The 265,221-nt window shown below is 36.1% G+C and overlaps 2 protein-coding genes and 2 pseudogenes across 3 annotated transcripts; 2 read left to right on the top strand and 2 right to left on the bottom strand.

Annotated features, from left to right (window-relative positions):
- The first annotated feature begins 66,455 nt into the window (after nucleotides 1–66,455).
- CCDC73 (coiled-coil domain containing 73) lies at nucleotides 66,456–219,595 on the top strand. Its single transcript, XM_063094985.1, has 18 exons — nucleotides 66,456–66,593; nucleotides 91,107–91,178; nucleotides 102,378–102,449; nucleotides 104,177–104,212; nucleotides 105,512–105,586; nucleotides 140,223–140,261; nucleotides 151,371–151,506; nucleotides 151,743–151,822; nucleotides 174,205–174,333; nucleotides 174,824–174,883; nucleotides 175,714–175,814; nucleotides 177,586–177,589; nucleotides 182,609–182,719; nucleotides 188,698–188,832; nucleotides 209,962–210,151; nucleotides 211,320–212,828; nucleotides 215,070–215,203; nucleotides 219,374–219,595. The coding sequence occupies exons 1-18, from the start codon at nucleotides 66,456–66,458 to the stop codon at nucleotides 219,593–219,595; spliced, it is 3,243 nt and encodes a 1,080-aa protein (XP_062951055.1).
- On the bottom strand, nucleotides 129,519–132,485 carry LOC134375032 (translation initiation factor eIF2B subunit alpha-like; annotated as a pseudogene).
- EIF3M (eukaryotic translation initiation factor 3 subunit M) lies at nucleotides 218,364–238,742 on the bottom strand. Of its 2 annotated transcripts, XM_063094026.1 has the most exons (11): nucleotides 238,631–238,742; nucleotides 236,005–236,137; nucleotides 234,361–234,499; nucleotides 233,954–234,077; nucleotides 233,700–233,794; nucleotides 227,705–227,788; nucleotides 226,637–226,736; nucleotides 225,924–226,005; nucleotides 221,623–221,766; nucleotides 220,634–220,694; nucleotides 218,364–220,178 (listed from the first exon to the last, which is right to left on the bottom strand). In XM_063094026.1, the coding sequence occupies exons 1-11, from the start codon at nucleotides 238,670–238,672 to the stop codon at nucleotides 220,058–220,060; spliced, it is 1,125 nt and encodes a 374-aa protein (XP_062950096.1). In that variant the 5' UTR covers nucleotides 238,673–238,742; the 3' UTR covers nucleotides 218,364–220,057. The 2 variants fall into 2 exon arrangements, with proteins under 2 accessions (XP_062950096.1, XP_062950097.1); XM_063094027.1 differs by lacking the exon at nucleotides 221,623–221,766.
- Nucleotides 238,743–239,106: 364 nt separating this feature from the next.
- On the top strand, nucleotides 239,107–257,171 carry LOC134376425 (large ribosomal subunit protein eL30-like; annotated as a pseudogene).
- The last annotated feature ends 8,050 nt before the right edge of the window (nucleotides 257,172–265,221 follow it).

The raw sequence follows: 265,221 nt of genomic DNA, 5'->3' as shown, positions 1-265,221 counted from the left end.
GCCACCTGGCGGGCACCCGGCCGCGCTCCTCCTCCGGGGGCCGGCCTACCTGCGGCGGGCGGGCCGTGGGCCGGCGTCCCCGGGGAGCCCGCGCAGCGCTCTCTCCTCCGCCGCAGCTTCTGCCCCGAGCCCTGGGCGAGCCCGGGCGCCTGCAGCCGGTTCTGGCCCCGCCTCGGCGGCGCGGGTGGCCGGTTTTGGACTCGTTTCGGAGTTCTGTGCGATTCAGGGGAGCGTTTCAGTTAAACATTAAGTTACGGGTCCTGTGATTACCTTAAGTCAACTGTTTTCAAAGGGTCGTCTGGGGATGAGAACAAAATACTAATCGGAGAAAGAACACTATTAGTAATATGAAATTGACAGCGACCTCAAAATTAATCAATTACATTGGTTCTCAAATGGTGATCTACTAAGTCTGGGATGTCTCCAAGACCCTTTGAAGGCTCCGAGGTCAAAACTATTTATTCTGATAAGACATGATTTACCTTTTTCACTTTCATTCTCTCAAGTGTTCGGTGGAAATTTCCAGAGACTATTTGATGTGTAATGATGTCATCACTCTGCTAACAAAATACCTGTGTGTGCATGCTTGGGTTTTCTAATATTTCCCAGGGTAGTAGATTTAAATTATCAATACGTACATTTTATAGAGATTTATAGAGATTAATAAAATTTGTTCTCAATACTTCTGTACTTTTATTAGCTATCTTTGGTCATGTCTACCAGGATAGCTATAACCTCATTATTTTCAAATAAATAATTACCTTGAAATCTCGAACTTTTCCTTGAGTCTATGTGAAAACAACAAAAAGTACACTTTGTCGTCTTGATTTGAAATAATATTTTGAAAATTTCTCAGTTTCAGTATGTTATATGATAAACACCATTAGATATAATTCACATAAGTAAAAGCTCTCAGTGAGGCAGCAGATGGGCAGAGGACCTACGCTAGGTGATGTTGACATCCTTCCCTGTCCAAAAAACATGCTTAACCATCCTTTGGAACATTATTTAAGGTACCATGGCCAGCGTGGCCTGGCACTTGAAGGCCAAAGAAAACATTTTTTCCCCTTTCTAATCTTTGATTGATTCAATTTTCACCAAATTCTTTTTTCTCCCCACAAAGTCTGTTTTATTTTGTCTATTTTACTCTGATTATTGAGAATCAACAGAATTCTTCTTAAGTTTTCTGTAGACATTTTGTTTTCACTGATTCCTATAGGTAGTGCTTTTTCTTCTTCCTTTTCCCAGTCTCTTCCTCTTCACTTTCCATTTGTCCACCTGTGGTCAGACCTGTTTCTATGATTCCCTCTTCTCTCCCTCTCATTTAACAATTGGGATTAGACTGTGAAGAGGCTAGAAATGATTTCTGGTGGTTGAAGACAAGAACAGGAAACATCTTCACTAGAACACCCATCCTTTCTTTATTCATTCAGTCCTGAGGATAAGAAGATAAACACCACAGTCTCTGTTCTGGAAAAATAAGTTGGCTGAGATCTATATCTAAGAATGTGGGACTGTAAAGTTCTTATCAAGGGCAAGAAATAACTTATTCATATTTACATCCTCCACAGTACCCAGCAGAGTGCCTTCTGCATTATTCTTGCTCAATATATTTTGTGTTGAGTGGAAGCAATTTATTTTCAGGTAGGAAAAGTGCTTCACACTATTTTGGGGAGAGGTAAATGGTCAGATGCCTCATCCTATGAAATCAGCAGCTATGAACTTTGATGACATTCCTTGGTAGAATGAATCCACCCACATATCTGGATATTTGGACTGAAACAAATGAGGCTTTGTGCTCACAACAAATATCAGAGCTTGTAGACTTAGCATGGAGGCAGAGAGAGAAATGAAAGTCTGTTTCTCAGTGGTGAATTACATTCCTGCATGTTTCCCTGTAATATTGGGTCCTAAAGAATGTTACAACATTTGGCAGTATGCACACAAACTTCAACCACTATGGAGCTGCCAGAAATTTTGAGTTTAGGTGGCAAGGAGAGAAAAGAGAATAGGTGGTAACAACCATGTCCAAGATTACTAATTTTTTTCTATTATTTACTTACTGTATTCATTTTCTTATTTTGTATCATTTGCTTTTTACAAAATTAAGAATTTTTTTTTTTTTTTGGCAGCTGGCTGATACAGGGATCAGAACCTGTGACCTTGGTGTTACGACATCGTGCTCTAACCAACTGATCTAACCAGCCAGCCCTCATTTGTTTTTAAAGTTACAATATTCTTATGCCTCTATTCCAAGGTATTTTAAGTGCTCTTACAGATAGTATTTCTCCGATTCTGGCCCTCTGCGCAGTTGGCCCAGATATTATAATTTTTATTTTACAAAGGGATACTGAAGCATGAAGTAAACAAATAGTCACTGGCCAAGTAGTTGCTCGGTTTTTGACTCTTTCCAGTGTTTTTGTTTTTTGTTTTGAGTTATTAAGCAATGAAGAGCAGTAGGTAAAGAGTTATTTAGTTTCAAAGGAAGAAAAAAATCAGAGCAATGAAATCAATAGACTTGCATTAATGTGATAAATGCATCTCTGAGTTTGAGCATTTACCCACCCACTTACCTGTGTGAATTCAAGAATGAAATGGAATCTCACTTTACTGTGTGGGCATGAGGATTGACTCAAGGACTGTGACAGGAAATGTTAAGGTTGTAGCTACGAAACTCTGCAATATAAGGTCACACTACATCTTTAAGGACACAAAGATGGCTGTGTCATTAGACTACTTGGGACAGGAGATGCAACTTTACTGAATTTTATGTTTCTGTGACATTTTAGTCTTGACATTTCAACATCAGTTGTTTATTGTTTTAATTTATTCCAGTAAAGTCAGGAAGCGGAAGGTGAAAGACTCCTACTGCTTGAGGTCGATTGTATGTCTGTGTGCAGGTATTTACAGATTTTAAAAAAAGGTAAAGAAGTTAAAGAGTTTATCTTAAACATTTGCTGAAAGCCCTCTAAAAAATTTTGACAGAGCTTATATTTAATTTTATCATTTAAGAACAATAATTAAACAAAATGAAGAGCCGTGTGAGAGGTCATCTGATTTCATGTCACACTGTGAGCAGTAATAGCTACATGTCATGCTTAAAAACATAGTAATCCATATAGTCCTTACAGGGCACATAGGAACTTGAATAAGTGTGGTTCTGAGCTACCCCCAGGGGCCTGTGACGGTGTCTTGTGTCATAGATGGTCACAGAACTGTCACTGTGTACTGACCTCGGCATTTTTACAACTATTATTCTTTCACTCAGACTCATTTTATCATCATAATCTTACTTTCTGATTGCCACACAAATTTTTGGCCTCTTTTTTGTAAACCCATATTCAAGTAATCATGATGTTCTAAGTAAACAGATTTTTCATACCCAAGTTTGTCATCAACTGCAAAACCATACTTTCCATACATAACACGTGAAAAGGGAGCTTAAACAAATCATGCATTTCTAGCTATACAATTGACAGTATTTAAGAATCATTCGTTAATTCTGAATCAGAGAATGACAATTATGCAGTGTTGATGTTCCTGGTACTGATTAAAAAACACACCTTACATGGAAATACTGTTAGGAAATCTACAAACCAGGAGTTTGTCCTCCTGTGGTGAAGGATTCTCCTTTTTATTTTTACGTACTATCCTGGCTTGAAGCTTTCAAATGAAATGTTAACCGAGTTTTGAGGTATAAAGTATGGATTTTTTAGTACCATTTCTTTTACTGATGTACACCAATGACTTAAGTTAATGGCTCTCCTGTATCCATCCTCAACACTACCACCCTGAAAGCTCGTTGAGAGCCAAGGAACAAAATTCACCCATTTTGCATTTTTTCTGCTAGTACCTCACCTGGCACATAACAGGATTTCCTGACTACTAAGTGAGTGAAAGAATAAGTTCTAGTCCTAAGTCTGTTCTTCTCTAGCTAGATGACTTTGAACAAATCACTTCTCTGAACTCTCTGCCTCTTCAGAGACGTTGAGAGTTTGATCTCAGCGAACTCTAAGATTTCTTTCTGTGCTAAAATTCTATGGTATTTTGGCCAGCCTTGATAATAAAAGTGTAAAGAGGGCTCTACTTAATTTTTAAATTATTCCTCCCCATTCTGGATAGTTTTGAAATACTTGCATTTATATAATTTACACATCACATAAAAGGAAATCACATATCAAAATATAAATTTTAGAATTTGTACAAGTTACACATTTATAACTTTTTCACCTATGATTACATAAAATGAGAAACTAATGAGAAATCTGTGGCAAAAGAGATTAAATAGTTTAGATTTACCTTTATTGGCTTTTCTACTTTGATAACACAGAATGAGAAGTGTACATCAAGTTATCTGGTGACATTACAGCAGAATCTTTTCTATTATTAGAAATTCTACTTTCTTTCCAACTTTGCTATCTTTTTCTTGGATTTGTATTGAATTTATGTATCTTTCTTGTATTTCTACTATTGTTTCTCCTATTTTGGCTCTCCTACCTTCTCAGTTTTTTTTTCTTTCTCTTTTATCCTCAGAATTTAGAATTTAAAAATATAGGACACATTGATCTGTCTTTTATCTTTAAGGAAAACAATGTTTTCTTTCCTTTGAGGCATGTATTGTATACACCATGAGATTGTTTATGTAGTGTTGGATACTCAATATTGGATGAATTAAATTAATAAGTATTTGTCAGTTTTTATTACATGTTTTACTATTCTCTTCTATTTTCATTTGTGTGTTCTCTTTTTCCAATTTCTCAATTTTATCTTTTTCTTTGCTTTCATTCCCTCTTATTTCTTCTAAGTTGTTATTTTGAAAATGTTTTCTTATGATTCTCAACTCATTTTCCTTCCCTCTCTGAATTTTCTTAGGTTGGACCATATGAAATTGCCATCATTGTAAATCAAAAGTAGTTGAATATCAGCAATTTCATATGGTTCAGCCTAATAGTTTTCTTCAGTGCCTAGCACATGGCCTAGCAGATGCTCAATTAGGATTTGTTGAATTAATAAATGCTCCTTTCTATCGTTTTTGGCCAAACTATTCTAGGAAATTTATATTCTAGAGCCTGAAGCCTAGATAACATTAGGCAGAGAGCTCTTACCAATTACGGATTCTGAAGTCTTTAATTGTGAATGATCTTACCAAATTTGTTGATGACCTGATTCTGTAAGCCCTTGTCATCAATGTGCTGTGTCGGTAAACCTGAGGATACGCTTATGAGAAAGCATGTGGTTACCCACATCAATGTTATTCTATACATATTTGCATGGATGTTAGTAAACATAAGTTTATGGAGCACACATCTTTTTGTGAGCACTTGTGTATGTACGTTTATACAGTTAACATCTCGAACAGTTAAAATATGTTAAAAGAGAAAATGCTTATATTCAGACATAGAAACTGAAAGGAAGATTAGGTTTTTAAAAATACATTATTATTTCAGTCTTGTTAGTAATAAAATGATATATCTGTTATTCCCAAACCTTTCACCTCTGGTATTCTACTACCTTCAGTGGGCCTTTGAGAATTTATACACACAGAAATAGCAGCTGAACCTTGAAGAGGAGACTTATTGAGGAAAGATTTTAGGTATCCTTAGTTGCTGATGACAAATTGCTGACCTTGTCCATAGAAACTTTTAATTCAAGGTGTTTTTAATACTTTAATGTTAACTCATAAAATCATCATTTCTAACAATCAAATAAGATCTGTGTTTAATGCATTGACAAGCAGGTACAGAAATAAGAGATTGTTTTAAGGAAATTTAATAAGTGAATTAGGGGGAGCATTGAAACTAGGGTTTCTGGCTTCTAACCAATAGGATTTCCACTTTACCCCCTTGGCATTTGAATTCTACTTAATCATCAGTAATTGCACTTATGATTCATGCCCTATGAATCATGAAGAGATTCTTCTGTTCTCTTTTAGTCATGAAAAGGTGAAATTACAGACCTGACTCTGACATGTGGCATCACCCTCTTTCACTAAAGGGCATACTTTTATAAAAATATAATCCAATTTTGTAAAAGTAAAGCAATCCATATCCTTCATAAGACAAAATAACACAGAAATTAGTAAAAAGACACTTTTTCCAAAAGAAAACTGTTAAAATAAGTTACCACACAGCCCAAGCCTTTTTAAATGAATTCTAAAGAACTGTTTAAATGCTTATGTCATAGGAAATTTTGTTGTATTAAGCAATGATTCCTTGGACACATTTAATACTGCAAATATTTTCTTTGCACAGATCTGTGGTAAAGCATAATGTTTAAAAGTGAATTTTTAAAAGCTAGTTGACACTTTCACATCCTATCAAGTAAATTTCAGATGGCTTTAAGAATTAAATGAAAAAATGATCCCATAAAAGAACTAGAAGAAAACACAGGTGGATAATATCTTCTTTGAAGGTGAAGGACTCTAATAAAAGTGAAGAAAAAATGATAAAGGAAAAGATTGATAGATTTGCCCTCATAAAAATTAAACATTTTTAGATATCATAAGAGACCATTTAAGCAAATGACAAACTGAGAAAAATATTTATAACATATGATAAAGTGTTAAGATTCTTACCCTTTAAAAGTGCTGTAACAAATCTACAAGAAAAAAGATCATTTAAAAATACAAATATAACACATTAAACAGATGACTCACAAAAGAAGAAATACAAATAGTTAAATAAACCTTAGGAAATGTTCAGGTTTACCAGCAATCAAAGATGAAAACTAAAGTGAGATTTGTTTTTTGCTAGTTAAGTTGGCAAAGAGAAAAAGTAATGACACATTCAGTGCTGGGAAGGGTGTGGTAAAAAGGGTGCTCTCCGTTCACTACTGAAATAGCCATTCTAGAAGGAAATTTAGCAATTCACTTAAGTATAGAGATTCTGTTCTTAAACATTACAAAGATTATAGCTTCATTCATTTTTATGAACTTAACTATAGCACTTTTTCATTGCTGATTTGTAAACATGATCTTATGAGTCATTCTCTAATTACAGATCTAACATCTCCTCAGTTATTCCTACATTTTACTTATCTTCTAGGTGTATCACTACCAATCTGGAGAAAATTCTAGTTTATTCATAAAAGCTTTTTAGAAATTAACAAATTGACTTAATCACAGTGAACAAGCCCCACCTCTACACTCCCAAATGGCTTTTCAGAAAACTAAGAAATACTTTCATTTTCTATCACAAAAGCAATACTTACGTTTATTATAGAAAAATTAAAGGATAAGGGAAAAGGATTAAAATGCCAATTTCACCTTCAAGTGCACCCCTTGGAGTATATCATTCCAGGCCTTTTTCCACATATACCTATATATATATTATATGTAAAGTAAGGCAAATCATAATTAAAGCCAAAGTGTTTCGTTATTTTAGTTATTATTTTAGTTATACTAAGCTTCCATTTATATTGTCAGAGCTAGGGCTCAGACCCTTTAAGCCCGTTGTACAGATTGGGTCCCCAGACCCCTCACATGCAGGTCTATGCTAGGTAACTAGGAAAGATTCCAGGAGCTGTTGGCAGACAAAGGAGCTCAGTCAGTTTCCTCAGTGGCATCAGCTTACAGGCCGGGCAGTGGCAGTAGGCTTGAGGAGGGTCCCCGGGGCACTAGCAGCAGCAACAGCCCCCCTCCTCCATGCCATCCTGGGGGTGGGAGGTGCCATGGGTCAGAGCCCCTCATCCTTTATACTTAAGTCCATAACTCAGGACACCTGGGTGCACATGCGCACTTACACTACAGGATAAACAAGGAACACCTGAGCACACGTGCCTATTTACATCAAATGCTCCTGCAAGATTCTGAACATCTGAGGGTCCTTGACCATTTTCCTATATTTTCCCAACATTATAAATGTTGTCAAATTAAGATCCAGAAAGGATTACAAATATATATGTCCACCTCGATATAATGGAAAATGACAAGCAAGATCACCATTTCCACTTGTCAACAGTAGATACTAACATTTTAAAAAAATGGTTTAAAAATAGCATCTAGTTTTAATTAGCACTTCTCCACATGCTCAGTGGTTATTTGTAGTTCTTTTTTGAGTTCTCCATTAATTTTTTTTTTTTTTTTTTTTTTGCTGAATTGCATTTTAGCTAAGTATAATCCCAAGAACATTGGAACTCTTCTGTTTTTAGTTGGGCCTAGTCTATTCTTGAAATTTCTACAGAGATATAAATTGCCATTTTATCTATGGTTAGTCCTGCATGCAAGCTGTAATCACTAAAATTCATAGAGTTTACTTGTATCATTTTGCCTTTGCATTTAAGATCATGTTAAATACTGTTCCCTTAAAAAAAAAAAATCACCTTATTAGTGATATCTCCTTAGGCAAAGGAGATAATATAAGTAACATTTTTTTAATTGAAATAAAATTCACATACCATAAAATTCACCATTTTAGCCATTTTCAAGTGTACAATTCAGGGGCTTTTAGTAAAATTACAATGTTGTGCACTGTCACCACTATGTAATTCTAGAACATTTTCATCACTCCAGAAAGAAGCCTTCTATTCATTATTCAGTCACTCCCTATTCCCCCTCACTCTAGACCCTGGCAACCACTGATCTATTTTCTGTCTCTACAGATTTGCCTACTCTGGACATTTCATATAAATGGGATCATAGACTACATGGTCTTTTGTAACTGGCTTCTTAATCTTAGCATAATGTTTTCAAGGTTCATTCCCATTGTAGCATGTATCAATACTTGTTCCTCTTTATGAATGAATAATATTCCATTATATGGATATTCCACATTTTATTCATCAGTTGATAGACGTTTGGGCTTTTTCCACTTTTTGGCTGTTATGAATAATGCTGCTATGAACATTCATGTGTAAGTCTTTGTGTGAACATGCATTTTCGGTTTTCTTGGATATAGACCTAGAAGTGGAACTGCTAGGTTATATAGTAACTCTTGTGTTTAAGTTTTTGAGAAATACGTTACATTTTTGAAGACAATATATGTGTGGCACTTGGCTAAGCACTTGAATTGCATTTTCTCATTGAATCCTCACAACTTTCTGCAGTAGGTCCAATTATTATGCCCATTGAACAGATGAAGGCACTAAAGCTCAAAGTTGAGCAATTTGCTCAGTGGCTAACAGCTAGTTGAGACAGATCCAGGATTTGAACTAGTGCAGTCTGACTCCAGAATCTGAATTCTTTACTCCTCGTATTGCCTTAAGACACATATGGTTCCAGATGGAAAGAAGGCAGTACACAAGTAACAAAATAAGGCAAAAATGAAGTGAGAAGTGTTAAGACCCATGTAGTGTGCTTAGGGAATTGCATGTGGAGAGTGGAATCAGGAAAGGAGGTAGCATTTGAAGTAAACCTCAGCTGATGGGAGCAAATTCAAGAAGAGGAGCTGGGGTAAAGGCCAAGTAAGGTGAAAGGAGTATTACAGGATTGGCAAGTTAGTTTCATCTCAAGTGCCAATTACAGTTAATTGGTAGTGGCTGTCTGTGGCACTATGTTGAAACATTGTATCCCAGCTCAGTGGAAAAGAGTGTGATTAATCAGCAGTATCTGCCATAGGTAGGAGAGGGGAGATTTGTAGCACCCATGGTATGAATTTTCATTACTGGATGATTATGACATGGAGATGAGAAATTATGGGTCATATTTTGACAAACAATGACTATACGATTATGCTGGATCATAGGGTATCTGTGGGAAAGTGGAGGCTAAAATAAGATTAGAAATATGTGATAAGGCCATATTGCGGAGTGTCCTAAATGACAGACTGAAGAGTTTGCACTTGAGTCAGCAGGCAGTGAGGAGTCACTGAAGATTTTTAAACAGTGTCATAGGAGCCCAACTATAAGATTAATCTGGCAGCAGCATACAGTATGAATTGATGTGGTGAAAGATTAGAGACAAAGAGACTATTTAGGGCAATGTTAAAAAATTTACCAGGTGGTGATAAAGCTCTGTTAAAACAGGGAGCTACCATTTTTTCCCCATTAACTTGATAAAGATTAGAATGTAGATATGAGGAAACGAATACTTAAATACATTCATGTGACTTAATGACAGATACATTCTGAGAAATGCGTCATTAGTCGATTTCATCATTGTGCGAACATCATAGTGTGTACTTACACAAACCTAGATGGTATAGCCTACTACACACCTAGGCTATATAGTATATAGTCTGTGGCTCTTAGGTTACAAACCCCTATATCATGTTACTTTACTGAATGTTGTAGGCAACTGTAACACAGTGGTGTTTGTGTATCTAAACATATCTAAACAGATACAAAGACAGATAGATACTGCGCAAAGGTACAGTAGAAATACAATATAAGAGATTTTTTAAAAAATGGTACACCTGTGTAGGACACTTAGAATGAATGGAGCTTGCAGGAGTGGAAATTACTCTGTGGGAGTCAGTGAGTGACTGGTGAATGAATGTGAAGGCCTAGGGTATTACTGTACACTATTGTAGACGTATAAACACTATACACTTAGGCTACACTAAATATACAAAATTTTTTTTCTTCAATAATAAATTAATCTTAGCTTACTGTAACATTTTTACTTTATAAACTTAAAAATTTTTAAAAAATTTTTGAGTCTTTTGTAATAACATTTAGCTTAAACACAAACCCATTGTACAATTGTACAAAAGTATTCTCTTTCTTTATATCCTTATTCTATAATTTTTTTTAGTTTTAAATTTATTAATTTTTATTGAAAAATAATTGAGTAAACGTATTTTGGGGGTACAGAATTAAATACCAATACATGTGTACAATATGTGATGATCAAAACAGGACAATTAGCATGTTCATCATTACAAAACATAATCATTTCCTTGTGTCCATTAACCAATTTCTCAATAGGTCCCCTCCCCCTCCCCCTTTCTCATCTCTAGTAACCACAGTTCTGCTCTCTCTTTCTAAAAGGGCTGGCTGGTGAGCTCAGTTAGTTAGAGCATGGTGTTATAACACAAAGGTCAAGGGTTCAGATCCCCGAACAGACCACCTGCCAAAAAAAAAAAAAAAGTAAAAGTTCAATGCATTATTGTGATCTTTTTTTCTTTCTTTCACTCCCACTTATGAGTGAAAACATGCAGTATTTTTCTTTCTCTGCCTGGCTTATTTCACTTAACATAATTTTCTCCAAGCTCATCCATGTAGCTGTGAACGGCAGTGTTTCATTCTTTTTTATGGGTGAGTAGTATTTCATTGTGTATGTACACCACATTTTCCTTATCTGGTCATCTGATGATAGACATTTATGCTGATTCCATATCTTGGCTATCATAAATAGAGCTGTTACAAAATGGGAGTGCAGGTATCTGTTCTCCATGATGATTTCTATTCCTTTGGGTATATACCCAGTAGTGGGATTGCTGTAGTTGTTTGAAAAACCTCCATACAATTTTCCATAATGGCTGTGCTAATTTCCAGTCCCAATAGTGTAGGAGGGTACCCCTTTCTCTGCATCCTCACCAGCATTCATTATTCTTTTTTCTTTCTTTCTTTTTTTTAAATATCTCACTTCTTTATTGCCTTTTTTTTTTTTTTTTTTTTTTTGTGACCGGTAAGGGGATCACAACCCTTGGCATCGTCCGCACCGTGCTCAGCCAGTGAGTGCAACAGCCATCCCTATGTAGGATCCGAACCCGCGGTGGGAGCGCTGCTGCGCTGCCAGCGCCGCACTCTCCTGAGTGAGCCACGGGGTCGGCCCCATTATTCTTTTTTCTAATAGCTAGTCTAACTGGGGTGTGATGATATCTCAGTGTGGTTTTGATTTGCATTTCCCTGATGATTAGTGATGTTGAGCATTTTTTTCATATACTTTTTTGGCTGCTTGTATGTCTTCCTTTGAGAAATGTCTACTCAGATCCTTTGTCCATTTTTAAATCAGATTATTATTTTTTTATTGTTAAGTTTTTTGAGTTCTTTGCATATTCTGATGATACTGAGTATGTTCAGGCTGGTATGGCTGTAGACCTTTGCATATTCCGGATGTTAATCCTTTGTCAGATGTATAGTTTGAAAATATTTTCTCCCATTCTGTAGGATGTCTTTTCACTCATTGATTGTTTCCTTTGCTGTGCAGAAGCCTTTTTAGTTTCATATAATCCTGTTTGTTTATTTTTCTTTTGTTTCCTGTGCTTTTGAGGTCTTATTCATAAAGTTGTTGCCCAGTCCTACATCCTGAAGTGTTTCCCCTATGTTTTTTTCTAGGAGCTTTGTAGTTTCAGGTCTTATATGTAAGTCTTTAAAATATTTTGAGTTGATTTTGGTATGTGGCAAAAGGTATGGGTCTAGTTTCATTCTTCTATACATGAATATCCAGTTTTCCCAACACCATTTGCTGAAGAGGCTGTCCTTTCCCCAATGTGTGTTCTTGGTGCCTTTGTTTAAGATCAGTTGACTCTAAGTACATGGGTTGATTTCTGGGTTCTCTATTCTGTTCCTCTGGTCCATGTATCTGTTTTTATGCCAGTACCATGCTGTTTTGGTTACTATAGCTTTGTGTATAGTATGAAGTCAGGTAGTGTAATGCCTCTGGCTTTACTTTTTTTGCTCAGAATTGCTTTGGCTATTCAAGGTCTTTTGTTGCTCCATATGAATGTTAGGGTTGATTTTTCTATTTCTGTGAAGAATGTCATTGGTATTTTGATGGGGATTGAGTTGAATCTGTAGATCACTTTGGGTAGTAATGGATTAAAAAACTAGACCTCACTCAGTTCACCAATAGAGACACACATAGTCTAATAGTGAAGAAATGGAAAAAGACATTTCACTCAAATGGAAACCAAAAATGCCATACTTATATCAGATAAAATAGACTTCAAACCAAGAACTATAAAAAAAAGACAAGGAAGGACACTATATAACAATAAGAGGATCAATGCAGCAAGAAGATACAATGTCATAAATATATATGTATCCAAAATCAGAGCACTCAGATATATGAAGCACCTTTTATTGGATCTAAGGGGAGACAGACACCCCAACACTGTAAGAGTTGGGGACTTTAACACACTGCTCTCAGCCTTGGACAGATCATCTAGACAAAGAATTAGCAGAGCAATATTGGATTTAAATAGCACTTTAGACCAAATAGACTTGACAGACATATTTAAAACATTTCATCCAACAACCACAGAATATACATTCTTCCCATCAGCACATAGATCATTCTCCAGAATAGACCACATGTCAGGCCACAAATTAAGTCTCAATAAATTTTAAAAGATTGAAATCATATCAAGTATATTTTCAGACCACAATGGAATAAAATTAGAAATTAACAACAAACAAAAGTTTGGAAACTATACAAATTCATGGAAATTAAACAACATGCTCCTGAATGACCAATGGATCAAATAAGAAAATAAGCAGGAAATCAAAAAATTCCTCAAAACAAATGAAAATATAAGCACAACTTACCAAAATCTATGGGACACTACAAAAGTAGTCCTAGGAGGAAAGTTTATTGCAATAAGTGCTTACATCAAAAGAACAGGAAGACTTCAAATAAACAAACTCATGTTACACCTCAAGGACTAGAAAAACAAGAACAATCCAATCCCAAAACTAGCAGATGGAAAAAATTATTAAGTTCAGAGCAGAACTAAATGAACTAGAGACCAAAAGAATGAAACAAACAAACAAAAAAAAAAATCAATAAAACAAAGGTTTTTTTTTTTAGAAGATAAACAAAATAGACAAGCCATTGGTCAGACTAACTAAAAAAAGAAGAGAAATAGCAAAAATCAGAAATGAAAAAGGAGACATTACAACCAATACCACTGAAATACAAAGAATCATTACAGACTATTATGAACAACTATAAACCAATAAATTCGAAAATCTGGGGGAAATGGATAAATTTCTGGATACATACAAACTACCAAGACTGAACCAAGAAGAAATAGAAAACCTGAACAGACCAATAACTAGCAACGAGATTGAAGCAGTAATCAACAGTCTCCAACAAAGAGAAAAGCCCAGGACTGAATGCATTTACTGATGAATTCTATCAAACTGTGGAAGAAGAATTAATATTAATTCTTTTCAAACTATCCCAAAAAACTGAGACAGAGGCCATTCTCCCATACTCATTTTATGAGGCCAGCATCACCCTAATACCAAAATCAAAGACACAACAAAAAAAGTGAACTACAGGCCAATATCCTTGATAAAAATAGATGCAAAAATCCTCCACAAAATATTAGCAAACAAAATATGACAGTACATCAAAAAGACTGTTATTTTTTTTTTTTTACTTTTAAAACTTTTTTTTTTTGTTAAAAACTAAGACTCAAACACAAATATTAGCCCAGGCCTACCCAGAATCAGGATCATCAATATCACTGTCTTCCACTTCCACATCATGTCCCACTGGAAAGGGCAATAACATGCATGGAACCCTCATCTCCTGTGATAACAATGCCTTCTTCTGGAATATCTCCTGAAGCACCTGCCTGAGGCTGTCTTACAGTTAACTTTCTGTTTTAATAAATAGAAGGAGTATGCTCTAAAATAACGATAAAAGTATAGTATAGTAAATACGTAAGTCAGTAACACAGTTGCTTATTATCATTAGCAAGAATTATGTACTGTACATAATCGCATGTGCTATACTTTGTTTTTTGAACTTTTTAAAAATTAATTTTAATGTCAATTGATAAGGAACAAATTTAAATTTATGCCATACAAAGATTAACATCCTTAATGAAAAAAAAAATGAATTAGAAAAATCTAAACAGACACTTTGTGAAGGACATAAGCTGATAAGTTACACACCCCATAGAAACCCTGGTGTCTAAGATGTTGTTGGGGGAGAAAAGAGGGATGGGGCTAAGGCCCTTGGCCCCCCATCTCAGGGCCTGGGAGCTTTTAGTTCAGGGGCTTTTGGTCCCAGTCCTAAGGCTGGGCCTGGTTGCATAGAAGGCAGTAGCAGTGGGCAGGCCAGGGCCCGCAGCATCTCCTGGCCCAAAGCACCCCCTGTCTTCAAGGCCCTGGGCCAAATGGAGCCAGCTCCCCCATGGTTGCTGGGCTTGCTTGCATAGATGGCAGCAGCCTCATGTGCTATACTTTTATGTGGCTAGGTTTGTTTACACCAGAATTACCACAAATACATTAGTAAAGCATTGTACTACATTATGAAGGCTAAATCACTAGGCAATAGGAATATTTTGGCTCCCTTATAATTGCCTTGGGTTGAATATCCCCCCAAAACCTAATCCTCACTGTAACTGTTAAGAGGATGGAAAATCCTATTTTTGGTAATTGAAAGGTGGGCCTTAAAGAGGTGATTAGATTGTAGGACCATGCTGCTGTACTGAATGGATTAATAATGGTGGTCAGGGGAATGGTTCTGAGGGCTTTAAAAAGAGAGTGAATGAGGAGTTAGTCTCTCTCTGTACTTCCACCCTCTTGCAATGTGAGACCCCTGGGTCACTGTCACCACCACTAGATGTGTTCCTTGGACTTCGGACTTCCCAGCCTAGGAAACTGTAAGCAATAAATTTCATTTTCTTACAATTTACCCAGTTCCATGTATTTTGTTATAAGCAACAGAAACGGACTAATACAATAATCTTATGGGACCACCATCATATATGTTGTCCATCATTGACCAAAATGTCATTAGGCAGTGCATGACTGTAGTCTGCCAACACATTGGTTCAACTTTTCTGGAGAGCAATTTGGCAACGTGCATATAAGACCTTTAAAATGGTTCATTCCTTCTAATCTGGAATTTAGACATTTATGCCACAGAAATAATACTGGTTACATGCAAAAATGTAGCTCCAAAGATGTTTATTGCACTGCTGTTTTAAAAAACAAATGCAGCCCCATACCGGTTGTGCAGTTTCTCTTCTTGTCACCAGCCATCTTGAGTCAGAACTTAGCACTTACTGCAGTCACCATAGAGAAATTGCTGCATGAAAACCATTTGGTTGGCAATGTTAATTTACTAACAATTATGTAGGGGAGATGGGAGAGAGGCTTTTTAAAAGAAAAACTGAAAAATACTCAGCATACAACTCGTTGAATTCCCCTAGACATTTCTTCTCTCTGCATACTGCTGAGCTGGGATCCTTATCTCTGTGACCTTTCCCCACACAGCACTTAGCTCTGGTCCTCCTTGTATTCTCCCTTTCACTGTACGGAGTTACTTTTTTTCACTTGACTTTGGGCATCAGAGTCTATTCTGAACAGTACTCTTTTTTAAAAAGCTGGTTTCTCCTTAGAAAAAATTGTTGCAAATATTTGTGGATAATATAAAAATTACTCATGAGTTACACAAAACATTGGAAACACATACATTGAAAGAAAAAAGAGGGGGCATTTGTGAAATAATCTTTGGTACAAACTTGTTACTACCTAAAACTTGTTGAGCGCTCATAGGCAACATTTCCTCCCTAGGTGATTATGTTCATTTCCTTGGTTTTAAATATGACTTATGTGCTAACAACTCCCAGATTTATACCTCCAGCATAAATCTTCCCAAATTCACAGCCCCAGTCTTCCCAAATTCAGAAAATGGCAGTAACATCTTGAAAAGTTAGTAAAGTCAGAAACTTGGTAGGCATTCTTGACTCTTTCCTTCTTTCCTTCTTCTTTCTATATTGAATTTATTAACAAGTCCATTTAGTACTCCCTCTAAAATACAGCCACCAACTTTTTCATATCCATTTCTTCTCCTACTCTAGAGTTTCCATGCAGAAAGCATATCTTGTATAAAGGTACAGAGCCCCAAGAGGGCTAAACTGTCTGAGGAAACTGTTAAGTGCTTCATGGCGGTAGGTCCATGTGGTTTTAAGGAGATGAAGCTGGAAAGGAGGGCCCTGAGGAGACAGGAGAGGATGGGATTCAGGAGCAAGGGTGGCAGGTTTGGGTGAGGACCTAAGCAGGTACCAGGAAGAAACACTTCAGCCATTTCTTTTTAAAAATACTAGTAAAGGAAAGATCATACCAACCCAAGGAAACAAGGCACAGAGTTCTAATAAGCAAAAAGACATAACCAAACTTTTTACATCTCATCTGGAAGAATAGGTCTTGCTGAATATCAAAGGTGTCACTATTAAAAGCAGTAATTAGAAAAACAAAAATAATAACAACCACAAATATTCACTTTTAGTTATGAGTAAATTTATTTAATCTTAAAATCAGAACTAGCTTTATGTTGGCAGATCTTAATTTGCAGGAATGCCCAGTGCATACTTGCTTTCTTTTCTTTTCCTTCTTTTTTTATGTTAAAAAATTTAAATTTGAGATATAATTCACATACCATAAAAATCACCCTTTTAATGTGTACAACTCAGTGGTTTTAGTATCTTCACAAGGTTGTATAACTATCACTACTATATAATCCCAGAACATTTTTATTACCCCAAATATAAAGCCCATAACTATTAGCAGTCCCTCACCATTCTCTCTCTCTATAGGCCCTGTTAACTACTAACCAACTTTCTGTCTCTATGGATTTCCTATTCCTGATGTTTCATATAAATGGAATCATACAATATGTGGTTTTTTATGACTGGTTTCTTTCAGTTAGCACAATGTTTTCAAGATTCATTCATGCTGTAGCATGTATCAGTATTTCATCCCTTTACATAGCTAAATAATAGTACATTGCACATATGTTTTCATATCTCTTGGGTATATACCTAGAAGAGAACTTGCTGGGTCATATGGTATTAGTCTGTTTCTGTTGCTTATAACAAAATACTTGAAACTGGGTGATTTGTAAAGAAAAATGAAATTTATTGCAGTTTCTGAGGCTGGAAAGTCCAAAGTCCATCTGGTGGTGGTGACAGAGACCCAGGGGTCTCACATTGCAAGATGGTGGAAGCAGAGAAAGCAGAGATAAAGACAGACTCTCTTTTCTCTTCTTCTAAAGTCCTTAGAACCATGCCCCTGACCACCATTTTTAACCCATTCATTATGGCATAGTCCTACAATCTAATCACCTCTTCAAGGCTCCACCTTTCAATTGCCATAAATAGGATTTCCCACCCTCTTAACCATCACAGCGGGACCAAGTTTCTAAGACATAACACTTGGGGAACACAATTCAAGCTTCAGTGAGTTTTGGGGGGACATAATTCAATCCACTACATATGGTAACTCTGTGTTTAGCTTTTCATGAAACTGACAAACTGCTTTCCAAAGTGGCTACATCATTTTATACTCCCACTAGCAATGGATTCCAATTTTTCCACATCCTTGCTAGCACTTATTACTGTCTGTCATGGTTGTTTTTGTTATAGCCATCCTAGTGGCTTGCTTTCTTTTCTGCTCTCTGAAGTCCTTACCTCACTTGCTGCCTGCAACCTGATAATTCACTTTCCATTCTTCATTTTAAATCATCTAAGTATGATTGAAACTGGAAGCCTACACAGTGTTTTAAAAATCAGGAAGTTTCTAGCTAGCCTGGAATAGTTGGAAGCTCTGGTCACACCGGACAACAATTGGCTGGAGCTGAGTAGAGACCCTCCAACGTTCACCATCTTCTACTGACTTACACCTGGGCTGCTTTTCACATTTATCTTTTTTATCTGGCTCAATAGATAATTGAATTTGAAGCTACAGATTAAAGTCATTTGACATAAGTTAACTGTGAACATTGAATCTCAAAGCAAAATATAAGGTACTCTAGAAATAAATTTAACCAAGGAGGGGCATAAATTTTATGGGAAAAATTATAAAACTTTACTGAAAGAGATCAAAGAAGACCTAAATAAATGAAGAGAAATAACATGTTTAAGGATAGGAAGATTCAATTCTCCCTAACATAGTCTAATTCAGAACAATACAGTAAAAATTCCAAAACGATTGTTCATGGAAACTTGACAAAATAATTCTAAAATTGACTTGGAAAAGCAAAAGGCCAGGAGTAACTAAGACTCCTGAAGAAGAATACAGTGGAAGGAGAGTTGTCTTACCAGATAATCACATGACTAATGAAGCTATAGTGATTAGGATGGTGTGATATTAGACCAATACATCAATGGAACAGAATATAGAGGCTGGCAACAGAAACATGGAAAATTTATTACTTTATATATGAATAAATTTGGCATTGCAAATCATAAGAATTAAAGGACTGCTAAATAAATCATACTGAGACAATTTGTTATCCATATAGGGAAAAAATTCAGTCCTCATATAACATATAAAAATAAAGTTTGGGCTCTTTAAAGACTTACATGTAAAAGAGCAAAAGTTTTAAAACTTTAGAAACAGATATATAAGAATACCTTATACAACATCAAGGAGGGGACGGATTTCTTAAACAAGGCACAAAAAAACACATCCCCAAAGAAGAATATTGATAAATGATGTAAAATAATTTTTTCAGCAAAAGACAATGAACAATTTGAAAAGACAATCACAAAAAGGAAAAAACATTTTCAAAATAGATAATTGACGAACAATTGATATTCAGAATACATAAAGAACTCTTACAAATCAATAAGAAAAGGACAAACAACCCAATAAAAAATGTTCAGAGGAAAAATCAGAATGGCCAATAAATATGTGACAACATGATCGATGTCATTATTAATCAGTTAAATGTAAAATAGAACTACCTCTAATTGGAAAAAATGAAAAAAAAATGACAGTTCCAAGTGTTAACAAGGATATAGATCAATGGGAACTAATAATCACTTCTAGGTGGAGTAAAATTGGTAAAAATAACTCCAGGAATATTGCAAATTTGAAGATGTCCATGCCTTACCACTCAGCAATTCCACTACTGAAGCATTTTCACTGCCATGCCACAGGAGACAAATACAAGAATATTCTTGGCAGCATCATTTGTAATAACAAGAAAATGAGATCGGCCATTAACAGAAGAATCCAGTGGCATGCAATACAGCACTGAAAACAAATACATTAAGGCAACGTACATCGACATATGTATATAATAATTTTTAATAAATAAAATGTCAAGTGAAAAAAGTTATAGGAACATATTTATGTTTATGACAGTTATATAAAGTTTGAAAGCATGCATGAAACTAAACAATATATCGATTAGGGGTACATTTACATGTAGTAAAACTGTAAAGAAAAGCAAAGAAATGATGGAAAAGAAATAAATAACAGGAGAGCGATTAGTTATTTCTGATTTTGGGCAAGAAGATGTAATCAGGGAGGGATAAAGAAGCAGTTCCAATGGTACGTTTTATTTCTTAAAATGGGTGGTAGGTACACCCAGATTTGAATGTGCGTGCGTGTGTGTGTGTTACACATGTACTGTTTGTGTATAAAACAGTCAAATAAAATCTCAGAGGCGTTTTAATGAAGAAGGATGGTGAGGAGAGGAATGAATTAATTGGGAACTGGATAGAAGTATACAATGGAGAAGGGGGGGATTAAAGAAAGACTTGACTTCACAGATTTGCCCAAAGTTGGCCTTTTCTGAGATAGTAGCTCTGTTTTTTTCCACCTGAACCTCACAAAAAGAAAATTGGGAAAAGTTACATGTTTTTTTCTATATTTTGCTTAAGGTATTATTACTCCTTAAAGTATAGGAACCAAAAACATTACATACACTAACAATGTGAAAAGCAGAATAAAGGAATTTCTTTTTCCCCCTTTAAAGGGCTTGATAAATTTGAAAGAGCACTGGATTAAGAGTCAGAAACCCAAGTTTCTAGTGTTGCTCTGTCCTTAGTTAATTGTGTGACCTTAGGTAAATAATTTAGCCTTACTAACTTTAGTTTCCTCACAATATTTCTAAAGATCAGCTTTAAATTCAGTCATTCTATGAGTTAGAGAGCCTCTCAACCAAAAAGAAAGTAGGCATGTACATTCATCATTTTAATAAAGATATATTCTATTAATTTGGAAAAGCTGAAGACAGTATTAATTTTCCTCCCACAGTCTTAATGAAGAAATAAAGAAACTAATTTTCCATTACCATTCAAGGGGCAATCCACTCCTTCACAGATTGTGAAATTAATGTAACAGATCCAACCAACTGAACCATCTATGCATCTTTCTTCCCCTCTTCAGTTCCAACCCTTGGAACTGTATTTTATGTAAACAAAGTTTAAAAAGTTAACCGAAAATTAATGCAGTTTTAAAACTTAAGCTTATATATAGTAATGTAGTTAGAACACAATATCTGCAGTTTCCAGTATCTTTGACTTAGTAACATTTATTGGGTATTACTTATGTCTGAAGCACAGCAGATACTATGATCTTTACTGATTATAATTTCCCTAGTTAAAATAACTTGTATCTATAATGTATTCTTTTCCTAAGGTGTTTAGTGTAGTTAGCAGATATTAAATCATTTATATTCACAACATATCAATGAAACTAGTAGGAGGAAGTATTATTCTCATTATTTAAAGGAGCATATTAAAAGGCAAGGATTAGGTCATTCATGATCATATAGTAATCTTTTGTCATGAACATTAAGACTAGAACCACAGAAATATATATATTCCTCCCTCATCCATCTTCCTTCCTATCTGGGATCAGTTCCCTGTTGTGTGCAACCCTAGTGAATTGCAGGTCCTACCTTCCACTGCTGAAACCAAAGAGGGGTGATATCTTTTGTCTCCCCAGCTTGTGGCAGCCAGGGTAAGGGAGCCTTATCTAAGCTACAGGATTTGGACGCTGCAGCCCAGGGAGTGACATGCAGATGAAGAAAGAATTTAGGAATTACTTGTAATTGTCAAGACAGCAAGAATCTGCAATGGTGTTGATCGTCTGCTCTCACTCCTGTGGTGTGACACCTGCCCTCCCTTCCTGCCCCCTAGCATCCTAACCAGATTCTTCCTCTGGTATTGTCAGGGATTAAGTTCCTGCTACTTAGGCTTCCTTGGCTTTTGCCATTTTCAGAATCTCCTTGTCCAGGCTTCTCATCGATTTTGTGAGCTGCCCAATAGGTTTCCAAGATTTTTTTCATTTAATTGATTATTGCTTTTTTTCCCCATACATTGCTTTCCATTTTAGGAACTCTTATTCAATATCTCTTTCTTTCATGCATCTAATCCTTATTCTCATATTTTTCTTTTTTTCCCCTTTATCTCCTTACTTTGGTTACATGTCCAAGTTTGCCTCCTAATTTACTAATTCTGCTTCCAACTTTGTTGTATACTGCCTTCAATGCAATTTTAATTTTCGTAACCATGTTTTAAATCCAATCTTTTCTGTTCTCAAATTGTTTCATTTTTACAAAGACTTATTTTGTTTCCCAAATGCAATTTGTTCTTGGATCTTACTGAGAAAAAGAACCAGAAAATTTTCTAAACTTTCCCCATGTTTTTGTAGTAAATTTATTTTAGAGTGAGCCATTTTTCTGATGATTCTAGGTGGGAGTGGGCAAAGGGTATAAAGATGTGGAAATTGACTCAAAAATAATACCATAAGTTTTCCCAAGACTGGACTATGTCTCTCTTGCTGTATTGTGGAATTGTTTATAATCAACTTCATATGCATGTTTCAAGCATTTGCATGTTAGTTACGTCTGACCTGAAAAATTTTCAGAAATTTTTTCAGAATTTAGAAAAATACTTCAAGTTTGCTTTGTTTTTATACTTTTGTTTAACTTAGATCCACATTTTGGATACAGTTTCTTACACTTGATTTGACTTACTGAACTCTACGAATAAAGGGGCCCAACAAACATTTTAGTACATTTTATAGCAGTATAAGTTTTAAGAGCGCTTTCATCCCTTTCCTACTTATGTGGAATTCCTATTAATGTCAGAGGGATTTACTGGAATTGAAATGAAGGGAGTCTGTACCCTTGAAAAGTTTGTAAGCAGTCTTTAGGTATATAAATGGTATTACATGTTTATGAACATCATATAAAAGTTCAAATAGCATTCACATGAACAGAATAAAATAAGATGTTTAAGATATGTCTATATTATTAATTGAAGAGAATTGGAGAGGAAATTGAATCAGTTATCTGGGTAACTGCCTCATTTTTTCGCTTTAAGGTTGGGAGAGTATTGGGAGAAGCTAACTTCTCAGGCTGAGGAATGGACATGTCTTCTTTTGGATATAAGTTTCTGTATGTTTGAATTAGTGTATCAAGGATTGCAAGGATAGAAATATTTTCCTTCTTACGATTTTTTTTTCTGTTCTTTTAAGATGGTTTGTCTCAGCATCCACTTCTTTATTCTGCAGTTTAAGTCAGGGAAAAATAGATGAGTGTTTTATCTATCTATATAAACAACTAATTTTGGAGGAAGAAGGGGATGGAGGTTGGGCAGAAGATGAACATATATTACATACTTTAGCATAAGCAGAGTCTCCTTTAAATCTTAATTAAAAACTCAGTGAGGAATATCCCTACTTCATTCATCAAAGGCATTCAAACAGACAGGGTATATTAGTCAGGGTACTACACAGAGAGACAGAACCAATAGGATATGTTTATAAGTCTATGAGAGGGAATTTATTAGGGGAATTGGCTCACATGATTGTGAAGAAGAGTCCCATGATAGGCTGTTTGCAAACTGGATGCTGGTACTGTGGCTTAGTCCAAGTCTGAAGGCCTCAGAACTAGGGAAGCTGATGGTGCCATTGGTGTAAGTGCTGGAACCCCAAAACTGAAGAGTCTTCGGCTGAACCTGTGGCTCACTCAGGAGAGTCCGGCGCTGGGAGCCCAGCGGCACTGGGCGCCGAGGCCGCAGTTTCATATCCTATATAGGGATGGCCGGTGCGCTCACTGGCTGAGCGTGGTGCGGGCGACACCAAGCCAAGGGTTACGATCCCCTTACCGGTCACAAAAACAAAAACAAAAACAAAAACAAAACAAACAAAAAACAAACTGAAGAGTCTTGAGCTCTGATGTACATGAACAGGAGAGCAGAGTGTATCCCAGCTCCAGTGGATAGAGAGAGATTTGCTTTTTTTTTTTTCATTTTTGTTCTCTTCGGGCCCTCAGTGGATTGGATGGTTCCTGCCCATACTGAGGGCAGATATTTCTCACTCATTCTACTCAGGCTCTCATGTTAATCTCTTCTGGAAACACTCTTGTGGACACAACTAAAAAGATAGCTTTACCAGGTTTCTTGGTATTCCTTAATCTAATCAAGTTGACTCCTAGAATTAACCATCGCACAGGGCTTAAGTAAACTCTTGTTTTGAGGTTATGAACTAAATCTTTAACCACAGTTTAGAAGAAAGAAGAAGGAAGAGACTACAGAAGGTTTAGGGCAACCCATCCACTAGTTCTGTAATAATACTTGGACTATTGAACAGAGGAACAGTTCAGTATTGAAGCCCTAGGCAAAAGGTAGGGTCATTGGCTGTTAATGTGAAAATGGAGCTAATCTTAAACTCCTGACCTTACCTGGTTTGTTAAACAGTTCTAATTAGTAAAATACATCATCGTCAACAACAAAACCAAAGAACAAACTGACTTTGAACAGGAAAGTTATTAGAAATATCTTCAATTTGACAAGAATACCAGGTTTAATGAATTACCACAAAATGGTCACATACCGGGCATTTAGGTCATTCTTCAATTAGTCAGTCATAATTAGCAGTCTAATCCTCAAATATAAAGAAAAATCCATAGCATTGTGTCACATTATACTATCAAGGATAATTTCAGGCATGGCAGCATAAGATAGCCACAATTTGGTGGTGACATACAAGGTTCAATGTCTCATCCTTAAAGTAAAGGTGTAAAAATTTAATTTCATCTGTTCCCTCATGGAATCAATTTGATTAAAGAATTGAATCATATGAACTAAATTTATATGATTTATTAATATTCAATAAGAAGTTCATGCTGTTTAGTGCATTAGTCTCTTGGTGAAGACAAAGTAGGATCAAAAGTTGTTATGGTAAATAGAGTTTCAGGAAAAAAGGATGATCTGAAGCTGTGATAGTCAGCCAGGTACAAGAGATTCTCCTCCACAGCAGCAGTTCTTACTAAGTGGTTCACGAACTTTAGTGTAATAACCAGGAATCACTTGTTAGAACAGTCTTTAAATTATAAAGCAGAATGAGTTTTTGTTAGGAACAATTGTGTACATATGTCAGCCCATCAATTGCTTGTTGACGCTTGTAACTTGCTTTTATATTTTTGTATACAGATTTCTCCTTGATCATATATCACTTCTTTACAGAAGTGTACAATCTTGTCATAACAGTGTCATGTCATGCTAACCAATTTTCTCACAATGGTGATACTAATAAAGACTCTAAGAGATATCAAGATGGTGAGAAAATTTTTGATTCACTAAATAAGATCAAATTATGGTTGGCATATTTTGATATTAAGCACGTTTTACTGTGTTTGAAAATTGGTCATGCATTTATTACATTAGTAACTCTTTAAACAGAATTTTGAATTAATTACACATTCCATATAATAATAATAAATGTTAGTACAGTAGACAGTCTGTGAAGTGTGATATTTCAAAGGCCTGCCTGAAAGGAAATATCTTTTTTATTGGGATGTTACCGTGACTAAAATTTGGCCATCAAATATATTGATTAATAGATATTGAGTATTTACTATGTAGCCAGCACTTTATATTAATTATCTCAACTGAGTCTCATAATAATTCAATAAGGTATGTAATGTTATTATCTCTGCTTTAAACATGATCAATTTAAGGTCCTCTTCTCTATACTCTCTTTGCAGGTGATCTAATCTATTCCCATGGATTAAACACTTTATGCTGTTGAGTTCCAAATGAATGTCTCCAGCTGAGACTCTTCTCTGAGTTTCAGACTGCCTTTTTGACTTTTCCATGTGGATTTCTCATAGATACCTTAAACTTAACAATTGCAAAAACAGAACAATTGATTTTTGTAGGATTTGTTGGGTGCTTATTCAACTCCACTTTCTCCTTTCTTACTGGCAGAGTCATGATTTTGTTAGGTTTTCAATACTCTCTCAACTATGTGGCTCAGGAGAAGATGACTGTCCCCAACTCTAGGTGTAAATATGTTTTAAAAACAATTAATTATTATTTATTTTCTACATTCTAAGATGTTGCAGAGCAGTGGGAGGGGGAGAGAGAGGGGGAGGAGGTAGAAAGATGGAGGTGCGGGTGGGGTTGGGGCTGGCCCACTGCCGGCACCTTCTCTGGCCTGGTTGCAGAGGGCAGGGAGAGGGGGCATGGCTGAGGCCCGCAAAGGGGGACCCACCCTCTAGGGGTAAATCTTGGTTAATCTAAGCCAATCATGGTTATCCTATTCCTCATCAGTGATTAGTTTAAGATAGGCATGTGAGTTTTAGCCAATAAGATATGAGAAAATGTCTGCTGGGAGGCTTTTGGAAAAGTTTTTTCTCACTTCTAAGTAGTCAGTAGACAATACGGCCTTTTTCTTCCTTTTTATACTGCTGTACATGCATGTGATGTTAAGAATTGAAAGCAGTCTTTCTACCAATGTGAGGATGGAGCCAACATCAGAAGATAAAACAAAAAGAACCACTGAGAAGTAGAGCAAGTGATTTAACAAATCACATCTGGAGTCCTCTATCTTTTGACTTTCTGTTATCTGAGACAATATATTTCTTTGATGATTAACTCAATTTAAGTTGAATTTTTCTGTGACTTGCAGCCAAATGCATCCCAATAACAATTTTCACCCCTAAAATGTTGATTTTGTTTTGCATTTCACTAAATAGCCGCACCATCTACGCAGTTGCTCAGGTAGGAAACCTAGGACTCATTAGTTTACTTTCCTTCAGCTAATTCATCCAAAATCCATCAGTAAGATCTACAACTTGGAGGAGAGGAGTAAGAGAAAGGGAAAGAGAAGCATACTATTATTCTGAAGTTTTTCTCTTGATTAACTGGGAGAATGATTTTATTATTAACATAAGTTAAGGGATCAGGAGGAGGAGTTAGCTGAGGGGGCCAAAAAGATAAATTTTATAAACTTGTTGAGTTTTCATATTGATTTCATTAATTTTTGAAGTGAAAGTTCCAAAACACCCCAGTCTATTAGGAAAAAGCAAAAGTATTGAATATGATGCTTAATCCAATTTTATAATAAGAATAACTTTTGATTTTTTTCTCCCATGTAGACTACATAAAATAAGGTTAAATGAAATCAATAAACTATAAATTCACAATAAAACCTCTCCCACAGTGTATGAGGTACATCTTCTAGATAATGTTTAATAGTTGATTAATCCTGATATTGACACCTAAAGCTTAAAAGCTAATTGAAATGTTGCATTATTACATACATCAAAGTGAAAAGCCAGAGTGAAATCCCAATATATCCAGCAAATTTTAGAGATATTTCTACCACAATTTGTGGTGCTACCAATTCTTTAAATTATATGCAACTGTGACTTTAAGTATTTATCCATAATTATTTATTAAATTTATATTATGTGCCAAGAACTGTGCTGAGGTTGCAGATACAAAGATGAATAAGACATCTGCCCGTAGCATGGAAACAAATAACTGTAATGAAATGTGATAAGTGCTTCTAACTGTAACAAGTTATAAGCACTTGTTTTCACTACGCATTTAAGTAAGCTGTAGAAACCTGTTCATTTACTTTGTACATATAACATTATTCTTTGATATAGATATTATCTCCTGTTATTCTCTTAGGGAATCATTGTGCTTATTCACTTAATAAATTCTAACTAGCTCCAGGCCATTAGTATAAGATGTGAAAACTGAGATTATAGGGAACCTAGTTGGGAAGATATGGAAATACGCTTACTCCCTTTATTACATCAAGTGAAAATAACATCCTTTCACTCTGACAATTATGGTCAGGACTAGATTAAAACATTCTGAGGCTTTAATCTATGTCGAGTGTAAAAACAATTCCACATTATAATAAACATTCACATTCTATTCATAAGAAAAAGAACATAGACTTTGTGGTGAGGTAAGCTTTTAATTTGCATATATGTAAGATTACGTTAGATTAACTGAGAGGGAAACATAAAGACAGAGAAGAAAGGGTGAAAGAGGGAGAGTGCAGAAGAAAGAGGAAAAACCTCCCATTATAAGGTTTAGATTTAGATGCCTGAATAGCCACGTAAAATATGTTTCTCACTGATTCATTAATTCATTCAATCAAATAATACTTATTGAGTTCCTAAAAATAATAATGACAATAATAATAATAATAACAACAACAATAACAATAACAACAGCCAACCTTTATTCAATGCTTACTATCTGCCTGGCACAGTACTATGCACTTTATGCACCTTATCTATCATATTTATATTTTAGAGGTGGGTACCACCTTATTATTTGCATTTACCGATGTGAATCTTGAGGCAGAGAGGTAGAATATCTTGCCCAATGTCATCAGCTACTAAATGACAGAGTCAGGATTTGTATCAAGCCATTCGCTCTTGACCACTATGCTATGTGCCATCCACTATGCCAGAATTTGGGGATTTAAAAGTAAATATGACTGAGTCCCTGTCTTCAAGTAGTTCACAGTCTATTAGGACAGAGAAAATGTATGCAAATGATTGCAAAGCAGTATGATAAATACTACAATAAACATATGTAGAGTACAGTGATTACACCGAGTGGGGAATGATAAATTCTACTCAAATGGGAGTGGAGAGTTGATGAAATTTCAAAGAGGAGACCTGTGAACGGAAATTTAAAGGATGAGGAAAACAGGTAGGACTAATGACAGTAAACAATATCCCAGGTAGAGGGAGCAGCAGGTGCAAAGGCTAATAGAACTGTGGGTTGGGTTGGAATCCTGGGGAGGGACAGCAAAGAAAGGACGACTACAAGGACATGCCAGGCAAGTGGAAGAAGATATATGGAATTCTAAATATTTTTAGGATGTTTAATTTTTAATAGGGCATGTTTTTGTTAGCTACTTATTCAGAAAGACGACAGCCAATTCACTAAATAGAATTCATTATAAAAACATAACAATTTTTAATAAAAATTTTAAAAATTCAAGGACTATCCAACCACTATTTTCACTTTGGGGATATTGTTTTCAGGTCATTGTACATGTGAACATTTTAAAAAACATAATTTTCATTTTACTATCCTGTATTAGAGAACTTTTTAGATCTTATATCAGATAAAATAGACTTTAAAGCAAAAACCATTACAAGAGATAAAGATGGCCAATATATAATGATAAAAGGATCTCTCCATCAAGAAGACATAACAATCATAAATATATACGCACTTAACGTCAGAGCAGCCAGATTTATAAAGCAAACAGTATTAGATCTAAAGAAAGAAATAGACACTAACACCATAATGGTGGGGGACCTGAACACACAACTCTCATCATTGGACAGATCATCTAGGCAAAAATCAACAGAGAAACACAAGATCTAAACAATACTTTAGACCAGTCGGATTTGGCAGGTATCTACAGAACATTCCACCCAACAACCTCAGAATATTCATTCTTGTCATCAGCACATGGAACATTCTCCAGGATAGACCACATGTTAGGTCAGAAAGCTAGTCTTCACAAATTCAAAAAAATTGGAATTATTCCATGTATTTTTTTCTGATCACAATGGATTAAAATTAGAAATCAATAATAAATGAAACTCTGGAAACTATATAAACTCATGGAAATTAAACAGCATTCTACTTAATGACATGTGGGTCCAAGAAGAAATTAAGCAGGAAATCAAAAAATTTCTTGAAAATAATGACACATCATACCAAAACCTGTGGGATACTGCAAAAGCAGTTGTAAGGGGGAAATTTATTGCATTAAATGCTTACTTCAGAAGAATGGAAAGATGGCAAATAAACAACCTAACACTTCACCTTAAAGATCTAGAAAAACAAGAACAATATCCAAACCTAAAGTTAATAGATAGAAAGAAATAATTAAGATCAGAGCAGAACTAAATGAACTAGAAACATGAAAAACAATACAAAAGATCAGTGAAACAAAAAGTTGGTTCTTTGAAAAGATTAATAAAATCAACAACCCTTTAGCAAGACTAACTGAGAGAGAAGACCCAAATAACAAAAATTAGAAATAAAAAAGGTGAAATTACAACTGACACCTCAGAGATACAAGAAATCATTAGAGACTACTATACACAACTATATGCCAACAAATTTGAAAATCTGGAAGAAATGGATAAATTTCTGGATGCATACAAGCTACCAAAACTGAGGCAAGAAGATATAGAAAATCTGAACAGACCAATAACAATAAAAGAGATTGAAGCTGTTATCAGAAGGCTCCCAACAAAGAAAAGCCCAAGACCAGACGGGTTCACTGCAGAGTTCTACCAAATCTGCAAAGAGGAACTGATACAAATTCTCTACAAACTATTCCAAAAGATTAAACAGAGGCCATTCTCCCAAACTCATTCTATGAGGCAAATATCACCCTGATTACAAAACCAGACAAAGATGCATCAAAAATAGAAAACTACAGGCCAATATCCTTGATGAATATAGATGCAAAAATCCTCAATAAAATAGTAGCTAACAGAATACAGCAACACATACACAAAATTCTATACCATGATCAAGTGGGATTCATCCCAGGGATGCAATGTTGGTTCAACGTATGCAAATCGATAAATGTGATATACCATGGTAATAAAAGCAAAGACAAAAACCACATGATCATTTCTATTACGCGGAAAAACTTTTGACAAAATTCAACATCTTTTCATGATAAAGACTCTACAAGTTAGGCATAGACGGAAAGTATCTCAACATAATTAAAGCCATATATGATAAGCCCACTGCCCATATCATCCTGAACGGGGAAAAGCTGAAAGTTTTTCCCGTAAACACAGGAACTAGAAAAGGATGTCCACTCTCACCACTCCTATTCAATATAGTGTTGGAAGTACTAGCCAGAGCAATCAGAGAAGAGAAGTAAATAAAGGGCATCCAGATTGGAAAGGATGAAGTCAAGCTGTCCCTTTTTGCAGATGATATGATCCTATATATTGAACAGCCTAAAGCTTCTGTAAAAAAAAATCCTAGAGTTGATAAACAATTTCAGCAAAGTTGCAGCGTACAAAATCAACACACAAAAATCAGTAGCATTTCTATACTCCACCAGTGAACATGCAGAAAAGGAAATCAAGAAAGCTAGCCCATTTACAATAGCCACCAAAAAATAAAATATTTAGGAATAAAGCTGATTAAGGATGTGAAAAATCTCTACGAAGAGAACTACAAACCACTGTTGAGAGAAATTAAAGAGGACACAAGAAGATGGAAAGATATCCCATGCTCTTGGACTGGAAGAATTAACATTGTGAAAACATCCAGATTACCCAAAGTGATCTACAGATTCAATGCAGTCCCCATCAAAATTCCAATGACATTTTCTCTGAGATGGAAAAAGCTATCCAGACACTTATATGGAGCAACAAAAGACCATGCATAGCCAAAGCAATCCTGAGCCAAAAAAGTAAGGCTGGTGGCATAACACTACCTGACTTTAAACTATCTTACAAAGCTATAATAACCAAAACAGCATGTTACTGGCATAAAAACAGACACACAGATCAATGGAACAGAATAGAGAACCCAGAAATTAACCCATACGCCTACAGCCATCTGATCTTTGACAAAGGCAGCAGGTCTACATACTGGGGAAGAGACTGCCTTTTCAACAAATGGTGCTGGGAAAAGTGGATAATCATATGTAGGAGAATGAAACTAGACCTGTATCTTTCACCATATACCAAGATCAACTCAAAATGGATTAAAGAATTAAATATACATCATGAAACAATAAAACTCCTTAAAGAAAACATAGGGGAAACACTCCAGGAAGTAGGAGTGGGTACAGAATTCATGAATAGGACCCAAAAAGCACAGACAACTAAAGGTAAAATAAGCAAATGGGATTATATCAAACTAAAAAGCTTCTGCACAGCAAAAGAAACAATCCATGGAGTAAAAAAACAGCCAACAGAGTGGGAGAAAATATTTGCAAAATATACATCTGACAAAGCATTAATATCCATAATATACAAGGAACTCAAACAACTTTAAAGTAAAAAACCAAATAACCCAATTAAAAAATGGACAAAGGAGCTGAACAGACATTTCTCAAAGGAAGACATAGGAATGGCCAACAGACACATGAAAAAGTGCTCAATATCACTCAACATCTGGGAAATGCAAATCAAAACCACACTGAGATACCATCTCACTCCAGTTAGGACAGCTAACATCCAAAAGACTGACAACGATAAGTGCTGGAGAAGTTGTGGTGAAAAAGGAACTCTTATCCACTGTTGGTGGGGCTACAAGATGTTGCAGCCTTTATGGAAAATGATACGGCAGCTCCTCAAACAATTACAGATAGATCTACCATATGACCCAGTGATCCCACTGCTGGGAATATACCCAGAGGAATGGAAATCATCATGCCAAAGGGATACCTGTACTCCAGTGTTTATTGCAGTTCTATATACAATAGCCAACAGCTGGAACCAGCTCAAATGTCCATCATCTGATGAATGGATAAGGAAACAGTGGTACATCTACACAATGGAATACTACTCTGCTATAAAAAAGAATGAAATACTACCATTCGCAAGAACATGGATGGACTTAGAGAAAAGTATATTAGGTGAAACAAGTCAGGCACAGAAAGAGAAATACCACATGTTCTCACCTATGTGTGGGAGCTAAAAATTAATAAATAAATAAACACACAAACAAAGGGTGGGGGGAAGAAGACAGAATAACCACAAAAATTCCTTGAACTATTTAAGCCAAGTGCACAGATATGATGTCGGGGGGAGGGGAGGGGGTGAAGAGGAACGCGTAAAGGGACATGAAAATCAAGCGCAATGTATTTTGAGAAGTAAAATTAAATTAAATTAAATTTAAAAAAATAAAGAACTTTATAGAAATGTTGGCTTAGATAGCTGGACTAGGTGGTTTCTATTCAGCTACTAGAATCAAAATTCTGGTGTTCAGAGAGGAAAAAACAAGGTAGGCAACATACCTTACAGAATGAAGTCTTAAGGCTTCTGTTTGTGAGGTACACATTACGTAAGCATTGAGAGAAAAGTCTCTACTTGGGGAGGGGTGTCTAGCCCTTTTATAAAGACACCTAATCCCATTTCATCCTCATGACTTAATCACTTCCTAAAGTCCACACCTCTTATTACCATTGCATTGCAGATTAAGTTTCAACATGAATTTTGGAGGGGACAAAGACATTCAAACCATAGCACTGATCACTGGTAAGACTGCATAGGTTTAGAAGGGGATGTAGTAGTCATTAAGTAGAAGTCGACATCTCCACACCTTAGTTTCCTAATATGCAAAAGTGTATAGTATGAGGGTTGTTGTGGAGACTAAAACAAGATAATGTATAAAAAACACTTAGCTCATTGTCTGGAACATAGTAAATTATCACTAAATATTAGTCATTACTAGAGTATAGCTGTTATGGTTAGTACATACTAGGTTGAAAGATCATATTCCATTCATTTATTCATCTCAATGTATTTGACATTTATATGCCAGTTGTGCTAGAATCTGATATGCAAAAGTGAACAAAATTCATTTCTATTTTCAGGGAACTTGTGTTCCTGACAATAAATATATACACCAGGTTAGATGGTAATTCTGTTGTGGAAAATAAAGCAAGGTGGGGACCAAGTAGGGTACACGTGTGGGTGTTACTGCAGGGTAGAAAGTGATGGTCTCTCTAATACAGTGACATTTGGACAAAGGTCTGAAGGAAGGTAGAAAGTGAAAAAAATTCCAGACAGATTTTTCCTTGGAAATATGGTTAAAATTTTGAGACCATTTCTCTCAGATTCAGTAGCATGCAAAAACTATATAGGCCTGAAACATACTGCATTCATATTGAGTGAATATTCAACATAACATATTGAAACATATTGTTAGGTGCTGAAATAGGTGTGATCATTAGTATGATTAGAACTACAATTTCTTTTCTCTTTAATATTTCACTTTAAAAAATAAGCAACATTTAATTTTTTGAATGGATAACACATTCCCATGACTCAAACATCAAAAAGTATAAAAAGGTATTCAATGAAAAGTGTCCCTCTCTCCCGTCCCCATTCTCACAGTTCCCATTGGTAACATTTATTAGTTTTTTCTTTATCCTTACAAAGACTTTTCAAAAAAAAAAAATGGATATATAAGCCAAATAATGTTTTACTTAAAGAAAAATTCCAAACATCCAGAGATACCTTTCCAGGAGCTTGTATCTTTAAAAACATCAATCGCATCTTACCTCAGGTCCTCAAGGTTCGCTACATATTCTTAGCTATGAACCTTCAATTCTGGAAATCGGAAGCGCTACAAGGCAGGAAAAAGGGAACCGGAAGCTCTACAAGGCGGGAAAAGGGGAACCGGAAGTGTTGTGGGAGGCAGAGGCACTTTGCTGAGGTAATAGGGCACAGTCGCTAGTTTGCAGTCGGGCCGTCTGGGAAGCAGTGCGAATCTCCTCATGGAAAGCCCCTTAAGGGTTTGCCCTGCATCTTTGGCTGCCTGACCTACGCCTTCCTCGTTCCAGCTGCCGAGTGGCCGCTTTGCCGCGGAGTTTCTTGACTCATTGTGTCTAGAATCTTCCGTCCTGTGGATCAGGAAGAAGCCGTAACCCTCCGGCCTTGATTTCTCTGCTTGCGCTTCTCTTTGCTTTTCTTGAAACGGTATGGAGACTGCCGGTTAGTAATGTGGGTCTTGTGTATTCATTATAGAGAAGCGCATTCAATGTGCGTGCCTTGGGTTTGTTTTTGTTTTTTTTGTTTTAATCCTTGGTGGTTGCATTATGAATATAGTGTGTTGGCCATTCTTGTGAAGATTTTCAAACAAGTCCCGAGCTCAAAGCTTGCCACATTTCAGACTGTTCTTGGTGAATCTCGGCTTTCTTTGGTGGATATTGCTTTGCAGAATGTTCTTATAGTGCAAAAATTCTTCTAGCACAATGAGCAGTTGCAGAAGTGCGTAAATCCCCGAGGAAATTTCTCCATTTTTCTTTATTCTTCTGGTAATTTTGTTCCTTCTGAAGTGCCTTGCATAAGCAAACTTAAATAAATTTCCATGGGAATGAAATGACTGTCCCACTAATCTGGATAATGCCGAACTGTAGATTTAAATTATTCACGTCATTCTTTATTTTTATTTATTTATTTATTGTTTTTTATTTTATTTATTTTGGGTCCTTTTATCAATTCCTCCTATTCCTCCCTTCCTCTCCCTCTTCCCCCTATCAACGTCATATCTGTCCACGTCTTAACAAAATCAAGAAACTGTTGTGATTGTTGTGTCTTCTTTCCCCACCCCACCCCCTTCATTTATTTACTTATTTATTTTTATTAGCTCCCACAAATAAGTGAGTACATGCGGCATTTCTCATATCATTCTTCAAATCTTCCACTTCACGTTGCTTGTGAAAATAATCAGTGATAACTCTTAAGGCATTTATGGGAAACGTTATGATCACTACACTCCATTTAAAAAGAAAATGTGAAGATTCCAGTAAGAATCCTCCACTTAGAGATCGTCTAACTTCTGATTATTTGCTATTTTGCCTTAGTTGTGATAAATACTTTGGCCGTCTTTGTTTTGTACCTTGAAGGAAAACTGTCACTGAAATATTCCAACCTGAAATCAGCAAATTCTCTGTGGGTGGAAATTACTCTGGTCCTTTGTAGTTCTGTCTCTAGCCAATTCTTCAGAAAATTTGAATGTTTATGATAACCCTCCCTGGTTTCAGTGTAGGATTGAAGTAGTTAATTGAATTTTTAAAAATTAGATTCCCTACTTTGATGATTTGTAAAGTGTACTAATGTTCCTTGAGAAAATATTTTAATTTTTATGTTGCTGCATACCATGGTGTCAGGAAGGAGCTTAATCAATTTTGAAATTATAGTGCCCACTAGGCGGCAGCATAGTGTTTTTAGTTTCTTTAGCTCTGACTGTATCATAATAACTGTATAGGTGCTGTGATAGTGTTATTCTGATAGTAATAGATACCATACTTTGAATGCTAATTACATGCCAGGAACTGGGACTAAATAATTTAGTACATTATCTCGTTTAATTCTAAAAAACATAAACCCTGTGACATAGTTATTCATTATTCATTCCCCTTACACCACATGAGGAAACTGTGGGAAAGAGATTAAATAACAGTGCAAGGCCAATAACTACACAGCCAATAAGTGGTAGAGCCAGAATTGAAACTCAGGTGCTTAACTACTACTTAATGCTAACCAAATTGAGGTTACTGTAAGTTTTACCAAATTGTGAAGGACCTGCAGTTAAGATGAGAAATCTGATTGTGGGTATTCTGAAGGAGGAGAGAATTGAGCATTGTTTTATATGATGTGCCTTCAGACAGTTGTGGGTGCTCGGCTTCCAAAAGGCATGATTTCCTAAATTGTGTATCAGGTAGCACAAGTTCTGTGAGATGCTTCAATGTGTGGCCAGAAGTGCTCTTGGAATTCATTAAAGGCTCCAAAATGTCCTGTAGTAAAGGAAATTGTTTAACCCAACTTTTTTGAACTCATAACATTCTTAAAATTTTTGATTACAGCCCTCATTAAGAAATACATTTTACATGCAGACCAGTATACACCTGAAATAAAATACATGAGGCAACACTTACCTTTACCATGAGCAATGTACTCATATTTTCTATTTAATGTTTTTGTAGTCTAGCGTTTCTCTCTCTCTCTCTCTCTTTTTTTTTTTTGGTCTGCTGGCCACTGCGGGGATCCGAAACCTTGACCCTGGCATTTTCAACACTGCTCTCTAACCAACTGAGCTACTGTCCAGCCCTAGTCTAGCCTTTCATTTAAAAAATGTTCTAGTCAATATCCATTATATTGATTTTTTTTGTTTGTTTACATTGATTTCTTGACTCACAAATGAATCACAATCGACAATTTTACTGCAGTAGACCCCATGGTCCCATTTTTTTTGGGAAATTTTGTAAAGGCTATAGTTGAAAAGCAGTTGATGTAATGGTAAATATCTTGGTTGACAGATTATGTCTTCTGTTACACCTGGCAACAATTGAATGAAAATTGTGTTTCTTATTGGTAAATTATTCTTTATAATCAATTCAGGCCACTAGTGAAGTAAGAACGTAGAACAATTTTGTAGATTAGAATTTCCCAGAATATGATCTATGGAATACACGTTTCCCAGAGTATTACTTTGCCTTATAAATTACAAAAAAAAGTGTTTCATGGTCAAGGTAAACTTGAGAAATATGGTTTAAAGTTAAACAGGTTCTAACTATATTTATAGAACTGTTAATTTCTAAGATGGTGCGTTAGTATGTAGCATTTTCCAGATTTATTTGACCATGGAACATTTTTTTAGAGATGTATCTTGTGGACCTTGGGCCCCTTAGAACACACTTTGGGAAATGATCATGTAGATAATTAAGGCAAAAATGCTTTTGCTGCAATGTACATTTAGGTGAAAATTTTTATTGTAAATTATTCACATGATTTTCATAATTTATTTATTTTACTTGGTAATGTCGATATGACAGAGAAATATATCAGGAGGCCATTCAACTTTCTTAGTTTTCTTATGACCCATAGAAATTTTCTGTTAATAAAAATAAAAGCCATTGGTTAGAGTGGGGTACTGATAACACCAAAGTCCTGGGTTTGATCCCTGTACTGGCCAGCTGCCAAATAAATAAGTAAATAAGAAAAATCCTTTATGAAATTCTCTGGTACTGATTAATTTCATATAAAATGAAAACTTTTATTTTCAGTTCAAGTTCAATGACTGATACATTTCTAGCTATGTTAGAATCAGCTTTTATTAATACATCTTGGCAATTTATTTTTTTATCATATTTGGAAAAATTTGGAATTTAGTCTAAAGTTGTAAGTGTTTAAAGAAATCTTTAAAGGATTTTCCTACCTTTTATTGATAAAGTGGTCAAAATTAGTGTTTGCATCCTTGATCCAAAGGTCTCTATTGTGTTGCCTTAGATTAGTTGAGTTTATGTACATATAGTAATTTATTTCATGTTATGATTTCATAGTGATCTTATGGAGAGAATTGGAAATTCTCTTATTTCATTCATGCATCTCAAACTGTTCATGTTAGTTTAAGTATTTCTAAATTTCTAAAATTCATATATGAAATCTTCAGTCCTTTTCTTAAAACAAGGAGGAATTTGGCAAAGATTTTACTGTGAATAGAGCCTATTTTACTTATAATGGTGTAAGTCTTTTCTTTCAAGAAACTCAGTGTTTTTCATAACTTAATATAATTTATAGTAACTTTACAGTATTTATCAAGTGTCCGCTTTGTTCCCAAGGTTCGTTTCCCGCTTGGAGCTTAATAAACCTATACAAACATGAAACAGTTAAGGAAAAAATAACATTATTTATGACAGCAGCATAAATTGACATAATGAAGTACAAAATTATGTGAAATAGACAATAAGAGAATGAGACGGTATACATAACAAGGTGCTAATTGTGATCTGGATAATAAGTGTAGTTAAGAAAAGGAGGAATTGATATAAGCTGGATTCATAAGAAAGTCTTCACAGGGTAGATGGAATTTGATCTGATTTTTAAGTATGTTTAAACAGTGATCATAGGGCAAGGCATTCTATAAGAAAGAGCAGAATGTGTGAAGGTATTAGTTCAAGCTCTGACATTGGCATAAAAGACCTGCTTGCTTCTCAAGTCTCATCTCCTCTTCTCCCAGACTTCCACGTTAGACTCCAATTTCCCTACACTGTTTTTAGTTCCTCATTTAAAATGATGTGTCTTCCACCTGTGCCTTTGCTTATGCTGCTTTCCCCTTAAAATTCCATTACCTAATTTTTCACTTTATTAACATCTTAACTTTTAAGATTTTAAGTCTTAGCCCAGAAGTCACCTTCTTCAGGAAGTGTGACCTTTCTAATAAGCCCTCTATGATTTTCTCATGTTCAATTAGAAGCCCCTTCTTTGTGTTACCATAACAGTATTTACAGATCTCTACATTGTACATGATCACATAGTATTATAATTATTTTTCTGTATTTGTATCTCTCTACCAGAGTTCTTTGAGAGCAAGGTTTCTCTATATATTTTTTAATGATTGCATTTTGAATGTAGATGGGGCTTAATAAATGTTTGTTGAATGAATTCTTTTTTTCTTTGTTTCCTTTATTTGCTTTGCATTAATATTTTCAGGCTTTAAGTTTCTCCTTAGTTGTGGTATTTTGAAGATTATTTAACAAGACCAGGTTTACACTTGATTTTATAATCTATTTCTTTCTGGAACCTCAACAGTCTTTGTTTCTTGGCCCTTTCACCTCAGCCTTTACTCTGCTCTCTAAGACAGGAGTGTTATTCTCCTTTTTTTTCCTAAGGCTAAGCATTCTTTGATATATTTCCCCTCCACCCAACTCCCAGACTTCACTTCTTCAATTATCCCCTTTTTCATATTTAATTGTTTGATGTTTACTGGCTTCTTTGTACAAGATGTAAGATGTTTGCATTTTTTCTCCTATCCTCTACCTTTCCTTGATTACTTATGACTTTAAACTACTACCTACTACCTTGTATCTCATTTCATATCTCATTTTGGAAAAACTGCTCATCAATGACCTCCTACTCTCCAAATAAGTTTGTCAGTAACAACTACATTCCTATCCTTCAGCTAAATTCAATTTCCCCTTGCTTAGGGTCTATATCAAAGTCCTTCCCTGTGGACTGTTTCTCGAATTCCTCAATAGCCTAAAATCTCTTCTCTATAGGTTAATTAAATCAGAATTTTATGGCTAGAATTACAACTAAACACCATCAAATCTAATTTGCTATTGCACTTATAACTATCTTTGCAATGAGACAAGATATTTACAAATTAACAATAAAAAAATTAAACTTAGTTTAGTATTCTTATTTTACAGATGAAGTGAATGAGGCTTGGGCACTGTGATTTTGAACTCTTAGAACACTTAGAGTACTCTTTTTTGTTTATCTACCATGTCTTTCATATCATGCATTGTATATCATGTCTGGGGTTACACTTATTTGAATATATGCCTTATCCACCTTTCTAGATTATAAATACCTTGAGAGTAAAGAGTGCTAACTCAGATTCATATCACCTGCAGTTTCTTGAAAACAGAAAGATTTATTGACTTATATCACTCTTATTGTTTATTATCTCTATACAAGGAGTCTAGTTGAAAAATTCATATATGGACACTTCCATTTTCATCATTACATAGTTCTTTTTAAAAACATTTTCATTATTTAAAATTGAAACAATTGATTGTACATATCTGTGGGGTAGAAGCACTGAATATCAATACCTGTGTGGAATGTGATGCTCAAATCAGGATAATTAGTATATTCAACATACAATGTAATAGATTTTTGTGGCTCTTTGCCAATTATTCCCTTACCCCCCTTTCTCATCCACTTTCCCACCTCTGGTAACCTCAGTTCTGTTCTCTCCATTTGAAAGTTCAATGTATTATTGTGATCATTGTATCTTTCTTTTTTTTATTTATTTGTTTATTTTTTTAGCTTCTACTTATAAGTGAGGACATGCAGTATTTCTCATTCTGTGCCTGGCTTGTTTCACTTAACATAATTTTCTCTAAGTTCATCCCTGTTGCTACGAATGACAGTATTTCATTCTTTTTTATGGCGAAGTAATATTCCATTGTATTTATATACCACATTTTCCTTATCCAGTCATCTGATGATGGACATTTAGGTTGGTTCCAACTCTTGGCTATTGTAAATAGAGCTGCAATAAACATGGGAGTGCAGATATCCCTTCGGCATGATGATTACCATTGCTTTGGGTATATACCCAGAAGTGGAATTGCTGGATCATGTGGCGGTTCTGTCTGTAGTTGTTTGAGGAACCTCCATACCATTTTCCATAATGGCTGCACCAATTAACATCCACACCAGCAGTGTAGGAGGGTTCCCCTTTCTCCTCATCCTTGCCAGCATTTGTTATTCTCTATCTTTTGATAATAGCTGGTCTAACTGGGGTGAGATGACACCTCAATGTGGTTTTGATTTGCATTTCCCTCATGCTGAGTGGTGTTGCGCATTTTTTTCATGTGTCTGTTGGCATTCATATATCTTCCTTTGAGAAATGCTTATTCAGCTCCTTTGCCCATTTTTTAATCGGGTTATTTTGTTTGTTTATAATTAAAAATATTAAATTTTTTTCCAAATTAAAATAATTATTATTTATTTTAATTAATGTTTTTGAATTGAAATATAATTGATTATACAAATTTATGGGGTACAGAGCTGACTATCAGTATTTGTGTGCAGTATATGATCAAGTCAATATTATTAGCATGTTCATCATTACAAATCATAATTATTCTTTGTGTCCCTTACTAAATTACACCCTCCCCCTTTCCCCTCCCCCTTTCCCACCTCTAGTAACTATAGGTCTGATCTCTCCTGAAAGTTCAACGTTTTACTGTGATCTGTCTATCTTCCTTCCTTCCTTCCTTCTTTCCTTTCCTTTCCTTTCCTTTTTCCTTTCCTTTCTTTTCCTTCCTTTCCCTTCCCTTCCCTTCCTTTCTTAGCTCCCATGTATGAGTGAGGACATGCAGTATTTTTCTTTCTGTGCCTGGCTTATTTCACTTAGCATTATCTTCACAGTTTTTCCTTAGGTCTTTTATAGCTGTATGATATCTTTCTAAAAGTTTATCTATCATAGTTACAGGAAACACTCTGACTTCACATGCTACCTTCTTTGACTCATGGTTTCCACATATCCTTCCTCCCCCTTTTCCAAAGGATCTATTAAATTCAGTGCAATTTACAATGCAACAAATATTAATTGAGTGCCTGCCTTTGTAAATTATTATATTTGGCATTGTGAGAATATAAAAGTGAGTAAGACTTCAGCATTGGCCAAGGAAGTTTCAATATAATGGCTAAGGCAACTGTTCCTAATACAAGATAGGATGTGATGAGTACATGTAACCAATTCCAGTTTGGCACTTGTGCTATATTGGAGATAAAAGACCTTACTGTCCTTTACTTTTAGAGGAGGTCCATCTTAAGAAATATAATATTTATAATACCATTAGATTATGAAGGGTCCGGATGGAGCTAAGGAGGTTCCCAATGAATCCTGTAGCAATCCAAGATCAGATAATTAGTGTATATATATTTTTAGATCATGTTTTCATAATTTTTCTCATTTTTTTCAATGTACATATATATATACCAGCTTGTGTATAATTAATGACTATAATTTTGCACAAATGTCATTTTGGGACAAATGTCATCCATATTTTACATTTAAATACAATACAATAATTACTTATGAGAGACATATGCTTATAAGACTGATTTGACATTCAGTTCAAGTCATGAGTGTTTTTAAGAATAAAAGGCAATATGATGAAACCAACTAATGGGATATTTAAGAAAAAAAAGAAACTTAGAAGTTCAAGTTCTTTTATAAATAATTTTTTGAGAAAAATGTTTTAGTTACTAAAAAACTAAATTGTTTTTTGTATTTGTAAAGCTACTGTTGACAATTTTGTGTATATTCCTTGAATGTTTTAGACAATATCAAAGCCTACCAGTTGTTATTATGTGAAATGATAGTGTGAAATTGATGCTGTTATAGTATAACAATAGGGACGTGACTCATGTATTTTATGTACACATGCATTCAACTGTATTGACAAATGGCTTCATGCTGTGTGATTAAATGCATATTAGCGTTTGCCCTAGGCATTTGATTATTACCATCTTTACTTCATTACATTACCACACTATATGGCCATATAATTTATAAGATAATACACACATCACTTTGTTGCTGATAGGAATTATTCTGTTTTATGGATGGTGTCCTTTAATTTTGCCTTTCATGGATTATAAAATTGGTTAATATCTGCTGAAGTGAATCACTGGAGAAGCAAATAAAGATGTTGGCCTCGGGTCACAGTGTCATTTGTGATACTGGCAAAATCTTACAGGCTCATTTATCCCTGTACATGATTGATAACAGCATGGGTTAAATGGAGAAAGCTTTGCTTCCATTAAAGGATCATCATGAATGAAGACCTCCCACTTAAAAGTCAGGCATGATGAGAAGACAAGAGACTATCTACAGGTCAAATTAAATAACTTAAATAATTTAAGTAGAATGACAGTGTAATTTGTCCATTCTGTGTTATTACTCTGACCCCTATCAGGATTATAGGCTAACTTACTTTCCACTGTAGAGTATTTAAGATGTAATTTTTAATAAATACCTTGAAAGATAAGCCTTTATATCTCTTAAATTGTGGTAATATACAGATTTTTATCATGTGCTTTTGAAAAAGTTTGAAAAAACTGCAATATTTGTAAAATATAAAGTCAGTAATATGATGATTGCTGAAATAATGCTTTAAGCATTTTATATTAGTTTTATTCTTTTAAAAGTTTTTATAATAAAACGTTATAAACAACAAATATTTATTACAAATACAAATAATATATTTATTATTATAAATAAATTACATAAATTTTATGTTATAAATATATAAGTAAACATTTATAAATATTTCAGTATTATAAATAATAAATTTATTATTACTAATTTCTATAAATAAGCTATTTCCAGGCATTCATTAGTAACAATTTGAAGCCAAATATTAAAAATAAAGATACAGTCAGCACTTTTTAATGGCTTCTTTCCTATGTGGAATCATCGTTCGAGTTTATTCAAATTGTGGTTCAAAATAAGGAGAAGGCACATGCATTTTTGGAGATTCCTATAATAAAGGTAGTATTGAAATGTGAGAATATTTCAATATGTTAAGAGTAAAATACAGATGAAGCTTCAAATTAGTTGTTACATATTTCTGTTAGGTGACCAAAATGGCATGTTTTATATATACAACAATTCTCATTTCTTCCTTACTGGCTTTTGAACCCCCACTATAAGCCAGGACTTTACATACATTACCTCATTTAATCCTCACATCCTGTGAAATAAGTGTCATTATCCTTGTTATATAGAGGAGGAAGCTGAAACCCAGAGAGGTGACACAGTTGAGAGGAGGTAGGATATAATCCACATCTGTTGTGGATTCTATTATAGGAATCTACAAAAAAGGCATGTGTCTTTTTCAAAAGTACATAACAAAAATCTGTATTTTACCATAAAACTTCAAAACTGGTGCATTTCTCACTTAGTCAAGCTGTCTATAACAGCATTGTAAAGCTTTTTTTGACAGTGACCCACATTAAGAAATACATTTTATATTGTGATCTAGTATACATACATGTATTTACACTTAATATAATTAAAACAAGTTTTTTGAAACTTACCATATGTATAGATTGCTGATATATTCTAATCTAATTTACTCTGTTTTGTTCTATTTTATTCATTGTAAGAAATGGTATTTGCAACTAAACTGATTTCATATATCTTTAAGTGTTCTGTACCAACTTAGAGTATATACAACAAAGTTTCCTCCTCTGTTATAGAAGTTATATATACTCTGTAGAAAAGGAGAATGAAGGGGACAGAATCACTCATTTTTCTACAAGGTGTGTTCAGAATAAGAGAGATCTCCTCTGCCATTTATTTCCTCTTTTCTGGAGCAACTCCTTTAGACTATTTAAGCTAACTCTTTAGACATTTACTTCCTTATCTCTAAATAATATGCTTTTCATTGATATTTCTTGATTTTTCAGTTGTACATGTTATCTATGACTTCCCTGAGTGGAAACTGAGGATTTAGCTGTCTTTCATCTTTTGCCCCAGCCCCTCCTCCTTCACATACTATCCATCCTCCCCATATAGTTATATCAAACTCTTGATTATATCACTATTTAGAGTTATTATTATGGCTACATAAATGCTATTCACAGCTGAACCACCATAGTATGCTATGGTTGTTTTTCCTCACCACTGTGGATTGTCTTATATTTTCCATTGCTTACTTTTTAATGTATTCGTTACTAATTCAATGCTAGACTTTTCTCAATTACATAAAACTCTTATTAGTGATTTAAAAACACTTGGTAATCTGTTAATTTCATTGTATTGATGAAGTCACTGCCAGAGCCTGTTAAACCACTCAAATCTGTACTGGTTGCTGCGCAAGTGTCATCTTGGTATCCTCCTTCACCATCCCAGAGTTACTTTCCTCTCTTTCTTGTATAGTTTTACTACAGACTGAATATTTGTGTTTCCCCCTAATTCATATGTTGAAACCTAATTGCCAGTGTGATGGTATTTGGAGATGGGGCCTTTGGGAGGTGATTAGGTCATGAGGGCAGAGCCCTCATGAATTACATTATTGCCTTTATAAAAGAAACCCCTGAGATCTTCCTCGCCCTTTCCACCATGTGAGGATACAGGAAGAAGACGGCTGTCTGTGAACTGGGGAGAAGGACCTCACCAGACACCAAATCTGCTAGCACTTTGATCTAGGACTTCCCAGCCTCCAGAACTGTGAGAAACAAATTTTTGTTGTTTATAAACTACCCAGTCTATGTTATTTTGTTATAGAAGCCTGAATGGACTAAGACAAGATCCCTTGTTTCCTGGATCCATGCCTTCCTCTTTCTTGGAGAAATCCTTAAGTAGCTTCCTGAGAAAGGGTGCATGGAAAGTAAATTGTTTTTGACACCTTATGTCTGAAAATATCTTCTATATTCATACTTGGCATGGCTGGTAAAATTCCAGTTTGGTAATCATTTTCTCTTAAATTGAGGCATAGTTTCTTTATTCTTTCATTTTGGATACTGAGAACTCCCATGTAATTTTTGATAATTTTTGTATGAAAACAGTTTTTTCTTTTCTAGAAGCTTATAGGATCTTTCCATCTTCTCTAGTGTTTCATTTCACCATGATGTGTCTTTATGTTGCCACTTGATGGACTCTATTAATATGTAAAGTCTTATTTTTTAGTTCTGGGAAAACTGATTTGAAAAATTTTGATAATTTCTTCTCCAACTTCTTTGTTCACTCTTTCTGGGAATTCTAGGCTACACTTATTGGACTTTCTGGATTAATTCTTTAATTTTCTTATTCATTTTTCTTCAATTTTATCTTTTTTTGTTTTTTTACATATTTATGCAAGATTTCTTCAACTTTGTCTTCCAACCCTTCTATTGAAATTTTCATTTCAGCTATCTGAGTTTTTAAAAGAACTTTTACGTTCTGTGAATCTTTCTTCTACAGTAGCACCTTTTTCATAGATGTAGTATATATATATATATATATATATATATACTTATCTCTTAATAAGAATATTAATGATATTTCTTTTGAAAGAGTTCCCTCTACTTAATTTTTGTTTCCTTTGAATTGCTTTTTAAATGTTTTGGTTTGTTTTGGTCTTTGTCTTTGAAATTAGACACTTTCCCTCTAAAGTCTATTGGTCTTTAGTTATCTGCTCTGTATTTAATAATGAGGCACCAAAAAGTGAATTTGGAAGCTCTATATGTATGGGTAGGGCTTACTGGCTATGGTCTTCATCTTAGGGTTATCTGACTAGAACATTTTGTGAGGAAACTCCTGGTGTCATATTACTTACATTTTTTTCTCTCAGCCTGGTTAAATTCCCTAGAAAATGTACTTCCGATCTGCTGCCTTGATAGTTGTTTGGCTGTTAGTATCTGTGGAAGCCCTGTGGAGGAAGAAGGTTGGTAGAGCAGGGGTGTCTTAACATATATGGTATACAAACTTTTCCATAGAGTAGTCACCTGCACCTCTTTCTCAATTGTGCCTGTTATCACCCATTCCAGATATTAAGTTTTGTCATCTTCAGAATAACTTCCAATCTTCTGTCCAGGTGTGGGAGGGGCAAGTCATCTGCCTAATCAGAGAGGTAGAGGGTATCTGTGGGTCAAACCTCTTCTTTTAAAAAAATTTTTAAAAAAAGATGACCAGTAAGGGGATCTTAACCCTTGACTTGGTGTTGCCAGCACCACGCTCTCTGAAGTGAGCTAACCGGCCATCCCTATACAGGGATCTGAACCCGTGGCCTTGGTGCTACCAGCACCACACTCTCCCAAGTGAGCCATGGGCCGGCCCTTTTTAAAAAGTTTTTATTTGTTGGTGGCTGGCCTATATGGGGATCCTAACCCTTGACCTTGGTGTTACAAGACTGCACTCTAACTGACTGAGCTAACTGGCCAGCCCCAAACCTCTTCTTAAACAGACTTTCAGGTAATCATTCTGTTTGTGGTCTCCTGTTTACCTTAACCTTTAGAGGTCCCTAGTATCCTCAGACCCTTTATTGGCAGGGGAGGGGAGGAAGACTAGTGAGTGATGTAAATAAAATTGCTTCTCAGTTTTCCCCATTGCTGGCTTAGCTTTCTCAGGTCTGGTAGATATTTCTACTCCTCTGTTTGCCTGCTAAAGAGCAAAGTTTTGTTATTTTTGTTTCCTTTACCATTCTCTTTGTCCTAAGGTTTTATGCTTTAAATCACCCACCATCATTTTAGTGGTGCGGAACTAAATTCCGGTGTTCAATCCACTATTTTTAAATGGAGGACTCTGAGTCATGTTTTTGTTATTGTCAGTTTGTGTTTAACAAAACATTATAACATAAATATTTTCTGTTGTTATAAACTCCACAAACACAGTTTTAAGAGGCAATATAATGTAGTGGTTAAGAGTGCAAGCCTGGAATCAGATTATTAGGTTCATGTCCTGGTTCCACAACCCTTAACTGTGTAACCATAGGCAAGTTACTTAATTTCTTTATACCTCAGTTTTTTCACTTATGAAATGGAAATACTGATAGTAAATATCTCATGATGTTGTTTGGAGAACTAAATATAAAGTCTTAGAAGAGAATCTTGCATGTAGTAAGTGCTTAACAAATATTAGCCATTATCATTTTAAGTGGCTGCATATATTCCATTAAGTAGTGATAACTTATTGACTATTTTTCTACTACTGGACATTTAGGTTGTTTCTAATTTTTCTTTATTGTTTTTATTAAAACATTTAGTAGTAAACATCTCTGCTAACATGAAACTTTTTCTGCATTTAGGATTTTTATTATGAAATAACCCAGTGAGGTGGAATAGGCCACAATCACTACAAGCATTTAGGATTTTTAGAAACAGAATCTTAGAAGTGTCTTTTGAGACATTCTGAATTGTTTTTTGGAAGGATTGCTTTCATTTGCATTTTCACCAGAACTACCTGAATGCCTGTTTCACCTTTTTTTTTTTTTTTTTTAACTTAGATTATTGAGGTAGCATGGGCAAACATTAAAAATAACAATCCAGGTGCTGGTCACATTGCTTGCCTGAAGCCAAATTTACTTCTAGACCTCTTATTCAAAGAAGTCAATGCATTTACTTTTCTTTTTAAAGCCAGTTTGAGTTGTGTTTTCTACATTTGCAACTGAAAGTATCTGAATTAGCAGAAATGGTTGTGCTTCCTACCTTTTTTTGTCTCACATCATGGCACAATTAGAAAATGATAACAGTATTTGTACTGTGCAGAGGGGCAAGTGGACAAAGTTACTCCGGACCAGTGGCAGCCAGCCTTGAGTGTTTTGGTTTTCCCAGGGTGTGCTTGGCAGTTTGCAGGATCTAAAAGGATAAATAACTCTCAAAACTGTAACCTATTCATGGTACACTGTCCTAGCACATCAGTGGGAAATCACTGGGCTAGAACAAAATGCTGATATACTTTAGATCATGAGATTGATTCCCATATGCTTTGCTTATTTGCTCCCTCTATAACACTCCTAACTCCGATCATAAATTTTAGAAGTATACAAAGTGGGGAAATACTTAATCTTTTTAATCATTTGTCCTGGTTCATATTTTTTGAATATTTGCAAATTTGTAAGTACTTAGCACCAATTTTCTCTGATTCTTAATATAAAAGGTTACAACCATCAGTGAGTTTCTCATTTCCCTTGTGAAGGCCAGATGATAGTGCTTGTAGTTTTGTCTAGTCCTTTAAATCAGCATTTGATAAATTAAAACAAGGAAACAAAATTTTTTTCCTAGACAAGATCTAAATCTAAATTTACAATATATATTTTAAAAATATTAAGTGATCAAGTGAGTATTGCATACTCAGGTTAATTTGTTTCAGTGGTTCTCACACTTTAGTGGCTTGTTAAAACACAGGAATGCTGGGCCCTACCCCCAGTTCCTGACTCAGTAGATCTGAGATAGGACCAAGAATGTGCATTTCTAACAAGTTCATAGGTGTTGCTGATATTGTTGGTCCAGAGATGACACTTTGAAAACCACTTACCTTATTGCTTTTGTTGCTGCTTTTTGTTTAACTTTTTTGATCATTAAGTAGGTAAGTAATATGATTTTCTGCTCTAAATATGAGATGATATTCCCAAATTCTACATATATTTAGCTAATGATTTTGGACATGCAGCATTTAAGATAAATAGTGTATGTATAGCAAGAAACAAATAATAAACTTAATAAATGCAGTTTAAGGAATATTTCTGATAAATGAATAACATTTTGACATTAACTTCCCATAGAAAATAGAAGGAACATTTTGATGGAAATAATTTAGCTTTCTTTAGTAATAAAAATTACAAGTAGGAATGTAGCAAACTTCTTAATCTCTTCTGTAATATGTTGGAATATAAATAATAGGTAAGATCTATTTAAATAAATATTCCTTTCTGATGTAAAATATTAATAATATTTAAAATATTACCATTATTATATGTAACATTTTTAAAAGTCTCAATAATGTAGAAAGTACAATCAGATAGTTGTGGATTTTTCCCGATTCTTTTCAGAATTATTTATTAATTTTCCTGGTTGGATTTGTTACTCCAGGTAACAACAGTGCTTCAACAGCCTTTAACGGTGCTGCTCTTTTAAAATATGAGATTATTGTTAGATTAGGAAACAGTCTCAGAAAAACTAGCCTTTCCCCCTCCAGTATTACACAGCTAACAAATTAATCAAGTTTTTACTCATGTCTCAGCTTTCTGACTTTAAGTTCAAAGACCTCTTGGGCCGGCCCTGGGGCTCACTTGGGAGAGCGTGGCACTGGTAGCGCCATGGGTTCGCCATTGCACTCACCGGCTGAGCGTGGTGTGGACTGTGCCGAGGGTTGCGATCCCCTTACCAGTCAAAAAAAAAAAAAAAAAAAAAAGACCTTTATTTTACCATATCACGTAGGAAGAAATACCCTATAAACCTCGGAGAAGCAATTTAAGGATCAAAGGAAAAATATAGGAGAAATTGCTTTGTAAAGGTAAGGAGTGTATGTATATATATGCTATTGTAATTACCAGTTTAATTTATTGAGTAATTACTTTGTGCCAATTAACTATATTAAATGCTGTAAGGGTGGGTCAGTGAATGAAAGAAGAGTAAAACAGTTCTTGCCTTCAAGAAACATTCCATTGGAGAGGCAGATTGAACACACATGGAAGTAGCAAATTGTTAAACTGCAGTGTTGAATTTAAGCACCCACAGGAGTTTAGAAAATGGAGGGGTCAGTGTGGTTTAGAATGGTCAGAGAAGGATTCCTGGAGAAAAGGGGACTTGAATTGGGCACAGAAGATGGATAGAATTTGAATAAGTGGGGGAAGTAGAAAAATTATTCTAAGTACAGAGGTGGGCATGAGCATGGACTACATAATAGTAAGGGGACTGTAGTAGAGAAATCTTCTGGGTGCAGAAAATTAAAGTTGAAAAGGAGAATGAAACTAGAAAGTGGGAAACCCTTAAAAATCAGGCAAACATATTTGGGCCTGATTTCTTTTTTCTTTTTTTTTTTTTTCATTTGAAAGCCTTCTTTTGTGCCATGCACTTTTTTTTTTTTTTTTTTTAATTTTATTTTGTCGATACACATTGTGGCTGATTATTGCTCCCCATCACCAAAACCTCCCTTCCTCCTCCCTCCCCCCATACCCCCCAAAAATGTCCTTTCTGTTTGCTTGTCGTATCAACTTCAAGTAATTGTGGTTGTTATATCTTCTCCCCCCCCCCCCGGTTTTTTTTTTTTTTTTTTTTTTTGTGTGTGTGTGTGTGTGTGTGTGTGAATTTATATATTAATTTTTAGCTCCCACCAATAAGTGAGAACATGTGGTATTTCTCTTTCTGTGCCTGACTTGTTTCACTTAATATAATTCTCTCAAGGTCCATCCATGTTGTTGCAAATGGCAGTATTTCATTCGTTTTTATAGCTGAGTAGTATTCCATTGTGTAGATGTACCACATTTTCCATATCCACTCATCTGATGATGGACATTTGGGCTGGTTCCAACTCTTGGCTATTGTAAAGAGTGCTGCGATAAACAATGCGGAACAGGTATACCTTCGACTTGATGATTTCCATTCCTCTGGGTATATTGCCAACAGTGGGATAGCTGAGTCGTATGGTAGATCTATCTGCAATTGTTTGAGGAACCTCCACACCATTTTCCATAGAGGCTGCACCATTTTGCAGTCCCACCAACAATGTATGAGAGTTCCTTTTTCTCCGCAACCTCGCCAGCATTTATCGTTCAGAGTCTTTTGGATTTTAGCCATCCTAACTGGAGTGAGATGGTATCTCAGTGTGGTTTTGATTTGCATTTCCCGGATGCTGAGTGATGTTGAGCATTTTTTCATATGTCTGTTGGCCATTTGTATACCTTCCTTAGAGAAATGCCTACTTAGCTCTTTTGCCCATTTTTTAATTGGGTTGCTTGTTTTTTTCTTGTAAAGTTGTTTGAGTTCCTTATATATTCTGGATATTAATCCTTTGTCAGATGTATATTTTGCAAATGTTTTCTCCCAGTCTGTTGGTTGTCTTTTAACTCTGTTAATTGTTTCTTTTGCTGTGCAGAAGCTTTTTAGTTTGATATAATCCCATTTGTTTATTTTACCTTTGGTTGCTCGTGCTTTTGGGGTCGTATTCATGAAGTCTGTGTCCAGACCTATTTCCTGAAGTGTTTCTCCTATGTTTTCTTTAAGAAGTTTTATTGTTTCAGGGTGTATATTTAAATCCTTAATCCATTTTGAGTTGATTTTAGTATATGGTGAGAGGTATGGATCTAGTTTCATTCTCCTGCATATGGATATCCAGTTATCCCAGCACCATTTGCTGAAGAGGCAGTCCCTTCCCCAGTGAATAGGCTTGGTGCCTTTGTCAAAGATCAGCTGGCAGTAAGTGTGTGGGTTGATTTCTGGATTCTCTATTCTATTCCATTGGTCAGTGTGTCTGTTTTTATGCCAGTACCATACTGTTTTCGTTATTATAGCTTTGTAGTATAGCTTAAAGTCAGGTAGTGTTATGCCTCCAGCTTTATTTTTTTTGCTCAGCATTGCTTTGGCTATGCGTGGTCTTTTATTGTTCCATATAAATGTCTGGATAGTTTTTTCCATTTCTGAGAAAAATGTCTTTGGAATTTTGATGGGGATTGCATTGAATTTGTATATCACTTTGGGTAGTATGGACATTTTCACTATGTTGATTCTTCCAATCCAAGAGCATGGGATAGATATCTTTCCATCTTCTTGTATCCTCTCTAATTTCTCTCAGCAGTGGTTTGTAGTTCTCATTATAGAGATTTTTCACCTCCTTGGTTAACTCAATTCCTAAGTATTTTATTGTTTTGGTGGCTATTGTGAATGGGCAGGCTTTCTTGATTACTCGTTCTGCATGTTCACTATTGGAGAAAAGAAATGCTACTGATTTTTGTGTGTTGATTTTGTATCCTGCTACTGTGCTGAAATCATTTATCAATTCCAAGAGTTTTTTTTGTAGAGGCTTTAGGGTGTTCGATATATAGGATCATGTCATCTGCAAACAGGGACAGTTTGACTTCATCTTTTCCAATCTGGATGCCCTTTATTTCCTTCTCTTCTCTGATTGCTCTGGCTAGTACTTCCAACACTATGTTAAATAGGAGTGGTGAGAGTGGGCATCCTTGTCTAGTTCCTGTTCTTAAAGGAAAAGCTTTCAGCTTTTCCCAATTCAGGATGATATTGGCAGTGGGTTTGGCATATATGGCTTTAATTATGTTGAGATACTTTCCCTCTATACCTAACTAATGAGGGTCTTTGTTATGAATGAGTGCTGAACTTTATCAAATGCTTTTTCAGCATCTATAGAGATGATCATATGGTCCTTGTGTTTGAGTTTATTAATATGGTGTATCACATTTATTGATTTGCATATGTTGAACCAACCTTGCATCCCTGGGATGAATCCCACTTGATCGTGGTGAATTATTTTACGTATGTGTTGCTGTATTCTGTTTGCTAGTATTTTAGTGAGGATTTTTGCATCTATATTCATCAAGGATATCGGCCTGTAGTTTTCTTTTTTGGTTATATCTTTACCTGGTTTTGGTATCAGGATGATGTTTGCTTCATAGAATGAGTTTGGGAGATTTGCGTCCGTTTCAATCTTTTGGAATAGTTTGTAAAGAATCGGTGTCAATTCCTCTTTGAATGTTTGGTAAAATTCTGCTGTGAATCCATCTGGTCCTGGGATTTTCTTTGTTGGGAGCCTTCTGATAACAGCTTCAATCTCCTTTATTGTTATTGGTCTGTTCAAATTTTCTACGTCTTCATGGTTCAGTTTTGGGAGCTTGTGTGTGTCCAGAAATTTATCCATTTCCTCCAGATTTTCAAATTTGTTGGCGTATAGTTGTTTATAGTAGTTTCAAATGATTCCTTGTATTTCAGATGAATCAGTTGTAATATCGCCTTTTTCAGTTCTAATTTTTGTTATTTGAGTCTTCTCTCTTCTTTTTTTTTTTTGTTAGCCATGCTAATTGTTTGTCAATTTTATTTATCTTTTCAAAAAACCAACTTTTCGATTCATTGATCTTTTGAATTGTTTTTTGGTTTTCAATTTCATTCAGTTCTGCTCTGATCTTAATGATTTCTTTCTGTCTGCTAACTTTAGGTTTGGATTGTTCTTGTTTTTTTAGTTCTTTAAGGTGAAGTGTTAGGTTGTCCACTTGCCATCTTTCCATTCTTCTGAAGTGAGCATTTAATGCAATAAATTTCCCCCTTAAAACTGCTTTTGCAGTATCCCACAGGTTTTGGTATGATGCATCATTATTTTCATTAGTTTCAATAAATTTTTTGATTTCCTGCTTGATTTCTTCTTGGACCCATATGTCATTAAGTAGAATGCTGTTTAATTTCCATGTGTTTGTATAGTTTCCAGAGTTTCGTTTGTTATTAATTTCTAGTTTTAATCCATTGTGGTCTGAGAAAATACATGGGATAATTCCAATTATTTTGAATTTATTGAGACTTGATTTGTGACCTAATATGTGATCTATCCTGGAGAATGATCCATGTGCTGATGAGAAGAATGAATATTCTGAGGTTGTTGGATGGAATGTTCTGTAGATATCTGCCAATTCCAATTGGTCTAGAGTCTTGTTTAGATCTTGTGTTTCTCTACTGATTCTTTGCCTAGATGATCTGTCTAATATTGACATTGGGGTGTTCAGGTCCCCTGCTATTATGGTATTAGTGTCTATTTCCTTCTTTAGGTCTAATAGAGTTTGTTTTATAAATCTGGCTGCTCCAACATTGGTTGCAGACATATTTATGATTGTTATGTCTTCTTGATGGATCAGTCCTTTTATCATTAAGTAGTGTCCCTCATTGTCTCTTTTTATGGTTTTTAGTTTAAAGTCTATTTTGTCAGATATAAGAATAGCTACTCCAGCTCGATTTTCTTTTCTGTTTGCATGGTAAATCTTTTTCCATCCTTTCACTCTTAGTCTATGTGAATCTTTATGGGTGAGGTGGGTCTCTTGTAGGCAGCATATAGTTGGGTCCTGCTTTTTGATCCAGTCAGCCAGTCTGTGTCTTTTGATTGGGGAATTTAAGCCTTTTACATTAAGAGTTGTTATTGAAAGGTGTTGATTTATTCCTAGCATTTTATTGGTTGTTTGGTTGTCTTAGGTGTCTTTTGTTCCTTGCTTTCTGATTTACTGTTTGGTTTCTGTGTTTGTTGGTTCCTTAGGTTGTAGATAGCGTTTTTGTTTGCTTGTTTTCTCTTCATGAATGCCATTTTTATTATACTAGTGGATTTTGAATTTTCTTAGGTTTTTATGGCACTGATAGTTATTTTTCAGGAACCAAACCCAGTACTCCCTTGAGGATTTCTTGTAAGGGTGGTCGTGTGGTAGTGAACTCCCGCAGTTTTTGTTTGTCTGAGAAATATACTATTTGCTCTTCATTTCGGAAGGATAGCCTTGCAGGGTAGAGTATTCTTGGCTGGCAATCTTTGTCTTTTAGTATTTTGAAAATATCATCCCATTCCTTTCTAGCTTTTAGGGTTTGTGATGACAAGTCTGATGTTAGCCTGATTGGGGCTCCCTTATAGGTGATTTGATGCTTCTCTCTTGCAGCTTTTAAGATTCTCTCTTTGTCTCTGAGTTTTGCCAATTTGACTATAACATGTCTTGGAGAAGGCCTTTTTGGGTTGAATACGTTTGGAGATCGTTGAGCTTCCTGGATCTGAAGATCTGTGATTTTTGCTATACCTGGGAAGTTTTCTGCCACTATTTTGTTGAATATGTTTTCAATGGAATCTCCATTTTCCTCCCCTTCTGGGATACCCATGACTCGGATATTTGAGCGCTTAAGGTTGTCTGATATCTCAGATTTTCTTCAATGTCTTTGATTCTTTTTTCTTTCTTTTTGTCTGCTTGTGTTATTTCAAACAGTCCATTTTCAAGTTCAGAGGTTCTCTCTTCAACTTCGACAAGCCTGCTGGTTAAACTCTCCATTGTGTTTTTTATTTTGCTGAATAACTTCTTCAGTTCAGCAAGTTCTGCTACATTTTTTTTCAGGACATTGATTTCCTTGTACATTTCCTCTTTCAGGTCCTGTATACTTTTCCTCATTTCATCATGATGTCTAACTGAGTTTTCTTGTATCTCATTCAGTTTCCTTAGAATTATCACTCGAAATTCCTTGTCAGTCATTCCAAGGGCTTCTTCTTCTATAGGATCTAGAGTTTGAGATTTATTAACTTTTGGTGGTATACTTTCTTGATTTTTTGTATTTCTGGTATCTTATTTTGATGTTTATTCATTGTGGCAGGGGGTTTCACAGTCCACCGGTTTGAGACTATTGACTAACTAAGATGTTGCTGTGGTTGCCAATTTGGTATGGGTACCTCCGTGACTGCTCAGTTGGTCTCTAGTGCCTTGTGTGTATGGTTGCCTCAGGTCTTGGGCCTCTCCGGGGAGCCACCTTTCTGGTCAGCTTGGACTCTGCTGGGCTGGTGGATCACGTACCACAGGGTGTGTGATCTCTGTTGAGCTTTCACTTCCCGTGCAGGACTTCTCCCTGTTCCGTTTGCTCTGACCCAGGCTGTTGGATCGTGCAGTGGCGACCCCACAGGGTGTGTGGTTTCTGTCGAGTCTCCGCCTCCCTGGCCGCAAGTCTCCCCACTCTGTGCGCACTGTGCTGGGCTGGGATGTGTCTTCTGCAACCCTCGTCTATCAGCTGGGCCTTCAAGACCCTGCTCGGCACCGCCTCGCCCAGGAAGTCTACCAGGTTTCTGCTAGGCACAGACGACCGGTCGCTCTGGGTGCCTTTGTAGCACTGTGTAGATCTTTCTCGGGGCTTGTTCACCTTTGTATCCCCCCGGTATAAACCGAGTCTAGCGCCCGCCTGCAGCCAGCTCTCCGGCAGGTTCAAGCGGACTTGGGAACTCTCCTACCACACTATTCCCAACCAGAAATTGGTTAGGCATTTTTCCGAACTGGTGGGTGCAGGGATGGTATCTGCCTCCCTGTAACAGAAAGTTTACCGGGGGCCGGAGTCTAGGGTGTCGTGGAGTGACAGTCGGCCCTGCCCGTACTTCCTTGCCCTCCCAACACTGGCCGGGGACGCCCCACGCCACCAGCCGCGCCAGAGAACCGCGGAGGGAGTGGGAGGGGAGGCCGGCCCGCAGGTCCCGGGAAGCCCCACGTCGGGGCAGGCAAGTTGGAATGCTCAGTGCGGAGCCAAGCCGAGCCGGGCCGGAGCTGCCAGCACCTGGGAAAATGGAGACAGCCCCGGGGCGGTGAGTGACCCGGTGATGCAGGCGGAAGCCGGGTGGACGTCAGCCCCCTGAGCAGGGCTGGGCCAGGGTTCACTCACAGGGCTGTGCCAGGTCGGGCGCTCACTCTCTGCCTCTGGTTTGTCGCCTTTCCCGTTCTCGGCCGCTGCCGCCTCGGGCTGTTCATTCGGTCCCGCGGCGCGGCTTGGGTGCTCCCAGGAATCTTCTTTTATGCTGGCTTGAAACCTCGAATCCTGAATAAGGCAGCTGGCCGCCTTCAGCGTGGCCCCGGTCTCCGGGATCCTGTCTGCATCCACCGCAGCCCTGGCGCCGTGTTTCCTGTTTAGAGACTCGCTTTTGCAGCTAAGAAACAGTTCTTTTCCTGCTCCGTACTTCAAAGCTGCTGCCTGTAAATGAGGCAGCCTCTCCTGCCGGGGGCAAAGTGGTGGTCAGCCCCCATGACCAGCCACCAGCAGCGGTCCTCCCTTAAGAGATGGCAAGAGGAAGGTCCACAAGTTTCCTGGCTGCCTGAGGCCCAGTGGCGGCCTTTTCCACCTCAGCTACTCCGCGCCAACCGCCGCAGCCACCGCCATCTTGAAAACCTGTCTGGGCCTGATTTCTGTACCAAAAGACCTTTCAAAAAGCCCTCCTGAATCTGGAGATTGATGAGATTTAAGTGGTGTTTTGCAAACTAATTCTGGATAAAATATGTAGGATAGATTGAAGTGGGAGAGAAGATTATATAAATGGTTAACAGGAAAGAATGATTGTAATTCATGTCTGAGGTAGTGAGGGTCTGACTAGATTGATAGCAGTAGGGACTAGTGATGCAGAGTGAATCTAAGGGCCAACTAGAAGGAAGAACGAACAGGTCCATTTAGAGATTAGATTTAGGGGATGAAGGAGAAAGTGAAAGTGAGAGTAAAGAGACCCAGGTGTAGAGAGAGAATTGTGGGGGGGAGGGGGAGAGGAGGAATGAGGGAGAGAAGAAGAAAAGTTAGATATCAAAGATTTTGTGAATGTTCATTGGAGACAAATAAAATATGTGATATTACTGGCAGAAATAAAGTTAAAAAGATTTGAAGGAGAAGAAAAAGTACAGATTTTGATTTGTTAAATTTGAGGTGAAAAAATACAAATGAGCACTTTTGAGATTTCTGAAGATGCATTAAGAATCATTCACATGGTAGAACTTTGGAGCCAGAAGTAAGTTTAGAGATAAAGTAAGAAAATAAGTCCAGAAAGTTCAAAGAGTTTGTAATCACATGGTTACCTATTAACAGATTTGTTAACATCAACTGATTCCTAATCTATTGCTCTTTGAATGATTATAATATGCCTATAGTCACTAACTAATTACCTTCAGGGACTAGGTAAGTGAAGTGAATCCATTTAATATTTAATATTTATTTAATCTCCTGTATTCCTCCATATTCGGCTCTGTCCTAGGCACTGAAGACACAGCATGGCCAAGATAGGTGATATCCTCCTCTCACAAAGCTTATTTTTTAAAGCAAGAGATATAATGTACAAAGTTAGCACATTATTAACAGATAATTTTGGATAGTGGTAAGTACTGTGAAGAAAATAAGACAGGATAATATGCTAAAAAGTGATTAGGTGTGGTGCTTACTGAAGGAGTGACATTTAACCTGAGACCAGAAAAACATGAAGGGAATTCTGTGTAAGGATGTGGAGGTAGAGCATTCCAGACAGAAGGAACAGTAAGTATGTAGGCCTTAAAGCTGGAATAAATTTGGTAATGTTTTTGAACTAAAAGAAGATTTATTCAGTGTCTGGTGTGTACTAGACATTATGCGAGGCTCTGGGGGACACAACAGTGAATAAAACAACACCACTCTCTCCCAAAGCCAAGTAGCAAACAAATTATCTAGAATTTGTGCCACCATCTATTGGTGAGTGTATTCAATGTAAAAGATAAACTATATAAACCTATAATTATAATTTTGCTTATGTTATTTTCTCCCCATAGTCTTTGTTGGACAATATTTAAGGCCTCGCACAGATATCTTTTCTGTAACACCCTCTTTAAGCCCTGTGGACAGAGTTAATTGCTTTTTCATCTGTATTTTCATAGGTATTTTGAATATGCTTCTAATTTAGTGCTTATCACACTGTTGGTTTCCATGTTTGTCTATGCAACCAGGTTGTGAGCTCATATCCTGAGAAACTCAGATTGTGCTGTGCATATGCTAGGAGCCTAATTAATGTTTCTTTAATCAACTACTCTGTGCGATTAATCATGGTTTTTTTTTCATTGTTTTTTGAGGACCAACATTGTTCACAGTCTTGTTCTTCACACAGTAGAGTTTATATAATTAAGTAAAAGTTGGGTTTTGAAATCTTGTTTGAAACTTCCAGTTAGATTTGATGGATTGACCCAGTGCTGATCATAATACCAAAAAACACAATCCTGAATGCCATAGTCCGGAATGTTGAAATCCTAAAAGCCAAATTCTGAGGTAGGGATAAGTTCCTTCAAAAAAATGCTCTTTGTCAGAAAGTAAAAAGAATTTGACAAGTGCAGCAACTTTCTGGACCAAAGATACTTGCTGCTATGAAGGTTCTCCCAGTGTTCAATAACACATTAAATAATGAACTGTTCTTGCTTAGGGATATGACTGTTGAAAAAGATAGACTTCTTATATTTACCACTAAATTTAACATAGAGTATGGTTTTTATGAATATGAATAGCATGTGCTTCACTTTGGCTAATGGATGGTACTTTCAAAATTTTCCTCTCTGTTTTTTAAACCAAATATATACAATTCATGTCCCTGGTGGGTTCAAAAATTCTAAAACTAATCTGTTCATGTATGTGTTAATGAATAGGAAAGTGAGGCACTTTATGAGTGCTTATTTGAAGATTTGGTGGGCTTTGAAGAAGGAAGTTGATTGCAGTTGAATCCCCAAACCATAATGACAGATTTAGAATTAGGTGTGATCCACACTTCTAAAAGTGAATTTCAAGGTGTTAACAATAAAGTTTGTTTTTTTCTAATTCAGCCCAATGCATTTGGTGGGAAATCCAGATGAGTGGATTGGCTATGGGATATGACAATGGTGAAAACTTCAGTTTAAAACTGTGTCATTTGTCTGCATCGGTGTTCCTTCCAGCTGATAACATCACAGAAGCTATTAATGAATTAAAGCTGCATTTGCCTGAGGAAGCCAGTGAAGTTACTGACTTGTTCAAAAATAATTATGTGCATGGTAGGATAAGAAAATGTTTATACAATGGTGGTGTTGATGTTCTATCAATCACCAGTATTGTTTTTGTCAAATTTGTGGTCTGCGTATGAGTGCCTGCAGAATGGATTTCTGTGTAAACAAAGCAATATAGAAGCATGGCACAAAATATGGTAAAATTTAATAGGGAATGCTCATGTAGGTGTATATTGAATCACAGAAGAATTTTAAAAAGAGCAGTGCCACATAGAAAATGAATGTGAACATATTCTGTGAGGAGAGCCATGCCCTAAAAAAAATGAGCTATTCATTATGATACATGACTTCAAAATATAGTTAAAGATTGTGAAAGTTGGCTAGCTCTTATGGACTACCTCTGTGCAATTGCCCATAATCTATCCCTTTAATACACTTTCTCATATGTCATACTTCCTTTTTCTCCTGTTTATTTTTTAGCTTTTTCCCCACTACTAAAAATTGTCAGCATTATATTTTGCAATTTGCTGTGTTACATATTTCATCTTCGCATCATTTCCAATCATGAAGGTATAAATTGTTTAGAGAGTACTAATTCATTTTACACATTTTTTTGCAAATCTGACTCCACCAAAGTGCATTATTACAACTTTGACTTTGTGCATAAGCATCATGCGTGTTCGTAAAAACATTGAAACTTCCTCAGTAAATGGAGAGATGTCCTTTTTGTATATCTGCATTTGTGAAAGATAACTTCCATGAGATCTTGGCTCTTTGGGCGACTGCATGTGGGATGGTGATCCATCATAGTTTTTGATCAATCTCATCAAAAGACTTAGGTTGCTTGTAATGGTATTTCAGATGTCTGCAGTTATAAAGCTGGGTGCACGCAGTTACCAATGATAGTGATAAGCATTTATACATTTTGCTTTTAGGCCTATTTTTTTATGATATGATTCGCCTGCTCATAACTGTTGTACCCTTGCAACTGTCATTAGTATACCTATGATACACTTGCAAAAATACGTATGTTATTTATTGCCTGTTTTATTGTGCAGAGTACCTATGAAGTATTCTGTCATGTCTTCATATGTTTCTCAAATAAATTCCCTTTTAAAAATGTTAATAAATGTCTTTTAAAGAATTTTTAAAATTGTTCTTTCCAGAATTACATTTTCGGGATTTTGATCTTTCAGTGTTGTGATCTTTGGGATTTTAAACTTTAGGGATTTTGATCTTTCAGGATTTCAACATTTGGAATTATGGGTTTCAGGATTGTGTCTTTCAGGATTATGGTCCAAACTTGGATTGTAAATGCATAAAAAGGGTTTTAACTCACAGGGATGAGAGAAAAGGAGATGATTCAGCAGTATCTGTCAGCAAGCACATATAGAGGAGTGGTACGACTGACTTAAAAGTTTGGAACTATGCTCAGCACTTGGAAACACCAAGTTCTCTGAAAGGCAAGAATAAAGCTTGGGCATAAAAAAGGAGATTTGTTGAAAATCTACGTAGAGTACTTGAACCTTACTAGGTCTCTCTCCCTGTGAAATGGGAAATTTATGTTCTGAAAAAAGCGGAATCATGGCAATTCTAGTCAGGAGTACACCAGTTAAAGCAGAGAACAGGGATGAAGCATATGGCTGAAAATGAAAATTGAGTAAAAATCTATTAATTGAACTGTTGAATCCTTAACCTCTTATCTATCATTCTTCTGTCAGAATGCATGCTGCCAGGTAAAATCCTCTACCCTCTTTTGCACTTCAAAACAGGAGAGTGGAGAATTCTTCTCTGGAGAAAATGAAAGGCCTTAGAGAAGACATGTCTACCTATTGACATTGGGGAGGTGGTCCCCTAATCTAATGAAAAGTGTGTTTTGTTACCTGATCACCCAATAGTGAAGGCTATCAGTCAGTAAGCCCTCCCCTAGCATTTCCATTCATCTTTTTAGTATATCATGTCATTTAAAAAAAATAACAGCTTTATTGAGATATAGTTTCTATACCATACAGTTCACTCACACAAAGTGTACATTTCAATGATTTTTAGTATATTCATAGTTTTACAACCATCATCACAATCAGTTTTAGAACATTTTCATTACTTGAAAAAGAAACCCCATGCCCATTAGCAGTCACTTCCTATTCAACTGCAATCCCCTCCTCCCTGCCCCCCTCCACCCCCCAGCCCCTGCCCTCCAGCCCTAAGCAACCACTGAGCTACTTTCTATCTCTGAATTTGCCCATTTTGGACATTTTATACAAATGGAACCGCACAATATGTGGTCTTTTGTGACTGACTTTTTTTCATTTTGTATAATTTTTTCAAGGTTCATCCATGTTGTAGCATGTCTCAGTACTTCATTCCTTTTTGTTTTGACTAACATTCTATTTTGTGGATATGCCACATTATATTTATCTGTTTACCAGTTGAGGGACATTTGGGTTGTTTCTACTTTCTGGCTATTATGAATAATAGTGCTATGAACATTCATGTACAATGTTCTCTTGGGAACCTAGGAGTAGAATCGCTGGGTCATATGGTAACTTTATGTTTAACCTTTTGAGGAACTGCTTTCCAAAGTGGCTGTACCATTTTATATTCCCACCAGTAGTTTATGAGTGTTCCAATTTCTGTCATCCTTTCAATACTTGTTATTATCTGTATTTTTGATTATTATTATCTGTCCTATTGACTTTTTTCTCCTCTCTTTCTTCTTCTTTATACTTTCCTTCTTATTTCTTCTCCTTTATATTTTATTTTCTTGGCACCAAGGCAACTCTTCTGTAGAAGTGGAGTTACTTTTGGTTCAGCCTTACCTGAGAGTGTAACTCTTCTGAATTCCACTTAATATGTGAGTCTCTTATTAGACTTCCTACTTAGGCAGGACCTAAGTTTGAATTTCATACTTCTGAAATCAGAGGCCATGAAAGCCATAGTTCAATTTTGCTCCATTTGGCAAATGCCCATAGGATAAATATGATTCTTTGTGCTCAGTTTACTTGTTGTCTCTCTTAGAATTTAGAATTTGGCTTCGTAATTTTTTATTATCTTTTCAGGCCTTTGATACTTTTAAGAAAATTAAAAATATTTTATTCAGAATTGTGAGTTGTGTTTAGTAGGAAGGTTGGTCCAGGCAACATAGCCCATCTTCTCAGGAATAGAAGTTTTCCTTTTAGAAAGTTTCTTGTGTGCACAAGTGTGATAGTTAATTTTATGTATCAACTTGGCTAGGTCCCTGTACCTGATATTTGGTCAAACTCCAGTCTAAATACTGTTGTGAAGGTATTTTTATGTATGTGATTAACATTTAAATCAGGAGATTTAGAATAGAGCAGATTACTCTCCATAATGTGGGTGGGCTGCATCCAATTAGTTGAGCACCTTAAGAGAAAAGATGGGGGTTCCTCAAGGAAGAAGGAATTCTGCTTCCAAACTGTATTTGGACTTTAGCTGCAACATCAGCTTTTCCCTGGGTCTCTAGCCTGCTGGCCTGCCTTAAAGATTTCAGACTTGCCAGCCCACACAATTGGTGAGCCAATTCCTTAAAATCAATCAGTCTCTCTCTCTCTCTGTCTATATATGTGTATGTGTCTCTCTCTCATACATGTATACATGCATCTCCCTCTCTCCCTCTCTCCTGCTCTCCCTCTGTATATGTATACACACACAGGGCCTTTAATAAGTTTGTGGAAAATGGAATTAAAAGATAAGAATAAAAAATATAAACTTTATTTCTCAACATAAGCTCCATCAAGTTCAAGATACTTTCGTAAGCAATGATACCAGCCATTTAGTCCATCCCTAAAGAACTGAGGGTCCTGGGAATTTACCATGTCAATGCAGTTTGTTTTCCATTATTAACTGATCCCTTTAAAATTTTTTTTAAGATTAGGAAACAAAAAGAAGTCAGAAGGAGCCAAATCAAGACTGTGAAGGGGATTTCCCATTGAAACTCTCACAAAATTGCCTGTGTTTGATGAGAGGAATGAGCAAGAGCATTGTTGTTGGGAAGGACTTCTGGTGAAGCCTTCCTAGATGTTTTTCTGCTAAAGCTTTGCCTGACTTTCTCAAAGCACTCTTAGAATAAGCATATGTTATCGTTCTTTGACCTTCTTGAAAATCAACAAACAAAATGCCATGAGCATTCCAAAAAACTGTTGCCATGACTTTGCTCTTAACCAGTCCACTTTTGTTTTGACTGGGTCAATTCCACTTCTTGGTAGCCATGGCTTTGATTGTGCTTTGTCTTCAGAATTGTACTGGTAAAGTCATGTTTCATCTTGTTACAGTTCTTTGAAGAAATGCTTCAGGATCTTGATCCCACTTGTTCAAAATTTCCATTGAAAGATCTGCTCCTGTCTGCAGCTAATCTGGGCACCACAGTTTTGGTACCCATGGAGCAGAAAGTTAAAGCTCAGCTTTAATTTTTCAGTCAGAATTGTGTAAGCTGAACTAATTGAGATGCCTGTGGTGTTGGCAATTATTTCTGCTGTTAATCATCAAAATTCTTCAATTAGGGCAAGAACAAGATTAATTTTTCCTCACAAATTGATATGGATGGTCTGCCACTGTGAGCTTCATCTTCAACATTGTCTCATTCCATTTGTAAACTCCTCATTTCTTTGGAGCATTGTCCCCATAAACTTTTTGTAAAGCATCAGTAATTTCACCATTCGTCCACCCAAGCTTCATTATAAATTTGATGTTTGTTCTTATTTCAGTTTTAACAGAATTCATGTTGCTCTAATAGGGGCTTTTCTCAAACTGATGTCCTATCCTCTTTATTGCCTCAAACTAGATCCTGTTCAGACATGTTTTAACAAGTTTGTACAAGTTTATTTCAGCAAAAAATAATTTTGCAATCCATACATAAGTTTTTTTTTTACAATGGGTATTTTCTACGAAATTTTTGAAACTCTTGTGTACGCACATATACACATCTTATTAGCTCTGTTTCTCTGGAGAATGCTTAATACAATACTTATCAGAATGGCTAAAATAAAAAATAGTAATAACAACAAATTCTGGTGGAGATTTGGAGAAACTGTATCACTTATACATTGCCAGTGGGAATGTAAAATGGTACAGCTACTCTGGAAAATAGTTTGTCAGTTTCATGTACAGCTAAAAATGGACTCAATATTCTTTCAACCCAGCAATTGCACTCTTGGGCATTTATCCCTAAGAAATGAAAACTTATGTTTGTGTAGAAACCTGTACATGAATGTTACAGAAGCTTTATTCATAATAGCTCAAAACTGGAAACTACTCAAATGTTCTTCAGTGGGGGAGTCCATACTATGAAATACTATTCAGCAATAAAAAGGAATTAACTATTGATACATGTAATTAACTTGGGTGAGCCTCAAAAAGAAAAAGAAATAGATTATATGATGTATAATTTTGCTTATTTTATACATTTGAAATAACACAATTATAGAGATAGAACAGATTAATGTTTGCTAGGGGAAGGGAGTGGGTATGGCAAGAAAGAAGTGCATGAGAGAGACTGCCTTGATGTTAGAGTTCTGTATCTTGATTGTGGTCATAGTTGCATGAAACTATACATAGAAGTGTGCTTATACAGACATACACATAAATGTGTATATTTATAACTGGTAAAATCCTAACAAGCTCTGTGAAATGTACCAATGTCAGACACACTTTTTCGTATTGTACTATTGTTATGCAAGATGTTAACATGGGGGGAGGCTGAGTGAATGGTGCATAGGACTTTTCTTGTACAATTCTTTGCAACCACCTGTGAGTTGGTGATTCTGTCAAATTGAAAAGTTGAAAAGTTTCTTGCAGCTCGACTCATACATTTTTTGAATTGAGAAAGATATTTAAATGCCTTGGTTTTTAATAAAAGGCCATTATCCCAGGCCTCCTCTTCCAACTTTGTTGAGTTTAAAGATTGTGTTGCTGTTAATTACTATTCACACCATCCTTGCAAAGTAGTTTTATGTCAAGGCAAACTTTAGGAAGCAAAATTTGTATCCCAGCCTTGACATGAAGCAACTAGAAAAGGGTGAAGTCTTGCCTGCAACTTTAAGAACCAAGCCTTTAGGAGATTGTTGTTTAGGGGAGGAAAATTTAGTCCCTGAGGGAACTCAGTTACAAGAAAGGGCATCAGCCATAGAAAAACAGAATAGGACCTTTGTTGCTAAGTGTTTTTTTGTATCAAGGCTGGAGTAGGAGTGATGACAAAACTGTTATTCATTGTTGAACCTTAAGGATTATGGGATATGGGTTGCTACATTTTTATGGTAACTGTGCTTTTATTTGAAAAACCTAAATAAATGATTTTTTTCAGTTAAAACCTTTTTGTATTACAGGAAATAAATGTTAATATGGAGAATGATTTCAAGACTGAGTCATTATCATCTACCTTTACTCTTCAAAGTTCTTCAGAGACATTGTTTTCTATTCAGCTATTAGATTTCAAAACAAGTTTACTGGAAGCACTAGAAGAATTGCGTATGAGAAGGGTAAGCTCCTTAAAAAATTTTTTTTAAATAAAATAACTTGATTTTGTACAGTTTTTTGTTTTTCAAGGAAAAAAAGACAACAAAATAACCCCTTATTTAGAGTGAAAACATATAGTTCAAATAATGAAGTAAAAGACTATAGGACACAGAATAGGTAGATGATCAGGGAATGGGAAATAAGAAGTATTTGGAAACTAAAGCAAAAAATAAAACAGAGATTTTCAGACTGCTAAGTTCTTGATAAGTCAACTAGTATTGAGTCCCTGAGAATGCATATATAGTACTTTAGTTAGACGCAGTGGCTGATGGAAAAGGGAGGCTCTTTTTTGAGCCTCTTTATCTCCTGTTACTAGGGAGGTTACATTTTTGTTAAGGTTATAAGACAGGTGCTTATGAAATGATTAAATAATGAAATAAGGTAGCACATGATTAAGTAACAAAATAAGTATATGTAGTAAGTATTCTGAGTTCAAAGAATCAAATATTCTTATTTTTAAAAATGATAACTCTGAGGTTTTTAAAAAGGTATAAGATTGTAAAAGATCTTGGTTTCAGTAGGAAATCTATATTGTGTATTCCCCTAAAAGCACTTCTTTTCTGAGACTGTAAAGACAGTCTTCTGAGACAGTATAAAGGAGTATGTTGTTAACTCTATATAGTATAGATTGGAGCTGTTATGATTCTGGAGAGAAGAAAATAAACTCTGAAACTATTGCTGTAGTAATCTAGAGATTAATTTGCTAGGACATATAAATGACTGAAGATAGAACAGAAGAGGCAGAAAGGAGAATTAATAAAATTTGATGACTTCCTAAAAATAAGCTATAAGTGAGAGAAAAAAGTTATAATAATGTTTTTATTATAATATGAACCTCATTCTAGGATTTAAAAATACTGAAATTTGCTGTTATAATAAGAAAATATATTTTTTTTGTGTGTTTTATGATAGTAGTTATTGTCGTTTTGCTTCTAGATGTAGGACTCACTTAAGGATTTCTTGTAGGACCAATCTAGTTGTGATGAATTCCCTCAGTTTTTGCTTGTTTGAGAAAGACTCTATTTTTCCTTCATTTCTGGAGGATAGCTTTGCTGGGTATAGTATTCTTGACTGGCATTTTTTTTCTTTTAGCACTTTGAATATATCATCCCATTCTCTCCTGGCATGTAGGGTTTCTGCTGAGAAATCTGCTGTTAGTCTGATGGGGATTTTCTTATATGTGACAAAACTTTTCTCTTGCTGTTTTTAGAATTCTTTGTCTTTGACTTTGACAGTTTGGCCATAATGTGCCCCAGAGAAGACCTTTCTGGGTTGAATATGTTTGGGGATCTTTGAGCTTCTTGGATCTGGATGTTCATATATCCTCCAAGACTTGGGAAGTTTTCAACTATTATTTTACTAAATAGGTTTTCAACACTTTTTAAAACTCTGTTCTTTCAGAATGCCCATAATTCAAATATTTATTGGTTTTAAATTGTTTCATAAATCTCATAGTCTTTCTTCATTCATTTTTTCTTTTTTTTGTTTGTTTTCTTTTTTGTCTGACTGGGTTATTTCAAAAGGGCCTGTCTTCATGTTCAGAAATTCTTTCTTCTGTTTGATCTAGTCTTTTGTTGAAGCTCTCAGTTGTATTTTTTATTTCATTCAATGAATTCTTCAGTTCCAAGATTTCCATTTGGTTTTTTTTAATGATAACCATCTCTGTTGAATTTCTCATTCAGATCATGAATTGTTTTCCTGATTTCATTGAATTGTTTATTTGTATTCTCTTGTATTTCTCTGAGCATCCTTAAGATTATTATTTTGAATATTTTTTCAGCATTTCATAGCTTTCCTTCTCTTTGGGATCTGTTACTGGGGAATTATGTGTTCCTTTGGGGGTGTCATGTTTTCTTGCTTTTTTGTGTTTGTTGTAACCCTGTGTTAATGTCTGTGCATCTGTTGGAACAGTCACTTTTAATTTTATGGAATAGCTTTTGTAGGGAAAGACTTTTACCTGTAGATGCATCCTATAGTGTCAGTTGGGTATGGTGCAGTTGGATAGAGTGCAGCAGTGTAGTCATTGTTTGATTTCTTTGACCATATTCAACATCAGAGGTGTCTGTTAGTGCCTCAGTGGCCTAGGCTTCAGGTGTTTGTGGAGGCAGTGATGCAACATGGGTGGAGTCAAGGGCTGCTGAATGGGCCTGGTCTCAGGTCATGGAGGGGTACATGAAAGTGTGCAGCAGCTTTCTGGCCAGGGTGTGTAGGGTCACTTGAGGGGAGGAAGCCTCAGGCAGGTGAACCTTGGAATGCTGGGAGGGGAGCTTGGGTGTTCAGTAGCTCTTTCATTGGAGTGGGCAAGGTTGCTGGGGTCAAGGTGGATCTGTGAGCCCTTGGAAGAGGTGCTGGGAAGCTCAATGGCTTCTTTATTAAAGTGGGTGACCCTGGGAAGTATCTCTCGGGCTGTAGGCAGGACCTCAGTTCCCTGGGAGTGACACTGGGGCACTCAGCTGTTCCTTGGCTGGAGTGGGCAGGGTCACCCAGGGGCAGGCAGGACCTTGGGTTCCTAGGATAGGTACTGAGGCATTTGGCTCCTCCTAAGCTGGAATGGATGGGGCTGTCAGGAAGGACAGGCAGAATCTTGGGAATCCTGGAAAGTTGCTAGGGTGCTCAGCAGCTTCTCAGCTGAAGTGGGCAGCCCTGGGCAGGTCTGCTGGGGTCATGCATAGGACCTTTGGCCCTTGGAAGAAACTCTGGGGCAACTGGCTATTCCTCTGCTAGAATGGGAAGGGTCTGAGGTGCAGACAGGACCTTGGACCCCCATGAGAAGTGCTAAAATGCTTGGCAGTTCCTTGCTGGGTTGGGCTACTTTGGGCAGGATCACTGAGGACATGGCTGGGACCTCTGACCCCGAGAGAGACACTGGTGTGCTCTTCAGTTCCTTTGCTGGAGTGGGTGACTCAGGGTAGGCCTTCTGGGCCACAGGTGAGAATTTGGGCCCCTGGCAGAGGCACTGGGCCACTCTGCAGCTCCTCAGCTAGAGTGGACAGGGCCGCTAGCTGTGGTAGAGGTCCTGGAGTGATCGGGTCTCAGGCTCTGCAGAGCATACACATTGGCTTCCTATGTCTCAGGGGTGGCCTCCCCACTGTACTGGAGCACCCGTTCTCTGGAGTGCAGGATGCTATGTGGGTTTGGGTGTCAGGGTGACAGCTGTGCCACTGGGTCCAGCTGGTATTGCATTGCTGCAGCCTTCTTGTGGGATGGAGGAAGGGGCTACAAGCCAAGGAAAGTATGAAGCTGGAAGAGGCAAAGAAATGGATTCCCTCCCAGAGACTACAGAAAGTATGCAGCCCTGCAGATACTTTGGACTTCTGACCTCCAGAACTGGAACAGAATAAATTAGAGTTGTTTTAAGCCACTAACTTTGTTGTAATTTGTTACAGCAGCAATAGGAATCTAATGTACCTACCACCTAGATTCTATGCTTGACCTCATATATATCTGTCATTGGTCTTATTTTTTGATGCATTTTAAAATAAATTGGAAATTATATACCAACATGCATATCGTTAACTAGAGTTGTATATTTGTTTTTCTTCTAATATAAAATTTATATAGAATGAAATGTGTAGTTCTTAAATGTACCATTTGATGAGTTTTAACAAACAACTGTGTAATCTAAACCCTTGTCAAGATATAGAACATCACTACCACTCCAGAAAGTTCCCTCATGTCCTTTCGCACTCATTTCTCACCTCTTTCCATCAGAGACAGCCATTGTTCTAATTTTTTTCACCATGGATTAGTTTATTTCTGTTCTAGATATTCATATAAATGGAATCATTCAGTATAAATAGTTTTGTGTAAGGCTTCTTTTACTCAGTGTAATATTTTTGAGATTTGTTCATGTTGTATTTGTAGTTCTTTCTTTTTTATCATTGAGTAGTATTCTAGTGTATAAGTGTACCACAGTTTGTTCTTTTCATTAATGTATTGATGGGCACCCGAGTGGTTTCCAGTTGTTGGCCATTATGAATACGGTTGCTATGAGCATTGTTGTACAAGACATTTTGCAGGTGTGTGTGACACAACTAAGCAAGAACAGATCTTATTCAGGAACTATTTATGAGATATCGTTCACCTCTTATGTCTTCCCAAATCTTCATTGCAAATTTTTGTTATTTCTCTTAGCACTGTACTTTCTGAAGAGTTATTTTTATTTAGCATTTTTAAAAGAAAGCAAAAAAGGTTAAGATACGATCAAAACCGATAATTATGTATATTTTTTATTGTAACATAGTTGATTGTACATATAACATTTAGTTTTAAAGCTGAAAAAATGCAGAACTAAAACCCTGAACCACAGTTACTGATAAGCCTGGACGGGATTGATTCTTATGTCCTTGAAAATTGTTCAAGAGGTAAAGATATTGACCAACTATAGACTTTGTTTGGTTAAATAAGCATATTAAAAATTTAAGGGTAACCAGTAACTGAATAGAAATAAGGTTTATATCTTCCCAAATAGTAGAGAAAAATATGCAATTGTACTAAATTAGGGCTGGCTGGCTAGCTCAGTTGGTTAGAGCATGATGTTATAGTACCAAAGTCAATGGTTTGGATCTGTGAACTGGCCAGCACTCCCCTACCCCCCAAGGTAATAAATTATCTTGGATTTGATGTTGCAAATAGCTTTTAAAAGAGTAATTTTCGGTCTTAGTTATTCTTCTAATATTTATCCTGATAAAAAATGTTGAAGCAATCTTCTATGTATTCCAGAAACTGGCCCAGGTAGTCTACATTTCTCTAGTTAGCTTTGATGCTAAAATGTCTGTTAATGGTAAACTCTTTTAGACTTTTTTTTTCTGCCAGAAAATGTCTTTATTTTGCTATGGAATTGTAAATTGGCATTTATGTTCTGACAGTATTTTAAGGAGATTTTATTGAATTCTTTTGTTGCTATTGAGAAGTTTTCTGTCAATATAATGGTTCCTCTCTAGGTAATCCGTCATTTCTTTCTCTTTGATGACTTCCATTTTTAATGTGTCTAGGTGTGAATTTATTTGTATTTCTTGGGACTTATTTTGATTCCTGAATCTTAGGAAAAATATCAGCTGTGATCTTTTTGAGTATTGCCTTCCCCTTATGTCCTCTAGCATTTTTTCTTGAACCCCCATTAAACAGCATGTTGGACCATTTCATTCTATCCTTTTTGACTCAACTCTTTTTTATGTTTCCATCTATTTGCCTCTCTACTGCATTCTGTGTAATTCATTTTGTTGTTTCCTAATTGTCTCTTCAGATATTTTTAGCTGCTGTCTAACCTTGCTTAGAGTTTTTAATTACATTTTTCATGTCTACTGGTTCCTTCAAAGGATCCAAAAATTTAATAAAATGCCAATCAAAACCCAACACAATGTTTTTTAGAACTTGGCAGTATAATTCTAAAGTTATATCTTTAAGAAAAATGCATGAGAATAATAGTCAAGAAAATTTTCAAAAGAGAAGAGTGAAGTGCTCCTTGCTTTATCAGCTATTAAAGCATGCTCTGATGCTATAATAATTAAAAATGTGACACTGTTGCAGGAATAGATAAATAGATCAGTAAAAACATAAATTAATCCAATTCGGAAAAAGAAGAACAGTCAATAAGTGGTATTTGGACCATTCATAAATATCTCAGGGACAAAAATAAAACCCAGGAGAAAAAAAATTAAATGCAAAGGAAAAAGTAACTATGAATATACTAGACAATGTAAGAAACAATTTTTATAGCCTTGGGAATAGAGATAATCATTCCTGAAGGAAAAGATGGCTAGATATGATGATATACAAATGATTAGCTTCTATAGGATAAAAGCTACATAAACAAAGTTAAAAAAAAGTGGCTGAGAGAAAATATTTGTAACATGCAAAATGGAAAAAAAGATCAATACCTTATCTACAAACTATTTCTACAAATCAAGACAAACAACTTAATAGAAAAATGGACAAAAGGAAGAAATACAAATTAGCATAAAATACAAATATTCTTAAGTTTACCAATAGAAAATGGAAATTAAAACAAAAATGAGGTTTCTTTTGCTTTCCATTTGGAAAAATATTTTAGAAATTAATAACTTTCACTATTGGTAAGAGTTTTCAGAATGAGTACTTCCATATCCTTTCCTTGTTGATGTTAGTTAATTCAGATAATGGATAGAAATTCAGTTTTATCTGTCTAAATTAGAACTTCATGATCATTAGAATTTCATGATCATTAAGTATGAACTGTATACATTTTTAAATTGGATAATTTCTTGTGTGGGCTTAACTTGGGCAAAGTTTTTTTGCAATGATGTTTACTTTATTGTAAGAGGAAAAATTATAAACAATCTAAATATCTGTCAACAGGCAGTAAATAAATGCTGTTGTAACATATGTAGTTCCCAGTGAACCATACTTTATGCCCTTGAGTAGATAGATCACTGCCATATTAACTTAGCCCTGGTCATGTGACTTTCTTTGACCAACTGGATATTACAAGCGTGATTCAGAGCAGGGGCTTGATAAATACTTGTACATTGGGGCTTGTTCTCTTAGGACACACCCTCTTGGAAGCCAGCTGCCTTGTGATAAGCTCAGAATAGATTATTTAATGATCAGAAGCAACATGGGAAGAGATGCTGGAGTGTGAGAGGAAACCATGGTCATTCCAGCCCCAGCCAAATTATAATATGAATGCTTCTGCATGAATGACCTTATCCATAGTGTGTGAAGCAGAACTGCCTATGTGAGCCCAGTCAATGTACAGAATTGTGAGACCTAGTAAACTGTTGTTGTTTTAAATTACTAAGTTTTGAGGGGCTGGCCTGTGGCTCACTTGGGAGAGCGTGGTGCTGACAACACCAAAATCTAGGGTTAAGATCCCCTTACCAGTCATCTTTTATATAAAAATAAATAAATAATAAATCACTAAGTTTTGGGGTGGTTTGATATGCAGAATTAGGTGACTGAATCAGATATGTGGAATATTATGTAGCTATTAAAAAGAATGAGGTAGGTATAAATACACTAACTTGGAAGATGTATGTGATAGAGAATGTCTTTCCTTTGCACAGTAGTGTGGGACAATAAAAATGACCCCATAAGCTGAAACTGTGCAAAGCAATTTTAATATTCAATGGTAAATTATGATTGTTAAAAATATTTGTGAAAACATTATATTCTATCTTTATAAATATAAAGGGAAGAAAAAAATAATAAAAATATTTATTTAGTACACTATAATTTAAAACATTAGGAACATTGAGAATTAAGGGCTGGCCAGTTAGCTCAGTTGGTTAGAACACCAAGGTCTAAGGGTTCAGATCCCTGTACTGGCCAGATGCCAAAAAAAAAAAAAAAAGAAAAAAGAGGAAGAATTAAAGTGTTTTATTTCTGTAGGGAGTGAGCATCATTTTTCTGCCTTTGCAGATTATCATACTCCTGTTCAAGTTTAAATCAGTTTCCTACATTTTATTCTTTGCACTTTCAATGTTGCGAAATATCTTTGAGCGCTTCTTTAATATGATGTCTTTGCTGGTGTTACTTCCTGTGGGACATTTTTATCCTTTTCTTCACAATCGCTTTCCTCATTTCTGTTGACAAGTTTCTATGTATCTCTTGTTAATAAGATACCTTCTCTGTGTTCCTCTGGCTGCATATCTAGAGTCTCTCAAATGGCAGTGTTAACAATCCTATGGTCAGCTATTTCTTCTATAACTCCATTCATATTTATTTGAATTTCACTTCCATTGTTATCATCTTCCCACTTTCCCTTCTTTCCTTTCTTTGCCTCCATCCCTCTGTCCCTCCCTCTCTTCCTTCCCTGTCTCTCTCTCTCCCTTCCTTTCCTCTTCTTTTTTTCTGCACTTTTATCTTCATTGGCAAGTTCCCTTTTTTGATTATCCATTTTTGTAAAATGTCCTGTGAATTTACTACTGAGCAATAAGAAGGGAACATATCTACATGCTTTACTATTTGTGCATGGATTGAATAACAGATACCCAGTGACCAGTCACTGATAGAAGTGTCGTGATTGATCACTGATCATGATGCATGTGTGTTACTTATGAAGATATTGGCTATTATATAGTGATTTGTGTACTGAAGAGCTAGCAGTGAAGTTTGTGCAGTTACTCACAGTAGTGTACCATGGTAACTGAAATTTGAACCATGTTTTTGGGCAACTGATATTGTTTAAAGAAACCATGGTAACTGAAATTTATGTGTATCAGAAACGTGCAAAGTGAGGACTACCTGTGTACTGGTAAGTGAAATATGCAAGTTGTAAAAAACAATAATCAAAATAAAAAAGTTCGTATAGCCATAGAAAAATGTTCTTGAAGGGTTTATATTAATCCACTAACCATGATTACCTCAGAAAAGAGAAGAGAGGGATAAGTTCTATGTGTGTATGTTATTCATTTGTGGAAGAAATTTTACTTTTTATTTTAAATGCAGAGGCATCACTCTTCCAGCCAGTGGTCAGACAGGTATGGTGAGAGACAGGTACAGTGTTAGATTTATGGTACAATGAAAATTAAATTATTCTAATATGGTTGAATTTTATTACGTAAACACATAAAATTTTCAGTTTATGAGAGCTTATTGTTGGAATGTGTAAAAATAATTTAAATATATTTTTTCTTAAGATCAAGAAATAGCATTATTAATTGACATAATTGAGACAGATGGTGGCACTTGAATGAGGTCTGAGAAATATATGGTATGAATATGTCAGTGTTAATTTTCAGATTTTGGTGCTTGTATTATGGTCTTGTTAAGAATGTCTTTGTAGTAATACTCACTAGAGTATTTTAGTGTGATGGACTATCATGTTGGGAAGTTATCCTTGAGTGTTTCAGGAAATAAAGTTTTTTGTAGTGTTCTTGTGCCTTATCTATAGATTTGACATTGCTTTACAATAAAAAATTAAAAGTAATAAAGTATTAGACATGCCAAGAGGTACTATATGGTCAACACTGATAGAAAAACCAGACAATAAAAGTAAAATTGTAAAAAAAAATTGTATGTGATTTGCATATTGGAGTTTACATAGAAAAGAACATTTAAATAGAAAGTGACATTTAATATTATTATGATTGATACATTGAAGAAATTAGAAAATAGGGGATAGGATGGAGGATTTTACCAGAGTTGAAATAAAACAAAAAGCAAAACAAAACAAAACAAAAAAATGGAAATTTTGGAAGTGAAATATACAGTACCCAAAATTGAGAACTCAATAGATTCAACAGCTGATTAGACACAGCAGAAGACAGGATTAGAGAACTACATGACAGTAGAAAATATCCAAAATGGATGAAACACACCACTCACAGACTCAAGAAGCTCTGCAAAACCCAAGTGGGATGAATACACAGAGAACCACACCTGGATAGGTCATAAGAAACTGAAAACCAAATGGAAAAATCTTAAAAGCAGCCACAAGTGGAAAAACATCCATTCTTTTCAAAGGAATAACAAGATTGATAGTGGATTTATCAATAATAATTTTTCAATCCAGAAGACAATAGAGTGATACCTGTAAGTACGAAAAGAATAACTATCAACCTAGAATTCTATACCCAGCAAAAAATATCCTCAAAGTTGAAGGTATAAATCTTAAATGAATTTTTCTAAGGGAAAGAAACCAGACTCAACAAGCTATATATATTATAATGCATTTATATGACATTCTGGAAAAGACAAAACTGTAGTGATGGAAAACAAATGAGTGATTACCAGGTATTAGAGGATGGGAGAAAGGTTGACCATAAATGGAATGCATGAGAATTTGGGGGGGGGGGGCGGGGGGGATGGAAGTTTTCCGTATTGTATGGTGGTGGTGGAAACATGCTTTTGTCAAGCCCGTAAAACTGTATACCTCAAAGAGTGAACTGTACTGTATGCAGATCTACCAGGATGTGGGAGAATTCTAGGATGGAATTCAAATTATGAAAATATATCTAACTGTTTCACAAATATAGGACATAACCTCAGTGAAAGGAGTGGGGGTGGAAAGAAGTAGACTTAAGTAACAGTATTTTGACTGGATATTGTAAGGCTAAAGACAAAAAGAATACATAATGAGAGCTAGGTAGTAAAGAAGTTACAGTCAAGGGGGGAGGAATAGAATGAGCTCTTTGATGCTGGATTAGAATTGGAGATGTCGATGTGAACTCATGGTTTAATTATATGCAAGTAGATAAAGAAATATAGACGTGTATATATAGGTTAGTATACATACATATATTTTCTTGCTTTGTCTTCTGAAAGGGCCTAAAAGTACTGACACCCGGATCTTGGGTTCTACATATCATTATCTAAGAAAAAGAACCAGGGCTTCTTGGAGAAATGGCCTATTCCCGAGCTGGGCAAATTGTAGTGCTGGAAAGTAAGGAAGTACTTAAAACAGTATCAAAAGGATATCTAAGCCAACCCGAAAGAGCTCCCCATGGTCAAAGCTGGAACAATTTGAGCAATAAAATGATAGTATTGGATCATCTATTGATACAAATAAATGATTGAATAAATAAATGGAGAAAAGGGACAAATCTTTTTTTTTAAGTTTATTTATCAATATTACTTATTACTTTTTTTTTTTTTACATTCTATGATGTTGTGGAGTAGTTGGGGGACGGGAGAGAGGGGAAAGGGGAAGGAAATAAGGTGGGAAAAGGAGGAAGGTGGAGGGGTGGGGTTGAGGCCTGTGGCACCCGCTCATTCCTGCATGGGAGACCAGGGGGCTTCCAGCGGTGGCTTGGTCATTGCTGGTGTGGCTGAAGCCCTCACTTGCCTACCACCCCAGCTTGGGAGCCCAGGACACTTCCTGTAGCAGCTCGGTGGTCATCACTGGGCTGGTTATGGGTGTCGGAGGTGTGGCTGAGGCCCTCGGCTCCCTACTGCCCAGACTCAGAAGATTCCAGGGTGCTTCCTGTGGCAGCTTGGTGTTTATTGCTGGCTGGTTTTGGGTGTCAGTGGGGCGTGGCTGAGACCCTTAGCTCCCCACCCTTAGGACTGTTGTGGGTGTTGAGGGGCATGGCTGAGGCCCTCAGCCCTCCACCATTTCTGGCTTGGTAGCCCAGCGGACTTCTGGTCCTTTTAGGTTTTACAGGTGTTCTTTGGTGATGAGAGACCTTTATTAGTTAATATCAAACTTTGTCTCTGGTCTGTGGGTATTTTGTTTTTTCTTTCAGTTTTGTGTTACATTATTTGCTGTTCCTACCACTTAAACTCCACACTGGAACTAATTTCTTGTCCTTTGCTTACTTCTAAAATGGGGCAACTTCCTGTGGGACAAGTACTTGAGCTCTGTGGTTGAGCTAACTTGTTGGTTTGCTGCGGATTCCCTGAGGAACGCTTTTTGTGCAGCTTAGGTTTTAATGGTTGACTTTAAAGGTGCTTCCGGGACTTGTGAGATCTGGTACACCTGAGTTGTATAGACACTCTGGTCTGGGCCTGAGTTTTTCAGCAAACTTCATCCCCTGCAGTTCTATATTCCTGACCAGTCTCCACTGAGTGGACCTAGACTGAGTTGACCCAGACTGAGTGGTCCTACACTGATTGGGGGGCATGTCAGCTATCCTTGCTGTGCCCCCATATTCTCCTGGTGGGCCCATCTCCTCTAACACATGTGCTCCAAATACTTCCCATGGGATGGGCCATACACTGGTGCCTTGAGGTGACTCATCAGCCTCTGAGTGGCTCCTTTTTTTCAGTTGTTATGGCTCCTTGCTCTTATGCGGGTCCACGGGAACCCTTTTAGTAGTCTTGCTGGCCTGGGGGCCACCAAGACCCTCTTCCCCACTGCCGCCTCCAAGCAACTCCATCTGAAGGGCATAATTGCAGCTTTTGCCAGCTCCTGCTCCATGCACTCATCAGCTCCAGCCTTAAAGCAGCCAGGGCTTGAAACATTTGGAGCAATTCTTTCTCTCATCATAGCTTCTCCCGCCTTTGGGACAAATCTTTATAAACAAATTCCATCTAATGTAGGAGGGAGAGAGAAATAGAAAATCACCCTTAGAAAACCACAGTAATAATTGTTACAGGCAAGATCCACTGATGAATGCTAAATTTAGTGGATGAAACTTTAAGGAGAAACAGGGTAGTTGCATAGTCACACATTATCATTCCCTGATTATTTAATAATTTGCTGTAGTGGTTTTACACGTGTTCACAAATTGTTTGATACTCCTTCATCCAGAAACAGAGCTTAATTCCACTCCCTCTCTCTCCCATCCCCTGCTTGATTGTGGACCAGGTGACTTGTTTCTAATGACTAGAATATATAAAGGGAAAAGGAGTAAGTTTACATAGGAAATACCCTTAACTAAGTGATTATAGTTAGTATCTCGAGAAATTATTCATGTTGGTATCAATAATACATGTGAATACCAAATATTCATGATATGATGTGATGAGAAGGGAGCTTTATCTCTAAGGTATTTTTCCTCCAAATCTAGTCTAATCATGAAAAAATGTCAGACAAACCTCAGTTGGGGGACCTTCTACAGGTTACCTCAATAATAGTCTTCAAAAGTGTTGAAGTCATGAAAAACGAGGAAAGACTGAAAAACTGACAGACTGGAGGATCCTGAGGAGACATGATCACTAAGTGCAATGTGGTATTCTGGATTGGATCCTGGAACAGACATTGGTGCATAAACTAGTGATATCTGAATAAACTCTAGAGTCTAATTAATAGTGTTGTACCAATGTTATTTTCTCAGCTTTGTTAAATGTGCCACAGTTACCTAAGATGTTAACATTAGGGGAACAGGGCAAAGGATATGTAGGAACTCTCTACTGTCTTTATAACTCTTCTGTAAATATAAAATTATTTAAAAATAAAAAAGTTTTTAAAAATTAGGACTTTGAAACAGTGAAAACCCAAGAAATACTGTAGTACAAATTCAGTATGATTTTGCGTTGGTGGTATAGTGGTGAGCATAGCTGCCTTCCAAATTCAATATGATTTCCTTTTTATTTCCAAGTGCTATTAAGCAAGTAAACTATATTTAGTCATTCATTTAACATTTACTGAGCACTTATGCCAAGTTTTAGGTATTATAATACCATGTAATAACAAAGGCGTGCACAACATACTATGAGTTTGGATCAGGAAATGCCTAACTTTACTAACGGGAGTGAGGGGAGCTTCTTGCAAGGAATAACTCATGCAGAGGTGTGAAGAATGGGTAAGAATTTTGGATCAATCTTTCCAAGGGTTTATCAATTGTGTTAATCTTCTCAAGGAATTAAGTTTTGGATTTGATTTCCTCCATTGTATATTTGTTTTGTGTTTTATTAAAATCTGTTTTTACCTTTATTATTTTTGTCCTTTATTTAATTTTCTATTCTTTTTCTTTTGAAATTGTGGAGATAGATATTTAGGTTCATTAATTTCCACCTTTTTTTCTTTTCTAATATAAAGCATTTTAAGGCTATAAACTTCTCTCTCAGCATGGCTTTAGCTGGATCCAAGTATTCAAGTACTGTGTCTTTTATTTATTTGTTTATTTATTTATTTATTTTTATGGTGGTTGTCCTGTCTGGGGATCTGAACCCTTGACCCTGGTTTTATCAGCTCCACGCTCTAACCCACTGAGCTAACCAGCCAGCCCATATTTTTATTATCATTCAGTTCAAATTATTTTCTAATTTTCATTGTGATTTCTTTTTTGACACATGGGTTACTTAGAAGTGTACTGCTTCTTGTAAGAATATTTGGGAATTTTCTTCTACTTTTTGTTAGCTTTAAAACAGTGGTTTCTGGCTTAATTCTGCTACATCAGATAATATACTCTTTATACTTTCAGTCACTTAGTATATATGGAGATTTGCTTTCTGGCCAAGCATATAATCAATTTTTGTAAATATTCCAACATTGGTGAACTTGAAAAGAATGAGTATTCTGTATTTCTTGTGTCCAGTGTTCTATGAATTTAAATTATATTGATCAACTTGTCAGTTTTCTTGTCCAAATCTTTTATATCATTAATGATTTTTTAATCTATATTTTTCATCTTTTTGTCTCTCAGTGTTGAGTCTGGCAGTTTTCTTCTATCCTTTTAGTTCACTAAGTCTCTCTTCAGTTTGTCTAATCTACTGGTAAAATCAATCTTTTGAGTTCTTAATTTCATTTAGTGTATTTTTCAGTTCTAAATTTTCCATTTGGTTCTTCTTTTATAATTTTCAGCCCTTTGCTGAAATTCATTTTGTCTTGTAATTTCTTGAGCATATTAACACATATATTTTAAAGTCTATGTCAATACACAACAATATCTGGACCTCTTGTAAGTCCATTTCTATTGTTTCTTTTTTTTTTCTTGTTTTTGGCCATTTGACTTTATCTTGGGAAGTAGGGTAAATTTTGAATGATTTTGTGCATGAAGAATTAAAAAGCAAATTAGAGGCTTTGGATGATATTATGTTTCTCTGGAGAGATTTGCTTTTGCTTCTAGAAGTTAGAGTTGAATTTTAGTAATCAGAGATTGAGCTGACTGGAGGCTAAGTTTCCTTCCTTGTGAGGGCTAGTTTATTTCTACTCAATAGTTCAAGAGAGTAGCTCTTTGGGGTTCCAACTAAAATCTCAGGATATTTGCCAGGATCCCTCCTCCTTGGTGGGTGGGCCTTGAACACCAACTAGGCCTATCTCCACAAGACTGCTGGTGGATTTGCCTCAGTTTCTTAGCCTCCAGTGTACTATCAAATGCTGATAATCAGAACCACCTCTCTAGGCTTCTCTTCTCTCTGTGATTTTGGAGATGTATTCTAGATAAGATTAGGTGTGTTCAGGGTGGAATGGCTGTAGACTGGAGATGTGTTATAAGTCATCAGTCTTTTTTACAAGATCGTATAATTGTTGAATGTTAGAGATGGATGTGACCTAAGATAGCTTCAAGTCCAACCTAAAACTGAGAGACTAGTACTCAGATCTCCCTATTTCTGTCCAATGCTCTTCCATTAATAAATATAATAAATTTGCTGGAATGAATAATATAGTCAACATAAAATTGGTCTATACTATAAAGGGTTAGATAGTAAAATGGCTTTAGTCAAAATAAGCAAAACACAATAGACAACAAAATACAGTAGTTCCCAGATTATCTGCAGAAGGATATGTTTCAAGACCCCTAGTAGATGTCTGAATCTATGGATAGGACTGAACCCTGTATATACTATGTTTTTTCCTGTGCATACATACCTCTGGTAAAGTTTGATTTATAAATTAGGCATAGTAATAGATTAACAACAATAACTAATAAAAAAATAGAACAATTATAACAATATACTGTAATATAAGTTATGTGAATGTGATCTCTCTCTCTCAAAATGTCCTATTGTACTGTAGTCACTTATTTTTGGAATGTTGCTGACCATGGGTAACCGAAACTGCAGAAAGTGAAACCAAGGATGGTGAGGGTGGGGGTGCGGGCTACTGCAAAGTCTAAGAGACTTTCTTACTCCACTAAACTGTATTTCACTACTTACTGTAATTAACAAAAGAGAGAGGGAACATTACTCATTTTTTTCCTTATGGACTTAAATTAGTAATGGTAATATTTGGAAAAAAATGAATATTTTAAATTAATAATAATCTATAAATTCACAATCTGAATCAACAATATAGTTTATATTGAATCCACAATGTGTGCGTTTTAGAATTTAGACACCATTTCTGATAAATGCCCTTTATCAGATAGATCCACATAATTACTGATAAGGAGTAGGGATAAAAATAATAGCACAGGAGTGACAAATTCAACTTCTTTCAAGATTCTGGTATTGGCATGTAACGTGAGTAAGGTAGGAATTATGTTGAACTGGAATGCCTATATCTTCAGTTAAATGTACATCTGCCATTTAGCTCCAAGGAATTGTTGCCATGTAGAAAAATGGGCCCTATGCTATCAGCTCTTCCAATAATTGAAGAGAGACTAGAAATTCAGATTTCAGTACGAAATCTATTGGATTCTAAAAATTTGGAAGTGGGATGAAAGTTTTTAAACAAAATAGGTATCTGAGCCAAACCATCTGTACAATGGGGATAAAAGACCTCTACCACAAAGCTTTTAAAATATACATTCATTTGATAACCTTTTACAAACCATTTCTTAGTCTATGCCTTAAGAGAATTGAAAATTTAATAGGTACAACATGCCATACAAATTAATGACTATACTATCACATAGTATATATTATATATTACAATAGAATTATGAATAGTATTATGGTAATTCAGAGAAAGGACACATTAAATTTGTTAAATATCTAAATAGGAGTAAATCCTAAAGTTCTAAATTAGCAATAAATAAAAGTCAATGGAGATTTGGGTAGTCTAAAAATAATAGTGGTTTATGAAGAAAATTGTGAGGGAAAACTGGATGATTAATGGTATAGTATGTGTAAATACCATTAAGCAACATTTCAATGCCCCATAAAATTAGTTATGCTATGAGTGGACTCATACACCTTTCTTATTCGTATGACTTGTAGAATACATATGTATTATCTTTATACCACATGGAAAACTGATAAAATAGATATTAGCCACATTGCTGAAAAATAGCTTTATAATATACTTCTGCTGTATTAGGATTTTAATTTAACTTCATACTTTCTATTAAAAATTGCTATTTAACTTTTTATTGGAACTTTCATTTTTTTCTTCTATTTATTCTTTAGGCAGGTTTTAAAGTTAATAATAAAAACTATGAAATTGTCAGTGAGAAAAAAATATATTAAATTTAATAAGTAAATTCTATCTCTAACTTCTATAAAGTATCCCGGAATATAGAATCCTATAGAATCTTAAAAGTGTTTATTTTTTATTAGATGCCTTAGGACTACAAGGATTTAAGTGTTTTTACAAAAACAATAAAAGGAGTAATTTGATGGTTTATTTACTCTTTATAACCTTTAGAAAGTGTCATGCTTTTTTTAAAGTGCTTGCTTCAGGCTGTAGTTTTACAAGATGGGCTGTATATTGGTCAGGCCTCTTCAATTCTTGACCCTGAACAGATTTAGGGACATAGTACATACAGCAGGCACATGTTCAAGCAGCCAAAACTGTTAACTGTGTACTTTTACTTTCCTTTTCACACTCATCATCCACCTCCTATGAAATTGCCCAATTCAATTTTTCTCATGTTCTTTAAAGAAATTCTAATCACTCTTCTGGATAGTTTCTTGGTGTGATTGGTTAAAAAATATTCAAGATAAATATCTCTAATATTCATGGTATTCATATTTTTTAAAAATTTCTTTTCCAGTAGTATTTAAACTACTATTTTCACATTAGTCAACTTAATCTTTACGAAGATTTTGGATACAGAAAAATATTAATATAAGAACATAAATAACAATTCTTACATTCTTTCATTTTTCATTCAACAAATATTTCTAGTTTTTATTTTGAAATGTAGCAAATAATCATGGTGTACTTGCATATTTAACTTAGGTAAAATGATTTTGAAAGGCTTGCTAACTTTAATAGGATATGAAAATTAAAATCTGAAGTTATTGAAGGAAAGGAGTATATTATAATAATCCATACTGTCCGACAGCATCCACAATCTCCTAACAGTAATATAATACAGCGTTTAAGCGACTCTGGAGACAGATCATCTGGGTTCAAATACTGGCTCTACTGTGTGACTTTAGGCAAACTATTCTCTTGCTACCTTAGTTTCCTCATCTATAAAATAGAGATAGTAAGAGTACCTACCTCATAAAATTATACCCAGGATTAAATTAATCCACACATAAAAAAGTGCTTATAACAGCATCTAGGTCATGATAAGATCTCATAACCCTCTCTAACCACTAAAAGAGAAGTGTATAACCAGACCTACATGATCAAAACAGTATCTTGCACATTTTCAATTCAACTACTTTGGGAGGAGATGCATGTTATGTGTAACCCTCCCTCCCCCGGTTATGTTTTAACTATAGATATGAATTATTGTGAGAGATTCTAATCTCTTCTCACTCATTTATCATGTTGTAGCATATACTATTGGTATGCATTTCCTCCCTTCTTTCATGTTGGAAGAGCCCTGATTGTGTCTTAGGGTCTACCTTTCACCAATGTGAGTCAAATAAATTGTCACTGGTCTTAATCACTCACAAAGGTCCATTGTACTCCCCCTGTCAATGACTGGCTTAGGAGTGGGCATGAGACTTAGTTATGGCCAATACTAGGGAATGTGTGTTGGAAAGCTTCTGAGAAAGGTTTTGTTATCCTTTTATTTAGAGTACACTTTTTCTACTGCAAGTTACTCTTCTGTCTCTCCTTAATTCCTGCAATTAAAGTAGCCATTCTGAAACCATAACGGGTGGAAAGCCTGAGGAAAATCACTATGATGATAGCAGAATGGAAAGATGGGCAGAATCATAGTTCTTTGATGTTGTTGAGTGAGCCACTAAAATAATCAACCCTCTAAAGGTAGAATATCCTTTTCATGTGAAATAAGTCCCATAAGCCATTGTGAGTTGGATTTTGTTGTTTTTACTTGGTGCTAAAAACATTCTAAATGAGACAACTTTCATGAAAGTCTATCTTTGAGTAGCATAAGTGTGTGGGTGTTTGTATAATAGAGCAAAGAATATGTAAGTGAGTCATAAGGAAAATATTTCACTAAAAAAGCACATATTTCATTTAACATCCACATTTTGATTTCTCCCTAACATTTTGTTATGAAAATTGTCAAACATACAGCAAATCTGAAAGAATTTTACAGTAAGACTCATATGCCATTAACATTTTACTCTGCTTGCTTTATCACTTATCTGTCTAGCCCCCTTTTAACTTTATTCGTTGATAATTTCAAAGTAAATTGCAGTCAACAGTTCACTTCCTCCTAAATACTTCAAAATACATATCATTAAGCAGAGCTCACTATTTGTTTATAGCTATTTTTGCACTAAAATTTGCATACAATGAAATGTGCAAATCTTAGCTGTACATTCAATGAGTTTGACAGATGCATACACATGTATAATGCAAACCCTTATCAAGAAATAAAATGTTTCTGTCAGCCCAGAAAGTTCTCTCGTGCCTCTTCCCAGGCAAATTCTACCCCTATTCCCTCCCTTAGAGGTAACGACTCTTTTGATTTTTTTCTCCACTCAGTTTTATTTGTTCTAACATTTCATATAAATTAAAACATACATACATATATTCTTTTACATAAGGGTACTTTCACTCAGTATGTTTTTAATCCATCTATGTTGTTGTGTGTATTACCATATGGATTCTGTACATTTTTTTTAAGTGAATACTTATTTCATTTTCTCTGGCATGGTTATAAGTTTTATTATATTTTAAATTTTGGTTTCTTCATGTTCATCATTAGTATGTAGAAATGTGATTGATTTTTTGTGTGTTGATCTTGTATCCTGTGACCTTGTTAAATTCACTTATTAGTTCTGGATTTTTTTGTAGGTTCCTGAGGACTTTCCATGTACACAATCATGTCATCTGCAAATAGACAGTTTTATTTCTTTTTTTCCAATTCGTTTGCTTACTTGCTTGTTTGTTTCTTTGTTTATGCCTTATTGCAGTGGCTAGAACTTCTAGTACTATGTTGAGTAAGAGTAGTGAGAGCAGACATCCCTGCCATTTTAGAATGAAAGCGTTCAGTCTTTCACCATTAAATATGATGGTAAATGTAGAGTTTTTGTAAATGCTCTTTACAAAAAGTAAAGGTAATTTCCTCTACTCCTAACTTGCTGAGAGTTTTTATCATGAATGGGTGTTGGATTTTGTCAAATGCTTTTTTCTGTGTTAAGTGATATGGTCATATGATTTTTCTTCTTTAGCTTATTGATGTGGTAAATCACACAGATTGATTTTCAGCTATTGAACTAGCCTTGTGTACCTGGAATAAATTCCACCTAGTCATGGTGTATAATTTTTTTATACATTGTTGGATTCTGTTTGTTAATATGTTATTAAGGATTTTTGCATCAAAATTTGTGAGTGAAATTTGTCTGTTTTCTCTTTTTGTACTGTCTATGGCCGGTTTTGGTATCATCATAAACAGGCCTCATAAAATAAGTTGGGATGTGTTTCCTCCTCTCCTATATTGTTCCTCCTCTTCGAAAATTGGTGTTAATTCTTTTTTAAATGTTTAGTATGATTCTCCAGTGAAACCATCTGGACCTGGGGATTTCTTTTGCAGGAGCTTTAAAATTATAAATTCAATTTCTTTCATGGTTATAGGACTATTCAGATTATTCGTATCATCTTGGTTGAGTTTTAGTAGTTTATGGTTTTTGAGGAATTGGTCCATTTCTGTAAGTTGTCAAATTTATGAGTATAAACTTGTTTGTAGCATTCCCTTATTATCTTTTTAGTGGCTGCAGTATTTTTGTACACGGTGTTTGTTTCTTTTTCCCAGCACATTGAGCTTATTTAAAATAGTTGATTTAAAGTCTGTGTAGTAAGTCCTATGTCTTACTACACAGAGAAGAATGGGCTTCTTCAGGGACAACTTCTATTAATTTTTTTTCCTGTGTATGGGTCTCACTTTGTTTCTTTGCATGCCCTTTAATTTTTTGTTGAAAACTCTACATTTTGGACATATGGTAACTCTGAAAATCAGATTCTTCTCCCTTCCCAGGGTTGCTGCTTGTTGTCATTGTATGTTTAGTGACTTTTCTGAATTCATTTGTAAAGTCTGTAGTCTTTGTTGTGTGTGGCCACTGAGTCGCTGTTCTGTTAGTTTAGCGATCAGCCAGTGATTTGGCAGAGATTTCCTTAAACACTAGATCCAAAAGAAAAGAAAAAAAGCCCTAGTCTTTGCAGTAGGGCTCTGTGTATATTCGTTGAGACACACCTTCAACACGCAACGAAGCAGTTTTCAATTCTGCTTGTTAAAAAGTTTCAGCAGAAGCTTCAGATTTCTCTAGTTGTGCTTAGTTATGGTTTGGGCTAATTCAGGAGTATTACATTATTTTAAACAAAACCAGAGGGTTTTCTTTTTTTTTGTTTTTAATTTTATTTTGTCGATATACATTGTGGCTGATTATTGCTCCCCATCACCAAAACCTCCCTCCCTTCTCCCTCCCCCCCTCCCCCCCAACAATGTCCTTTCTGTTTGCTAGTCGTATCAACTTCAAGTAATTGTGGTTGTTATATCTTCTCCCCCACCCGGCTTTTGTGTGTGTGTGTGTGTGTGTGTGTGTGTGTGTGTGTGAATTTATATATTAATTTTTAGCTCCCACCAATAAGTGAGAACATGTGGTATTTCTCTTTCTGTGCCTGCCTTGTTTCACTTAATATAATTCTCTCAAGGTCCATCCATGTTGTTGCAAATGGCAGTATTTCATTCGTTTTTATAGCTGAGTAGTATTCCATTGTGTAGATGTACCACATTTTCCGTATCCACTCATCTGATGATGGACATTTGGGCTGGTTCCAACTCTTGGCTATTGTAAAGAGTGCTGCGATGAACATTGGGGAACAGGTATATCTTCGACTTGATGATTTCCATTCCTCTGGGTATATTCCCAGCAGTGGGATAGCTGGGTCGTATGGTAGATGTATCTGCAATTGTTTGAGGAACCTCCATACCATTTTCCATAGAGGCTGCACCATTTTGCAGTCCCACCAACAATGTATGAGAGTTCCTTTTTCTCCGCAACCTCGCCAGCATTTATCGTTCAGAGTCTTTTGGATTTTAGCCATCCTAACTGGGGTTAGATGGTATCTCAGTGTGGTTCTGATTTGCATTTCCCGGATGCTGAGTGATGTTGAGCATTTTTTCATATGTCTGTTGGCCATTTGTATATCTTCCTTAGAGAAATGCCTACTTAGCTCTTTTGCCCATTTTTTAATTGGGTTGCTTGTTTTCTTCTTGTAAAGTTGTTTGAGTTCCTTATATATTCTGAATATTAATCCTTTGTCAGATGTATATTTAGCAAATATTTTCTCCCAGTCTGTTGGTTGTCTTTTAACTCTGTTAATTGTTTCTTTTGCTGTGCAGAAGCTTTTTAGTTTGATATAATCCCATTTGTTTATTTTACCTTTGGTTGCCCGTGCTTTTGGGGTCGTATTCACGAAGTCTGTGCCCAGCCCTATTTCCTGAAGTGTTTCTCCTATGTTTTCTTTAAGAAGTTTTATTGTTTCAGGGTGTATATTTAAATCCTTAATCCATTTTGAGTTGATTTTAGTATATGGTGAGAGGTATGGATCTAGTTTCATTCTCCTGCATATGGATATCCAGTTATCCCAGCACCATTTGCTGAAGAGGCAGTCCCTTCCCCAGTGAATAGGCTTGGTGCCTTTGTCAAAGATCAGATGGAAGTAAGTGTGTGGGTTGATTTCTGGATTCTCTATTCTATTCCATTGGTCAGTGTGTCTGTTTTTATGCCAGTACCATACTGTTTTGGTTATTATAGCTTTGTAGTATAGCTTAAAGTCAGGTAGTGTTATGCCTCCAGCTTTATTTTTTTTGCTCAGCATTGCTTAGGCTATGCGTGGTCTTTTATTGTTCCATATAAATGTCTGGATAGTTTTTTCCATTTCTGAGAAAAATGTCTTTGGAATTTTGATGGGGATTGCATTGAATTTGTATATCACTTTGGGTAGTATGGACATTTTCACTATGTTGATTCTTCCAATCCAAGAGCATGGGATATCTTTCCATCTTCTTGTATCCTCTCTAATTTCTCTCAGCAGTGGTTTGTAGTTCTCATTATAGAGATTTTTCACCTCCTTGGTTAACTCAATTCCTAAGTATTTTATTGTTTTGGTGGCTATTGTGAATGGGCAGGCTTTCTTGATTTCTCATTCTGCCTGTTCACTATTGGAGAAAAGAAATGCTACTGATTTTTGTGTGTTGATTTTGTATCCTGCTACTGTGCTGAAATCATTGATCAATTCCAAGAGTTTTTTTGTAGAGGTTTTAGGGTGTTCGATATATAGGATCATGTCATCTGCAAACAGGAACAGTTTGACTTCATCTTTTCCAATCTGGATGCCCTTTATTTCCTTCTCTTCTCTGATTGCTCTGGCTAGTACTTCCAACACTATGTTGAATAGGAGTGTTGAGAGTGGGCATCCTTGTCTAGTTCCTGTTCTTAAAGGAAAAGCTTTCAGCTTTTCCCCATTCAGGATGATATTGGCAGTGGGTTTGGCATATATGGCTTTAATTATGTTGAGATACTTTCCCTCTATACCTAACTTATAGAGGGTCTTTGTCATGAATGAGTGCTGAACTTTATCAAATGCTTTTTCAGCATCTATAGAGATGATCATATGGTCCTTGTGTTTGAGTTTATTATTATGGTGTATCACATTTATTGATTTGCGTATGTTGAACCAACCTTGCATCCTTGGGATGAATCCCACTTGATCGTGATGAATAATTTTACGTATGTGTTGCTGTATTCTGTTTGCTAGTATTTTAGTGAGGATTTTTGCATCTATATTCATCAAACCAGAGGGTTTTCTGAATGACCGTTTCCTGTTTGGCTTTGGGCCTTTCCACTTCACTTTGAATCTTCCCTTCAAAGTGCTGCTTCCCAGAGAGAGTCTGTCTTTCCAGCTGTATCTCCCTGTTTTTTTTTACTTGGTGCTTGTTCGTGTGGTGGTGGTGGTGGCAGGTGGGTGAAGAGAGGGGCATTCTCTGTTATTCTCATTAAGCCTCAGTCTTAATGTGAACCTGAGTCTCAGGATGAGATCTTCACAAGTGTTCTGGTCCCTCCATATGCAATGCTGGGCCTAGCATGTATTTCTGCCCCTCCCCCAATGATAGAGCTTGTTGGTTTGTTTTTGTGGTCAGCCTCCTCACAGCAATAGTGGGTTTCCACAAATGCTCTCAGGTTATAGGTTTTATTGCCCTTCCGCTGGAGACTAAGGCTTTTGTTCCTCAAGGGAGATAAGGAAGACAGGTTTATCTAGGTAGAATTTTTAGTGGTGACTATTGGTTCCCTTGCCCAGCTGCAGAGGATTTCCACTAGTGTCCTTAGCTATAGTTTTGTTGCCCTTACCCCTGCAGATTAAGGGTTTAGGTTTGTAGCGAAAATAAGGAAGATGATTTGTGACTGCTCTTCCTCTCCACAGCCAGTACCACAGGGGAAAGCTTTCTCAGGATTCTTTCCAAGCTACCTGTAGCCACCTAAAGGGTACAAACCTCACTTTTTCAAGGGCTCTATAGGGGATTCACATTTTTATGGTATCCCACATTCTGCTCTTAGCAACTTATTAAGGACTTTCAGCTGAATCATCTTACTGGTACTCAGTGGCTTATGTCCCAGGTAAGCAAATGCAGGAGTTCTATTTCTCCCAGTACGTGCCTGTCTCTATTCAAATTTTGGGTTGCTTGATTGATCTGGGACCTCAGTTTTCTGATAGATTTGACCACTTAATTTGCAATTTGTCCATATTTTTTCTTTACGTAAAGGTGAGAGCATGCTGATTCTTTCTCTAGAAAGAGCTAAAACTGGAAGTTTTAAAGTCCTAATTTTTATAGCATTTTTTGTTTTCTTTGACTTAGGAAGCAGAAACTCAATATGAAGAGCAGATTGGTAAAATTATTGTGGAGACACAAGAACTTAAATGGCAAAAGGTGAGTATTTTTTCTCTCAGATTAGAATTTTTAGCTTCTGTTTAAAGAGGGCTGGCCCGTTAGCTTAATTGGTTAGAGCGTGGTGCTAATAACACCAAGTTCAAGGGTTTGATCTCCGTACTGGCCAGCTGCCAAAATGAATGAATAAATAAAATAAAAATATATCTAATCCTTATTGCAAAGTTAATTTCCTAAACATTTTTTGGGGGTAGTGCCTTATTCTAAACAAAGCCTTGAGAAAATTCCAATAAGACTTGATAACATTTGGGCTTCTAGAAAACTGAGGATAAGAATTTTGTATAGGCTTTTTGATGTTATAACACTGAGGATGACTCAATATTACTATTGTAAAGTTAGGGCTTACAGACCCCTCGAGTCTGTTGCACAGATTGGGTTACAAACTCTCCACACGTAGGTCTGTGAGCTAAGTAATAGAAAAAAAATGTTCTGGGAGCCATAGGTATAGAAAAATGAATGGGTTTTATTCAGATCTAGGAGCAACTATCCTAGTGGCTTCTCTGAGAGTTCTGAGCAGCACTGTGGATTAGAGCTGTTAGTCTTTTTATACTTAAGTCCACAACCCTGGACACCTGGGTGCCCATATACAATTTACATTAAGTAGTAACAAGGAACACCTGAGGATATTTACAGCAAATGCTCAGCAAGGTTCTGAACATCCGAGGGGCCCTAACATTTTCCTATTTTACCCAACATATTATGAATTGTTTACATCTGAGATACATATTGTGTGTATAAGGCAGTAAGAATATTTCTAAAGCAGTGAAACCTCATTTACTAGTACCATATTTTCCCAGGGTGGTGGTGTTACTGACAGGCCAGGCTCTGCTTGCCCTCGCATTAAACAAATGACCTGAAAGCCCAAAAGTTGATGCAAGGATTGGAAAGTTTATTCAGATTACCGGTACTCAACTAAATGTCTAACCAAGCAAACAAACAAAGAGAAAAGAGGAGCAGTGGGGTCCAGTTTATCCTTGTCCCAAATGGTGGGGCCAACCTATTCCATTAATAGTAATTGATAAAAGCAGTTCTCCCCACTATGTTCAGCATAAAGAAGAAAAGTATCGAGTAGATTTAAATCAGAAAAACAAAGCATAGCCAGGGTGCACCTATGGATACAATCCAACCAAACTGAAGAGGGCTCAGAAAATCAGAGAAAGATAAAGAGAATAAAGCTTTGCCTTGTCAGAATTTAGGCCAGGGACTCCAGGAGAGATCTACCAGCAGCAGAGACATGGGAGCAAAATAGTCCCAGTGGCCACTTGCCTCTTGCAGCTAGAGTCCTCTCCGATGCCCAAAGCTTTCCAATTTTTGCCAGTGATTAAATTAGGCTCTCAGATTCCAAAGTCATAGAAATGAACAATGTACCCAACAGTAAAGCTAGCAACACTTTATTAAAAAAGGAGATAGACTTATGCATAAGGGGGTTAGCAACAGTAAAGCTAGCCCCCTGAGGGGAGCTGTTTAGGGTCTTTGGTAGGTAAAGGAGTTAAGGGGTACAGGCCAGCATCACTGGAGGTGGTCCGTTCAGTTCTTCCTGGTTGCATCATGGGTGCATGCTCAGTAGGCAGTGGTGTTCATCATTGTGACCCCAGGAGGGTCATTGTAGCAGTCACCTTGATGCTTTGTGCACAGGTGGGAATTCCTAAAAGGGTCTTACGCTAATCTGTAACTTTTACAATTATGGTAAGCAAGCCTTGGGGAGGGGTTTTGCGACTCAGTAAATATGTTTCCTTTCTTATCTCAGTCTGTTTGTCAGGGCAGCCCATGGGGTAATCATTTGCCCTGGGGGTCTCAAGACTGAGGAGTGGAAAAATAACAAAGTGTTCTCTGCAGGGAAAATGGAGTCAGTTTGGTTCACAGACCTAGCCTTACTCTGTTTCATTGCTATCTAATGTAACCAAATATAAAAGAGTGTTATCAGCTCTTAATTTCTCTCTGATATTTATCTATATTGAAGCATTTATGATAGTGCTTCTCCATCCATGCTTTGATGCCTTTCCATCAAAGTAATCTTAACAGCTAAAAATTGGAAGTTTAATTATGGTCCCTGTTCTCACCATTTGTCAACATCGAAACAGGAACTTGGGGGTAGCATATCAGAATGAGAATTCAGGTGACAGAGGATAAACCAAAGTAGAAATGACGTGAATTTTGGGGCCAGACAGACCCACAAGGTTGTGCAGAATATGGGAGTAAAACCACGGTTGGATTATATGAGTAAAACTAGGTTGGTTTATATTTCTCTACACAGACCTGTGTGCGGAGAGAAAGAACAGGTAAATATTAAGTGCAAACTAAATCTCAAAGCAGATTTCAGAATATAAAGTCATATCTTATTTTTGGATAGCATCAACATAGTATAAAGTTCTCAGAATCCCTAAATTAATGAGTGAGTTTAACACAATTCAATTAAAAATACTAAGAGTGTATTTGGGGTACTTATGCTGATTCTAAGGTTTATATGGAAATGAACATACAAGAGCAGCTGAGAAATTTTTGAAAAAGAAGAGGATGAAACAGTCATACTCAATTCTTAAACATATTATAAAGCTGTGATAATTAAAATAGCATGGCAGTGTACATGAATAGTTATTCACTGGAACATAATAGAGTCCAGAAGTAGATCCAAATGCATAAGACAATTAAATGAATGATAAAGGTGGCTTTCAATTCAGTGCAGAAGAACAGATTATTCAAGAAATGGTATTAGAGCTGGATTCCATCTGAAGAAAAGTAAATCCAGATTCCTATCTTATTTTACAATCTTGTAGAAAAGCAGGAACTTACATATGTTGCTGGCCATGTAAAGTAGAACTGCCTTGTTGCATTCCCCCAAATATTACCAAACTGTCAAGAAAGCAACTATGTTTATTAGAACTCATTGTCAGAATTGGAATATGTAGAGGGTTATGGGGATCTAGGCTCAAGTGGCTGTAGGAAGATTTTTTAAAACAGGACATTGATTGGGATTGGGCAAATTTTGTGATGTATTTTAGGATTGGTGTATGTGTAGCAACACAAGGATCTTGAAGCTAGTCTTGAAAGTAAAGTTCTGTTTGATAAAACAGGTGTTTACCAAAGGACACAGTTGTCTCAGATAAATTCTTTTGCAACAATTGCCTGAAACAGTGATATAATTTATTGGTTTTTATAGACTTAAATCTACTGGGCAAAGGTTTCCTGGAACAAAAAACTAAGTTATGTTGACACAGGTATTATCAGCTCTTAGTACTAATAGTGCTGTTATATTAATGCAGGTGGTTTCAGTTCTCAACCCCCCTTTGCTTTTCAGCCTGAGCTGGAGAATAGATTGCTGTTATTTAGGATGTGATCAATCAAGATCTGTACTGATTTATGAAGAGTAATGATAGCATATAAAGTTGTTTCTGGTGATGGTGAAGTTTAAATTTTACACAATTTTTAGGTGATTTCAAGTATTGTTATTCTTTTGATTTTTTTTTTCTTTTTAGTCATTTAAAAATGTAAAAACCATTTGTAGCTCACAGGCATAATATAGAAACAGAGTTAGTCAGATTTGGCCCATGGGTCATAGTTTGTTGACCCCTGATCTAGATCTTGTTCTGTAGGTCTTGGGTAGAGGCTGTCTATATTATCTAGTCATCTTGATCCAAAGCTCTCAGGTGGAAGCTATTTCTTTCTGAAGACAGTCTGCTTCTGAAGTTTTCTTAAGACACCTTAGTTTTAAATCTCTTGATGGAAACGCAGTCCAGGTATTGGAAAGTGAAACCTAGTGTCTGTTCATCTAGGAGACATGAATCCAAGGATCTATGCCCTGGATTTTGGTTACTGTGCTAGCAAAGTACCTGATAGGATTATTTCCAACATGGTTTCTAGGTGCTTTTTTTCTCTGTGGGGTTATTTCCAGAAGACATTATAACTGAGTTTTAGGTCATGTAGAAGAAAGGCAACTTACATTTGTTGGTGATGTCTATGATGCATGTTGCATGAGTTTCTTGGAGTACTTTACATATTTATCTGAATTAAGGAAATCTCCAAAATCAGGGGAGAAGTAGGCAACTGTATAGGGCAACCTCTAACAAGATTGTATGATGAAAGCCAAGTGTGGGGGAGTATGGACTTCACGGTCTTGCGAGCAGTGGTAGCCTTCTTGGTAATGTAAGTTCAAGAGTGCCAGATTCAATATTTAGCTTTCTCTACTTTTACTCAAGATTGAGGATGATGAGGACAGTGATGTTTCTAAATAAATGACAAGGATTTGTAAAGTTCTCTATTAAAAGTCCCAGTAAAATTAGTACTTATGTCACTTGGAGGTCCTAGGTTGGGAGCACAAAATCAAATAATTTTTTTCTACTCTCAGAGCTGTAGCTCTCTGTAAAGAAAAAGTTTCTATCTATCTGAGAAGAATTAAACAATAATGAGAACACATTCAGAAACGATTGCAGGGGTTATTTTTAGGAAATCCAATTGGAGGTGTTCATAGAGACCCTGAGGCTTGGATTTTATAAGGATACAGTTTTACCAAAATAGTGCTGGTGACAGATGAGATGTGCACCAGAGACATCCTCAGCAATCTTAGTAAAATTTCCCCATTAATGCTAAATGAGTATAGTATTCAGTTTGTCCTTGCTCTGATAGTATTCTCATGTAAAATTTTTGCACTTTCATTGAGGTCCTCTGGTGCCACCAAGTGTCTGTCCTGAAAGTGTTCTGAAAGAGATTTTTTTTTTGTAATTTATAAGTCATGTTTTCTTTTCAGACTCTGGAGCCAGTTGTGAGCTTTCCAAAATAGCCTTTTAAAATCTCTCCAAAGGTTTGGCTTTTGGGTATCATGGGCGCCAGGACTGTGTGTCATAAAGATTAGCTAGGACATTTCCTTTAGCCTTAATATTACCCCTTTCAGTGTGGGTTTATGATAGTAACCTCCTTAGGAAGCATTAGAGCACTTAAAAGTGTTGACCATTTGAAATTGGGATTCCTACTGAGGTCAGAAACCCTTATTGTTTCTACAGTATTCTAAAATCATGGACTACTCCAAAGGCATAGCTGCTATTATTGTTAACTCTTAATTTTTGGCATTTGGCAAGCTTTGCTGAGTAGGATAAGTTCTGTCATCTGGACTGATTTTACCTCTAGTATGAGTCATAATTTAGGGGTCAGTTGAGACTGTTGCAGTGTATCCTGCCTGATAGTTTTCCTGTTTCAGTTTCAAAAAATGACCTATCAACAAATACGATTAAACCTAGGTTTAATCTAGGGGACATTTCTAATAAATCTGTTTGAGACATAGTCATTGCTCCAACAGGGTCTAGGTTGTCTTGGATTTGCCCTTCTTTGGGCAATGGAAAAAGAGTAGCTGTATATTTTATGTCAGAAGTTGCTGATCATCAAAATGTTTCTTGAGAGAAAGTTTGCTGTGCATTCTGTTCTATCCCCATTTCTCTTACCACATTAGTACATTTGATTTTTTTTTCATGAAGAAACAAAAACATTAAATTTTAACCTGTTTTTCATTCAAATCTTTATATAGTTGATCCTTGAACATAGGTTTGTACTGTGTGGGTCCACTTATGTGCAGATTTTTTTCAATAACTATATTGGAAAAATTTTTTGGAGTTATACTTGGATTTTCAACTGCTGTAGGGGGAGTGTCAGTGCCCCCATATTGTTCATGGGTCAACTGGTAGTTTTCTGAGGCCTCTCTATCACTGGGAATTTAAATAATTAAAACCTGGAATTTGCTGATAGGAGTTAAATCTAGCTAGGCTCAGAGTGGCAGGAGGGCCCTCTCCCCAGCCCCTATTACTTTCCTCCCATTGGGTAGCAACTATGTTTCAGTCTGTAAATAGGCCAGTGCCTTGTGCTCTCCAGCAGAGGCACTGTGTGTGCAGCCAGTGTGAGGGTGGAGGTGCAGTACCCTTACTGCTGGACACATCCACAGGTGCCTAGAAGCCATTCCTATTCACTGGACTGGAATAAAAAGATTTGCTTGTGTATGCAATTAAGAATTGCTCCTTGAAGACTCAAGTGAGGTTCTGATATGGGTGGCAGCCAGCAGGGCTTGGTAACTTCTCCCATCTCTGTAGGAAAATGGGGTTTTTGTAAATCTTGAATGTTGTTCTACGTGCTGGGTTAATCACATTAGCTAAGCCACTTAAAGAAGCTAAAGTGTGCCTCCTTGACACTATCCATCTTGAGAAATAGATTCAGAAGAACTACCTGGGAACTGGAGTTATATAAGGATTTTGACTGTGTGAGGGGTTGATACCCTTAACCCCCGAGTTGGTCAGGAGTCAACTTGTATATGCTATATATAAAATGAATTCCGTGTATGTATGTATGTGTGTATATACATATATATAAAGTGAATAACATATAAAAGTGAAATGAATAGTGTATATGTGTCTGTGTATATATTTAAAGTTAGGTAAGATTATGATAGCCTCATTGGAAATTTTGGGGAGCGATTGTCTTAAATAGTATTGTACAATTTTTGCAAATTAAAAATTTAAAAAGAGGAATCAGCAATTAGTTTTTTTTTAGTTTTCATGTCTCTTTTTTATTTAAATTTTTATTTTTAATTGACAAATAGTTGTATATATTTATGGAGTACAATGTGATGTTTCAATATGTATATATACCGTGGAATGATTATATGAAGATGATTAACATATGTCACCTCACATACTTATTTTTTTGTAGTGAGAACATTTATTTTAAAAAAAACTTATTTTTTAAATTTGCAATTCTTTTTTTTTTTATACACAAATTTTTGTAGCAGCTTGATTCACAATAACCCCACACTGGAAATAACCCAAATATTCCATCAATAGATACATGAATAAACAAATTGTAATATACTAAAACGGGATACCATTTAGCAACAGAAATGAACAAACTACAGATATATGGAATGGCATGATTCTCAAAACATGTTAAGATAAAGAAACTAAACACAAAAGTGCATACTATCCAATTCAGTTTATATGAAATTTTGAAATAGGCAAAATTAACCTCTAGTGACAGAAAGTCAACCAGTAGTTACTTAGGGCTGGGGAGAGAATGACTACAAAGGGAGATGAAACTCTTTTTGGTGAAGAAAATGTTCTATATCTTGATTGGGGGTGGTGGTTACATTGATGTACATATTTGTTAGCGTTCATTGAACTGTACAGTTAAAACGGGGACATTTTATTGTGTGCAAATTTTATCTCCATTAAGTTGATCAAAAAGGGAAAAACATCCTACTAAAGGGACAGACAAAAGTCACCAGCAGAGTTGCTGTCTTCATATTCAAATGTGCACTAAGTTTCTAGGTTGCTATTTGTTTCTCTGTTTGGTAGTACAAGTCAGGGGGCTAGGTTTTCATCTAAATAAATGGCTTAGTGAGTAAAATTATAATCTTAAAATAGAGGAAGACATAACATAATGATGTAGAAGTGAATAAAAAGCCTCTGGTATGAATACTTTTAAGTTAAGTGACTAACTTTTGATATTCTATTTTGTGTTTAAGTATGTTTGAGTGTATTTATATATTGAGAAAAATGTATTCTTTTAGCAATTTTGAAATATACAGTACATTATTATTTACTGTGGTTACCATGCTGTGCAATAGATTGTGAGAATTTATTCTTCCTGTCTAATTAGAACTTTGTACCCTTTGATCAACATCTCCCCATTCCTGCTATCCCCAACCTCTCCAGCTTCTGCTAACTACCATTTCACTCTCAAATTGTATAAGTTCAACTTTTTTAGATTCCACACATAGTGAAATCATGCAGTATTTGTCTTTCTGTTAGCAGATTTTAAAGTATTACTGCACTGAGTGGAAATGTGTGGGAGAGAAAGTAATAAAAGTTCAAAGGAGGTGAAACTGCTTGCTGGGAAATGTGTTTTCAGTAAGAGACAAGTATTGCCCAGCGTGAGGAACCATCAAATCTAAACAAGATCCTTAAATCAAGTCAGGAGAAGCCTCTACAAGTTTGGCAGCTGCTGAGATTGGCCTTAGATAAGGAGTTGGCTTTTGCCACTGTGTCTAAGGGAATGGTTTTCATGGTGTTCTGTTAGAGTGTTAGGGCTTGTCTACATTGCTCAGGTACAAGTAGGTAGAAAGCTTTATGACAATTAGGAAGACCCCAAGTGAGGGGGACGGCTATTGGAGAATTATTTTTAAATCATAAAATTCTTGTTCACATCTCCTAAGGGAGGGTCTTTTATTGAGGACTTTATATAGAGATGTGGTGATTTCGGAAATGTTTGGACTCAGTTTCTGTACTAGCCAGTGAAACCTAAATTAATTGTCTCTTGGTAACCAACTTTGGAAAGTATTGAATGACTTATAATTCATCAGGAGTGATAGATTTGTCTCCTTAGCATAAATTATACCAAATAGTGTACTTTGTTCTGACAAAACTCTAAACTTTCTTTGGAATTTTCATGCCCTTTCCAAGCTAAAACAGTAAGTTGATAAATAGTCTGTCTTAGAGCTCTCCTCATCTTTAGAACATAGTGAAAACTTGTCCACATATTATATAAGTCTATAAACTTTATAACAGGGAAATTTTAGATTCCTTAGTAAATACCCGAGGCATAACTGTCCAGGTAAATTGTTGTCTTTCCCAGAAAAGAAAAAAATAGGTATTGACTTTCCTGATCTAAAGGGGTACTATAGAAAGCAGAACACATATCTATAGTAGTACAGTATGTAGCCTCACGAAACACGATAAAAATAGCATTTGGGCTCAGTACTACAAAGAAGTGGTTAAAATGATCATTTTATTTGTGGCCGTAAGGTCCTGAACAAATCTTTATTTTTACCAATTGGGTTCCTTGACTGGGAAACAACAATTTTTAAAGACTCGTATAAGATATGATTATGATTCAGCCTTTCTCTATTAGGCCTTTGGACTATTGGCTTTAGTTCTTCTTTAGCTTCTGGTTTTAGAGGTATTTTGTAAACCTCAAATGACTTGATCTGAATCTTTCTGCCAATATCAGTAAAACTTTTTGCCCACAAAAAATGCCACTTCATGGAAATATTCAATTTGGTTTTATCATATACAAAGGTACCAGTAAGTCAGTATCCAAATTAACTATGATCTGGTTATGAACAGGAAAGTCTTCAGGGATCTCAAAAAAATCAGATAATTTTACAATCCTATTTACATATTAGATCCCTATATTTTAAGATAATATGTGTGGTGTCATAAAGGAGAAAATGGTATTTCTCACTTGGGAGTCCAACAGTAACAGTTACAGGCTGAAATGAGGAGAGTATCTGTGGTTTATTAGACATGTTCACTATCTGAGTAGCTCATTGATTCTGAGGGAGAAGTTTCTTTTAATATTTAGAGAAATTTCTCTTTGCAAGTTTGAGGATGAAATAAATGCGTGATTTCTCTCCAGAGCAGTGTCATTGATTTGCCCACTTGATTTTTTTCCTTTATTTTCTTAGCTAGAACTGGACAGTTATTTTTCCAATGTCCTTTCTGCTTATAATAAATATCTATAGGTGTCTCTACTAAGAGGCTCCCTCCTCCAGTGCTTAATGACTATAGTTGGAGCATTTAGTTGTTTTATCTGTAAGAAAATCAGTTTATTCCGCTTTTGTTCTAACAATTTTTTTAAAGACTGGATTTGGAGTTCTGGTAATAGAGCTATTTTCCATTCCAATTTTTGTTGCAGATTAAATTCCCTACTTTTGGATGTTAAGGGTGTTCTCAAAAAGTGAGGAGGGAGCTGGAGGTAACATCTTCAAAATCTACTTCTCAAAGAACCTATCCTTGAAATCTAATGGACTCATTCTTTCCTTCTTTGCTTGTAGGACTGGATTAGAGTCTACTTTACTATTTTCACAGGACAGACTTTGGGGATAGCCTCTGAAAGGTTTTGTCTAGCATGTACAGCTTTTCTAAATCTATCTGGTTTCCTATGCAGTTTGGGATTTCCTAAGTCATTCTTGGGATCTTCTCGCTTTGCCTTTATTATTCAATACTTTTTTTTTTTTTTTTTGCATCTGAGAATATGAACCAATTGATAGAGATCTGAGAACAGGGAGTATTGTATTTTTATTTTATTTTTATTTTTATTTTTATTTTATTTTTATTTTTTTGTCTTTTTCGTGACCGGCACTCAGCCAGTGAGTGCACCGGCCATTCCTATATAGGATCCGAACCTGCGGCGGGAGCGTCGCTGTGCTCCCAGCGCCGCACTCTCCCGAGTGCGCCACGGGCTCAGCCCGGGAGTATTGTATTTTTAAATTAGCTCTGGGAATTAAAATATTAATTACTAACTTCAGAAAAAGTTGTATAGGAATAAATATGTAATCATGGTATCCTACATTGCTCAGCACTGAATAATAATTACATAGTGATAACCATGTAAATGCTGACTATTGATTTAAGCCAAAATTTTGATATAACTCTGTTGGGAGAATGGGAGAGATGTGGGGTAACAATCATATAAGAAAGGTAAACTTCTAACTATCATAATAGGAGGTCAATAGATAAACTTTTAAAATTGCTAAATCAATATACTATTTAGAAAGCTGGAGGCAAATAACTGAAAATTTTTTAAGTGGTTGCCAATTTTAGACTTAATTTTTGAATTGTTAGAATTATTAACATTGATAAGAATAGAAGAAAAATTTTAAAGTCATCTTGCATCTAAAGAACAGAATGTACAACTTCCAAAAAAGGGAGAGAGGAGAAAAAAAGAAGTGGAATCATATATGTGGCTTTTTTTCGAAAAAAACCCTGTGGTAGTTTTGGTTTTGTAAAAATTTATTTTAATGAATTTAAATGCATATGTTGTCATGTAAGTATTTTTGTGCTTACATAATAAAATTGATTTCTCTGGAAACCCTAAGACTATAGTCTGCTTGTGTACTAGACTGTTCATTTTAATAACTTTTGGTTAAAAGTTATTTTCTTGAAGAGAGCTTTGGAGCAAGCCATGTTCAGAGTTTAAAATTTAAAAAGCATTGTGTTTCTTTTTATCATGAAGAAGCAACTAGGAGCAAAATATGATAATTCCATGACAATTGAAAAATCATTAAATTGGTTTAAAGTTGCATTTCAAGAGCATGAAAAAATATATGCAATAAGTATGTTTAACTTTTATTTATATTGTGAACTCAAGATTTAAAACTGAAAGAGTTGCTAAAATTTATGTTTTAACTTCTCATAATGTTCTAAACAGGAAACTCTTCAGAATCAAAAGGAAGCATTAGCAAAGCAACACAAAGAAACAATGGCAGTTTTTAAAAAGCAGGTAATCTCATAAGGATAGACAAAACTACAATTTTAAATATTGCATTTCCTCTCTCTCCCGTAAATATTATGGCAAGCTGTTTTTCCTACCATACTCATGGAACACACAAAGGAGAAAAGGGTGTTATGGGAAGTAGGAAGTGAATAAAGTTATTTTGAATCACAATGGATAATAAAGAGTATAAAGTAGTAGAATGAGTTAGTTAAGAAAGGAAATTGGAAAAACCATTTTCCTGAAGATGGAGGAAATGTTTTCATCTGTCCTAAATAATTTAGATGAGCGGACATATGCATTCTTGTTCTTTCTCTCCCCTTTCCCCTTTCTCTCTTTAATTAGAGTATCCAGGATCTTACCTTTACCACATTACCCCTATTCCCAGATCATAGTTATAACACTGATGAAAGGCTGAGATGCAAGTCAGGAGATGTAAAGGATGAGAGGAGGTGATTATCACACCTTGAAGCGTCCATAAATATCAACCACCAGTAACTATGAAAAACTAGTAGAAAAATAGAAAAAAAAAAAGATTTTAAAGAAATGAACAGCAACATCTTCAGTTAATTTGAATTCTGAAGCTCTTCTTACCTGCCTCAAATTTCTCTTCAGTCCCTAATTAAAAAATATTAGTTTAAGAAAATATACTTAGATAAAATATCCTCTGGAAGTTTTTTCCCTTGTATCTTTTCTACCATCATCATTTTTTCTTCCTTTTTCTTCTTTTTTATCTTTTTCTTTTTTTTCTTTTCTTTTTTCTTCACTTCTATGCAGGCATGTGTTTAGAAAATGAAATGAAGGAATAAACCTGTACAACTTAAATCACTAAAAAAGTTAAAGTTATTGATAATTTACACATTAGTATGAATTTGTTTAAGCAAATGACAGAGTTTCTTGCTTTAATCTGAGATAGGTCTAACCAAAGTTATGGGAGTTATAATTGACAAATAAGGAAGCAGAAGTCAAAAGTGTAGTATAGTATTCTCTGGGAGAGAGCAAGTCTAAGTCTCTGCCTTCCTAAGGGACTTTGGGCAAGACAAGAATACTCAGATATCTAAAGAGAAGGTGCTCTTGGGTTCCTTTTTGTTTTTGTTTTTTGTTTTTTTTGTCTTTTTCCATTTGTGTTTGTTTTAAGAAAAGGATTCTTGAATGCAAGTGAGGAGTACAGAAATGAAGATAGGGAAGTTCCAAAGAAAATTTCTATTTTTTGACAATTTTGCCTAAAATCCTTATGCTGCTTAGAATATTCCATTATTTTCCTTTGGCACATGTACATTAGTTTTTCTGTTTTAAAATGTCATTATTTTTCAAAAAGTTATTTATTTATTTGACTGCCACTTGCATTTAAAAAATTTTTCAGAACATAAATATTGTCAATGCAAATACAACTAATATTGATTTCATAAAATGATACCTTCAGAAAATGATACATGCTATTATGTAGGAGTAGATGGCAAAATATTTAGACATTTAAGAATAAAAACTTCTGGAGGGAAAAACTAAACTTTCAGTGATGCTTGGTATCTCTAATCAATGTAATTAAAATTTTCATTTACTTTGGTGACTGTTTCTTTCCTCCTTTTATATCTTTATCTTACTTTCTGAATGTGAAAGTCATATTTTAAGTTCAAACGATATAGACATGTAAAATGTTTTTGTAGTTTTACTGACCAGTGTAAGTCGCTATTAACAGCTTACTTACCTGTATTTTAATTTTTTAAATTGTTTATCAGTTGCAAATGAAGATGTGTGCCTTGGAAGAAGAGAAGGTATTTATTAATTTTTAAAAATAATTTAATGCATAGCTAAATACATTTAATTATCAATTGTTTACCCTAATCGAAAAGAGCATTAGTAATAAACTAATGGATATGGTTGACTGCTTAAAATCTTAGAAACAGAAAGGACCCAATATAATAATGTTACTTGACCTCTGTCATTTTACAGTTGAGAATACTGAGGGCCTAGCAAGATTAAATGACTTGCCCAAAGGTCTCACTTTGAAGTGGCATAGTTGGAACTAGAACCCAGGCCTCTTCAGCCCCCAAATTAATGTTCTTTCACTCTACTTCAATGTTTCAATTAACTATAATATGTTTCTAGTGCTTTTTCAATGTAATTACCTTTTAAAAAAACATAGAAATGACTTTCATCAATGTTGTTTTTTAAAAAAGGTGATTTGCATCTGGATGCAGACCAACTGGCAAAGGAGATATGACTCCCAACAAACCTAGAAATTTTCTGGCATGAAATAATTTCTCTAGCTAGTTAATAATTGATACATATTTTATTATGTCAATGAGCATACCATTTATAATATTAATAATTTATAGTTCATTATTTTTAGCAAAAGACCTTCTTTAATAAATTTTCCTATATCCTTATATTCATAAGACAAATGCACCTATAGCTTATTAATTAGAATATATTTATTCTAGCTGTATGAATTAAATAATTATATAGTTTTCATAAATTCTCAGGTAGGAATGCTCTACTGATAAAATGATTTGTTAAAATATTCCATTTCATAATTATAACCATATAAAGGCCTTATTGTAATTTTATGATATTTTGAAGTCATAAGAAATGTAATTTGTAGTGCAGATACAAAGTTAAAGCCTGTGAATTATTAAGTTTAAAGTAGAGATTTTGGTTCTTGGGCTCTTACACAGTTGGCCCTCTGTATCTGTGGGTTCCATATCTGTGGATTGAATGAACTATGGATCAAAAATATTTGGAAAAAAAATTGTCTGTACTGAACATGTACGGAGTTTTTTTCTTGTCACTATCCCCTAAACAATGCGGTATAGTAACTATTCACATAGCATTTACATTGTGTTAGGTATTATAAGTAATTGAGAGATGATTTAAAGTATGCTGGGAGGACGTGCATAGGTTACATTCAAACTACAGCATTTGATATTCGGGACTTGAGCGTTCTCAGATTTTGGCATCCGAGGGAGGTCCTGGAACCAATCTCACGTGGATACTGAGGGACAACCGTATTTTTCCCCTTTTATAATATCATTTACATTGTAAAGTATTGAAATGTAGTTTTTTACTTAAAGGGAAAATATCAACTTACTATAGAAATTAAAGAAAAAGAAATAGAAGGATTGAAGGAAACATTAAAAGCATTACAGGTAAAGTAACTTAGTATTGCTTAAAAAGTAATTTGATATTTTAGCATCGTGTCAGTAAAATACCATTAAACATGAAAAGCTAGCACAGCAAAAATTAATATATAATATATTACGTAATTTAATGCTTTTTTCCTGAGAGCCCTGAATTTCAAATTAGAATTTTTGCTTCATCTTTTATTTTAAAAAGAAATGTTAAAATAACTTTCAGTATTTCTTATAGTAATATAGTTAAATAGATGTAGTTTTTGTCACTTTATACATGAGGAAAACAAGTAAGGCCTGTATATTGTAACTGATTTAGCCATGGTCCTTAAAAATTAAAATAAAATAGCATTAATTAAATCTTTATGTCCTAAGTACTGTGCTTATTTTGTGCAAATACAAAGACTAAGAAAACATCAGATTTGCCCTTAACTTGTTCATAGTCTCACAGATAATACAAATGTATTCAATTAGTAACGATTCATTCAGTGTATTCATTGAAAGTCTATGTGCCAAATACTTTTCATAGGGATACAGCAATAAATTTTTTAAAAAAGACAAAAATCTTTGCCCTTGTGGAGCTTAAATATTAGGGAGAAGACAAAAAATGAAGTGAAAAGTAAAATAAAGAATATTGGGGAAGAAAATATTCATATGATTTCAAAGTATCACCACTTAGGTATCATTAATTACAAGAAGAAAATATATTTTTACAGTGGAAGGATCTTGAAGGTCACCACTTTAATCAAATGATCAAATCTAGCAATGTTAATAATGATACAACCTATCCATGGATCCACTTAGTAATTATGCAGTAAGGGGCACAGAACTTCACCAATGTAATTTTCTTACCAAAAATATTAACTGAAATCTAGTATGAAGAAATAGTAAGACAAAATGATAATGTGGGACATTCTGTAAGATAACTGGCCTGGACTATTCAAACTCTTCAATATAATGAAAAACAAACGAAAAACCAAAAAGAAGAAAAAAAAAAAAAAAAACCAAAGGAGAAGAGAGAACTATTTTGATTAAAAGAGCATAAAGAGATACAACAACTAAGTGCAATATATGAACCTTCATTGGATATAGGGTGAAGAAAAAAATAGCCATAAAAAAATTGAGAGGACAATTGGGGAAATTTGAATGTGACTGTATATTAGATGATATTATTGAATTATTATTAATTTTCCTAGGTATAATATTGGTATTGTGGTTATATAGAAAAAAGTCTTTATTCTTAGAAAATGCATGATGAATTATGTAGGGGTGAAGTTTTCTGATGGCTGCAAATTTCTTTTAGAAAGTTCAGGAAAAAAAAGTGTGTGTGTGTGTGTGTGTGTGTGTGTGTGTGTGTGTGTGTATAAACACAAAGAAGAAAGTATAGAAAAATGTTAACAATTGGTGAATCTAGTAGAATCTGGAAAACATCATTCTTAGAAGGGTATGAATAAGGACTTGGAAATGGTTTTTCTCAGTTTATCTTTTGGTTTTGTTTGGACTTTTGTTTAATTTTTGCCATGAATTAAGTATTTTTGTTGTTGTTGTTCATTTATTTATTTTTATTAGCTCCAACATGTAACTGAGAACATGTGGTATTTCTCTTTCTGCGCCTGGCTTGTTTAACTTAATGTAATTTTCTTTAAGTCCATCCATGTTGCTGCAAATGGCAGTATTTCATTCTTTTTTATAGCTGAGTAGTATTCCATTTTGTAAATATACCACATTTTCCTTATCCACTCGTCCAATGATGGATATTATGGCTGGTTCCAACTCTTGGCTACTGTAAATAGAGCTGCAGTAAACATGGTAGTACAGGTATCCCTTTGACATGATTATTTCCATTCCTTTGGGTATATGCCCAGCAGTGGGATAGCTGGGTCATATGGCAGTTCTATTTGTAGTTGTTTGAGGAACCTCCATATCATTTTCCATATGGCTACACTATTTTACAGTCCCACCAACAGTGTAGGAGGGTTCCCTTTTCTCTGCATCCTTGCCAGCATTTGTTGATCTCAGTTTTTTTGATAAAAGCCAGCCTAACTGGAGTGAGATGATATCTCAGTGTGGTTTTAGTTTGTATTTCCCAGATGCTGAGTGATGTTGAGCATTTTTTCGTGTCTGTTGGCCATTCTTATATCTTCCTTTGAGAAATGCCTATTCAGCTCTTTTGCCAACTTTTGAATTGGGTTTTTTTCACTGTTGAGTTGTTTGAGAACCTTGTATATTCTGGATATTAATCCTTTGTCAGATGCATATTTTGCAAATATTTTCTCCCACTCTGTTGGTTGCCTTTTTGCTCTGTTTTTTTTTTCTTTTGCTGTGCAGAAGCTTTTTAGTTTGTTATAATCCCATTTGTTTGTTTTTCCTTTTGTTGCCTGTGCTTTTGGTGTTGTATTCATAAAGTCTATGCCCAGTCCTACTTCCTGAAGTGTTTCCCCTATGTTTTCTTTTAGGAGTTTATAGTTTCAGGATGTGTATTTAATTCTTTAATCCATGTCGAGTTGATTTTGGTATATGGCGAGAGGTATTGGCCTAGTTTCATTCTTCTACATATGGATGTCCAATTTTCCCAGCACCATTTATTGAAGAGGCAGTCTTTTTCCCAGTGTATGTTCTTGGTGCCTTTGTCAAAGATCGTATGGCTGTAGGTATATGAGCTGATTTCTGGGTTCTCTATTCTGTTTCATTGGTCCATGTTTCTGTTTTTATGCCAGTATCATGCTGTTTTGGTTATTATAGCTTTGTATAATTTGAAGTGAGGTAGTGTTATGCCTCTGGATTTATTTATTTATTTATTTATTTGCTTAGGATTGCTTTAGCTATTCAGGGTCTTTTTTTGTTCCATATGAATGCTAGGATTGTTTTTTCCATTTCTGTGGAATATGTTATTGGAATTTTGATGGGGATTGCATTGAATCTATAGATCACTTTGGGTAGTATGGACATTTTCACAATATTAATTCTTCCAATGCAAAAGAATGGAATATTTTCCCATTTTCTTGTGTCCTGTTTAATTTCTGTCAATAGCAATTTGTAGTTCTTGTCATAGACATCTTTCACATCCTTGTATTTTATTCCTAAGTATTTTGATTTTTTTGGGTGACAAGCTTTCTTTATTTCTTTTTCTGCTAGTTCACTGTTGGAATATTAAAGTGCTACTGATTTTTGCATGTTGATTTTGTATCCTGCAAATTTGCTGAAATCGTTTATCAACTCTAAGAGTTTTTTTGTTGTGACTTTAGGCTTCTCCATATATAGGATCATGTCATCTGCAAATAGAGACAATGATGTCTTCTTTTCCAGTCTGGATGTCTTTTATTTCTTTTTCTTCCCTGATTGCTCTGGCTAGTACTTCCAATACTATGTTGAATAGGAGTGGAGAGAATGGGCATCCTTGTCTTGTTCCACTGTTGAGAGAAAGGTGTTCACGTCCCCTACTGTTGTGGTGTTTGGGTTTATCTCTTTCTTTAGGTCGCATAGTGTTTGTTTTATATATCTGGCTGCTCCAATTTTGGGGGCATATATATTCATGATTATGTCTTCTTGCTAGATAGATCCCTTTATCATTATATAGTAGCTTTCTTTGTCTCTTTTTATGGTTTTTGGTTTTAAGTCTACTTTATCTGATATAAGAATAGCTATTCCTGCTTGTTTTGGGTTTCTGTTTGCATGGTGTAACTCTTTCCATCCTTTTGCTCTTAGTCTGTGTGTACCTTTAGAGGTTAGATGAGTCTCTTGAAGACAGCATATTGTTTGGGTCTGTCTTTTTAATCCAGTCAGTCAGTCTGTATCTTTTGAATGGGGAATTTAATCCTTTTACTTTAAGTTATTATTGAAAGGTTGATATACATCTGGCGTTTTATTGATTTTTTTTTTGTTTGGATGTTTTAAATATCTTTTGTTCCTTTCTTTCCATTTTTGTTTGTCTTCTGTGTTTTTTCGTTTCTTGAGGTGGTTATATAAAGTCCTTTTCTCTTTATCATTTGCATTTTTGTCTTACTGTTGGGTTTTGTTCTTTCTTTTGTATTCATGGTTGAGATGGTCATTTTTTAGGTACCTGGTGCAAGGACTCTCTTGAGGATTTCTTGTAGTGCTGGTTGTGTTGTGGTGAACTCCCAGTTTTTGTATGTCTGGGAAATGTACTATTTGTTCTTCTTTTCTGAATGATAACCTTGCTGGATATAGTATTCTTGGGTGGCAGTTTTTGTCTTTTAGTATTTTGAATATATTGTCCTATTCTCTTCTGGCTCTTAGGGTTTCTGATGAAAAGTCTGCTGTTAGTCTGTTAGGGGCTCTCTTATAGGTGACTTTACACTTTTCTTTGCTGCTTTTGGGATTCTCTCTTAGTCTTTGAGCTTGCCAATTTGACTATAATTTGTCTTGGAAATGACCATTCTGGGTTGAATCTGTTTGGCAACCAGATTTGAGTCTCCTGGATCTGAAGGTCCATACTCTCCCTATACCTGGGAAGTTTTCCACTATTATTTCATTGAATATGTTTTCAATGCCCTTTCCTTTTTCCTTCCCTTCTGGATTTGGATATTTGTGCACCTAAGGTTGTTTGCTATCTCTCTTAGATTTTCTTCATTTTTTAAAATTCTTTTTTCTTTTCTTTCGTTCTTTTTTTTTTTTTTTTTTTTTTGTCTTCCTGGGTTATTTCGAAAAGGCTGTCTTCAAGATCCAAATTCTGTCTTCTGTGTGTTCTAGCCTGCTGTTTAAGCTCTCTATTGTGTTTTTTTTTTTTTTTTTTAATTTCATTGAATGAATCCTTCAGCTCCACAGGCTGTGCTACATTCTTTTTTAGGGCATTAATTTCTTTGTATATTTCTTCCTTCAGGTCCTGCATATTTTTTCTCATGTCGTTGTGTCATCTGAGTTTTTTTTTTTTTTTGGTGGCTGACCTTTAAGGGGATCTGAACCCTTGGCCTTGCTGTTATAATACAATGCTCTAACCAACTGAGCTAACCAGCCAGCCCCGTCTGAGTCTTCTTGTATCTCATTGGGTTTCCTTATGGTTGTTGCTCAAAATTCTTTTCAGTCATTTCAAGGACTTTCTGCTCTATATGATCTGGTAATTTGAGAATTATTATATTCTTTTGGTGGTGTCATATTTTCTTGTTTTTTCATATTACTAGTATCTCTACTTTGGTGTTTAGTCATCTGATGGAACAGTTGTTTTTTCTAGTATCCTGGAGTGAGGTTTGTGGAGAGGGAGTTCCTCTTGTAGATGTGTTTTATGACAGTTGAATGGGGTGTTTTAGTGTTGGTTCCAGGTAGATGCAGTAGTGGTTTCTCTGTACGTACTTTGGCTGAATTCAGTGTTGAAGTTGCATGAAGGTTCCTCTTTGACCTAGTCCCTGGGACACTTAGTATTTCCTTGCTGAGTTTGGTGACACTAAGTTGGTTTGTCAGGACATGGACAAGATCTCAAATTTTGAGGTGTAGGGCCTTGGAGTCTTGTCACTCTTAGGTTATGGTGAGTGTTCCTGGGCAGAACTGTTGGCATTCTGGCCAGCTCCCCCTGACCGTGATGAGTGTACTAGGATATACTAGTGCTCCTTGATTTGAAGGGGTGACTATGAGTGGGTTTTCTCTTTTTTTCTTTCCTCCTTCCCTGGGCTCTGCTGGTAATGCTCCTTCATCTATGCCAATGAATGGTCAGCAGATCACCTGTGAGGTACCAGTGGCTGCTGGTGAGGCAGTGAGCTATCCTTCTGGTGGCAGTTGCTGTGGTGGTGGCTGTCATGTCCCACTCATTTTGTATAGTGTTTGCAGCAGTGGCAGGGAGTGTTGCTGACTGCACGGCTGCCTCTTGCTCTCACCGGGCCTGGGTGGCAGCAGGTTGGGCTCTCTGGGGCGGGGCTTGTTTACTGGGATCCCACACAGCTGCCTGTTGCTCAAGTGGGGCCTCAGCAGCAGCTGGGATAGGCTCTCATGGGTGGGGCACATTTACTAGGGTTCCTTACAGCTGCCTGTTGCTGTGGTGGGATCTCATGATAGCTGGGTCCTAGTTGTTTAGCATTGTCCAAGTTGATCAACACTGTGGAATTTGGCAGTGGGGAGAAGTGAGTTGCCGGTATGAAATTCAGGGAAGAAACAGGTCTCTGCTTCACTTCTTGAAGTGCCAGTGCCCGAAGGATGTTCACCTCAGTTCCTCTCAGAAGTTGATGATTCACTGGCTTTGCTGCAGTAATGCTAGAGCTTGACTTCAGGCCAGCTTCTAAAAGCCACCGTGAATAAGTTTTTTATTTTTCTTTTATGGCTTTTAGAGTTTAAAGGCAAAAAACTATGAAGGAGTTTGCCCGTATTTTCTTTTATTATTTCTGTGTACTCAGATTTTACATTAGATCTTTGATCCTTTGAAGTTTATCTTTGTAGCATAGTATAGATGTGGATGTATGTCTGTATTTTTCCAGTTATGCAATTGTCTTAACACTATTTATATTCTCTTCATTTGAGATAATAGGAAATTTTATTTTCAGATTTATTTTGTACTTTGATGTGACAAAGTAAAGAAAAACAAGTATAACAAAATGGCAGTGAGTTCCAAGATGAATATTTTCAAGAAAAAGCAGAGAATGGATTCCATGCCTCAGATAGAATAAATAAGAGGCTGAAAGATGTTTGTGATATAGTAAAGAATCTTTGCTTCTTGCTTTAGCAGAGAAAAATAGAAAGTGATTAGAAACTCCAGGGAAAACAGATAACTGTTCAAGAAAGATAAAGCAAGTTAAAATTTGGGATGATCTTGGGCATTTGATGAAGTATGAAATAAAGAAGGTATTTAGGTCCTGACCTTAATAAAATCATCCTTCAAGCAGTGCACTGGAATTATAGAGAAGGAAATGTAGCATTAGCACCCTGTTGGGCTCTGCATTGAACAATATATTTATTGATTGTAATAATGTAAACACTGCTGGCTTCTGTTTTTAGAATTAACCTATAAACAAAGCATGGAAGACTTAGTTATGGATATAGAACAAAACTTAAATGTTGTTAACCTTGTCACTGCAAAAGTAATGATGTGTCATGAAGCTGATGCTGATATCCAACAGTATTTGTTAAAGTTGATAGAGCAAGAAGTAGAGGTCCAGGTTTGCTAATTAAAGTTTATATAGTTCCAAAGACATTTTTCTCAGAAATGGAAAAAACTATCCAGACATTTATATGGAACAATAAAAGACCATGCATAGCCAAAGCAATGCTGAGCAAAAAAAATAAAGCTGGAGGCATAACACTACCTGACTTTAAGCTATACTACAAAGCTATAATAACCAAAACAGTATGGTACTGGCATAAAAAACAGACACACTGACCAATGGAATAGAATAGAGAATCCAGAAATCAACCCACACACTTACTTCCATCTGATCTTTGACAAAGGCACCAAGCCTATTCACTGGGGAAGGGACTGCCTCTTCAGCAAATGGTGCTGGGATAACTGGATATCCATATGCAGGAGAATGAAACTAGATCCATACCTCTCACCGTATACTAAAATCAACTCAAAATGGATTAAGGATTTAAATATACACCCTGAAACAATAAAACTTCTTAAAGAAAACATAGGAGAAACACTTCAGGAAATAGGACTGGGCACAGACTTCATGAATATGACCCCAAAAGCACGGGCAACCAAAGGAAAAATAAACAAATGGGATTATATCAAACTAAAAAGCTTCTGCACAGCAAAAGAAACAATTAACAGAGTTAAAAGACAACCAACAGACTGGGAGAAAACATTTGCAAAATATACATCTGACAAAGGATTAATATCCAGAATATATAAGGAACTCAAACAACTTTACAAGAAAAAAACAAGCAACCCAATTAAAAAATGGGCAAAAGAGCTAAGTAGGCATTTCTCTAAGGAAGATATACAAATGGCCAACAGACATATGAAAAAATGCTCAACATCACTCAGCATCCGGGAAATGCAAATCCAAACCACATTGAGATACCATCTAACCCCAGTTAGGATGGCTAAAATCCAAAAGAATCTGAACGATAAATGCTGGCGAGGTTGCGGAGAAAAGGGAACTCTCATACATTGTTGGTGGGACTGCAAAATGGTGCAGCCTCTATGGAAAATGGTATGGAGGTTCCTCAAACAATTGCAGATACATCTACCATACGACCCAGCTATCCCACTGCTGGGAATATACCCAGAGGAATGGAAATCATCAAGTCGAAGATATACCTGTTCCCCAATGTTCATCGCAGCACTCTTTACAATAGCCAAGAGTTGGAACCAGCCCAAATGTCCATCATCAGATGAGTGGATACGGAAAATGTGGTACATCTACACAATGGAATACTACTCAGCTATAAAAACGAATGAAATACTGCCATTTGCAACAACATGGATGGACCTTGAGAGAATTATATTAAGTGAAACAAGGCAGGCACAGAAAGAGAAATACCACATGTTCTCACTTATTGGTGGGAGCTAAAAATTAATATATAAATTCACACACACACACACACACACACACAAACCAGGGGGGGGAAGAAGATATAACAACCACAACTACTTGAAGTTGATATGACAAGCAAACAGAAAGGACATTGTTGGAGGGGAGGGGGGGAGGGAGAAGGGAGGGAGGTTTTGGTGATGGGGAGCAATAATCAGCCACAATGTATATCGACAAAATAAAACTTAAAAAAATAAAAATAAAAAAAATAAAGTTTATATAGGCCTGGCTGGTTAGCTCACTTGGGAGAGCATGGTGCTGGTAACACCAGCGTCATAGTTTCGGATCCCTGTACCAGCCAGCTGCAAAAAATAAAGTTTATATAGTTATAAAATTTATTGATTTTTTACCATGCCTCAGATGTCCAGTTTTAAATGATCCCAGTAGGTGAACTTTGTTTTCCTGATTCTTTGGAAAAATTAAAAATTATTTTTGTAATTGAGAAAACAGAAATTACCATTATAACTATTGTAAAAACCCCTGTCTAATATGTTTTCTCATAGTGTCTTGAACTAGGCGTGACTTTTATTTTGTGTAATTTCTTTTCTCTTGGTAAATCTTTAAAAGGTGTTACATTTTTTTCTCCTAAAAGTTGTAAATCAAAGAGTATCTTAATTTTGTTGTAAGTACTTTGTTCTTTTAGCGTTCCTTCTTAAATTATTTCATTTGCTGCTATTTGTGCATATTTAATTATCTGGACAATGTAGAGTATTTTCAAAGCAAAAGAAACTCTTTCATATGCCTGACCTTCTGTACAAGATCTGTACAGGTTTTTTCAACAGCTTGTTCAACCTGTGTGACAAAGCACAGGTGATGTATATGGTACCTTATAGTGTGCCAAACATGATACATGAATAGAGCACAGCAATAAAGATACTTGTGTTCCCCCTCCCCACACCCCCAGTTGAAGTAACAAGTGAAGTTCCTATTCAATTAAGTGTCTGATATAAATCCACTAGGCAAGGGAAGATTCTTGACCAATATGTAGCAACTTCCCTCCCTCCTTTGCTTTGCTTTTTCTTACTGCTTTTTCTGCCTGTTTCCTTTCATCAAGTCATATCATACTATGTGCTAGGTACCAGGGATAAAAATCTTATACTGCCTTGTGGAGCTCATAGCCAAGGGACTCTACTTATTAAGTTCTAAAACAAACAAAAATAAAAGCTACACAGCAAAAAATGAATTATTTTTGCTATAGTAGATTCTTTGAATTGTTCCATTTCTGTTTAAACATGGTACCTTGTTAGTTCATTTCAAAGGGATGGTTCTAGAGCAGGGCAACATGCCTACATCTAAATTACATGACAACATGGATGAGTCTGGAAGACATTAAATGAAATAAGGCAGGCACAAAAAGATAAATACCACATGTTCTCACTCATATGTGGGGGCTAAAAAAAAAAGTTGAACTTTTAGAAGTGGAGAGTAGAACTGTGGTTACTAGAGGCTGGGAAAGGGAGGTGGGAGGGGGGATAATGGGAGGTTGGTTAGTGGACATGAAATTATAGGTAGTTAGTAAAAATAAGTTCTAGTGGTGTACAGTAGTGTTAGGTATCTATGGTTAACAGTAATTTGTTGTATGTTCTCAAACGGCTAGAAGAGAGGAGCTTAAATGTTCTTATCACAAAGAAATGATACATTTTTGCAGTGATGAATTTTCTAACTACCCTGATTTAATCACTATGCATTGTATACATGTATTGAAATATAACTCTGTATCCCATAAATATTACAATCAATACAATTCAATTAAAAAAATTTTTAATTACCTGACAAATAAAATAAAACTTTTTTTATGAAAAAAAGTCTTGAGGGCTAAATACACATACTTTGCTTATTGTCCGATAGATTTTAAATAAACTTTTTCTGCCTATTGACTTATTATGTATCCTGTGGTAAGATACTTTCTTCCTGAGCTTCAATTTTCCTTTAGGTAAAGTTTCCTTCCTGAAGAAATTGAACTGCATCAGCATCTCCGAAACAGGACCATCTTGTCAATAATATATCTACATTCTTTACCCTGGATAACAGGAGTGAGGAAGAGGAGGAGATACTTTTATTCACCCTCCCAAAAGAGGCATGAATAAGAGAGGGTAGGTGGAATGTGGTAAAAACAAACATCAAAAACAAACAATAAAAGGAGAAGAACAAAAGATATTTAAAACATCCAAACAAAAATTGATAAAATGTCTGGAGTAAAACAGTACCTTTAAATAAAAACCCTACGCTTGGCGCCAGTCCCCGCACCCACCAACGGCTTTCCGTGAGTCAAGTATGGAGGTTTCTGAGACCGGTACAGCTTCACGACCTACCTGGTTTAAGAAGTAGCTGGAAAAATGGCGGTGGCTGCGGCGGTTGGCGTGGAGTAGCTGAGGTGGAAAAGGCGGCCACTGGGCCTCAGGCAGCCGGGAAACTTGTTGACCTTCCTCTTGCCATCTCTTAAAGGAGGACTGCTGCTGCTGGCCGGTCGTGGGGGCTGACCGCCACTTTGCCCCCGGCAGGAGAGGCTGCCTCATTTACAGGCAACAGCTTTGAAGTGTGGAGCAGGAAAAGAACTGTTTCTTAGCTGCAAAAGCGAGTCTCTAAACAGGGAACATGGTGCCAGGGCTGCTGTGGATGCAGACAGGATCCTGGAGGCCGGGGCCGCGCTGAAGGCAGCCAGCTGCCCTATTCAGGATTCGAGGTTTCAGGCCGGCATTAAAGAAGATTCCTGGGAGCGCCCGAGCCGCGCCGCAACTGAACAGCCCGAGGCGGCAGCGGCCAAGAACGGGGAAGGCGACAAACCAGAGACAGAGAGTGAGCGCCTGACCTGGCACAGCCCTGTGAGTGACCCCTGGCCCAGCCCTGTTCGGGGGGCTGACGCCCACCCGGCTCCCGCCTGCATCACCGGTTCACTCACCGCCCCGGGGCTGCCTCCATTTTCCCAGGTGCTGGCAGCTCCGCCCGGCTCGGCCGTCACTGAGCCTTCCCACTTGCTTGGCCCGGCGCGGGGCGTTCCGGAGCCTGTGGGCCGGCCTCCCCTCCCACTCCCTCCGCGGTTCTCTGGCGCGGCTGGTGGCGTGGGGCATCCCCGGCCAGTGTTGGGAGGGCAAGGAAGTATGGGCGGGCCGACTGTCACTCCACCACACCCTGGACTCGGGCCCCCGGTAAACTTCCTGTTACTGGGCGGCAGATACCATCTCTGCGGCCACCAGTTTGGAAAAATGCCTTACCAATTTCTGGTTGGGAATAGTGTGGTAGGAGAGTTTCCAAGTCCGCTTGAACCTGCCGGAGAGCTGGCTGCAGGCGGGCGCTAGACTCGGTATATACCGGGGGGATACAAAGGTGAAGAAGTCCCGAGAAAGAGCTACACAGTGCTACAAAGGCACCCAGAGCGACCGGTCGTCTGTGCCTAGCAGAAACCTGGTAGACTTCCTGGGCGAGGCGGTGCCGAGCAGGGTCTTGAAGGCCCAGCTGATAGACGAGGGTTGCAGAAGACACGCCCCAGCCCAGCACAGTGCGCACAGAGTGGGGAGATTTGCGGCCAGGGAGGCGGAGACTCGACAGAAACCACACACCCTGTGGGGTCGCCACTGCATGATCTAACAGCCTGGGCCAGAGCACACGAAACAGGGAGAAGTCCTGCACAGGAAGTGAAAGCTCAACAGAGATCACACACCCTGTGGTACGTGATCCACCAGCCCAGCAGAGTCCAAGCTGACCAGAAAGGTGGCTCCCCGGAGAAGCCCTATACCCGAGGCAACCACAGACACAAGGCACTAGAGGCCAAATGAGCAGTCATAGAGGGAGCCATACGAAATTGGCAACCACAGCAACATCCTAGTCAGTCATTAGTCTCAAACCGGTGGTCTGTGAAACCCCCTGCCACAATGAATAAACACCAAAAAAAAGACACCAGAAATACAAAAAATCAAGAAAGTACACCTCCAAAAATTAATAAATCTCAAACTCTAGATCCTATAGAAGAAGAAGCCCTTGAAATGACTGACAAGGAATTTTGGGTGATAATTCTAAGGAAACTGAATGAGATACAAGAAAACTCAGCTAGACATCATGATGAAACGAGGAAAAGTATACAGGATCTGAAAGAGGAAATGTACAAGGAAATCAATGTCCTGAAAAAAAATGTAGCAGAAGTTACATTTATAACTGAATAACTGAACTGAAGAAGTTATTCAGTGAAATAAAAAACACAACGGAGAGTTTATTCAGCAGGCTTCTGGAAGTTGAAGAGAGAACCTCTGAACTTGAAGATGGGCTGTTTGAAATAACACAAGCAGACAAAAAGAAAGAAAGAAGAATCAAGGACATTGAAGAAAATATGAGAGAGATATCAGACAACCTCAAGCGCTCAAATATCCGAGTCATGGGTATTCCAGAAGGGGAGGAAAATGGAGATTCCATTGAAAACATATTCAACAAAATAGTGGCAGAAAACTTCCCAGGTATAGCAAAAATCACAGATCTTCAGATCCAGGAAGCTCAATGATCTCCAAACGTATTCAACCCAAAAAGGTTTTCTTCAAGACATGTCATAGTCAAATTGGCAAAACTCAGAGACAAAGAGAGAATCTTAAAAGCTGCAAGAGAAAAGCGTCAAATCACCTATAAGGGAGCCCCAATCAGGCTAACATCAGACTTTTCATCACAAACCCTAAAAGCTAGAAAGGAATGGGATGATATTATCAAAATACTAAAAGACAAAGATTGCCAGCCAAGAATACTCTACCCTGCAAGGCTATCCTTCCGAAATGAAGAGCAAATAGTATATTTCTCAGACAAACAAAAACTGCGGGAGTTCACTACCACACGACCACCCTTAGAAGAAATTCTCAAGGGAGTACTGGGTTTGGTTCCTGAAAAATAACTACCACTGCCATAAAAACCCAAGAAAAATCAATACCCACTAGTATAATAAAAATGGCATTCATGAAGAGAAAACAAGCAAACAAAAACGCTATCTACAACCTAAGGAACCAACAAACACAGAAACCAAACAGTAAATCAGAAAGCAAGGAGCAAAAGACACCTAAGACAACCAAACAACCAATAAAATGCTAGGAATAAATCAACACCTTTCAATAACAACTCTTAATGTAAAAGGCTTAAATTCCCCAATGAAAAGACACAGACTGGCTGCCTGGATCAAAAAGGAGGACCGAACTATATGCTGCCTACAAGAGACCCACCTCACCCATAAAGATTCACACAGACTAAGAGTGAAAGGATGGAAAAAGATTTACCATGCAAACAGAAAAGAAAAACGAGCTGGAGTAGCTATTCTTATATCTGACAAAATAGACTTTAAACTAAAAACCATAAAAAGAGACAATGAGGGACACTACTTAATGATAAAAGGACTGATCCATCAAGAAGACATAACAATCATAAATATGTACGCACCCAATGTTGGAGCAGCCAGATTTATAAAACAAACTCTATTAGACCTAAAGAAGGAAATAGACACTAATACCATAATAGCAGGGGACCTGAACACCCCACTGTCAATATTAGACAGATAAATCTAGGCAAAGAATCAGTAGAGAAACACAAGATCTAAACAAGACTCTAGACCAATTGGAATTGGCAGATATCTACAGAACATTCCATCCAACAACCTCAGAATATTCATTCTTCTCATCAGCACATGGATCATTCTCCAGGATAGATCACATATTAGGTCACAAATCAAGTCTCAATAAATTCAAAAAAATTGGAGTTATCCCATGTATCTTCTCAGACCACAATGGATTAAAACTAGAAATTAATAACAAACAAAACTCTGGAAACTATACAAACACATGGAAATTAAACAGCATTCTACTTAATGACATATGGGTCCAAGAAGAAATCAAGCAGGAAATCAAAAAATTTATTGAAACTAATGAAAATAATGATACATCATACCAAAACCTGTGGGATACTGCAAAACCAGTATTGAGGGGGAAATTTATTGCATTAAATGCTCACTTCGGAAGAATGGAAAGATGGCAAGTGAACAACCTAACACTTCACCTTAAAGAAGTAGAAAAACAAAAACAATCCAAACCTAAAGTTAGGAGATGGAAAGAAATCATTAAGATCAGAGCAGAACTGAATGAAATTGAAAACCAAAAAACAATTCAAAAGATCAACGAATCAAAAAGTTGGTTTTTTGAAAAGATAAATAAAACTGACAAACCATCAGCATGGCTAACAAAAAAAAGAAGAGAGAAGACTCAAATAACAAAAATTAGAAATGAAAAAGGCGATATTACAACTGATTCATCTGAAATACAAGGAATCATTCGAGACTAGTATAAACAACTATACACCAACAAATTTGAAAATCTGGAGGAAATGGATAAATTTCTGGACACACAGAAGCTCCCAAAACTGAACCATGAAGACGTAGAAAATTTGAACAGACCAATAACAATAAAGGCGATTGAAGCTATTATCAGAAGGCTCCCAACAAAGAAAAGCCCAGGACCAGATGGATTCACAGCAGAATTTTACCAAACATTCAAAGAGGAATTAACACCGATTCTTGACAAACTATTCCAAAAGATTGAAACGGACGCAAATCTCCCAAACTCATTCTATGAAGCAAACATCATCGTGATACCAAAACCAGGTAAAGATATAACCAAGAAAGAAAACTGCAGGCCGATATCCTTGATGAATATAGATGCAAAAATCCTCACTAAAATACTAGCAAACAGAATACAGCAACACATACGTAAAATTATTCATCACGATCAAGTGGGATTCATCCCAGGGATGCAAGGTTGGTTCAACATACGCAAATCAATAAATGTGATACACCATAATAATAAACTCAAACACAAGGACCATATGATCATCTCTATAGATGCTGAAAAAGCATTTGATAAAGTTCAGCACTCATTCATGACAGAGACCCTCTATAAGTTAGGTATAGAGGGAAAGTATCTCAACATAATTAAAGCCATATGTGCCAAACCCATTGCCAATATCATCCTGAATGGGGAAAAGCTGAAAGCTTTTCCTTTAAGAACAGGAACTAGACAAGGATGCCCACTCTCACCACTCCTATTCAACATAGTGTTGGAAGTACTAGCCAGAGCAATCAGAGAAGAGAAGGAAATAAAGGGCATCCAAATTGGAAAAGATGAAGTCAAACTGTTCCTGTTTGCAGATGACATGATCCTATATATCGAACAGCCTAAAACCTCTACAAAAAAACTGTTGGAATTGATAAATGATTTCAGCACAGTAGCAGGATACAAAATCAACACACAAAAATCAGTAGCATTTCTTTTCTCCAATAGTGAACATGCAGAACGAGAAGTCAAGAAAGCCTGCCCATTTACAATAGCAACCAAAACAATAAAATACTTAGGAATTGAGTTAACCAAGGAGGTGAAAAATCTCTATAATGAGAACTACAAACCACTGCTGAGAGAAATTAGAGAGGATACAAGAAGATGGAAAGATATCCCATGCTCTTGGATTGGAAGATCGAACATAGTGAAAATGTCCATACTACCCAAAGTGATATACAAATTCAATGCAATCCCCATCAAAATTCCAAAGATATTTTTCTCAGAAATGGAAAAAACTATTCAGACATTTATATGGAATAATAAAAGACCACGCATAGCCAAAGCAATGCTGAGCAAAAAAAATAAAGCTGGAGGCATAACACTACCTGACTTTAAGCTCTACTACAAAGCTATAATAACCAAAACAGTATGGTACTCGCATAAAAACAGACACCCTGACCAATGGAATAGAATAGAGAATCCAGAAATCAACCCACACACTTACTTCCATCTGATCTTTGACAAAGGCACCAAGCCTATTCACTGGGGAAGGGACTGCCTCTTCAGCAAATGGTGCTGGGATAACTGGATATCCATATGCAGGAGAATGAAACTAGATCCATACCTCTCACCGTATACTAAAATCAACTCAAAATGGATTAAGGATTTAAATATACACCCTGAAACAATAAAACTTCCTAAAGAAAACATAGGAGAAACACTTCAGGAAATAGGACTGGGCACAGACTTCATGAATATGACCCCAAAAGCACGAGCAACCAAAGGAAAAATAAACAAATGGGATTATATCAAACTAAAAAGCTTCTGCACAGCAAAAGAAACAATTAACAGAGTTAAAAGACAACCAACAGAGTGGGAGAAAATATTTGCTAAATATACATCTGACAAAGGATTAATATCCAGAATATATAAGGAACTCAAACAACTTTACAAGAAAAAAACAAGCAACCCAATTAAAAAATGGGCAAAGGAGCTAAGTAGGCATTTCTCTAAGGAAGATATACAAATGGCCCACAGACATGAAAAAATGCTCAACATCACTCAGCATCCGGGAAATGCAAATCAAAACCACACTGAGATACCATCTAACCCCAGTTAGGATGGCTAAAATCCAAAAGACTCTGAACGATAAATGCTGGCGAGGTTGCGGAGAAAAAGGAACTCTCATACATTGTTGGTGGGACTACAAAATGTTGCAGCCTCTATGGAAAATGGTATGGAAGTTCCTCAAACAATTGCAGATAGATCTACCATATGACCCAGCTATCCCACTGTTGGGAATATACCGAGAGGAATGGAAATCATGAAGCCGAAGGTATACCTGTTCCCCAATGTTCATCGCAGCACTCTTTACAATAGCCAAGAGTTGGAACCAGCCCAAATGTCCATCATCAGATGAGTGGATACGGAAAATGTGGTACATCTACACAATGGAATACTACTCAGCTATATAAACGAATGAAATACTGCCATTTGAAATAACATGAATGGACCTTGAGAGAATTATATTAAGTGAAACAAGTCAGGCACAGAAGGAGAAATACCACATGTTCTCACTTATTGGTGGGAGCTAAAAATTAATATATAAATTCACACACACACACACACACACACACACACACACACACACCGAAAAAAAAATAAACCAGGGGGGCGGGGAAGATGATATAACAACCACAATTACTTGAAGTTGATATGACAAGCAAACAGAAAGGACATTGTTGGGGGTAGGGGGGAGGGGGAAGGGAGGGAGGTTTTGGTGATGGGGAGCAATAATCAGCCACAATGTATATCGACAAAATAAAATTTAAAACAAAACCCTAAATGTAAATGGATTAAACTATTCACTCAAAAGACACAGACTGACTAATTAGATTTAAAATCTACACCGAGCTATATATTGTCTTCAAGTGACTCACCTAGCCTATAAAGACACTCAGACTGAGTGAAGCAATAAAGATATACCATGCAAATCGAAACCAAAAGTGAACTGGAGTAGCAATTCTTAAATTGGATAAAATAGACTTTAAACTAAAAACTGCAAAAAGAGACAAAAAGGGCCGCTATATAAAGATATAGGGATCTATCTACCAACAATACTTAACAGTCATTAATATGTATGCACTCAACATCAGAGCACCCAGATATATAAAGCAAATAATATTAGACATAAGAAAGAGATAGACCTCAGTATGATAATAGCAGGGGATCTGCTACCCCTTTCTCAGCACAGCACAGATCATCTAGGCAACAAATCAATACAGAATTTACCTACACTTTAGAGCAATTCGACCTGGCAGATACCTGCACAACTTTTCATCCAACAACTATAGAATATACATTTTCTCATTAGCACATGGAACATTCTCCAGGATTCATGTTAGGTCACAAATCAAGCCTCACCTCAACAAATTTTTAAAAATTGAAATAATTTCAAATATCTTTTCATACCAGAATGGATTAAAACTTGAAGTCAAAAATATGCAAAACTCTGGAAACTATACAGATACGTAAAAATTAAACAACATGCTCCTGAATAACCTATGGGTCCAAGAAGAAATTAAACAGGAAATCAGAAAATTTCTTGAAACTAATGAAAATAAAAACACATCATTCCAAAACCTGTGGGATACTGCCGAAGCAGTAATAAGAGGGAAGTACATTGCAATAAACACTTATATGAAAAGAATAGAAAGATTTCAAATAAACATCCTAATGCTATACCTTAAAGAACTAGAAAAACAAGAACAATCCTATCCCAAAATTAGCGGATGGAAAGAAAGAATTAAGACCAGAGCAGAACTAAATGAAATAGAGAACCAAAAAATGATACAAAATATAAGTGAAACAAAAGTTGTTTTTTTGAGAAGATAAACAAAATAGAAAAATCTTTATCTAGGCTAACTAAAAAAAGAATGGAGAAGACCCAAATAACAAAAATTAGAAATGAAAAAGGACACATTAAATGATACCACAGAAATACAAAGAATCATTAGAGACTGTTATGAACAAATATATGCCAACAAATTTGAAAACCTGAAGGAAATGGATAAGTCTTTGGACACATACCCAGTAAGAAGCAATAACAATGAGATAACAAGGAGATTGAAGCAGTATTCAGCAGTCTTCCAAAAAAGAAAAGCCCAGGACCAGATGGCTTTACTGCTGAATTCTTCCATACCTTTACAGAGGAATAATACCAATTCTCTACAAACTATTCCAGAAAATTGAAACAGATGTCATTCTCTCCCAAACTCATTCTATGAGGCCAGCATCACCCAGATACAAACACCAGACAAAGACAAAACAATAAAAGAAAACTACAGGCCAATATTTCTGATGAATATAGATGCAAAATCCTCAACAAAATATTGGCAATCAGAATACAGCAACACATCAAAAAAATTATGCACCATGATCAGAACTATAAACTTGGAATTCACCCCAGGGATGGTTCAAGATCCACTAGTTAGTAAATGTGATACACCACATCTACAAAATCAAGGACAAAATCCATATGATTATCTCAATAGATGCAGAAAAAGCATTTGGCAAAACTCAATATCCCTTCGTGATAAAGGCTCTCAGCAAATTAGGTATAGAAGGGAAGTATCTCAACAGAAAAAATATGACAAACCCACTGTCAATATCATCCTGAATGGTGAAAGCTGAAAGCTTTTCCCTTAAGAACAGGAACAAGACAAGGATGCCTGATCTCACCACTCCTATTTAACATAGTATTAGAAGGACTAGCCAGAGCAATCAGGCAAGAAAAAGAAATAAAGGACATCCAGACTGGAAAAGATGAAGTCAAACTGTCCCTGTTTTCAGATGAGATGATCCTATATAGAGAAAAACCTAAAGACTCTACCAAAAAACTTAGAGCTGTTAAACGAATTCAGTAAAGTTGCAGGATATAAAGTGAACAAACAAAAATCAGTGGCATTTTTATACTCCAATAATGGACTACCAGAAAAAGAAATAAAGGAAGCCCATTTACAATAGTCACCAAACAAATAAATAAAATATGTAGGAAAAAATTTAACAAAGGAGGTGAAGTATCTTTACAATGAGAATTACAATCACTGGGGAAAAGAATTAAAGGGAACACAAAAAATGGAAAGACATCTCATGCTCTTGGTTTAGGAGAACTAACATTGTGAAAATTGCCATACTCTCTAAAGCTGTATATAGATTCAGTGCAATCCCTATCAAAATACCAATAACATTCTTCATAGAAATAGAAAAAACAATCCTGACATTCATATGGAATTACAAAAGACCCCAAATAGCCAAAGCAATCCTGAGCAAAAAAAACATAAAGCCAGAGGCATAAAATTACCTAACTTCAAATTATACTATAAAGCTATAGTAATCAAAACAGTATGGCACTGTTATAAGAACAGAAACTCAGACCAGTGGAACAGAATAGAGAATCCAGAAAACAACCCACATACTTATAGCCAGCTGATCTTTGTCAAGGACCATAGGGCCATATATTGGGGAAAGGACTGCCTCTTCAATAAATGGTGCTGAGAAAACTGGACATCCATAGGCAGAAGAATGAAACTAGACTTGTACCTCTTGCCATATACCAAAATCAACTCAAAATGGTATGTCTATAATACATAAGACTTGAACTAAAAAGGTTTTTAAAGAAAATATAGGGGAAACACTTTAGGAAGTAGGACTGGGCAAAGGCTTTATGAATACAACCCCAAAAGCACAGGCAACAAAAGAAAAAATAAACAAATGGGACTAAAAATCTTCTGCACAGCAAAAGAAATAGTTAAGAGAATGAAAAAGTAACTTACTGTGAATGGAGAAAATCTTCACGAACTATACATCTGACAAAGGATTAATACCCAGAATATACAAAGAAATCAAACAACAGTAAAGAAAAAGAAAAAAAAAAAAACTAAAAAAACAATTAAAAATGGGCAGGGGAGCTGAATAGGCATTTGTCAAAGGAAGATATAAAAATGGCCAACAGACGTGAAAAAATGCTCTCAGCATCACTAAGCATCAGGGAAATGCAAATCAAAACCACACTGAGATATCATCTCATGCAGATTAGACTGGCCATTATCAAAAATACAGTAATAAATGCTGGTGATGTGGAGAAAGGGGAACCCTCCTACAGTGTTGGTGGGATAGTAAATTATTGCAGCTGATACGGAAAACAGTATGGTGGTTCCTCAAACAACTACAGATAGAACTGCCATATGATCCAGCAATCCCCCTGCTGGGTATATACCCAAAGGAAATCATCGTGTTGAAGGGATGCCTGCATTCCTGTGTTTATCACAGCTCTATTTACAATAGCTAAGAGTTTTAATGAACCTAAATATCCATCGTTGGATGACTGGATAAAGAAAATGTGATATATATATATATATATATATATATATACATACATACATATATTTATATGCAGTGGACACTACTCTGCCATAAAAGTAATGAAATACTGCCATTCGTAACAACATAGATGAACTTAAAGAAAATATGTTAAGTAAAATAAGCCAGGCACAAAAAGAGAAATACTCATATCCTTACTTATCATGGTAGCTAAAAATAAAAAAAGATATAACAGTCACAATAATTCCTTCAGGGGAGGACTGGGGGCCTGAGCAATGTCCCCCGACATCCACAGCCAGTCTGGGGGGGGAGTACAAAGGCTTTGGCCATACCCCCCTGACACTCACAACCACATCAGTGATAACCACCGAGCTGCCACAGGAAGTGCCCCAGGCTCTCCTGAGCTGGGGCAGTGGGGGGCCCTGGGTCACAGTCATGCCTGCCTGACTCGTGCAACCAGCTCAGTGGTAACCACCGAGCTGCTGCAGGAAGCTCACCAGGCACTCCCGAGCCGGGGCAGTGGAGGGCTTCAGGCCTTGGCCATGCACCCCCAACTCTTGCAACCAGCCCAGCAATGACCACTGAACCGCTGCATGAAGCACCCTGGTCTCCCCTGAGCCAAAACAGTGGGGGCCTTGGGCCTTGGCCGTGCCCCCCTGACACATGCAGCCAGCCCAGTGACAACCACTGAGCCATCACTGGAAGCTCTCTGGGCTCTCCCAAGCTGGGGTGGTGGGTCTGAGGGCCTTGGCCATGCCCCCCAACACATGCGACCAGCCCACCAATGACCACCAAGCCACAGCAAGAAGGGCCCCAGGTTCCCGAGCTGGGGTTGTGGGGCGCAAGGGCTTTTGCCACACACCTCGACATCTGCACCCAGCCCAGCAATGACCAAGCCACCATTGGAAGCCCCCCAGTCTCCCATGTGGGAATGAGGGGGTGCCACAGGCCTCAATCCCATCCCTCCTCCTTCCTTCACATTTCCTTCTCTTTTCCCCTCTCCTCCTCCCTCCCAACTGCTCTGCAACAACATCCTAGAATGTAAAAAAAATAAATAAGCAATTAAAAAACCAACCAAACAAAAAACCCCCCAATAATTCCTTGAACTTTCAAAAGGAGAGAATGGAACTGAGGCCACCAGAGATGGGAAAGGGGGAGGGCGGGGTTAGTGAGAAATTAGTAAAGGGCCACAAAAAACATTTACATGTGTAATGATAAATATAGTAATTATCCTGATTTGGGGATCACGTACTGCACACGGGTATTGATATTCAACGCTGTGCTCCCCAGATATGTACAATAAATTATATCTCAATTTTTAAAAAACCTCAAATATAAGAAAACAAAAATTCCCGTTAAAAAAGTGGGCCAAAGATCTTAACCTGAGAAGATATACATATAAGTGGCATATAACCATATGAAAAGACGCTCCACATCATGTCATCAGGGATATGTAGATTAAAACTACAGAGATACCACTTACACACCAATTAGGATGACCAAAATTCAGAACACAGACAACACCAAATGCAGGTGAGGATGTGGCACAACAGGAACTCTCATTTATTGCTTGTGGGAATACAAAATGGTACTTTGGAAGGCAGTTTGATTTCTTACAAAACTAAACATACCTGTACAATGTGATCCAGCAATCACACTCCTTGGTATTTACCGGAGGAGTTGAAAACTCATGTCCACACAAAACTTACACACATGTTCATAGAGGTTTTTCATAATTGTCAAAACTTAGAGCAACCAAGATGTCCTTCGGTAAGTTAGTTGATAAATAAATTTGGTACATCGAGACAATAGAATATTTTTCAGTGCTGAAAAGAAATGAGCTATCAAGCCATAAAGAGACAGGAAAGGACCTTAAGTGCTTATTATTAAGTGAAAGAAGGCAATCTGAAAAGGCTGTCACCTGTATGACATTCTGGAAAAGGCAAAGTTATGGAGACAGTAAAAAGAGCAGTGATTGCCAGGGGTTGGAGGGGATGGAGGGATGAAAAGGCAGAGCACAGAGGATTTTTCTTTTTTTACGTTTTGTATAATTTATTTGAAAAGATGCTGAATTTGTTCCCAGGTATAATTCTAAAAAGCTGTTTAGGACCCAAACATGTTTAAAGGAAATTCACGTCTTTTACAGATACAGGATGTAAGTTTACAAATATTACAGAAGGCATCTTCATAAGTGGTAAGCCATGCAGGATATGACTGCTAAATGCTGTTTCTGCCTTCCTTGTGTTCTCTCCATACAGCCTCTACTCTGTTTGGCTTGTTCCTATAGAGGGGATGCAACCTCTGGCTCTAGTTCACCACTGGAAGCCAGGTGCAAATTCAGCAAATGTTTTCTTGCTTTTCCTACAAGGCACCAAATAGAAAAGGTGTCCTGGCCAACTGTTAGTCACTTATTGCAAAGGTGCTTGGCTGTGTAGTTAGGAAAACCTGCTTTTTGGCCTCTTTCATTGATGCTTTTGACAAATAAAGTGCTGGGGAAGATGAAGGGAGGTGGACTTGGGTACATCTTCTTTCATCATTTAAATAGCTGGAATTGAACCTGTTATTTGCAGAAACTGAGAATGAATGAAAGTTTCTAGAAACTGTTAACAAAATTTAGGTTGGGTTTTAGAACACCTTTTAGATGGGGCTGAGATTAGTAAAAAAGATTCTCCAAGATTTATGATTTTAAGTCTTTAGTCCAAAAATCTTCATTAAAAAACAATTCAGTTTTGGCTATGCTCACTGGGGGTTTAGAGGCCACTTGCCTGCCTCAACTCTGTGAGCTGTATGCTGGTGGGAGAGGACTCAGAGGTTGTAGATGAGCTTGATGAGTTTGTCGCTAACTGCTGAGGCCATCAACACGCTCAGGTCTGTAAACAGCAAGGTGATTAAGGAAGGGGAGCTGTAGTTGACCCACAGATGAGCTCCTCTTTGAGGTCTTGTCCAGTCTGCACAGACTTGAGGATATTTGCCTTAAACTTATATGGGACATCTTGCTGGTTCAGTGGGAAAAGCCATACAAACTTGAAACTTTCTGCAACCACATAAAATGGCTTGTTCTGTGCTTTGGCACACACAACCATCTGGTTGGTTCCAATCTTTTTAATAATTCCTATTAAAAATTTTCAACAACTCCTTCAGCACCAACTATGACAAGATCTATTTTATCCATGATATAGCCAACAGCAGCATCCAGCACCACAGTGACAGGGATGTTGAAGTGGCAGAGGGCTTTGGTTATTTTCTTACCTGATAAATCAGGTTGTGACTCTAATATATACACTGAAACACTTCTTGGCTTCCATGGCTGTTTCCAGGACTCTCAACTACTCTGGAGTAGGCATGATCAGTATTCTCATCCCACCTTTGATGAAAGTATGGCACAGATCTGCAATTTTATTTATTTATCTTTTAATTTTATTTTGTCGATATACATTGTGGTTGATTATTGTTGCCCCTTACCAAAACCTCCCTCCCTCCTCCCTCTCCTCCCTCCTCCGCAACAAGGTCCTTTCTGTTTGCTTGTCATATCAACTTCAAGTAATTGTGGTTGTTATATCTTCTCCCCCGCCCCCGGTTGTTTTTTTTTGTGTGTGTGTGTGTGTGTGTGTGTGAATTTATATATTAATTTTTAGCTCCCACCAATAAGTGAGAACATGTGGTATTTCTCTTTCTGTGCCTGACTTGTTTCACTTAATATAATTCTCTCAAGGTCCATCCATGTTGTTGCAAATGGCAGTATTTCATTCGTTTTTATAGCTGAGTAGTATTCCATTGTGTAGATGTACCACATTTTCTGTATCCATTCATCCAATGATGGACATTTGGGCTGGTTCCAACTCTTGGCTATTGTAAAGAGTGCTGCAATGAACATTAGAGAACAGGTATACCTTCGACTTGATGATTTCCATTCCTCTGGGTATATTCCCAGCAGAGGGATAGCTGGGTCATATGGTAGATGTATCTGCAATTGTTTGAGGAACCTCCATACCATTTTCCATAGAGGCTGCAACATTTTGTAGTCCCACCAACAATGTATGAGAGTTCCTTTTTCTCCGCAACCTCGCCAGCATTTATCGTTCAGAGTCTTTTGGATTTTAGCCGTCCTAACTGGGGTTAGATGGTATCTCAGTGTGGTTTTGATTTGCATTTCCCGGATGCTGAGTGATGTTGAGCATTTTTTCATATGTCTGTTGGCCATTTGTATATCTTCCTTAGAGAAATGCCTACTTAGCTCTTTTGCCCATTTTTTAATTGGGTTGCTTGTTTTTTTCTTGTAAAGTTGTTTGAGTTCCTTATATATTCTGGATATTAATCCTTTGTCAGATGTATATTTTGCAAATGTTTTCTCCCAGTCTGTTGGTTGTCTTTTAACTCTGTTAATTGTTTCTTTTGCTGTGCAGAAGCTTTTTAGTTTGATATAATCCCATTTGTTTATTTTTCCTTTGGTTGCTCGTGCTTTTGGGGTCATATTCATGAAGTCTGTGCCCAGTCCTATTTCCTGAAGTGTTTCTCCTATGTTTTCTTTAAGAAGTTTTATTGTTTCAGGGTGTATATTTAAATCCTTAATCCATTTTGAGTTGATTTTAGTATATGGTGAGAGGTATGGATCTAGTTTCATTCTCCTGCATATGGATATCCAGTTATCCGAGCACCATTTGCTGAAGAGGCAGTCCCTTCCCCAGTGAATAGGCTTGGTGCCTTTGTCAAAGATCAGATGGAAGTAAGTGTGTGGGTTGATTTCTGGATTCTCTATTCTATTCCATTGGTCAGTGTGTCTGTTTTTATGCCAGTACCATACTGTTTTAGTTATTATAGCTTTGTAGTATAGCTTAAAGTCAGGTAGTGTTATGCCTCCAGCTTTATTTTTTTTGCTCAGCATTGCTTTGGCTATGTGTGGTCTTTTATTATTCCATATAAATGTCTGGATAGTTTTTTCCATTTCTGAGAAAAATGTCTTTGGAATTTTGATGGGGATTGCATTGAATTTGCATATCACTTTGGGTAGTATGGACATTTTCACTATGCCAGAGCAATCAGAGAAGAGAAGGAAATAAAGGGCATCCAGATTGGAAAAGATGAAGTCAAACCGTCCCTGTTTGCAGATGACATGATCCTACATATCGAACAGCCTAAAACCTCTACAAAAAAACTCTTGGAATTGATCAATGATTTCAGCACAGTAGCAGGATACAAAATCAACACACAAAAATCAGTAGCATTTCTTTTCTCCAATAGTGAACATGCAGAACGAGAAATCAAGAAAGCCTGCCCATTTACAATAACCACCAAAAAAATAAAATACTTAGGAATTAAGTTAACCAAGGAGGTGAAAAATCTGTATAATGAGAACTACAAACCACTGCTGAGAGAAATTAGAGAGGATACAAGAAGATGGAAAGATATCCCATGCTCTTGGATTGGAAGAATCAACATAGTGCAATTTTATTTCTTTGCGGTGATTTCCTCCTGAGAAATAGCTCACCCCACTCAATCATGATCTTTTTACATTTGGAGTAATCACAGTATTCGAGGGAGGTAAGGCTGATGAAGCAAAGGAAGAGTTCCCTGCCAGCGGACACCACCACAAAGAAGTCCACACCACACAGTTTCGATGGCACTGGTGAGGTTTGCTCTCAGGCCCTGGATTGTCTCCCCTTTATCTCTCCTCAAGAACTCTAGCAAAGTCTGGATAGCAGCCACTACTGAGGCCATGTCACGATCTTCTTTCATCTGAGACTTAAAGTGTTTAATTAACTCCTTGTTGTACATGGTGCCTTCCGGACTGCCAAGTTCGAGGATTCTGGTGACACCTGCTTTGCCTTGGTAAATCCGTCAACTGCTTGGATTTGCTAGCCACAGAGACTCAGAGCACAGAGGATTTTTAAGGCAGTGAAGCTAGTCCGTAATGGTAGATGTATGTCATTATACATCTGTCTGGACCCATAGGATATACAACACAAAGAGTGAATCCTAATATAAACTGTGATGGTGATGTCAATTTAGGTTCTTTAATTGTAACAAATGTACACTCTGGTGGGAGATGTTGATAATACGGGAGGCTATACATGTGTAGGAGCAAAGAGTATATGGGATATCTCTGTACCTTCCTCTTGATTTTGCTGTGAACCTAAATTTGCTCTAAAATTTTTTTTTTTAAAAGCATCCTCAGTACAGCTTTCTGAATGAAATTATAATAATTCTTTTTATTATCAAAATATTTGTCTTCCCACTTTTTATTTTTTGTAATTTATAAGATTTATTTTTCCAGTATGGACATTATTTTCATTCATCTTGGAAAAATTTAAGCCATTATCACTTCAAGTGTTACCTTTCCCAAGTCTTTATATTTTCTCCTTCCCAACTTATAAGAAGATATATATATGTATGTGTGTATGTTGTGTGTGTGTGTATATATAATCTCATTCTATCTTCCATATCTCTATACCTTATACACTTTCTATTTCTTTATCTCTATAGGCTTGCTGTATTTTATGTAATTTCCTTAGATCTGTCTTCTAGTTCACTAATTCTTCATCTGTTTATTTGCAGTATAACATCCATTAAGTTTTTTATTTCATGACTACATTTTTCTTTTATCGATGTATTTGGTGCTTTTTCAAATCTGCCTTTTTATAGTACTTATACTTTTCTCATATTTTTATTGTAACTTTTATGTCTTTAATCATATTAAAATAATTTTTATAATATTTTTGAGATTCTTCTGTTATTTTTGATCATTGGTGGGTATAAATCTTTCTGTTTGCAGTGTCTGTCTGCTGACTTCTTCATTGTAGATCTTTCTTTTTTAATATGTTTAATAAATTTTGTATTTTGAGCCCTTTTTTAGTGGAAGTTTTTATTTATTTATTTATTTAATTTTTTAATGAAGTTGTGTTGTGGAATTTTTTCCACAGAGCTCTCCTCCATTTTCTTCTGTTCTGAGCCTCCAAGGTTTCACTAGGATGTACATACCATGCAGGGAATGTATATTAGGACTTCATATGCTTTTGTGCTACAAGTTTAGGTTTTACAGTTTTTCATGGGATAATTTTTGTTTTTGACCCAGAGAAATACAGGCAAAGACAAGCTTCTTTGTGCTGGTGGGCTGAGTTTTTCTAATCTTTCTTTCTCGGGGTTAGCAGCTCTTCTAGAGACCTTTATACCACAGTGTTCCAGATCTCTTGGCTTTGTGCCCATGTGGGCATTAAAATTCTAATTTAGCCATTAGAGTTTATATCTGAGTTTAGTGGTTCTTGGATTAGCAAAGCATCAGGTTTCATATTTAACAACTCTGACTTTGGATTTCCTATCTTGTTTTTGTTATATGGGTATTTCTCTTCCTTTCTTTTGAATTTCAGCTATATATTAAGCTTTTTTTTATTAATACTGTATTTTTCAAACATTTCACATTAGTTCATCCCACAATGTTTTTTATGTCCTATAAAACCATAATACAACCATCAAAATCAGGGAGATAACATTGGTACATAAGTATAATGTTCAGGGCCCACTGAAGTTTCACCAGTTATCCCAAAAAAGTATTTTATAGCAAAAGGATCCAGTTTAGAATCCCATGTTGCATTTAGTTTTCATAGTTATTTAATCTTATTCAATCTGGAAGAGTTTCCCAGTTTTGGCTTAATTTTTATAACTTTGACACTCTTGAGGATTACGGACCAGCCATTTTGTAGAATGTCCCTCATTTTCTGTTTGTATGATGTTTCTTCATGATTAGATTCAGTTTATGTGTTTCTGGCAGGAATATCACAGAAGTAATGTTATATTTTTATTATTGAAGTCTATCAGATTATGATTTGTTTGTTTCGTTATTGGTGATGTTGACTCTGATAATCTGATTAAGTTATTATCTGACAAGTTTCTCTGCTGTAAAGTTACTCTTTCCCTCTTTGTAATTGGAGTATTTTGTAAGGAGGAACTTTGAAATTATGTAAATACCCCATTTTTCACCAATCTTAATATATTCATTTATTTATTTATATCAATATAGACTCATATTTTCTTATTTTATTCAATTGATTAAAATCTGTGACTATCATTATTTATTTTGATGCTCAAATGATTCTTGGTTTGGCCAGTGAGAGTCCGTTTAAGTGGTCTCTGAGTCTTTTTGATATGTCTTCATCATTCTTTTAATGTTTTCCCGCTTTCAGATAAAAATAAAATATGCCAGGATCACCTTGTACTTCACCTGATCTTGCCCTGGAATAAACCATTTTTCCAATTTTCCCTGTTTCCTCTTAGTGAAAAATGGTATGTATAAGCTAAGATCTGAGTGTTATTACACTCATTACTATGAGGGTGTCACTGCTACCAGGCTTTCTCAGTGGACAGAGCCAGGGAATATGTGTATGCTTTTATATATATATACATACATTTACAATTATATTTATTTCTGTATCAATCTATGTATATTGAAAACCATGAATTCACACTACCGCCGATAATAATCCCAAACCATAAGAGTCACTTTAGTTTATTTTCATTCTGTATTTATAACTTTCTTTTGTGAGAAATCTGACTTTCATTACTGTTAATATATTTACTTATTTGAGAAATCACCCTGTATGTACCTGTTTTAGTCTGTTTGTGTTGCTATAACAGAAATACCTGAAACTGGGTAATTTATGAAGAAGGAGAGGTTTATTTGGCTTATGATTCTGGGACAGCTGCATCTGGCATGGCCTCAGGCTGCTTTTACTCATGGCAGAAAGCAGCAGAAAGCCATCAGGTACAGGCAGGTCACATGGTAAGAGGAAGAAAGAAAGAGCGAGGAGGTGCCGGGGTCTTTTAAGCAACCAGCTCTTGTGGGAACTAATAGAGCGAGAACTCACTCATTACTCCCCCCTCCCCCAGGGAGAGCATTAATCCATTCATGAGAGATCCTCCCCCACAACTCAGTTTCCAACGATGCCACATTGGGTGTGTTAGTCCGTTTTGTGTTGCTATAACAGAAATACCTGAGACTGGGTAATTTATAAGGAAAAGAGGTTTATTTGGCTTACGATTCTGGGACAGCTGCATCTGGTGTGGGCCTCAGGCTGCTTCTACTCATGGTGGAAAGTGGCAGGCTGCCACTGGGTATGAGCAGATCACATGGTGAGAGGAAGCGAGAAAGAGAGAGAGAGAGAGAGAGAAGGTGCCAGGGTCTTTTCAAGCAACGAGCTCTCACGGGAACTAATAGAGTGAGAACTCATTCATTAATCCCCCCGCCCTGGGAGAGCATTAATCCATTCATCAGTGATCTGTCCCCATGACTCAATCAGTTTCCAACACTGCCACATTGGAGATCAAATTTCCACATGAGTTTTGCAGGGGACAACACATCCAGACTCCGTCATTGGGGATCAGATTTCCGCATGAGTTTTGGGAGGACAAAACATCCAAACTCCATCAGTACCCAATCCACTATTTTGCTACACCCTCCTTCCTCATGTGGATGCCCTCCTTTCTGCTACCTTGATTCTTTTTTTTTTTTTTTTTTAATTTTATTTTGTCGATATACATTGTGGCTGATTATTGTTCCCCATCACCAAATCCTCCCTCCCTCCCCCCTCCCCCTCCCCCCCAACAATGTCCTTTCTGTTTGCTTGTCGTATCAACTTCAAGTAATTGTGGTTGTTATATCTTCTTCCCCCCGCTGGTTTTTTTTGTGTGTGTGTGTGTGAATTTATATATTAATTTTTAGCTCCCACCAATAAGTGAGAACATGTGGTATTTCTCTTTCTGTGCCTGACTTGTTTCACTTAATATAATTCTCTCAAGGTCCATCCATGTTGTTGCAAATGGCAGTATTTCATTCGTTTTTATAGCTGAGTAGTATTCCATTGTGTAGATGTACCACATTTTCCGTATCCACTCATCTGATGATGGGCATTTGGGCTGGTTCCAACTCTTGGCTATTGTAAAGAGTGCTGCGATGAACATTGGGGAACAGGTATACCTTCGACTTGATGATTTCCATTCCTCTGGGTATATTCCCAACAGTGGGATAGCTGGGTCATATGGTAGATGTATCTGCAATTGTTTGAGGAACCTCCATACCATTTTCCATAGAGGCTGCAACATTTTGTAGTCCCACCAACAATGTATGAGAGTTCCCTTTTCTCCGCAACCTCGCCAGCATTTATCGTTCAGAGTCTTTTGGATTTTAGCCATCCTAACTGGGGTTAGATGGTATCTCAGTGTGGTTTTGATTTGCATTTCCCGGATGCTGAGTGATGTTGAGCATTTTTTCATATGTCTGTTGGCCATTTGTATATCTTCCTTAGAGAAATGCCTACTTAGCTCTTTTGCCCGTTTTTTAATTGGGTTGCTTGTTTTTTTCTTGTAAAGTTGTTTGAGTTCCTTATATATTCTGGATATTAATCCTTTGTCAGATGTATATTTTGCAAATGTTTTCTCCCAGTCTGTTGGTTGTCTTTTAACTCTGTTAATTGTTTCTTTTGCTGTGCAGAAGCTTTTTAGTTTGATATAATCCCATTTGTTTATTTTTCCTTTGGTTGCCCGTGCTTTTGGGGTCGTATTCATGAAGTCTGTGTCCAGTCCTATTTCCTGAAGTGTTTCTCCTATGTTTTCTTTAAGAAGTTTTATTGTTTCAGGGTGTATATTTAAATCCTTAATCCATTTTGAGTTGATTTTAGTATACGGTGAGAGGTATGGATCTAGTTTCATTCTCCTGCATATGGATATCCAGTTATCCGAGCACCATTTGCTGAAGAGGCAGTCCCTTCCCCAGTGAATAGGCTTGGTGCCTTTGTCAAAGATCAGATGGAAGTAAGTGTGTGGGTTGATTTCTGGATTCTCTATTCTATTCCATTGGTCAGTGTGTCTGTTTTTATGCGAGTACCATACTGTTTTGGTTATTATAGCTTTGTAGTATAGCTTAAAGTCAGGTAGTGTTATGCCTCCAGCTTTATTTTTTTTGCTCAGCATTGCTTTGGCTATGCATGGTCTTTTATTATTCCATATAAATGTCTGGATAGTTCTGCTACCTTGATTCTGACACATTGAGCCGGGTTGCCCTTTTGTAGGGTTGCCTTCCTCACCCTACTCAGCCTCTGACCCCCATGGTAGACTGCCCTCCCTCTCATGGGGAATCTTCTTTTCCCCAATCAGGCCTAATACCCTCTTCTGGAATGTTGCAGTCACTACCCTCTCACCACCTCTTCACGGACCCCTAAATTGTTCAAGAAGAGGAAGGGCTTAAATGTTTTTAAGGTAGTGTTTTGAGGGTCTTTATTCCCAAGTAACATAAATTCAATTAATGGAAAATATGTTGGGAAAATAAGGTTTGCTCTAAAGAAGTATGCTTTTCAGTAAACTTTTCTTAAAATTTTCTATAAAGTGAGTGATAACTACAATAGGAAAACATTTGTATCTCCTCTTTGAAATTGCCTTCTATAGTTAATACATTAATTAGTATCAGTATACTTTTGTTCCTGTACTAGAAATATGCCTATATCTGATATTATAAACCAATTTTTGTGATTTTTAGAATAAAATTTTTAAATATAGCATTCATAAAAGATAGCATGTCAATCTAATATTACTTTCAAGTTCAAGTATACATCAGAAATGCAGTTGTGGGATAGTTTTATAAGCTGGGTAGTGCTCTAGAGGTGTTGGTAAAATATAGCTGTGGATTATAATTCAGGAAGAATAAAATGCAGAAGTGATAATGTCTGAAGAATGGTGACCTGAAATAATTTGGTAAATTTGGTCTAGATGCATTAGTGATAGTTTTGAATTTTTGTCTTTTCATTTTTTTCTCTTATTTTTCTCGATGACCTCTACCATTTTACTTTGCTTTAGTTCTGTATGCCTTAAGAAAATACTCAGATCTCATCCAGGCTCATGTCTTTAAGATGGGATCTATATACAGATGACTTCCAAATGTGTATCTCCAACCCTAAATTCAGCCTGGATTAATTATTTGGCGTCTCTGCTTGGTTTGTCCGAAAGGCATCTCAAATCTGACATTTTAAAAACCAAGTCACTAAGATTTCTTCCTCCTGAAAACTACCTGCTGCTTTAGTCTTTTCCATCCAGGTTAATGACAACTCCCTTTTCCCAGTTGCATATTTTCTCATTTCTCCCTCAGAGTATATCTAGTATCTAACTACTTCTCAGTACATCTTTTCACTAACACTCTAGTTGTCTTTCACCTGGATTATTGCAGTAGCCTATTAAATGGTTTTCCTGGTACAACCTTTATTTCCTTCTAGAGTTAACATAACAGTCAGAGTGATCCTTTTAAAAAGGCAGGCTATGTCACATTTGTGCTCGGAACTCTAGTGGCTTTCTGTCTCATCCATTGTGAAAACCTAAATCCCTATCATGCATTACAAGGCCTGCAGTGATCTGGGTTCTCTTGCCTTCCCTTTCTCCTCTCAGAACTCATCTTCTGCTTTTCTTCCCCTTGCCTACTCCCGGGACCAGCCACATGGGCTTCTTTTTTGTACTTTGAACTTGCAGGCATTGTCCCACATTAGGGCCCTTACACTTGCTGAAATGCTCTTCCTTACTGCTATCCAAGTCTTTATTCAAAAGTTGCTGTCTCAGTAAGGCCTATCCTGACCATCCAATGTAATCCCCTTCTGTGATTTATTATTTTTGTTTAGCACGTATCAATATTTTAATACCATATATTTTAACTTATTTATATTGCTTATTGTCTATCTTCCCCAGAATTTAATCTGGGCAGGTTTTTTGGGGGGAGACAATGTTGTTACTCCATTATCTACATCAGTGTTTTACTCACAGTAAGCATTCAATATTTATTGAAGAAATGAATTACAGATCCCATTCCACCAAAATGAAATAAAGTTATCAGCTAGTTCATGGCAGTAAGCTAAAAAATTTATTTCATAGGAAATATAAAGTAATTAATGTACTTCTGCTTGTAATTTAACAAATATAAGTAGGGTTTAAGAAAATGCTCATATTTGGCTGGTTGGAGTTGCTCAGCCACTCTGGAGGACTATGTAAAAATTCTTAAAAGCCTATAAAAATGAACAAATCTTAGGAATTCTGCTTCTTAGAATTTGCTAATTTGAAGAGCTAACGTGTAGTAGCAAACTCCTAGACTGCTGTCCCTATCTATCTTGCTTTATCTTTTTGTCTTAGTAGTTATCACTCTCTAACCTAATACACTTTTTACTTATATTTATTGCCTGTCTACCACCACACTCACTCGAAAGAAAACTTAAGGGCAAGGATTTTGTTTTGTTCACTGCTGTATCCCAGGAGCCTAGGAAAGTATCTGGCATATAGTAGGTGCTGTAAATATGTGTTGAATAAATAAATGAATGTATTGTTTTTGTTATAAGAAAGAGTTATTATAAATAAAATTTTGAAAAGTCACTAAAAAATAAATGGTACATAGAAGATAAATGCCATATCTTATACCACATAATTTTAATACCAGAAGGAATTATGTAGTGATAATTAAAGAATTTTAATGAGATTTCCCCCTCATTTTTCAAGGTTTCTAACTATTCTTTACAGAAGAAAGTGAGTGAAATGGTAAGTAAATTACAAAATGTATATTTTCCCCATGTGGACTAGTACGTAAAGTGCATAGTATTTGTGTGACTATAAATGTGACATTATAGTAAAAAAAAAAAAAAAAAAAAGGTAATAGTTGAAACTGGATATTGTTATTACCTTTAAGGCCTGATTTACAGTTTCAAATATAGCTTAACGGAATTATTTCACAACTTTATTTACAGATTACAGTGCTTATACATTATAAAATAAATTTTACACAACTCCCAAATTATTAGCATAGGGCTTATATTAAAAACAAACAACAAAACTCTAAAACCTCTTATTTTAATGATATTTTTTCAAGGTGTTTATGCAAACATGTAGTTATTAATTATAGCTTGAAAAATTGAAATATATGAAGTAACATTTGGGATACAGTATTCATCCTTTATCATTCAATATTTACTTGTGAGTTTCTCTTTTATAGCATATTAAAAATTAATTTTTGTTTTTACAGCATAATGTTTCATAGAATATTTACTTTGATATTCTCCCTGTCTAGCCCTGTTCGATTCAGAAGGATTTTTTTTGCCTATGTTTTTGATCAAACAAAATTCTCCTTTATCTGATTAAATTTTCAGTGGGCCTCTTGGGTGGGATTATGCTATTTCAGTCTTCATTCTTTGGAGCAGACTGTAAAGCAAGTAAAATTAATTTTTGAGTAAGACATATATTATATATATGAGAATTAAGAAATTAGAGATCACTATGCCATTAAATATAAAAACATAAAGTATTTTGCTTCTTGAAATTGTTTTGGTGTGTTAGAAAATAAAAGAGCCATAGAAAGATTGCTAAGCTTGATTGAATAAAAGATGTAAAAATTCTATTGCTGTTCAACTGGAAAGAATAAAAATAATATTGTCAGACTGTTTTAAACTGTGATTTTAATTAAGAAGCTGAAAAACTTAGATTCCAGTTTAGCTTTAAGTACCATGACATTTGTACTGAAAGTCATCTTCAACGCTACAGTGGTTTTACACAAAATATAGTGAAATTGAATAATGTGAACTTTGACCTGGAAGATAGGCTACAAGTTAAAGATCAAAGGCAACATAAAATGTGTTTTATTTTATTCTACTTGAAAATTTCACCAGATACTTATAGTCTTTAAAAAACATGGAAACATGTAATGTGCTTATCCTAGTTTTTGACCACTTCCAAGCTTTTCGTTATTGAAAACTGCAACCTTTTAACCTACTAAAATGATATTTGAATTACATTGATAATTTTTTTTCAGACTGTTCAAAGCATCACATCATTTTTCATTAAAATAGTTTTGTATATTGATATATACATTTAATATTTTATGCCTATACTGGCAGAATATTTATATTTTTAACTTAAAAGTTAAACATAAATTTTTTTTGAAAAACATTCTTACATAATATTCATTTTATGTTGTTTTTCTTAGGTTATTCTTACATCATTCTTATATAACTCAGATGACCTTTTCTTTATTCAAAGTGCTATACAGCATACAGAAATTCGATTAATCTTATTTTATTCAAAGCAGCATATTATTCTTGTATATTATTTGGCTCTATGGGCAAGACAGGAAACAAGATAGCCAATAGTGTCAAGGGAGGACTTTGGGGAGCAATAGATAAAGGAAGATGTCCTAAAGGAAATAATTTTTAAAATTTTATTAAGAAACTCTTAAGGAGCCGCACGCCCTGAACCGGCACCACAGGTGAGCCCGCTGGTACCAGCCAGCAGAACTGGGCAGCTCTACGTGGCCCCCTCACTCCGCTGCCTTGGACCCAGGCAGGGGGGAAGCTCCAGGCCCCGCCCCCGTGCCCTGAAACGGCACCGCGCAGGTGAGCCCGCTGGTACCAGCCCATGGAACCGCCGCTCCACGTGGCTCCCTCACACGGCCGCCTTGGACCCAGGTGGGGGCGGAGCTCCAGGACCCGTTCCCACGCCCTGAACCGGCACCGCTCAGGGGAGCCCACCGGAAGTGGCTGACAGCGGCCAGCAGCAGCACGAGACAGCGGAACCGTGTGGCTACACGCGGCCCTTCACCCTGCTGCCACGGAACAAGGCAGCGGGGGGAGCTCCAGTCCCGCCCCCACCCCCTGAATCAGCACCACACAGGTGAGCCCACCGGTGGTGGCTGGCAGCACCAACCAGCCAGCGGAACCATGTGGCTCCACGCAGCCCCTCATCCCACCTCAGACCCAGTGGGGAGCACCAGCCTATGGTTCTGGCTCACCAAGTTTGGCCCAGCAGAACTCCCCGCACTAGGGGCTCATTCTATGACCACAGAGCCTCCAACGGGAACCAAGGTGGTTTAACATCACCACCACCACATCTACTGTTGAGCAAAGACAATTCACCCCCCTTCGTAGCAACCAAGGCTACTCTGCAGCCAACCACAGTGTAATAGAAGAAGCAACCCCCCTACCAAATGACCAAGCATCAGCGAAAAAACACTAGAAGCACAAACAATCAAGAAGAAATGATACCACCAAAAGGATACAATGCCCCAAAGTCAGACTCCAGAGAACAGGGAATCCTTCAAATGTCTGAAAAAGAATTTCAAGCAATGATCTTAAGAAAACTTGAAGAAATAAAGGAAGACTCAATTAGAGAACACAGTGAAACAAGAAAAAAACATCCAGAATATGAAGGAGAAAATCTACAAAGAGATTAATACCATAAAAAAGAGTGTAGCAAAGCTTCTAGAAATGAAAGATTCACTCAATGAAATAAAAAACATGACTGAGAGCTTGAGTAGCAGGGTAGAGCAAGCAGAAGAAAGAATTTCAGAGCTTGAAGAGGGTCTTTTTGAAATAAGTCAGGCAGACAAAAAAAAGGAAAAAAAGAATAAAAAATAATGAAGAAAACCTACAAGAGATAGCAGACAACCTTAAGTGCTCTAATATCTGAATTGTGGGTATTCCTGAAGGGCAGAAGGGAAAAGGTATCAGAAACCTACTCAAGAAAATAGTAACAGAAAACTTCCCAGGTGTAGGGCGAGATACAGACCTTCAGATCCAGGAAGGTCAAAGATCCCCTTACAGATTCAGTCCAAAAAGATCTTCTCCAAAACACATTATAGTCAAACTGGCAAAGCTCAAAGACAAAGAGAGAATTCTATAAGCAGCAAGAGAAAAGCTTGAGGTCACTTAAAGGGAAACCCCCATCAAACTAACAGCAGACTTCTCAACCGAAACCCTACAGGCCAGAAGAAAGTGGAATGATACATTCAAAATACTAAAAGAAAAAAACTGCCAGCCAAGAATTCTTTACCCAGCAAGGCTCTCCTTCAGAAACAAGGGTGAAATAGTGTATTTCCCAGATAAACAAAAGTTGTGGAGTTCACCACCACACGACCAGCCTTGCAAGAAAGTCTTGAGGGAGTCATTCATCTGGAATCTGAATAATGGTGACCATCATCATGAATACACAAGAAAGAGCATCAGACAGCAGTTAAAACAAAAATGCCAGCAAGAAAGAGAAAGAAGGTAAATCATTCTACCTTAAATTCCCAAATCACATTGAAGAGAAATAATAATCAAAAGATATTTAAACCACCTAAACAAGTAGCAATTAAATGACAGGAATTAAACAACACTCTTCAATAACCACTCTGAATGTGAATGGACTAAACTCCCCATTCAAAAGACACAGACTAACTGACTGGATTAAAAAGATAGACCCAAGTATATGCTGTCTTCAAGAGACCTACCTCACCTGTAAAGACACTCATAGACTAAAAGTGAAGGGATGGAAAAAGACATACAATGCAAATGGAAACCAAAAACAAGCAGGAATAGCTATTCTTATATCGGACAAAATAGACTTTAAACCAAAAAACATTTAAAAGGACAAAGAAGGCCATTACATAATGATAAAGGGAACTGTCCAGCTAGAAGACATAACAATCATAAACATGTATGCACCCAGTACTGGAGCACCTAGATATATTAAGCAAACACTCTTAGACCTAAAGAAGGAGAAAGGACCTAATACATTAATAGTGGGTGATCTGAACACCCCTCTTTCAGTATGGAACAGGACTTCCAGGCAACAAGTCAACCAAGAAACACAGGATTTAATCTACACCCTAGAACAACTGGACTTGGCAGATATATACAGAACATTTCACCCAAGAGCTAAAGAATACACTTTCTTCTCATCAGCTCACAGTGCATTCTCCAGGATAGACCACATATTAGGTGACAAATCTAGTCTCAGCAAATTTTTAAAAATTGAAATCATTCCAACAATTTTTTCAGACCACAATGGACTAAAACTGGAGATAAAAAATAAGCAAATTGCTGGAAGCTATACAAATACATGGAAAATAAACAATAGGCTCCTGGATGACCTATGGGTCCAAGAAGAAATTAAACAGGAAATCGAAAAATTTCTAGAAGCTAATGAAAATAAAGACACATCATACCAAAACTTGCAAGATACTGCAAAAGCAGTATTAAGAGGCAAATTTATTGCAGTAAATGTTTATATCAAAAAAATGGAAAGACTCCAAAGAAATGACCTAATGCTATGCCTCAAAGAACTTGAAAAACAACAGCAGTCCAAACCTAAAGGCAGTAGATGGAAAGAAATAATTAAGATTAGAGCATAACTAAATGAAATAGAGACCCAAGAAACAATAGAAAAGATCAACAAAACTAAAAGTTGGTTTTTCGAGAAGATAAACAAAATAGACACACCATTAGCTATATTGAACAAAAAAAAGGAGAGAGAAGACCCAAATAATAAAAAATCAGAAATGAAAATGGAGACATTACAACTGACACCACAGAAATACAAAGAATCATTAGAGATTATTATAAACAACTGTACAACAACAAATTTGAAATTCTGAAAGATATGGATGTTTTTAGACACATGTAAATTACCAAGACTGAACCAAGAAGAGATAGAAAACCTGAACAGACCAATAACAAGCAAGGAGATCGAAGTGGTAATTAGCAATCTTCTAACAAAATTAAGTCTGGGTCCAGATGGCTTTACAGCTGAATTCTATCAAACTTTTAAAGAAGAGTTAATACCAATTCTCATGAAACTGTTCCAAACAATTGAAACAGATGCTACTCTCCCAAACTCATGATAGGAGGCCTACATAACTCTGATACCAAAACCAGATAAAGACACAACAAAAAAAGATTACAGGCCAATATCCTTGATGAACCTAGATGCTAAAATCCTCAACAAAATATTAGCAATTAGAATAGAGCAACATATTAAAAAAATTATACACTATGACCAAGTGGGATTCATCCCAGGGGTGCAAGGATGGTTCAACATATGAAAGTCAATAAATGTGATACATCACATCAACAAGCTCAAGGACAAAGACCATATGATTATCTCAATAGATGCTGAAAAAGCATTTGACAAAATTCAATATTCCTTCATGATAAAGACTCTCAACAAATTAGGTATAGAAGGAAAATATCTTAACAAATAAAAGCCATTTATGACAAGCCCACTGCCAGTATTATTCTGAATGGGGAAAAATTGAAGGCCTTCCCCTTAAAGACAGGAACAAGACAAGAATGTCCACTCTCACCACTTCTATTCAACATAGTACTGGAGGTACTAGCTAGGGCCATCAGGCAAGAGAAAGAAATAAAGGGAATCCAGATTGGAAAAGATGGAGTCAAACTTTCCCTATTTGCAGATGACATGAGACTATATGTAGAAAAGCCTAAAGACTCTATCAAAAAACTCCTAGAGCTGGTTAATAACTTCAGTAATGTTGCAGGATACAAAATAAATGCCCCCAAATCAGTAGCATTTATATACTCAAATAATGAATTAACAGAAAGAGAAATAAAGAAAGTAAGCCAATTTACAATTGTCACCAAAAAAATATGATACCTAGGGATCAATTTAACCAAGGAGGTTAAAGGCCTCTACAATGAAAATTACAAACCACTTCTGAAAGAAATTAAAGAAGACACAAAAAGATGGAAAGATATTCCATGCTTTTGGATTGGAAGAATTAACATTGTGAAATACCCAAAGTGATCTACAGATTCAATACAATCCCCATCAAAATACCAATGACATCCTTCACAGAAATGGAAAAAGCAATCTTACCTTTCATATGGAAAAACAAAAGACCCTGAATCGCCAAAGCAATCCTGAGCAAAAAAAACAAAGCTGGAGGCATAACTCCGTCTGACTTCAAATTATACTACAAAGCTGTTGTAACCAAAACAGCATGGTAATGGTATAAAAATAGACATTCAGACCAGTGGAGTAGAATAGAGAACCCAGAAATGACTCCTCAGGGGCCGAGCTCGTGGCGCACTTGGTAGAGTGCTGCGCTGGGAGCGCGGTGGCGTTCCCGGCCGCGGGTTCGGATCCCATATAGGAATGGCCAGTGAGCTCACTGGCTGAGTGCTGGTCACGAAAAAGATAAAAAAAAAAAAAAAAAAAAAAAAAGACTCCTCAGGCTTATAGCCATATGATATTAGACAAAGGCAATAAAAATCTACATTGGGGAAAAGATTGCTTCTTCAACAAGTGGTGCTGGGAAAACTGGACATCCATACACAGAAGAATGAAACTAGATATGCATCTCTCACCATACACTAAAATCAACTCAAAATGGATTAAAGACCTAGGTATAAGACCCAAAACTGTAAAATTACTAAGGGAAAATATGGGCGAAACACTTCAGCAGTTAGGTGAGGGCACAGGCCTTATGAACGTGAGACTGAAAACACAAGCAGCAAAAGAGAAAATAAACAAATGGGACTATATCAAACTAAAAAGTTTCTGCACAGCAAAGAAAGAATCAACAGAGTGAAAGGTCAACCTACAGAGTGGGAGAAAATTTTTGCCAACTATGCATGTGACAAGGGACTAATATTTAGAATATACATAGAACTCAAGCAGTTATACAGGAAAAAAATAAATGACCCAATTAAAAAATGGGCAAAGGAGCTGAATAGACATTTTTCAAAGGAAGACATACAAATGGCCAAGAGATACATGAAAAAATGCTCAACATCACTAGTCATCAGGGAAATGCAAATTAAAACCACATCGAGATACCACTTCACCCCAGTTAGACTGGCTATAATCAAAAAGACAGTGAATACCAAAGGCTGGTATTCAGATCTCCTGTAGGTGAGCTCTGAACTACTAGTACATTTCACTCTTTTGGGAATTCAGTAAGCTCATTTTCTTGTAGAAATGGTGTTATGTCCCTAGATAAATTAACACAATAATGGATCAAAAGATTTATCTATCCATAAAACCGCCCAAACCTTCTTGTGGGAAAAAATCACAATCATTACCAATAAAAGAATGCAAAAAAACATGTTAAAGGGAAATTTTAGAACATTAAATTAATCATCATGGTGATTTGGTCATTGATGAAAATCTTTCCTGTTTAGTATAGTTGACTATGAATATCAAAGACAACATAATGAAGGAAGTAAAAACTTATCAAACCATCTTTAATATTTTATTTCTCTTTTTGTACACCACTTTCATCTAAAGAAAAGACTTATAGGATTTCTTTTTCTTTATTAAATTAAAGCAAAGTTTCAGCATTGAAGGTTTCGATATTTTCTTTGGGAATGGAATGTTTTTAGACCAAAGACTTATCTAGAAATGACTTCATTATTATAAATATTATTTATATTTGTACCCACATAATTAGCAGTACAACTTTAGATTTTTATTTTAAAGTAGCATATGCCTTGTATTTGTCACTGAAGAGGTAAAGGTATCATAAGAAATTTGCCATAGGTTTTTAAAAATTGAGTTTTATAACTACATTGATTTAGTTTGGATTCATATTGAAGAAATTATTAAAAGATGAGTTGCAAAATTGGAAGTGAATATACGAAGTTGATTTCTGGATTTTTATTGCTTCCTGTAAAATTTACTCATAACAAATTGTTTTAAGGAAAATTAATTTTATCTCCAAAAGTTTTCAAATTAGTCTTCTTAAGTAAATAGGAAAAGGGGGAAATGTATAGCTGTGCCCTTTATTAGTAAATATATTCTTAAAATGTTGTATGTAGATATTATTTTAAAATTATTTCCATTTTAAATGCCTCAAGGCATTTAAAGCTTTTAGACTATATACACATGTAATTATAAATGTGCTGTCTTTTTTTCTCTAATCTTATTTTCATAGATTAGACTTGTTTAAAATGAGATACACATGTTTAGAAAGCATTGTATCCTTACATTTTCTTGTGGACTAAGCCTCTGTATTTAGTAATAAAATTGTTTAAAAGAAAAAGTAGTTTGAATCAATTCACAGAAGGGAAAAAAAAAACCAAACCAGTATGTACTTAACTTTTTCTTGGACATTTCAATAAAATACTATTATGATATAAAATTAAAGTTTTAATAATAGTATTATCAATTTATTTGTATTATTCTTTAAAATGTTCTTAGGTCTCTCAGGCAGTTATTACCAGTTACTTTTTGTTGTTTCTTCTCAAAGAATTTGAACTTCATTGACAGTCACACAATTAGTGGCAGACTTGACAACTGACCTCTTCATCTTATTGTCAAAACTGAATCAGGGCACCCAACTAAGATCATATAGGCATATATGGGCTAGTGAACTATAGGTGCCCATATGATTTAGAAGTTTTAATAGTATTTATCATGGCCATTGAAAAGGCTAATGTATTTGAAAATCAGAATTATTTCCTGTAAACATATGAAACTGCATTTTTGTTAAATTCAACTTTGGCCTCAAGCAAAGGATGTTGGAATAGAGTATTTCACAAATTACTCTAATATGTAGAGCTGTATGCATAGGGAATACCTATGAAATCTCTTTGATCTTCACTATATTTTTAGTTAATAAGACTGTTACCTTTACAGGCAATGATGATGTATTTTATTCACCACTTTTTTAGCTGAATGGTTAAGAAAGCTTTTGTGGGATCATGTATTTATATGTAGTAGAAGATGTTCTTATAAAGGCTGCATAAATATTGATTTGAATTGAAAAATTCCTTGAATTGAAAAAATGACATTAGACCAATTTTCAGGGAAATTGTATTAGGTTTCTACACATCTGCTGGGAGCTAATACAATTCTCTATCAGGAATTAAGTGGTATTTTAGAGGAAAGGAATATGGTTCATTATTGTTCATTGTTTATTGATAATAGTAACTTCCCAGGCATAGAATCTCCAGGGCTAAGTACACTTGTCAACTTGTTTGCACTTATAACTGCTACACAATTAATTCAAACTACTAAGTAGTGAATTTGAAAAGCCCACAGAAATGCATGAGAAACTTTCCACTGATGTATCATAATCATTAACAATGATACTATTGCTTGGCTTAAAATCATTAAAAAGTAACCATCAGTTTGCCAAGATACTATGGTTAAGTATAGCTTAAATTTTAATTTGTGTTCTTTATTAATATTAGAGAAGGCTGTTCTTATTCTAAATTAAATATAATTAAAACTATTGAAGACACTTTTACCAATTGAAAACATTTTTACCAATTAAAGAATAATAAATTATTATACAAGTATTGTGATTATTATGTGATAGGCTTTGTTCTTAGTGGTTTATGTATATTAATTCATTTTATCCTCACAGCAACCCTATGTAGGAAATATTATTGTAATCTCCATTCTAAAAACAGAGTAGATAATTTGCCCAAGGTCATGCTAAATCACAGAAGCAAGATTTAAACATTGGCAGACTAGCTTTTAACCACTTTGCTATACTGCCTGTACTCTGGCGTTAAACATGCAAAATGGGTTTGGTTAACTTATGCAAAAGGAAATTTAGTGGAGGCATTCACAGTCAACCAGAGGGTGAAGAATGGATTTGGGAACAAATGGGGATTAGAGCAGTTTCAGTTTGTGAAGCAGGATATAGGAACTCACAGAGGTCTCATATCATTTTGGATATGATCATCATTGAACTTCATTAGTTTGATAGTCTTTTTGCTCAAGATTTAAATTCCAGGAAGGTAGAAATCAATTGGTTTATTTTGGGTGAAATGTCCTTCCCTTGACTAAGGAACCCTGAATTTTAAAACTACGAGATTGTAATGAGGAAGAAGTACAGTATTTTAATAAAGTAAATTGTGGTACTGTTAAGTAACAGAAATGAATGCTGGTCAGGCAAAAATCTAACAGATTTCCACTATTGGAACTCCACAGGACAACAACAGTTCATTCAGAAAACTATTATTGAGTGCCAATTGATGGGCCTCTGGTGTTCTTTATGTAGCACTGCTTGTCACAGAAGCTGAAGCAGTTGAAAAAGAATTAAAGTTGTGAAACCAATCAATGATTCTGCTAATGTCACGTCAAGATAAAAACCTTTAAAAAGTGTTACTGATTCTATTAACTTAATTTTTTTTCAGAGTTAAAGTCATATTCTTAAGTATTGTAAAAATAGCTCCTTTAGCTGAAAGCAGTGGAGGCTCATATTATATTATTAGTAGGGTCCAATTTTTACTAATTATGTCTCCAGTTTAAGTAGACTTTCTACTGTACTATATTGCATCCCTGTCAGTGAAAGAAATTGTCCTTGTCACTCTTTTTTTTAATGCAGTGAGAAGATGCTATATTCATTAAAACTAATCTCAGAAAAATTGCCTGAGTCTTGATAATGCACATTAAAATTATGCTTGCAAATTGAAAGGACAAAAAATCAAAGCAGTGATCTAGATAGGTCCTGTTTATTGAGATAATTTAGAGAAAGAAAAAAAAAAAGATTTTCTAAAGTACCAGAAGTATTGCTTTAATTTCCCCCTCACTTTTAGTCCTAGACTGATTAACTTTTTAATAAATAAAACAGCCAGTTGATTTTGAAAAAGAAATTGTAAATGAGAGAAACATAACCTGAAGTGACTATTTTGTTACAGGGAAAAAAAATATTTTCTTTAGGTTTACATAGATTTAGAAATATCTCCCAACAAACATTTTCTCACCATGGTGTACTCACAGGATACTTTTTCATGATATTTATTTATGGTATATTATTAACAACAGTTGTTTACCACAACATATTTTTACATGTGTTTTATGTGTATATATATGCATATATGTGTGTGTTTTATGTATAACATTTAAAATTACTCTTCAAAATAGGAACAAAAGGTACAGTTACATCTAATAGCTAAAGAAGATTATCTTAAGCAACTGAGTGAAATTGAGAAATACTATGTCACAATAACAGGTCAATTTGGATTGGTAAAAGAGAATCATGAAAAGTTAGAACAAAATGGTATGTGCTATCTTATTTAAATTTTCTTACATGTTCAGTAGGGAATGTTCAAATGGACTTATTTATCATGAATAAATTGAACTGATAAAAGTAAATGACAATTTAATGAATATTATCTAAATTAAATAATAATTATATACATTGTATTGGAACTGTTTTCCCTGTTCATGTTAGTGATACTTTCTTTGAAATATACATTAAATATAATGTTTCCTAAAGTATCTTTCATGTTACAGTACAGGAAGCAATACAATTAAACAAAAGACTTTCAGCTTTAAATAAAGAACAAGAATCTGAAATATACAGTTTAAAGAAGGTATGACTGATATAGTATTATGATATTAAATAGAAATTTAGTTGAAAATACTTAGTCTTATGGGATATTACTAGAAAATTGTGTAGATTTTTTTGGTAGAAGGATAAATAAAATGTTTTAAATGCATACTTGTAAATTTTCAGTTATGATTCCAGTAAATGTAATGAACAAATTTGTTTGAATCCATTCACTATATACTGTTTATTTGACTTATGACAAGTGGCATGCACTTTTTCTGGTGACATGAATAGCCAGTAAGGATTTAATGTATGTCAGGCTCATTAGTATCATTCATTTATTCATTCATTTAATATTTATTGAGTGACTCTATGTCAGGTACTGTGTGGCTCTAAGGATGCAGCTATCAAGAAAATAAAACATGTTCCTGCTTATATGAATTTTATAGTCCAAAGGGGAAGTTAGACATAAAACAAATAATCACACAGGTCAAATAATTTAAAACTGTTATAAATGATCTGAAGAAAAAGTAAAGGATGTGATGACATTGTATAAAGGTGACTTTATTAGATTGGGGGGAAAAGGGTGGAGGAGGGAGGGAATAATGTTTCAGGCAAAGAGAACAGCATGCGCAAAAACCTTGAGACAGCAAAATGTTTAGTATATGTGAAGAACTAGAAAAAGTCTGTGTTGAAGATTTACTGGTTCCTCATTAGGCACAAATATCTCCTTTTCTCTTTCCTAATCTTATCCAGATTTTTGTTTTGATGCCTCCAGGTTTAGGGCTGAGTCCTAAATTCGCAGAAGAACATAAATATTTCTTTCCTCTGGCCACAGTCATTGGTTCAGTGATGGACAAATGACCTTAGCTACTGGTTATAAGCCAGGAAAAATGTAACCCCTACTGTGGCTGGCAGTCATCCTACAATCATGAGGGAAGCTAAAAAGGAAGAACCTGACAATGTGGATGTCATATCTGTGTGACATAAAGAAACCTGTTCTTTGATGACATTGTTGAGTCCCTGGACCAACCAACCCTGCATCTTTTTCTATTTCTAGACTCTTCAGTTATGTGGGCCAATAAGTCCCCATTATTATTTAAACCATTTTGGTTAGGGCCAGTTCAGTTTTCCATTATTTGCAACTAAAAATATCTCAACTGATACAAAGGGAGAGTTGGTATGAGAGGAAGAAGAAGTAGGTAAGGCTTTGTTCTTTCTACAGAGAATGACCACGTGTTTCCTTTCTCCACTCTCTTCAAAGCCCCATCTCAAATACCACTTTGAATCATTTTAGGACCACCTCCCTACCCCTGAGAGAATCAAGTACCTATCCTTTCTGGCACTCCATAAATGTTTTGAGACATTTACTAAGTACCATTTAAAATGTACTTAATTTGTAGTTATTTAATTTATTGGTGTGCAAAATATCTTCCCTTTTTCCCTCCAGATCCAGACTTTTTCCTGGAAGGCTTTCCTGTTTGGATTGAGTCAATGGGTTATCGCATCTTCTGGCTTTCTGTTAAACTGGGCCAGTGGAGAGTCAGGGCAGGAGATGGGAGAAAGGAGAGTGAATCAGGGTATTTATTTCCCCATTTCCTCCCTGACCACTTCAGGCTGGCCATGTCCCACAATAGATCACTACTTCTCTCAAATTGGCCTAATCTACGTGATACTCTCTTTTTAAAGGTTTGAGTAACCTCTCTTCATGTCCTTTTAGGTCTAGGGGAGGTGACAGCTCCATTGCTGCCTGCCTCTGGAACTTGTACCATCTTTTGTAGTTCCTTTATATTTTGTCCACACCTCTGAAAATAAACTGTCTCCAAATTATACTAATTTATGTTTGCCAGCTGTTTCCTGCTGGGATTCTGACTATCCACTTAATTAGGGTATAACATTTGTGAGTTGAAAGTTATGGATTGAGTTTCTGTATTGGCTAGTTGATCCAGTAAGAGAAAGTTCTGTTTCACAGTCAAAGATTACACCCCACACCTCACCTAGCCATTTTTCAGAAACATATTTTGAACTCAAGGGATAAATAAATATGAATGGTGTTGTTCAGATACATCACTAATTTTGAGGAAAAAATAATTTCTATTAATTTGGGTAAATGTCCTCTTGACTCTAAAGGATTCTGCTTTTAAAAGGGAAAAACAACAACAAAAATAACCCAAACATTTATACCTTTATATATACATAGATTTTCACTAATTTAATTTGATTTATATATTTTGCTAAATAAACTTTATTTCTTAGAGCAGTGTTAGGTTCACAAGAAAACTGAGTGGAAAGTACAGAGATCTGGTATACCCTCTGTCCCCACACATGTACAGCATCCCTGTAGTGGATTGAATAATGTCCCCCAAAACTCCCCAAAGCTTGAATTGTGTCCCCCAAATATTATGTGTTAGAAACTTAACCCCCACTGTGACTGTTGAGAGGGCGGGAAATCCTATTATTGTAATTGAAAGATGGAGCCTTGAAGAGGTGATTAGATTGTAGGACTGTGCTGTCATAAATGGAATAAAAATGGTGGTCATAGGTGTGGTTCTGAGGGATTTAAAGGGACAGAGCATGAGGAACTCTCTCATTCTGCTTTCTCTGCTTCCACCATCTTGCAATATGAGACCCCTGGGTCACTGTCGCCACCACTAGATGGAATTTGGATTTCCCAGCCTCAGAAACTGTAAGCAATAAATTTTGTTTTCTGTATAAATCATCCAGTTGCAGGTATTTTGTTATATGCAACAGAAACGGGCTGATAAACTCCCCCACTGTCACATCCTCACCAGAATTTGGTGCTGTCCGTGTTTTATATTTGGGCCATTCTAGTTGGTGTTTAGTGGTATCTTGTTTTGATTTGTAATTCCCTAATGATATATGAGTTGAATGTGTTTCTATATGCCTACTTGTCATCTGTATATCTTATTTGGGGAGGTGTCTGTTCAGATCTTGGCCCATTTTTTAATCAGTTTTTTTTTTTTTAATTGTCGAATTTTAAGAGTATATTTTGGATAGCAGTCCTCTATTAGATGTGTTTTTATGAATGTTTTCTTCTAGCCTGTGGCTTGTTTTTTCATTCTGTTGACAGTGTCTTTTGAAGAGTAGAAGTTTTTAATTTTAATGAAGTTCAGTTTATCAATTCTTTCTTTCATGGATCATATCTTTTGTCTTGTATCTAAAAAGTCATCACCATAGCCAAGATAATCTAGGTTTTTCTCCTTATGTTCTAGGAGTTTTATAGTTTGTGTTTCGCATTTTGGTCTGTGACCCACTTTGAGCTGTTTTTTGAAGGATGTAAAGTCTGTGTCTAGAGTCATTTTTTTTGCATATGTCTGTCTTTGTACCATTTGTTTAAAAGACTATCTTTGCTCTATTGCCTTTGCTCCTTTGTCAAATATCAACAGACTATACTTATGTGGGTCTATTTCTGGGCTCTGTGTTCTGTTCCATTGATCTATTTGTCTGTTCTTTTGCCAATACCACACTGTCTTGATTACTGTAGTTTTATAGTAAGTCTTGAAGTCAGGTAGTGTCACTCCAATTTTGTTCTTCCCTACAATATTGAGTTGGCAATTCTGGGTCTTTTGCCTCTCTCATATAAATGTTAGAATCAGTATGTTGATATCCACAAAAATAACTTGCTAGGATTTTGATTGGGATTGCATTGAATTTATAGATCAATTTGGGAAGAACTGACATGTTGGTAATATTGAGTCTTCCTGTCCGTGACATGGACTGTCTCTACATTTATTCAGTTCTTCTTTGATATCTTTCATCAGTTTTGTGGTTTTCCTCCTATAGATCTTATTCATATTTTGTTAGATTATACCTAAGTATTTCATTTTTGGGGGTGCTAATATAAATGACCTGTTTTTAATCTCAGATGCTACTTGTTCAAGCTGTATGTAGTAAATCAATTGACTTTTATATATTAGCCTTGTATCCTACACCTTTCTATAATTGCTTATTAGTTTCAGGAGTTTGTTGTTTGTTTGTTTGTTTGTCAGTTTCAGGTTTTCTATGAAGACAACCATGTCATCCGCAAGCAGACAGTTTTACAAGGATACTTCAAAAAGTTCTTGAAAAAATAGAATTAAAAGATAATACAAATATTTCCATGAACTTTCTGAAATACCGTTACATTTCTTCCATCTCAATCTGTAAACCTTTTATTGTATTTTCTTGTCTTACTGTATTAGCCAGGACTTCCAGTATGATGTTGAAAAGCTGCAGTGAGAAGAGATATCTTTTGTTTCTGATCTTAGTGGGTGTTTTAGTCAGGGTTCTCCAGAGAGATGGAGCCATAGGATATGTATATAAATATATGAGAGGGGAGTTATTAGGGGAACTGGCTCATGGATTGTGAAGGCTGAGGAGTCCATGATAGGCTGTTTGCAAACTGGATGCTGGTAGCATGGCTCAGTCCAAGTCCAAAAGTTTCAAAACCAGGGAAACTGTTGGAGTGATTCTCAGTCTGAAGCCAAAAGCCTGAGAGCCCAGAGGTGCTGTTGGTGTAAGTCGTAGAACTCAAAAACTGAATAGTCTCCAGTTCTCATGTCCCTGGATAGGAGAGCAGAGTATCCCAGCTCCAGTGGTTAGAGAGAGAGAGTCTCCTTTTCCTTCATTTTTGTTCTGTCAGGCCCCCAGCAGATTGGATGGTGCCTGCTCATATTGAGGGTGGATCCTTCCCACCTAGTCCATTCAGACCTACACGCTGGTTTCTTCTGGAAACACTCTCACAGACACACCCAAAAAGATTGCCTTACCAGGTTTCTAGGTAATTCTTAATCTAATTAGGTTGGCACCTAGAATTAACCGTCACTGGAGAAAAGCTTCTAGTTTCTCACCATGAAGTATCATGTTACCTGTTGGATTATTGTAGATGTTCTTTATCAAGTTGAGGAAGTTCCCCTCTATTCCTAGATGGGAATTTTTGTTGAGATTTTTTATTTTGAATATTTTATTTTGTTTTGTGAAATGCTTGTTCTCCATCTATTGATATGATCATATGATTTTTCTTCTTTAGCCTGTTGATGTGGTGGACTACATTGATTGATATTTGAGTGTTGAACCAGACTTCCATAACTAGAATAAATCCCACTTATTCCTGGAGTATAATTCTTTTTATACATTGTTGGGTTTGATTTGCTAATATTTTGTTGAGGGTTTTTTCATCTATGTTCATAGGCAATATTAGACTGTAGTCTTCTCTCCTTGTAATGTCTTTGTCTGGTTTGGATATTATGGTAGTTCTAGCCTCATAGAATGAGCTAGGAAGTATATTACCTCTGTTTCTATCTTCTGGAAAAGATTGTAGAGAATTGGTATAATTTCTTCCTTCAATGGTTGATAGAATTTACTAGTGAAACCATCTTGGCCTGGTGCTTTCTGTTTTGGAAAGTTACCAATTATTGATTCAATATCTTTAATAGATATAGGCCTCTTTAGATTGTCAGTTTCTTCTTGTGTGAATTTTGGTATATTGTGTCTTTCAAGTTAACTGGTCCATTTGTGTGAGTTATCAGATTTGTAGGCATAGAGTTGGTCATAATATTCCTTTATTATCCTTTAAATGTCCATGTGATATGTAGTTATGCCTCCTCTTTCATTTTTTGATATTAGCAATTTATGTCTTTTCTCTTTTTTTCTTATCCTGGCTTGAGGCCTATTGATTTTTATTGATATTTTGAAAGAAACAGCTTCTGGTTTTGTTGATTTTTCTGTTTTCAGTTTTATTGATTTCTGCTGTAATTTTTATTATTTCTTCTACTATGCTTACTTTGGATTTAATTTGCTTTTCTTTTTCTAAGGTGGAAGCTTAGATGACTGATTTCAGGTCTTTTTCTCTTCTAATATGCATTTAATGCTATAAATTTCCCTGTAAGCACTGTTTTCCCTTCATTTGACAAATTTCAATGAGTTTATTTTTATTTTATTTAGTTCAGAATTTCCCTTAAGATTTCTTCTTTGACCCATGTAGTAGTGTTGTTTAATCTCCAAAAATTTAGGGATTTTCCAGCTATTTGTTATTGTTTTATTTTTAATTTAGTTTACTTTTTATTTAGTTTAATTCCATTGTGGTCTGAGTACAGACATTGTATGATTTCTCTTCTTTCAAATTTTTTAAAGTATGCTTTATGGCGCAAAGTGTGATCTATCTTGGTGAATGTTCCATGTGGCTTTGAGAAGCATGTGTAATCTATTGTTGTTGGATAAGGTAGTCTTTCAGTGTCAATTATATCCAGTTGATTGATGGTGCTATTGAGTTTAACTATGTTCTTACTGATGTTCTGCCTCTTGAATCTGTTCATTTCTGATAGAGGGGTGTTAAAATCTCCAATTATAATAGTGGATTGACCTATTTCTCTTTCAATTCTATCAGTTTTTGCCTCATATGTTTTGACATTCTGTCATTAGATGCATAAACATTAAGGATTGTTATGTCTTCTTGGAGTATTGACCCCTTTGTTATTATGTAGTGCCCTTCTTTATCCCTGATAAATTTTCTTGCTCTGAAGTCTATTGTGTCTGAAATTAATACATATATCCCACTTGCTTTTGACTAGTGTTAGCATGGTATACCTTTCTGTATCCCTTTACTTTAAATCTATATGTGTCTTTGTATTTAAAGTGGGTTTCTTGTAGATACATGTAGTTGGGACTTGTTTTTTGATCCACTCTGATAATCTCTGTCTTTTAATTGATGCATTTATCATTGATATTTAAGGTGATTACTTATGTACTTGAATTAACATCTATCATATTTGTTACTGTTTTCTATTTTTTCCTCTTGTTCTTTGTTCCTATTTTTCTCTCCTACTCTTTTTGCCTTTTGTGGTTTTAATTGAGCATTTTATATGATTCCATTTTCTTTCCTTTCTTAGCATATCAATTATACTTATTTGGTTTTAGTTTTCACTTTTTATTTTGCAGTTTGTCCTAGAGTTAGCAACATACATTCACAATTAATCCCAGTCTACTTTCAAATAATACTATACTGCTTCATGGGTAGTGCAAGTACCTTATAATAACAAATTATTCCTTCCTCTCATCAGTTGTATCATCACTTGTAATAATTTCTTTTACTTATACATAAGCATATATAATCAAATACATTGATATTATTTTTAAAAAAACTGTTATCTGTTAGGTAAATTAAGAATAAGAAAAGGAAGTTTTTATTTTACCTTCACTTATTCATTCTCCAGTGCTCTTCCTTTCTTTATGAAGATCTGAATTTCTGACCTATATATTTTCTTTCTCTCTGAAGAACTTTTAACATTTCTTACAAGACAAGTCTTCTGGAAACAGATTCCCTCAATTTTCATTTTTCTGAGATAGTCTTTATTTTTCATTCATTTTTATTTTATTTTATTTATTTATTTTCTCTTTTTTATTTGTTTATTTTAACTTCTCAATATATGTTGTAGTTGATTTTCATGACCCTTTACCCATTCCTCTCTTCCTCCCTCTCTCTCCCCTCCCCCCCACTACTTCATATCTATTCACTTGTCTTAACAAGTTCAAGGAATTGTTGTTATTGTTGTGTCTCCTTCCCCCTCTTCATTTGTTTATGTGTTTATTTATTTATTTTTAGCTCCCACAAATAAGTGAGAACATGTGGTATTTCTCCTTCTGTGCCTGACTTGTTTCACTTAGTATAATTTTCTCTAAGTCCATCCATGTTGTTAGTATTTTGAATGGTAGTATTTCATTCCTTTTTATAGCAGAGTAGAATTCCATTGTGTAGATATACCACAGTTTCCTTATCTACTCACCTGATGATGGACATTTGGGCTGGTCCAACTCTTATCTATTGTAAATAGTGCTGCAATAAAAATTGGAGTACAGGTATCCCTTCGGCATGATGATTTCCATTCCTCTGGGTATATTCCCAGCAGTGGAATAGCTGGGTCATATGGTAGATCTATCTGTGATTGTTTTAGGAACCTCCATACCATTATTAATAGAGGCTGAACCATTTTGCAGTCCCACCAACAGAGTATGAGAGTTCCTTTTTCTCCACAACCTTGTCAGCATAAATCATTTTCAGTCTTTTGGATATTAGCCACCCTAACTGGAGTGAAGTGGTATCTCAAAGTGGTTTTGATTTGCATTTCTTGAATGCTGAGTGATGTTGAGGAGTTTTTCATGTGTCTGTTGGCCATTCATATATTTCCTTTGCGAAATGCCTATTTAGCTCCTTTGCTCATTTTTTAATTGGGTTATTTGGTTTTTTGCTGTAAAGTTGTTTGAGTTCCTTGTATATTCTGGATATTAATCCTTTGTCAGATGCATATTTTGCAAATATCTTCTCCCACTCTGGTTGTCTTTTAATTCTGTTAATTATTTCTTTTGCTGTGCAGAAGTTTTTTAGTTTGATATAATCCCATTTGTTTATTTTTCATTTAGTTGTCTGTGCTTTTGGGGTCATATTCATGAAGTCTGTTTTCTTCTACTTCCTGGAGTGTTTCTCCTATGTTTTCCTTAAGGAGTTTTATTGTTTCAGGATGTATATTTAATCCTTTAATCCATTTTTAGTTGGTTTTGGTATATGGTGAGAGGTAGGGTTCTAGTTTCATTCTCCTACATATGAATATTCAGTTTTCCCAGCACCATTTGCTGAAGAGGCAGTCTCTTCCCCAGTGTGTAGATTTGGTGCCCTTTATTTCCTTCTCTTCTCTGCTCTGGCTAGTACTTCCAACACTATGTTGGTTAGGAGTGGTGAGAGTGGGCATCCTTGTCTAGTTCCTGTTCTTAAGGAGAAAGATTTCAGCTTTTCCCTATTCAGGATGATATTGGCAGTGTGTTTATTATATATGGCTTTGTGTTGAGATACTTTCTATCTATACCTAACTTGTAGAGAGTCTTTATCATGAACAAATGTTGAATTTTGTCAAATGCTTTTTTAGTGTTTGTAGAGATGATAATATGGTTTTTGTCTTTGCTTTTATTGATGTTGTGTATCACATTTATTGATTTGCATATTTTGAACCAACCTTGCATCCCTGGGATAAATCCCATTTGATCATGATGTATAATTTTGTGTATGTGTTGCTGTATTCTGTTAGCTAGTATTTTATTGAGGATTTTTGCATCTATATTCATCAAGGATATTGGCCTGTAGTTTTCTATTTTTGATGTACCTTTGTCTGGTTTTAGTATGAGGGTGATGTTTGCCTCATAGAATGAGTTTGGGAGAATGGCCTCTGTTTCAATCTTTTGGAGTGGTTTGTAGAGAATTGATATCAGTTCCTCTTTGAATGTTTGATACAATTCTGCTGTGAATCCAACTGGTCCTGGGCTTTTCTTTGTTGCGAGCCTTTGATAACAGCTTCAATCTCTTTTATTGTTATTGGTCTGTTCAGATTTTCTGTTTCTTCTTAGCTCAGTTTTGATAGTCTGTATGTGTCCAGAAATTTATCCATTTCCTCCAGATTTTCAAATTTGTTGGCATATAGTTGTTTATAGTAGTCTCTAATGATTCCTTGTATTTCTGAGGTATCAGTTGTAATATCACCTTTTTTATTTCTTATTTTTGTTACTTTGGTCTTCTCTCTTCCTAGTTAGTCTTGCTAAAGGTTTGTTAATTTTATTAATCTTTTCAAAAAACCAACTTTTTGTTTCATTAATCTTTTGTATCATTTTTTGGGTTTCTATCATTTAGTTCTTCTCTGATCTTAATTATTTCTTTCCATGGACTAACTTTGGGTTTGGATTGTTCTTGTTTTTCTAGTTCTTTAAGGTGAAGTGTTAGGTTGTGTATTTGCCATCTTTCCATCCTTCTGAAATAAGCATTTAATGTGATAAATTTCCCCCTCAGTACTGCTTTTGCAGTATCCCACAGGTTTTGGTATGATGTGCCATTATTTTCCTTAGTTTCAAGAAATTGTTTGATTTCCTGTTTAATTTCTTCTTGGACTCATATGATACGTCATTAAATAGAATGTTGTTTAATTTCCATGTGTTTGTGTAGTTTCCAGAGTTTCATTTGTTATTGACTTCTAATTTTAATCCATCGTGGTCTGAAAAAATACATGGAATAATTGCAATTTTTTTGAATTTTTTGAGACTTGCTTTGTGACCAAACATGTAGTTTATCCTGGAGAATGTTCCATGAGCTGATGAGAAGAATGAATATTCTGAGGTTGTTGGGTGGAATGTTCTGTAGATATCTTCCAAGTCCAATTGGTCTAAAGTGTTGTTTAGATCTTGTATTTCTCTACTGATTTTTTGCCTAGATGATCTGTCCAATGTTGAGAGTGGGGTGTTCAGATCTCCTGCTATTATGGCGTTAGTGTCTGTCTCATTCTTTAGATCTAATAGTGTTTGCTTTATAAATCTGGCTGCTCTGACCTTGGGTGCGTATATATTTATGACTTCTTGATGGATAGATCCTTTTAGCATCATATAGTGGCCTTCCTTATCTTTTTTAATGGCTTTTGCTTTCAAGTCTATTTTATCTGATAATAAGGATAGCTACTCCAGTTTGTTTTTCTTTTCTGTTTGCATGGTATATCTTTTTCCATCCTTTCACTCTTAGTCTATGTGTCTCTTTACAGGTGAGGTGAGTCTCTTGAAGACAGCATATTGTTGGGTCCATCTTTTTAATCCAGTCAATCAGTCTGTGTCTTTTGAGTGGGAAATTTAATCCCTTTACATTTGGAGTTATTATTGAAAGGTGTTGATTTACTCCTAGCATTTTATTGATTTTTGTTTAGATGCCTTAAGTATCTTTTATTCCTTTCTTTCTGATTTTCTGTTCGTCTTCTGTGTTTGCTGGTTTCTTGGGTGATAGATAAACTATTTTTTCTCTTTATTGTTACCATTGTTGTTTTACTAGTAGGTTTTGTTCTTTCTTGAGTATTCATGGCAGTGATGGTTGTTTTTCAAGTATTCCCTTAAGAATTTCTTGTAAGGCTTGTTGTGTGCTAGTGAATTCCCACAGTTTTTGTTTGTCTGAGAAATATACTATTTGTCCTTTATTTCGGAAGGATGGCCTTGCTGGGTAAAGTATTCTTGTCTGGCTATATTTGTCCTTTAGTATTTTGAATATATCATTCTATCCTTTTCTGGCTTTTAGGGTTTGTGATGAAAAGTCTGATGTTAGTCTGATTAGGTCTCCCTTATATAGGTGACTTGCTGCTTCTCTCTTGCAGCTTTTAAGATTCTCTCTTTGTCTTTCAGTTTTGCCAGTTGGACTGTAACATGTCTTGGAGAGGACCTTTTTGGGTTGAATATGTTTGGGGATCTTTGGGCCTCCTGAATCTGAAGATCTGTGATTTTCCCTATACCTGGGAAGTTTTCTCCTATTATTTCATTGAATATGTTTTCAATGCTTAAGGTTGTCTGTTATTTCTCTTAGATTTTCTTCAATTTTTAAAATTATTTTTTCTTTTTTCTGGTCCACCTGTGTAATTCAAACAGCCTGTCTTCAAGGTCAGAAATGCTCTCTTCTGCTTCTTCTAGCATGCTGGTTAGACTCTCTGTTGTGTTTATTATTTCATTGAATGAATCCTTCAGCTCCACAAGCTCTGCTACATTCTTTTTCAGGGCATCTTTTTCTTTGTACATTTCTTCTTTCAGATCCTGTATGTTTTTTCTCATTTCATTGTGTTGTCTAACTGAGTTTTCTTGTATCTCGTTTAGTTTCCTTAGAATTGTTGCTCGAAATTCCTTGTCAGTCATTTCAAGGACTTCCTGTTCTATAGGATCTAGAGCTTGAAAGTTATTATTTTCCTTTGGTGGTGATGTACTTTCTTGATTTTTCATATTTCTGATATCTTTCCTTTGGTGTTTAGTCATTGTGGCAGAGGGTATCATGGTCCATTCATTCCACCCTGGATGTCTGCCCTGGATCCTGAAGGGACTGCCAGTTCTGGGCAGCAGGGACTAGTCTAGGCTGGGGGTCCCATGGCACCTGCCTGTTCTGGCACAGCTGACTGGGCGTGTGGGCCCGGCGGCTCTCAGGCCTTTCTGCATGGCAGGGACTGATCTGGGCTGGGGGTGCTGCGATGCCTGCCTCCTCTGGTGCAGTGACTCGGGGTGTGTTGGCCCAGCCACTCTTAGACCTCTCTGGGTGGCAGGCACTGGCCTGGGCTGGGGGTCCTCTGGTGCCTGCCTGTTCTGGCATGGCTGATTTGGGGCATGTGGTCCTGGCAGCTCTCGGGCCTCTCACCTTCCTAAATCTGTGGTTTAGTGCCTGACATTAATTTGGGAAATTTCTCAGTCATTATTGCTTCAAATATTGCTTTTGTTTGTTTCTTTCTTCTTCCGGTATTTCCATTATACATATATTACACCTTTTGTAGTTGTCCCACAGTTCTTGGATATTCTGTGGTTTTTTTCAATTGTTTTCTTTTTACTTTTCAGTTTTATAAGTTTCTATTGTCATATCTTCTAGCTCAGATATTCTTTCTTCAGTCATGTTCAGTCTACTAATAACCCCATCAAAGGTATTCTTTATTTCTGTTACAGTATATCTAGCATTTTTTAAATTGTTTTTTAGAATTTCCATCACTCTGCTTATATTATCCATCCATTCTTGCATGTTGACTACTTTTCCTATTAAATCCCTTAGCATACTAATCATAGTTAATTCTTGGTTTGATAATTCCATCATTCCTGCCATATCTGATGCTGGTTCTGATGTTTATTAGACTTCTTCAAACTATGTTTTTGCGTTTATTAAGTCTCGTAATTTTTTGGTTGAAAGGTAAATATGATGTACTCGGTGAAAGGAACCGTGGTAAATAAGCCCTTGGTAATGTTGTGGAAAGGTGTTGGGAGAGGGAAAATGTTCTATAGTTTTATTATTAGGTCTCAGTCTTTTGGTGAACCTATGCCACTGGACTGTGAACTTCACCAGTGCTCCTTAGTTTTTTTTCTCCCCCTATGGCGGACAGGATGGCTGGGGGAGGCTGGGGCTAGAGTTGGGTATTTCCCTTCCTACAGGTAAGTGGGGCTCTGATATAACCCTTGCAAGTTAGGATTTGGTAAAATAGTTTTTTCTGAGGGCAGGCCTTGTTAAGAAGGACAGAATGTTCTGGCTTATTTCAAAATGGTTTCTTTGCCCCTCCCCCTACTGGAAGCACAGGGGATTTTTCTCCAGTATTCACTCTGAGGACTTGGTAGAGCTCATGGAGGTAAGACTTATGAAACTGGGCTCACACACCTCCCCACCCCCTGCTGGTGACTGGGTGCTCCTGAGATTTTTAACTCAGAATTGTCCAACACTGAGCCTCCAGCAATTTATTAATTACAATTCAGGTTTTCCTACCCTGGCACTGCCTCTTGAGGAGGTTTTTGCTCTAGTAAGTTGTGACTCTATATATTTGCTTGTCTGTCTCTCCAGTGTTGGTGGCATCAGTTTGTCCTGTGACCTTACTTCTCTGACAGATCTAAGAAAAATTCCTGATTTTTTAATTCGTTCAATTTTTTAGTTGTTCTCAGGATGGAGTGATGACTTTTAAGCTCCTTGCATGCCATCTGGAAACTGGAAATTCCTCGGTCTTTATATTTAACTATAATTAACTGAAATTAAAATTTTGTTAAGATTCTAGAGACATAGGCATAAGTTTTGATGAGGAGCATTTTGTGCTACCAGATGGATGACATGTACTTTAATGCATAATCCAAGCAATCAGAAAATTTTATTACTTTATCTTTTAACGTCATTCAAGGAAAGCAGAAACACTCAGGATGAAGATTGAAGTGCCTTCTAAATGCTAAGCCAGAATTCAAAGTCCATTAATATTTATAACACTATTGACTGTTGTATACAGGTCTCTGATTTTAAAACTGCCAATAAATTTTTTATATATTCCTTGGACTCTATTCTTATACCTGTGGGATTGGAAAGTAAGAGCATAAGTATAGCTCAGTACAGAACATTAGAATGGATGGTGATAATCATGTGTTTCTAGCCCTTAAAAATCTTTGTCTATCTAGAAAACTACTAAAGGGGGAAATTTATATATAGAAAGCATTTCTTTTTAGTCACATTCTAGAATATTAAAGATCTTTAATAGAAAAGAAAAAGCTATAATTTTAAAAATTTGTCTCAAATCAGAGAATTGTTAGAGGGACCATTCATTTTTATCAATATAAACTCAAACACAAATATAAATAACTAAATATTAACTCAGTAGTTGTGGATAAGCACATTTTCAGTGATGTCTCTTTTGATTCATTTATTTTTTATTCAATGTTTTTTTCAATGACTTAAGTGATTAATATCTATATTTGGTGATTATTTATATGCCTTTATTCAATCAGTTTCTGCATTATCATGAAAAGATTGTGCCTCCTAAATTTTTGTACTAAATTATATATTTTTCACATTGAATAAAAAGCAAATGTGTCATCATAACATAATAGACTGTTATATTTCTTTGTTGTTGTTTTGACGGGCGATTGTTACAGGTATCTGAACCTTTTAAACTATTATATTTCTAACGTACAGTTTAAGACTCTGACCTGTAGATGGAGAATGAGACTCATGTAAATCCATGGAGAGCTACCCTTGGTGGATTTATGTAAGAGGGTGAAGAATGTCTGTTTTTATGCATGAATGGAATGGTGTTACTCATGAGAATGCTTGCCTCATTTTCCCAGGCCTTAGGGCCTAGGCTAGGGCTACCTAAATGTACTAATAGTTTATACAACAATGGCCTCTGTCACTGTAGAAAGCATTACCATAAGTGTCCACAATGCCAAATTTCTGAGAAGAGAGATTTATGGTAGGGTAAAGTGAGTGAATTTTATTAACTTTGAGACTATAAAGTCTGAGTAACTGAAAGGGTGATGCTTTTAAAATATATTTTAAGAGCCAATTTTTTAATATTTTAGGCATTCTGGGTACACTAATTTTATATTTTGCATATTTATTTAGCTTTGATTATTAACTTTAGGAAAAGCTTTTTCTTTTTTGATTTTCTTTTCCAGAAACTAATCAGTGTCAGTCTAGTTACACTGGCTATATAACTCACTTAAAAACTTCTAATCATTAATTTTCCCAAAGATAATTTTTATTTTTCTTTATACTGTCCTATTATTTTGTCCAGAATAGTTAAGTTATTGGTTTGTGATAAGATGGAATTCCTTTTTTCATGGAACAAAGTTAAACAGACCAAATTTAGTTGTTAGATAAAACTAGGTATTACAGTTCTGAATGCTGGGTTCACCATTATGGCAATCACGAAGAATTCCCGATACTATCTATGAGCAGCATTCATAACCTCTGCTATTTGTCTGAGTAAACGTCAAAGCATTCAAGGAGATAGTGATATTAAACAGACTACCCCATACCAGAAAAGGAGGGGTAAAGGAGAAAAGGGCACAATATTTATGACTCTAGGAACTATAAGTTGTAATTTAATAAGATCAAAGCATGTGCTGTTTATTTGCTGCACTAACAGTTTTGAATAAAATGGTTAGAAAACAGACAATGTACTAAAAGTTCAGGATATTTAAAAGCATATAAAAGCTATAAAATCAAAAGCATATTTTTCAGTGAACTACACTTCATGGAAGTCTCTGATTTAAATTTATTATGCTCTTAAGATTAAGCAATTAACATATAAGAGAAAAAGAAAGATGTAAGAAATTATTAGTTTTTACTTTGTTAGCCTCATATTGGTTTTTCATCCCTACCCTTCTCCTCCCCACCTCCCTGTTGTTTCATAACAATAATTATAATAGGAATTGATGCATTTAAGGGCGTCTCCTATAAGATTTAGCTGATTACAACAGCTCTACATTTTCAGTTGTTGAAAATGTAGAAAAACATAGAAGTTGCATTTTGTAAACTTCAAGAAGAAGAACTTTTAAAAAACCAATCTTCCTTTATTTATTCAGAGAAATGTAAGCTATTTTACGCTGAATGTAAGTTTTAGCCATATACCTTTTATCAATAGGACATTGTGTCTTAGTGGTGAACCTAGAACATATCACTAGTATAAAACAAGCTATCTAATAATTTACTTCCTAAGTTGTACAGGTATATCTTGCTTTAGGAAAACAATGTAAAAAAATCAAAACTTCAAAAAATTATTGCCAGTTTTTCTTTAATACTTATCAGCATACTGAATACAAAAGCAGCTTGAAAGCAAGTTTTTAGAAACACTATTGTGTAAAGAAATGTATACATTATTTTAAAGCCAGTATCATTGGTGTCTTTAAAAAAATCAAATCAGCTGAGCATAAAAGATTTACTTTTATTACTCTGATGGTTTGACTCAATACTGCATAATGATATAAATATTAGTTAAACATCCTGTAAATCTGATTGGGGGTTTAAACTTTAGGGTCCTCGAGCAGATATTTTACCTTTTAATTAATTTCATAATTTGTTAAGATGTTTAATTAGTGAAACAACTAGAGTTGTTTTTACATCCTTCAGTATCTGTAGTCCTTTTAATTATCATCTCATGTTTCTAAAACATTTTTCCACAGTGGAAATAGTAAAGTCAATAAATTCTTTTGTTCACTAAGTTAAGTCAAAGACCATCTGGCCTATGGACTAGAATAGTGATTTATTATACTGTCTTATTTTTTTAATTGTTGTTTTCTAGCATATTCTTGCATCTGAACTTATAATGCAGAATTAACCTATTTTAAACTCACAGTTTAGGACTGTTGGTTATAACAGTCAAGGTTATTTTCCAGCCATAAAATATGTAATTCTTTTAAAGTTAACATAATGCTAATGATTCACTATCTACTAGGTTTTATTTTTCCAGTACTGGTAATAAAACTGCACAGATCTGTTCATACTTAAACCAGGAGCAACTGTCTTAACATGGTGTTCTAAAGGACTGTGGTTGTTACTTTGAATGGAATGAAGCTAGCTCGTTCAATCAGTAATTAAACCCTCTGTACTGTACTTATGCCTACCATTTTCTGAGCGACCTTGCAAATTGACTGTGAACTGTTGTGTCATTAACAGTCTGCTTGCCTGATATTGCCTACTCTCCCCAAGTATTTTTATTGTCATTTGCTTTATCCTGAATTAAACAAAACTTTTATTTTATTTTATTTTATTTTATTTTAGACAAAGGTGTAAGTCACGTTTTTCTTCACATAATGTTCATTACTCTTTTCTACTTGTATTCATTACAAATTTTAGTTCCTCTTAGATCCACAAATCTGTTTAGGTGCTATGGGATAGTAAACTAAGTATGAAACATGGTACCTTTTTCTGAGGAACTTATAGTCTACAGGAAAACTCTTATCAGCTATGAGAGAATGAATCTTAATTCTATAAATGAAAAAAATATACTGATTATTCATGCCATTTATTAAGACTTCAGAGTACTTTATTTTATAAGTAGGGGAAATAATTATACATCATACTGTAGCTGTAGCATCCCTTGGATTCAGCTTAGTAGTAGTAATAGATAACAGTGCCTGCCATGTAGTAGATGTTCAACAAATACTTGTTGCCTTATGTGCCAGGAACTTTAAAAAAAATTTATCGTCTCCATTTTACTTATTTGGAACTTGAGGCAGAATGAAGTTAAGTTGCCTAGAGTTACACAACAAGGGAGATAGAGCCAAGATTGGAACCCAGACAAACCATTTTACTTATTTGGAACTTGAGGCAGAATGAAGTTAAGTTGCCTAGAGTTACACAACAAGGGAGATAGAGCCAAGATTGGAACCCAGACAAATTTTTTGGCTACAGAATCTGTGATCTTAACTACTCCACTAATAGTAACACCATAAGCAATTCATCCACATGTTTTTTCTGTCTTACATTCTCCTTTATAAATCATAAATTTATTAAAAAGGGACATTGTTGACTATTCAACATTGTTGACTATATGAATATACTCCTTAAATGCCTTGATTCTACAGAACTATAGACTAGCATATCCCTACCTTGAAACTCATTGTAAGACATTGTGCTTGTTTTGGGCTCTTTCATTCAGCCCTCCTCTTTCTCCTACCAGAGGATGCTTTTCTATTCATTACATGCCCAAATCTTTAACCTCAAGTCCTTCAGTCCCAATTACTTTACCCAGTCCATTAGCCTATTTCTACCTACATGGAATTCCCTGCATAATTTTTCTCATTTATTCTGTTTATATTAACTCATCACTTCACCTTTTCTTTAAAACTAAACCATATCCCAAGGAAGTGCATGGCCCAGAGAATACGGGTGTTGCTTTTCTCTCCCCCTGTCCTTTCTCATTTGTAATATGAGTATAATAATATCTGCCTTACCTTTTCTATGTGTGTAATAAATATAAAATAATAAAATGCATGAAAAAGCACTTCACAAAGTTTAACAAGCTGTAAAGTTTTTAGGGTGATTATTGTTACTTGCAAGTGAAATTAGGTTAAAAATAAGATTAAGGCAGTTTTGACAGGTTCATCTTTTCTGCCATAACTATAGGTGGGTTTTTTATTTATATAAGCTTTCAAGATGACTAAAACACTCATTTACCTTTACATGCTTTATTTGGTAGGACAGTCTGAAATTCCTTCTGATTCATCAGTTGCTCTTTCACCATTCGTGCTTGAGCTATATTGTATTTCTGTAATGACTAGCTCTCTGCAAACTATCTTCTACAGATCATCTCTAAATTTCATAGAATCATAGAGATCTAATATGCTCTTTTTCATCTTTTTTTGAGCTGCAGAACCCTTTTTTCAAGATATAGAGCTCAATATTGTAGCAAGTAAAGGTAGAGCTACTGTGCTTGAAGGGAGGGTTGGAGGAACCCTGGAGCTATACTTGTTGGCTTCTCTTTCTGTTAGCAGCCATGGTGGGGCTCCATGGAACTGAAAAAACTTTTCATAGCACACTTTGAAAATTAACTGGATCCAACCTCTTCTTTTCTTGAGAGGGAACTGAGACCCAAAGAAAGTGGGTGAATTGCTCTTGTCCACTTATCCTCACTTTGTTCTACATAGTGTTTGTAATCATTAATATTCTAAACAAATTGTAACTTTTGCAATGTTGGCTAAAACTCTTCCTGTAATGGACAATGTGATAATTCCCCAACATCTATTCCACCTCAGATGATGAGCAATCTCTAAGCCAATTACTCTATTCCTCATACCGGTGTTTGTTTCAGGAATAAATATATGATCCAATTCTGGCAAGCATGAGGGGGTTCAAGGAAACATCTTCTTTCTCTTTCAAAAGAGTTCCAGAATGAGACAATCACTATGTAATACCTGAATTGGTCTCTTGCTATGAAGAAGAGTCCCAAGAATGGAAAGTGGGGAAATGAAAATAACTAGTCTTTGATAACATATATCAAGTGCTGGAATCAACCAACAGAACCTGCCTAACTTGGGACTCCCTGTTAGTGAGAGTAAATTTCCTAATTATTTGATGGTTTAGTTATGATTTTCTGATAGCTTGTAACCAAAGCTTCCTAACTGATACTCTGACAATGTGTTTTTAATCCAGAATATTGTGTTTTGTACAAAATGATGGATATTTAAAACATAAGATGAATTAGTTTTATGATATTTATGTAATAATTCACTCTTTCAAGATCTTGTGGTACTCTAACAAATAAATATCTCTGGCTCCCTGATTATCTTTTTTTCCTCTTATTCCTCCAAAACTCTACCCTAAGTTCTCTGTTTTTCCTTTTTTGTAGTCTTACTTTCAATGAGCTTCTGCTCCTTAATTCAATCATTCACTTCATGTAGATGACTTCATATATATATATATACTTCTACCCTCCATTTCTCTTAATCTCCAGTTCTATATTTTCATCTCCCATTGGATCATCTCCTTTTGTGACTTATTGTAACTTTAGAGTTAACAGGTCACACATTGGATTCTTGACTCTCTCAACTCCCCACCCTAGAAAAACAAATTCATATGACTCTTCTTGCAAAGGAAACCATCTTGTTGCCTTCACAGGGTGAATCATCACTGGTACATTGAAACTTTATTTGGGGGAAGTCATCATGTACAGCCTTTTATAATTTGAAAAAATATAAATGAATAACTTTTTTTGAGAATAGTAACAGCCTATGACTCAGGCTTACTGACTTGTGGTTTTTGGTTTTCTTAAGAGTCTGTCTCAGAACATTTTCTATCTCTTGTTTCATATAGTCTTAAATATTATATTTTTTACCTCTTTTATCAGTGAAACAGACATTCCATTTTTGTTCCATTTTCATGTTTCTTTCACATTTCATGGTTCCCCTTTTCATTTCTTCTAGCTTCATCTAGACACTCTGGAATCAGCTTTGAATGATCGTTTTTACTTCAGTCTTTTTTTCTAGTCTATTATATCTTCCTTTAAAATGTCTCATATTTTCCATTCTCCATTTTTCAATAGTATAGATAGTCATCATTTCATACCTGGATTCATATAATTAATATAATAGCCTCTTAGCCAGTATTCTTTTCTCCAGTTTTTATTCACTCTTTTGCGAGACTAAATTTACTAAGATACTGATTAACTGTATCACTTCTATGTTCCTGACACATAGGAGGTACTTGGTATATATAGAAGGAATGATAGATTGAATAGTTCTCCTTTACCTACTACTTCAGGTTCCAAACTTCTTTAAGTGGCTTTCCAGAGCTTCCACGGTCTGGCCCATTCTACATATTCAACATTGTTTCCTACTGGGTTGTGGGCAGGAGATCAATGACACATTGGAATGGGTAATTGCAAAAAGTTGAATGAAGAAGCTATTTACATAGTTGTTGACAGAGGTAAGGGAAACCAATGATGGTGAAGCACCCCAACGATAAAAGTAGTGGGGGAATTACTACCATACTTACACGTGAAGGGACAAGGGAATGAAGCAGATGCAGGAAACTGGAGAGAGCTATAGCTGTAGCTATAGAAGAAAGCCACAACTCAGAAGCTGTGACCTTTGGTAAAGATACAGAATCATTGCCAGTTTGTGGTCTAGTAAGGAGGGAGCTGGGGAAATAAATACCTCAATCTCTTTCTCTTTCTAGGCTATTGGTCTACTGGTTCCTCCCACAGATTTAACCCAACCAGGAGCCAGAGATCAGACACACAGGGCACAGAGCAGTGTGGAGAAAGTGTGGAAAGTAAATTGGAGAGGGTGCAAATGGAGGATATCCAGTATAGTACTCATTCTTCAAGGCCCAGCTCAAGGTCTACCTCCTTCATTCAAACTTTCTTTCATTTGTTTCATACATACTGATTGTTTTCTTTGTACCAGACATTAATTTGTCTGCCTGCTTTTCTGAGAATAGGCCCATATCTCTTTACCCACACTGTTACTTTAGCAGTTATTTTTTTGCAATGCACACATCCAAAGGCTAAAACCAATGAGTCCTTTATCCTGCATTTTGAATTTGGGGTCAGGATATAATTGGGCGAGTTTCCTTGTGGGTGGCCAAAACTGTAACACATGGAACTCTGGAAAGACAATAAAAATTTCCTATAATCTCACTACCCTAAATGAATCAACTTTTTTCTACTAAAGAGTCAAGAGTTTGTTATTATTACTTATCCAATTCTTAAACAAAACCTTTGAAAATTGAAATATATTAGTCAAGATTCTTAATTGCAAGCTGATTTAGTCAGCAAAGGAATTTATTGGAGCGATGTTGGTCATCTCAGACTTGAAAAATGGTTAGAAACTAGGGAGGCTATGCAGTACCCAAGATCACAACTAAAACCAACTCTCTCTGCGAATACTGTATACTACTGTACCCTCTCAGTATTTGAATCCTGTCAAATTTGTAGCCACAACTGTGAATATTCTACTCCTTCTGCCACAATAACATATTAGTTCCAGCCATATCATATTAGTTCTGTTTCCCTGAAAAATACCATGCTCTTTCATGGTATGTGCCTTTGTGATGTTGAACCTTTTGCTGGAGTGTCTATCCCTTTTTTGTTTTCTTGGCAAGTTTATTTTTAAAGACTCAGTTCAAATATCACCTTTCCATGTATGCCTTCTTGATGCCCCCAACCAAACTGCTTCCTTCTTTATGCTTCTTATACATTCTTATAATATAGCACTCATTACGTTGTATTGTAATTCTTACGTAAATATTTCTTATTAGATGCTAATGAACTTGGGAATTGAGAATCCTTTGTTATCATCTTTTTATCTCAGAAAATGTTGAATAAGTAACGAATGAAAACCCCCTATGTCTGGTTGGTTACTTCATTTACTTAGTACACTTTTTTTAAGGTCCAAGGACATGCATTCTATCCGTGTGTGATTGGCTTTGCCTGTTCCATAGCCACAGATTACATTCCCACCTTGGCTAATCTTACAAGGGAACTAGGGTAAATGGGCCTTGATGAACCAGTAGTATTATCTTGATATATGAAACTTAGCAAATTATAACGATAGGTTTAAAGGTGGACTTTGAAACTGTTAGGAAAGTACCTTGCTTTGATGAAATTGTATACTTAATTTTCTGTTTGATATGTTTCTTATGTTAAGGAACTAAAAAAACTAGCCTCAGACTTAATCAAGTCCAAGGTCACATATCAACATAAAATGGGAGAAGAAAACATCAGTCTAACTATCAAAGAACAAAAATTTCAAGAACTTCAAGAAAGACTCAAAATGGTATTTGATTAAATGTATTAATGTTTATAAATTAATATTTTTAATAAAATTGGTGAGAATTTCAGGATTATAACAAAAAAGTTCCTTCTTTGTAAAGTTATTGTACGTGGTAAAAAATTAAGGTATTATGAATCTGTTAAATTATTAGGTAATTTTTGCCATTGACAGGATTTTAAGACAGTAAAATTGGCTATAACCAGTTTATTTCCACTAATATGGTTTCAGAAAATCTTGTCGTACAATGGTGTCTCCAGAACAGCTTTGGAGATGAGAAATTTTGTAGTTTTTAGCATTTACAAGTTTGCACCAGCCTATATTGGGTATATAATACCTTCTCAATTCACTAGAGTCACTGTTTCAACCACAAACAAATGTAAGTAGTCTGGGGTAATAATAGGTCACGACGCTACCAAATTTGTCGAGCACTGAATTGAATGTAGAATTTGTTGGATTTTATATCATAACTTTAAAATTACTCAAATCTTTAAAGGAATTGGAATTAAATAAGAAGATTAATGAAGAGATTACCCATATTCAAGGAGAAAAACAGGTAAGCAATCACAAGATATTTTGGAAGCCAATAAATATTTTAAAAATCACATACAATGTGGGAAATAAACAAGCTAAATAACAAATGGGATCATGCATAGGTCAATGTGTAGCACCTTGTAAACACTCAGTTAATGTGTACTGAATGGACACATATATACCTTTATAACCAGTCTCACATATACTCCCATTAAAAAATAAATCAGTTTTTTTCCTTCATACTTTAGACCAGTAGTACCGTAGCAGATAAAATTATTGAAATGTATTTATGCTTAATGCATGCTTTTCCAGGACATTACATTCTCATTTGAATCTATTTGATATTTATAATTCTTCTATTTTAAAAAAAGTTGTGGAAGAAAACTCCTCCTGTTTATTGTTTCTCTTGTTCTCTTGTTTGTCTTGTTTCTCTTCTTCTTTCTGTCCATTTGATTCTGAATGCATGCCATGACATTCTAGCCCATTATGACATTTTATATTATAACCTCGTGACATTTTAGTAGTGATATATTTACTGTTTGAGGGGTCAAGCCAACAAAAGTTTATTTTAGTTTTGAATTCTTCACATTTTTTGGTAGTATCTTAGAATCCACAGTCCATTTAAAAAAATCTTTGTTAACTGAGGGACTCTTAGAAACGGTACTTTGTCGGAAATCATGTAATAGAAATTATTTTAGATATTAAATTGTAAAATGTGTCATTAAAGTATTGAAATTAATCTATGAAGATAACGGGTTAAGAAACTACAAAATGTATTTGAAGAATGAGTTTATAAACATACCTACTATCTTAAAATTTTTCTAATTGATATATATTTATATATTTTTTAAGGATATCATCATTTCTTTTCAACATATGCAGCAGCTACTTCAGCAACAAATTCAAGCTAATACTGAAATGGAGGCAGAATTGAAGGTGCTAAAATTAATTGGGTTTTACACACACACACACACACACACACACACACACACACACACACACACATGGGTTTTAGTATATTTCCATTTAATAAGCTTCTCCTCTTCAGTTGCATTCATCTGTCTAGTTTTACCAAGATCATTTTGAATTTTAGGGAAGGTATTGACCTCCTTCATCAACTTGGTATCAGTGTCTAAAGTAATGAACAGGGCTGGCCGGTTAGCTCAGTTTGAGTGCAGTGTTATAATACTGAGGTCAAGGGTTTGGATCCCCATACTGAATAGCCACCAAAAAAACAAAAAACAAACAAAAAAACCAACATTTTTTTCAACATTTAAGTCACTAGTTAAATGTTAAATTTTATCAAGTACAGCATCTCACTTTATTTTGTGATAGAATGAATGGAATTTTTTTCTTTGTCTTAGAATTGTGGCCAAGGTCCAAAACCGAAAATAAAAGATCAAAGTGTCAGCCACATCTTAAGAGAGCAATCAGCCCGCTCTCAGAAGTTTGGGGCACATTCCTTTTCACAGGAATATGATAGAACGAGCACTGTTACCCCAACAATCACCCCATTGTTCTATTTGCAGTGTATGTAGGAAAATGGGGAGTGGAAGACATTATGGTCATTGATATTTTGGGAGTGCAGGGCTCAAAAAGAGAGGCTTTTCTCTTATATCCCTAGTGAAGGGGTGCATTTTCCCTCATGAAGCTAAGTGAGGAGTCCACAAGAAAATCTTCTGTAAAGATTGGGGTACAAGAAGGGGAGGCTGCTGTCTTGTTCCTTTGATGGATGTTTGAGATGCCGTAGAAAACTGAAGGTCCACTCTGGTGTTGCCAGTAGAGTAAAATATAGATAAACAAGTTCATGTGGAAGAGCTTGACGTATGTTTCTTGAAGTGTGGAAGTTTACCAAGAACATACAGACTGATTCCCAGTTGTGGTCTAGAAATTTTAAAGAGGAAAGTTTTTGGAGTAATCTGTGCCAGTGGGTCTTAAAGTGTATTATGCTTGTTCTGATACTATATATCCCCAGAAGAGTGTACCAGAGAGAACCTTGGTGGTTCCTAGGCTCTACGTGAAGGATTGTAGAGGTTAGTGGAGGGGCAGGAACTGCTCTGGGTGCCACTGGGCCAAGTTATGGGATGTCCAACTCAGAGAAGGAGCTGGGGGCATGTTTCACTGGGGTAGCCAGTAGAAGGTATTTCTGGACCTCTGAAGGGGTTCTTGGCAGCAAAGGAGATAGGGTAAAGCTGAACATTTCTCATGAAAACTAGTCACCTCCCTTGTAGAGACCACCATCAGTAGAGGCCAGAGCCAGCTACATGAATATGTGACCAGTGCAGTTGCATAATGACCCACACTCAGAAGGACTTCCTACCTCAGGTTTAATGTTTTACCGTCACTTTCTTGAAGTTTATATTAATTTTTATCTTTGAATTTACATTTTGTAAATTAAGTCTGATGGGTCAATGGAGCTTGAACCAGGCACTTGGAATCTCAGTTCGGGCATTGTCTTATCTTCACTGTCTCCCAGGACTGGTTTTTGGCTGCTCGATCTTTTACCCTCTGGTGCTCTGGGTCCTGCCTGGCCACTTCCTCCCTGCTTCTGTCCTGCCACTGCTGCAGGTCAACTGGGTCACATTTGTGAGGAAAGCCTATCTTTTACTATTGATTTTTATTTTTTGGTGGGGGCCTAGTTGCAGGCAGAGAAGGTCTAGGTTGGGTGTGTGTGCCCACAGCTGTCCCTATTCCAGGTTGGTTGGCATTGCCTTGGTATGTTAGGCAGGTGACTTGGCAAGGGGTGGGTTTGAGTCTCCCGTCCAGGTACTGATTGCATCCGTGCCTGGTGGTTGCAGTCCCTTGGGAGTCACCCAACTGCTGTGGGTTGGGGCGAAGAGCCCATTGGAAAGGATGATCGACTTTCCCACTCCTGGCCAGGATATGGGACATTGGTTCAACAGTTGGCTGGAAGTGGGACCTGGTAGATGGTGGATCTCATTCATGCTGAGTTGTGTGATGAGGCCCTTAGGCATCTGTCAGGGTCTGCATCTGCGTTGTGAGTATCCCCCTGCCCAGGAGACCATTGAAGTTAAATAAAAAAGCACGATGGGGCAGAGGGATGGGAGGGAGAGAAAGAGAGACTGCTGCAAAGAAATGAAAAGATTTTAGGTTTGAGTACCTTTAATAGCACTTTTTAACCCCCTGCTTTTTCATTTTGCACCAGGCCCAACAAATTACACAGAATCTATCATTATAGAATGGAACCATATTTAACTGAGCAATGCAAGATTTATGTCCTCACCATTGATGTTCTATAGCTTGTCATGTAAAGAGTTTTGCCTTCCTTATTTCTCTTGTCTGCCCCCAATATTGTAGGAGTTGGAACTAGAAAAGGAAGACAGAGGTGTGCTAGAGTCATAGCTCTCCCTCCCCCAATCCCTTTACATATTCCAGTAAAAGTCTAGTAAGATAATTTCTCTTCAAGTCCAATTATAAGCAATTAATTCCTCCCATCTCTTCTACCCGCCTTGTAGTTTGGTAACTGGGACTGTTTCTCTAATATGTCAAATCTTCTCCAAGAACCATTTGATAGAATTTACCCAAATTCTTTGTAAGAAGCTCTTATTAAGAGCATCTCCTAATCTGTGTAAAGGAATTGAAACATAGATTTTTAGGGTGAACAAAATATTATCAATTAGCTAACCCAACTGTTTCATCTCATGATGAAATAGGGACCTAGCATATGTAAGTGATGTAGTTCAGGGCTTTATAACTAGTGGCAAAACCAGGATTAAACCTTTATCCTGATTCTAATCCAGCACTGTTTCTACAATATACTATGAAAAAAATTTTTCCTATATATGTGAGAGCTGCCAATTTTGTTAGATCAGTTATACTAAAACCACAGCTCTTAAATTGCTTCTTCATGAGCTCGTAAGTCCAATGTTTATGTATTGTAAAATTCTATAGAGCCTACAGCAGTCACAGATATATAGTTATGTGTTTCTCTGAGTTAACAATGACTATAAATACGGTTCCAGGATCTTTTAACTATGACTACTAATATCATAGATAATCCAAATGCCTTTCTTTTTAACTATCATAATTATTACCTGAACCATAGTAGTACATAAAGGAGCTAGATTTCATACAATAAAATTTCAAACAAAGTGTTGTCAAGAATAGAATTGTCAGCTTTTTATTTTGATAAGTAAGGATGTTGAAAAAACAAACAATACCATCTATTATCACTATCATTTAATAAAATAAAACATTTTAACATCAAAAGTATGTTAAGGGCATAATCTCAGGATAAAGGGCAGTCCTTTGTCAAAAAGACGTTTGATGACATTGTACTGACATTTTTTGCTATGGACTAGTGAAAATTTTGTCATGGATCAGTACTTGTCTGTAGACTGGTGTCTGAGAATCACTGATATATAGCATAACAAAATATTAATGTTGAACTGTTGCTGAGGATTATGCTGCATAGATATTTCAAGTGTTTTTTTGAGGAGAATTCTAATTCCACCTGTACTAAAAGGGGTCATTGCTCTTGATAATGGCCAACTGTTTTTCAGTGCTCTGCAATAATGCTGTCATCTGTCTTACTTTTTTAGTAGTAAAATTTAGAGCATAGACAGCCAAATTCTCATGATAGAAAATATTTTCTACTATGATTTAATTATAGTTTAATCCAGTTATAAGTATAGTTTCCTATGCTCACAGTATTAACAATAATTTAGTTTGCTCCTGTAGTCACAGTTATTAATTAGGACAATTTACTTAGTTTTTTAGTTAATCCAGATGCAAATAATACCATATAATTCCCTGATAGAATATAATCAGCATGAGGACAGGAACATTTTCACTGATGTAGCATAAGAACCTAAAAGAATATCTGGTACATAGTAGGAGGTCATTAAATTTTATTAAATGAATTAACGATGAACAGAGAATAAACTCATACTCTTCCCAAGTTCAGATATTGCTTGGTCAGGGCTTCTGATTAAACATGTTGAATTTAAGCCCACATTCACTTCTACCTCCTTCTGAAATTGCAATATAATAACATTAATAAATCCACAAAGACAAGGAACCAGATGAACTATTGATAATTTACTTGGCACATGAGAGGAAGTAGAAACCTGAGTCAAAGATGCAGAAATGGTCAGGAATTGCAAGTATGTGCCCCTAGAACTAGGGTATAAAATTTAAGCCCAAAGTATAAGATCTATATAAGAAGACATTGCAACCCTAGATTCTCTTCCTCACCCTGCACAAATAGGCACTGCCCTTCTACTCTTGGCAGAAGATTGGAGGTTTACAGTGGAGGGTTTGAGGGACAACTTGAGGTTAGGAGGGAGTGGAGGAGGTGTAAGTCAGTGGTGTGCTGGAGCCAGCCAGGCCAGTGAGAGCTGGTTGTTAGATATTAAGGAATTTTGTGAATTGGTTGTTAAACCAGTGGTAGCTTGAAATTGACCATGATGGGATTATTTAACGCTAACAAAAATGGCAAATCAGACTGGTTTTTTTGGTTGTTTTGTTTTGTTTTAAACAGTTCACCAGTACACTACTGGGAGTATTATATTATATTGAAAACAGTGTGGAAAGTCTAAATAATGTACTACCCATAAAAGAGAAGATTCTAAAACTCTGTAGAAAAAAAAAAATAAAAGAATAGATCACATACAAAGGATTAAGAATGAGGGTGACAACATAATAGCTTCAGACTTCTCAGTGGTAACATTGGAAGGTAGAAGACAATAGAATCATGCCTTCAGAAGTTAAGGAGAAATTGATTTCCAAAGCAGAATGTACTGTATTCAGCCAGACTAATTGCTAAGTACTGGTAGAATAAAGATCTTCAGACATGCAGTGCTCAAAAAGTTTTCCATCTATGTCTCATTCATCAAGAAAGAATAGAAAATTTGCTCTCCCAAGACAAGGAAGTAAACCAAGAAAGAGGAAATTATGGGATCTAGGAAGCAGAAGACCCACAACAGGAGAAAGAAGGGAATCCTCAGAGATAACCTGATTTGTGCTGCAGACTGAGAGAGCAATAGGTCCAAATTGTAATGGAGGGATGGGATATCCCCAGAAAATTGAAACTGAGAGAATACCTGAAGTAAGCAGTTTCTTTTAGATAGAGGTCTGGGTGGGGACAGGAAATGATTGAAATATCTATCTAGAACATTGTTTTAAGGACATGCTGCTCTAAGTCATTTATTATCACTAGTATAGAGCCTGTGGTATATTCTCCCAAATCTTCCCTAAACTTTGATTTGTATATCTTCTAAAATGTAGTATGTTATCAATATAAATAGATATTGTAAAATATTTGTTAGGCCATTAAAGTACTAAGCATCTATTAATTATGTACCACTGTAAATATTTAGAAATTGCCCTATTATATGTACTTATATATTAAGGAAATGTGACATTTATAAAAATATTTACATTATCCTGAAATAGAGGCAATCAAAATAGGTATTCATTGGGTGCTCTCAAAGTGCATAGCTCCTTTTGAGGTAGAAAATCTTTACGTTAAAATGGAAAACTGCTTTTTATTACGTAACTTGCCATAATTTTGTATAATTATGTCTTTGCATATTGATATTCTAGATATAATTAAAAACTCTTTAAATAGATGGAATACTGTGAAGCCTTTAAAATGAGATGGATCTAGAGCTGGCCAGTTAGCACAGTTGGTTAGAGTGCAGTGTTGATAACACCAAGGTCAAGGGCTCAGATCCTCATACCGGCCAGATGCCAAAAAATAAATAAATAAAGTGAGATGGATCTATATGTAATAATATGGAAAGTAAGTAAGAATTTTTTAAAAGCAGATTACAGAATAAGTATTATGATATGGTCTCATCTGTATTTTAAAAGTTATATTTTATGTACTTGTATGCTTATAGACAATTTCTGGAAGGGTACACAAGAAATGGCTAGAGTGCTTTACTTCTGGGGAAAAAAACTGATAGAGGATAACTTTACCTTTTCTTTTTAAATACTTTTTGTGTAGCTTGCAATTTTTACCCTGAGTGTGCATAGCTTCAATGATAAATAAATGAACTTAAAAATTCCAGATGTATTAGACATATAGGTAAGAGTTCTTACTATTTATCTTTTTACAGAAGTTTACTTGGATTATCAGCAGCCATTGAAGAAACCTAATAATATTGGTGTCAGTGATTTAATAGCTTTAAAACCCTAGTCTTAGAAAACACTTGGTAGTATTTTTACTCCTTAAAGGTTTTTCTGGGGAGGGGGCTAGTTTGGTGGTGATTTTATTATGTTAATTCAATGAAGTAATTAAGTTGATATGGTAAAAATTTAAGTTATGCTAAAAATGTTAATTTGAAATTAAAATTAAAATTGTATTTAAAGGTGTTCTAGCCAGTTAATTTCTAAAATAAACGTATATGAAAAAAAGTTCTGTGGTAGTTAAATTTCTTTAGTAGAGTTAGGCTGGATTATGCTACATTTCATACTTTTCAGTGCTGTACTTTATATTACTTCTTCAGTACATTAAAACTTATGCAGTGAAACTGAATAATGGCAATGTTTTTATACCCTTTTATAGCCATTTCTTTATCATAACCTCCCCCTATTTCCTGTTAGCTAAACTATAAGCACCTTTCTGTTAATTTATGAAAATTATTGTTGAGATAGCACATTATCACTGATCTGTATGGCACTTTCAGCATGTTAGAAGCAAAGGTCCAAGCAACATAAAACTCATCAAAATTCATTAATGTAGTATTGATTATTTTTTGGATAATTAATTTTATTGCAGACCCTTCAGAGAGATAATGAGCTGCAAAGGGAGAAGGTAAAAGAAAATGAAGAAAAGTTCCTTAATCTTCAAAATGAGCATGAGAAAGCACTGGGAACTTGGAAAAGACATGTAGGTTTATTAAATATTAGAATATTTTAAATAGTTGTAGACATTTAAAATAACTATTAAATGCTTAGAAAATACTGCAAAAATAATATAGGAATCAAGTTAGACACATTGTCTTCTTGCACTCATATTTCCAAAAAGTTAACAATTTTTAAAAAGCTAAATGTAATAAAATTTCCTGTAATGTTTTTATGCATGGATGACAACACATGTACATTTTGGTTTATATATATGTGCATATACATATATACAATTTGAATGACCTCCCATATGTGACAAAGAATTAATTTGCCTTTCATAAAACCATTGCATAGTATTTTAATAAATGACTAAAATAATTATATATGTACTATTGTTAATTGATCTATTTTGCTTTTCTCAGCAGTTTTGAGATGTATTAGAGCCACGTTTAGAACACGTATACCATAGTTGAGTTCTATAGTATTAACATTTCATGGTAAGATTGTTATAAACATGGCTATTTCCTTAAACCACATTTATTTTATACTAAATTTTAATTTCAGCAAAGTAGATAATAATGTAAAATTATGTAAATTCAAATTGTGAAATATGAAGGTTCACTTTAACTATTGGTAGACCCCAAAATTGATTATTCTATTTTAATGTCAATTTTCATTGTCTTTGAAATTCTTTTAAAGAGTAAACACAGTAGAAGGTCACTGTGAGTTTATTAAGCTATATTTTGGAAAAGTATGATTGTATTTTAGACTATTATACTTATTATAGTTTATACTATATTATTATACTGATATGATATATATCTAAGTACCAGCTTGATAATATTATTTGTAGATGATTTTATTTTATTTAAATTGTTATATAAGTAACTCAATTTGATTATTTTCACTTAACATGTTTTTTTTAATTTATAGTTTGGAGAAATCAAGTCTTCCCTGATGATTTTGATAATCTTTACTCAAATCTGAGAAAAATACTTTATAGTTAATTGTATGAAAATACTAAAAAATGCTTAATAATTTCTGTGCTAGTAAAGTTTATCATTAAGCAGTGAGCTTCAACAAGCTTTTTCCTTTTAATTTCAGTTCATCTGAATTGCATCCCCAAACCTCCTTTTCATCTCAGAGGTTTAAAAGACCATGGAAATGGTACTGTCAGCATAAGCTATAAAGTAAAAGAGGAAATATAGGCTTAAATATGCCAAATATGCCAAAAATAAAAATAAAAGAGTTCAGTTCAGCTAAGAAAATTGTACATTCATTTTCTCTGATAAGATTACAGCTGTGCCTCTCTCCCAAGAAAAAAATCGATTGAATTAAGAAAAATAAACAGTTTTACTGGTGAGGCCTCAATCTATAAATTTGGGGGTTTTTTGGATTTTTGTTTGTTTGTTTGTTTTGCTGAGATATCACTTAATTAATTTTAAAATTTTTTTATTGAATCAAGATTGACTATACATGTTGGAGATATGTTGATCAAATCAATATTCCTAGCATATATATTATTACAAATCATAATTATTCTTTATGCCCCTTGTCCAATCTTTCCCCACCCCCCTCCCCCTTCCCCACTCTAATTACCCTAGATTTCTTCTCTCCTTCTGAAAGAATAATGGTTACTCTGTTGATTTGTTGCCTAGATGATCTGTGTAATGCTGAGAGGTGTGGTCAGGTCCCCCAATATTATCATAGAGCAGATGCTGCTTCTGTCACTCTGAAATGGGCTTTGTGGAGAGAGAGATCCTCTTCTTTTCTTTATCTCTGCTGGTGACTCTCCTTGTGTCAGTGCACGCCAGTGGCTGGCAGACCATCTGCATGGTGGTTGTGGTGTTTAGCTGCTTTCACGGCAGCCATGGTTATTGTGGTGGCTGTGGTGGGCCACCCACATGGAGGTGATATTTTTGGCATGCTCCTTGGTGCTGGCGGTATGCCTGGTTGTGGGGAGTATCTAGTCCCTGGCTCTATAACTTGGGTCCCTGGGTGGGCCCTGAGGCACTGGTGCCGTGTGCCTGGTTTTAGGAGGGGGGTCTGGTCCCTGGCTCCATACCTCATGTTCCCTGGAGGGCCCCAAGGCACTGGTGGTATGCCTGGGCTGGAACTAATTTTTTGTCCTTTGCTTACTTCTAAAATGGGGGAACTTCCTGTGGGAACCAGTACTTGAGCTCTGTGTTTGAGCTAAATTGCTGCTTTGCTGCTCTTTCCCTAGGGAAGGCTTTTTGTGCAGCTCGGGGTTTAACGGTTGACCTTATAGGTACTTCTGGCTCTCCAGAGACTGGGTGCACCTGTGTTGTGTAGAAACTCCAATCTGGGCCTGAGTTTTTTCATCAAACTGCACCCCATGCAATTCTGCATTCCCGACCCATCTCCTCTGAGTGGTCCTGTGCTGATTGGGGGGCAGATCAGCTGTCCTTGCTGGGTCCCAGTGTTCTCCTAGTGGGCCCATCTCCCCCACTGCCCATGCTCCAAACGCTTCCCATGGGACGGACCCTGTCCAAGTCCCTTGCAATGACTCACTGGCCTCTGAATGGCTCCTCTTTTATAGCTGTTCTGGCTCCTCACTCCTGAGTTGGTCCACGGGAACCGTATTAGTGGTCTTGCTGTCCTGGGGGCCACCAAGGCTCTCTTCTCCCTTGCCACGTCCAAGTAACTCCATCTGAAGGGCACAGCTGCGGCTTCTGCCAGCTCCTGCTCCATGTGCTCAGCAGCTGGAGCGTTAAAGCAGCAGTGGCCCGAAACCCTCCGAACAGTTTTTTCTTTCTTTCATCATGGTTTCTACTGCCTTCATGCACTCTGTAGGTCTCTCCTCTTCCCCTGAGCTCCAGCGGCCCCTGCTTGGCTGATGTTACATTTTTATAGTTGTAAATTGGTTGATTTGTGGGAGAGAATGATGCTGAGGACCATCTATTCAGCCATCTTGACTGGAACTCTCAATCTATAAATTTGAATAAAATTGGTCTTATCTTAGAATTTTTAGATTCTATAGTCACTTCCCTTCCATAATGCTTTAGTACTGAACAGAATATAGTTAAGTAAGACATAGCTGCTTTAGTTCTATAAGAGTTTTCTTGAATGCAAGATCAAATTTAGTCTTAATTGTCCTATCTATCTAAATATCTATCTCTGTAGGTTTTTAAACATTCTTAAGTGAAGGACAATAATAGTATGGCTATTGAGATTAGATCAAGATGGGTTAAAAAAAAAAACATTATAAAAGGGCTGAGGGTTAGCTCAGAGTGTGGTGCTGGTAACACCAATGTCATGGATTTAGATCCCATACCAGCCAGCCACCAAAAAAAAAAAAAAAAGAAACAAAAAAATATGATAAACACATTGATAAAAATAAATTGGAATCATATAAACTACTGTTTTATACTTGGTCATTTAAAAAAATAAACAGTGAAAGGAAATATTATGCTAATAAAATTAACTGCATATTTTTAGGTGGTATCTTTAAAATTTGTTGAAATATAAATAACAGCGTTATACATATATGTTTTGATTTTTGACTAGTTATATAAATGAATGTACATAGACAAAAAACAATGAATGAGGTTCAGAAATTATTTAGGGAAAGGGAGGTCACAAAAGAAATTTAATTCACAGCAGTTATTGAGCATATCCTATGTGTTAGATGCTATTGTAGGCTCTGGTTTTAAAACATACCTAAAATATAGGTTACCAAAGAGCTCACACTCTCAAGGGACAGATAACTGTGGAATTAATTACAATAGTGCAGCATGCTTTTTGTATTATTAAAAAAGTAATATGATAGCATAAAATAAATCATGTCGTTTAACTAGGTTGGAGAAAGTTTTAGAGAAAAGATAACACTAGAATTTGTCCTTGAAGGATGAATAAGATTTCACCAAGCAAAATGTACCAATTCCTTACCCTTCCCATTCCATCCTGTTGGCATTGCGTTTAAGAAAGAATGGGGAAAATTATGGGGGCACGAAACTGCATTTTCAAGGATGATGAAATAGTCTATTCTGTAATAGGATATGTGGAATGTGACACTGGAAAATAGGTTGAGATCAGCTTTTGAAGGGTTCATTACTAAGGGAGCTGAATTTTATAAGGATTAGGAAGCCATTGAGAGTTTTAAAGCAAAGAAGTGACATAGGCAGATCTGTGTTTTAGAAAATAACTTGCAACAGTATGGAAGATGGCTTTATGGAAAGAAACCATAAGAAGAATATTGTAATCTAACCATGAGCCTATGAGGGTGTGAATTAGGGCAATAGTAGTGAGAACAGAGAAGAGGGAGAGATGTAGGATGCATGTTGGAAGTAGAATTGGCAGGGTTAGTTACATTCTATATATAATGGGTATTGGAGTGAGAAAACACATCAAATGTGACTCTGAGATTAGTATAACTCATAGAATGATAATGTCATTAAGTGACATAAGAAATGTAAAAGGAGAATATTTGGTGGATGAAAATAATGAATTTAATTTGAGGACTGTTGAATTTACGGTGCCTGCAGGGCATCTAGCTTGAAATGCATACCATCCATTTGGAAATGAAAATCTAATCTTAGGAAAGAGGTTGGAGAGGAGATTTAAGATTTATTATTATAAAAGTGAAATTTGAAGTTACAGATAAAATAACTTCCTATGGAAGGAGTGGAGGACATGAAGAGAAGAGGGCTAAAAAAGAAAGAACCTTGGGGAATGCCAACATTCTGTGAGTGTTAGTTTGTGTGTGTTGGGGCAAGAGAGGACAGAGAGCCTGATAAGAACAGTGAGAAAGGTAGGAAAGTAGAGAGTAGTACAATGGAAGCCAAGAGAAGAGGCTGTTTCAAGAACAGAGTAAGTAGTCAACATAGTCAAATATTACAGTGCTGGAAAATGGTGTGAGACTTGGGAAAATCCTTTTGCTAACTCACAGGTGATATATGAGAAAACAGTCAGTAGAACAGTAAGGGCCAAAGTCAGGTTGTTAGGAAATGATGAGAGGCTAGAATTTGAAAGTAGCATATGTGGTCTCTTTAAGAAGTGAGAGAGAAGGAGTAACTGGGTCAAAGAGAAATAAAACAGGAATGTGAGTAGAGTGTAATTGGTGGCTGAGCAGAACATGCTGATGTAGTGTGAGATTGAGAATAGGCAGAAGAAAAGAGAAAATTGCTAGAGCTAGGACTGAAGGGGATAGGAGAGGATGGGATAAAGAACACATGGAGAGTTTAGCCTTTGAAAAGAAGTACCTTGCAGAGAAAGATTAAAAAGTGGTTAAAAATAGATGAGATGAAGGGAAAATTATGTGAGTTTACATCTGCTTACCTCTTTAAAGAATATTACACACTTTTGTGGTAAGGAGTTTTAAAATTGTATAAGAGAAACTTTTATAGTCTTCCAAGACAAAGGCTATTTTTCTCCTCAGTGGAACTTACTTTGTCTCATATTTGAGGTTTTGTGAAACATCACTCCCCCACAAAAAAAGATTATGGAATTTTACAGGCCACAAAAGTCCAATTTACAGATGTAAATATGAGGCTGAAGTGTCAGTTTCTATAGTGCCACTTAGTGTTCAGTACCGTTCATCTAGTTGGGTTGAAATCTGTATATCCAATTTGCAATAAGAAAATAAAACTTAAGAAAGAAATGAAAGTATAACTTATAGAATATTTATGATTAAAATAAGTTCATAAATTTTCATTTTTAACAAGAGTTGGTTTACTGTAGTAGTTAAGAACACACTTCTAAGATTTAGCTTTGGATTTGAATCCTGACTGCCACTTTATGTGATCTGGGGCAAGTTACTTTCTGTGAGCTTCATATTTTTCCCCTGTAAAGTGGACATAATAATACCTCATAGAGTTTTTATGAGTATGCAGTTATGTTTATTAAGTACTCAGCACAATTCAATAAAGTGGTAGCTTTGAATGTTAGTAATTACTTTGTGATTGTTATTTTTTTTACTATTTTCCAAAACTTGTTTTAATAAAGTATTTTCAGACAAGAAATAGATATATGCCTGCTCATTTTGGTTAAATTTTATAATAGGTTGAAGAACTTACTGGAGAAATTAATGAAATTAAAACTGAATTATCATCACTTAAAGAAACTCATATTCAGTTACAAGAACATTGCAATAAATTATGCAATCAGAAAAAGGTTGAAGAAGACAAGAAGTTTCAGGTAAAGTTCAAATATATTGGGGGGTGCAAACTGTTAAATTAACACTCTCACTGATGATTCTCTCCCTGTTTTATATTTTGTTTCTTGACTTTTAAAAAATGAGTATAAGCATGTGGTCTGTAATATACATTTTTAAATTAATTTTTGTGTAGTTTTGACATAAGTATCAAGGGTCGTTTTTAGATATTGAGTTCCAGTTGTTCCAGCACACACATTTGTTGAAAAGACTATTCTATCTCCCATTGTACCTTGGTAATTTCTTTGAAAAGCAATTAACCAAGTATATGTGGGTCTATTTCTGGACTCTTTATAATGTTCCATTTATTATATGTCTATACTTAAGGTGCTACCACACTACCTTTATTAATGTAAGTTTTTAAGAAGTCTTAAAATGTAGTATAAGTTCTTCAGTTTTGTTGTTCTTTTTCAAAATTGTTTTTTGCTCTTCTAGGTCCTTTACATTTTCATATCACTTTTAGGATCAGTTTGTCAAATTTCTAAAAACAAAAATTTTGTGGAATTTTGGTTGGGATTGTGTTGAATCTATAGATTAATTTGCAAAGAATTTACCTTTTAACAATATTTAGTCTCCATTCCATGAATATGGGTTAGCTTTCCATTTATTTGGATATTTTAAAATACATCTCAGAAACGTTTTGTAGTTTTCATTATATAGGTCTTGCAAATATTTGGTTAAATCTATCCCTGAATATTTCTTTTTTGGGGATCCTATTTTAAAGAATATTTAAAATTTTTATTTTTCTAATTGTTCTTTGTTCATTTATAGAAGTACAATTGATTTTTATACATTGACCTCATTTTTAAATTAACTTATTGTTATAGTAGGTTTTTTTGTTGAACTTTGGGGTTTTCTATATATGTGATCATGTTGTCTGTTAATTTAAGGCGATTTTACTTCTTTCTTTCTAAAACAGCATACATTTTATTTCATTTTCTCAACTTACTGCACTAGAACCCTCTGCTAGGGTCCTAGTATATCCCTACTGCTAGGACCCTCTAGTACAATGTTGAATAAAAGTTGTAAGGGTGGGTATGCTTGCCTTGTTTCTCATCTCAGATGAAGAGTATTTATTCTTTTACCATTTCATGTAATGTTAGCTGTAGTTTTTTTGTTTATACTCTTTATCAGCTTGAGAAAATTTCCCTCTTTTCCTGGTTTGCTGAGCTTTTATCATCAGTGAGTTTTTATCATGAATGGGTGTTAAATTTTGTCAAATGCTTGTTCTGTATCTATTAAGATGATAAAAAAGATTTGGTATTCTTTTAATATTAATTACATTAATTGATTTCCAAATGTTAAAATAACCTTGCATTCCTGGGATAAACTTCAATTGGTCATAACGTATTATCCTTTATATATATGGCTGGATTCAAATTGCTAATGCTTTGTTAAGATTTTGAATTGATGAGGAATACTGATCTGTATGTTTCATTTTTTCTTATACTCTTTTGGTCTGGTTTTTGTGTTATATTTGCCTCATAAACTGAATTGGAATATGTCCTTTCCGATGCAGAATTGGTATTGTTTCTTTGTTAAATGTTAGGTAGAATTCACCAGTGAAGCTAACGGGGCTTTTTCTTTGTGAGAAAATTCTAAAGAACAAATTCAGTATTTAAATTACTTACGGAGCTATTCAGATTTTCGATTTCTTCTTGTGGAATGCAAAAAAGATTTAACATGGCAGTGAATGCTATCCTTAGAAAGACCTGCTTGTAAGGTTTGCCTTTGGCTGATGCCTGGAAATTTGGGTTTGGGGAGGGTTCTCACCATTTTTTAACTGACAGGAGTGGCTCACTGTGCCCACTATTAGTTTATTCTGAACCTCTGCTTTCTTTCTGGGAGTCTGGAGTTTTGGCATATGCTAGCCTGGGTATGTTCACATGAGCAGCTCCCAGAAAAACCATGGAGTCTCTAATGAGCTTCCCTGATAGACAACAATTCACATATGTTGTCACAATTCAGTGCTGAAGGAATTAAGCATGTCTTGTGTGACTCCACTGGGAGATGACTCTTGGAAGCCGATAGCTGGTTTCCTCCAGATTTCTCCTTACGTGCCTCTTCCTTTGCCTATTTTGTTTTGTGTCTGTTTGCTGTAATAAATCTTAACTATGAGTACAACTATATCTGGAAGCCTGTGAGTCCTCCTAATGAGTCACTGATCCTGGGAGTGGTCTTGGGAACCCTCAACACAGTCAGTTTGGGTAGTTTTTGTCTTGTTCTTTTCATAAGTTGTCAAATTTATTGGCTAAGGCTCCTCATAATATTCCCTTATTATTATATCCTCTGTAGGGTCTGTTTTGATGTTCTTCTCACATTCTTTTGTTTTCTTCTTTTTTTAAACAATATTTTATTTTATTTTATAATCAAAATTTACCCATTGTACATGTTTATGGGGTACAGAGTTATATTTCCATACATGTATACAGTGTGTGGCAATCAATCAAATCAGGGTAGTAAGCAAATTTATCATTGTAAAAATTTATCATTTCATTGTGATAAGAACATTTCAGCTCCTCGCTTCTAGCCATTTGAGGACACACAATAAATTATTGTTGATTATAGATGCCTAGCACTACCATACACCACTAGAACTTATTTTTCCTATCTAGCTGTAACTTTGTGACCATTAACCAACCTCTCACTATCCCTCTCCCCCCTCCTCTTCCCAGCTTCTAGTAACCAAAGTTCTACACTCTACTTTTAAAAGTTCAACTTTTTTTTTTTTTTTTTTAGGTCTCGCATATGAGAGAACATGTGGTAATTATCTTTCTGTTCCTGACTTATTTCACTTAATGAAATGCCTTCCAGGCTTATCCATGTTGCCGCAAATGACAGGATTTTATTCTTTTTAATGGCCAAGTAGTATTCCATTGTGTATATATAAAATATTTTCTTTATCTGTTCATCTGTCAGTGGACATGTAGGTTGATTCCATATCTTGGTTGTTGTGAATAGTGCTGCAATAAACATGGAGGTGCAGATATCTCTTTGTTATATTTCCTTTCCTTTGGAGAAATACCCAGCAGTGTGATTGCCAGATCATATGGTAGTTCTATTTTTAGTTTTTTGAGGAACCGCTCTACAGTTTTCCATGATGTCTTTACTAATTTACATTCCAACTAATAGTGTATGAGTTCTCATTTCTCCGCACCCTTGCCTGCATTTAGTAATAGCCATTCTAACCTGGGGTGAGACGATATCTTATTGTGGTGTTGATTTGCATTTCCCTGATGATTAATGATGTTGAGTTGAGCATTTTTTCATATACCTGTTGGAAATTTGTATGTCTTCTTTTGAGAAACATCTATTCAGGTCATCTGACCATTTTTAAATTGGATTATTTGGTTTTATGCTGTTAAGTTGTTCAAGTTATGTGTATTTTCTGGATATTAGTCCGTTGTCAGATGAATAGTTTGCAAATATTTTCTCTCATTCTGCTGGTTGCCTCTTTGTTCTGTTGATTGTTTCTTTTGCTGTGCTGAAGCTTTTTACTTTGAAGTAATCCCATTTGTCTATTATTGTTTTTGTTGCCTGCTTTAGGAGTCATTTCCATAAAATTTTTGCTCAGAACAATGTCTTGGAATGTTTCCCTTATGTTTTCTTCTAGTAGTTTTATAGTTTTGGTATTACATTTAAATCTTTAATACACTTTGAATTGATTTTAAGTGGTGAGAGACAGGGGTCTAGTGTCATTCTTCTATGTATGGATATCCAGTCTTCCCAACACTGTTTCTGGAAGAGGTAGTCTTTTCTCCAATGTATGTTCTTGGTGCTTTTCTCGAAGACACCAGTTGGCTGTAAATATGTGGATTTATTTCTGGGTTCTCTATTCTTTTCCTTTGGTCCATGTGTCTGTTTTTATGCCAGTACCATGCTGTTTGGGTTATGATAGCTTTGTAGTATATTTTGAAGTCAGGTAGCATAATGCCTCCAGCTTTATTCTTTTTGCTCAGGATTGCTTTGGATATTCGGGGTCTTTTGTTGTTTCATATGAATGTTACGATTGTTTTTACTATTTCTGTGATGAATGTCATTGGTATTTTGATGGGGATTACACTGAATTTGTAGATCACTTTGGGTAGTATGGTCATTTTGACAGTATTAATTCTTGTAATTCAAAAGCATGGAATGTCTTTCCATCTTTTTGTGTCCTCTTTAATTTCTTTCAGCAGTGATTTGTACTTTCATTGTAGAGATCTTTTACCTCCTTGGTTAAATTTTTTCCTAGGTATCTTATTTTTTTGTTAGATATTGTGAATGAGATTGCTTTCTTCATTTCTTTTTCTGCTAGTTTGTTGTATAGAAACACTACTGATTTTTGTATATTGATTTTACATCCTGCAACTTTACTGAATTTGTTTATCAGCTTTTAGAGTTTTTTGGTGGAGTGTATAGGGTTCTCTCTATATAAGATCATGTCATCTTCAAAGAGGGACAACTTGACTTTGTTTTTTCAAATTTGGATGCCATTTATTTCTTTCTCTTGTTTAATTGCTCTGGCTAGAACTTCCAGTACTATATTAAATAGGAGTGGTAAGGATGGGCATTTTTGTCTTGTTCCTTTTCTTAGAGGAAAAGCTTTCAACTTTTCTCCACTCAGGATGATGTTAGCTATGGGTTTGTCATATATGGCCCTTATTGTGCTGAGATACTTTCCTTTTATACTTAATTTGTTGAGAGTTTTTATCATGAAGTTATGTTGAATTTTATCAAATGCCTTTTCTGCATCTATCAAGATGATCAGATGGCTGTTGTCCTTGATTTTGTTGATGTGCTGTATCACATTTATTAATTTGAGTATGTTGAGCTATCCTTGCATCCCTGGGATAAATCCCATTTGATCATGGTGTGTAATCTTTTTGATTTGCTGTTGAATTCAGTTTTCTAGTATTTTTTTTTTTTTGTTTGTTTGTTTTGTTTTTTTTTTGTCTTTTTCGTGACCGGCACTCAGCCAGTGAGTGCACCGGCCATTCCTATATAGGATCCGAACCCGCGGCGGGAGCGTCGCTGCGCTCCCAGCGCTGCACTCTCCCGAGTGCGCCACGGGCTCGGCCCCAGTTTTCTAGTATTTTGTTCAGAATTTTGCATCTATGTTCATTGGGTGTATTGGCCTGCAGTTTTCTTTTTTTGTTGTGTCCTTGTCTGATTTTGGTATTAAGATGTTGCTGACCTCATAGTATGAGTTGGGAGAATACTTTCTGCTTCAATTTTTGGAAGAGTTTGAAAAGAATTGATAATTTTTCTTTAAAATTTTGGTAAAATTCAGTAGCGAGTCCATCATGTCCTGGGATTTTCTTTGCTGGGGGACTGCTGATTACTGAATCAATCTTGTTACTTACTATTGGTCTATTCAGATTTTCTGTTTCTTGGTTCATTCTTGGTGGGTTATGTATGTCTAGAAATTTATATATTTCCTCCAGATTTTCCAATTTGTTGGCATATAGTTGTCCGTAATACTCTCTAATGATTCTTTGTGTTTCTTTGGTATCAGTTATAATGTCTCCTTTTTCATTTCCAATGTTAGTCATTTGGGTCTTCTCTCCTTTGTTCTTAGTCTAGCTAATGTTTTGTCAATTTTGTTTATCTTCTCAAAAAACCAAATTTTTGTTTTTATTTTTATTATTTATTTATTTATTTATTAAATTTTATTTTATTTTGCCAATATACAATGTGGTTGATTATTGTGGCCCATTACCAAAATCTCCCTCTCTCCCCTCCCTCCTAACAACCTCATATCTGTTCACTTGTTGTATCAACATCAAGGAATTGTAATTGTTGTGTCTTCTTCAATCCCACCCCAGTTTATTTGTGTATTTATTTATTTATTTTTAGCTCCCACAAATAAGGGAGAATGTGTGATATTTCTCTTTCTATGCCTGACTTGTTTCACTTAATATAATTCTCTCTAGGTCCATCCATGTTGTTGCAAATGGCAGTATTTCATTCTTTTTTTATAGCAGAGTAGTATTCCATTCAGTATATATAACACATTTTCCGTATCCACTCATCTGATGGACATTTGGGCTGGTTCCAACTCTTAGCTATTGTAAATACTGCTGCAATGAACATTGGAGAACAGGTATACCTTCGACTTGATGATTTCCATTCCTCTGGGTATATTCCCAGTAGTGGAATAGCTGGGTCATATGGTAGATCTATCTGCAATTGTTTGAGGAACCTCCATACCATTTTCCATAGAGGCTGCACCATTTTGCAGTCCCACCAACAAGGTATGAGAGTTCCTTTTTCTCCACAACCTTGCCAGCATTTATCATTCACAGTCTTTTGGATATTAGCCATCTTAATTGGGGTGGGATGTTATCTCAGTGTGGTTTTGATTTGCATTTCCTGAATGCTGAGTGATGTTGAGCATTTTTTCATATGTCTGTTGGCCATTCGTATATCTTCCTTAGAGAAATGCCTATTTAGCTCTTTTGCCCATTTTTTAATTGGGTTACTTGGTTTTTTGTTGTAAAGTTGTTTGAGTTCCTTGTGTATTCTGGATATTAATCCTTTGTCAGATGTATATTTTGCAGATATTTTCTCCCAGTCTGTTGGTTGTCTTTTAACTCTGTTAATTGTTTCTTTTGCTGTACAGAAGCTTTTTAGTTTGATATAATCCCATTTGTTTATTTTTCCTTTGGTTGCCCGTGCTTTTGGGTAATATTCATGATTCTGTCCCAGTCCTACTTCCCGAAGTGTTTCTCCTATGTTTTCTTTAAGAAGTTTTATTGTTTCAGGGTGTATATTTAATTTTTTAATCCATTTTGAGTTGATTTTAGTACATGGTGAGAGGTATGGGTCTAGTTTCATTCTCCTGCACATGGATATCCAGTTATCCCAGCACCATTTGCTAAAGAGGCAGTCTCTTCCCCAGTGAATAGGCTTGGTGCCTTTGTCAAAGATCAGATGGCTGTAGGTGTGTGAGTTGATTTCTGGATTCTCTATTCTGTTCCATTGATCTGTTTGTCTGTTTTTATGCCAGTACCATGCTATTTTGGTTATTATAACTTTGTAAAATACTCTAACGTCGGGTAGTGTTATGCCACCAGCCTTATTTTTGTTTTGCTCAGGATTGCTTTGGCTATTCATGGTCTTTTGTTATTCCATATAAATGTCTGGATAGCTTTTTCCATTTCTGAGAAAAATGTCATTGGAATTTTGATGGGGATTGCATTGAGTTTGTATATCACTTTGGGTAGTATGGACATTTTCACAATGTTGGTTCTTCCAATCCAAGAGCATGGGATATCTTTCCATCTTCTTGTGTCCTCTTTAATTTCTCTCAACAGTGGTTTGTAGTTCTCATTATAGAGATTTTTCACCTCCTTGGTTAACTCAATTCCTAAGTATTTTATTTTGTTGGTTGGTATTGTAAATGGGCAAGCTTTCTTGATTTCTCATTCTGCCTATTCACTATTGGAGAATAGAAATGCTACTGATTTTTGTGTGTTGATTTTGTATCCTGAAACTTTGCTGAAATCATTTATCAACTCCAAGAGGTTTTTTGTAGAGGCTTTAGGCTATTCGATATATAGGATCATGTCATCTGCAAACAGGGACAGTTTGACTTCATCTTTTCCAATCTGGATGCCCTTTATTTCCTTCTCTTCTCTGCTCTAGCTAGTACTTCCAACACTATGTTGAATAGGAATGGTGAGAGTGGGCATCTTTGTCTAGTTCTTGTCCTTAAAGGAAAAGCTTTCAGCTTTTCCCCATTCAGGATGATATTGGCAGTGGGTTTATCATACATGGCTTTAATTATGTTGAGATACTTTCCATCTATACCTAACTTGTAGAGAGTCTTCATCATGAATGAGTGTTGTATTGTATTGAATGCTTTTTCAGCATCTATATAGATGAACATATGGTCCTTGTGTTTGATTTTATCAATATGGTGTATCACATTTATTGATTTGCGTATGTTGAACCAACCTTGCATCCCTGGGATGAACCCCACTTGATCATGGTGTATAATTTTGCGTATGTGTTGCTGTATTGTGTTTGCTAGTATTTTAGTGAGGATTTTTGCATCTATATTCATCAATGATATTGGCCTGTAGTTTTCTTTTTAGTTGTATCTTTACCTGGTTTTGGTATCAGGGTGATATTTGCTTCATAGAATGAGTTTGGGAGAATTGGCTCTGTTTCAATCTTTTGGAATAATTTGTAGAGAATTGGTGTCAATTCCTCTTTGAATGTTTGGTACAATTCTGCTGTGAATCCAACTGGTGTTGGGCTTTTCTTTGTTGGGAGCCTTCTGATAATAGCTTCAATCTCTTTTATTGTTTTCTGCCACTATTTTGTTGAATATGTTTTCAATGCAATCTCCTTTTTCCTCCCCTTCTGGAATGCCCATGACTGGGATACTTGAGCACTGAAGGTTGTCTGATAGTTCTCTTAGATTTTCTTCAGTGTTTTTAATTCTTCTTTATTGTCTGCCTTTTTTATTTCAAACAGCCCATCTTCAAGGTCAGAAGTTCTCTCTTCTGCTTCTGCAAGCCTGCTGGTTAAACTCTCTGTTGTGTTTTTTATTTTGTTGAATGAATTCTTCAGCTCAGCAAGCTCGGCTACATTTTTTTTCAGGGCATTGATTTCCTTGTACATTTCTTCTTTCAGGTCCTGTATACTTTTCCTCATTTCATCGTGTTGTCTAGGTGAGTTTTCTTGTATCTCATTTAGTTTCCTTAGAATTATCACTCGAAATTCCTTGTCAGACATTTCAAGGGCTTCTTGTTCTATAAGATCTAGAGCTTGAGAGTTATTACCCTTTGGTGGTGTACTTTCCTGATTTTTCACATTTCTGGTATCTTTCCTTTCATGCTTAGTCACTGTGGCAGGGGATTTCACAGTCCACTGGATTGACACTATTGTCTGGCTAGGATGCTGCTGGGCCTGCCAGTTCGGCACGGCTGCCTCAGTGTCTGCTCGGTCACCCACTGGCACCTGGGTGCATGGTCACCTTGGTTCTTCTTGGGCCTCTCTAGGGAGGCACCTCTCTGGTTGTTGTGCATTCAGCTGGGCTGGAGATGGAGTTCAGCAGCAGTGAGGACTACCTGCTCGGTCACGCGCTGGCACTGTGGGGCACTTGGTCTCTGTGGATCTTGGGCCTCTCTGGTGGGGTACCTCTGTTATCAGGTGCTCACTCAGCTGGGCTGGGGATGGAGTTGGGTAGCAGTGAGGCCTATCTGCTCAGTCATGTGCTGGCACCGTGGGGCATGTGGTCTCCACAGATTTTGGGTCTGTCTGGCAGGGCACCTTTCTGGTCGGTGTGCACTCAACCAGGCTGAAAAAACCAACTTTTTATTTAATTGATATTTTGTATAATTTTTTTTGGTCTCTATTTCATTTAGTTCTACTCTGATCTCTATTATTTCTTTCTGTCTACTAATTTTGAGATTGGACTGTTCTTGCTTTTCTAGTTCCTTAAGGTGCAATGTTAGGTTGTTTATTTGAAGTTTTTCTGTTCTTTTGACGTAAGCACTTATGCAATGATCTTCCCTCTTAATACTGCTTTTGTAGTATCCTATAGGTTTTGGTATAATCTGCTTCTCTGTTCATTTGTTTCAAGGAATTTTTAAATTTTCTGCTTAATTTCTTCTTTGATGCATTGGTTGTTCAGTAGCATGTTGTTTAATTTCCATGTATTTATACAGTTTCTGAAGTTTAACTTGTTATTGATTTCTAGTTATTGTGGTCTGAAAAGATACTTGATGTGATTTTAATTTTTTAAAATTTGTTGAGAATAGATTTGTGGCCTAACATGTAGTCTTTCCTGGAGAATGATCCATGTGCTGATGAGAAGAATGTATATTCTGTAGTTGTTGGATGAAATGTTCAGTAAATGTCTGTCAAGTCCATTTGGTCTATAGGGCAGTTTAGATCCAATGTTTCTTTGTTGATTTTTTTTGTCTGGATGATCTGTCCAATACTGAGTGAAGTGTTGACGTTCTCAATTATTATTATTTGGGGGTCTATCTCTCCCTTTAGATACAATAATATTTGCTTTATATATTTGGGTGCTCTGATGTTGGGTGCATATATATTTACAACTGTTGTATTTTCTTGCTGAATTGACCCCTTTATCATCATATAATGTCCTTCTTTATCTCTTTTTATAGTTTTTGGTTTAAAGTCTATTTTATTTGATGTAAGTTTAGCTACTCCTGTTCATTTTTGGTTATATAGTTGGGTCTTGCTTTTTAATCCATACAGCCAGTCTTTATCTTTTAAATGGGGGAATTTAATCCATTTACATTCAAGGATGTTATTGAAAGGTATTGCCTTATTCCTGACATTTTATTAGGTTTTTTTTTGTTATGGTTGATTTATTTATCTTTTGTTCCTTTCTTTCTGTAAATTTTTGCTGAGATATCTGCTGTTAGCCTGAGGGAGATTACTTTACAGGTGACTTGACACTTTTTCTCTTGCTGTTTTTAGAATTCTCTCTGTCTTTGACTTTTGACAATTTGACTACAGTGTTTCAGAGAGTTTCAAGTTAGATCTTTTTGGGGATTTTTGAGCCTCTTGGATTTGGAAGTCCATATCTCACAACACTTGGGAAGTTTTCACCTATTATTTCATTAAATAGGTTTTTGATGATTTTTCCATTTTCTTCCCTTTATGGAACTCCTATAATACAGATGTTTGTATGCTTAAAATTATCCATTAGATTTTGTAGGCTTTCTTCAGTTTTTTAATTCTTTTTTCTTTTTGTCCTGCTGAGTTATTTCAAAAAGCCTGTCTTCAAGTTCATAAATTCTTTCTTCTGGTTGATCTAGCTTTGCTTATACTCTTTGTTGTATTTTTTATTTCATTTAATGAACTCTTCAGTCCAAGATTTCTGCTTCCTTCTTTTTTTATCTGTCTCTTTATTGAATTTCTCCTTCAGATCCTGAATTGTTTTTCTCATTTTGTCATATTGTCTATCTGTACTTTCTGCATCTCATTGAGATTATTATTTGGAATTCCTTTTTTGGGAGGTCTGGTACTGGAGAATTATTGTATTCCTTTGAGGTGTCAAGTTTTCTTGGTTTTTTTTTTTTTTTTTTCATGTTTCTTGTATCCCTACATTGATGTCTGGGTGTCTGGTAGACAGGTTCTTCTAATGCTCTGAACTGGCTTTTGAAGAGAGAGACTCTTTCCCATATATGTGTTCTGTAGTGTCAGTAGGGTAGTGTTTTAGGTTTGGTTCTGGGTGAGCACAGTAGTAGAGTCTATGTGTGATTTCTTTGATTGTACTCATTGTTGGAGTTGTCTCTGAATGTCTCCATGGCCTAAGTGCTGGGGTGCTCATAGCTCCTTATTGGAGTGGGTGACACTGGGCTGGGTTGCAGGGGTTGTGAATGAGGTCTTCAGCTCTTGGAAGAAGCTTTGGAGTGCTCTACAGCTCCTCAGCTTACATAGGTGATCCTGGGTGGGATTATGGAATCACAGTCAGTACCTTGGACTTTGAGGGAGACAATGAGGTGCTTAGCAGCTCCTTAGCTGAAGTGGGTGTCTCTAGGTGAGGTTGGGGGCCATGTGTGGGACCCTGTGCCCCCAAGAGAGATGCCAGGGTGCTCTACAGCTACTCAGCTGGACTGGGGCCACCCTGAACAAGACTGCTGTGGTTGTAGGCAGGTCCCTCTGCCCCCAAGAGAGATGTCTGGTCTCTCTGCAGCTTCTCAGCTGGAGTGAGGAGGGCCACTCTGGGTAGGGTTTAAGGGTAGTGTGTGGGACCCTGCACCCCTAAGAGAGATGCTGGGGCACTCTGAAGCTTCTCAGCTGAAGTTGGCCACTCTGGGCAAGTCTACTTTTGTCATGCATGGGCCCATGTGCCCTCAAGAGAGATGCTGGGTCTCTCTGAAGCTTCTCAGCTGAGTTGGGCTATTCTGGTTGAGGTTGCTGGGGCCATGGATAGGTTCTTGCACCCCCTTAGAGAGATACTGGGTTACTCTGAATCTCCTCAGGTGGAGTGGGTCACTCTGAGTGAGGTTGCCATGGCTATGGGTGGGCCTCTATACCCTACAAGAGAGACACTGGGTCCCTCTGCAGCTCCCCAGCTCCAGTGGGCAGCCCTGGGCAGGCTCATAGAGCTGCAAATGGGACTCTGTGCCCTCGAGAGAGATGTGCTGGCACTCCACAGATTTCCAGTTGGAATTCATGGCTCTGGGTGTGTTTGCTAGAGTTGTGGCGGGACTCATTGCCCCTGGGTGTGGTGACAAGTGCTCCACTGAAGAGAGCAGAGATGTGGTAGTGACAGAAGGCCCAGATGAGTCAGCTCTCTGGCTCTGGAAAGAGCATGCACTGGTTCCTTCTGTCTTGGGGGTGGCCTCCACACTGTAATGGACTACCTATTCCTAGGGTTCAGGGTGCCATGTGGGCTTGGGTGTCAGACTCCCAATTGGATGAGGGGGCCTTGGGGCTTGTATTAGTCCATTTCTGCTGCTAATAACAAATACCAGATACTGGGTAATTTATAAATAAACAATATTTATTGCTCACAGTTAAAAAAACTAGAGAGTCCAGAGTCCAGGGAATACATCTGGTGAAGGCCTCGGTGGTGGTGATAGTAATGCAGGGATCTCATATGGCAGAATGGCGGAGAAGGAGAGCGAGCACGCTAACCTCCTCATTCACTCTCTTTGTAAAGCCAGCAGAAGAACCACTCCCATTATTTCAAGAATGGATCGATCCATTCACAAGGGTGCAATCAGTCCTCACAATCTAATCTCCTTTCCAAAGCCCCCCCTTTCAACTACCACAATAAGATTTCCCACCCTTAACACATTGAGCTTCAGTGAGTTTGGGTGGGACATTTAATCCACTGTGGAGGTGCGGAGGCTAATGGGCCCCAGGGCAAAATGTACTTGGATGTTGGCTCCAATCCCAAAATGGCAACATTCTGTGGTAGCCAGGGAGTGGAGGGGTGTGAAACCCCTTCCTGGATTAATGCAGCTGTGTGCACTTATAGCTGGTTCCCACGCTGGGCTTATGGCCTGCAAGGGCTGTGTGGCCCCATTGTAGCTTGGGATTGCAGCCATCTTGCTTACTTTTTCCCTGCAGGCAGAAGTTTTTCCTGGTTCCCTGCTGTTCTTGGCTGGGGGATGGGGCAGTAGAGGCTGAGTATTTTCTTCTATTCTCTGTGGCTCCTGAGTTTCTTTGCTCCCTAGTGTTTCTGTTACTCCTTCAATGTGCTCCAGCACTCGCCTTTATTTATTTTCGTCCAAGTGTAGTTGCAAATTCTTTGTTTTTTCTGTCTTTGTAAGAGAAATGAGCAGTAAAGTCTTCTAGTCGGTGATCTTGGTCCACCTACCCTCTTTCATTCTTGATTTTGATAGTTCACGTCTTCTCTCTTTTCTCTTGGTCAGTTTATTTAGAGGTTTTTCAGTTTTATTTATCTTTTCAAAGAACCAGGTTTTGATTTCCTTGATTTCTCTCTAATGTTTACTCATTTGCTCTTTCATTGACTTTCACTATTAACTTTCTTATTTCCTTCATTCTACTTACTTTGGTATAACCCATTGGAAGTATGTTGTTTAATTTCCAAACGTTTCAGATTTTTCTAAATATCTTTCTGTTAATGATTTCAAATTTAATTTGATTGTGGTCAGGGAATGTTCTAGGTAAGACTTTCATCCTTTTAAATATATTAAGACTTCTTTTTTGGCCAAGCGTATTGTCTGTCTTGTGGAATATTTCATGAACTATTGAAAAGAATGTGTATTTTGGTGTTGGTTGGTGGAATGTTTTGTGTCAGTTAGGTCAAGTTGGTTGATAATTTTGTTCAAGTCTTCTCTGTCCTTACTAGATTTTTTTTGTGTGTACTTGTTCTATCAATTAGTGGGAAAAGAGTGTTAAAATCTTTAGTTATGATTGTGAATCTTTCTATTTTCAATTCTGTTGACTTTTGCTTCATGTGTTTTTAAGCCCTATTGTTATATATATAATTTATGATTGTTATAACACATTTTTTATTTTTACAACTTCCTGATTAATTGATCTTTTTATCATTACTAAATGTCCATCTTTATCCTAATAATATTTTTTTTGTCTTGAGGTCTGTTTTTTTGGATACTAATGTAGCTACTCTGTCTTTTATGATTTGTGTTTGCATTATGTATCTTTTTTACCTTGTTACTTTTAAAAATGGGAGTATTTATATTTTCTCTCTTTTTTTATGTTGAGTAATAATGTGAGGAAGTTCTTTTTTTTGAGGACTATTGTTTGTATTTTGTTATTGTGGTAAAATATACAAAACATAAAGTTTACTGTTTTAACCATTTTTATGTGTATGTGTGAAGTTCAGCAGCATTAAGTACACGAGTGGGCATGGTTATGTACCAATAAGATATTTACAAAAATAGGCAGCAGGCTGGATGTGGCCCTTTGGCCATAGTTTGCCAACCCATTCTAGAATTTAATTTATCATAGTATACTTTCAAATAACATTATACCGAATTTTATTCTAAAGTAAGAATCTTAAAATATTATATTGTCATTTTTTCCTTCCTGGTCTTTATGCTATTGTTATCATACATTTTACTTCTACATATGTTATAAACCCCACCATATATTGTTATTTATTTTACTTTATTTATTTGGCAGGTGGCCAGTATGGGTTATTTTACTTTAACCATTTACCAGGAAAAGAAAATTAAAAATTAGTGTCTCTTACATTCACTCCATATTTACCATTTGTATCACTCTTCATTCCTTTGTGTAGATCCAGGTTTCCAACGGGTATCATATTTCTTCAGCCTGAAGAACTTCCTTTAACATTTCTTTTTGTGCATATCTGCTGATAAGGAATTCTCTTAGCTTTTGTTTGTCTGGAAAAGTGTTTATTTCTCCTTAACTTTTAAGGATATTTTCACTGGACATAAATTCTGATGGACAGTTTTTTTTTTCCTTTTATTAATTTAAAGTGCCATTCCATTGTTTTCTTGCATTGCTTCTGGCAAGAAGTCTGGGACAATTTCTTGAATTAGTTAGGGTTCTCCAAAGAGACAGAACCAATAGGATATGTGTATAAATATATGAGAGGGGATTTACTAGGGGAATTGGCTCATGCTATCGTGAAGGCTGAGGGGTCCCTTTGACAGGCCATCTGCAAACTTGATGCTGGCAGTGTGGCTCAGTCCAAATCTGGATGCTTCAGAACCAGGGAAGCCAAAGGTACAATTCTCAGTCTAAGGCCAAAGGCCTGAGAGCCATGGGTACCACTGGTGTAAGTCCTGGAACCCAAAGGCTGAAGAGTCTCAAGTTCAGATGTCCATGGACAGGAGAGAAGTGTATTCCGAGCTCCAGCAGATAGAGAGAGATTCATCTTTTCCTCTGTTTTTATTTTCTCCAGGCCCCCAGCAGATTGGATGGTGTCAGCCCATATTGAGGTTGGATCCTTCCCACCTAGTCCATTCAGGGCCACATGCTAGTCTCTTCTGGAAACACCCTCATAGACCCCAAAAGATTGCTTTACCAGGTTTCTTTGTATTCCTTTTTTTTTTTCCTATTCTCGGACTGTGATTTTATTTATTTGTGTTTGTTTGTTTGTTTGTTTTTTGGTTTTTAAAATTTTTTTCATTAAATCAAAATTGATTATACATATTTTGGGGGTTCAATGTTGACAATGTTGATCAAATCAATAGTACTAGCATATATATTGTTATAAATCATACTTATTCTTTATGCCCCTTGTCCAATCTCACCCCACCCCCCTCTCTCTCCTCCCTTTAATTACCCTAGATTTCTTTTCTCTTTCTGAAAGAATCAACTCTGTTGATTTGTTGCCTAGATTGTTCAGTGCTAGTGCTGAGAGATGTGATCAGGTCCCACAATATTATCGTTGAGCAGATGCTCCTTTTGTCACTCTGGAATGGGTTTTGTGGAGAGAGACATCCTCTTCTTTATCTCTGCTGGTGACTCTCCTTGTGTCAATGCACTCTAGTGGCTGGCAGACCATCTGCATGGTGGTTGTGGTGTCTAGCTGCTTTTACAGCAGCCATGGTTATTGTAGTGGCTGTGGTGGGCCACCCACCCAGAGGTGATGTTTTTGGCATGCTCCTTGGCACAGGCAGTGTGCCTGGTTGTGAGAGGGGGGGTACAGTCCCCTTCTCCATGCTTCAGGGCACCGGGCAGGCCCTGAGGTGCTGGCATGGTGTGCCTGGTTAGGGGAGAGGGGTCCAGTCCCCTTCTCCATGCTTTGGGTCCCCAGGCAGGCCCCAAGGCACTGGTGCAGTGTGCCTCATTGTGGGAAGGGGTCCAGTCCCTGACTCCAAGCCTCGGGTCCCTGGGCAGCCCATGAGGCACTGATGTGGTGTGCCTGGTTGTGGGAGGGGGGGTCCGGTTCCCAGCTGCATGTCTTGGGTCCCTGGGCAGGCCCTGAGGTGCTTGCGCAGTGTGCCAGGTTGTTGGTGGGGGTTCCGGTCCACTTCTCCATGCCTCAGGTACCCGAGTGGGTTCCAAGGCACTGGCATGGTGTGCCCGGTTGTGGGAGGGGTGTCTGGTCCCCTTTTCCATGCCTCAGGGCTGGTGTGGTATGCCAGGTTATGGGAGGGGTGTCTGATCCCCGGATCCAAGCCTCGGGTTCCCTGGTGACCCCCAAGGCACTGGTGCAGTGTGCCTGGTTGTGGGAGAGGGGTCCAGTAGTACCTGGCTCCATGCCTCACGTCCCAGGGTGGACCTGAGGTGCTGGAAGTGTCTCTGAGCCAGAACTAATTTTTTTGTCAAAAAATTTTGTCATTTTTCTTTCTAAAATGTCTAATTTGCTATTAAGCCTATCCAGTGAGTTTTCATTTCAGATACTGTATATTTCATCTCTAGAATTTCCATTTGTTTCTTTTTTGGCATCTTTAATTTTTGTCTTTATTATGTTCATGTTGTTTTGCTTTACATTTTTGAACACTTATAATAGCTATTTTATAATAGCTATCCCATCATCTCTGTCATTTAGGTATTTGTTTTTATTGCTTTATAAAAGGTAACATAACAGATGACATTTTTGTGCTTCTCTACCTGTCTAGTAATTTTTTATTGGATTAGGACATTTTGAATTTACATTGTTGATTGCTAGATTTTTTTGTTTTCCTTTCAAGAGTGTTGAAGTTTGACAGGTATTTAAATTGCTTGCAGATAATCTTCATAATTTTGAGGCTTATTTTTAAATTTAAGGGTGAATGTAAAATAGGTCTTACTCTAGGGCTAATTTATACCTACCAGTAAGGTGTGATTCTTATGGGGGCTCTATAGGATGCCCTAAGTATTCAATAATGTCTTTCTACTCTGGCTGATTGGAACTTAGACTTTACTCAGACTGTGGGAACTCTGGGAATTGCTCAGCTTATAGCTCCCCTGTAAGTCTTCAAGGACTTTTACTCCACACATGTCTGGTTTAATATTCATTAACAGACTGAACATGTAGATTTCTGGAGCTCTTTTTCTGAATACCTCCCTCTTCCTCAGTACTCTGCCTCACAAATTACAGCTAACTTGGCCTCTCCAGACTCTGATCTTTGTCTTCTCAACTCAGCAAGACCATCTTGCTTTGCAGGAGTACCCCTTCCCTGTACTATGGTGTAGAAAGTATCTCTAGGCAGTAAGACTGAGTAATTGAAGAGTTCATGGCATTTTTTCCTCCTATTCTCAGAGAACACAATTTATCAGTGTATGTACTTCATTGTCTGGAAACTGTTGTTTTATACATTTAATCTAGTTTTCTATGTAATTTACAGTAGAAAGGCAAGTCAAGGACCAGTTACTCTGGCATGACTAGAAGTATAAGTCTAAATTTTAGAAATTATATGTCAGATGTTCTAGGGAAGTTTACTATTTTAAAGAGCTGTGTGATTAGTCCTTCTTAAAGCAAATGTTTTAATTTTTGTAATATACATGTCCTTTTCATAAAGTGGATATTCTTAATACATATGCTTGTTAATGTATTCATTTACTTTATTCTTTTATCTGTGTACTTATTTAGTAAGCATTTATTGAATATTATCTATGTGCACACTGTGAAAGATTATGGGAATACAATAAAAGAGACAAATGGTGTTTCAAGGAACTTCCAATCTAGTAGAAGAAACAGGTTAAAGAGTAATTGTAGTGTAGTGTGAAAAGTGCTTATATAGCTGCATATTCAGAGTTGAGTAGTGACACAAAGGAAGGAGAGATCCATTCTATTTAGGTGAGGACAGGCTGCTCAGGGAAGACCTCACACAGTAGGAGGTTTCTTAGCTGAGTTACGTAAAGTAAGAATTTTCCCAGACAGAGATAGTATTTCAAGTAGATGGGATAGCATGGACAAAGAATCAAAAGTATGGCATCTCATTATTCAATATGGAAATTAGAAGTAGTTTAGTATGGTTGTTGTATAGGATGCTGGCAGAAGAGTTTGAAAAGATAGGCAGAAGGCAAACTAAAGAGGGCTCAATAGTGCATTCATAGAAGTTTGTTCTTGACTCTACCATTTTGGAATTTTAAGCAGAGAAGTAAATAATGAGATATTTTTGAAAGATCATTTCAGTGATGATGTGGATAGACTATAGTGGGACAAAACTAAAGACACAGACTCCAGCTTAGAGAACACTGCAGTAGTCCAGGCAGGAGATATTATCATTTTAATATTCATAAATATAACATAGTCATTATTACCATTAATTGAGCGACTATGTGCTATATGCTTTATATACATAATTTAATCTTCACATCAATTTTAGGTTCACAGAGTTTAAGTGTTGTTGAGAGCAGCCCCTAAGATGGTCGGCCGCCAGTGATTCCCACCTTCTGTTCTTCATGCTGTTTTGTAATCCCTTAAGTGTGAGATGGATTTAGTGACTGGCTTCTAATAAATTAAACAGAATGCAGCAGAAGTGATGCAATGTCACTTCTGAGATTAGGTTATAAGGACACTGTGGTTTCTGTCTCAGGGACCAGTGTTCTGTTCTCTCTCTCTCTCTCAGCCCAACCACCACATAAAGAAGTCCAGGCTATTCTGCTATTCTGCTAGAGAGGCCACACACTAAATAGAGGCCTTAGAGGATAAAAGGCTATATGGGAGAGAACTTAGGTACTCTGGTATTCTAGCGAACAGTTGGCACTAACTGCCAGCCATGTGAGACTTCCCAGAAGCAGATCCTCCAGCCCTGGATGATGGAGCTGTAGATGACAGCTTGACTGAAAACTCAAGAGAAACCACGAGTCAGAACCATCAAGCCAAGCCACTCCTTGATTCCTGACCCATTGAAACTATGCGATAATAAACATTTGTTGTTTTAAACCATTTAGGGTAATTTGTTACATAGTGATAGATAACTACTACCAATTTTCGTCTAGGATTTCACAGCTAATAAATACTGAAACCATGATTTGAACATATATTTATTCAACTCCAAAGCTTCTGCTAACTACCATACTATTTTTTTCAATCTCCTTTGCAACCTTTTCTTCCTCTGCTTTTCCCTTGGAGAGTTTCATCAGCATTTTATCCTTTATCCTCCTTTCTTCCTAAGATATACTCTGTTAGCAGTCTCATCAACTTGTACATTTTAATTTGCTTTCTTTTTCTGCCAATGATTTTCAAATCTACCTTTACAGATCAATTTTCTCCCTTAATCTCCAGATTCATACATCCACATGTTCATTAGATATCACTACTTTAATGAATTACTAACTTTTCAAACTCAGCAGGTTCAAACCTGCTACTACTCCTGTCTTCTACTCAGTGAGTGGCATCCACCAGTCCCCTAGTTAACTAATCTGAACTCTGGGTGTCAATCTTGACTATTTTCTCTGTCTTCACATCCAATCATTGAACAAGTTCTATTGATATTAGTTCATACTTCATGAATCTGTTCAGTGCTCTGTTATCTTTATTGTTATCACCTGGACTACTATGGCACTCTCCTGATACTACCTCTCTGCCTCATGTGTTGCCTTCAATTCAGTGTTTAGACTTCTAGGTGCAACCTATCAGCAGTTCATGGGAATTAGTTCAGTGGTTTGTGACCAGCATTCTTTTAAAAATGAAATAAAGTGAAATAGCGTACAAAACAGAGTGCATCACAGTTCGTATTGTTCAGTGTACTCAGTGAGTTATAAAACATGTATTTCTCGATGCTGGTTTCAGTCAATGAAGTTTGAAAACATTACTGTAATACATTCTCTATACTGCAGCCAGAATGGTCTTTCCAGTCAGATCATGTTATTCATTCCTTATTTAAAACCCTTCAGTGACTTGCTGGTAGAGTTGAAATTCCTTAGGGTACTATATTAGGCCTTAATGACTTAGGCCCACTTTACCTCAAGCCTCATTTCTCTCTATTCTTCTCCCAGCATCTAACTCTGACTGAACTGAATCACACATAGTTCTATGAACAGGCTATCATCTTGCTTGCTCTCAAGCATCTACATGTGCCATTTGTTTTCTCTGGAGTGCATTCTAATCCCCATCTATGACTCCATATCATACTTCAGGTATGGTTAGCTGTCACCTTCTCTGAAAAGCCTTCCTTGACTCCCTAGAGCCGGGACAGGACTGTTCCTGTATGTGCCCATAGTGCCATACGTTTATCCCCATCAGAGCACTTATCACATTTTATTAAAATTGCCTGTTATTTCTTTTTCTTTGCACTGGACTGTAAGTATTTTGAGGGCAGAGACTGTATTTTGTTCATCATTGTATCCCAAAGCTTAGTGTAGTGCTTCACATGTAACGTGCTCAATATATAGGGGGAGAAAAAAAGATGTTGAATTGATTCACTGTTTTAAAGACATATAAAGATACTGCTTAAAATAATTTGACTGCCATGTCTACCTTGTTTTTAATAAAGGAGTGTTTCTTCTATTACATTATAATGTGGTATTACATAATAATGTGGTATGCATGTTTGAGAACATACAAGGGTCTCCAGTTTGTTTAAATATAATAGGCTATATAAAATGAACTTAGTGATCTTGTTATGAGTAGTAGTATGTTAAACTTACTAAAAGAATCATTTGGTTTTCAAACAGAAATTGATAAATGGTTGAATTGAAACACAGATTCCATTTTCATCAGCTAAGTTTGCTCAAATGTTTTATACTTTTAGCAATGTTTGTATATTAGAGGAATCTTTTCTATTTTACATTAGGATGTTCCAGAAGTAAATAATGAAAACAGTGAAATGTCAACTGAAAAATCAGAAAACCCTGACATTCAAAAATATAATTCTGAGCAAGAAATAAGGGAAGAAAATACTGAGAGTTTTTGTTTGGATACTGAAGACAGAGAAAAAGAGGAAAAGAAAGAAGACCCACATGTAGAAGAAATCATTATAGAAGGTAACCTTAAAATTATATTGATATTTTCTAATTTATATATGAGATTTTTTTTCCCCCACAAATAAAGGATCTGTCAAAGCACCATGCTGGGCACTCTGTGGAATTTAGTGGAATATTAGTTACAGTCTTGTCTTTGAGGACCTTGTAAATTCAGTTGGAGAAAATACCTTTTCATTTGTATATATCAACAAAACAATCATCCTTTCAAGCTATTTTTTTTTTTTATTGTCAATATCTATAAATGGGAAAACTACATTTCTACCTTCCCTTCTTATCACTTACTCCTTGGCCAGTTTCTGCCTTCACTGCTTTCCTGAGAATGTTCTCTGGGTCACCAAAAGCCTTCCGATGACCAGACCTAGAGCACCTTTCTTAATTCAGATGATCCATCTATAACCACTGAAATAATTTACTAATTCTTCCATCTTGAAAAAGAGTTGTTTAAAGATGGTACTGATTGAAGGTGTCAAACCTAGGCTGAACAACCACTTGGTGGAGATGTTGTAGAGAGAATGATTGGACTAAAAGAGCCCTCCGAGACCTGAAAATTGTATTCTAGATTATTTTAAATATACTGAAAATTTGAAATCTATGGTTAGAACATGGATGAATAAAATTAATATCTTGATTAAGCATTCTATACACTTGTCCAAAATTATTCGAGAATTTTGAAATATTCACAGCATAGTGAATAAAAAAGTGATGACTGTCAGTCTTGAAGAAGCCAGGTAGCAATTTCTAGATATTGCTAGACGTGGGTAGTAATAGAAATTAAGAGTGTAACCTGTTAGGATAAATTAATTTTTATCAGCTATATGTTTATAAGGAATTGTTCTGTGTGCCCAAAAGGAAATAGACTAGAGACATAAAAGCCAGTTTGTAATACCCCTACTTATATCCCCTTTATTAAACCAAAAATGCTTTTGCTGTTATACAATAAATATTTAATATGGGTAGAGATGAATATTTAGCATTCTAAATATATGCTTGCTATAATAAATGGAACTCAATATTTAGGTAAAGTGTGTCATAATGTTTGTATAATTATTCTACCACAAAATATTTAAAGCTAAATTTTTTATAAAAATAGGTGATATGTATATATATGTTTTATAAAAGCAGGCTTTAGTGTATAATATAAAATTTTACTGTGTTCTCATCATGACAGACTTACAGCTTTTTGAGAAAAGCTTCAAGAATGAAATTGATACTACTGTATCTCAGGATGAAAATCAAAGTGAAATCTCCCTAAGCAAAATTCTCTGCATAGATAAAGTAATTAGTCAAGAACAAACCTTAAATGTTACTGACATTAGAAAATCAGTTACTACAGAAATAAAAGACAACATGTGCTTGGAAAAAGACAATGGATGTACAGTATGTAAGTCACCAAATAATCCTTTTTTAGTGGTAGATACATCAGTAGAAACAGAAAAGATACAAGAAAGAACTGAAGGATTAAATCTTCACCATGCAGATGTACATCTGAAGCTTGAAAGTAACAGATCGTTATTTAATAGTATTTTAAATGAGATGGCTCATAGGATAAATCATAATGAAGATGTTTCTGAAAACGAACCATTCAAACAACAGTTGAGATCACTTCCAGGGATTCAAGAAAATGCTACAGAGAAGGAAATTACAGATAGTGACCAAACCAAAGCAGATTTGGATTCCTCTCAAGATGTAAAAAAGAATACTGTTCAGTGTCAGAAATACCATTTACAGAATTCAAGTAATGTTATGTTAGATGATAAACAATGTAAAATAAAACAAATACCACTATTAGATAAAAAAACTGAGTACAGCATATTACCTTTTAAACAAACTTCAGATTTTCAGCAAATCTATAATGATATTTTAGAAAAACCTGAACTTACTGTTCCCTGTGATACAGTAATCAATCACCCCATTTCATCGGCTGCTTTCACTGATAATTTGAAAGTACTTAACAGTTCAGATAAAAATGTTAATAGTATGTCTATGTTGGTGAAACCCAATTCAAGCCCTGTGGAAAGAACTATGTGGGAAAATATGAATGATATACAAAACAGTCAATTTAAAAGCTGTTTTGGATATTTAGAAAACAGTAATGTGACCATTTCTCCTCTTCAGGTTAATGATGAGAATAGTCATGCTTCACAGGCCAAAGATGTGAAAACTGCTATTCACATGAAAACTTCTACAGAAATTCAGTTTTCCAGTAAACAGAGTCAGATTGATGAGGATCAGATAACTGAAAACACAAAAAATGACCTCTTCCTCTTGGTGAATGTTAATGAAAGACAGCATACTTTGTTAAATAATACAGAGAAAACAGAGCCATTAAATGACATTGTTTCAGGAAAAATGTACAGTGAAGGACAGCTGGATGAATCACATTCATTTCACATAAAGCCATCTGCGGATTTAGTAAACAGAAGTGGAAGGTCAGCCTTTGATCTTTCAACTTCAGATAAAAAAACTGACAAAACTCCAGCATGCATGAAGTTTTCAGACCCCAGTACTTGGTCAAAAGTAAATCAAATTGAAAGTCAAACAGCGAGGACTTCAACTTCTAGCATTTCCTTGTTGCTGGAGGAGAGACCAGTAAGTCCTTTAGAAAACAAAAACATCATTTCAACGACTTTTTGTAAAAATGTTGGTGTGGATGATGTCAGAAATGATATTGGACCAGGTAAGAAAACAAGGTTATGTTTTAATTCTTAATGTTTGTTTTTCTACTTATTATTGATAATATTGCCAAATAGATTGTGTGTAAAATGAAAATGCTTATAACATTTTTTTTGCCTAAACTTTAAAGTACTGCATACATACATATGTTGTGTATTTTATATATATGTATATAAATATATATATATATACACACACATATATATAAAATATATGTAAAAGTAGTTAAGATTTTATTTAAATATAAGTGGATTTCTTGTCACCTAAGTCTGGGCTAGTATTTATCAATATGTATAACTGCATTCTGGAAATTAAAAAAAAAATTTTTTTTTATTATCAAGGACAATTTTTTATTAAGCAAGAACAAATCCAGGTCATTAATTTTAAATTAGGAACAATTATCTAAATCTGATTCTCTTTTCTTTAACTTTCTAGAGCAAATGCTGTGTAGTAGTTTATAAGTCTTCTGCCAGTATGTACGTTTATTCCTTTTCTTTCTGTACTCTCACCACCCTTAAAAACTTCCTTAAGAACCACATTTGTTTCTTACCTGTGCTGTAACTTGCTCCCAATTTTTTCCCTTTCCTTAATCTTTGTTTTTATCTGTCCCTTCACCTGCGCCACAAATCCAGCTTTCTTATTAGCAATAGTGTAGCACATTAATAATATCATTGATATTTGTCAGTTTGAAAAACTTTAAATTGAATCCCCTAATAATTATGTATTTATATTAATATATTCAAATGTTAAATACTTTAGCAAATAGAAGGGCTGTTTTATTCTTAAAAACTGTCACATGAAATGATGTAATAATTGCTTTAAAGTACTCCAGAAAAAAAAAAAAATAGCAGGACAGGTAAATGGACAAAATACATGTGACTTAATTTTGCTGGGTGTTGAAGTTGGGTGATGGGTATATTGAGGTTCATACTCTACTTTTGTGTTTATAATTTTCCATAAAAATATTTAAAAATAAAAACAGTATATATCAGGAAGAGGTGCTGTATAAATTGAAGATAACAAAAAGTAATAGTTCAAGATAATATGATCATGAGGAAAATGTTTACTTTGGTAACAGCAATCTCCTAGTCAAAGTTGTTGTGGCTGTTCAAGACATTTTTAGATTTTAAGGGAACTATGTAGGTTTAAAGTGTGCATTTAGACCTATTAAAGAAATGAAGATTACAAGGAAAGCTTTGTATGGTCCTCAGATCATGCAGGCTTCTTTTAAAAAGGAAATTGAGAAAAAGTTTTAAAAAATATTTGGGGATTAAAAATAAGTATATCTTGGGCCGGCCCCGTGGCTCACTCGGGAGAGTGCGGCGCTCGGAGTGCCGAGGCCGTGGGTTCGGATCCTATATGGGGATGGCTGGTGCACTCACTGGCTGAGCGTGGGACAGACAACACCACGCCGAGGGATGCGATCCCCTTACCAGTCAAAAAAAAAAAAAAAAAAGTATATCTTGTTTACTAGTACCAATGGGATGAAGGGAAAAATAAAATACCAAAGCACTGTATAACTTCATTTCCCAAACTCTATTTTTTTAAATATAAAATGTATTACACCAGATTCTAATAATTTTGAGTTAATCATGTGCTGCTTTAAGGGCTGGCCTAATATCTGCCATTTTCTCAAGAGGGTCCTTTCTAAATTTCAGTGATAAAAAGGGAGATGTCTAAAGTTCCACAGAAATTCAACTGGTAAAATACTCTTAAACATACAATGTCCTTTAAAACCTTTACAGCTTGTGTGTTCAAAATCTTTTTTATCTGTTTATTAAAGCCTAGTGATCCCTTCTAAACAGCCCTTTGTTGAGGTACTATGGCCAATTTCTTTAAATACAGTTTATAAATCTGGTGTTTAGTTGGTTCACACTTTTCCCATTAATCTGAATTGGTAAAATGTTCACTATAAAAATGTTTACATGTGTGGGCAATGCAGTAACCAGGGGAATAAGGATAACACTTTGTGTTATTTTGTTTTAGATGACATTTATACCATTTCACTCCTTTTAATGTGAAATTGTACTAATCAGTAGGTTTTAGAAAGTAGCAATAATAAAATTGTTTTCTAAAATGAAATCCCTCGTGTAAGAGCAAAGTCTAGGAAAACTATGTTCAAAGTAAAAAAACAGAAATTATTTTTTAAGTACAAAAATAGGATGAGAGAGAAACAAGTTCAGTCACTAAAATGAGTGCCTAGAGAATAAAATTCAGTTGTTGCCATTTCCTCTTTGTCAATCAGATACTACCAGCATTAACAGAGTTGCTGACACTTTGAATAACCAGAGTATCCATCCAGATCCCAAGGGAGAGTCCAGTGAAGAGAGGAATGCAATTGCAAAGACTTTTTGTGATTCTTCTTTTCCCACAGAACATGTAAGTCAATTAAAAATATTGCCAGGCAGACCTTAGTGAGCTAATTCTACAGATATGTGTAGAACTGTACGCATCTGGATGCTTTAAGACCTAACTCATCTCCAAAATAATATCAAGAGGGCAACATGGCACCATTTTTCACAATTAAGGTTGATAGAAAACAGCAGGAAAAAGTCACAGTACATAAATCAAATAGATATAATCCAGCCTGTTTTGGGAAGGACAGTATGAGGCATTATATTATGTACTTCTATTTTTTAGTCACCATAATTTAGAAATAGTGGCAGTTGAGCATTTAAAATTTTATATCCATGAAAGCTTAAAAATAAGCTAATCAAGTCCAGTTGTTTTTAATAATGCTTAGGTTAATTTATATTATTTTTGGAAACTGATTATTGAGATGGAAGAAATTTATCTAAATTGTTTCAATTAGAGCATAATGTGTGAAAGGATCAAATATCCACAATATAATAGTAACTATGGATGTATGTATTAAGTATTTGTAGAGATTATATGGCTCTCAGGAGTCCATTTGTCATAAGAAAAGCAACTAACTATAGCTGACAGGTTATTTGGTTAAATTTATGTTTTATCCTTAGTGTGCAAAACCTTAGCAAGAAAAAGCCTATACTGTTCAAAGTCTACAAAACAGTTAATTATAGGTATAACAGCTAAAAGGTAACTTAGGAAACATACTTATAAAATAATAACTAGTGACAGACTTTAAAGTCATTGTATTGTATATTTTAAGCTTTTATTAAACTTTCTCTTTAGCACATACAAAATGAAAGTTATAGTAGTATAACACATCCTTAACAAATAGCAGCTTTTAACTATATTTTATTTTCCTAATTGGAGAAGCCTTAAGTGAAATAACATGTAATTCTTCCTCTGAGAGAGTTGAAACAAAGATCAGGATCTATCCTTTACGTTTTCATAAATTGCGCTCAGCAACAGTGCAGTTTTCAACTTGGTGTATACAAGTGTGTATCTTTAAAATGTGGTAACTGAAGAGCAATTTGGCATTGGCAAAATCTATGCTTTGATCTTGGCCTGGCCAAGTGGATAAGTCACAGATCCAACAAGCAAAATGGAAGCTTGAGAGCATCAAAGCTAGGTACCTTTTCTAATTAGGTTGAATACTTAAGATTTAATAATTTGGACAGAATGCTAATTCAGCTCATAAATGTAAAGTTAAATTCTTTCAGAATTTGTTCCTGAATGAATCATGTTTAATTTTGTGAGAATCTGAGGGTCTGAGAGAAAAACCATGCCCAGGCATTTTTCAAACAGGCCTTACATGAAGACCTCAATGCTACAGGGAAGCTTTTACTTCCATTCACTTAGAACCCTAAAATATACAACTGGTAAAATGAACAAAAATGGTTGGCAAGAATACTTAACATTTATAAGAGTTTTGCCACCTCTCACCCCCCATGCAGTGGACACTAACTACTTCAGTTAAGGGAGGGTATTTCACATCTCTCTTGAAAGCCCATTTTTAAATTTAACCTAGTAGAGAAGTTGTTCGTGTCTAATTCCTAATGCTTTTCCTGCAATTAATGTTGTTTTTAAGAAATTACATTTATAGAATTTATAACCTTTTCAAATATTCCCACAACATCCTGTAAGGTAAATAATTTTTTCTATTTTACAGATGAGGAAATAGTGACACAAATGTGAAATAACTTTCCAAGGTCATTAAGACACTAGAATGTAGACTAGATGTCTTTGGCTCTGAGTCAAATGCTATATTGTACCTTCTCAGCTTTTATAATAGAAAAAAAAAACTCCGAATCATAGTGAATGTAAAACTCAGTTCACTCGCTAAATGAACATTTTCAGTGTTTATTATTTCTACATGCCACGCACTAAGTCCCAGCTTAAACTTGATTGCCAATTATCATGTAATGTGGGACAAATTCAAAATAGATTTTTAGATCATAGCCACACCTATTCCTTTAGTGTTTATGGCTGCTTTTGCACTGCAGTGACAGGATTAAGCAGTTGTATGAGGCCATGTGGCCCACAAAGTCAACAGTATTATTGGTTCTTTACAGAAAGGTTGTCAACCCCTGTTCTAAATGAAGACAGATGAATTTTACTAAGACTGATAGCCAGAAAGGGAATAGAAGTTATTTTTCCATTTATTAATTTTTTTGGTGGCTAGTTGGTAAGGGAATCCGAACCTTTAACCTTTGTTACAACACCACAGATATACGTAAATGCATCCTTCCTTTCCATCATCATTAAGATAAAAAAGTCAAAGAATAAAAAATTTGGGAAACTGCTAATTTGTACTTGTATGCCACACGTACCAAAATACACTAAGCATTTTGATGGCAAAATAGAACCATTAAATTTTACATATCAATCATTTTACTTCAAAATTAGGAGCAACCTAAATTTAGATTTGATCTATTTCTCCCCATCTATTCTCAATATTGCATGGATAACTTAGAATCCTTTTTGGCCCTATGAACTAAATGAGTAAACAAGAAATGTTGAGCACACTTATATGCCCAGACATTATCAGAGATGTATACACTTGTGCACATTTTTATCCATTACCAAACAGTTATTCTTTACAGTAATAGCATCTGGGAGCTTAAAAGGAGCTAATGAGAAAACGGAGGCCCACAAATGACTTGCCTAAGGTCTCTTGGTGTTCCTGGGCTAACACTTTTGAAAGAATATAGGCAATTAGACAAATATGAACACAGCATCAACCCAAAGATCAGAGGTAAGACTCTTAAGGAACTGGTGGATGACTGTAGAATTTTCGGGAAGCCAAACAGAGCAACACAAAAGGAGCAATACTTAGGGAACTGTGGTTAAATTGTAAACATTTAAGCTCATTTAAAAAAATAAATGTATTATTATATAATCTCACATTGAAAATGACAATGTTATTAATATGCCACTTTTACCAAATTGGAAAAGATACGAACAAATGTTATTCATTGTAGCCTAATGTAGAAGTGATTATTTTCTTGTAGTTTAAATGTCCAACGATACACTAAATTTAGAACACGGAATATGACGGAGCCATCCTCTTAACAGACTCTTAAGAACAGCAGAAAATTTAAATTGTTTTTTATGTAGCATATAAACCAATAAAAATATCAAAGTTTTTCAATAGAAAAAAGAGACCAGAAGATTTATACCAAAATGTTTAATGGTGGTTGGGATCCTAGGTGATTTTTATGTAATTCTTATCCTGTTCCACATTTCTAAAATACACATTTATTTACCTTATAACACAAGAACTATTTTAATATAATATTCCCTTTGAATAGAATATTTTATCCGGGAATCTATTTGAAGACAGAGATATTTTCATAAAATTAACGCAGAAATTTATTTTTGATAGGCATAAACTGGAAACAACTTAAACATTCAGTAGTAGGAGATTATTTTGCATCCACTGACAATTGTTTATGAGACATTTTAAAGACCTGGGAAACTGCTCACAGAGGAAAAGGCAAGATATAAAATTCTATAGAACCACCAAATATGCTAAAAATAGGAAAAAAAGACCAGCAGCAAATAATACCAAAATGTTGACAGGTCTCTGGGTAATGGATTACTAATAATTTTTAGTTTCTTTATACTTCCCTATTTCCTAAATTCCCAATAAATATTTTATTATCAGGAAGAAGAATTCTGAAGAAGTTTTAAGACACACTATTATAAGTATGACCCAATGCAGTGCCTTGAAAACACGCCAACTTCCAAAACCTCATTGCTCGTTCCTTTTCCACAATGGCGCTCTGAAGCATGAGGAAACATGAAGTGAAAGGAGTTTTTGCAGTTTACTTACATTAGAATTTTTAATTTTTCCCTAGCTCTGATAGAAGATACAAAGCATAGACATGTTTGGGAAGAGAAGGTAGTAGAATACACAACTGATTTTTATCAGCTCAAGACCTTCTAGAAAACATCTGTGGTATTCCTGGAATATATTAGGTATTTCGAAGAGCTACTACATAAGCCTGCAAATTCACATTATATAGTGTTCTGGTGCCAAAATTACTAAGGCAGTTGTTTGAAATCAGCCAAGATGATGGTGACTTTATCATACAGTCATAACTGCAGAGGCTTAATGGATTTTCTTTAAAGTTTTTTGTATAATAATTTCAATGGTAAAAGAAGTTTTGTCTTTCCTAGGTGAAAACAGAGCCTCTGAAATCAACTCTGCTCCAAGGTCATTTTCAGAAAATCAAGATTAAAGATGCTACTGATTTGGCTGCCTCTTCACCTGGTGAGGATAACTGGCAGAACCTCATAACAAATCAAATACATGAAATTGAAAAGATGCTAAGCTTAGAAAATGATAACCAGCCTAAAAAAAGAAAAGCAGAAGAGATGTTAGGAAAAAAAACAGATTAATGTTGATAAATGCTTTCAGTTGTGAAATGATGTAACTGAAATACTGATGTAGTTTTTACTAGAATGAAATGACTGTTACATCTTAAAGCTTTTCTAAAAGACCTCACTTTACCTACTTTTTCTGTGATGAAATATTATTATGTATTTGCTCTGCAGACGCATCATTTAAGATAGCTATCCTAATATTTGCAGTTTGCTGTGAGCATGCATTTGCTCTTAACTTTAATCTTTGTGTCCCCGCTGTATATCCTTTCTTCAAACTGCTTTTTGCTCTTTAATAGCCTTCCTTACAAACAGAACTTTTATTATAACTATTTGTATCCTCTGAAGTTTGTGATTTCACTTTAAATTTGAGACAATACATGTACAGACTAGTCAAATTTTAGTTTAGTTTACACTGTTCTACTATGATTTAGGTCCCCCCCCCCCAACCACAAAGAACAAAATTATAAGCATAAAAATTCAGGTATCAGAAAGGCTCAAAAGGCTGTTTTTCACTTTGTTCAAGTTTTGTTTCCAGGCATTAAGTGTGTCATACAGTTGTTGCCACTGCTGTTTTCCAAATGTCCGATGTGTGCTATGACTAAAAATTGAAAAATTAAAAACAAAGTATTAGTCAACCTTTTATCCTCTTGTATTCTTTTAATAATACTACACACTTGAACCTATTTAAAAGCAAGGTTAAAAACACATAAAAGACATAATTTAGAACTGCAAGAGAATTTAATTAGATGCTTATCTTTAAAGAGTCTATACCATACTGATCCTAAACCTTCTGTTCTTCCGAACAGACACAAAAGTCATTAGTATTCTAGCCAATGCTCAGCCATTAAATGAAATGTGCTGGAAAATAGGACTCTTTCATTAAATAAGCTAATCACATTCAGCCTGAGCTTTAATAAAATTATGACAAATAGCAACTATTTAACTATAGTCAACTGATGAGAACATCACCTTGGCGCTCTAAACATTTAAGTTGAAATAATCAGAACAAACTGAATTGTTTTACAAAATGCTGCAGAGTATTAAATGTCTTACCTGACAACTACTTTTCTCTGGGTCTGATCAATTTTGCAGTAGACCATTTTAGTTCTTACCGCTGAAAAAAAATGTTTTACATATGTTATATAGAAAATTCCAAAAAAAACCCAGCTAAGGTATGAAACTGTGACCAACTAAGCCATAATGAAATTTTACACTGTTTTCCAAAATTATTTTACAAACTGGCTGTTTGCATCTGAGCAAAGCAATATGATGCAACCAAGAGGAAGGTCATGCATTTGTCCTATGGCTGCTAGACCAATCTTCAGTAAATTAATATTACATACAGACAGTTTTTATTAAGAAATTTAGGTGCTCTCCCCTACCATTTCATATGGAGGAAAAAACTAATTTCCTAATAAGTTATTACTTCTTTATAGGACTGTTGGAGACTTATAAGAAAGAAACTATGTCAATAGTTCTATACATTTTATTAATCTTACTTGTACAATCTCCCCAACCTTCAAACTTAAAAAGCCCAGAAAAAATTCCTGATTAACAGTTAAATCACTTTGAAATGCAACTGTTGGGGAAGAAGCTCCTATTTCTAGGCTAATGACAAAAAATTGGTAATGGTCATTAACATTTGCAGATCATTTACTACATGCCAGGCACTGTGTTTTACCTGCATTAATTCAACCCTCCCAGCCACAAATAAACTTAACATTCCTGTTGCATAGAGGAAGACCACTCAGTCCCAGGTCTGATACTAAAATCTGTTCTTAACCACTGTGGTAAACTGCCTAAAGGCCTTTGTTCTATGCAATTTCAAGGGAAAGAACCAACACCAAAAACCACACAGCATTTTATACTTCCATTAAATTTCCACCCTACTACAAATATATCTGTTAATCTACTAAACATACACATTTGCTACAAAATAATCTAGCTTTGATAGCATAAGGCTCAGTTTCAAGATAAAAATCATTATGTTTCACATAGAAGAGAAATTCTAGAAATAAATGAAAATGTCCTGATTCCTTTACCGTCAATAACAAATGCTTCAACATCATCAGCTCCAATCTGAAGTTCTTGCTGCATTGTATCAAAAGAAATTTCTTTATTTTCCACTGCCATTCCCATAAAAGTAAGTAGTCTCATTTTTGCCATATTCTGTTCATGTAATAGGCCTGAATGACATAACAGTGAAGCCTGATGAGTAGCCATACTAATTAAAGGCCGACACAACTACACCTATTGTGTTCAATCGTGGAAATCATTATTTGAGCACTTACACAGTTTTGACAAAACATATTTGCAGATCATATACTGACACTATAGTGAAATTATTTTAAGTTATTTTTCTAGAACTATATTTCTTTGTTACCGTAGTTCCCACAGGTGATAGGTTCAAAGATAAGAATGGGCTATAAAATGATATTTTTAGGCCCTACAAGTTTTGTACATTTCACATTTTTTTATATTTATACATTCAGGACAGAAAGTGTCCAAAATACATTTCATAAGAACATTTTCTATTTAGTTGAATTACCTAAGCTTATTTTCACTAACAGCTTTTTTCCTAACACACAGGATTCCTTATATACCTTAGTACTTGTTCTATGTCACTATTACTGGCAAACATTAAGTTTAAAAATATTGTCATAAACATTTTCAGTTATGAGAACATTTCACTTCTCTTCAGTTCTCTTTGGATTCAATATTTACAAATCAAACTGTCACAGGGTGTTTATCATTTAACATTTATAGGCCAATATATCTAGTACTAGATAAAATTTAACAGGACCATTAACAGAGAAATTCATTCTTTATAAGACAAACGCAGAAAACTGTAGAAATAATTCAAATTTTGCATTATAATTTCTAATAAAACATGATGTTACAATTATTCACATCACAAGCAATTGTTAGGCCTAGAAAAAAATTTAACAAATTACCTAGTCCCCATCCTTTCACTTTAAAAAACAAAACTGAGGAGCAAAGAGATTAAATGACTGATTTATAGTCACAAAATGGCAGTGGTAAGCCTAGAATGTGAGGGATCTTCACACAGTTCATGGAAAGATTTGTATTATCTTTCAATTCTATTTTTCCATAAATCTTTTGAAGTACCCTTATATAGGTTCCTTTATAAAATAAAGAATTAGCAATAAAAAGAACTCTTTACAAATCCTACATATCAAAATTATAACCTGGTCCTACATAGAAGCAGAATTATAACATAATGTCATATAAACTTGTTTTGATGCTAACTTATTAATTATAAAAACAAGTTTCTAAAACTAATCTAGATTTACAGCTTCCTTTTCTCCGAACTTTCAAATTATGGTATCTCAGCAAATGATCGATTATGTGCCCTTTAAAAATTCAGATCCTCCAGTATGCATTCTTTAAAAAGTTCTAAGTACTACATAAATAAATTTGAAATTTATAACATTTATATATTAGTGTGACCAGAGAAGTCCATTAATACTGGGCATGATTATCTGTTAATTAGCTGTAATTATGACACAGGCTTCCTATTTGGCACAGATTCAACAAAAACATGATCATCATTACTCACATGAATGAGGTACGCAAGTAAGTATTGCTAACTCATTTAATGGAAATCTACAAGCATCGAAAAATCAATTAGTGCACGTTAACCCTAATTAAAAAATGCAAATTAGATGCTGATTAACTTGCAGAAGCAAGAAGGTAGCAACTGGATAACACCATATTACATGTGGACATGTTAGGGCAATTTGGTTGACACAAGATAATGCTACTGTTGGCCCAAATTGTCAGTGTTAATAACAAACAACAACAAAAAGTTTTGATAAACTGATGCCACCTGTGGAATCTAGACATCTGTAACCAGACTTCAGCTGGAATGTCTATAATACATCTAAAACCAAAAATATACACATTTAATAAGAAGTTTTCCCCAAAGCAATTGATATAAACATTCTAGAAGAAGATTGTTAATTTGTATGGATGTTCAAAAAACAAAAAGCAAATTCGGGAATTTGATTTCTAGTTGGCATAATACATTAGCAATGTTATGAATTTTTTCCTTTCAGAGAACAAGTACTAAAGATTTTCTCAAACATTTCTTAACATTCTCAGTTCTACAGGTATATACACAGTTCTTTCAACATGATAAAATAACAGAAATTCCTGAAATTTCTAAGACATGATTAAAATTACTCTTAAAATTAAGTCTATTTCACTGCTACTCTTTGTGTACTTATAACTTTACCTTAAGTGAAAAAACTTATCTGAGGAATGAAGATTATTTCTAGAATGAATTACATAAAATCATTATCTTACATATGGCAACTTGCATCAAAAAACACTACAAATTTGATGTTTACAAAGTCACTACTTTAAAACAAAGAACCAAACTTAAAGCTTTTAGGACACTTATTCTGAAAATCAAACTATTAAGCCAGTGAAGTATGGGTTAAAGACTTATAGGAAGCTTTGTTTCATAAAACTAGAATACTACCTTCAAAGAGTAAGTCACAGTGTTCTGTGTCATATTTCAATATTAAAGTTATAAAAAAATCTAATTTTATGGAAACATTTATTCATTACTAATATGTCAAAACCTTAATGCAGTAATAAAAAAATGTGCATCATTGAGCAATTTCAGCATTGTCACTGACCCCTGTCTTAAAATGCTGCAATATAGAAAACGCAATTTTAATGCATGCAATAGCTTATGAACCAGTGCTCCTTTGAAACAGTCAATTACACATCAATGGGGGAGTGTCAAAGTGTTAATTACTACTCCTTTTTCCTTGGTGCGTAAATAAAAAGGTTGCTGACATTAACATTCCATCACATAGCTTCACGCCACAAAACAAATTAACTGGGACAGAATGTGGTTTTCTGGGTCTAGTGCACCTGGCAAGGCATTCTACACTAACACACTACATCTACTTTATCTTGGTGTATTTCAAATGCCTTATTACAATCAGAATTAGTCAATTTTCCCCAATTCCAATGGCAATACAAAATTTACAGGTGATAGGAATTAATGCTTACCAAATTGAGTACTAAGTATAATTAAAGTAGATTATAACTGTACTCTTCATCTGTTAATCTCAAACAACCAGGAAGACTGCTAATTCAATTTCAATGTGAAAGATAAAATCAACTTCTAATGTATTTTGACTATTGCCTAGTAAGAAAACAAAGCAACCTGGTTTCATAGTTGACTTCATCAAAAAGTCAAAAAATGGTAGTTTTAGAACATTTAAAACCTGTTCGATTGCAGATTTTCTAAGTTTCCTCTTAGTAATTTCAGTATGTTAAAAACATGCCCCAGAAGGAAATTAAAATACTGAACATATATAAGGGTTTGCTCAATGAGGATGAACAAGATTCAACACAATTTGGCAAACATTTACCAAACTCTGATGGCGCCAGACAAGAAAATTCAAAGTAAAAATCATGAAGTAAGACTTACTATGCCATCTTCAACAAGCTGTAGTTAGGAAAGCTTCTACTATCGTGTAAAATCACTGTGTCTCTATTTCTAATTCCATTTTAGATCTAATTAGCAATGCTGTATACTTCTGTAATTTGTTCATTTGGGGGTGGGGGGTGTCCAAGCATGAAATACTATGTTAGAAGGAAAAAAACCGATTTCTCTTACAATTTTAAAAGAAAAAGCGCACCAAAAATATTTATCACCATCCATCTAAGGAATAAGATCTTCTACAAAGAAACAATTTTATTTTAAAAAATAAGGTTTAGGTTAATAAAGTGCCTTTAATCACTAAATTTTATCAGCTCTTAAAATGAGTACTTTCAAAATTCACCATTATGATCAAAGTAATGGTAATCTTTCAGTTGTTCTACTGCTCCCTCCTCCATCCCAAAATTTTAAAAAACGCATTTATCAATGGAACTATTTCTGTCTGAATCTCCACCAAGCACCTGATTCCTGCTATACCTTTACTTCAGAGAATCATGGTAATATAGAGCTAGAAGGGCCTAAAGTCCAACAAACTCTTAGAGAAAAAAAGGCCCATGATATCTGACTCCTAGTTTCATATGCTCTTTTAATTTTTAAAAATTTTTGTTTTTCTTAACATGCTCTTTTTACCACGAATGCTACCTCCTCTACCTTCTTGGTTTCTGTCCTAATTTATTCTAAGTAGTCTTTTAAGCTGTCCACCTATGTTAATGCCATTCTATTATACACTATTCGTTAGGGTAACCTACAAATAAGACCAGAACCATATTTGCTGGATCTCACAGTGCATAAATGTTAGTAGAGTAGCACATTCCCATCTCTCTCTCTATCCCTCAAAGAATAAACCCCAAAACTTACCAAGTGAATCAATGAAGTCTTTATTATTCTGATAAAACTTGACATATGATGCCAATTTAGCACTCACAAAAATGGTTAAAAGCTATAAAAATAAGAGACAAAAATACTATCAACATTAAATCAAGATTTATACTCAAGATATTTTTAAAACATTGACTCCTAACAATAAAATTTTACATTTCTTTCAGTGTAGAAATACCAACCTGTTTAACTGAATTACCACTCAGACCATCTGCTTTCATATGGCTCACTTTTAAAAATCTAACAGTCAGTAAATACCGTGAGCTCTAATTTATACACAATGAAAGACAGTGGTTAATGGCATACTCCAAATGAAAAATAATCAAACAACCAAAATGTATTTATACTTGCACTTGAGAAGTATGTTCATATATTTTTAAATATCAGATTTATCTTCCTAAGGTAGAGGCTACCAATACTAAATAATAAAGAAATCTGTAATATCTAAGTTCATAATGGCCAGGGAAGTGAGCAAATGAAGGAAAGGGAAGAAGAGAACAAGACTGTGTTCTGTGGTTGGAGAAAGCTGGTTCTAAATATCAGTCTGTTCCTGATATAAAAAGAATACGTAGTTCCTATCTTTCTAGCACTCTCCAAATCATATTCATTAATGCAAAGAAAAAGTATACTGCTACAGAATCTAAGAGTTAGGAAAAAAGAACATTTTTCATATTAAAGGATAAACTACTTACATCATGAATAAGCTCGCCTTCCAAAAACTTGACTGGTTTTAAAGTAAGAAGATGGTCAAAAAGAAATGCATTTGGATCTTTCAATGCTCGTACAATACACCTTAATTAGAAAACAAAAATGCAAGCTGAGAATCCTTTCACTGACTTTTCTGCGTATCACAAAATATATTTAATTCAATAAAATACTAGGAATCCAATATACACAACATAAAAAAAAGCTACAGGATGGGGTTAAAACAGGCCAACAAATCTATTTATTAGGTATATCTTTAACAAAATGAAACAAAATGTTGTAGACAAAAACATAATTGGAGAGAAAGTACCAAGGTAATAAAACTACGGCAAATATGCCAGATACTAAGATCTTTACATGTATTATATTTTATTTATTCTTCACAACAACCCTAAGAGATGTATATAGTATTATCATGTCCATTTTACTGACGATAAATCAGGCTCAGAAAGAACAAGTAATGTGCCCAACAGTAAGTGCTAATCAAGGGGTGGAATAAGAATCTGAGTGCAAGCAGTATGATCTCAAAGTCAAAGATCTTTACCACTAATTATCCTTTTTACTAGCTCCTATCATGTATAGGTTCATGTGAAGCAATAACCCCCAAAACTTTCATAATTCCCAATTCATAGACTGAAAAAACTAATTCTTTTCTTATCATTAGTAGTTAGATATAGGACTGTTTAAAGCCCTTATTCTCATTAGCAATGGGATAATTTTTAGCAAGACATCAACTTTTCCCCATCTATGTATCTTAATATTAAGATAAATTGATCCAAGATTAGGTTCTAGTTCTTGGTTTGAGATTATCATTCCCATACCAGCAATATCCCACACAGTAAACACTACATGGCTATTTTACATGCAATCTATGGTTCTTCCAATACCAAATCTTGAATTTTAGTATCTGCATTAAGATCACCAGGGAACACACAGTACCAAATGTTTTTGCATCACTGGTGGTTGCAAACATGATTTCACAGTTATATAATTGAATACTGTAGCTCACCTCTAAGCTGCCGACAAATCTTCACTAGAACAATATTTAATGTTACCTGTGGGCATCAACTCGAGCCTGGGAAGCATTGTCCTCTGTGTAACTTCCGAGCAATTCCACCATGACTTTTGAAGCAGCATCACTAAAAAGAAGTACTGCTTTAGAAATCTGAAAATATCGTTACTGCCTTTCGTTCATTTAAAAATATTTACTAAGTGTCAGTTACTGTGCTAATGATAACATATAATGATGATGAAGAGAGACACGATCCCTTTCTCTGGGAAAAGTTATGGAACGTCCCTCTTAATAGGAAAGACAGGCAATTGAGGAAAAAAACTAATAAGTTAAGTGCTATGAAGGAAATAAATGGTAATATAATAAAGTAACATGGGCAGGAAACGTAAAAAAGGAGGCTAATTTATACAGAGTGAGCCAGGGAAGTCTCTCTCTGAAGAAATGACATGTAAACTGAGACCAAAAGAATGTAAAATATCCTTTTATATCCTCTTCTTGGCCAGGAAAAGAGCTAGCAGTAGAAGGTGAAGGTAAGACGACTTCCAAGGCAGAGGGAAGACCAAATACAACGGCCCTGGTTTTGTGTGTCTCAAACTGTTAGGACAGTATGGGTGAAGCTGAACCAACACCAAACATTTAAATAACTCTACTTAAGATATTCTTCCAATTAAATTATCCTTAAAATTATATAGATCGACTTTCATTGCAGTGAAAAGCGTAAAATAATTAAATGCATTCATTCAACTTGGGCTCTTAGAAAATGTTTATCTTCACCCTTCATTAGCTCCTTTAAACTGATAACTCTTCAGCCAGTTTACAGAAAGCTTTGCTAACTAGGAGAAACTAGTTTTTCTTTTTTCATTTTCTTAAAACACTTTTCCCCCCACTTCCGGATTCAACCCGGGTAAAATCAGTAGGAACTGTATTATTTATTTTAAAAAGTTAAATGGTATTCTGAAACTTCCTTCAAAACTAAGGTTTACTAAGATACATAATTATAGAGACACTGCTAAGTGGTAACCAGCATCTTAAATACAGTGCTACAACTAAAAATTCAGAGAAAAAACTTTAAGAAAAACCATGTGCTATTCATTGTGAATTATCTTGTACCACACTGCAAGCACAGGTATATTTCACTTTCCAGTTTTAGCAACCTTAACTGCAATCCAGGACATCTTAGGAGCTTAGGATATCTTCTTAATTCACAATTATCGGATAAAACAGATCATTTAAAGCACACAGAGTGGTATCTGACATATGATAAGGGCTCAGTTAAATGCATGATCCTTTAAAATGCATGATACCATTTGTACTCATCAACCAATACATATAAAATCCTAAAAGGGGCACCCATAAATGTAAGCAGTTTTACTTAATAGGGCAAGGCAAATCTCAGAATTCTACTATTTAGTGAGAAGAAAAAATATATACATTTTATGTATACTAGAGAAGAAAACCAAATCTTAAAATTCAAATTAGCAGAGTAACAGAAATTTAGTGTTTAAATAACTATCCTCTTTCAGTTCCCTACCTTGGGTAGCACTCATCCATTCAGTCCCATTATGTGCTAAATACCTTCTTGGGAATGCAATGGTTGACAGACAAGGTTCTCTGCCTTCACTTAGACTAACGACCTTGCTTTTAACAAAAGGTGTTAAAAGCTATGATAAAAGTTGAGGGTGCTATAAAAGGGAGGCACCTAACCTAAACGAGAGGGGTGCTTCAGGCAGAGAATCAAAGTTGAGTGTAGCAGACCAGTTAGACTTGTTGTATGCAAACTTTCTCTAAAGGACCAGAAATTAAATACTCTAGGCTTTGCAGGCTATATGATCTTGGCTACAGCTCCTCAACTCTTGACAAAACAGTCATAGACAGTATGTAAACGAGTAGGCATGGATGTGTACCAATAAAATTTTATGGACACGAAATTTGAATTTCATATAATGCTCATGTCATGAAATATTCTTTTTTTTCTATCAACCATTTAAAAACATAAAAACCACTCTTAGCTTGTGGACTATACAGAAACGTGCCAGCCCCTGGTCTAGAATGGGAATGAGCATGGTGCTTTTTTACTGACATAGGTTCACTATGTTTAGAGTGTGATAAGCAAGAGAAAAGGTGTGGAGTGGGGCGTATGTGTGTAGGAGGGATGGAGGAAGAGAGAAAAACCGAGGGAGGGAATATTTATATAAACAGAACAAAGTTTATGTAGCTCGCCACTAGTGGCACTGCACAAAAATGGTAAGATGATTTTTATCACCTTCATCAAGCCCATGCTACATCAGTAGGCAGGCGCCCTACTGGAGAAAATGATAAATTCATTTCGGTCACATTGAGTTTGAGGCACCTGTGTGCTCCATCTAAGTGGAAACAGGTAGAAAGCAAGTTGTACACAAAGATCTGAAGCTCAGAAGAGAAGCCTGGGTTACAAATACAGATTTTCATTCCACAGGTGATAGAAGCCATGGGAATAGATGAGATGACCCAGGCAGAAGGAGAGTGAGAAAAAGGTCCTAGCCCAAAATCTTGAGTAAAACCAGCATTTAAAGGAGTAAAAGAAGAGTAATTTACAAAGGTGTCAGAATGAACTGCCAAAGAGGTTGGAGAAAAACAAGGACAGCAGTGTCACCTACATTAAGAGAAGAGTTTCCATGAGGAAAGGGGTGCCATGGTCACACACTGCTAAGAGGCCAAGAAGACAAGGACTGTAGGGTCCACTACACTGCATCTGTTCTTAAAAATGAAGGAACCAAAATTCAAACATTAGAAACAAATTTTCACATCAGAAAACTAGGAGAAAGTTAGGGCTTTTATACTTACAAAGTGTTTTAAAATATTTTAATCTGAATGCCTTTGGGAAGCACATACTCTCTCTAGTTCAAACTACCACTTCATAATGTCTTATATCTCTGCCTCTTGTAGCCACTGCTTTTGCCACATTTATATTTTAGAATTATTCATCCAACAAACATATACTGAATGCCTATCAGTGTCACACAGTATACTAGTAAAGAAAAAAGCAAAGTCCCTGACGTTATGAAACTTACATTCTAGTGGGGACAGATACTAAACATTAAATATATGTCTGTTAACAGTAAGTGCAATGGGAATATTATAAAACAGGGATGGGAAAAAAGCAATGAGGGGAGCAAGGGTACTGTCATCTACACAGGTGGCCAGGGAAGGCCTTTCTGAAGAGGTAACAATTGAGCTGATCTGAAGAATGGAGGGAACCATACAGATACTGGGAGAAGACTGTTCTAGGAAGAAAAGCCAGTACCAAGGCACTGGAGATGGCTTTGCCTTTTACTCTGAATGAAGCCACTGGAGGGTTCTGAGTACAGGGGAGACATAATCTGATTTTCCATATTGAACAGAACTTTCTGACAACTGTATTAAGAACAGACTGTAAAGGGACAAGGACCAAAACAGAGACTAGTTAAAAGGGTACTTCAATGATCAGTGATGGTGGCTTAGACCATCTGGTAGCAACAGAGGTAGTGAGAACTTGGTCTGACTTTAGTTTTATTTAGAGCGACAGGATCTGGGTAAAAGAGAGGTAAAAAATGAATCCCAGGTTTTGGTCTTGAACAATTGGAAAAATGAAAATAGCATTTCCTGAGTCAGAGAAAATAGAAAAGATTTATAAGAGAAAAATCAATGGTTCACTTTTGCAGTTATCAAATTTGAGATGTCTTTTGAACACCTGAATGGAGATGCTAAATAGGAACAGACATCTGCAGTTCAGGGAAGAAATACAGGAGGTAAAAAATTTGAAACTCATCAGCATACAGACAGTATTTAAAGACATGAGAATGAATGAGATCACTTAAAAAGGAAGTAGTGGCTCTGCACCTGGGTGCCCTCTGGAGCATCTGGAAGTGTATGCGAGCTTGCTGTAATGGAGTTGTAATGACTAGGATGCACTATTGGTATTTTTGCCTGTGAGGGCAGGGATGCTAAGTGTCCTGCAGTGAACTTAACAATCTAGTAATACAGAGAACTGTCCCACCCAAAATGCACATGTCACCCAGCATCCCCCATAATCACAGCCAAAAAAACCCCCATAAAACAGCAACAGGGAACACATGTAACAGAGCAGAAAAAGTTCCAGGACTAAGTTACTCCAATGTTTAGAGTTAGGGGAGATGAAAAGGAACCTACAAATGAGAAGTTGTGAATGAGGTAAGAAAAGAATCAAGACAGAGGGGCCCCAAAAGCCAACTGAAGAAACTGTTACAAGAAGGAAAAAGAGTGATCACCTGTGACAAATGCTGCAAATATTTTCTAATATGTTAACACCAGGACATGTCTAGTAGAGCACAGCTGGGTACTCATGTCCTATCTCAACTTCTCTGAGAACCAGCTTTGGAAATTCTTTAGAACGTTACTTCAGTTATTTCCTTTCTAAACATAACAGACTGAAGACCTACTAAACAGCAATTAAGAGAAATCATCCAGTAAGTAGTCATCATCTCAGATAAGCACCCGACATTTACAGGAAAATCACAGCACCCATCATTTAAAATTATTACACCAGAAAACTGACTAACTCCTTTAAGGCAAGCTTGAAAAGGATAGTGATAGGAATAATACATTCAACACTCATTGTTTTCTCAATAATAAGGCCACTGTTTTAAGAACTTTTTATATACATTATGTTTAATCTTTTCGACAACCCTGAGGTAAGTACTATTATTTGCACTCGGAAGTTGGAAAGTGAGGTCCACATATGTTAAGTAAGATTTATTTAAGGTCATACAACAAGAGGTAAATCCAAGATCTGAATCCCAGTAGTCTGACTCCACAACCTGCACATTTAAAGTTCAGATTAAAATATGGATTCTTTCTCCAACAGTTTCTATGTCCTCCATTTGAAATGGTCTTTGTTATAAACTACTTACTCAACACATTACTGAGAACTGGCTGGAATGCTGTCATGAGTATGCCAGCGTGTAATAGATAGTATCAATTGCTTCAGAATGAGAAATACTATAAAGGCAAGATGCCCTGTTTTGCTTATCTTCTTTTATGACAAAATGTTCCAACTTTCACAACAAAAATATAAACCTTTCCTCTTGTATTTTATGTTAATGGTCTGTAAAAAATTTACACTATTTTAACATAATAGAAAAATATTAATCTTGCTGATCCTATTACATTAAACACTCTAGCACTAAAAGCCAGTATAAAATTTATGCAAGAAAACTAAAGACTGATTACTTTTTCTAAATGCATTTAACCACTGTGTGAAAAAAGAAATTGAAAAGCTAGATCAAAAAACTAGGATTATCTTTTATTACGCAAAGACAACACTAACTCTATAAACTGGGCCAAACCTATCATTCAGTAGGCATTTAAAACTGGGTATACTATAAGAGTAAATATTTTGGGCATAAAATTTGTTGGGTTAAATATGAGCCTTAGAAACCCACTACCTTGGGCCGAGCCCGTGGCGCACTCGGGAGAATGCCGGCGACGCTCCCGCCGCGGGTTCGGATCCTATATAGGAATGGCCGGTGCACTCACTGGCTGAGTACCGGTCACGAAAAAGACAAAAAAGAAAAAAAAAAGAAGAAACCCACAACCTTGTAGAAACCCAACAGGTAGGTACTCATTTAGTACAATCTACTGCAAAATTTCAACTGAGGTGCACTGTTTATGTAAAGGACTTTGTGGTAACTTTTGATTGATAAGGCAATCACCAATAAACAAAAGCGATAGCACTATCCTGCACTAAGACATCAAAGCACCACTAAATAACCTAATCTAACATTATATACAGCTTTGGGATTAACAACTGTACCACTTTTAAAACAAAAGCAAGTTTGCTTCTCAAAAAGTTTAAAAATGGGGAAAACTACTTTAATCTTTGCAGTTGTCTTTAACTTAGTGGGTAAAATGTACAGAAATAGATTTATAGCAACTCTGGAGAACACAGTAGAAAAAAATCACTGGCCCTACTTGTCTTTAAAACATCCTCACCTACTTATATTGCCTGTTAAGTTGTAAGTTAGTTCATTACTTCTGAATACCTTTTCTTACAATCCACAAGTGCTTCATAAAGTAGTCTTAAAAGGGTGTGTTTTTTTTCAGTGGTGAGATTCCAGTCAGAAATCCATTTTCTAACCTATGATCAGATTGACAAAAGGAGAAAATTTAATAAGGCAGCTGAACATATTTTCACGATTTAAAAGATAACATAATACACATATTTGCTTCTTATTTTAGCTAAAATATGAAACTATATTTCTTTTAAGCAGAACAAGTATTCCACACAGTAACTCACTTGATCCAGCTCAGTGGGAATGTATTGGATGGCCCCACAAGATGCTGCCACTTTAATGAGGCTGCAATACACTGTATATCTTACTGGAGTACTCTTATCCATCCCATGGAAAAGGTTGCTTAACCTGGTTAACAAACAAATAATAAAACAGTGTTTGAGAACAGCATGCATGATAATAAGTTGAGGTTATCTGCTCTCAGAACAAACCTCAGGCAGTTACTATTAATAACTTCATATTACAGAGGAGAGAACTCAGGCACAGAAAGGCTAAGTGATCTGCCCAAGGTCAAAGCTCATAAAAGCCATAGGTAACAGTCAAGTCCCAGAAGTCCTGCTTTTACCATTAAAAGGTAGTGACATGAAAAGAGCCCCTTGAAAAACTGAGCCTCTTTCAGTTTTTAACTTACAACTGCAGTCTCAGAGATGGCCGTTCACCTTCCCGGAATTTGACCAACTTTTCACATAAGCTTTCAATCAAAGCTTCTTGCTTGTCTGGTTCCAGGATCAGGAGGAGGGATACCACACTGTTCATCACACTTTCCACATCTATACAAATATCAGTATCACAATTACCAGTGACACTACAATACTCAATGTGTCTAGTAAAATACATATTTCCAGTGTTTTACTATAATGAAGACCATTAAATATCAGACATTTAAGTTGTAATCTGGCTACTATAAAACAGTTCATAGAAGGACACTTGTCCTTCTATGGAGAGCAGCGAAAACAGCATATGTGAATAAAACTAAACTAGCTCTGCAGCATAGGTAGCATTAAGAAATCAACTTGTACATCTTCCTAGAAGAAGGAAATTGTTATCTAAGAGTTGGTTTCTAACCAGTAATACAGATGATTAATTTACATGTCTACATATACATGCTTTCAATTTTTACTGGCATTGATATTCACTCATTTGGAAGTTACTGGTTAAGTTTTAGGCTAGGATATTTTCTCAACTGAGGAAAACTTTGTACATATATCTAGAAAATGTTAGAAATGAAAGTCGTCAACTTTCAGGTTGGGTCAATTATTTTCAAGTATTATAGATATTAATCATATACCAAGTTTAGTTTAATCTCTGAACCTTACTTAACCAGAGATTTCTGGACTCACAATTTTCAACTTTTCCCATTTTTTCTCAACAAATAGGCAATCAGCCTAATAACTAAATGGCATTTAGGTAACTTAAAATTATATCCCATTTGTTATTAATTGAAACCTTATGAACAGGAAAAAGCTTCATTTTTTTTTCTTCTGTTCATTCTGAAATCACCAGCATTTAGTGTGTGTAAATACACTCAAGAAATATCCCTGACATTAAAAGATGTTTTCGGGCCGAGCCTGTGGCGCACTCGGTAGAGTGCTGCGCTGGGAGCGCGGTGACGCTCCCGCCGCGGGTTCGGATCCTATATAAGGATGACCAGTGCACTCACTGGCTGAGTGCCGGTCACGAAAAAAAAAAAAAAGATGTTTTCTCAAAACAGGCTTACTTTTAGGTATAACAGAAACTGAGAGCAGGTTCAAAGAAAAGATTAAAAACACAGTGCTTAACAGTCTTTTAAGATTTGCAATACAAAACATATGCCTTGGATTGCGTGTCCCCCAAAACTTGACCCCCACTGTGACAGTGTTAAGAGGGTGGAAATCCTATTATGGTAATTCAAAGGTGGGAGGTGATTAGATGGTAGGACAATGCTGTAGTGAATGGATTAAAAATGGTGGTCATGGGCATGGTTTGGGATTTAAAAGGAGAGTGAATGAGGAGGTTAGTCTCTCTCTGCTCTACCATTTGCTGCCATGTGAGACCCCTGGGTCACTGTGGCCGCCACCAAAGCCTTCACGAAATGTGTTCCTTGGACATTGTACTTCCCAGCCTCTGAAACTGTAAGCAATAAATTTGGTTTTCTTACAAATTACCCAGTTCTGTATATTTTGTTATAAGCAACAGAAACGGACTAATAAAACATACAAATACAATTCACAAGAAAAATTTAAAAGTAGGTTATTTTATGATTAGTAAAAAATATTAGATAAAATTAAAAACAAACCTTTGTCATCTTCCTTCAGACACACATCACAGGCTTCAATAATTTGAGCTAAGTCCACATGAAGTCCACCTTCTGAGTTCTCTTCTGAGATCTCAGCTCCTTTAGATTTCAGATAAGCACGAAGCTCAGCAGCCTGTTGAATTAAATAGGCTTGATATAAAATTGAGTGACAAAACACAAAATCTCAAACCACAAGATTCTGTACTATTTCTGAAAAAATAAAACGGAAATACTGTATTTAACGACTACTTCAAATTATGGTGAAGGGCTCCTCCCCCAGCTCATTCATTATGACAACCCCACAGGAGCCACGTTTTCTTCCACAAGGCCCGATGACTCCACAGACACACTACAGCCCACATGGACCACCTTCAGAATTTTTCTCGTGTCGTCTGTGTCCTGATGGACTTCCAAGTATATAGCAAAAACCTTTCTAATACAACCCAAAAGGTTTTTTTTTGGGGGGGGGAGTATACTGGGAAGGAGAAATCAATTTGACTTGGTAAATTCAACCTTTCTCGAGATAAATGAAAATTTTATTGCTCAAGTGTATATATACACACATCGACTAGAAAAGTTAGACATTACCTTAGCAAGAGGGTAATTATTTGTTAATTAAGTTTTTGAAAACCTATTTGAGACAAACATTTTGAGAGATAAAGATAAAAAGATAATGCCTGTGAATGTTGCCTTAAATAAAATATTTATATCAAATTGGATCTACTATGTAACTTATTTTTTTAAATGCAAAATGCTTATCTGGGTCACAAAACACCTTTGGACCTATAAACACATAACTAAAATACTACATTCAGTCATTTGGACATTTCCTACCTGAATGCCTACATGTAATATTTAATAACTTTTTATTTTGAGGGCTAGTTATTTATGACAGCCACAAATGAATGCAGATAGTTTTAAAGGCAATAAAGAACTGAAGCAGGCAGATGAAAGGATACCATCAGTAAATGCACAGGTATCATGACATTTTCCAGTCCAAACCAAAAAAACTCTTGAAGGCCATCCCAATAGCTACCTCAGAAAAGTGTATTAAGCCTGTAGATCTGATGGTGCTATCCAAGAACACAGTAACTTCATACAACTGTTGGTGTAATAAAGAACATTTCACAAAAGAACTGTCACCAGAGAACCAAAAATGCCACTGGAAAAACATGCTTCTTTATGAAGAAAACACATAATATCGTCCAACCACGAAAAAAGGCATTTGTTCACTTTCTGATTTGCAGATACAAAGCAAACTTTTTCTAAGAACTATTCAACCAATTAACACCAAAGTTAGGGTTTGGATTCCCTTACCGGCCAGCCACCAAAAAAAGGGAAATATTCAATCAACAGTTTACTGTTTTTATGTCATAAAGGGTTGCAGAGCCATAGTACAAAGGAAAATGAAACCAGGACTAAGAGCTCCATTTCTTAACTGTAATCAAACTGAGAATTTGACCAAAGTTAAACTCCTGAAACAATCACATATTTCCCTGAAAGGAACGGCTAGTGTGAAACTGATGTACAAGAAAAGTAGCATAACCTAAGGAATGAGTTTAAAACATGATCAATGACAAGAACTTCCTTCACCCACAAATACTTTTGTTATGTTAAAAAAAAAATTACTTTTTCAGTAACCTAACACCACTTGCTGGTAACATGCTTCCATTCCTAATCAGTTCTTTTTTTGTCTTCCACATCTTCTTTTCTATCTGTGCTCAACTCTCCCCTGCCCTATCCTTGACCTTTATTTTCCTTTTTCATTTCTCCTTTCTTTGCTCCTCAGGGCTGCAAAACTGCATATCTAGCATAGGGGGGAAATCACATCTGCAATTCTAGAAGTTATCTTAGGCTGGTAAAGATACTGAAACCAAAGTTTCCATGTTCGTGGAGTAGCAGAAACCGAGGACTTCACAGAACAGTCTTCGGTTATACAAAATTAACCTAAAGAATATCATTTCAGGTTTACTTTAACTCCCAATTAAATTTAAACTTCTGATATGGGGAAAACGAGAAATATCAGCCCTTCATACCAAAGCGCAAACCCCAAACAGGGAATATCAGTATGGTCCACCACTTGTATGCCTCACATTATATGATGGTGGAACTGACACCGTATTTTCGGGTTACAGAACTCACCCTTGCACAAGCAGGACCAGAAAACACGGTCTACATGAAAAATAAGGGTCACCTTTGCCTTTGTGATCGTACAACAATAAAGCCATTTCGATCTTTAGTTCAAAACTACTTTTCCCTAGATTGCTTATGCCAACTACAGATCCGCCACCTCCCACTCCGGATGTGGCTGCACTTGGGGGACGGAAACAGACACCAGTCCTAGGATCAGTCAAAAAGTACTAGGTAGTCAGAAGTGACTACAGGCTGGCACAGTCCCGACCCCGTCCAGGAAACTGGCCGTGGAGCGTCGTCCCACTCCGGGACCGCCCGCCCGCGGCCTGGTGCTACTTCAGGCCAGGAACGCGCGCCCCTGCCACACGGCCTCCCCACTCCCGCGTGTGGGGCAAGACGCCGGTCTGTTCCGGAGAGGGCTCCGCAAGGCGGCGTCGCGTCCCTCACGCCCCTGAGCTGTCCCCCACCCTACCCTGGCGGCCCGGGAGCACACCTGGTCTTCCTCACTGATGTCGATGAAGGCCGGGACGCTCATGGTGAAGGCCCAGGAACAGCAGACGCTCCCCTCACAAACCACGCCGACCGGAAAAGAGAGCTGAGCCGAGCGGCGGGTCCGAACAACCGCTTCCGGGTCACCCGCGCGGGTCCTGGCGGGGCGGGGCCACCGGGACGTGCGAGGCCACGGAGGCCAATCCCACAGCGCGCTCTGGCCAGCGCTGGGGGCGGGGCGGGCGCGCTCGGGTGAGGGGCCTCGTGGGCGGGGCCTTCGGGGGAGTCCTTTCGCGACTTCTAGTTCTGAGATCATGTCGCTGAGTGTCTTATTACCTCTCCGCTCTCACCTTCCTGAATCCACCTTGCCCCTGAAACTTTCAGCCCGTTCCTTCAGCGAAAATTACTCATGCTCAGAGTAGTTGTTTTCTAGCCTTGCGCCCTTCTGCTTGCCATTCTCTTAGGCGCACTTCCGAGAGCATGAGCGTTGCTCCGAGCAACTGTGGGGCCTTCCTCCCTGTACACACCACCGAGCCCAGCCCGCTCTTGGTAATCCCTAAAGGGCCCGCCAGGTACGCTTTTGCTGCTGACCCCGACAATTTTGTTTTTCTTGTTATGATTAAGCTCACTTTTCAGCCTTTATTGAGGGACCCGCTGGCAGACAGGCTTCCCTGCGCTGAGGATAACAGTAGTTTTCAAAGGTAGCTCCTGCACGCAGCTTACTTTGCAGTGGGATACACAGAACATCAACATTAAAAAGTAATTAGAAAAGCAGTCCTGGATGGCATCGTGTTTTACGTCATGGACTCCAGAGTCAGACTCCTTGGGATGGAATCCTGGCTGCACTGTTGGATGGACGTGTTCTTTGGGGCAATTGCTTAACCTCTGGGTTTCTGTTTCCTCTTGGAATAACAAGAATCTTTAAATACTTACCTCATAGTGTTGTCATGAGTATTAACTAAATTAATATATAAAGCACTTAGAACATGGTGAGCTCTGTATGTGTAAGTTATTATTAAATAATTACTGTATGGAACATGTTAAGCAGCACTAAGAAGACAAAAACAGAAAAAGAATGGTGTGTGAGTGTGTGTACATGCCTTTTTAGATGGAGTGACCGAAGAAAACAGCTCAAATGATTTTGGGACTTGAAGGAAATGAGGAGAGTATCAATGAAATCTGAGGAGAAAGCTTTTCATGCAGAACAGCAAGGGAAGGAGGCTTGTGGGCTGGATTTGAGTAAGAGGAGAGAAATAGGAGATGACACAGCGTGGCCAGGTCAGATGCGATCTTATAGGCCATAGTAACAATCTTGGCTTTGACTGTTAATGCATTGAGAAACATCCAACAGGTTTTGAGCAGAAGAGTGGAGATCAAACTTAACTTTTTTGAGTGAAGGATTGGTCTGATAAGAGATCACTTACAGGTGTGTTGCAAATTGACTTAAGTTGGCTAAGGGCCAAAGTAGGGAGACCAGTTAGGAAGGTATTGCAGATAGCCAGGCAAGAGGTGGTGAATATTTGATTGAATTTTGGGTGTTTTAATGATAAAACTGATACTATTTACTGACAGATCAGATATGGGGTGTGAGAGGAAGTCAAGGTGACTCCAGAGTTTAGGCCTGAACTCAAGCCAATGCCTTCTAATATTCTGGGGCAGACTATCTACTTGCAGTAATTGCAAGCTTCCTTCTTATCTGAAAGTGCAAGAAAACATGAGGAGGCTGCTGTGGATTGACTGAATTGTGTCCCCCAAGGTCCATATATTAGAAGCTTAGTTCCCACTGTAACTGTTGAGGGTGGGAAATCCTATTATGGTAATTGAAAGGTGGGCCCTCCAAGAGGGGATTAGATTGTAGGACCATTTGGTAGTGATTGAATAAATAATGGTGATCAGGAGTGTGATTCTGAGGGCTTTAAAAGGAGAGCACATGAGAGTCTCTCTCTTCTCCACCATTTTCTGCCATGTGAGACCCCTAGTCACTGTTGCCACCACCAAGGTCTTCACCAAATGTATTTCCTGGACTTTGGACTTTCCAGCCTCTGAAATTGTAAGCAATAAATTTTATTTTCTTTATAAAATACAGTTCCAAGTATTTTGTTATAAGCACCGAAACTAATATGGAGGCTTTGATACACACCTAAGATTCTTGTTGTTTTTGTTTAGGAAACTAGGGAAAATTAGGTTAAGAAAAAATAATGGGAAACTCAGTAGTAAAAAACGCCCAATATTAGCAGAAATTCAAATCATGTTGAGATACCACTACCACTTATTATAATAGCTAAAACAGATTTTTTTAACTGGCAATGCCAAGTGCTAACAAGGATATTGAGCAACTGGAGCTCTAATAAATTGCTGGTAGGAATGTAAAATGGTAATGGTAATCAAGACAGTGTGGTATTGGCATCAAGATAGACAAATAGGTCAAAGGAACAGAATAGAGAGCCTAGAGATAGACTCATAAATATGCGGTCAATTAATTTTTGACCAAGATGGAAAGGCAATGTAGTCTTCATCAATTGGATATCCATATGTGAGAAAAATTAAACAGTCTATACTTTGTACCATATGGAAAAATTAAGTTAAAATGGATTTTAGACCTAAATGTAAAATCTAAAACTGTTAAACTTCTAGGGAAAAACACAGAAGAAAAATTTCATGACCTGGGGTTAGGTAAAAATTCTTAGAGATAGTCATGCACCTCATAATGATGTCTCAGTCAGTGGTCCTTTAAGATTATAATGGCTATATTATATAGCCTAGGTGTGTAGTAGGCTTTACCATGTAGGTTTGTGTGAGTATACTCTATGATATTGGCAGAAGGATGAAATTGCCTAAAAATGCATTTCTCAGAACGTATCCCTATTCTTAAGTGACACATGACTGTACATCTCCAAAAGCATGATCTGTGAATTAAAAAACTGGTAAATTGGATGTCATCAGAATTAAGAACTTCTGCTCTTTGAAAGACACTGTTAAGAAAATGAAGAAATAGACTGGGAGAAAATATTGGCAAACCACATATCTGAAAAGGACTTGTTTCCAGAATGATTAAAAAAAACTTTCAACACTCAATAATAAGAAAACAAGCAACCCAATTAAAAAGTGGGCAAAAGATTTAAACAAACTTCACCAAAGAATGTATACAGATATCCAATCAGCACAAGGGAAGATACCAACATCATTAGTCATTAGGGAAATGTGAATTACTACTATAATCAGCTCTACATACCTACTAGAATGTCTAAAATTAAAAGAATGGCCATACCAAGTGTTGGTGGGTATGTGTGGGAACTGGAACTCTTATATACTGCTGCTAGAAATGTAAAATGGTACAGTCACTTTGCCCAAGAGTGGCAGTTTCTTAAAAAATCCAACATACACTATCATATGACCCAGCCATTCTACTGCTAAGTTATTTATCCGAGAGAAATGGCAGTGTATGTTCATACAAAGCTGTGTACATGAATGTTCACTGCAGCTTTTAAAAATAATAGCTTTACTGAGTTAAAATTCCATATCATAAAAATCACCCTTTTAAAGTATACAATTCAGTAGTTTTTAGATATTTTCACAGAGTTGTGCAAACACCATATCTAATTTTAGAATGTTGTCATCACCCCAAAAAGTAACTGTGTACCCATTAGCAATCACTCCCCTTCCCTTACCCCACCCCAAGCCCGTGGCAACCACTACTACGTTTTCTATATCTATGAATTTGCCTTTTCTGGACATTTCATATAAGTTGAATTATAAAATATATGGCCCTTTATGTCTGGCTTCTTTCATTCAGCATGTTTTCAAGGTTTATCTATGTTACAGCATGTATCAATCCTTCTTTCCTTATTATTGCTTATTAATATTCCATTGTGATGGATATGCCATATTTTATTTATCCACTCATCAGCTGGTGGACATTTGGGTTGTTTCCATTTTTTGGCTATTATGAATAATGCTTCTAACATTTGTGCACAAGATTTTGTGTGTACATATGTTAATATTTCTCTTGGGTATGTACCTAACAGTGGAATTGCTGGGTCGTATGCTAACTTTATGTTTAGCTTTTAGAGAAGCTATTTTTCAAAAAGGCAGAAGCTTTATTTTTAACAGCTAAAAAAAAGAGAAACAACCCAAATGTTCATCAACAGGTGCATGGAATACATAAACAAGTTGTTATGTATCAACTCTGCAGTGAAAAAAAGGGTGGTCTATTGATACATGTAATAACATGAATGAACCTCAAAGTAATTCTGCTGCATTGAAGAAGCTAGACACACTGTATGATTCCATTTATATAAAACTGTAGAAAATACAAACTAATTGCTATTGGCTGCACTGTAGGGTTGTTGCCTGAGGGAGAGGAACTGGGCAAGGAGGAGGGAGCAATGGTTTACAGAAGGGCATGAGAAAACTTTGGAGGGTTATAGATATGTTCATTATTTTGATTGTGGTAATTGTGTCACGGTTGTGTAAAAAAATCTGCAGTTTATTGGTATCATAATTATACCTCAATATAAAAATGCCAGGCTAGAAGAGAGGGGCTCAAATGTTCTCATCACAAAAAACTGATACATTTTTGCAATGATAAACATGCTAACTACCTTCATTTGACCATCACACATTGTATACATGTGTTGAAATATAACGGCACCCCATGAATATGTACAATCAATATGTTTCCATTAAAAAATAAATTCCTTTAAAAAAAAGATTAAAAAAATGCCAGGTACAGGGGGAAAAAAAAAAGGTGGATGTGGGGAGGACACAAACATCTGACTAGACTGGACTTAGAAGGATTCGTTCTTGCATGAAAGCAACAAGCAGACAGTCAAAATATCTGTTGGCAGTGAAGGAATAATCCCTGAGCTTCTCCCCAAAAGACCTTATTATTGCAAAGTTCTAGGAATACAAACTAAAAAATACATATACTATTTCACTGAATATTTAAAAGCCTTCTCCTTTTTAGTGTTTTTCTTCATTCTATGGTTCTTGTGAAGTAAAGGAATTCCTTCCAGGGAAATTCTTGAAAGGGAGGTGGTGAAAGGATATGAACAAAATTATCTGATATTTTAAACTTTTATTCATTCACCCAAAAAATTCTCTGTTATGTGCTGGGCACTGTGCTAGGAATCTGGGATACCAGAGAGAACAAAATTAAGGGATACATCTTGAATGGGGATAAGAATGCTATGTGCCCCAGCCCGAAATCTGTTTTTGTAAACTTTTGTCTGAATTCTCAGAACTCAGGTAATTGGATTCCATCCTAAATAGCTTCTGGGTAGGGGAACCACTCCCAAGTGGGACATAGGGGCCAACTCATAGGGAAAGATGTATATTCTGTATTCTTATGCTTTGTGTTCATTTTTAATGCTATCACAGGTCAAATTGATTCTTCAATGAATCCTAAAATATTAAGCTTTGTTTTTATAAAATAGAATGAATGTTCTGTGGTCAATTTTTTTTCTTTTTTGCTTAAATCTCCCTTAACTCAGGCAAGAAGTGAAAGAAATATTGTCTATTCTACTGTATATGGCATGAAAAGTTTTAAATGTTTCCAATAAAGAAATTTGGAGCCAGTTAAAATTAGAGCTGGCCAATTTCAACTTGATCATATGCCCAAAACATAGGTCATTATTGTGTTAAAGGTAATAAAATAATAGTTACCATTTATACCACCATGATAGCAACCTGTTGTTATTGTATCATATTTTTTAGAGTTTCCTAAAAACAAACCTGGGAACTTTCCAAAAAGGAATTACCAAGAAGTTGAACAAAGCCCCAATCTTCTGCAAGACAATATTCCTTTAGCTGATTTTTACCTGAAAAATACAACCAAATATTTATTTGTATTGTTAAATTTGTCTCTTTTCTGTTGTTATTCTCTTGTTCTTTCTGATTAAATTTCTGGGAAACCTGGATTAAGCTATATTTTTGATTCTATTTGCAAAGGCCATATTAATATATTCACTTGAAATTTTATTATTGGACCAAAACTTCAATTTTTTATAAGGAGAATGTTTTGCATGCTACCGATATCTAAAATTTGTCTTCAAGTCTGTATCAGGCATCTCAAAACTGTAAAATTATTCATGTGATAAATAAAAGTATGTTTTTATGTTAAAATGGTACATGTAGTTGACTACCTTAGTACTAATGCTATATATAGAAGGTAACCAATTTCAAATGGGCATCACTTATAATAATTAGTACATCGTATATTTACTGAATCAATGAATTGTGAGCTCTTAAAAGGTGGGGGATGTGTCATTATTGCATCCCATCCCTTATCAAAGTGCCCAATACAAAGAAGATGCAATAAGTATTTGTTGTATTCGTGAATTATATCCTAAAAGTTAACTCACTAAATAGATCTGTAACAAATCTATGATAATTGCTTTAAATTTTGATTTTGAATAACAGATTTTAATTTTGGATAAAAATGAATGATACAACATTCTAGAAAGACATGGTAAAGAATTTGTAAAATTGTGGCAAAGACTGCAGCTTGTCAACCTGATACCCATCCTCTTATTCCTTAGTAGCAGAACAAAGGTGTAGGTGTAGGTGTAGCAATGTGCCCTGCTATAAAACCAAATTTATCAGTTTTATTATAGCCATATGAGATGTAAATGAAAATTTTGAGAGGGCCTTCTGGGAAAGCTCTTTAAAAGGAGCTAACAGCCTGAAAGCTGACTCTTTTGTCTTTGCCCCTTCCTCCTTTTTGCTGCCTAAAACAGGAACTTGACGTAGCTGCAGCAACCAAACTAAAACCAAGACATGGCCTGGAAGATTTAAGCCATGATGGTGTAGAGGAAAGATGGAAGGAGCCCATATCCCTGATGACATCAGGAAGATGTGGTACCAGCAAGTGACTGCCTACCTTTAGACTTGTGTTTACATAAGAGAAAAATAAACCTCCATCTTATTTAATGCACTATTATTTTGTTCATCTTATACACAGATGAACCTAATCTTGATTGAAACAGAGAAAAGTTTGAAATCTAAAGTTGTAATTTTGTAAATAAAAGGTTTATGTAAATGCAAGTTAAATTTTTATAATGCCTACTTATGGTGAGAACCTTGGAATCTCTCTTTATGCTGTTGTGATGTAACACTGAATTTACAAAGCTACTATCATCTTAGGATCTCAGGGAATTATAGCTAATAATTAAATTTTATACTACTGATGCAGCATATGATTATAGTGACTTTACAGGTGAAACAAATAATGTTTAAACCAGTTGCTTGGTGCCTTTCTAAAATATATTGCACCCGAGCTATAGATCCAGCAGTAGAACTAATGCAGTATCTTAAATCTCGAACCCTTTGACTATTAGAAAGCGTTAATCTTCCTATTAGTTTTTGTAGTAAGAGAAAATTCATAAGGTTAAGCTCTTACCTTCATGTGACATAGCCAGTTATTGAAACATTCATACATCTGTTGAATCCAAGGAAGACACATTCATCATTTATGTTTTTAAAATGACTTCAGGAAGGCATGTTATACCAGAGAGAAAAAAGTTAATGCACTATTCAAGAGGCTTACCAACTGCAAACAATGCAAATGCAAGAGTAGTTTTATGAGCTGTTAATTTTTATGTTTTAGGAGGAAAATCTTATTATTTTGAACTTCATCCTATGTGAGCCATACTAACCACAATCCTGTGAAATATTATTATTATTTTACTTAAAGATGAAGCAACAAAGGCTCAGAAGAGTTAGGCAGCTCCAGGAGACACAGAGCATCAGTAAGCTAAGATTTCTATCCATGTATGTCTAGCTGCTGCTCCTGTCTCTTCTTTTTTGTTGCTGGTGATTTTATTTTCAAGATTGAATGTAAGAATTCTTTATTTAATGTAGAATATGTACTTTTAAAATAAACTTTTGTATTTAAGTATAACTTATGTTCAGAAAAATGCACAAATAGTAAGTGTACATGTTGATGAGTTATAACAGTGAACAACATACATGAAACCATTATCCAGGCCAAAATAAAAAGGGCATTCATTAGCCAGCAGGGAAATACAAATGAAAAATCACAGTGAGATACCACTTCATTCCCTCTAGAGTGGCTCTAATAAAAAAGACAGATGGTAGAAAGCGCTGATGAAGATGTGGAGAATTTGGGACCTTTTACACCAATGGTGGGGATGTAAAATGGTGCAGCCACTTTGGAGAACAGTCAGGCAGTTTTTAGAGTTATATGACCCGGCAATTCCACTCCTAGGTATATATCCAGAATTGAAAATATATGTCCATGCAAAAACATGTACATGAATGTCCATAGCAGCATTATTCATAATAGCCAAAACATTTATAATAGCCAAATGTCCATCAACTGATGAGTGGATAAACAAAGTGTGGTATATTTTTACAAGGGAATATTATTTGACAATAAAAAAGAATGAAGGACCGGTGCATGCTACAACATGAATGAAACTTGAAAATATTATGCTAAGTGGCAAAAGCCAGAAACAATGCATAGTGTTTGATCCCATTTGACAGGAATGGTGAGGAAATGTCTGAGGGACAAGAATGGGGAATGATGACAAGAGGGTAAGAGGTTTCTTTATGGAGAGATGAAAATGTTCTCAAACTGATTGTGGAGATGGTTGCAAACTGTGTGAATATCCTGAAAACCATTGCATTGTAAACTTTAAATGAGTAAATTGTGTGGCAAGTGAATTGTATCAATACAATTCTTTTTAAAAAGCTGTAAAAAAGTGCACAGGAGAGGCTGATGGGGGACAAATAGCATCTTCATTATGGATAGAGGCTAGGTTATATGCTATGGCTTTTGACCTGTTAATGAAATATGCCAATAATCCTCAATCCCAGAATTAGGCTCTAGAAAGGCTAGATAGGGAAACCTCTGATACGGAAAGACTCACACCTTGGAGGAGCACAGACCTTATGTTCTCTGTGGCCAGCTTGCCCAAGAAGAAAAAAAAAGGCAGAGCCAGGCTGACTCCCTGCTCCGCAGAGCCAGGTAAATCTCCATTTCCCAGCCCAAGGCTGCTCTTCACGGAAAGGCCCCTCCCTAGTGGAAAATGGCAAACCTTCAATGAGCCTCCCTCACTACTCTGCCCACATGTACCAACTTGATAAATCACTCTACTTTGCCACTGGGCGGTGTGAGATAAATATATGGAGAGACCTGAATGTCAAAATGGACACTTGGTAAAGCTCCCTCCACCTGGAAGGAGATGTGAGGAGTAGGGAGGGACCATTTCTCTTAACACTGAACAGTTCTATCCTTTTCATTCACACTACTATTCAGACCCTCCTCATCTCTTGTCTGAACTGTTGAAGTCTCCTAACTGTTCCCCCTACTTCCACTTTCACCGTCTTGCTACTACTCATTCTCTGAGATTGTGCTCAGAAGATCTTCAGAACAGGTATAGCCTAAAGATATATTTTATTTGTCCTGTATAACATTTTTTAAAAATTTCAATTAATTGCTGTAGCAGGCACTGCTGGCAACTTATCCAATATATGTTCTCTCCTTTTACTTTACTAGCAGAACGCTGCTTTTGTTCAGGGAGGCATCTTGCCTAGCTAAAAGAATTACATTTCCCAGCCTTTTCTGCTGTTGAGAGTGGGGATGTGGCATCTTTTGCTGATAAGCTGACAGGAAATTACTATATGGGGCTTTCTGCAAAGTTCTTTAAATGGAGGCTAACTTAACTTGCAGGAGCCTTTATCCTTTTGCCTTTTCCCTTGTTTCTACTTTGGATGTAGATGCAAAGTTGGAGGTGGGACAGCCATTTTTCAACCTCAAGGCAACAAGCTGAGAATGAATTCCACAAGCTAAAGGGATGGAGTTGAAAGCTAAAAGAAACCTGGGTCCTGGTTCATTAGGGAACCTTTTCAGCCCCAAAGAACTTACCTCTCGATTTCTACTTTTCCTTATTTGTCTAAGCCACCATATGTTGATTTTATTTTGTTAGTTTCAGCCAACCTAATAGAACAGATTGGTACCAGCAGTGGAGTGCTTCAAGTAATAAAACCTAAAATATGGCATTGGCATAATGAAAGTATGGCTTTGACAATGAGGACACAGATTTCATAAGCTAGAAAGAGCATTACCCTCGTTATATGAGGTCAAAACATTCTCCATGGAAAACTGTCTCCTTTTGTTTCTTTGAATAGAAACCATGATGTTTTATGTTGTTGTTAGGGAAAAGGGTAGATATAATTTATGTTGACAGATCCTGGTTACTTCTTGCCACTTTCAGCAAAGTTCCAAGAGGTAGAAGTAAATTCAGACTAGAGTTGGCTACCTGGTAAGCAGAGATGGATAGTATATATACAGCTAGGCTGAGAGCCACTCTGCTTGTAGCCTCCAATCTCAACTGACTCAGAGCCCTATGCTCTGGAGCCCTTCAGGTTGAAAAGCCAGTTTATGCCCCCTCGGCTGACACTGGCAAGGCTGACTGCAGCAAGTGGACAAAAACAGAGCCTTAGGCCTTTCTGAAGACTCTTCCTTTAGAAGTTCTCAGCCAGAAATACATAATAAAGAAATACGTTGATAAAGACTAACTTAAAGTTCTCTTCCCACAGAGCCTATTGTTTCAAATTTCCTCAAAAACTGTTAATCTAAGGGCCAGGGAAATGCAGAACACATTGTCTAGTAGGAAGAAAAAAAGACTTAAAGACTAGAAAAGATTTGGCTATGGCTACTCCTGCATGAAGGTGAAAGGAAGCCTTTCATATTTTTGAGGTGGGTAATGTCAAGAACGGTGAAAGCTCTGAGATTTTACCCTACCTGCAAGCTTCTTAAAGTTAGCCTGCCATAGTTTCTCAGCTGAAGACATAAGATTCGCGGGTCAGAGACAATGGACTTAACTCACAGCAGAGTAAGCAACATGAGCACATCAGCATGTTTGCATCAGCTCACCTTACCCCCAATTCCTATGGGGCCTGTGTGGATGGACCCAGATGTGTGTTAGCACAACACTGGGGTTTGCATTACAGGGAAGGAATCCAAATATTTTATAATGCACAGTAAGCACACCTACCTTCTCCATAGGAAAAAGCTATCTCTATCTTCCTAGACTATTTGTTATAAAACATCCTTGAAAAGATAGTGTGAAACAAAGAACAGTCAGTGATTCTGCTTGCAAGATATGTAGAGATACAAGAGACCCATGGAAAATTGACTCCCAAAAGTATATTGCCAAAGAAACTTCAGACTTGTGTAGCAATGGGCTATGGTTTTGCAATGCCTAAGGCCATGGCAGGTCCCTAAACTCACACCTACTAGAAGTGGCCCATGAAGTTTCTTTGTGGTCCCCAGGAAAGGCATTCTTTCTAAACCCCTTCTCAGATGAGGCTTTGGATAATAATGGACTAGGAGGATTCCTCCAGCAGGCAAAGCTCAGGGCTATTAGACATGCTAAGCAAGATCTTATACCACCACCAACGCAAGTGGTCCTCATGCTTTCTGCCAGAATAGTGTTTGATACTTTCTATGCCTCCCACATGTTTCCTAGTCTCTTCCTACCTCACTTGGAGTTGTTACTGCATTCCTGCTCTTTCTCCTTTGCATATTCAGTGAACTGCGTAGGAGGCAGTTACCTTAACTTTTAGTGTTAAGATCACTGGGCCTACAGGAAATGGGTCAGAATCTGCGCGTCATCCAGAGAGCTAAGAATTTAAGCTGGATAAAAGTATTTGGATGAGCTTTTTTTGTTTGTTATTTAGATTGTCTCCCTTTTTTGTTGTTGTTTTGTTTGTTTGTTTTGTCAGCTGGCTGGTAAGGGGATCTGAACCCTTGACCTTGGCATTCTAACAATGCGCTCTAACCCATCAGCTAAATGGCCAGCTCCCTAGAATGTCTCTATCTTGGACAGAGTGTCCCTTTATTTGCATGAGTGATATTTGCATTATGGTAGATGGGAGAATTTTATTGTGATTGTTCCTGTGGTGTTATTAAGTTTAAGTATACAATACAGACATATATTGCTATTGAACAGCTAAAAGATGGATTGTAGTGAATTTTGTCTACAAAAATTTTTTTTGGCTGCCTAGCACTTTTTGAACACCCCTGTTATGATCCCCTGAGGGAATCCAGAAAGCAATTTCCCCAAAATTTAACCTAGCCTCCACCAATTAGATAGACCCACTTGATACTAACATTTGGAAGTGAACAACTTGAAGAAGAAAGCTCTTTTTCTGCTTGGAAAAGGTGATGGCAAAGGCCTCTGCATTTCCGGGACAGCAGTGGTGTGGTTGTTTCCTCTTCTGCTCCCTGAGGCAGGAGCAGCAGTGATGGTTTTCTTACCAGGCCTGGTGAGCCATGCAGTTTGGGCTGTTGTTTCTAGAACAGTCTCAAGCTTGTTTATCCAGCTCACCCCCAAATCTTGAGAGCTGACCAAGGTATTTTCCTCTTCTTTTTACTTTTTTATTGAAGCACACTTCTCTGGTAGCATACCAAGAGTGGGGTAGTGGGAAGGGTTTGCCCCAGGTACAGATAATAAGGAGGTGCATTGTCTGTAGGTCACTTAAAAACAATAATGAAGCTGATTGAAAGTCTGGTCTGCCTTTTGTTACCACCACGCACAGTCAATTTTAAATAATATCAGTGCTAAAATCGTCGTCCCTGTAAAAACAAAAAATCTTTTGATGGTTAAGTTTAGGTCATTGGTGCAGTTACTGTTGAATTTTTAAAAATATATATGAGTATATGCAAGAATCAAATCAGCACATTTAAAATTTTTTATCCCTTAATAATCATGGTATTCTACAAGAAAGTTAATTTGGAGAACTCTCAGTTGTACAGTTGGGCCCTGACACATGTGTGGGCTTAGCTACATGTGGACATTTTCAAGAGTCAGTCTTAAAGGTTTAGAATTTCTTGAGCTGCTTTTGGCACAGTTTGTGTCTCTGACCCCTATGGTCCTACATATTTATGTGTTTAAATAGGAGGTTTGAAATAAACAACTGATATAACCATGACTGTAAAGACGAAACAGAACTTAAATGGCTCTGATTCTGTCAATCTGTGTAACTACTTGATGTTTTTATTTGTGTCTAAAATTTAAACAGAGAGTGAACTGCCTTATAATATTTCTGATATGGTAAGTGCGAATTTTACTTCATACATAACATATTTTACTGAATTTGAATATCTTTAAAATAGAAATTTTTTCTTTACATATTGTTAATTATTTTAAAACATATATGTATGGTTGTATATGTAGAATTTAACTTAAAAACATTTGCTCTCCACACTTCTTTTATGGTATTCTTTTATTTTAGTTTTATTTCATGACTATTACTGAAAATTATTTTATCACCTAGAAGGGGGGGTGTTAAAAAATGAATGCTCTAGGTATACTCCTGCACTTTGTCATAAATGTATGGCCCAGTGAATCTGTACAAACTGAACATACCATTGTATCCAGCATCCCAAAGAAGAGATGGTATTACAAGAACCTCAAAAAACCACATTGTGTTCCCATTTAATTATAACACTCCCCTCCAAGGGTAACCACTATTATGATTTCTAACAGCAAGGATTAATTTTGCGTGTTTTGTGTTAAAAATAAATGGAATCAAACAATATGTATTCTTTTTTCTGGCTTTGGCTTAACATTGTGTTTGTGAGCTCATCAATATTGCTGCATGTAGTTGTAGATCATTCATTCCGATTGTGTGTATTCCACTGTACAAATGTATAACACTGTGTTATCCTTTCTAGTGTTAATGAGCATTTGGGTAGTTTCCAGTTTTTGTAAGATTCATAGCACGGCTGTGAACATTCTAGTACTTGTCTTTTGGGGAAATGCCTATTTTTAATTAGGTATATGTCTAGGAATGAAATTGTTGGAACACAAGGTATACATATGTTTGCCAGTTTTTACAAAGTGGTCTTAATAAAGATATATCAGGTGTCTTTTTATTAAATGTTTTTTCTACTTTATCACCCAAAATCAGTTTCTGTGCCTTACAACTAAGGACCTTACTGATAGAGTTGCAGTTTAAATACTGGGAGATTTTATTTTAAAATATGGATGGCCAGTTTATTGTGAAAAAGTGAATAGTCTGACAACACTGGATTGGAATTCCTACTAGTCACCAATTAGTTGAAGCTGGGCAAGCGTTGCTCCCTTTAGTCAGGGTATGTGCTCTTTGGTTTGCCACAGTTCCTACCACTCCCTGTTTTATTTCACCCAGCCTATGTTATTTATTTATGTCACATGCCTAGTCCCTTTAAGCGTCTGAGTTTAGGACCTTGTGTAATTCTACCACCAAGAAAAAAATCTTTGTAAAAGCAAGTCTGATTGTTTCTCCTTTGTTTAAAACCTTTGAATGGCTGCCTGTTGCCTATAACAGCAGTCCTCAAACTTTATTGTACATAGGAATAACCTGGAGAGCTTTGCAGATACTTGTTCTTTCTGACCTCACCCATCATTCTTTTTGAGATTCTGAATCATTAGGGATCTTCATTTTAACAAGAAAGTTCTGAAAGAGTCTGATGCAGGTGTTCCTTAGATCACAGTTTGAGAAACACTGGCTGACTGAATAAAATCCCAACTCCTTACCACAGTATATATAAAAACAAAACAAACAAACAAAAAACACTCAGGTGTCTCAGCGCCTACACACCCCCCAGGTCCAGCCATACTGAGCTGTTTGTACTCCCCTGAACACACCAGCCTGTTTCAGATCCTCACGTCTTTGTGCTTCTCTCTTTACCTTGAATGTTCATGTCCAATGCCTACTGATGAACACACACTAACTTTCGAAAACTCAGATCAAGCATCACCTCTTTTTTTTTTGTTTAACTTATTTTTTAAAAATGTATTAATATTATTTTTTTTTTACATTTTAAGATGTTATTGCAGAGCAGATGGGGAAGAGGGGGAGAGGGAAAGGGGGAGGGAAATAGGCTGGGAGGAGCAGGAAGGAGGGAGGGCGTGGTCAAGGCCATTGGCATCCCCTTCATTCTGGCAGGGGAGACCAGGGGGCTTCCAACAGTGACTCGGTTGTTGTGGGGCTGAATGCACTTGTCAGGGGGATGTGGCTGAAGCCCTCGGCCCCCCACCTCCCTGGCCTTGGGCTTCTGTTGGCAACTCAGTGGGAGTCCCTGGGCCGGTTGCAGATGTCAGGGGGTTGTTCCATGGCTGAGGCCCCTGGCCTCCTACTGCCCCAGCTCGGGAGCCTGGGGAAGCATGACCTCTTCTTGGACACCTTTTATGCCACTACCCTTTCCCCTTTTCCCTAGAAGAATGCACTCCCTTCTTTGTCTGCCTTCTGTACCATATGTATATTTCTGTACTTCTCTGTATGACATATTACACTTATATTTATGTTTGCCTCTCCCTACCAGCCACGACCCTGAGTTAGTTGTCTTTGTAGAAAGTGGCCCAGCAAAGGGCTTAATACCCATTAGATGGCTTAAAAACATTGAGCCAATCAAATAAAAATATTACTTTCTAAAAATTAAGCCAAATGCTACAATTCATCTCCAGCTAGAGGTATCTCTAGCTATGAAAATTCTTTTCAAACTAAAAAAGGGCAAAAGAAAGGGCTTTAGTAAAGGAATACATATTGAATTTCTGCTGATCCAGAGCTCCATGAATGAGAGGGATTAATATTTCATGATAGGCCTAGCTCTAGGATTTTCTTCTAAAGTCTCAGGGGATCAAGGTGAAATGTCCTGACTCCAGACTGTTTTCCTCTCTAAACTATTAACATCAGAATTAATCATTTCTGGCAGTTTTTAATGACAAAGAAAGGGTGTTCTGAAGCACAGTTGTTTTGGAGGTAGAAGCAACCCAGTTACATTTGAATCTGAGGTGAAGACATGGTCCCTTCTGCTCAGGAGCTCCGTCTCCTTTTTCTTTTTCTTTTTTCTTTTTTTTTTTTCTTAAAAAGATGACTGGTAAGGGGATCTTAACCCTTGACTGGTGGTGTTAGCACCACACTCTCCCAAGTGAGCTAACTGGCCGGATCCGATCCCGTGGCTTTAGTATTATCAGCACCACACTCTCCCAAGTGAGCCACAGGCCAGCCCCCGTCTCCTTTTTTCTATATGGATATAAACTGTTATTACTTCTCTGGTTATCTTACTCCATATGCACCCTAATCAAGCTATAAAAAATTTTCTTGTGATTCCTCCAATGCAAAGATTCTGCCCACCTCCTTCTGACCTTGGCTGATGTGTCTATGGTTGTCAAGTCTCTCTTTACACATGCCCTCTGGACGAAGCCTAAGCCTTCCCTGTCTGCTGCTGTCATCTACACCCTGTCGGCCCTTGTCTCCACAGTTGCTTCTTATCTGTGTTCTCATCTCCTGCCCTGCATACCTCTTTCACTGCACTTAACACACTGTGTATCTCCACACCAAAGGATTGTGTGTTATCTGTGCAGCCTCAGTGCCTGGACAGTGGCTGCTTAATTAATGTTTTTTAAATGTATTGTGCACTTCTTAAGTATCAGACACTGTTCCAGGTGTTTGGGATACACCAGTGAGCAAAAACAGCAAAGCTCCCTGCCCTTGTGGGGCTTCTGTTCTAGCAGAGGAAGACAGACAAGAAGACTTCATAAATAAGCAGATCATATAGTATTTGTTTTTTTAAAACCTTATATTTATTATTATTATTATTATTATTATTATTATTATTGGTGGCTGGCTGGTACAGGGATCTGAACCCTTGACCTTGGTGTTCTAACTTCACCCTCTAGCCAACTGTGCTAATCGGCCAGCCCAATTCATATAGTGTATTAGAAGGTAATAAATTCTATGGGGAAAAATATACAGAGCAGGGTAAGGAAGAGCATCAAAGGCACAAGCGTAGGGATTGGCGGTTTGTAGTAAGTGGCCAATTTACTCAGCAGAGGGGAAGCGATTAGCAAGACTGTGACTGTCCAGGAGGTTTCCTTTGATGTCCATGCAGGGGACTGAACAGGAAGTTCTGAGGTTGGAAGGTGGTGGTGAGAGGTTTAAACCCACAAGGGCATTCCAGGCAGAAGCAGCCACGTGTCCAGAGGCATGCAGTCTTGAGAGCTGAAGATGCAGGGGCGCTGGGGGAGTTCTGTGGGGCTGGGGGAGTGGAGAGCACCGAGTGAAGCAGCAGGAGATGAAGCTGCCCAGGAGCAGGGGCCAGGCTGTGAAGGGACTTTCATGCTCTGCTAAGGAGTTTGCACTTTACCCTGTAGACAGCCAGAGTCCTGTTGATGATTTTATGCAGGGGAATGACATGTTTATATTTATTTTGAGGAAGATAATTCTGGCAGATGTACTGGAGTGGTGAGAGACTGGGCAAGTCACTTAACCTCTCTCTTCCTCTGTTTTACCATCTATCAAATAAGATGAACCATATCTGCTCTACTTACCTCATAGGATTTTGGCGAGAAATAAATGAGATAAGAGATATGAAAACACTTTGAGAAGTATATGGTACTGTAAAACTGCAAGCTGGTGCTGTTATTTCAGCTGTGCTGTGTTTAGGAATGTGGTTTTAAAGAAACCCAAAGAATCAAGGAGAGAAACAGAGGAGCAAACCCATTTCTGTCTCACTAGAAGAAATAAAACCCAATAATAATTAAATTTATTGAATGCCTGTTTTGACACTCCACTGTACAAAGAGCAAAGGTGGTTTTATGGAAAATCAAGAAAACCAATCCTGAGAGAGCTTATCATCTAACTGGAGAGACACAATAGCTCTAGGAAAGGAAAACAAGACACACTAAAAGCAAACCCAGGTACTACATGAGAATAAGATCCAATCCAAAAGGAAAATGCTGGAGGGAGCTGGAGATGGGAGTTGTCAAGACTTCATATAAGAAAAGAAAGTCATGTAATTTGTGCTAATGAAGTGATGCGTTGCTAAATAACACCTCTGTTGTTCCATTCCTTCTGATGAGGCAGAACAGGAAGGGGAAACAGGAAAACATTTTACCAGGTAGAAAATTTTATTTCATAATTGGTTGCATTATGCAATCATCCTTCCAAAAGCAATGCTTTATAAACAAATTCTGACATTTTCAAAATCATGAGTTTCTTTGTAACAGATATGAGTAAGCCTCATTACAGAAACATCTTGTGTCAGTCTACCAAGTGCTTCTCCCTTTTCAAGTATTTATTGTAGAAAAACAGATTCTAGCATTGTGGAAATGCCTTCCTTCCTCGCTCCCCAGCCATCTTGGTGGCTGCTTTTGGTCGGGGGCCATCCTGCACCTAAGGCAGGAAGATAGTGGCCGCAAAGAAGACAAAAAAGTCTCTGGAGTCAATCAACTCTAGGCTCCAGCTTGTTATGAAAAGGAGAAAATATAGGTTGGGGTACAAGCAGACTCTAAATCCAACAAGGCAAAGCAAAATTGGTCATCCTTGCCAACAACTGCCCAGCTTTGAGGAAATCTGAAATAGAGCACTATGCCATGTTAGCCAAGACAGGTGTCCATCACTACAGTAGCTATAATATTGAATTGGGCACAGCGTGTGGGAAATACTACAGAGTATGCACACTGGCTATCATTGATCCTGATGATTCTGATATCATTAGAAGCATGCCAGAGTAGACTGGTGAAAAGTAAACCATACAAAATTTTTCTTTAATACAACTTGCCAGAGCTTGATTTAAAACAACAACAACAACAACAACAAAAAACCCCAGATTCTAGGCATATTTAATTATGTCTTTAGGCTTCTTCTTGAAGATTAGTTGAGTTGCTTTCACCTTCTTCAATTAATGTATTTCTATCTGCTGCTACCTCAAATAGTTTCATAAGTATATTACATTTTTTTTTTTTTAAAGATGACCAGTAAGGGGATCTTAACCTTTGACTTGGTGTTGTCAGCACCACGCTCAGCTAGTGAGCTAACCAGCCATCCCTATATGGGATCCGAACCCGTGGCCTTGGTGTTATCAGCACCGCACTCTCCCGAGTGAGCCACGGGCCAGCCCCATAAGTATATTACATTTTAAATTGTATGTCCATTTGTATTTTCTTTTGTAGATTATGACAAGGTATGTCTTTGTAAAAGTGGCAGAACCCACAGTGTTTGAAAAATATTGATGGAGGATGATATAATAGTGTAATAAGACACATATTACCTTCTTCCTGGCCTTTGTAAAAGCATTACTTAATTTATTAAATATTCTCCAAGTTTGGAAAACTACTCTTTTACTCAAGGTTTTTAATAGGAATCATATAAACTTTAATATACTTATTTTGATAAAGTAAACATTCAACTAAAATGAAGATCTTAGTTTGTGAGTTAGAAGATCTTAGTATGTGCTTAGCACATGGTCATCACCTCATTAAACCAATAATCTGGTTAAAAAGACAGGATTTACAAATAAGAAACAATTAGCAAAAATATAGTGTAGTATAAAATGTGCTAAATCATGAGGCATAAGCTAAGAGTTATGGGAGTGAAGTATACTGGTTGGAAACCATGTTTTAGTTTCAAAGCTGATGTATCAATGTGAGCAGCCCATAGTGAATATAAATATGACTAGCTCTCCTTGCCAGGGAATAATGGTATAATGGGGAAAAAAATGTGGCTTTGGCCTCTAGCAGACATGGTCCTAATCTATTCTTTGACACTTTCTAGCCATACGATTTTGGGGAAATTACTTAACTTCGTCTATGAAATGCAGCTATTATTTGTACTAGTCATGACTCATCAATAAATAATGTCAGTTCCCAGAACAAAGATAAACATGTCAGCATCTTTGTATTTAGTTCTGCCTCTTATCACCTACCCAGAAAAGGATTTTTAGCCATTGTGGGGTATTTTTCCGAGAGCCCTCAGAACCAGGTAAAAGGCAGTCATTTTTCCTTTGAAATTTAGGATTATACCTTCGGGTGTTGAGAGTGTGCAGGGGGAAATACAATTGGATAGGTAAGGTGGGATGAATTACAAAGAAGCTCAGAAGCCAGGCAGTGATTAGGGCTGAATGTGAAAAGCAACAGGAGGCCACTGTTAGGTGTTATCGGGGGTGTCACAGTCAAAGTGATGGAAAGTGGAGAAGGTAGGGCAAGGGGAATGGAAAGGAAAAATCAGACAGGAGACATTTCAAAATTCCATTTGCCTTCTTATAATAAATGTAAACATGTATTGTAGCATGTTGGGAAGTGTAAGAAACATTAAGCAGAAGATCTTCACCCTAAGCTGTTGCTTAAGTTTTATCATATTTCCTTTCAGTCCCTCCCCAGTCATTACCCCTAATAGACATTTGGGGAGAAGAATATTGAAGTAAAGATGATTTAAGGCTTAAATGTTACTTCTTCTGGGAAGCCTTCTTGGATTTCCACGTAGGATTAGTCCTCTGTGTTTAAGGCATCTTATATATATGTAGTGGGGACCAAAAATAGTAGTAAACCATCTGGAATAGATATAGTTGATGTCAGTTATTTGAGGGGTGGCCACAGAATTCTTCTTTAAGGGAAGACTGTTCTTTTATTTGTAAGAAAAACAACATATACGGGCCTTTTCAGTTACACAAAGTTGAAAACAAATCCTGCTTTGGGATAGAGCAGTTCAGGATGAGTTGCTAAGCTGCTTTGCTTAACAATGTAAAAGGGAATTGTACTATATGCAGGGAGCATTTCTGTAGAAATTATGATTTAAACTGGGCTTTCACTTGCTGGGGCCAAGGGAGAGATTGTTAAATACCTCCAAAGTATCCAGGAAGTAGTGGGGCCAGGACTCAAGCACATGCAGTCTGGTGTCCAAGTCTGTGCTCCTAACTACTGCATTCTTTTTTTTTTTTTTCTTTTTTCTTTTTTTTTTTTGACCGGTAAAGGGATCACAACCCTTGGCACGGTGTGGGCCGCACCACACTCAGCCAGTGAGCGCACCGGCCATCCCTATATAGGATCCAAACCTGCAGCCTCGGCACCACCAGCGCTGTACTCTCCCGAGTGAGCCACAGGGCCGGCCCAACTACTGCATTCTGATGTCTCTTGTTAAGGGACCATGTCAATTCCAGTCCCTTTAGACAATGGACATTGAGAATCAGAGGGAAAAGATGACATGTAAAAGCTGGAGAACACAGGGACCTCCAACAGAGCATTTGCCAGATATTTTCATTTAAAAAAATTTTTATTTAGAAATATTTAATTTACAAATAAAGATTGTATACATTCAAGGTGTACCATGTGATAATTTGATATACATACACATCATGAGATGATTATCACAATTAAATGAACACATCCATCACCACCCATGCTGCTGGGCATTAGATCCCCAGAAATTGTTCATCTTAAAACTGAAAGTTTGTACCCTTTGATCAACATCCCCCCATGAGCATTTGAATCAAATGACTGCCAGATACTTTCGTGCATGCATCTCTCCCACCTACTCAGCTTACTTCTTCATGGTCTAGAATGTATCGTATTCCTTCTGTAACCTCGGTGTCAAGAACATAGTAATCACTCAAAAAATATTTAACCAAAACAGTCCACAGGACACATCAATGATGACTCGAAGGTATTGAGTATGGTTTACTGAGAGAATGGAGACAGCTAGCTCTTTAGTTGGGAGATCTTTCCAGCTTAATAGGCATACTATTATTTTGAACAATTTTAATATTTTTTAGCCTTTCTTCCTAATAAAAGTCTGCATTAGGAGATGGGCTGAATTTTGCTTATAATTTTCTCTCCAATGCCAAGGCACAATAGGGCAGAAATCAATCTGAGATTTATAGCCTTGAATATTATTAAGATATTTGAGAACAGGTAATAAGAGCAATCTATGAACTTGATATTATTTATAGCATGTTTAAATCTTATGTCTAGCCCTAATATATCACAAAACACAGTGGAACATTCAAGTAAAATTCATATAGAATGTAAAGTACATGGAATAGCTAGCTAGTGTCCTAATGCTTGAACTTGGAATCTTATGTTCCCTACTAACAAGTCCATGGGGAACTTTAGACTACTAAGGCACTGCAGCTAATAACACTTGACTGTATATAACCTAAAACAAAGTGCCCTGAGTGATCGGTGTTTGGTATTGTTGCTGTTAGGTTCAAGCCAAAAGTAAAAGCAAGATTTTAGCTCACAACCAAAATACAAATATGAAAATATTCAAACATACAAAAGTGGAGAGAAGAGTATAATGAATTCTTAAGAACTCATCATCCAGTTTCAACAGTTATTAATTTATGGGCAATTTTGTTTCATGCATTGGTCCTCACTCCAACCCATATTATTTTGAAGCAAATCTCATTTATAGACAAATGATATGGTGTTTGAGATTTCAGTATGCAGCTGTAAATGATGACTCACATTTTAGCATAACACACCTAAAAAAATTAATCATAAAACTTGACAATAAGAAAAAAAATTTCATTACGAAAATGGGACAAAGATCTCAATAGACACTTCAGTAAAGAAGACATACAGATGGTGAATAAGCATATGAAAAGATACTCCACATCATATGTCATCAGGAAAATACAAATTAAAGCAATAATGAGATACCACTACAGACATATTAGAATGGTCAAAATCTGGAGCACTGACAATACCAAATGGTGGCGAGGATGTGCAGCAACAGGGACTCCCATTCATTCCTGATGGGAATGCAAAATGGTACAGCCTCTTTGGAAGACAGTTTGGAGGTTTCTTACAAAACTAAACATATTCTTACTGTATGATCCAGCAGTTGTACTCCTTCGTATTTATCCAGATGAACTCAAAACTTATGTCCATGCAAAAGCCTGCACATGGAGGCTTATAGCAGCTTTATTTGTAATTGCCAAAACTTGGAGACCACCAAGATGCTCTTCAGGTGGTAAATGGATAAATAAACTGTGGTACGTCAGACAATGGAATATTATTCAGCACTGAAAAGAAATGAGCTGTCAAGCTATGAAAAGTCCTGGAGGGACCTTTTTTTTTTTTTTTTTTAGCACATTCATTATTACAAATCGTGATTTTTCTTTATGTCCTTTACCCAATCTATCACTTGCCAAACCCCTTCCCTCTCCACTCTCTCTAGTACCTTTAGGTATGTTCTCTCCTGAAAGTTCAACTTATCATTGTGATCTGTCCTTTCCTTCCTTCCTCCCTCCCTCCCTTCCTTCCTCCTTTCTTTTCCTTCCTTTCTTTCTTTGCACCCAGTTATGAGGAGGAAATGTGGTATTTCTCTTTTCTTGTCTGGCTTATTTCACTTAACATAATTTTCTAGTCCTGGAGGAATCTTAAAAGCATATCACCAAGTGAAAGAAGCCAATCTAAAAAGTCCACATATTGTATGATTTAAACTATATGACATTCTGGAAAAAGGAAAATTATGGAGACTGTAAAAAAATCAGTGATTGTCATGTGTTGGGTTTGGGGAGAGATGAATAGGCAGAGCACAGAGGGTTTTTAAGGCAGTGTAACCACTCTGTATGATACTATAATGCTGGATACACGTCATTTTACATTAGTATAAACCCATAGAATGTACAACACCAAGAATGAACCCTAATGTAAACTACAGACTTTGGGTGCTTCTGATGTGTCAATGTACGTTATCAACTGTAACAAATGTACCACTCTGCTGGGGGATGTTGATAATGGAGGGGGCTGTGCAAGAGCAGGGACCAGGGAGATATGAAAAATGTTTGTACTTTCCTTTCAGGTTTGCCGTGAGCCTAAAAATTAAGTCTTAAAAAAAGTTAATTGTAATCTTTTAACATCATCAAATATCTAGTCAGAGTTCAAGTTTCCCTGACTGTCTTATTGTTAGATTCTTATGGTTTGTTTGAATAAGGATGCAACTAGATTCTATACCTCGTGATTGATCAATTTGTCAATCAAGTCTCTTTTAATTACAAATTCCCCCTTCATCTCTTTCTTTTTTTGTTAGTTTGTTTTTGTAGAGTATCTCACATGTGAATTTTATAAGTTGCACCGACCTAGCATTGTTTAACATGTTCCTTTCTCTCTGCATTTTCTGTATATTGGTTATTAGGTTTAGGGTTTTGATTAGATTCATTTGGCAGGATGTTTTATAAGTTGTTTATAGGTGTGTACTTCTACAAGGAGGCACATATGCCTGCTTATTTTGGTTTTTGTGATATTAGCAGCCATGGACTGTCATTATCTAGATTCATTAATTTATTAGGGGTTGCATAGTTCACTAATTCATTAGAAGTTACTTCCTATTTTTCTAATTTTAGAATTTCTTTATTATTCATTAGCTGAAATAATGCTATAAAGAGAAACTTGTTCTCATCAGCTATTTGTTTACTCTGGGATATAGTTCACACAAGAAAGGCAGGATAAATGTTTGGTTCTTTTTATCTACCAGATATTAAAATAGTAAGTTGATTTCCCAGCATCCTCCAAATATGAAAAGGGAGGTGTTTTTTTAAGTATCAGTTTAAACTCATGGATTTATATATACCTGACATATTTCAATCCATTGTGATTATTCGCCAGTGGAACTTTTGCAAGTTGTCGTGAGTCCTTTTAAGAGACCTCAGGAATCTTCGAAGGCATTCTAACATTCACAGAAAGATTTGTCAGGGTCACCTTATACATTTTCTACCTCATGCCTGGAATCAGCTATTTTTCCAAGGAATTCTGGGTCATTTTAGGAGAAAAATGGTATTTAGAAACCACAATCTGAGAGCTAGGGGTAATAGGAATTCTTTGAATTAAAATTTTTTTTCTAGATCCAAATATCAAAATTTTTGAATATTTAGAGCACCACCCATTTATAGGGACCAACAAGATTCCTGAACATTTTTTCCTTAGAGAATTACTACTTTGATAAAGCACTATGTTCTTTAAACATCCAAATTTAAAAAGAAAACTTACTACCTAGAAGGAAATAATAACAATATAATTGATTCACATTTGGGGCCTACGTAAGCCAAATGTGTGTGCCTGTTCCCTCAAAGATGCACATGTCCCAGTCCCTGGAACCTGTGAATGTTACCTGATATGGTAAAAGAAACTTTGCAGATGAAATTAAGTTACAGATTTTGAGATGGGGAAATTATCTTGGATTATCTGGGTAGGTCCTAAATGTGATCCCAAGTGTCCTTATAAGAGGGCAACAGAGGGAGATTTGACCTCAGAAGAGAAGGCAATGTGATGGAGGAAGCAGAGATTGAAGTGATGTGGCAACAAGCCAAAGAATGCCAGCAGCCACCAGAAGCCATGAGAGGCAAGGAATGGATTCTCCCCCAGAGCCTCTGGAAAGAACCAGCTCTGCTGACACTTTGATTTTAGCCCCATAAGACTTATTCTGGACTTCTGTCTTTCAGAACTATAAGAAAATAAATTTCTGTTGTTTTAAGCCATTACGTTTGTGGTAATTTGTAACAGCAACAGTAAGAAACTAATACAGAGCTTCATCCTAAAATGAGAGATAGGAGGTAGGGTAATATATTTTGGAGCAAAATAGAAAGTAAGAAAAAATATGAGCCTTAGAAGGCTACTGGAATGTGGTGCAGGGCTTGTGTTTAGATGAAAGAAAGTAAAAGGACTAAACAGGGTAGTTAAACTTCACCTTCCACGTCTGTTTTTAGCAATTTGAACTTATGCTCGAATAGCTCTGGAGATAACTTGTTTGGAGTCTCCACGGCAGAGGTCTGATTGCAGGTAGCTGAGCCAGGTTTGAAGGAATGTGTGAAACTCACAGGAGCAGTCAGGTGCTGATGGGATGGGATTTGCCAAAACCGTAGTGTTATGTGGGGCTACCGATGGGATGGATGGGGAGCAAAGGCTTTCAGGCTAACTGTTCTCGGGAATAACAATGACTGTTAGTCAGCAAGTAATAAAAGAACTTTTCATCAACAATCAGTTGTGGAATAGTTCAAAACATTCTTGTGAAGGAGAGGTAATAGAATTGGGCAGTAGTAGGACCGAAGGAGCTGAAACCGTTGCTTTTTAAGTGGGGATTCAGAGGGTGAAGCTGCAGCCTTCTGCCCTGTGAGGTTTATATGAGAAAGGGGGAATCAGCCTGCTGACCCAGCGCTTCATAAACTCTTATCTCTGACTTATGGTTTCTAAGACAGACACAGGACACACTGGCTGCATTTTGCTTCATGCTTCAGAAGTTTAAATAAATAATCCTTTCCTTCAATTCAGCAGCTATCAGGGAAAATGATATTGTTCTTATCCTAGCAAGGGAGGCTCTTCTGAAGTACCCACGCTTTCAAGCAGAAAGAGAGCATTTCTGCCAGTGAAGTGTGTAGCGAGTTCCCGAGTCACAGCCGAACTTTTCATCCCGCAGGAAAGATGAATGCCCCAATCTAGACTTCGGCTGCCTGTGATTTTCCTATATACGGTCAGTGGTTTCCATAGAATCCGTATGAGAAAGACTTCTCATAATGATGTTTTCTTCTCTTGGATAACTGCAAGTTTTTGACATAGAGGTGAAAAAGTCAGAATGCTTTGTCAGACGGTTGTGCAATTTATGAGAGAGCAACAAACAGACACTGGTGTTGAGCAGCTTCAAGGGGCCACGGCCAGTCGGCTGTACTTAGGAGGAAAGGAAATGAATGTTCTTTAAAAATTCCATGAAGTTCCTTTCATAAAACTGTATCAATCCCCATTAAAAAACACAGCTTGATGACTTTGACTTCCTCTGGCAAAATAACCATGAGAGTTTGCCATGAATTGC

Source organism: Cynocephalus volans, chromosome 4 (assembly GCF_027409185.1).
Source record: "Cynocephalus volans isolate mCynVol1 chromosome 4, mCynVol1.pri, whole genome shotgun sequence".
NCBI lineage: Eukaryota > Metazoa > Chordata > Mammalia > Dermoptera > Cynocephalidae > Cynocephalus > Cynocephalus volans.
Note: the sequence above shows the minus strand (reverse complement) of the source record. Positions and strands in the feature narration are given on the sequence as shown.

Excerpts from the sequence above, each read along its gene's own strand:
- EIF3M (XM_063094026.1), bottom strand. The coding sequence starts at position 238,672 with ATGAGCGTCCCGGCCTTCATCGACATCAGTGAGGAAGACCAG. Across the intron at positions 234,500-236,004 it reads TCTGAAGGAAGATGACAAAG|ATGTGGAAAGTGTGATGAAC; the intron begins GTTTGTTTTTAA and ends ATATTTGTATAG. Across the intron at positions 233,795-233,953 it reads TTCCCACTGAGCTGGATCAA|GTTAGAAAATGGATTTCTGA; the intron begins GTGAGTTACTGT and ends ATCTGATCATAG.
- CCDC73 (XM_063094985.1), top strand. The coding sequence starts at position 66,456 with ATGGAGAATGATTTCAAGACTGAGTCATTATCATCTACCTTTACTCTT. Across the intron at positions 140,262-151,370 it reads AGAAGAAAGTGAGTGAAATG|GAACAAAAGGTACAGTTACA; the intron begins GTAAGTAAATTA and ends TCTTCAAAATAG. Across the intron at positions 215,204-219,373 it reads CTTCTTTTCCCACAGAACAT|GTGAAAACAGAGCCTCTGAA; the intron begins GTAAGTCAATTA and ends TGTCTTTCCTAG.